We start from the raw sequence: 288358 nt of genomic DNA on the forward strand, positions 1-288358 counted from the left end.
GCTTAAAACTGCCAGATTCTGGAAAGGCACATTCTACTTGCATTGCTTTGCATGCAAAGTGTGCGCAAGCCCCAGAGCTCCATCTCTCCCCACTGCCTGGCCTTTCCTGTTCTCAGGCTGGATTGGCTCCATTTTGAAAAAGACTCTGCTTGTGCACATCGGCGTCCATGCTCCCCTCTTCCTCCTGCGCACACACCTACACTGTGCTTCTCTTGCAGTTAAATGAAGACCTGTGACTTGGACTCTGGACAATGGAACATGAGCAGAAGTGATGGAGACCACCTACAGGTCGACCCATAATAAATCCCCCACCTGACACTCTCTCCATCTGCTGGCTGCACAGAGAGGACGCCAGGGACCCTATCAGGCTGAAGCCTCAGTATGAAATAGCCTGAATAATGCTGGAGGTCCCTCACCCTGCCTATCTCTAAGTGAGAAATAGACTTACGCCTCATGTTAAAAGTTGGGGGCTGTCTTGTTGCAGTTAGCTTCTCCTGACTAATTTAGAGACTGCAGTTTCCTGACCCTGCAATCTCTCTTCCCGATCTCTCAGGACCATTTCTCCCCACACAGCTGTCTGGTGGCCCACAGCCTCCCCCATCTAAAGCGGCTTGACTTTAGAAGAACTCCAGGGGCCCTCATTACCTCTCCCGTTTTCCTTCTATCCCATTCCAGTAACTAATCAGCCATAAACCAGAGGAGTTAGGTGACATGAGAGTGGAAATCCATTCCAGACATGTCAATTAAGCTTCCTGGCCTAGAAATTCCACTCGTGGGGATTTATCCTGAGGAGATTAATCAACAGAAGCAAAAGGATGTTCATTAAAGCATTAAGCATACTAACAAAATAATTAGAATCTGCCCAAATAATCAGCCATGGGGGAAAAGATTAGCAAATTATGATCAATTCACTCAACTAAATATTAGGAAGTAATTAAACATGACAATTAGGAAGTTTATATAACAAGATGGAAATTTTATTAATGTACTGTTAAGTGCAAAAAGAAGATTATAAAATCGTGTTTTCACAATAGTTAGCACTATGTAAAATTACATCTGCATGTGGATAAGATAAGCAGGCAACAGAAAAATCAAAACTTGATTTGTCAGGGTGCTTAAAATAGGGATGTGCTTTTTCTTTCATTCCGATAACTGGTAATGCATCTGTAATGCTCTTCATGTATTAAATTAAATTAAGCTTTTTCCTGAAATGATATCAGTTGTGAGTTAGACAACATGATTATCAAATCAAAATAATTCATGGGGCATTAGTTTCCTGGTAGGTATTTATATTTTTTAAGGGTGTTTCAAATTGATAGAAAGCATGGGGATATATCTTTGGGCAGGGAGACCTGTTCTTTCTGTTTTTACTTTCTGGAAATAAAGAACAGTTTTGAGTCATAGGGGCAGAAATAAGACCCCAGGATCCTTAATTTGCCTGGACTACTTCAGCAAACATTCAATAATGCAGGAAAAAGATGAAGTTCTAAGTTCTCAGTCCAGCGCATAGGACAAAGCCAGGCATCTTCGACTGGTCGGGAAAACAGAGATACCGTCCTAGACATTTTAAGCAGAAAGAGATTTAGTCCAGGGAATTTGATGCTTGTGAACAATTGAAAGGGGTTGAAGAGACAAAGCTCAGGGAAGGCCATGGCTGGCTCTCAGACTTACTCCTAGGTCTCAGCAGCAGGAAATCACAGCGGCCAGAGGAAACAAGCAATGATCATGGCTGCCTGTGCCCCAGGGTTGGTGATTCACAGAGGAGAGCCTGGACCTCTGCAACACTCACATCTGCTAAAGCCACATGTCTGTCATCACTGCCAGAGGAGCAACACAATGGCCTCCACCTGTTTTCTGCATTCCAAATCTTGCTCAAGTACCTCTGATGAGTGGAATCTAACACAGAATTGTGGCAAGGGATTCTGGAATATTCTAGCACTCAGGTTCCGCCCTCACAGTACATGGGACAGTAGATTAGTGGGGGATGATGTTGAGCTGCCAATAGACAGTCCAGCATAACTGTCCTGGCAGTAGGAGGAACGCATCTTCAACCTCTCAACCCAAGAGTAGTTCAGAGAAAGCTTTCCCGACATTCAACACCTTAAAATAAAAGCTCTTTGCTTAGATCTAGTTCTCAGACAGGAAATATCGTAAACCCTCCCACTCTCTTCCTCTCCTATTAGTGCACGGGCAAACTTATCTTAGGACTTCCATGGCTGTTGGATCTTCTCATGCAGAAAAGACTGGATGCAATGGCAGATGTTCTTCTCTGGACCCATCCTGGCTGGCTGGTCCTGATGGGGTCACTTTCACTAACTCAGAACTTGAATGGAGTAGCAGGCTTCATTCCGACCCATTGTCTCTCAGGCAGTTGAGAGATGACAACCACTCTTGATTCGAACAACTGGCTATTCCTTTGAACCTGCACATTTTAAAATCAGAAATGAGGTTGGAAGTATGTCAGGTTCGTCATTGCACAGCCCAGGTTGTGCTCAGTGATGAGGGCCCCTGCCCCAAATTGTCAGTTTATCTTTGATCCATTCTTGGAAAGACTCAGACGCTTTATCAATAAAAATAAAACTATAGCATCATAGCTAATATTTCTGAGAGCTTACCAGGCACAGTGCTAAGTTTTTTATGTGTATTTCATTAATTTTGGAAACAACCTTAAGATAGGCACCATTGTCACACCTGTTTGAGAAAATAAAGACTTTAGTAATTTGCCCAAGATCCTACCGCAAGTAGCAGAAGGACCACTTTGGAACTTCATTGATCTTCTTCTAGTTTGTGCAACAGGACTTTTGATTCTCTTTTCACTTCCCCACATACATTTGCCTGACTGAGGGCGTTCCAAAGCATAATGCAATGGGATCTTAATGTTCACTAACACTATCCAGCAATACACTCAGGAAAAAATTAATAATAGATTATTCCCATGAGATGCATTTCTGTGTGCTGTGAGGGAGGAGTGGTTCCTATGTTCACTGCATCTTATTCTAGACTAGGAGCTCCAGGAAGTAGACAAGAACCTGGCCTCCATCCAGCCAAGTTTAAATACAAGGACAACTGTGATAAATTTCACGCCCTTGAGTCCATCTACACTCAATAGAATTTGAGAAGTATTCCTAGTGGACTGTAAATGGAGGCGTTGGATCACAGAGTCTGGTCAACGCAGTCCTTGATGCCCCAAAGCCTTCCGTTGGCACCATCAGGAGAGTGTGTGTGGTGCCGCTGTATTCCTGTGCTCCTCTCCACACTCCAACCACAAGCACACACATTTGTATCTCCTCAGCCTTGAAGGGGACCTGCCCAAGAGCTTGGGGTGAAGGGCCCCACATTGCATAACTCCAGGAGGGGACATTCACATCCTAGTCCACATGCACGGCATCCCTGTGAGTTGTGTGGTCCATTGCTGGGCCCTGCCAGGATGGATTCATTCCGTGAGGCATCCAGATGGCCAGCCAGACCACAGCCACAAACAAGCATCTGTCCTTCTCAGCTGTCCGGGACAGTTCCTTGTAGATGGGTCCATACTCCTTCCTGGACCTGCACCCACAGAGCACAGTCCCATTTCAAGGAAGAGCCCTGGGCCAGCAAGGAGAACTCTGTGGAGGAGTAGCTGACTGATTTGATGTGCCAGGAGAAATGATGAAAGGCAACTTGGTATTCTCCACTAACCAAAGGTGGAAGAACACAAAGTCACATCTCTCCCTCAGGTACAGCGGGGACCCAATGGAAACCACGTGTGCGCGATGGCCTGTGTCTTTCCCTCGCAGATCAATAATAGGCCAGAAAGGGCATTTGCTCTGTCTCCCCTGAAAACGACGAGGTCTTTCCTGTATCAAAGGTCCGGGAGCCGAGCTACGCCCCCAGGACACAGCCTTGGAGAGGCGATCAGTGCTGTGCACAACAGAGACCCCTCCTCCTGGCTGCCCTGGAGTGAGGTTCATATTTGGATCAGGGCAAAACCAGAATTAAGTTCTGTGCCTACCTAGGGTTGCACCAAAGACCAGACCAAGGGGAAGTATTTATGCCGAGAGTCCAGAGGCAGTGGAACATCTTTGCAAAGGAAGCAAAAGATGAGGGACTGAGTGTCAGGTGTGACAGAGGAAGAAGACAACTCACGGGGTGAGACGGCAGGGGATTAGGAGGAAGGTGGGGAGCAGAGACAGGGCAGACAGGAGGCTCAGGCCTGGAGCTGTGAGCACAGCAAGAAGGGGAGCAGGCAGCGGGCAGTGGGTGCTTCCAGGAGGTGTGAGTTCTGTGGTGCAGGGCCGGGCTTGGCCACTGGAGAGGCGTGCGGATGTGGACACTTGCCTCATTAGCCTCACACCCCAGCCTCCCTGCGCACAGCCTGCACCCCAGTCTGAACACGCGCCATCTCCTGCCTCTGCCCCTTGTCTGTCTGCTTAGCTGCTTCCAGCTCCGTGAGTGCTCCCCAGTGTCCCCTCCACCCAGCCGAGCCCAGGCAGGGGCGCCCTGCACTGTGTCCCCGCAGTACCATCCACAGACCTCGCTCGAGCAGCTATCGCAGAGCTGTAATGATCTCAAATGCCTGTCTTCCCTGCTAATCCAACAGCTCCCTGGGGCAAGGGCCATATTCTATTCATCTTTTCACCCCTTGCATGGGGCCTGATATAGAATAGGCATTCAAAAAGTCAAGTGAATGAATTAAAAAAAAAATATTTCCTTGGATTCCACTGAAAAGGCAATTGCTTTAATTTGAATTGTGCAGTTCCCATTTCGTTGTCTTTGAAAAACAGTTCCACTTTCCTCCTACTCCAGATGACTCATTCCTGGGGCAGATAATGCTTTTCTGAGGCACAGAACTTCACTACATAAACTCTTTTGAAAATCTGTTTGTGAGTGTTCTTGTCTAAAGAGAAAAACACGACGAGCTTTCGTAATCCCTCAACTCGGTGTCGAGTGATGGGTACTAGAGATCTTTTGGAACCCCTCTGATCACTGCCAAGCATCCAGACAGGAATGCTGGGTGAATAATAAAAATAACAATACTAACATTGGCCACATGAACTGAGTGCTTAATAGATGGTAGTGAACGTCGGACATTTGGTAAGTGATTGGTGTCCCTGATCTCAGTCAATCCATATATAGAAGCTTAGGAGGTGGGCGGGATTGTCTCCACACAGGTGAGAAAACTGAGACTCAGAAAATGTTGGTAACTTGCAGCAAGGTGGCAGAGACGGGATTTGAACTCAGGTCTATCTGATTCCCGTGTGGTGCTGTTTACAACGATGCCCGTATTTCTTCCGGACTGAGGAGAGAAGGCACACACTGAAGTTGGATGCTGATTTTTGACAAGACAGTATGAGGGCAGGAACCCCGCACAGCACTCCCACCCATGCATTCCTGGGCATAAGTGGTTTCAAGCGGACAGAGGGGAAGACAAACATCTTACCCATGAAACTCACATGCTAACCAGCCAGCTCCACCCAGCTGCCCTCTCTGTCCGCCCACACATAAGGGCATAAAGACCCTTTTCTGCCAGGAGCAAAGATTCTAGCTCACTGCTTAATTACAATGTGCTGCTCCCTGTCCCAGCAGTACCATGGCAACAAGTAGCACTGGTACAAGAACCAAAAGGGAGAAGTGTTGCCTAGCAACAGAGTAGTAGAAAGAGCTTTAGGATTCTGGAGGCCTGAGTTCTGGGTCTATTCTGACTACCTAGAGCACTGCGGATAAGACCCAACTCTTCTGAGCCTCAGTTTATTGTCATCTGTAAAACGGGGTAATACCAACAGTCTCAGAGTGTTGTTGCAATGACTATATGAAAAACAAATCGCATGTAGGATTCCCACAAATGCATGTAGGATTACTGTCAGAATCATTATTCTTGAGAGAAAAACATTATGCACGTGGACAGCATTTACTAGCTTCTATGACTTATTTTAGCCACTCTATAAGGATAAATATAAACGTCTGTCACAATTTAAATTGGGTCCCCTTTGACTCAGCAACTTCCCTTCTAGGAAATACCTGCACACGTTCATAAAGATGGGTATACAAGGCAAAAAACTGGGAACCACCTGAAACGTCCGCTAAAGAGGGACCATGATAGGCCAACACAACAGACACCGTGCGGAATTAAAAGAACGAGGCAGGTCCTGATTCACCAACATGGAGAGATTTCTAAAATATAATGGTTAGTGAAATGAAAGGAAGTCACAGACACACACGTGCTTCCATCTACAAATATACACATAAAAATGCATCTCAAATGTCTGAAAGGATCTATAACAAACAACAGTAGTTACCAACTTCTTGCTGCTCCCAGAACAGGCTGTGGATGTTTTTGGCCTCCGTGCTTTTGCATAGGCCGTTCTATCTGCCTAAAATGGTAGTCCTCCTTCCACCTGTGAGCCCCTGCTGGTCCCTCAGAGCATAGGGAAGCATCCCCCTCTCTCTGAAGCCCTCCAGGTTCCCACCCCTGGACTTCACGTTTCCCTCCAGGTCTGTATTGTCTCTATCGTGACATTGGCATTTTAATTATTTGTCTGTCTTACTCCCCCACTAGACCATGAGATCCTTGGGGAGAAGAATCACCTCTCACTCATCTTTGTTACTCCAGGGCCTACTTGGGGCCTGATAGTGCATTGAATTGAAACAAGCAGCTAAAATATTGCCAGAAATAAGAAATACAGGTGGAAGCTCTGAGCCCCAGTTGTCCAAAGTCACCCTCCCAGGCGATGCCTTTGTGTCCATTCATAGCTCAGGAGGTGTGCTGGAGGAGGAAAGGAGAAGAAAGTCACAAATATGGAAAGAGCTGGGTAGAAATTGCTTGAAACAAACAAAAATCCGGAGACATTGACGTCGGCAAGCCATTCCCCAATCTGGACAGCAGGTGGCGCAAGTGACCTAGATTTCGTCTTTCTTAGCCAAAGGAAGTCACAAGGTAAGGTTTTGGAAAAATCGGGAAGGTGGGAGCAACATCTTGAGCCTGTCTTTTCCATGCCCTATTGTGGTACAAGACATAAAGTCAGATATCAGTGTTCTCCCCTAGGATTTCAGCTCCTAGATATCTGGCTTTCCAGCCTCTGTGCTCTACCCCCTTCAATCTGCCCTTACTATGGCCAGTTTTGGTTTTTGAAAGCCTACCTTCCTTTTTGAGGGGAAATGAGTGCTTCTATTTCCACCAGTGGTTGTGAATATTAGTAAAACCCCTTTGAAGGGCAATTTGGCAGTGTCTGTGAAAAGAAGACCACTTAGCCTGGAGGAGACAGGCAATATAACTCAAGAGTTACTTAAAAGATTGCACTGCAATTACAGATGAGATGTTTATCACTATTTGAATTTCCTCTTCTGGGGGCAATTGATTAGTCAATTATTTTAATGGTAGATAAGCAAACAAACAAGTTACTGCTGATTATAGTGAATGTTCAATTTTATATATTAATTAGGGTAAGGTAGTTATTTTGGTAAATTTGGTAGTTATTGTTATAATTTTATGTAATGGATTTATTTATGGCAAATACAGGCATGCAAGTACATAATAGCTAGATGGGTTAATTAAATACCATACTCTTGCTGGGGAGAGTTGTTATGTTATTGCGCAAAATACATTTCCGGTAGTCCCCGCTTATCCATGGTTTCACTTTCCATGGTTTCAGTTTCCTGCAGACAACCTCGGTCCAAAAATATTAAACGGAAAATTCCAGAAATAAACAATTCATAACTTTTAAATTTCATGCCTTTCTGAATAGCATGATGAAATCTCGCACCGTCCAGCTCTGTCACAACCCCAAAGGGATGTGAATCATCCCTTTGTCCACTGGATCCACACTGTATATGTTAGTCACTTAGTAGCCATCTGGGTTATCAGATCCACTGTTGGGTATTGCAATGCTTGTGTTCAGGTAACCCTTATTTGATTTAATAACGTCCCCAAAGTGCAAGAGTAGTGATGCTGGGGACCGGCCCAGTGGTGCAGTAGTTAAGTGCATGCACTTCACTTCGGTGGCCCAGGGTTCGTGGGTTCGGATCCCAGGCGTGCACCGACACACCGCTTGTCAAGCCATGCTGTGGCGGCGTCCCATATAAAGTAGCGGAAGATGGGCACGGATGTTAGCCCAGGGCCAGTCTTCCTCAGCAAAAAAAAAAAAAAAGAGTAGTGATGCTGGCAATTTGGATATTCTCTTACTGTGCCTAATTTCTAAATTAAATTTTATCATAGGTAAGTATACATAAGAAAAAACATAGTATATGTAGGGTTCTGTACCATCCCGCAGTTTCAGGCATCCACTGGGAGTCTGGGAACATATCCCCTGTAGATAAGGGGGGACTACTGTATTCTTTCAACAAATATTTATTAAACACTATTTATGCAAAAACTACTTATGGGGTGACTACCACATGCTAGGCACTGTTTTAGTTACTAAGAATAAAATACATTGGTGACAAATTCTCTGCCGTTGTGGAACTTTCAATCTAGTGAGGGAGATAAGTAAACACGTATATGGTGATTGGCTATAACTGCTATGAAAAAGAATAAAGCTGTAAAAAATAAAGAGTGATAGAAGCTGTTATTTTAAATTGGGTGCTCAAGTTCTATATTATATGCTGGAGATTCAATGTTGATCAAAATCTGGCATGATTCCTGCCCCCCATGGAACTCCCATGTCAGTGAGAGGGAAAGCCACCACTCAAATAATGACATGTATAATTGTCTATTGCTATTACTGCTGTGAAGAAGTACATGTATGACCTTATGGAACCTTATTAAAGGGAAATTTGATCTCTTTGGGGAGGTCAGGAAAGATTGCCCTGAGAAAGTGATGCTTGCACTGATATGTGATGTATAAGTAGAAGTTAACTAAGCCAGGGGTATGGAGAATATTCCAGGCAGAGGGAACTGCCATGCAAAGGCCCTGGGGCAAGGAGGGCAACAAAAGAGAACGGGGAAGGGAAAGAAGGCAGTGTAGCTAACGATGGGAGAATGAGATGAGGGGAAAGATGAGAGAAAACCTATAGGTCTTGTGAAGGGTTTTGTCATTGTCCTAAAAAAATGATAAGTCATCATGGGTTTTAAGCATAGGATGACATAATTAGAGGACCACTTTAAAAAGATGCGTACAGATGCTCCACGAAGACTGGACTGGAGGGACTCAGATTAAGTATGGCATAGCCCAAACTATAGCAATAGTCCTTGCAAATGATAATGTTGACTTGGACGAGGTCATTGAGTAGGAGATCAAGAGCAGTAGGTGGATTTGAGAAAGTTTTAGGAGGGAAAAGAAACAGTCCTTGGTGATAAATTGAATATAGGGTATGCAAGATAAGGAGATACCAAGGACGACTCTTAGATTTCTGGCCTGTGCAACTCGGTGGACAATGGTGCCATCCTCTGAGACAGAGAACACTGAGAGAGGACCAGGTGTGTGGGGGAAGATTGTGGGCTTGGTTTGGAGCCTGTTGAGTTTGAGCTGCATGGAAATATCAAGTCAAGAGCTAGATCTATGGGTCTGGAACTCAGAAAAGAGGTTGGATCTGGAGATGTAAATTTCCACGTTCTCTACAGAGAACTGAAGCTGTGAGTAAGGATGTGGTCACCTAGGAAGAGATTACAGAGGGAGAAAAGGAGAGGGACATTGGCATTTGATGGTGAGAATGAGGAGCATAGACCTGCAAAGGATACAGGGAAACTAAGGAAGATACTAGGAGAATATTTTGTCTCTAAAGCCAAGGGGAGAGTGTTTCCAGAAGGAGTGGATGGTCAACAGTGTCAGTCACTGCTGAGAGGGCAAGTAAGACAAGGCTGGGAAAATGTCCCTTGAATTTGATGATACAGAGGAGATCGTGACCTAAGTTGGTGGCATGCAGGGCCAGCATCCTGCTTAGAGTGGCTGAGGGGAGAGTCGGAGAGTAAGAAAAATGAGACAGTAAGTAGAGACAACTCTCTGGAGGAGCTTAACTGGGAAGGAGAAGGAAGAAGTGGATGGGGCCACAGTGTTGGATGAGCCATCCACGCAGACACTGAAGTCAACCAGGTTAAAAGCAGAGATGAGAGCATAAAGGGAGATGATCACTCAGGTGCTTAACCTTCAGTGGATGAAAGGTCATGATGGTGGGCTGGAAGATGATGGTGACACGGAGAGGAAAAGAGAAGTGGAGCTGAACAGTATGGCCCTCAAAGGGTAGAGAAACAACACTGTGGAAGCAGCGTTTGGGAACAGGGACAGCAGCAACACCTTCCAACTCTAAGACTGTGGGTGTGGAGGATGAACAGCCATGACCAGAGAGGGGTGCAGGGTGTGTGGTGGTGTCCTCAGGACAAGCCAGCCTTCATTACGAGTAAGGAGTGGGAAGGAGCACTCACAGAAAGAGTTGAAGATCTCGGGTGGTTCGCCGGTTGTGAAATAAGCAATTCCAAAGAGCTCAGTCATAAGAGTTTGGGAGATCAGGGCCTAGGTCAAAGGCAAGGAGGTCCAGGGCATGATGGAAAGGATGAAACATCAGCAAAGTGATGGCTGGGATGACTTATACTTGCGTTATTGACTGATGAAAACAGGGATGACCTGGAGGATTTTGTATCAACTACCCGTTTGAGGAGGGTGGGTACCAGATCTATACTGGCTGCAGATGGGGTGGTCTGCTACCCCTTGAAACTCCAGGAACATCAGGCTAGACAGATGGGCTGATAGCAGCTACAGGATTGCTGACCACATGCTGTCCAGCCTGGGTGATGGTAGACCCAGGAGAGGGATCTCCAAGATAGAGAGACTGCTCAAACCATCGTTAAAAAAACTCACCTGAAACCTCACCATCTCACAAATCAGAGCTTTTTTGTTTCTTAGCTTGCCTTCCTTCCAGATTTGCATTGACTCTTTATGTGCTTATAATGTACACATAGCTTGAGATTTTGTCTTTTTTTCCTCTTAACATTACATCAAGTATTTTCCACTTTGTTCCATCTTTATCACAGTTAACCTTCAATATGGTGGAAATAATCATCACTCTCCCCAGGGATATTTTATTTAACGTGAATATATAAAGCGCGTCTGCCCATAACACACACACGCACACACACCACATGCACACACACACACACACATAATAAATTCCTCATGCAGACATGCACCCCTGCCTGCATCATGGATTATCCACAGCTCACCAATGTGTCTCAAGATGTGTTGATCCCTTAATCTTTTTTCTTTAACATTTGGAACAATTGTCAGCAAGCTAGCTGCAGGCCTATCCCTTTCTCGCCTACTCGGGAAAACACACAAGTGAGTTGAAAATGACATTATTATAAGAATAACCTTGAATCTGCTCCAATGTATAACAAAAGCCACTCATTCGAAAACTTTGGTGCTTTTACTATTAGTAGTGCAAATTACTTGCCACACAATCCAGGCCCAAGTGCAACACGCTGGTGAATCCTGCCACTGTGTTGATGGCTGCTGGCTGACTGGGGAAGAGAGACATTAACGCAGGGGGCCAGGAGCGTGGGCAGCACCCCACAGTGGGTTATGGAGAGCACATGTTTTCTCAGAGGAAGTGACCTCAATGCATATTCCTCTCCTGCCATCATCCAACGTGGCCCTGGAAGGGTTAACAGCACAGACCCAATAGTCACCAACCAGGAGCTGCAAAAACAAAGGATGTGGAGGGAGAAGCTGGTGGGTGTACTTCCAAGCAGAGAGGGAGGTAGGATGAGATGCTACCCATTAAAGCTGACTAATTCCACTGGAATTATGTGTAGGACAAAGGAGGTTCATTCAATGAAATCTCTGGAGTGCTTCAAAGAAACGCGATGTGTGCAGCGAGTCCCATTCCAAAGCTGGGCTGCCTCCTCTGGCAGGGGCGGGATGGCAGTGGCTGTGACACGGGGCTTCTTAACAATGCCCTGAATTCTAGTCAACATGAGCTGCTTCCCCTGGCACCAAGGGGAGGGAAGCCGGCCGCGGGCCTGGGCAGGGCAGGCTTCCCCGCCGCCCTCCAGCTGCAGGCTGCAGTGCTGGGTTTGGGGAGGCTCCGGAGACTCCGTGGCCGGCTGGATCGAGTGACAGCCCACGGCTGACTCATGGCCGAAGAGGCTGGCAGCTAGCTCGCAGCAGACCGGCGGGCGGCCCAAGGGTGAGCTCATTAACCACAGGGATCTGAGCAATGCCGTGTCACCAAGGCCTGCTCAGTCTGTGGGGCAGAGCCCCCATCCCCACGACTGCACCCTGCTCTCCTTAAAGACCACTGGCTCTGGGGGTCCAAGGACCACTTGTCCCTATATCGCTGGGTGTTCCCAACCTTCTGCCATTTTACCTTCCATAAAGGCAATTCATAAAATGGCTAATGACAGGTGATGTCATTTTGTGCCTTGGGGAGAAGATCACATGGCCACATTCATAAAGCAGAACTCAGTGCTCGGTCAGACACCGTGCCCCATTTGGGGTTTGGAAAACATGGTTACTGTCAATACGCTAAACTAAGGCCTTCCTGTCTGTGGTAGAAAAACCCACCAGGCATGGCTTGATTAACCGAAGAAAAGTACCTCCAGCGGTCCTGCCTCGCCTGCAGAAATTCTGTCCCTTCCTGAGGCAGACAGCAACCGAGAAACACTCACTGAACACATGCACACAGAGTATCTATAACACCAAAAACATCCTCCTGAAGAAAAGGAAACCATCTGAGTTTTCGTTCATCTTGGTTGGTCAATTTGGGTCACAGACTAATGGAGGAGATTAATGATAGCATTCCCAAACACCCTTGAGAAGAAGGCACCTGTTGGATGTGGGTGATTTTTAAGTAACCAACCCTCATTATGACTTGCTGTTCAGGGGAAGTGTGTCAGGACTCAGGTGACTAAATCCATTGCTGGCTTATATACCTGGGCTCTAGAAGCTTTTCTTACTCCCAAGGGTTTCCCCGTCAGCTCGTGATGTTCTGGAGTTTCCCATTAGTGAGGCTTCCTTACATTCAAGGTTTGACTCCCAGAGCCCCCTTTCAAAATATTTACATAATGTAATATTTCCATTACCAGTGCTGAGCGAGTTGAAGAGACAGCTGAGTACTATATCCTGCTGGATTTCTCCTCCTTTATTTCCTTCATTCCTTTTTTTCCTCTCTTCCCCTCTTCCTCCATCCCTCCCTCCTTCTTTCGCTCCTTCCCTCCTTCCTCTATTTCATCCGTTTATTTATTCCAGAAGTATCTAATGAGCACATACCATGTGCGGGAAGGGAGTGTGGAGCCATGTCTAAGAGTCTGGGGACATGGGTCCAGGTCCTTTGCTTTCCTCCTCTACGATGTAGACATGGCTTAAGACTCAGTTTCCTTATCAGCCAAAAGGGAACCATAATGAGACCTGCTTCCTAAGGTTGTTGAGAGATGACATGACCTATAATATGTAAACACTTTGCTCCGTCCCTGGTTCTTCCCACATGTTGCCCCAATGTTATCATCATTATTAAAATAATACAGAGTACAGGCTCTGTAGTTGAACTTCTCAGGTTCAAATCTTGGCCCCTACCTGCCAGTAACATGACCCTGGGCAAGTAATTTCTCTGTGCCCTAGTCTCTTCATCTGTAAAATGGGGCTAATAATAGATGTCTACTTCACAGCAATATTGAAAGGATTTACTGGGATAATATTTGTAAGGTACACGAAACAGTGCCTGGCACTCAAAAATACTAGCTATTATTGTTGCTGCTATTATTATTGGCGATTTCAGAAACATGAAAATGAGAAATAAGAAAAAAAACCCTAGTAAGGAAAGCCAGGCGTGTAAATGAATAATGGCAACACGGTGGGATGAGTAGAAAAGCAGAAGTTTATACAAAGCACAGGAGTAAGGTTTAACTTTTGGAGAGAAGGATAAAGAAGGCTTTGGGAGGTGCCCAAACAGGACTTAATAGGACACATGTAAAAATTCATTAGGAACCACTTCGTTTTCTTCATCTTTCCTGATTTATTCATGAGTCTCATCTCAAGTCCAAATATCTCTGGGCAGTTTTCAAAGCTGTCTATAGTCTGGTCCAACTCTATTTTCCTGCACATTCTGACAAGTCAGCCTGCCCTACAGTTGAATGTGTCCCTCAACCTGACCTTCTGACCTTTCAGCCTGCAGTTCCCATGTTCTAGAATGCCTTCCCTCTTATGTCCACCCATATACAAACCCTACTTGACCTTCAAAATCCTGCAAAAATCCGCCTGCTCTTTGAAAACTAAACTCCACAGTGCTCTGCTCCTCCTCTGCCCGCTTTGCACTCTTCAGAAGCCTGCACCTGGCCTTGTCCCACCCCTCCGCTGTGTTTCCCAGCCGGGCTCCTCACTGGCCTCCCGTAACTGCCTCTCTATTCTTGGGGTCCCCATTTCTGACATTTTATACACCCCCTGCTCCTCACTTCCAATCAACCCCTCGTCCTGCCCTTTCCTCCCCCACTGTGACATCACACCAGCTCCCTCGCTCCTTCCCAACGGCCAGCGCTCCCTCCTCACTCCCTCCCGGGCTCTCACGCTGGCCTCTGAGCTGAGCGTCTGAATCCATCTCCCTGTCCCAGTCTCTCCCACACACTGTCGCCGCCCCAGAGATTAGCCGAGGCCCACAAGAGGTTAAAAAAAAAGACTTACCTTTCACTGTCCACTCTGAGATCTTTCAAGTTTTGCATCATGTGCGTGGATAATCTGTTCATAAAAAAGGAAAGAAATTTCAAAATAAATGAATCCATTGAAATAAAGCCTATGTTCCTTATCCATTTTGTCCCATCTGAGTCGGCAACTCTCGGGAGTCTCCCCAACCTAGGGTCCAGAATCTCGTGGCTCTGCCATAGAATGTGCTCCTTCTCATGGGGCACAGACAAGATGGCTCCTTGGCCACCTCACGCGGGTCCACGTGCTCTTCCCAGAGAAAGGCTGCGATATGCTTTGAGAGAAGAGAACTGGTGACGTCAGCAAATCCTCTGTTTGAAGTCCCTCCTTGTTTAGAAATCCTGTTTCCTTGACTTTTAAGTTCTTGAGAAATAGGAAGAAACTTTTTCATCCTTATCCAGATAAGGCAAGAGAAAGTTGTGTCACTACGTGCTTGTAATTTCCTCTCTTTGCCAAAGAAGCCCTGCCAGGTCTGGGGTCCAAGCTAGGGGCAGGAAGCAGGGTGGGTAAGGCTGGCTAGTAGTCGGCATTGCTTTTGATAGGAAACCAAGAGAGTGTGAGGCCTTTGACCCATCTGCTCCTTGATTCACAAATTCCTATTTCTTTGTGATCCAAAGGCTCCTAAGAGTGTGGAGGCAGCCACAGTTTAGTAGATCCTAACACAACTGACTAAAGAGATCACATAATTGCCAGATCTTTATAAAAGATCTGCACAATATTAAACACAAACAGACTAAACAGCAGTGCGTCTCAGATCCCGCTGCTGAGTATGGAGATGTTTAACGGCATCCCGTGGGCAGTGCCCTGGTGCTGGCATGGGGGATACGGGACTGCCTTCTGCTCCTGACCGAAGCCCAGCTCTTCCTAGACCCAGCTTTCTGCCTCCAGCCACAGTGGAGCCCCAGGGCCCACCTCTAACCCTAGTGTTCGGAAAACAGAGGTCTGCTAGCGCCAAACTGCCAGCCGAGAGGCTAAACAGGGTGCAGGACGGAGTCATGGGAGACGACAGAAAGAGGTCAGCGATGGGACACAGGTTAGAGGTGGGATCAGGGCCTGGAAAAGGTCCATAAGAGAGTGATCTGAGCTGAAATCAGCAAGAAACTGTTCTAGCAACCTCCCTCCCCTCTGCCCCTAATCCTTTGCAGGTGCCGGTTTATCTCCAGTCTTCTCGCTGAGTTGCCACCTGACGTTTGTCAATCCAATTCTGGGTCATAGACTTTAGCCAGTTACAAGCAATTATCCCTGCATTGAGGGAAGCTTTGATCCAATTAATGGGTCATTTAAAGGGGCTCTTTGGCTTCCAAACAAGGTTTTCATCTCCCATTGCTGAATGCTTAAAATAATTTTTTGAAACCAGTCAAAGTAGCAGCTCCCGTGGGAGTGCTGACTGACCTGAAGAGGGTGGAGGGAGGGCTGCCCTCGGTCCTGAGACCGTGTGCGCATCGCACATCTGGGAACTGAGGGATCAAATGGCAGGAGCGCAGCTTTTTCAGTGATATGAAGATATAGCTTCTACCCATATCTTCTTTACTAAGGCAAAAAAATTCAAATTAGTGTTTGTTTTCTTTCTCAATCAAAGACTTTGCATTTTCTAGTGAAGTGCTTTCTACCAGGAGGAATTTTATAATCCAATTCAAGGGGATTTCAGCACATGAAAGAGGATTAGGAGCCATTGGGTAAATGACAAGTGCCAGCATATTTCTTATCAAGAGCCTCTTAAGATTTTTTCCCCTGTCTGGGAGCTCTGCTCTCTTTCCTGTAAGAAGCTCGGAAGAGACACGTTAGAGACTCAGGTAGCCCTCTCTCCTGAGTGCCCCCACCGCCTTCTCTTGCTCTTTGCCGCACATCATTTTAAAAGTCCTTGTTGCCTCTTCACACTTTGAGGCAAAATGAAATTGTCTGGAAAATGAACGCCAAATTATAACCAATCCTCGGGCCCCTGGGCACAGGTAGTAAAATGAACAAGATCTGAATTTAATCTGTTTCTGATTGCTATGTCTCCACTGGGCCAGCCACCTCATCCCAGAAAAGGGTGAGATGAGAACATTCTTTCTCCACAAAGAGCAGCAGTGTTCCAGGCTAGCTTCTCAAGCAGGAACTACCAAACGAGGTGCAGAGACGCCTTCAGCAGGACCCAGGCAGCCAGAGCCCAGCTCCCCGGCGGCTGACCGCCCAAACCTGGCTCTACCCCAGGGCTGGGGCTCCCATGGCAGTCTTCTGAGAGACGTGTAAGCTGGGAGGCAGAGTGAGAAGACAGCCCTTTCCAACCTCTGTCTGACTCACAGGACAAAGGAGGGCTAATTGTTTTTCTCTTGGATGAGCATGAAGACAGTTAAAGAGGCCGCCTAGTGAATAGGAGAACTTGGACTTGGAGTCAGCCGCGTCCGGGGTCCAGTTCTTGCTCTGCCACTTTCTAGAAGCGAGCACTTCTCCAAGCCTCATATTCTTCACCTGTAAAGGGGAAGAGGGATAATAGCAACTTAATGGGTCATTAGCAGGATTAAAGGAAATATGGTACAGGCAGGGCCAGACTCAATAAATGTTTGCTCAATTGGAATCACCAGTTATGTTCAGTGGGCAGATTCGGGAATTACAAGCCTAATTTGCATAATTCAGAGCTGCATTTATTTTACTTTATTTTTATGGTTCCTAACTCCTTTGTTAAAAGGAGTTAGAAGAAGATGGAGACTTCCTCCTAGATTTCTTCAACTTCTAAATAAGGCTCCTGTTAAACTCACAAGGAGAAAGGCCATTGTCTAGACAATATCCTCTTGGCACCCTCTAGAAGGCCACTCGATTCGTATGATCAAATTATCCTCACAACCAGGTTAATCTTCTGGCTCCCAAGAGCCAGGGTGATCATTTCAAACTGCCTTGCCCTGAGTTGAGGTGAGATGTTCATGTTTTGGTCCCCAATCCCATCAGGCCTTTCTCTGTCATCCCCCAACCCCACCCCAGATGGGCTCTGAGCTGAGGATGCTCCTTTGAGTCTAGGATGTTCAGGATAAAGTGCTCCCTGCCTCCCAGTGCCTGCCCTGGGGCTCAGCTACAGCCAGGACCCAGAACCTCCCTCTTCTTGGGCAGAGATTCTGAAGCAAGCCACCCCCCTGCCTGCAGCTGAGGTGGAAAATGTCCCACCGTTACCAGCAGAGTGATCATATTTTTACTCCCTTGTTTTCCTCCCTGGCGTATCTCCACCAACGCTTTCTGAAAGGAACATTTTAAAAAATGCTTTTCTGCTGTAACTCCCTTGCCTCGTTTTTCCTTTTCCTTTCCCTCTAGCGTTTTTGTTTGGTCGTTTGGTTTGGTGACTATTATAGAGCAGTAGCAGCCTAGTCACTAGTAGGGGTATCGAAGGGACACCTTCCCTGCTGCAGGATAAATGAAGAGTTAGAATAAAGAAGCGGCGGTTTTTCACTCGAGCATTCCAGCACATGCACTGAGCAGCGTCTGTCTTCAGGTTACTCTGCTGAGGAAGATGAATATGGCGGGGTCACTCCAAGGAGCCCAAAGGTTAGGGCAGGGACTCTGACCCCAGGACTCTGGTAGGATTCAGAAAGTCCATGATCCTCTGAAATTACAGACAAAATCATGTGTGTATATGCAATGGTGAATTGTTTCAGGAAGAAAAGCCATAGCTCTCATCAGATTCTCAAAGGTTTCCAGAATTTAAGAAAAGTGGGGTCAGGGCGGGGTGGTTAAGAACCACAGATCTAGAAGGAGATAGTGACATGTGAACAAATTGTTAAGACGCGGTTTCTAGCAGTCACCTTTGATTAACTGAATCTCTCTCTCCCCACATCCAATCTGTCAGGAAATCCTACTGGCTTTACCTTGAAAATACATCACGAAGTCATCCTCTCCTCGCCTCTGCCACTGCTACCACCCTGGTCCGTGCCATCGTGCCTGCCTGGAGTACTGCTGCTACCCTCGTCCCTGCAGCCTTTCCTCAACACGGAAGCCAGCCTGATGCTTTGAAAGAAAAAAGCAGACTCTGTCACTCCTCTGCACAAAATGCATCAAACACTTCACTGCTCCTGCAGAATAACCCCAAAGGCCTTATTCTGTTCCAGAAGGACCAACATGTTACGCCTCCACCTCTGCTCCTTCTCTGACCTTGACTCTGACGTGTTCCCTCTCACTCACTCCTCTTCAGCCTCAGCCACTTCTGGCTGTTCCTCATACATCCCTCATAAATGCCACAGGGCATTTGCATGCCATTTCCTCTGCCTGCAACACTCCTCCCCCAGATGTCAGCTTGGCTTACTCCCCCACTTCATGCAAATCTCTGCTCAAAGGTCACTTGACCAAAAATGTCTTTCATGACCAACATAGCCAAAACAGCACCCCACTTTCTCTCAACCTTTATTTTCTCTTTCATCTGACATTAAATTATTTATTTGTTTGTTTGCATATTATGCACACCCACACCCACACACACAAGAATGTAAGCTCCTTGAGAGCAGGGACTTTGTCCAGTTGGTTCATCACTCTATGTCCAACCCCTGGAACAGTGCCTGCTGCATAGAAGCTGCTCGATAAACATTTGCTAAATGAACAAATGAATGGATCGTGCATAAGTGGAAAGGCAGTGAGGTAAGTAATAATAGCTTTATCTGTAGAACGCTATGGAAGCACATGGGAGAAGAAGCCACTAAAGCTGATTTGGGAAGGTGAAGGAGAGAAACTTACCAGGTAAGAAAAGCTTCCAGAGGAGGTGATACACGGTGTCATCATGTTAAAGGATGAGGCGGGGCAGCCAGGGCTGTGAAGGGCATATCAGGCAGGGGAAATTTCATGGGCTAAAACCTGGAGGGTGTGGAAAAGCACGGCCTGTTGGGAACTGCAAGGAGCTCCGTGTGCCTGGAATATTTACCTAAGGAGGAAGTCAGGGAGTGACAGGGAATGAGATAGAACAATGGACAGAGACTAGATCATCAGGGTCTAGGATGTCTTGCTGAAAACTCTAAATTTTATCCTGTAAGTGGTGAGAAGCCAGTGGAAGATTATCAGCAGTGTAGGGATATGCTCAGAAAAATTGCTCTGTGGGCAAGACAGATTAGATCTGAGCGAGCCTGCAGGCAGGGAGCCCAGTGACACAGCTAGGTCAGAGACAAGGAGACCAGAACTAAGATGGGACAGTACAGATGGTGAGAAAGAAATCACAACTAGGGAGACAAGACTCTGTGACCCATTGCATTTGAAAGGTGAGAGAAAAGACAAGCGTCCAGATAAGTGTAGGGCTCGGCTAGCAAACACATGCCCTAGCGATCCCAGCCCCCTTCCCTTGCTCGTTGCAAGGATCACTAACCAATGCAATCCTTCTCCTGAGACATGACTTGGCCTCAGAATCCTCCTCAACACAGTGTACCAAGCAGCCATCACAAACTGATTGGAGTTGATAGTCAAGTGTAAATTTGTTTGTCATTTCTGATGTGAGGTTTCTGGTTTGAGTGACTCTATGGCGCTATCGTGAATTGAAATAGAAAGTATAAAAAAAGGAGAAGGATTTGGCAGGGAAGATTTAAGTTAAATTTGACCGTGTGGGGTATCAAGATGTGGGGATCTAGATGGAGACGTTCAGCCTGATGGAGGACAGTGGGGAAGACAGCTAAACAGCTCCCACACGTACCCTAACTCAGCTGCCCCACAGCTCCTTCCTGACCTCTGTCGTCCTCCAGTCTGAGGACTGAGAACCCAAACTTGTCAGCCTCCAACAGGCCTCCAGACCTTCCAGCCTCAGGCCCACCAGGCCTCTCTCTCTTTCTCTTTCTCTCTTTCTCTATCCCCATCATGTTATTCCTTTCCCCTGGAACATTCTTCCCCTTATTTCCACTCCTCTAGCTTGGTCCAGTTAATGCCTATTCATCCTTCTTCTGCCAGTTTAGATGTTGCTTCCTCTGGGAAGCCCTCCCTAACACCGTCCTGGGCGCTCTTAACTTCCCTACCTTGGCACCACTCTAACCCATGGTGTTGCAATTGCCTGGTGATTTGTCTGTCTCCTCCAATAGCCTTCAATAATCTGTAAGCCCCACGAAGGCAGGGGCCATGCATCTCATGCATCTGGTTACAGAGTAGTCATCTCTGCATACCTGTGGTTTCTTCCTCCACCTTCCTAGCAAGTGCTTTGCCCACCCTTGAAGGTTAGTGTCACTTCCCCACATGCAGTTTGGTAGACATGTCCCCGTCAGCCTGCCTCCCCACCAGGCACCCTTTGGTCCCTCATGTCCCAGCCTCAACTAAGGTGGAAGGAGATGAGGGGAGGGGGGCAATCCTAAACAGCTTCTGAGTCACCAAACTTAAGGGGTCTGACGCTTAGAGCTGCTGCTCCACTTCCCAAGGGGAATGAGAGCGTACTGGCAGCTGTTAGGTCCCTCTGATTTTACTTCCGTGAATTGGATTGATCACTCTTTGGTAGAGCAGAATTCATAGGGTCTAAAATATGAAGCAGAGTTTGGTTCTGATTGGTTGCTTGGGAGAGATTTGTTTCTTCAGGTGCCTTTCCAGACCTGAGATGACAGCATCTTCCATTTCATTCTTCCCCGGTAAGTCCCTAAGGGTGTCTATTGGGAGAACAGACAACCAAGAGCACAATTTCTAGAAAGTGCAGAGAACATCCACCTCTAATTTCTGCAGGGAGGCATTTCACCAAGAAGGGCTTGCAGGGAAAAAAGACACAGGAGACCTAGGGGTGCCAGTACCTAGTGCATTTGGACACTCATTACATTTTAGTAGAAGATAGTAACATAGGAGGATGCTGCTTTGGGCTGGGGAGGCTATTTGTGGAGGAACTAGGGGGAGTAGGAGGGAACGCAGAGACAATGACACAGAAGGTAAAGAAAAAGGAACTGGACGGGGTCCTAAGAATCTAGCTGATATTCACCTTTTGTATGCCTGTCTTGGGTTAGACATTCATTCAACAAACATTACCTGAATACCAGCAATGTGCTACACACTGTGCCAGGCACTAACGAGAGGCAATGGCAGCATCTGTGGCTGGAGATGCTTAAGGTACAGGCTGAGCACAGTACTTACTGCTCAAGGCTCTGGTTAACGAACACGGATGTTGCAATATCTTAGATACTGGTTCAAATCACAGCTCTGCCACTTGCTGGCTATGTGGTTTTGAGCCAGTTGGCAATCCCAGGTTCCGAATTTGTAAAATGGAAATGATAATACTGATCTCAGAATGTTGCTGTGAAGAATAAGCAAGGTGAGAGCACACAGGAGGCCTGCCACAAATGCTTGCTTTCATTGTTTATTCATTTTTTCATTCAATAAATATTTATTGAGGACTCTGTGTTTATTACTCTCATTCTGGTCCACACTCTTGCTTGCTCTCTAAACTCCATCATCCTTCATCTCCATTATTTCAACATCTCTGTGAAGACAGGAAGGGACAGAAGGACATTGGCAATTTGGAAAAACAGCATATACTGACTTGTCTAAATAGGCATCCTACCTGCCAAATAGTTTGATTTTTTTCCCCAAGAAGGATGAAATCTATCTCTCATTAAATCATTGGGCAGGATGCCTTCTTCCTCAATCAACAGCTGATGTTGCTGGCAGGACTTCTGTGTGAGCATCTGGCAGGTGACCACTGAAGGCGGCCGCAGAGTTGGTTTGTGCGGCCCTGACATGAATGGCTGGGCAGACTTGGCAGGTGCCACCTGCTTGGAACCCTCTGCTGCTGGCAGAGGCCACCAGGCTGGGCCAGATCACACGTCTGGACAAGGCTCAGGTGTGTCCCATTGTCACCCAAGGCCCAGAGAGCCACAACACTGATCTGGAAAATGATGCTCAGGGATAACCATAACACACACTTTAGGTATGCGCGTGTACACACACACATACACACACACACACACACACACAATCAGAGCCAGGATGGTTGTTTCTAAGCAAAGGCATTCTGCAATATACTAGAGTGGATCCTGGCTAAAAAATAAGCAAGCTATAAAAGACATTCCTGGCATCTGGAAAGTTTGACTATAAGTAGAATGTTAGATGATATTATAGAATTAAGATTAACCTGCTTAGGTGCAAGAAGGGTATTGTGCATGTGGGAGCTTGGTCCATTTGGGAAATGTATACTGAAGTGCTTAGGAGTAAAGTGTCATGGGGTCTACAAATTAATTTCAAATTATATAGCAAGATAGATAGATGGATGGATGGATAGATAGATAGATGTTAGATAGACCAACAGATAATACAGATATGGCAAATATTTACAATGGTTGAATCCAAGTCTAAGGTGTATTTGCCTATTCTTTCAACTTTATGTTTGAAAATTTTCATAATAAGAAATAGAGGTAAAAGGTATTTTTAGCCACAAAAATATTCAAAAGCAGAAGTTTTTCATAACAGTGCTGATTCATCTGAGTTTTAACAGGATATTAACATGAATATGGATAAGAAGAGTAGAGAAATATGGCGGGGGGGGCATTCTGCAGACAATAGGGGAAGTGGCAGAGCCACATAAAACAATATGACGAACCTCTCTAAAGAACTTTGTCCTGTTCGGCTCCTCCTCTTACAGATTGTCACTCAGGCTTTACAAAGGGCCCAATGAATGAAGCAGGTGTTATATACTCTGGTTTTTATAGTTAAGGGAACTACAACTCAGAGAGATAGAGGTTAGTTACCTATAGCCACATGGCATGTGACAGAGCCAGGACAAAGCCCAGGTCTCCTACTCTTAAATCTTGTGCCCTTTTCTCAACATCGTATACCTTACTGTGGGGTCTCCCAGAAGTAGACCTTGGGACAGGGGTTCAAGCGCACTGGGTCTATTTGGGAGGCTCCAGGACCGCTATGCGGGAATGGAAAGTGATAGGGCAAGAAGGCAGCCTGTTGGGAGCACATTGAGCCCGAGACCACAGTGGGCAACGGGAGCTTAATCCCACAGGAAACATCCGGGAACAATACAAAACACGTGCCTCGTCATTATCCCACCAAAAGGTGAGTGAGCTGGGATATTCATGCCCCAGGTACCAAGAATCTTTGCTTGAGGGCAGCTCCCAGGAGTGTTAATTCTCAGGACTTTCAGCCTGTGCAGTTCTGAAAAATAGCCCTGAGACCCAGGGACACAGAGAAGTTGGCGGGTGCACCTGGCTAAGTTAGGCTGGAGGGCTGTGAGTAGCAGACTGACAGTGTCTCTATGCTTTAGGGGAGCCCAGGCTCAGCTGCTGCGTTCCTCTCCTCACCAGCCAAGCACAAGAAGTAGAGATCATCTCAGACTTCAACACCATCCAGGGAGATCCAGCTCCTGTTTAGGGTGAAGTAAGACTTAAAGGCACCCATTCATTCACGGGAGCCACATCTGGGAATCACATCCTAAGAGCAGCAGAAGCAGCTCCTGACCCGAGGGGCGTGGCCGTGCAGACGCGTGTACACAGCATTGCTGGTTTTGAAGTTACTCCAAGCCATATGAGCCTAAGCATAAACCACCGAGGGAGAAGTTCAACAGCTGTTTACCAGAGTGCAAAAGCAAATGAATGGGACTCATCATACATTCAGACACCACATCAAGCCCCTCATTACGCTCACTTAGGGTTTGAAGACAACCCAGAGATGGTAACAGGCTGGAATGAAGGGGGACATGGTGACATGATCCAGGAGCCTTCTCACATCTCATTATTCATGCTGCATGCAGTGCTCCGAACAATCAGACACATCCAACCGAAAATCGCTTGCAACTGGGAAAATACTGGGCAACAATGATTTATTTAAAATCTGTTTTTAAAATGTTACGGTCATTATAGCTCCAGTAACAGAACTCAAAATATTTCACCCACAATTCTGCAACCATCGATTATTCAGGCTGCTGTCATTTTTCCATGTTTCCTTCCAGAGAAATAGAAGTCTCTTGGGGAACTGAACTGTAAATATAACACATGTTAGAATGGGGCAGAGAGAGGCAGGTCACCCAAAGGAGATGGGATGGTTGCATGCTTTGGAGAGGAACTAGTCAGCCTTGGAAGTGCTGACAAAGGACAGGCAAGAGCCCATCCCCAGCTACCCTGACCAGTACCGTCTTGGGAGACACCGAGTTTTAGTTGACGGGATTTGAGTATTTCCAATTCTGCTGGCAAGACAATCTTTGTGATAAAATCAGGCAGTCTTAGCTGGAGACTATTAGATACACAATTTCTCTAACTCCTTTCTTCTGGTTCCATGCTTGCAAGTACCCTTATAGATCTGCCGCACAAAGATGATGTGCGGCAGTCCCACTGACTTGGAGTATTTCTGATCCCCATCTTAACAATCTCTCATGAGAAATCAAGAAAGTAACTTTTTTTTGCTAGCAATTATATTGGACTCACTATGTGCCCAGAATTGTTTAAGTATTTTACATAGATCTTCATATTTTAATCCTCATGACGACTCTAGGAAGTAGATACTATTGTGGCCTCCATTTTGCAGATGGGTAACAGAGGGCATAAGTAATTCGCCCAGTGACACATGGCTAGTACAGAGATGGAGCCAGAGCATGAACCTAGACAGCCTGGCGTCAGAGCCCATGCTTTTAACCACCATGCTGCCCCGCCTCTCTCGTTAGGTTTTGGGGTTTTTGTTTGGATTTTTTAGTGATAAAATATATGTAACATAAAATTTACCATCTTAACCCTTTTTTAGTGTACAGTTCAGTGGCATTAAGTGCATTCACATTGCTGTGCAACCATCTCCACCATCTATCTCCAGAGCTTGACCACCATCCCAAACAGAAACTCCGTACCCATTAAACAATAACTCCCATTCCCTCTCCCCTAGCCCCTAGTAACTTCTATTCTACTTTCTATCTCCATAAATTTGTACCTATTCTAAGTACCTTTTGTTTCTGTCTTATTTAACTTTGCATAATGTTTTCAAGGTTGATCCATGTTGTAGCATGCTCAGAATTCCATTTCTTTTTAAGGCTGAATAGTATTCCATTGCATGAACATACCACAGTTTGTTTGGCCATTCATCCATTGGTGGACATTGAGTTCTCTCATTGGGGTTTGATGCTCCCTATAATTTTATCCTATACTGTAGCTTCTGCTTCTGCTTTGGCTCCCTCTGCTCCTTGCCTCTAGGGAGAGAAAGCATCACAGTGCTGGGACGGGTATCTCTGTTTCACACGATATTTATATTTCTCCTAGCAAGTCAATACATTGGCACTCTAGTGTCTCCTCAGGCTTTTGTTCATTTAGAGTAAGGACAGACTCTCAGGGCCTGATACCCCTGGGCATTGACAAGACTGAGTCTCCGGGTCTTGAAACGGGATCCACAAAGTCCACACTGAGGCTAAAAGATATACAGTTCTAGATGCAGGGATTCCCCATGATTGACAGGTGCATGTATGCTTCTGTGGGCAACTTTTTGTTTATATCACATTCATTTCCATAAGTGCAATGTATTCTTTGTATTCTTAGCTGCTATTTATTCAAAATTTATCATGTGTCGGGTACCGTGCCAGGTGCTTTTCAAATATTATCTCATTTAATCCGGACAACAAGCCTGCAAGAATAAATATCATTACCCCCATTTAATAGATAAGAGAGGTTAAATAATTTGCCCAAGATCACACAGCTAGTAAGTATAAGATGGCTACATGCTATTCTATCAGGTAAGTGCACCATAATTAACTGTTAACTATTTTCATTGAGTACAAGTTTCTGTTACTTTAAGTAACTCTGTAAGGAACATCTTTGTGCACATAGCTTTACCTTTCTTTGTTGTTTGCTCCTGAGTATATATTTCCAGAAGTACTATTACTGAATCAAATAGTCTGAATATTTTTGCGGCTCTTCATTGGAGCCACAAAAAAAATATTTTCCAAAAGGCCAACAAAATGGCCATTCCAAGATTCCACGCCAAGAGTCCAGTGCTGGTGAAATTGCAAATCAGGGAGGCAAATATTGAAAGCTTCCCATCTCTGCTCTCTGGGTTTTTGTTTGTTTTGTTTGTGTTTTAGTCTTTTTAAATGCAACCTCCTCAGTCTGACCCTAGAATTCCCAGCTAGTCCCATGGCACCAAGTCATACCTTCCTTGGGAATGTCTTACATTCCAAGAAATTCTTCTTTCTGTCCCCCTCTTCTCCCAAACACCCACCCACCCTCACCCCCAACACACCTCCTTTTTTGTCAGGGATCATAACTGTTACAAAGAAAGGAGCCTTTGAACGAATTCACACCAAGCTATTAAGGAGTGATTACAACACCCAGTGGTAATTTGTAATTTGTTTTTAAGGTAGGGTGCCTGGGGAATTTGTTGTAAGAAATAATGGGACAGGTGCTGAGAGTGGTGCGTATGAGAATGTTCCTGGAGGTGTTGTTGACAACAGCTGGTTAGGCAACTTAATGTCCAACAACACTGGATTGTTAAATAAATCACAATAAGCTGTACAACAGAATACCATAGAACTATTAAAAATTGTGATGGAGGGGACGGTCCAGTGGTGTAGTGGTTAAGTTCGTGCACTGCTTCGGCGGCCTGGGGTTCGGATCATGGGCACGGACCTATGCACCGCTCATGCTGTGACGGCATCCCACATACAAAATAGAGGAGGATGGGCATGGATGTTAGCTCAGAGCCAATCTTATCCTCAAGAAGAGGAAGATTGGCAAGAGAAGTTAGCTCAGGGCCAATCTTCCTCCTCTAAAAAAAAAAATGATGATGGAGATGTGTACTATTGACTTGAAATGATAGTATTAAATGAGGTGGGAGAGCAAATTACAAAACATTTAACATAATCACAATTTGGTAAAGGAAGCACATACATAGATGGATGTGTGTATATATACACGTATATCTATGTGTGTGTATATAATGTCATACATACCAAAAAACTAAAGGATAGACACCCAAAAGTTTTCTTTAGGAAAGTGGGAGTAAGGACATTTTTTCCCTTAAATCTATTCTCTAATTAACATGTATTTCTTATGTCATATTTTAAAAAAAGTTTTTGGAGAGGTGCTTAGGGTTGGCGCTGCCTTGGAGAGAATGAGCGTGTAAGGGTATATTCCAAACGATGTGGCAGGTAGGTGAGAGAGACAGTGGGAGCTGGGCGCTTGGGACACCCCCACACACACAGCACTGATATTGGCTACTCCTGCTCCTCAGCCCGGCCCCTCCTCAGTCTGTGCCAAAAGAAAAAAGGGCTCGTACTAATTTGCCCCTCTCCGAATGGCTATAAAAAGCAAGTTGATTTAGGATTCCATGAATCCCTACCTACTCTAACATATGCTGAACATTTCTGTTGTGTGCTTTTGTTAAAAATGCTTTTTAAATGAGCTGGTGCCCATATGCCCCAGGAGCCTAAAATGCGGCTAGGTGGCTTGGCACAAGTCGTGTTTCCTTAATTCACTTCCGTGGGTTTCTAATGAGCTCAGCTAACTACAGCAGAGTCTCCCAGTCCCAATCACACTGCAAGCCAGAGAATGATGATCTTCCCTTCTCTCCCCCAGACCCCCAGAGGAGGAAAGGAAGAAAGATGGGGGAGCCTTACAGAGCTCATCAATTTACTAAGCACTTGTTTTGAACACGGTGTTGTTCTTTGTTTTTGCTTTTTTGTGTGTGTCGTTTTTTTGTTGTTTTTTCTTTTTTTAGCATTCTAGAGCAGGACTTGGTGCAGGCAATGGTGCAGGGGGCATTTGGCATAGTATTAAGAACATGGGCCCAAAGTTAGACAAGGCTGGGTTTGATTCTCAGTCTTGAAACTCACTAGCTGGGTGATCTTGGACAATTTTACTAAATCTATTCTGTCCTGTTGCCTCATCTGTAAAATAGGAATAATAAAACCTTATCTCATAGAGTCATTGTGAGCACTGAACAAGATAGTGCCTGAAACCACCCAGCATGGTCCCTAACACATAGTAGGAGCTCAGTAAATATTGCTGTTCTTGCTCTGGTTATTGACATACCAACAAGGAATTGCACCAGAGTGAGATGAGTGCGTGACGGAAGAAGGCCAGGGTCTTGTAGGAAGACATGCCAGGGGCAGCTCCCACAGATATGGGGGAGTCAGGGATCACTTGCAGGAAAAAGTAACATCAAAGTTGGGATCTGAAGAACCAGTAGAAGTCAGGGGATGGAGAAGGGGCAAGAGGAGGAGAAAGGGTAAAGGTCACAGAAGCATAAATGTTCGGACAGTGGGAAATGCATGTTCCTGAACTTACATTCATTTACATTCTGGCAACAACCCTATCAAGCAGACCTTATTATTATCCCCATTTTACCAAGGAGAATACAGACACAGAGAGGCTAATTCCTTTTCCCATTATCACACAGCTAGTAAGTGATGGCACCACTCTGCCTTAGTATGAAGAAACCCTCCAGCACCTCTTCAGACCAAGTATAGCCCTGTAGCATCCCACAGGTGGTGGCCCTTGCTCAGCAATCTTCTTCCATTAAGAAGCACAGACTGGAGCTGGCCCCGTGGCTTAGCGGTTGAGTGCGCGCGCTCCGCTACTGGCGACCCGGGTTCAGATCTGGGCGCACACCGACGCACCGCTTCTTCGGCCATGCTGAGGCTGCGTCCCACATACAGCAACTAGAAGGATGAGGCAACTATGACATACAACTATCTACTGGGGCTTTGGGGGAAATAAAAGGAGGAGGATTGGCAATAGATGTTAGCTCAGAGCCAGTCTTGCTCAGCAAAAAGAGGAGGATTAGCATGATGTTAGTTCAGGCTGATCTTCCTCAAAAAAAAAAAAGAAGCACAGACTGGGTTAGCCTCTGAGGACACAAAGATGATTAAGATATGGCCACTGTCCTCAGGGAGCCCACAGCCTGACAAAGGAGAAAAAAATCTGATAAGCCATAACGCCAGACAGACTCTGATGAGTTATAAGCAGAATTGGGAAAGTCTTCACAGACTTCAAGTCTCATGGATTTCAAGTGTGAACCCACTTGAGGGGGAAGGAAGATTTTGAGAGTTGGAGAGTGAGTCAGCAGGAGCAATCTGAGAAGAATACACAGGACAAGAACGTGGAGTTGGGTACGCACGTGGTGTGGTGTGGACATGATGACTACGTTATGGCTGGACACTGGGAAGAGACAAACAGAGCAAAACAAGAGGCTAGAAAGACAGCATGGAGCCTCCTCTTGGAGGGTCCCAAATGCCAGGCTAAGGCAGTGAGACTTTCTTCCGAAGCCAGTGGGGAGCCTTTAAAGGTTGCTGAGGAAGCGAGGGACCTGATTTGTCCTGGATGTTAGGAAGGCCTAAAAACAGAGGGCTTGAGCTAATGAGCGGAATGCGGAGGGCAGGTAGAAAAGATGCTACCAAGGTACGATGGTTAGGACTCGGCATTAGATGTGGAAGCGAGGGAGGAAGAGCCGAGGTGAGTCTCAGCCTCTACTCTCTCTGCCTTCATAGCGTGGCACCTGAACTCCCTTTGTGTTCCAGGGGTAGATGCTCAATGGGCCTTCGGGAATGCTGCTCTGGATGCCAGGCAAGAGGGATCAGGCTAGGAGTGAACAGGAATACAGGAAAAGAGCCACAGTGTTCTCCCTGCCACCCACCTAATCCCCTGTGCCCAAGTCCTGTCATCTCGGCTTCTTTATACTCATCACTGTGCTTAGTTTTTGTGGAACAGAGAGCAGGTGGAAAGTGATTCATAATTACATACTATTTTCTGCCCCAGGAGAATTACTCCCTTTGTACTCCAAGACATATGGCAACTTTCCAATAAATACTTTTTAATGGTTTGATTGATTGGGTTGTTGGCTGGTGGAAGGGACTAGCAAACAATTTATTAGACTCCTATGAATTTTTGAGGTTCTGGAATATTAACCCGTTTAATATTCCTGTCTTAAAAATAAGTTTCCCTTATCATCATTATAATGGCATAAGAACACTCACATGTTATGCTGTGTGTTCCCAGGCCAAGACTGTCAGATAAATGGAGAGGTTCTGATGATCTACCCAAGACCATAAAGTGAATCAATGGACAAATCTGAGACAAAGGCTCAGGTCTACCACACTTTAACGATGAGACCCCTTTCCTAGAAACCCTGTGAACATCCTTGAAACAGAAATTCTGCCTCTACACTTCAGCTAACTTCTCAGATCACTCAGTGGTTCTTTCATTCCAAGTTTCTTTAACAGGCACCCAGACAAGTTTTAAAACGTTCACTTCTTGATTAAATTTAACGATAGCCATCAATTCATTCTAGGAATGGTAATTTTTGAAGCCAGACAGAAGTATCTCCCCACCATCTTTCAGAGTGTTTATGTTATATCCTTCGGCAAGATACATAGAGGAGGGCTTCTTAAATATTATGTACCTGGGAGTCTCATTAAAAAGCAAATTCGAATTCAGTAGGTCTGGGTTGGGGCCAGAGACTCTGCATTTCTAACAAGCCCCCAGGTGATGCCAATGCTGCTGGTCCATGGACCACACTTTGAGTTGCAGGTACAGAAGATACAGAGCAAATCACGAGTTAATTCCACATTCTACTTAAAGCCTTCTGGGGAGGCAGCTCGGTGTGGGGGAAAGCACAAGAGCTTTATAGTTGGAAAGATTCAGGTTTGAATCTCAGTTTCTCCATTCACTAGCTTCTCTGAGTCTCAGTTTCATTCTTTTGGAATGAAATTAGACAATGCACACAAAGAACATAGTACAGTGCCTAACACAGAGAAATTGTTGAATGAACGGTAGCTAGCAATATTGCTTTTGAAAAAAACAATAGGAAGATAAGTTGTTATTTTTCCATTTACTCCACTACAGAATTTTGAGGGAAGGAGTATTCGTGCTTGCAGTGTGCCCACTCTGATCTATTGAGCCCCTGCTCTGGCATCCTGGAGCCCACACTCCTCTGTCCTCACTGCCCCGACAACGCCTTGCCCCAGAGCTTGCTGCTAATAGCCCACTTTATCTCTACTTTCTCTAGAGCAGCAATGTGTGCTACCAAAACCCTGAGCCCAAAAGAGAGCAACCCAGATATTGCAGGGGAGAGAATAGAGGCCTGGCAGGAACTGTCAGTGCTTAAGGCTCCATCACTCTGCTCAAACCTTCCCCAAATGCCTGCCGTGGACATGTCTCATGCTGTTGTGATCTGGGGAGGAACAGAAACCACGCTCCCGGTTGTCCTTGCGTTCTGCCTTGTTCCTTGACCTCCATCCCATCCAGTGAAGACAAATTTTTCACCATGTCACAGAATTGATCTGTGTTTTTTGTCCACTAGAATGTAAGCTCCTTAAAGGTAGGAAGTTTTGCATATTCTTTCCACTGCTGTATCATCAGAGCCTCACATAGCACCTGGTACATAGTAGGTGCTCGGTAAATCGTTTTTGAATGAATGAGTGTGTTCTGCAGAGGCAGCTGTGATGAAACAGCAGGAACATTGAATATGGAATCAGAATGGTTTGCATCCCACCCCCCCACCCTCAACTGATGTGATTTGTGTGTGTGTGTGTGTGTGTGTGTGTGTGAGAGTATGACTTGGAGCAAGTAGCTCATCTTGTTGAGCCTCAGTTTCCCTTTCTGTAGACTGAGAATAATGCATACTCATCCCACAGTTAAGTCAAATATTGTATATAGAAGTGTCTGACACATGGCGCATGATCAGTTGTTGGAAGCTGAATATTCAGACCCCGCTGTACCATTTGATATTACCATATTTTTAAATCACACAAACATTTAAAAATAGATGAAATGCAAAGATCTTTTGGACTATCTCCAAGTTAGAAAAATAGCCTTTGTTCGCCGGAGTTTTAAATTATGCCTATATATGTATAGAGACCTAAGAACGCATATGAATCTGACACTGACAAATGCGGAGCATGTGGAAATGCCAACTACTCGGTAATAAATCTGCTCTGGAGGAGGAGAACGACGTTGCCTGGAGATTTTTATCCATTTGAAAATGTTCCATTCACCCGGGGAAAGCTGGAGAACGGCAGTGGGACAGTTGGATCCAAGTGCTCTGACATTTCATCATCAACTGACACCGTCAGTGAATTTAGAAACCAGAAGAGATGGCCACGTTGCTTCATACAGTGTTGAATTAAGAAAACGGCATATTACAAAGAGAAGGAGAGAGCTGTCAAAGCCTAGGTTTTCGATAGTTTTCTTTTGTCACAGACTGTTCCAGAATAAAGATTAAGTATGGAAATGTCAGGGGCTAGGAACTTTAGTTGAGAAGAGCCCAAGGGCCCACTTTACAATAATAGCTTAATACCCATTGAGTACCTTTCGTGCGCCAAGCATTGGGCTAAGCACACTATTTGGAAAGTTTTACTGAATCCCCACAAAATCCCTATGAGACATGGAAGCCTCCACAGACGAGCAGATCGAGTTGTAGAGAGGTGACATGACTTGCTCAGGTCACACAGCCAGGGAGTGGCAGAGCCAGGGCTCCAATCCAGGCCTATGTGATGGCAGAGCCCACCCTGACGTCACCGGAAGGCTGAGTAGTGGGGCTGGAGTGGCAGGAGGAGAATGGAAGACTGCTGGACTTGGGGGCTCTACAGAGCGAAGAGCTTCAGCGTCAGATAACAGGTGATGTCTGCCACTCAGTAACTACATGGCTTTAGGCATGTTATTTAGCTTTCTTCATCTGAAACATGAGGGACTTGATAGTAATAATAATAGTAACAACTAACTTTATATTCGGTGTCAGGCACTCACTGTTAAGTATTTGATACACAGTATCTCTTAAAGTACTCACAACTCTTACAAAGGAGGCGCTGTTATCATTCCCATTTTCCAGAGACAGAAACTAATCATGATGAGGCACAGGGCCCAGCATACAGTAAGTGCTCAAAAAATGATGGCTATTACCAGGATGCAGCACTGCCTTCTTGCTCCCTCTTTGCAAGCTCTCGTCCATCAGGACCATACCTCCTGAACCCCCATCTCCTCCTCCCCTTCCTTCAGTCCATCCCTCTCCCACTGCAGCACCTGTCTGGCCCAAATGTCTGAGATAAAATTTTGCCAATACTCCCTCTAGTGGTCGTCCAATGGCCCCCTTTCCCAACTCCCTATTTTCTTTTTCTATGAAATACCTAAATTTAATTCCTTAGCATTTAAGCTCTAGAGGAAAGATTCAACCAATTGATGAGTAAAATATACATGCTGAGTGTAAAATAAGGACAATCATAAGAGTTGGTTTGGGGACACTGAAAGCATTCCAAGAAAGTTTCATGGATTACCACTAACAGGGAACAGTTACTGAGAGCTTGCAATGTGCCAGACACCATACTTACTCTGACGTTTTTAATCACCACACTCAATCTTGAATTAGACACAGTTATTGTCCTCACTTGACTGGTGTGGAAACTGAGACAGGGAGTGTAAGAGACTTGCTCAAGGTCACAGTGTCAGAGGCTGGCAGAGCCAATGCTGTGACTCAGCACTCTGACTCCAGAGCCTGGGCTCCGGAGCTTTGTGTTCAAATAACCTTGACTCAAGCAAGACGTCTGGGTTCCAAGCCCGTTTTCAGCACTCTGGACTTACATTCCTCGTCTGTAAAATAAGACGGTGAAATTAATGATCTCTGAGAATCACAGGTCTTTAAGGAAGTGATTCTCTTACTTAATCCTCTGTACCCATCAGGTTGGGATTATGATCTCCAATTTACAAACATGGAAACAAAGGTGCAGTTCCCCAAGGTGGTAGGAGGCAGAATTGTTTTCTCTGACCCCAAACTCATGCCCTCTCCTCTGAAGAAGCTGCCTCTCCACATTCAGGATCACGGCCATCTGTGGTTCAAGTCGTGCTTCTTTATCTAACCCAGCCATTTCTGGAACCATTTTCGATTCTGGATGGAATCTGGATTCCATTCTGGAATCATTTTTGTGATTCCAGTCATCCTTCTTTATCTAACTCATCCATTGCTCTCCTTCTCTACTTCTGAACTAGACATGTTAATGAAAATGGAAATCAAAATTTCTATATTTTTCTGAAGTAAGTAGGATTTTATTCATTAGTTTTTTTGTCTCTAGAAATCCACAGAAAAATTGGATATCTTTGGGTCAGCTTTCAGTATAGCTCATAGGTCAAAGAAAAGAAATATAATATATAAATATGTATATTAAATATATTACAAAGTATGAACAATAGTCCTAACATCATTGTCCAGATAATCTATTATTCAAAGGTTTGTGAATGATTTTTTTAGCAACTCAACTCTTTTAAGAACATTAACATAAACAAACAAAAAAGGCCAGCAATCTCAAATTCCAAATTCTATATCAGGAGAATACCAAAATATGGGTAAACCTATATGATAAATAGTATGTAAAATTTACTACGATATATGGTTTATAAAAATGTAAAAAATTGAATCTCAAATATTTGTTATTATATGAAAGACTCCTTCCTTGTCCTTTTTCTGTTTAGAAATGTTTCTTAATAGAAATAAATGTTGAGTGCATATTTAAATGAAAAGAAAATTTGGCAAAGAAATCAACCTTAAATTCCAGCATGCTAACACAACTATTTTAATGTTTGCACATTCTCTTTCATCCATGGTGTGCATATAGACAGATTTTAAATATCTACTAACCTAATATTTTGTATTCTTAGGTTTTTTTTACTTAACAAAGCATACACATTTCATATATTTCTTTATGGCTTTTATTATTACTATTGGTAATGACTTTATACAATTTCTGAGACTGATATACCATAATTTTCTCAACCATTCTCCTCACCATTGGATGTTATGGTCCATTTCCCCTTTTCTGCTGTTCTAGATCTGTGCTGTCCAATATGGTAGCCACTAGCCATATGTGGCTATTGAGTACTTGAAATGTGTCGTCTGGATTGAGATGTAATTTGAGTATAAAATATTCACCAGATTTCTAAGACTTAATATAAGAAATAATAAATGTGTTTATATGATTATTGATGCTGAAATTATAATATTTGGATATATTGGGTTAAATAAAATAAATTATTAAAATTAATTTTACATGTTTCTTTTTATCTCTTTTAATATGGTTCCTAGAAAATTTTAAATTACATATGTGGTTTGTATTATATTTATAGTGGACAGGCCTGGTCTAGATAACAATTCAGTGAACAATTGCCTACATATAGATTTCTGCCCCTGTTGAATTATTTCCCCACTCTACACTCCAGTGAGTGAGCTTACTAGAACAAAAAGTATATTTCTATGGCTGCTGCTACTTATCACTATATTGCTTTTAAAAAAGTTGTGCCAATTTATAAAGACACAAGCACTGGGTCTCAAGAACCTTACTAGCGCTGAATAGTCTACTTTTAAGTAATTTTATTTTGTTATTTTGCTAATTTTGTAATATGGATGTAAGAGCCAGACTAGATTTAATCTCAGCTGTACCCTAACTAGTTGTCTAAGTTGAGCAAGTTACTAAACCTCACCAGGCCTCAGTTTCCTCACCTATGAAATGGAAATAGCACCACCTCCTAAGGTGCATTTCAGGATTAAATGAATTTATATATGTTAAGCACTTAGTAAGTATTAAGAACTATAAAACTATTGTATGTTATGATGATGACAAAGATTATTTTAAACTGTAATTCTTTGATTACTATTCAGGAGAAATGTTTCCCAGGATAAGTGTTTAATATTTGTATTTTGTTCTGTGTAAATTTTTTCTTCGTGTCCTTAGGTCACGATCTATTGAGATCTTGGGTTTTTTTCTTTTAAAATTTGAATTACTTCTTCACATATATATATCATGTAGTTGAATACTTAATCATCTTTAGTACAAATATTTTGTCGTTTGTTACTTACCTTTTAATTTCACATCATTGTTTTACATTTTAAATGTTTCACACTCAATATAGTCCATAATCTTTAAAAATTTAATTCCTCCTTGACTTCAAAGCTATGAATGTTATCCCTCAGTAAGTAATACTCATATATTCTGTTTCTACAATTTGAGGCTGGCTAGGTGAGGTTGGATTTTGCTAAAGTCTTAGACTTTGACACGGCGGAGGATAAAACAGAAACCCTTCCATTTCTGGTGCATGGAGATGTCAGGAGCATTCCCAGGAATGTTACGGTGACTTCCTTTGAAACTATGGGGTCCTGTGAAGGCAGAATTGTTCTCTCCTATAATCAAATCAGATGGATCAGGTCTAAGCCCTTGCTGCATGGGAAAGAGCCTGCAGGTAAAACCAGGCAGTGCTGAGTTCAAATCCTCACTACCTACCAACTCTGTGATTGGAGGCAAATCACTTAACCATCTGGGAGCCTCATTTTGTTTTACTGGTGATTAAATGCAGATGAAAATGCTCAGCATACAGCAGCCAAAAATCAAACTCAACTTTTCAATTCTTTATTTAAATGCGATATTCAAGATTATCTCATTTTCTTAGTGAGTCAGAAAAGGGAGTGGTTCCATATTAAATTTTTCCCTGTTAATCACATTTGGCTAGATATACCAGAAATGAGCTACCCCACAAAAGATGACTAGAATACGTCTGCCGTCTGTTTAGGACAGAGGAGTGGCTTTCATCCTATTCCACTCCTCTTGTTGGGTTTTCGCGTGCTATTGCTCCTTAAAACAAACCCGTGAGGTAAACAGAGCAGTTTACTCTTCTCTTCTCTTGGAAAAGAAAACTAGGGCCCAAGAAGGTTTAGTGACTTGCCCAGTGTCATGCGGCTGTGCCTCTGTTGAAACAAAAGCAGTCTCTTAGTCATATGTACCTTCCAAACGCAAGTTGCTCCCTCTAGGAATACAATTAGTTGAAATGAATAACCTCTGGTCCCTTCTATACCAGTTGACCTAGTTATTAAGATCTCGGGCTCTGGATTCCAAGAGACCTAGCTGGGAGCAAATCCCAACTGCTCTGCTTACAAGCTGTGTGATCTTATACCAGTCAATTAACCTCTCTCGACTTCAATTTTCTCATCTGTCACGTGGAGCTAATAATTTTACCAAACTTAGGTTTCAGGGAGGACGAAAAGAAATGGTGTGAGTAAAGCACTTACACAGCATCTGGCAGGTAGTAACTGCTCAAAGCTAGATAGCTGCAAATGGATAAACTTAACCATGTCTAGAAATAGTTGAGTTTAGAGGTCTGAATTCAGATTTGAGTTAGGGCATCCAAGTACTTGATCCGTTAACTAGTGCATAATATCATAGAAGCTTCTGGAGATTTTCCAGGACTGTGTCTTTTGGCTCTCTTTGGCATTTCAGGCACACAGGGCCATCCACGCCAACTCTGTGGGCAGGTGCCATGTTCCTTACCTGTCCCAGCTGGAAACAGCATACTTGGATGTAACATGACAGATGATGGTAACTTCCCTGAGGCATGCAGTGTTGAGCGTTAGATAGTTTATCTAATACTGACACTCCTCAGTGGCAGCTGCAAGACACTAGAACTTGACTCTATTGTACTGTTTAACTACACATTTAGCAATCGCAATATATTGATCCTCTCCAGCTTCTCCCAAGGCTGCTTTTGCTTCTTTTGCCTCAGTGTACCCAAAGTGTCTTTCTCATCGAACCTCTCACACTGGGTTGTAATTATCTGTAACCCAGACGTGGCTGGCCTCCTGGTGGCACCACTGCTCTCACCAACTACTTTGAGCCCAGACTTCACATTATCCCAAAAGGAAGCCAACTCCAACAGCAAAGAGAGTAAAGGGGACTCCACTGAGGACCTCATGGGAAGGCCTCACACATCACACAGAAAAGTAGATCAAAAGGTTGGCTGTAACTTTCCTGGGGCCAGCCCTGTGACGTAGTGATTAAGTCCAGCACGTTCCCCTTTGGTGGCCCGGGTCCGTGGGTTCAGATCCTGGGCTTGGACCTACACCACTAGTCAAACCATGTTGTGGCAGCAACCCACAAACAAAATAGAGGAAAACTGGCACAGATGTTAGCTCAGGGCGAATCTTCCTCAAGCAAAAGAAGAGGAAGATTGGCAATGGATGTTAGCTCAGAGTGAGTCTTCCTAACCAAAAAAACTCACTTTCCTTGCCAAAGCCTTTTCCTTGGGTGCCAACTGCCTGATCTCCTCTCTTTCCTTTCTCACAGATCCCCCATTCCTCTCTGATGTTTCCAGCAATTTGACTCTAGCCATTGCCTTGAATATCCCACAAAAACTTAAAAGCTAGCTAGTCCGGGCCCGCTAAAAAAACATTTCAACCACCACATCTGTTCTCCCCCAAACATGCCTCTGGCATCAAAGCCCCACCCTTGAGCATCTCATCAAAGAATTTACCCAACAGATCTAGAGCCTTTCTGCAGGTATGCATGCAGAGTCTGTTAAGAAAATAGTATTATCTCAAAGATGACTCTTGATCTTCATGTATCTTCAAGCTTGCTTGACTGTGAGCTCTTTGATAATAGCTGACATTTATCCCGTGCTCACCATGCCAGGCACGTCTCTAAGTGCTAGACAAGGATTTTCTCATTCATTCTCAGGACAAACTTTTACCACGAAGGATCATCATTACCCTGGTTTTACAGATGAAAACCCAAGGTACAATAAAGTTAAGTACCTTGTCTACAGTCACACAGCAAGTGGCAGACCTGGCACTCCAACCCGGTTGGCTCCAAAGCCCCCAATCTTAAGCAACATACCACAAGGGCAAAGGCCGAGTGGCTCTCAGGGCACAATCCCCAGCGCCTTGCACAAAGAAGCCCCTCACAATACAGAGGTGTTGACTGTTCGCTGAGGAGCCAGATTTGGTTGGTCTTATTTCCTGTCTTCAATTTCAGATCACGTATTCTCCTCCCTTCCATTTCATCATTCAATTTAACTCAAAAAAAATCACATATGGACTTGCTGGGCACTGTGTGTGGCAGTGGAGAAACAGGGAAATAGAAGGCAGAGTCCATGCCCTTGTGTGTAAAGGTTATTACAGGTAACAAAGACACAGTATCCAATAAAGTATAACACAATATTGAGAATGTCCCACTGCAGACATTAGAATACAGAGGTGACCCTGCAGCTGAGGGAGTGGCTAGCCCTCTGGACGGAGAGGCAAGGGAACGATGCCTGGAAGAAGTGATAACCAGGCTGGATTCTGAAGGAAATGGGGGTGGAAAAGAAAATAGCTCTCAGCCAGAAAGTCACAGTATCGTTCCCCAGTTCTGCCCTGCTTAATAATAGAGACTGTCCACACCATAGCCTGCAGACACATTAGGAGGCTTAGAACGGTCCAGAAGAGGAAGAGATGATGGTCTGGATTCAAGAGGGGAAAGCAAGTGTTTGCAGGTGTCTCAATGAGATGTGGAAGTCTTGACAGCATCGATTCCGCTCTTTTAGTTTTGGTAATAGCATTGTTGTTTAACTTTATTGATATAGTTTTTCTGGGTTAATTCTCTAAATTCTCTTGACTTGAGGTGAGATACCTTGATTTAACAAATTAAGGAATCCACCGTACTCTGGGTGTATTTCCTAACGTCCAATCAAGAGTAAGACGCCAGCATTGCCCATCAGCCATTTCTTTTCATCTACCTTTTTCTGACTTCTTTCTCAGAAAGGCAGAGTTAGGATCTCTGATCTCAGATTCACAATTCTTGCTGAGATTTTAGGAAATGGAGCTTGATAAAGGGTAGTACAGTGCAGTAATGTTCCAGCAGGACTGTCTTCACTGGAACACAGTGAATGTCCTGCTAATGACCGTCCACGAAGGCTGGGAATGAGTCACACTGACAAATGGGAAGCTTCAGCGATGCGTGGGCACCAGGAGGGGATGGCATCACTGTTTCTTCAAGTCCTGATCTATAAAACCACACAGATGGGAGAGTGGGCAATTGTATGCCCAATACCCACACAACCCATTATTGGTTGACGCTCAATAAATGTTGGCTAGATGAACGAATGAAAAAATAAAATGGAGAACAGGAGTGAGACAGCTTGTATGTGGCCAAATAAACTTGAACTTGCTTGAATTGTGTACCTTCGAACTGGTCTCTCACATTGAGGAAACTGAGGCAGCTAAGCCAGTTCATTATCTAGCCTTCATAGAGAGGTCCAAGTATTGGAACTACAGGCTATAACCTTGAGTCTGGTACCTGGTAATGAGAATGTAAATCCCTGAAACTGAAGCTATTAAAATCCAACATTTACAGATCAAGACTAGCAAAGCAACCCATCCTGAGATGAGTTTTCTTTCTGCCTCCAGTCTCCCCCTAGAACGATCCATTGGAGGTACTGTTCTAAGATAGAAATCAGATGGAAACTCTGCCCTGCTGGAAACAACTCCCGTAGAGGGAGAATCGACACTCCCTGAGAGCCGACCGCACGCTGTGACTGCGCTAGGAGTTCATACTTCACCTTGTTGCATCCTAATAAGACTCAGAGAGGTGCAGCAATTTGTCCTCAGTCACACAGCCAATAAGTAATGGAACTCAGATTCAAACCTGGGTTTTATTCACTCCAAACCCCTAGGATGTTTCTTCTCATACTGCACTGCCAGGAATCCTTTCCATTACACTACACCATCCAGAAGCCTCTGTACGGCTGCAGGCCCTTTATGAGCTGACTCCAGGCCACATTTCCAGCCTCATCTCCCTCTCTTCAGGCTCCTCTCTCTCTAACCTCAGGCCACCACCAGCCATGAAGCATTTCAGGAGGATGCCATGTCCTCCTAGGTCACAGAACTTTTGCAGTGCTGTTGTTCTCTCTTGTCTATATACCTTCCCCTTTCTTCACCTGGCAAACTCCTATTCATTCCTCAAAATCCAGTTCAAATATCCCCTCCCTGTGAAAGTTTCTCTGATCACTCTCCCCCAACAAGGCAGGTGGTGGCCCCGCCCAGGGTTCCCATTGCCCTTGGACCTACCTCCATCACTCCAAGCATCTCTCGGTCTCGTCCTGTCTGGCCTCTCTTTAGCTATGTTTCCATGTTTAAGAATCCATTGCAGGCAGATTCTGTGTGCTGCCAGCCCTCCAGCTAGGCAGAGGCCACCCCCTCTCTGTCGAAAACACTCACACAGCATTCCCTACAATGAAATCAGGCAACTGATTTCAAAGGAAATCCTTCCCGGGTAGAATTAACCATCAGGTGAGCTGTGGTTTTATTCGCAGTGCAGCATGTGAGTATGTGGTGACTTTTCTGGTTTTGCACAAGGCACTACATTCATCTTTTTTTTAAATTATGACTAAGTGGAATCTATGAAATGCATGGGCTCTGGAACCTTGACATTAAAGTAGCCTCACACTGTCCCTGCCCCTCCCACTCCTGTTCTAGGAATAGCAGACGGTGCAGAGAGCAGAACAAATGAATCAAAAGTGACACTGCCTTCCCAGGGAGGCTAAAGCTCAGGATTATGGAATCACTGGCTGAGGGGTTGTGATCCACACACAAGCCACTGCAGCGCTCATTTTCTGCTGATCTTGTTCTCTTGGCTAGAATATTGTATTGCTATCTGCACACTTGATTGAGCTGGTCATGAAGATAATAACTATGATTACTAATAAAATAATAAACAGCTGTCATGGATTGCTTACTGTGTTCCATGCAATTTCATATGCCTTGTCATGCTACCCTCACCACAAGCCTACAAGTATAATGGCTTTGTGGTTAAAAACAGTTTCTGGAGTCAGACAGATGTGGGCTTAAATCCTGACTCTCCACTTCATGACTGTGTGACCCTGGGCAGGTCACTCAACCTCTCTAAGCCACATAATCACACACAATGTGTGTAAAATGAGGGTCATAAATATGTACATCTGTGAGTTGTTGTGAGATCTACATTCATCACAGTTTGGAAGGACTAGTAACTATTTATCATCTTACTCTTCCTATTATTCAGGATGAAGAAACTAGCTCAGAGAGGTTAAGTAGCATGCCAGTGGTTACACAGCTAGTAGGTGGTAAAGCTGGGATCTGAGCCCAGATCTGTCTCTTTCCAATGCGGCACAGCACTACTGCCCAGTGCTTAAGAGTACAGCTGCCTGGGTTCAAATTCTGGCTCTGCTGCTCACCAAGCTTTGTGACCTTGGGCAAGTTACTTATTCTCTTCTCTGTGTCTCAGTCTCTCCATTAGTAAAAGAGGTGTGATGAGTTTGTTGTGACAACTAAATGTGTTGGCATATGTACAGCTCTCAGGATAGTGCCTGAAATACAGTAAATGCTATATAAGTGTTGTGAAGACTTTCTTAATTTTCCCAGCATTGGGTCTGGTTGGACTCCTCTCGCAATAGTTAGTGTGAGTGATGGTGGAAATTTGGACAGTTGCTCTGGACAGTTCAGTTCTTCCTGCTTTTCTGTTTCTCAGGTCCCTAAATCTCCTCCAGGATAAACATTCCCAGTTCCTTCAGCTGCTCCTAATGACACTGTTGTACAAACTGTCTGCACCACTAACCGTGCTCTGGTTTCTTCACCCCCAGGGTAGGGTTTCTCAAGCTTGGCACTATTGACATTGGATCTGGATGATTTTTTGTTGTGGGGCGTGGGGCGCTGTCCTGTGCAGGGTAGGATGTTTAGCAGAATCTCTAGATTCCATCCACTAGGTGTCAGTAGCATGCCCTCCCAGTGTGACAGCCAAAAAGGTCTCCAGACATCACCAAATGTCCCCTAAAGGTCAAAGTCACCTCCAGTTGTGAACTGCTGGTCTAGAGCATGGCCCCCAAAACTGAAAAAATTCTCGGGATATAATCTAGAGCTGGGTGGGCAATGCTGACCACCTTTTAAGGCAGCTGGAGATTACTTTATCTCCTTTGAGCTTTAAGCAGCTCCGTTCTCTCATTGCACTTGCCAACTGCTAAGACTCCTAAGTCTTTTTCAGGGTGCTGCTGCCTATGCAGATGGATTTTTGGCCTTAAGTGCATTTCTCCCCCAGAAATGTGTTACAGACTGCTCAATGGTCCAGCCTGTATATGATTACCAGAATAATCCTTTCTAAAACCACCTTCCCCCAGGCCGAGAAGTGGCCACTGTGTTCCCTTCCATCCTCACTTGTCTGCAAGACCTGGTTCAAATGCCACAGCCTAAAGAAGGACTCCCCATCCTTCTCTAAAACTCTTCTCTCCCAGCTCCGTCTCCTCTGCTTTCTTTGCATCCTATGGACTGTTTCTCACAAAAGATGGTCAGCTCTTTGAGAGCAAGGACTTCCTCAGGGAATCTTCCGGTTTCATTCATCTGCTCGGTGCAAAATCTGTCCCAATGGATGTGCTTTAAATGGAGTTATGTCCTGACCTACTCAAAATTTGTCCACATCTCCTTGTGTCCCAGTACAACAGCACTCAACAATTCTCGTTGGCATTCAACGTCTTCCACACGCTGTCTCCACATACCCACCCAACTAGTCTCCAGATACATTCTCCTATTTAGTCAGCTTGCTGCTTCTGCTCGGGAACAAGTCTGCCTTATAGCCCACAAATAGCTACTTTCCTACCCTGAAACACCTACCTCATCTTCAAATCCTAGTCATCTTTTCAGGCATAGCTCAGCTCATATTTAGCTGCTTCAAATCCATTTTGGAATGAGACAGGAAATAAAATGCAAACCCTATTTTCACAGCAGAGTCTTTCCTTTGTTCTCAAAGGCAGAATACTGGAGTGATTACTATAGGCTAACCAGTCAGACAGGCATGGGTTCAAACCCCACGCATGTAGATTTTATAACACTGTGACTTCGTGGAAATTACTGCACCTTGCTACCTCAGTTTCCTCATCTGTAGATGAGGCACTTATTTACATGTAAGCACCTGTAGGAGGGGGTAGATGAGAAGAGTGAGATAATGCATATAAATCGTTCGGCCTAGAGCCCAGCACATGGTAAGCAGTCCAGAAACACCAGCTGTTATCAGCTCTTCCCTGACCAGCCCAGCCCCTACTGATCTCCCTTCCGATTTCCTGTGGTCCATAGACTATGTGCCACCTAAGTTTTCCCTCCATTATACACTGTCTTATGTTATTCGCTTGCATAGTTTAGGACTTGGTTGTGTCTCTCCAAATAGACTGTTTAAATGCTTAGGGTCAGCAACTCATTCATCTGAAAAACATCTCTGATGCACTCACTATGAGCACTGGGCTAGGCCCTGCGGATGGAAAGTGCACACATAGATCAAGCTTGGACTCTGACCTCGAGGAATTTACAATTGAGAAAGAGAATATGTGTATGATAAAGAGTTATAACCACGTAGAAGATTATTCGTGTCATTGGAAGGGTATAAAAGTCCAAAGGTAAGAAGAATCCCTTCTGCCTGGGATAGGAAAGATTGGGGAAATCTGGGACTTTTAGAGATGGAGGATGGTGAGAGAATGCTTTGTGGGAAGATGGAACAGGTTGGGCAAAAGCTTGGAGGAGTGAAGGCAAGAAGCTTATAGGGGAAACTGAGTAGTTGCGTGTGTCTTTAGCTTGGGGTACGTGGAAAGTAGCAGTGGGAGATAAAGTTGGAAGGCAGGAGGGGCCTTGGATACAAAGCTAAAGAAGTTGTACTTTGGGCCAGCCCCATGGCTTAGCAGTTAAGTGTGCGCGCTCCGCTGCTGGCGGCCCAGGTTCGGATCCCGGGCGCACACCGACGCACTGCTTCTCCGGCCACACTGAAGCCGCGTCCCGCATACGGCAACTAGGAGGATGTGCAGCTATGACATACAACTATCTACTGGGGCTTTGGGGGAAAAAAATAAATAAATAAATAAATAAATAAATAAGAAGTTGTACTTTAATTATATGGAGTGGGGAGCAACTGAAGGCTTGAGCAAGGGAATGGCTTGCTCAAATTTGGGCAACTAGAAAATAAATCCAGAAGGATGCAGGAAGATCATTTATGAGACCACAATAATAATTCAGGTATGAGATGGAGGGCGTTAACTTAGGGCAATAGCTGTGAGGAGGGGAGAGAGGGACGGATGTGGGCAAGACCCAGCAAATGTGGAGAGGATGTGGACTACTGTGTGGTCTTCACTTTGCCTCGACAATCTATTCTTCACGCAGCAGCCAGAGGGACCCTTTGATCTTTGTATATCAAATCACGTGACTTTTCTAATCAAAACCCTCCAAAGGCTTCTCATCACACTTAGAATTAAATTCCAAACCCCTTTCCATATCTGACAGCACAGTCTGTAGGTGCTGCTTCTCTGGCCTCATCTCTTTACTTTCAACCTGTCACTTGATGCATTCCAGCTACTTTTTGATCTTTTTGCTGCTCCTCAAACATGCTCACACCCCTGGGCCTTTGCATTTGCTGTTCCCTCTGCCTGGTACATTCTTTCCCCAAATACTCACATGGCTTGAGCCTTCATCTCCTTCTGGCCTCTGCTCAAATTTAACTCCTCAAAGAGACCTTCTCTGATTAAAGCTAGCAGCATCCACAACCCCAGCTTTCTATCTGCTTTATTTTTATTAATAGCACTTATCATTTACTGATATCCATTGATGTGTTTACTGTTAGGCCTCCTCAATAGAACGCAAGTTCCATCAGTTTTGATTCCTGCTGTATCCTCAGAATAAATGAATGAGTAAATAAATGGAAAAGTCAAGGAAACACCAGCATTTCCAATCTAGGAAAATGGGAGGCCAGTGGAGCTGCCATTGACCAAAAAGGGAAATACAGGAGAAGGAAGGAAGAAAGGGAAGATGGGGTTGGTTTCTAACATTTATGTCTGAGATACCAGCAAGAAACCCCAGTAGGTAATCCTAGTAGGTAGCTGGGAAAAGGAGTCAGGAGGGTATTAGGATTCAGGAACCAACCTTCGAGATAGGATCATGCAGCCACGAGACTGCATGACCAAGTGGAGGCAGAGCACCAAAGACCCATCTATGAGGCACATCCAAAACGGGGAAACAAGCATGGGAAAAGAGGTTTTCAATAGCTGCCCATTGCTCTTGGGAGTAAATCCCAAACCCTGTCCATGTCCCACAAGACCCCTCATGATCTGCCCTTTGTTCACGACTCCGACCTCATCTCCCACCACCTGGTTCCCTGCACTCCAGCTACACTGGCCTTCTTTCAGTTTCTTGAATTTGCCAGGCTTCTTTTCACCTCAGAGCCTTCACAGTTCTCCTTCCGTTTGCTGGAAGCCACCCCTCCAAACTCTCCACTCCTCACCTTATTCATCCTACAGATCTCAGCTTAAGTATCACTTCCTCAAATTGTCCTTCCTTGACTTCCCCTCCCTCATTCTTCCTCCCTCTTAGATGCTTTCACAACACTGTGTACGCATGTAAACACACACACAGCAGGTGCCGATACAGAGAATATATATGACTGCCTGTCTGATGTCTGTCCTCTTAGGCCACACACTTCAGGGGCCAGTGGGCCAGTGATGATGCCTGTGTTGTTCACCACTGTATCCCCAGCACCTAGCACAGTCGTGGTATATAGTAGATGCTCCATAACACGTTCAGTGAATGAACTGAAGGAGTAGCGAGAGAAGGAGGAGAATCAAAAATGTACAGTGACATGAGGTCAAGGAGGATGTTTCCAGCAGAAGCAGGGCATTGGCACTGTACAATGCTTCAGCTGAGTATGGCAGGTTGAAGACCAAGGAAAACCAAGAATCCAAGTCCTAGATTATGGCGGCTTTAGGAACCCAATTTAAATATGGTGATGGAGGAAAGAGAAGAGGTGGAGAGGCTTGACAGCAAAGAGTGAAGGAGAGAGTGGGTGGCAGAGAAACAGAATTGGCTAGCGTAGACTATTCTTTCAAGGGATTTGGCCATAAAATTAAGAATAGGAGGAGGTTGGAGGCTGAGACTGTTAGCAGAGTCACAAAAAGGAATTCTTGGGGTAGCGGAGGATTTCACATTTTTATAAGTCAAGAGAAAATGTTTCATCAAAGGGAAAGACAAAATATTCATAAACAAGTGGGAGATAATTGATGGGACAAAGATCCTGAAGGGAAAGGGAATAGGACTGGGGACTCAAGTGGGGAGGTTGGAGGTGGGAGTGGTGGGAAGAACACTAGGAAATTCTAGGCAGATGCCTCACGCCACATGTGCATCAGGCTGTTTGATCCTCTCTACAAATCCCTTTGAGGCAGGTCCTGCTATCACTCTCACCAATAGGTGAAGAAATTAAAGCTTGAAACATTAAACAAACTATTCTAGGACACAAAATGCCTGAGCTGGAATTCAAGCCCAAGGTTGTCAGTTTCCAAAACTCATTTTTTCCCATTACACTTCACAAGCACTCCAAAGGACAAAAGAGAAGAGAAACACTCTCCACTCTAAGATGGGAAGGAAGGGCATGTGGAGGAGGGCAGGAGAGTTGAGAGAGCTCAAGTGAAGTGGCCCCTCCTCCACAGTCAAGAAGGAGACAGAGGCGTCTTTGGGAAGTGGAGTTTGGCTCCAGGAGATTGAAAGGTTTAGAAGAGATGCTACAAAGTGGAGGAGGAAGTGAGTTGGAGGTGATGAGAGGGTGGCCAAGCAGCAGAGAGGGTCCTTCTAAAGCTGAACCAGATGAATTCGAAACAGATCCAAATACCCTGGTTTCCTGAACCTCCCCAGCAATGTGGAGGAGTGCAGACAACAGAAAGGGTTTGTCCAGGCCTAGAAATTGGCAAGGAGGGCCCGGAGGCTGCAGCGGAAAGACAAGAGAGACTGACAAGGAAGGAGAATCTTTGCAACGACTGAATTTGGGGTCAGAACTGGGCTGATGTCAGAAACATTAAGGGGAAGAAGGATATTAGATCATGAAAATGGAGGTTTTGAGGCCAGGGCATTGGCAAATTTATCAATATGAGAGTGGTAGTCCTTAAGGGAGTTGATGGGAGCTGGAGAGGTGAAGACTGTGAACCTGCTGCTAAAATTCTTAAGGAAGGAGAGAGATTTGCCCAGAGATCAGTAAGTCTCTCAGGGATGGCATGGAGGGAGTACTGAACGGATGGAGTGGACTTCAGAAGAGCAAAGGCCGTTGCAGGACAATGATAGAATTGTGGTCTATGAGCCAGCAAGGAAGCCACATGCTTATTGCTCCTCCAAGAAGAGGAGGAGTGTGAGTGGCCCCAACGGAGAACTCTGTGAAGGGAGCAATGTCTTGACAAGGCAGCCAGATTACCTTTAGACCGTGGCAGTAACCCTCGAGGAGATCACTGACCACCCTGGGAACCTTATTCCCAGTGAAAAAGCAGCAGCCCTTTGCGTTTAGAAGGAAGATCAGGACTGAATTCGTGGAGAAGTGAGATGATGGAAGAAGAGATAGCAACAGCAGTATCTGAGGTTGTGCGCAGGATATTGAGTTTAAGTAATGGGAATTAATTCACTCCAAAAATAGCTGTTGAGGACCCATGCACTAGAGTTGGAATACAGATAAGACACAGCTCACACTCTCGAGGAACACCACTGAACAGAGAAAATGGATTCATAGCTTTGTCGTTAGAGTGTAGTCAGATGGCTTGGATTCAAATCATAGCTTTGCCACTTGGAGTAGACAAGATATTTAAACTCTCTAAGCCTCAATTTTCTCATCATGAAATGAAGATAACAATAGGACCCACTCATCAACTTGTTATGAAGATTAAATGAGAAAATACATGAAGAGAACTTAGTACAGTGCCTGGAAGACAGTTCTCATTAATGCTAGTTATTAGTTTTAACTAGAATACAGAAGGAGAAGTGCTGACATACTAGTATGACTAGAGTACTTTTATTACCAGCGGAAATCAGGAGAATACTTCTATCATTTTAGGGTGAGGAGGTCCTTCAAAACAAAGCATAAGACTCAAAAGTCATAAAGCAAATGATGGTCATATTTACCGACATAAAAATGTGAAGCTTAAAAAAAAATATGCATCTTCTATATGACGAGAGACATTACAAAGTTAAAAGGCAAGATAAAAATTTGGAAAAATATGTTTAATTTCTATAACAAACAAAAGTTTATATGAGTACTATTTTAAAAGCCATGACAACAGTCAAATTCATAGAGACAAAAAAGAGAATGGTGGTTGTCAGGGGCTGGGAGAGGGGGGAATGCAGAGTTAGTGTTTCATGGGTACAGAGTTTCAGTTTTGCAAGATAAAAAGAATTCTGCAGATGGATGGTGGTGATGGTTGCACAACAATGTGAATGCACTTAATGTCACAGAACCGTACACTTGAAAATGGTTACAATGGTGAATTTTACGTTATGTGCATTTTACCACAATTTTTCTAAAAAGCCTTTACAAATGAGTAAAAAGTGAAATTGAACACTCCAATAGGAAAACGAGCAATGGTTGTAAACAATAGTTTACAGACAAAGGACACATGTGGTGATTAAATATAAAAAACTATTCAACTTCAACAAAATTGGAGACAGGAAAGTGTTTGACCAATTAGATAACAAAGATGAAATACGGTGATAATACCTAGCCATGGCTGTGAAGATTCAGACATTCTTACACGCTGTGGATGGGAGTATAACGGGGCACCGCTTTTCCAGAAGACAATCAGGCTGTAGCTATCAAAATACAAAATGGGATGCCTTTTGGTGCAACAGCTCCACTTTTAGGAATATGTCCCGGAAAAATAGCCACTCAAATGTATAAGGGGATTTATCGGAGCATTGCTTGTAATCTAAAAAAGTAGAAACTGCCTAAATAGCCATTGAGAAACTGATGTCTTAAATGATGTACAAGTACACAATTAGCCATTGAAAAAATCACAGGTGCTCTCTATTCTAATGTGAAGAGAAAAATGAGAGACAGTAATTGAAAAATAAGTCCTAAACAGTATTATTGTATGATCTCTTCTTTACTTTCTGGAAGTATACAGTGGTCCCTTTTTTATTTAAAAGAAAAAATTTAATGTATATTTGTAAATGCAAGGAAAAGAACTCAATGGTACCAAAGGTCCATGAGAATGGGAAGGGAGGATTTTACTTTTAGCTTGGTACACCTCTACGATGTTTGCTCGAGGTTTCCTAGGAGCGCTTTCTAATTTTTTGTAATAAAGGAAACAAATCCGCGAAAATGCAGAAGAAAATCAAAGTGTTTCGGGAGCCCAGACGCAGAAGTAACTAACAGCCTGGGGAAAATGTCACAATGGAGACGACTATGAAAGGTGTTGGGGGTGGGGGGGCGGTGAGGCGCAGGAATGTGATAAGTGGAGAAGGTGATGAAAGACATTCCCAGGGTGGGGGAGGTGGGTGCCTGGGAAGCAAGTTCATGGGAAGCAGAGCCAGGGAGCTGACCAGGCAGAAAAGGGACTGAGTTGACGAAATCCACTCCTCCAAGTTCCAAGTGTAAAGTTGGCTTAAAGGACTACAGGCAATCACCCAAAAGTGTTTACTGAGCACCTACTCTGTGTTGTGGATACAATAATAAATAAAACTCACGTGAATCCTCTTCCTTTCAAGTTGCTTTCAGTCTAATGGGAGAGGCAGACATAAAATAAAATTTAATAAAATAATAAAATAAATACTTAGCAAGAGGTTGGAAGAAAATACCAACAGTGCTGGAATGGAAAGTACAAGGAGGTTGGGTCTAGGCAGACCCTCTGAGGCTATCATATTTAAGCCGATACCTGAAGAATGAAGGCACCGGCTTAATGTAGGGTTGGGGTGAAGGGCAAAGGCTTTCCTGGTGGAAAGAAGAGCACAGACAAACACTGAGGAGAGAAAAAGCTTAAGAACGGAAGACAAGTTAGCGTGACTACATATTTTCCAAAATAACACCATGCATTAGCCTTCTCTGGTGTCCCTTTATAGAGCCTAGTCCCGCTGAGGACCTGCTGTGCCCTCCTGTAAACACCTCTGAACTAGTCAGCTTTTTCTATTAAGTGGCATTTAAATGTTTGGTTATATGCTAAATTTTGTACCTCATTCATGTATCATTAGAAATTGATGATCCCAAATCATCAATTTCTATCTCTGTGGGGTATGCCTGTGTGTGTGTGTGCATGTGTGGGTGAAAGAGAGAGGGAGATTTGAGGTATAATATCAGTGTGCTATCTGTCTCTATCTTAAACAATTCAACACAGAAATCAGTGCACCCTGAAACCCTTACCCTTTTGAACCCAAGTACCATTAGTCTTGTGGTACAAGCTGAATGTTACTGCAAGTGAGACTGAAATTGCAAAAAGGCTGCAAGGAAGGAGAGCATGAAGCATGACTATTGTTGGGGCACAGCTTGTTTTAAGCTTCTGGCCATTATCTGAACAGCAGAGTATAATAACCGATGTGTCAAAGTCTCCTTGATGCCATCAAACATTGTCCATTTTTCCAGAGCTAGGGATGGAGCAGACACAGTGCCTGCCCTCAGGAAGTTCATAGTCTAATGGGGAAGACCGCCGCATGGAACATTCCCACACAGGTCATAACTCTTGGAAGACAGCATGCCTGTGGTGCACGGAAACACAGATCAGGGAGCAACGAACTCAGCGAGGGGTGGGAAAAGGAGCCTCCTGTACCGAGAGCTGATATTGGGGGGCCGGGTAGGAGGTAGTCAGTAGGGGGATGGCACTCCAGGTGGAAGGAGCAGCACAAATAGAGAAAGCAGAGCCAAAAGTACACGATGTTTTCAGGAAATAACTAGCAGGCAAGTGTGCTGAGAGGGTCAGGGAGTGGCTGGTGAGGAAGTTGCAAGTTAGGCAGAGAGTCAAGGACTGAAGGGCCTTGAATGGCCTAGGAAGAACTTTGGAATTTCTCCTGGAGGTGTGCGTTGGGGGAGGGTTCCCTCAAAGGTTTTTAGGAGGAGGGAGTGATCAGAGCAGTGTCTAGGAGGATCAGTCTGACTGCTCTGTGGAGGACGGCCACCCCACCTTCACCCCAGCCTGGCCTCTGTACCACAATGGGTTCGACGGGGGATGGAGAGAAACACTTTCAGCCCTAGCTCTTCCTCCTCAGTAGGGCGGACCCTGCGCACACACCCTGCCATTTTCTCTAGGGATGACAGGAACCAGGTGGGCGGGACAGAGTCCTCATGCAGCCCCATGCACACCCCTAAACCCCTGCTTAGGAGACGCCTGGGGGCCGTCGCAGGCTCAGACAGCTGAGACCTAGCTTCAGACTCCTTCCTAGAGGGAGCCAAGAGGAAGCTTATCCTTTACGTGCCCAGGAGAGAATCCAGCTCGGTGCTGGGTTATTTCCTAAACTGAACTTTCTTGATTACTTTATGTTTCGATTTGGGAGAGCCTCTGTCATTTGGGAGCTATTTTTCTGGCTGCAGACTAACAGTGGCAAACATGGACACTGGAACAGGCCCAGAGTCCCGAAATGATTAATATCCTGTGTTTCAAGATGTCAAAACGCACGGATAGCCAAAGCTTTTAGAGAACCAGGCAGCGCAGTGTGATGGCAACCAGCCCCTTGAGTCACTGGGGAGAAGATGCTATCGTTCCATAAGCTAAGTCAATGAAATCGAATAAAGGATCTGAAAACAAACCTTGGGGACATTCACCTTCAGGAAATGCTCCGAGTTGGTCTGCTGAGCTCCAGTCGTCCACGGATTCTCAGCCATTCCAGGTTGACTGTCCTCTCACTCTAGACCAAATCACTTGCTTTGGTCAGTGGCAGCCTCTCCAGAGTGTCACATATCAATTGCTTTGTTTATCTTATTGTCGGCCTGTTTTGGAAACACTCTCCTAGACTCCTGTATGACTCATAGGTTAAGGAGTGTGAGTAATTCTTCTGGAACTCACTTGGAATAGGAGGGAACCCTTCCCATTTGATTTCCGGTCCTAAAAAAAGACAGGATAGTTCACACAGGATGCTAATTAGTTTTCCTATCCAACGGTTACGATGGCAGCCCTGCTTGGAAAACTGCCTCGGTACTTCAGGGTTTAGAAATTTGAACACCTCCAGCTTTTGTTCAGAACTATAAAATGACACCAGAATATCATTTTGTTCTGATTAGTTTTCCTGCTGAAGTTGTAGTTTTTGTTAGAGAGGAAACCCAAATGATCTGTCTTAGTGAGGCATGAAAATTAGGATAACAAACAACCAGATTTCGCCTCCGAATTTTTCTTGCTCGGTCCTTGGTGTAGGTAACCTCTCGTGTCCTTTCTGCTGTTTTTGGCCTGTCCTTTTAAGAAGTGATATAAACTCACTAAAGTTCTCTCACCCCAAAAGGGTGTGGCTTCTTTTGGAGCCAGAACAGTTGGCGTGCACTTCCTGTAGCACAGATGGTAAGAAAGTGGCTCCACATCTCTGTTTCTAAACCAGTGTTAGAGAGGACTACCCCCGGCACAGGACTTGGGTATTCGAGAGCTTTTCAGCATTGCCAATATGAAGTATTCCAGCATTGCTGGGTGCAAAACCATAGCGAAAGTCCCAAGTCACACCCTAGGGGAAGGATTATGGGGAACTTTAACTTTCTACTTTGTATAGTTTTGTACAATTTGAACTTTCCCACAATGAGCATGGAAAACAGTAAGGAAAAAAAAAAAGCAATCAAAGCCTGGCCGTGTTTATTTGGAAATGGTCTCTTTATCCTTTTCTGTCTTAGCTGCTTTGGGTGGGTTAATTAACCCCTGTCCTTATCTATGAAATGAAGGTAATCATATACTCCTTATAGCATTGTTGAGTGTTAAAAACATATAATATATGTAAGTACACATATCAAGTGCACATAGTAACACTCAGTAAGCTTTACTATTGTTGTTGTTGATGTTGCTCGTTACCAATGTCCAAGACCCTCTCTCTCTGAAATACAGCTATTGAGTGGGGCAGAACATAACTCGCACCCTTTGCATGGAAGGGAGAGAATCAGTCCTAATTAGAAGGACATTCTATCAGGAAGACGCTGAAAGATACAGGCAAATTCACAGGTTTCCCCACTTCTCTAATCCTTTCTCCAGAGAGCATCTAGAAAGATCACTGTCCACTCCATACTCCCTCTAAGAATCAGTTAGATTAGGCCACTCCCCACATGGCTCTCTACCAAGGCTTCCACAGCACTCTGAATGAAGTCAGCCTCCTTACATGTCCTCTTGATCCCACATGATCTGCCCACTTCTGTCCTGGCTCCTCCACTCTCCCACCAGTTCATTAAGCTCTGGCCCCCCACAAGGCCTTGCGTGAGCAGCCGCCTCAACCCACGTCCCATGCTCAGCGCTCCTCACGGGTCTCAGCTTAGATGTCGCATCCGCAGAGAGGCCTTTCCTGGCGCCCCTTTCATTATTCTCTACACGGCCCCCTGTTATTTATTTTACTGTACTTATCGCACACCACAATTAGTTTATTTGCTTTCTTGTTGGCTTTCTCTCTCTTCCAGAATGCAGGCTCCAGGAGGGCAAAGACAATGCCTGTGCTGCCACACGGTAAGTGCTTAATAAATACTTGTGGAAAGAGGAAGAGAAGAGAAAGGGAAGGAGGAAGGAAATAGGAAGGAATGAGAGGAGAAGGAAGGGAAGAAAAGAGAGAAACTACAAAAGAAGGGAGAGTACTCAAGGGGGTAGGTTTAAAAGCGTGACAACTGGTAGAATGTGGTGCCAATGACAGAAACAGTAATAGTTTGGGAGGGAGAATAAAATTAGAGAATAAACTGATGAGTTCAGTTCAAACATGTCGCATTTAAAGTGAAGGCAGGGGCCGGCCCCGTGGCTTAGTGGTTAAGTGCACGCGCTCCGCTGCTGGCGGCCCGGGTTCGGATCCCGGGCGTGCACCGACGCACCACTTGTCTGGCCATGCTGAGGCCGTGTCCCACATACAGCAACTAGAAGGCTGTGCAGCTATGACATACAACTATCTACTGGGGCTTTGGGGGAAAAAAAAAAAAAAGTGAAGGCAGGACACCCAAGTGCAACATCTAACATCTAGCAGATAAATAGACGCAGTAGTGAAACTCAGGGCCAGGCCAGGGCTGGAGCTGCCAGCTGGAATGTCACGAAAATGTCACTGAAGCTTTCAGAACGGAAGAAATCTTTAAAGGTAGGGAAGGAAGGAAAAAGAGAAGCTGCTTCTGGGAATCAAAGTCTTTGGGTTCTGTGGGGAATGTGACTGCAAAACTGAAACTTAAAAGAATTCATCAGGAGTGGAGCCTGCAGCTTAATTTGACCCAGCATGGGAAACCACACCCAGCTCAGACACGGACAGGATCAGCAAATTGATGTCTCCATGCAGGATCAGTGAAGGTGGCCGAGAAGGCACATTCAGACAGGAGCAGACAGAAGGTGCTGTGACGTCAGGGCCAGTGGAGAGGAGCAGGTTCTGATGAGACCAACAACGGTATAAAATGCCTAAGAACCCACTGCTAATGGGTTAAAGACTGCTTAGCTCAGCGTCCTGCACAAATGTGCAGAGGTGATGGCGAAGCTGACAGGCAAAGTTGTGGTTAATGGAGTTTGTCTTTCCCTTCAGGGCTTTCTGCTCCATTTGTCCCCTCCCTGGCTGCCAGTGGTGTTCTTCAGAGTTGCCATGGAGAGGAAGAAGGAATAAAGGCTCTGGAGCCAAGGGCCCTGGGTTTGCATCACCCACCACCATGTGACCCTGGGAACATTTCCTCTCTGAGCCTCAGTTTTTTAATCTTTCAGGTGAGGATGATAATGGCTACCTCCTACGGTTTTTGTGAACATACTAGAAAGCCTCTGAGAAGCCCCTAGCACATAGCCAGTGCTCAACAAACGTTAATGCTCTTTCCTTCCAAGGCCTCTCACATTCTGCCCCCTCCCATTCTAAGCAGACATTGAAAATTTAGTGGAATGACATTGGCTTTTCTAGGGATATTGGCACTTGATATTTTTTATACACTTGTGGAATTTGTTTTTAAATTATTCACTCATTCTTTCTTTTCACAAACATTTATTGAACACCTACTATGTGTCCAATGCTGGCCTAGGTGCTGGGCATACAAGGGTGAACAAAACAGATGCACTTCACTTCAAAGCTGGTTAGGGAAATCAGCTTTACTGCTCTAAAGCACATAGACGGGAGTAAGTACATAGCAGTAGTGCTCAAACTCCAGCAGGTATCAGAACCACCAGGAGGGCTTGTTCAGATTGCTGGGCTCCCCTTCACAGAGTTTCTGATCTGGAAAATCTGGACTGGGGTCTAGTAGTTTACATTTCTCACAAGTTCTTAGGTGCTGCTGCTGGTCCAGGATCCACACTTTAATAACCACTGGAATGCAGTATTAGGAAGGAAGGGGGATAGAGTATTAAAAGCAGTAAGTCAGAAGAATCTGATACCTCTTATCTCTAGGATGTGTTGTTCTCCTTGATGAGGACAAGCTGGTGAGTATTCCAGGTAAGTGCACAAACTCCCAGAGATTTTGGAGAGAAGGAGGAATCTGAAGGCGTAGTGACGTCGGTTCCCAGATGCTGGAGCCCAGCTGGACCCCAGTCTCTCTCTTCTCTGCCCACAAACTTCTCTGTGTCTTTCAAGTTTCTATTCGACTCAAAGCCATTGTCTGACAACTTTCCTCCCTTCCCCAGGCAGATTTTCGCCATTCTCCACACTCATAGCACTTAATACATCTCTCTATTATGACAACTGTCTCATTGGACTGTGGATTTGTTTATTGACCTATATTCCCCAGTAGACAACGAATGCCATGATAGATGGGACTGTGTCTTTATTGACTGCCAGACCGACTGATTGGCTACACAGGGTATGGTTAAGGAGTATTAAAACATATGTGGTGCCAGGAAAAACTATTGCAATTGATATTTTATGTAGACATTGAGAATTGGGAGCAAGTATTTTCTTGTCTGACAAAGACGGGTTCAGATCTTTGCTCCACCATTAGCCATGTAATCTTGGATAAATCATTCTGAGCCTCCATTTTATCATTGGTAAAATAAGGACAATGATCTTAGCACGTATGTCAGGACCAAATGAAGTAATATGTATAAAATGTTTAGCATGGTGCTTGGCATATAGACAACATTAAACAAAATAAAATTCAATATTTGATAAATAAAGCAAAAAGAACAACAGAAAAATGAAAATTGATTGGGCTGGGTAAAAATAACCCTGTCAATTAAAGCTATTTACAATATTTGCTTAATATTTATGCCCAATTACTAAGCAGCAAAATATTATTTTGCATATCACTTAATATATATCAAATTAACTTCAATAATTATTTTTCCAACATTAAACTCTGTTCATTTGTGTTGTTCTCAAGTCAAGGAGACTGAAGACTAAGGAAAAGCCATTTGACCTTAGGATGTCATTCAGAAAAATGGGTACATAAGAGGATAAGGAAGGATTTTGAAGTGAATAACAGGAGGCCACAAATATAGACAATTGTTTTTGGGATGTCTGCCAACAAATAATGAGAGAGAGAGAGAAGGAATAACAGCTTTTTGTTGAACAATGTATCTATAGAAAATAAATGTTTCCATTGACCTTAGTAATATATATATATTAGTAATATAGAGATAAAAATATAGACATTAGTAATATATATATGTATATACCAAATTTGAAATGGTTTTAACACAAAGTACCAGGCATTCTTAAACCTGAAGTCCTACGGTTTTTTTCTCTAATTCTGTGAAGTAAATGTTCAAATATACATATAGTTCATTTTAATGTTTCATTGCAAGAATGGTTCCTTTACCAATGGATTCCCAAGGATATTCCTTTATTTATTTATTTTTTTTATTTTTATTTTTTTGTGAGGAAGATCAGCCCTGATCTAACATCCATGCCAATCCTCCACTTTTTGCTGAGGAAGATGGGCCCTGGGCTAACATCTGTGCCCATCTTCCTCTACTCTATATGGGACGCTGCCACAGCATGGCTTGACAAGTGGTGCCTCCATGCACGCCCGGGGTTCCGAACCCCGGCCCCCAGCGGCGGAGCGCACGCACTTAACTGCTACGTCACGGGGCCGGCCCCTCAAGGATATTCTTTTAATCAGCACTTAAACCATTTCTATTTTAAGATTTGTAGCTGTTTTAAAGGATAAATATTTTTAAATGGGCAGCACCTTGTGAGAAGAAGAACACTGTTCCATAAATGAGGTCCTAACCACCTGGGCAGAGTAGAGCAAGCAGGAGTCTGTCATTGGCTGAACTGGTCTCAAAACAGTAATGTACCGGAAACAGATGACAGCAAATTTCAAAGCACAGCAAAAGCCTCATTAACGCTGAACTTGGAAGTTGCACTTCAGCTTAAAATTTGCTGAAACAGAAATAAAAAACATACACGAGGCCCTTTGGGTCTCCATGTGTGCAAAAAAAATATGAGTGATGTATTATTCTATGGGGTTCTATGATAATCAAGCTTGACTGCTTGTTTTTTAGGAAGCTTTTATCTTTAGATTCATTCTCGAGGCAAGCTCGTTAGGTGCACTCTCCCCAGTGTGTTCAAGTGTGCACCAAGGACTTTCCTGCAAACAGAAACTTGGAGAGGGAAACTTAAAGAAAAAAAGCTTTCTGCATTGTAGTTAATGACCTCTTACTGCTTGCTTTGCAGAGGATAAGCACAGATTGGAAGCATGGTTAGTAACTAATCAAGAAAAAAAGATTAAAGCATTATTTATGTTTTTTTGTTTTTCTATTACTTGTTTTGTTTTAAAAAAAAAAATGTATTTTTCTAGTTCAATCAACCCTTTGCAGAATAAGAAACACAATGGAATGTTTGTTTACCTTTTCCAAAGAGTTCAATACCTAACATTTTAGATAGGATCCTATTTTCTAATCTTGATTAATCCATAACTTTCAGATGTAGTGAATTGCAAACAGTCATTTATAAGGTGATCCCTTGGAAGTTTGAAACATTTTTTAATGGGAAAAAAAGTTCTTTGCGATGACTAGATTTTCACACTAGCCCACACAAGTCTAGTTAAGCCCTGATATACCTAAAAGGACAGTAGGAATAAAAAGTACCGAGGCAGTGCTGTTTTGGAGATGAGAAGAACACAGACATTAGAGCCAAAGAGAGCTGAAGCCTGGGCTGGAATCTAGGTTAGCCGCTTACCAGTTTTGCAATATTTGGGCAAATAACTTTACCTATCCAAGCCCCTGTGGCCTCACCCATAAGATGGGGATAAAATGCTTAGATCCCAGGGTTGCTGCTGTGACAACAGCACACGGATTGAGAACAGAGGCTCTGAAGCCAGATACCCTGTTTTGAATTCTGGCTCTGCCATTTACTTGCTAGGAACCTTGGACAAGTTACTTAACTTCTCTATGTATCAATTTCCTCATCTATAAAATGACAATAAAATGGAAATTTACCTCTACAGTTGTGTCAGTTGTGTTAGGTTGAGTCAATATATAGAGTGTTTAGAATAATACTTGGCATATGGTAAGCACTATAAAAACGTTAGTTATTATCATTATTATTAGGTATGCCTCCTGTCTCTTCTTAAACAATAATAAGAAACTATCCTAAACTTAAAAAAATGTATAGATAGATAATAGAGTTACTTTCCTAAGAAATTGATTTGGTTCATGGTAATTTCCCACTATATATGTGAAAGAAATTTCATCCCCCAGAATGTGCAAATAAAGAAATGGAGAAAAGAAGGGAGGATTGTGTGTAGCCAAAACACAGTTTCAGATGCACCATTCACTTGGTTTAGAAAGAATGTCAAGTGTTACCTATTCTTCACCAGAAGGAAAACAAGCAAGTCTCTACAGCCAGACATGGAAAGTATTGTTTTGAGAAAATGGAAAGGCACTCTCGGACATGCTTGGGCAAGATTATCATTCCACTGCCTTTTAATTACAATTACCATACTAAAAATATTTGCATTGTACTTCATTCATTCATCATTGTTCTATAGCCCCGTTTGTGGAATATGAACATATTTGATGCCTTGCAAATGAAGACAGCTGGATGCTTAAAAGCCAGTTTGAAGTATTAAATAGACTGAGAATCTTAATGTATTCTTTTTCCCTGGTACAATGAAATTGTTGTTTATCAGATATATCATTAATTCCTAGGATTAGGCAGCGGTGAGGGAGGAAATGTAATTTTAATAGAGAGGTTGCCAATATTTTAGCTTCACCTACTTGGAAAGTTTAACTCCTAAACGTTGTAATGAACCAGGAGTCATGGCCAACCTTCCAAGATGCCAAAATGGCGCCCCGTTATAGGGGAATAGAGTGGAGGAATAAATGAGGTAGGGATTACATGAGAAGAGCTAGTCACTTCATTTTCTAAAATCTGCTGTCCCTAGGAAGCCTGAAATCACTGAGACCACGGCCTCAGGGAAAAAAATATGCCTTTCTCTTTTGGGCCCAGACTGGGACCCTTGGATAAGGCAATGACTTGGTATGGGGCATGGGGTTGTGGTGGTATAGTGTGGAGGTCCTTAGCTTTGAATGTTCCTGCACAGCAGAGTGTCTTCCCCAGAAGCAGGGCTTCCAGCTGGAGAATACCTGAAAATAAAAACAATGCTAAGTATCACTAATACACTGTAAGTTATTTTGAATTTCATCTTGGAACTGGAAATTCACAATGCAACTCTTGGTATTTCTCAATTAGTTTATTGAGACAAAAAAGGGCTCCAAGGCCTAAGTGCAGATCACCTTGGAATTTTCCAGGGATCCCAGCCCAACCAGGGCAAGTTATCTCGAGGGCTGTCCAACTTGAAGGTGGGTAACTGGTGACTTTAAGGAGAAAAAACCAGAATAACACGAAGAGGTGCCAGAGAACACATGAAGCATTCTGGGACACTTGGCCCTCCTAGTTTCCTTTTAAAATATTTTTATTATTATAAACAACTTTGCAGAAAGTTTATCCCATAACCTCTTCAATAAAATTATTGACATATCTGTATGAATACTTATAACTTTGTCCATATGTACATATCTTGCTTATAAAAATTTAGTCACTCTGAATATGATGGGGGTCTTACTTTTCAGGTAGCATTATTTATAACATTATTTTCTTTGACTTTTTCTACATATTTATGGTATGACTTCATATTTAACGTTTGATATATCTTATCCAGTTGATAGAACAACTTATTTTCTCAAAGGTGAATCAGCTTCTTACTCCTTATTGTTGGACTTGGACCAAAAAACAAAACCAATCTACCGAACAAACATTCCCACCATAACTTACAGAAAAGTTTGTTGTCTGTTTCTTTTTACCCCAAATGATATACTTTATTTGAACATATTATCAACTCACTATTAGGTGATCAAACACAAAAGTTTTCATAGTGGCAACTCTAAAAATGGCTAACAATGATGGGAACAATGCAACTACTTAAAGGAAAAAATGGAGAAAAAAAATTTGTTTATTCTTTTGTCCCTATATTACAATGTAGTGGATTTTGCTGGAGTCTGATATGACCACTCAGAAGGCCAAAATGACCCAATTGTGCTGTCCTCTGGAATCTCATTTATTCACTTATTCATTCATTCATGCAACTAATATTTACACACCTGCTCTATGCTAGAGACTATTCTAGGCAGTAAAAATACCCCTTTCCTCATAGACCTTATTGTGGGGAACATAGAACAAATAAATGAATACATAACAAAATGTCAGGTAGTGATGAGTGTTATAAGGAAAAGTCAGGAAGGGTAAAGGTATAGAGAATGACAGGGGTGGGGTGAAATGGGGAGGCTGCTATTTTAGAAAGGGTGGTCTGGGGAGTTTTCTCTGATGAGGGGGTAAGTGAAGAGAGTGATTCCTACATGTGTCTATGGAAGGAGATGTCTTGTGTGTTCCCGTGGAAGAAGTACAGCTCACTTTTACATCTCTTCCTTGTTTGTTATTCATTCAAAGCATATTCATTTTTGTGAACGTGCTACTGTTTTGAAAGCTATGGGAGATCTGAGTGAACCATACGGGCATGGTATCTGCCTCTCAGAGTTGACGGAAAGACAAGAAATTACGAGTGTACTAATGCTTTGAGAGAGGAAGGACCGGGCGCTGTTTATGCCTGGGAGGTCAGGGAAGGCTACTCTGAGGAAGTGACCTTTAAGCAAAGAAGTAGGTGTGAGCCAGATTAATGTGACAAAGGCACTGGGAGCAAGGGAAATTTACAAGCAGAAGGGTCACTGTACAACCTTGTTTTGCTGATGCCTTTCAACTTTGTCACCTGTCCAACCTCCTGAGGGCTAAGAAGTAACATCATTTGATCGTATTACCTTGCCTCTCTCTGGAAGATGTACAAATGCACAAAGAAATGATTTAGCAGCAGATGAATAAAGGAAAAGATACAGCACAGGGGGCAAAAATAATAACAATACAACCCAAACTGCATGACTCTATTGTACTTCAGATTTGGATATCTTTATTTATAGAAGGTTTTATTGTCAATCAATCCTTTTGATAGCTGGAGTGCCCTTTGAAACACAGAATTGGGGTAATAAATTTTCCAAAGACTACTTATCAAGCTATGGTCATTTCCGGTTTTGTTTCTAATTGGACTCATAAATTTTCTTGTGTCTTTAAAATAAGATTTATAATAGAGAAGCAGCAGTAAGAAGAGAAAACACCAAAACCTTACAAGAAAAAATATGTAAGTTTTATTCCTTGTCTATACCAACTGATTCTTTGAAACACAGTATGGTAATGATATAGGGTAGGAAAGCTGTTGGCTCATCCCCTAAGCCCATATTCTACTCGCAACTGTTCATAATAGAGAAAAATTAGAAACAATGTGAGAGTTTTGCAAAATGGTGTATGGTTCCTCTATACAATGGAATACACTATAGCCATTAGACATCATGTTGTAGAAGAAGGCTTAATGGCATGGGGGAATATTCACAATAGATTAATTTGAAAAAGCAGGCTGCTAAACAAAATTTTAGTGTGATAAAAATTAGGTCACAATGTAATTACAAAGAAAACTTGACAAAGAAAATATATCAATATTTTAACAGGCATTATGTCTGCTTAATGAAATTATAGATTGTTTTTATTTTCTTCTTCATGTTTGTGTTTTCCAAATTTTTTGTCACAAGCATGTATTGGTTTTGTAATCTGACAAAAAAACACCATAGACATTCTTATCTTTTCTTTTTTTTAATTGCAAAGAGAAAGCAGGGATTTGAGTAGCAATCATTTCTTTCTTTCTTTTTTTTTTTTTTTTTGCTGAGGAAGAGTTGCCCTGAGCTAACATCTGTGCCAATCTCCCTCTATTTTGTATGTGGGGCGCCACCATAGCATGGCTGCCACCAAGTGGTGTAGGTCCACGCCTGGGAACTGAACCCAGGCTGCTGAAGCAGAGCAAGCGGAACTTAACCACTAGGCCACTGGGCTGGCCCCCTACATACCGGTGGGTCTTATTTTAGTGTCAGGATTAGAGCAGAGAGCAAGCTTTCTGAGTTTCCATATGGCTAGCTAGTTGTTTTAACAGCATTTATTGAAAAATGCACCTTTTTTTCAATAGTTTAAAATTCAACTTTATATTATACTCAATTTTCATGTCCTTTGGGTCTGTTTCTGGATGCTATGCCTTTTCATTCATCTATTGCTCTGTTTCTAAACCAACACCAGAGTATTTTAATTACCCTGGTTTTGTAGTATGCTTTGATAATGTGTTAGGTCAAATCCCCCCAAATCCATCCCCATTTTTCTTTTTCAAAAGCATATTGTAACGTTTTTTGCGTTAATGCATTCTTAAATAGCTTGACTTAACACTTTACTTTGCTTTACTAACTAGAATGGATTCTTCCTTTGAAAAAAAATATTATCCAGAGAGTGAATTTTAGTGCTGTTCATTCTAGCAAAGCAGGGCAAAAACTATGCTAGCTTTTTGAAGACAGAGTCTATTTGTTCTTGAGGGCTTCTATTGAGAAGCGATGTGGTCACTGGCGCTTTAGCTCCCTCTAGCAAACATCCTTTGGCCAAATAGCAAAGCCCCTTTGACATTTGAGCACCAAAATCTCTGGAATCTTAGCCATGTCCCCATGTGCGCAGACAAGATCTAGTCTAGTGGCTAATTACATGGTCTAGGACACATTCCAAATGAGGTATTATTGCTCTCCCATTCTGAGCAGCTATGACCATCCCATTCAAAAAGAGCCGAGGAAGCAGCCTCGGCTGCTTTTAAAAAGCAGCCGAAAGAGTGATAAACACTGGTTAACCCATTAATGCCTGATTTCTAAAAATTCTCATTTTTGTACGCCCAGATACGTCAACTCTGGTTAAAAAAATCAAACCACACATACACGTATGAACATAAACCTCTTTCAACTGGGTCAGCTGCTAAGAGATAGCATGATTCTTTTTCTAATATCCCCTTAAATAACAATTGTCTTCAAAAAGTGATCTGGGCTCTCTGGCTTCATTCATTTCTGTCCCTGACTTCCCCAATATCCTATGGTAGATCCTCCAGCTCTAGAAGTAGTTTTAATAAAACAGCTTTCTTACAGTCAAATCTCTTTGTTGTTCATCCAAAACCTTTTTCTCAAGTGTGAGTTTCCCGTATCTTGCTTCTAAACCTGTCTGTTGAGACTTTCTTCCCAAGTTGCTCACACCTGGCTTTTCACTTCTGGCTTCTTCTTTTGCTCTTGCTACTCTATATTTGCTCCTGTTCCGATTCTCTTTCCACTTCAGTAGGCACCTCTGGGGAATCTTATTCAGCCTGTGCCCCCTACTCTGCCAACTACCCGTCCGAGCCTCTTCTGTTCTCTCTCTCTGTCTCCCTTTCCCTCTCTGAGGTTGAGAACATTCATGGAGGGCCACGTACAAACGGGGTGGAGCGTGAGGAGCTACAGAGAAAGAGAATCATAAAGCAGACAGGCAGAGAGAGGACAAGTCCAGGGGCCACATGACCCCAGAGAGAGGAGGAGAGGGGAACTGCTCCATGCCTGATGGCACCTCAGTTCTAGTCCTCTCCTCTTTGGGCTTAAGTCAGTTGAAGAGGCTTCTGTTTCTCGCATTCCCTAAGTGTGAGACGATACCCCTATCCCTGAGGACAGTCCTAGTTATCTCCTTTTCTTTATATGAAACTCGAATCGATGGGAGAATTTTTAAAAAATAATACTCACCACCTTTGAATTGATGACTTTGAACATATGTCTCTAAAATATGAAATTTCTTTGTTTTCCAAAGGAATTGTCTAAAGGAAGAGGCGATTTACTGAAGTATTTAAGAGTGTGCACTATGGAGTCAGACTGCCTAAGTAGCCTCAGATCTCAGGACCTCTCTGTGCTTTGGTTTCCCCATCTGTAAAATGGGAATAATAGAAGTACCTACCTTACAGGGGTTTGAATGGGGTGATGCGTATAAAGCTCTTAGAACAGTGCTTGACACATTGTGAATCTGCAGTAAATATTGCTGTTGTTTTTGTTATTATTTATAATAATAATAATATATAATAAATATAATAATAATAATGATGCTCATGGGCTGAGCAACATATTCCTACTTGGTTTTCCACAAGAACTTTAACATGTCCATCTCAAGACTTCCCAAATTCCTTTCAAAGAGAGCAAAGCTGCATGACTTCCTGGGCCTGTCATTGCCTTCTCTATCCAATCCAACAGTCCTGGAATTTGACCTCAGCTCTGTTTGACTTCAGAGCCTGTACTTATTCTATTAGACTAGCAGTTCCCAAATTTGACTGCATCTCAGATCCCAAAGATATAGAATCAGAATCTTCCAGATTTGGACTTGGGAATCTGTGTTTTTTTTTTTTTTTTTTTTTTTGGTGAGGAAGATTGGCCCTGAGCTAACCTCTGTTGCCAATCTTCTTCTTTTTGCTTGAGCAAGATTGTCCCTGAGCTGTGCCAATCTTCCTCTATTTTGTATGTAGGTCACTGGTATAGCATGGCTTGATGAGTGGTGTGTAGGTCCACGCCAGGGGTCCGATTCTGTGAACCCCAGGCTGCTGAAGTGGAGAGCACAAACTTAACCACTACGCCACTGGCCGTCCTCCATCAGGAATCTGTATTTTTAAAAACTCCTCAGTTAATTCTAATAGACCTGACCATTGGATCAGAGTTTGGGGAACTACTGTGGATGACATTACTTTATCCTCACTAACTTCATCTATACAACGGGTGCAGTACATATCTGTTTGATAGAATTGTTAACTTAATATATATTGAATCTTCACTGTGTGCCACGCACTGTGCTAAGGGCTTTGTATCTATTACCTCATTTAATTCTCACAAGAATCTTGTGAAGTGGATACTATATTATCCCCACACTACAGATGAGGAAACCTGAGGTACAAAGAGGTTAAGCTACTTGATAAAAGTTGTTCAGCTAGTAAGTGTGGGAAGCGAGCATATCAACGGCCAGGGTTAATGTGAAGATTATATTAGATAATATATTTAAAGCACTGACACACAGTAGGTGCTCAATAAATGTTCTTTTTGCCCTTTCTCTTATCCATGTGATTCTATTCATGCTCAGTGAATTTTAGGTTGAAGACAATACTTTGATCTTAACAGTGCACGGAGAATTGAAAATTCAGTATTCCGGAAGGTAAAAAATAAAAAGGAAGAAGGTACCAGTGGAAGATGGAGATGTTTGGGATCTCCAGAAGAGAGAAACACAAGTGAAAGTATAATTACATATGGGAGAACAAGTGCACATGAAGAGAAACAGTAGCTTGGCCACTAAGGGTAGGGAAAGGCAGGTTGATAAAATTTAAAAGAGGAAAACCAAGGTATGAGGGTAGAACCACAACATCTCAGGGGGGCAGAGTCCTAAAAGGACAATTATTCTAGCCCCCTCCCAATACATGGTCATCCAGTTCTTACTTGGACACTTTCTGTGACAAGAAACTCAACTTGTCAAGGCAGAGGAGGCTCTAGTTATTAGGAAATTCTTCATATTGATTCATTCTAGAGTTTCTACCCACAGGTCCCCCTTCTACCCCTTAGGGCCTTGAAGAATAAGTCTCATTTCTCTTCTATTTGACAGCTCTTCCAATATATAAAGACAGTTACTCTGCACCTCCTGAGGCAAAATCTTCTGCTTCTTTTAATCTTTCCTCATATGACGGAGTCCCCAGCTTCTCTACATCCTGGTCCCTCTCCTTGTGCATGTAGATAATTTTTCTTTATCAAGCCTTAGTTGGAGACAATACTCCACGTGCATAATGACCGGCACCGGGCAGCACTGTAACTCGGCTTTCTTTACATACCAAACTTCTATCCATGCAGCCTAAGATGGCATTCATTTATTTTGGCAGCCACACTTCATGGAGGACCCAGATTGAGTTGTCTGTCACCGAAGACCCTTAGTCTTGCTCTTACATGCATCTGTGAAGATACCTCTGCCCCCAGTCTGCCTTTCAGCAGTGGGTTTCCCAGGGTGGGACCCCCACATTTGTTTCTGTGACAGTCAATTCATTGCTCCAACATTGTATATGCTATCTCTTCCCCTCCTGGCTTTGTGTCATCTGGAAATGTGATGCAAATGCTCTGGGTTTTCATTCACAGCACTGATAAAAGTCCTTAGGTCTGGGTCTTAGAGCGAGCCTTCTGTCATCCTGATGGTAACTAGTGTGGTATGAAGGTTTTAAAGTCCAACAAACCTGGTTTGAATTATGGCCATGCCACCTACTGTGTGACCTTGGGCCAGCTGGTTAAACTCTGAGGTTCAGTTTCCTTATCTGTACCACCAGGATTAAGGGAGAAGATGCAAGGAAAGCATTTATCACGTATTAGATGCTGCACGAATGTTGATTCCCTCCACCCTTCCTTCAGGTCAACATGGATTCATTAATCAGCATCTTTAGGGTATGGTTCCCTAACTAGAGATTCATTCATTAATTATACTAGAATCCACGCCCATATACTCTCACCTTGTCCACAATATCTTGTCATGTGCATTGCTAAAATCCCACTTACATAGAGCGGTCTCCTCATGAAATCAGGGCAGAGACAAAGAAAACAGCACTAAGATTTCACTTGCACGTAAACTTAGGAAAAGTAGTGTAGCTACCAAGAAAGTTGGTTGACTTTGAAAACAGTCAAATTCAGGCCACAAGCAAGTATTGGGCAACCACTCTGTGCTTGGCAGCGAGCTGGGGATAGGCAATGGTTTTACAATGATTAAATCACAGTGTCTGCGTTCAAGGAACAAGGCTAGAATTCTAGAGTCACAGGGGCTAGTCTGAGTCGCGGAATTGAGTGAAGTGGTTTAGTTCCACTTTTTCAGGTATCCAGTCAACATTTAAGGGGCACTTGCTAGATGCCAAGCCCCCGCCCCCACCCCTCCATCCCGCTAAAACAAAAAAGAAGACACCGTCCTTGTATTGGGGGAGTTTAACATCTAGAAGGGTTAGGAGTTCTTTGTGCTAAAGGCCCTCTGCTGAGTGCTTGAGATGCCAAACTAAGACAGATTCTCTGTCCTCTCAGTATCCAAGTTGTATCTTGCTACGAAACGTTTATTTTCTGTAACTATTTGTTTTCTTTCGTCTTGCTCCCTGGACAGCTTTTTGCGGTAGAGACTGCGGCCGCTAGGGCGGTGTCCGCCTGCCACACAGTAGGTGGTCAAAACCTGGGCACCGGAATGAAATGCAACGGAATCGCTCCGGGTTGAGCTTTCTCCTTTGAGCGAGAATAACAGTTCCAATGTGGACGCTTGGAGGTCAAGGCGAACGAAAAGAACGTAAGAACACTTGGATGGAAAAGCCTTCTAGAAATACTAAGTATTCGTTCTCTCGTTTGGACTGAGGCAAACGAGAGTGTTTCAGGAAGGGTCTGGCACTCCGTGTTCCTAAAATTGGTTTCCTAGATGGAGTTGGAGGGAGGGGAGTGAGGAAATGCTGCTTTGAGTCACGGCGCCCCGAGTGAAGAAAAGGAAGGAGGAGGGGTGAGAGCGATGAGCCAGACGCAAGCCAGGGACCTGGAGCAGAGGAACATCCCAGGCGATTGCAAGCAGTGCGGCGTCTGCACCCGCAGTGGCCACGGCGCGCGGGAGACCTGGGGGAAAGGGAGAGGGCAGGAGCGAGGAAATCCAGGGACAGCGCGCGGATTGGTCCTCCTCTCGGGGCGTGCGCTTCTGTGCGCCAAGCGATTGGTGGCGGGAAAGTAGCAGGTAAACCGGCCCCCGCTGCCTCGCCATTGGTCAGCGGCGTCTCTAGCAGCCACACAACTGGTCAGCAGGCCGCCGAGCCGCGCGCGGATTGGCCGGGGGCCACCGCCGAGACCGGCTCCCTTCGGGCGCTCGGATTGGCTGGCGGGAAGAGGCAGGTATCCGGGCTCCGCGGCTCCTCCATTGGTGGGCGGGGAAGGGGGGTTGGGCACAGCGATTGGTGGGCGGGGGGCCGGGCCTGGGCCGGCGGGGAGCGGATTGGTCGGAAAGTAGGTTAGTGGTGCGACATTTAGGGAAGGCAGAAAGTAGGTCAGGGACGGAGGTGCCTGTTTACCCGCGCCGGACTCACCGCCGCCGCCGCCGCGGGATCTGAGTGGGGGCGCGGGCGCGGGCGCTCCCGGCGAGCCACGGTGAGTGTCGGGCTGGCCGCGGCCAGCGGCGCGGCCCCGGGCACCCCGTCGGGGGCCGTTAGCACCCTGGCAGGCGCGGCGCCCCCGCCGCCGCCCCGGGCGCAGCCCGGCCGCCGGGGAACCCTGTCCGACGTGCCCACTGCCGGCCTTAAAGGGCCCGTGCCCGCTCCCTGCCCCCACCCGGGCCGCGAGGAGGCTGCGCCCCTTAAAGGCGCCGCGCCCGTCCGCCCCCATCCTGTCTCGCGGGGGCTGGCGCTGCGAGGTAGGGCGGGCAGAGGTGCCACAGGCGCCCTTAAAGGGACCGGGAAAGTGTCCGCGGGAGTACCCACCTCCCCTCTGCGGGCATCGCTACCTGACCGGGGGGAGGGAGCAGCCAGCTGCCTCTTAAAGGGACAGCTCCGCCCTTTGGGAGCAAGGGCTCGGCTGAGGGGGAGTCCTAGGATGTATCCTCGGGAGCTGCGGGGACCCCCGAGGGGACCATCCTTGACGGCTGCACCCGAAAGGCGTTGGGCGAGCAGTGCCTCTTCTGCCCTTCCTCCGGCTCTCCTGCACTTCCCTTTCGGGAGCCTGCGGGGCTGGGTGGGGGCGGGGAGGGCGTCTCCATCGGGCTTGGGGAGTCCGAGCCTGCCTTCCCCTTCGGCCCTGTCGCGGGGGCTGGCGCTGCACCCGGGAATCCCCGGCCCGAGATGGGGCCGATCCCAGCCTGCGAACTTTCGTCCGGCCTGCGCCGTCTGGTCCTGGGCCGCCCCAGGAGGATCCCCGTGGGTCTGTGGGCAGGTGCCCCACGGCGCGGGGCTGTCCCCCGGCGCCCAGGTGTGGGCCCGCCGGCGGCCCTGGAGCCCGCGAGCCCCGCGGAGGGCGCAGCGAGGCTGGCTCCAGCGCCGGGTTTGACAGATGTCAAAGACGACGGTTCCCTTCTCGCTCGGGGTTGCCGGGCGTTGACAGCCGACAGAGCTCTGGTTTGCTCGGAGGAAGGAGTGGAGGAATAGAAATTACTGCCGACCTGTGGGGCGCGAGTCGGGCACCCCGAGGGGTCGCGGGAGCCGGCTGCAGGGCGCACGCAGGTGCCGGAGGCAGGCGCAGGGCAAGGAAGGGCTGCTCTGGACGTTGGCATCTGTTGTCAAGTTTGTGCTGGCCGGTGGGGAACCAGGCTGACACTCCTCACCTCGCATTCTCTACCCCCTTGTCGCTCCCCCGCTCGACCCTTCCCGGTCACCTAGCGTCGTTTTTGGCTCTTTGGCGCTTATGATCTCTTCTCCTGCTTCCATAGCTACTCCTCAGCAAGGAATTATGAGCCAAGTTTTATCACCCAGCTTCCAGAAATAAGATTCAGTATTTATGAAGTAGCATTTCTTCACTGTACCTGTATTTCCCGGATCTTCGTTTTTTAAAAATCCGTAATAGCTGCCCATGAGGTGCATCTCATTTTCCACAACGTTTGCTTGTCATTTGTCCTTCTGACATCTGCTGCTCTTTCCCCCTTTAGTCTATTTTTATATGGCAACTATTATTTTAATTCTTCTGGTCCCATTGATATCAGGATCTGTCAATTTGGGTTGGTGGAGTTTTTAATTAATGTGCTGGTTGAATCATGAGCTTAAAATAATCATTGCTGCTCCTGAGCAGTTTTGAATAATCTCATGCTCTCTGTGCTTGCAAGACTAAAAAAAAAAGTAAAATAACACTGCTGTTAAATTTGATTTCCATATCAATGAAACTCTAAAATATTTTTTAAAACACAAAATTGAATCTTTCAGTCCATGCTCTGTTACTGAGTTCACTGTATTGATAAGTCTTTAAAAACAGTTTGTTGAGCATATTTAGAAGGCTTTAAAGTTTCCTGGGTAGGATTTGACTCTGCCTGTATCATCTGAAGCTGGATCTGTAGAGGCATTTTGGTTTTGATTGTAGATGTGGCCAGTGGATAATAATAACAGTAATGTTAAAACTAGAGTGAAATTTGTATCTTATTCCAACCCCGAAAGTTTAAAAAGAGGGAAAGAGAGAGGAGCAGGTGTGATAGAAAAGCACTAGCCTGAGAGTTAGAACATCCTAGTTCTAGCCCAGACTTGGGATTTTGTGGCTGTGCCACTGGGGTCAAGTTACTGAACCTTCCTGGATTCTGTTTGCCTCAGATGGAAAGTAAAGCAGTTCAACTAGATGATCTCAAAGGTTCCTTCTGCTCTGAAGTTCTGTGCATCTCTAAATATTTAATACATCTGAATTCAGGTTGGTATTTACCTGCTGGAACCTCCAGGACATCTGAGCTGAAGTCCTATTTTCATAGGAAACTTAAACAGATCAACAGATGGTGTTTTAAAGAATCCATTTCAAATGATTTATAAAATGACGACTACTCGCGAGTTTGTCTGCTCTTTGCAGAAGAGGTTTGCATGCCGCAGGGAGGAAAAGGAAGTGGCCGTGCTTTCAGATTTATCCCTCCTCACCAACAATCTCTGTGCAATTTATATACTAAACGGTGGACAAGCACTGTAGAGAGCACTGTAGAAAAACTGCCTACAAATATGTAAAAACTAAGTATTTAATATCTCTCTTTGGTATAAGTGTTGCCTTCTTTCTGTGAGCTTTCTTCTCTTTGTGAGTCCATCATCAACTCTCACTTTGGTGAGAGAAGTCAATATCAAAGAAACAGTTTCTGCCCCTTATGATGTTACGATTACAGGCTGGGATTTTAGCTAGCATCATGGTAGACACTGGCAGAGAAGTAAAAATCCTTTGTAGACTTTGAGATTTCATTAGCAGCCCAGAAACACAAGCATGTCGCCCTTCTCCACAGTCCTTTCTCTCCTCATTGCCACTTTATCACAGTACTCAGACTTACCCCAAGCACCCACCCTGGCTTTTCTTCTCCCTCTGTCTCGAAACAAACCCTGCTGTGACTTCAGCTCCCTCAGCATCTCTTGCTTCCTGCTCAAAATGTCCTGTCTCTTTCCCCCATTGTCTCCTCCCCTCCTCCCAGTTCAGAAAAAGCAAGTGGATCTCTCCTCTGTTCCCTCTTCTTGGACCCTCACTTTGGACAGAAGCCTGGACTCTGGTAGCAGAAAGACCTGGGGACTTGGGTTTGGGCTGTGTGGTCTTGGACAAGTGCTTCGCTCCTCTGACCACAGGCTCCTCCTCTGTGGTGCCTGCCTCATGGAGTCCGTGTGAGGATCAAGGGAGATGATGTGTGTAAATGCCTGGCACACAGGAAGCCCTCCCTCCGTGCCTGCTGCCACTCCCTCCCGCCACTGCCAGGGTCCTGTCACCGGAATATCCTTGGTGTTGTTTGCTCTCAGCCTCCTCCCCAACCCAAGAAAAGCTTTTGTCTTGCTTTAGGAGAGGAAGGATGGAAGGGGAAGAAACAGACCGGGCATGAGCCTACTGTGCGGCAGGCGGCTTTCACATGGCTGCTCTTGGTACCCCTGAGTCTGGATATCTCTCTCCCTGCTCCCTGCCTGGCAGCCTCTCCCAGGGCTGTGAGCGTTCACCTCCTCTACTCTCTCATCTGCTCCTCCTTAGCTCCTGCCCTCTGGCTTTTCTCTCTACTACCTTTCTTCATATTTCTTCTCAAAGATCTCCAGAAACTTTACGTCTTGAATTCCAGGGGCCCGTTCTTTGTCCAGAATGGTTGTGCTTGGCCCCTTTGTAGCTTTTACCCTGCCTGTCTTTGCCTCTTTATTGAAGTCCCCTCCTCCCTCAGCCTTTGGGTCGTGATGCTTTCTTGGCTCTCTTCCTGCCACTCTAAAGGTAGGTGTCTGGCCTGGCCTCCATCTGCACACCGTCCCCCTCGCCCGGGGGTACTTTTCCAATCTTGATCTGTCTCTTCTGCTTCAGCTGCTAGTAGGGCCATTGTACACATTCACAGCAGCTGTAGCCAGTGTTCGTGGCCTTGGAGTTACAGGTTGCAAACTGCTTGCAAGCACTGTCTCCTTTCATCCTCGTAACACCCCGGTGCCTGTAGCCCTTCACCCCCAAGCTGTCCTGAGAGGCAGTTTGGTTGGGTGGTTAAGAGTGCAGACTTTGGAGCCAGATCTCATATCCTAACTGTTCCTTACTACCTTTATGACTAGTGGTCACATTGCTTTGCTCTCTCTGTCTTGTGTCCTCATCCAGAAGCCTGGGATCACTGTTGTCCTTACCTTAAAGAGTTGTGGTATGGATTAAATGAGTTAAAACATTAAGGATGCACGAAGCTATTCATGGCACATCGTAAACACTCAGTGAATGTTAGCTGTCAGTATTGCTGCTCCTTCTTGCCTCTCCATATCCAGCTCGCCTGTCTCCCAGGCCTCGCTGTCTGCACAGGACTGTCCGGTCAAATTGGAGGGCTGTGTGTTCCCTGGACCAGCCATTGGCCCATTCCACGCCCCCACTTTCTCATGTCCAAATGCTACTCTTCTTTAAGACCCAGCTCCAATGCTTGGTCGCCCAGGAGCTGTTTCTGTTTGGTTTTCCTTCCTCCCAGCCCTGGCAGCAGTGTCGCCAGCCCTTGAGCTAGCCCTGATTCTCTGAGGTCCTGCTGCGTTCTGCATCGTGGTGGGCTGTCTTGGGGTGTATCTCACCTGCTGGCTCAGGCCAAGCACTTGGGGGCAGTTCCTCTTGGCTTCCCAACATCACAGGCACAGGGAGCCTGCAGGACATGCTTGTCCAACCCCAGGGAACGGTCTTGAGGAGGAGGAGATGGGATTGATGGGTACTCAGGGACTAAGCAGGTGGAGGGAAGGGGGAGACGCCTGTGGAGAGGTGGGGGCATGAGATGAGAGGTGCAGCAGGGGCATGAGTAGATGTGGCCGTGAGTTGTTAGGTCTACACGGAAGGAGCGTTTGAGTTGGGAACCTCACGTTGGGAGGAGATGAGATTGGATAAACTTTAGTCATCATTGCTTCAGGGGAACGCTGAGTGCTGGCGTATGATGGGAAATGATTTTTACGTCAGTACACGCTGTCCTTTTAAATAGTATAAACTCATGCTTATCAGCCTGGTTAAAGAAGGGGATGGATGGTCTGTCTAATTTAATATTCTGGTTAATACTCTACCCGTTGGATTTTGTACATATACTGAGTAAAACATTTACATGTATTTATGCCTTCAACCACTATTTGAAATGTGTGACCTGGGTGAATGAGTGAGCTTCTTTGAGTCCGATTTCCCTCATTTGCAAAATAGGAATGATAATGATGATGGTGGTAATAGCTGCTACCATTGATTGAGCTCTCCCTATGTGCCAGCAAATATGTTTGTCACCTTATGTTGATTAACTTGTTAAATCCTCATAACAACCCCATGCGGTTGGTATGATGATTATCCTTATTTTAGGAGTGAGATGGTTTTGTAAACTGCCCAGGTCACTCAGCTGGTACGGGGTGGGGCAGGATTGTGCATAGGGGACTTCGGAGTCTGCTCCGGAACCACGGTAGTCAGTGCCCGCTGGGAGGAACGGCTGGATTAGATCCTGAGTGTGAAGCACCCAGCACCTTGCCAGGAGCCGTGTAGAGCCGCAGTGATGGGTCCCCAGTCTTATTCTTGACAACTGTGGTACGCGTCTCTGTATCTCCTTCTAAGCAGGACTGAAGTCCTCTGCAGCGGGACACGGGGGCAGGGGGTTTGAATATTGCTCTAGGAGCAGGTACAAGGGCTTGTGAGCATTCTTCTCACATCCTGTTGTGCATTTCTGTCTCTTGCTTCCTCCTGCCTTTCTACGGCATTGCTCTGACACGGGCCTCGAGTGGCTCAGCCAGCCCCTTCCCGGGCAGCTCCCTGCGTGAGATGAACCTCGGAACAGAGCTCAGCACTCCTGCCCCCATCGCAGCCATCCACAGGGCTTCTCACTGTGGAAGAGACCTTTTCAAAAGCCTCTCCCCTTCTTCCTCCTCTCCCCAGCTTTTTACCCCCAAGACAGATGTCCACAGCCTTGGTATATGTATATATATCTATTTTTTTTAATGCCAGTTGTTCCTGAATACATTTAGATAGTAAGAGAAACATTGTTTTATGTCAAGAACCTGTTACATAAAAATGTGTTATATAATGTTCAAATATATACTGCATAGTGAAATTAGATGCCACTTTTTTCCCCAAGGAATAAAAACATAATAAACACAGGCTACACTGCGTATAATTCATCTCAGACTTGGAAGGCATGAAAGGATGTGCTCTGCCCTCAGAGCTGTCATTTTGAACCTCTGTTATTCTCCTCGATGCTCCAGGTGTAGGATGTATAGGAAGTTGACCTGAATCTGCCGTGGAATGCTGTTGTGAAATACTCTGGAAGTTGTCTTTTCTTAGGGGAGAAGTGCCTTGCCATCTTGCTCACTTCTAGCTCTCTCCTGTCGAAGCAGAGGGAAGAAGCTCTTTCTGCTCATCCTGCTTAGAGCACTGAGGGCATCTTCTAACCAGTTTTCTGCTCTACCCTCTACCTCCTTCATTTCTTCCCACACAGTGGGGCCAACTTTGCCTACCAAGAATAGCCCTGTTACCAGCAGCATGTGGTTGACACCCCTGTGTCCACTCCTCCAGGCTCCCCAGAGTCTGACCCTGTTCCCCCTCACCAGCCCTGCTCCCCTACCCCAACTCCCATTCCTAGACGGAGCCCGGAGCTGGAGGTGCAGCTGTGCTTGTCTCTGCCCTGCCCGGGTCGCCCAGGCCCTACTCTCTCCTGCTCTCTTGCCCTGAGAGGAGCCTCCTCTTTGCCTCGGCCTGCCTTGAATTTTACTTCTTTGCGAAGCCTCCTCTGATGACATTTGCCCCCTTTCCGCACTTGTGCACTCACTCTTTTTTTTTTTTTTACTTTTGATTGCCAACCATTCCTTCAGAAGCATTGGTACTTCATAATTAGCAAATTGTCATGTCATATCTCATCAGGAGGGCCAGTTCTCTCACTTTTTAATTGTTTCATAAATAATTATCTTGTCTTCACTTCCCACTCTCCAGGTCTACTCATTTACTCACTCAGTGAAGTTATTGGATGCCCACCGTGTGTGCAGCACTATTCAGGGCACCGAAGATACGACAGTGAACAAAACAGTCCCAGTGGCAGGAGACAGACAGTACACAATTAAACATGGGAACTCCTGGTAGTGGTCGATGCTAGGAAAGCATTCACATACAGTAAAACCATAGTGGTGGTGAGTGGTGGGAAGGAGGTCACGGTAACTGGGTCCTCTGGGGAGGCCTCTCTGAAGAGGTGACATTTGAACTCAGCTGCAGGAAGATCTGGGGGGAAGTACCCCAGGAAGGGGGAACAACCAGTGCAAAGGCCCTGAGGTTGGACATAGCTTGATTGTTTTTGATGAAAGTAAAGGCCAGTGTAACAGGATCATGAGTTCCTTGTGTACAGATGTTTCATCCTCCCTGTAGCCCTTAGCCCAGCACTGGAAAGACCCTGTACATGCTTGCACACAGAATTGGAGCATTTGCCTTTGGTTATCTGTTGTATAAATAGCAGTCTACTAGACCCTGCTCAGAAGGCTTTTAATAAAACATTATATTGCATATAATCAAATTAAGGGTTTAAAGAGTTTTCTCATAAATGTACTCCAAGCATGTGTCACCAACCATTACTGTTTAATTATGTTCAGTGCAGAGCTTCAGACCTCAGAATTCTGTTCTACATGCACAGCCATCTTAAAAACAGGTTTGTTCCAAAAGCTCATTTGTAAGGCAGTTGATGGAAACTTGGGATAAATTTTTCTATAGAAAAAAGGAAATGAAGTAAATGGTGGTTTGGTTTCCAGGTGAGCCCACAAAAGCCATTTAGTGCTGACTGTAGCTGAAACCATGCAGTTGACTACTAAAGATTATCAGCATTAATTAAGCCTTCTGAAGCTAGACCCCCTCATCCATGTAGCACTATACATCATTTACTATTAACATTAAGGGGACCCTACTATTTTTCCAGTCTGTCAAAAAGTTATAAAAGGCATTTTTAGGGGGCCGGCCTGGTGGCGTAGTGGTTATGTTCGTGCACTCCACTTTGGCGGCCCGGGGTTCATGGGTTCGGATCCTGGGCACGGACCCACTCATCAAGCCGTGCTGTGGTGGCATTACACATACAAAACAGGGGAAGATGGGCACAGAAGCCAGTCTTCCTCAGCAAAAAGAGGAAGATTGGTAACAGATGTTAGCTCAGGGCCAATATTCCTCACCAAAAAAAAAAGGGATTTTTACCCTTGTGCCTTTAAGATTTAGCTGCACGTGTTTTAAACGAGACAGTGGTGTGGAAAGTGGGGAAAATCCTGGACTGGGAGCTGGGAGAGGCCCGGTCTCCGGTTTTGACCCAGCCTCGGACTTGCTGAGTAATTTTGAGTAAGTTACTCTCATTGAACTTTGATTTCTCAGGTCCTTCTGGGCTATAAAATCCTATTTTCTTACCATAACAGGAAAACATACATATATTTCATTGTGGAAATCTGTTCTCAAATGGCTACCTCTGAGTCCTTTTGAAGAAGTAGATGACACACAAGTAATGAGGAACTCAGGAAGTTCCCATGTACGGTGCTTAGCAGTTACGCATTCAATATGAATCTTGGTTTTGATCTGCTGTCTTTCTTGTTGAGTTGAAAGAAATTTTGTCCTAGAACTTTTGGTCCAGATAAGATTCTTGTGTTCTTGGCCAACTTATCTTCCATGTAATTATGTAAATTGGTTTTGCTTTTTAACTCTTAGGGATAAAAATGGTGACTATGGTTTGTTGCTTGTGAAATATACTTGTAAGTGCCCTTAGGGAATGGAATGAGTTTGCAGGAGAGAGCAGAGCTGAAAGAGTGTGGGATCAAAAACAATTTTAAATGTTAAATGCAAAGCTATTTTCAGTATCCTGCTGGAAGAAAAAAAATTTTTTTGAGGCTTTAGACGATAGAAGAGGTTTCTGCTCCAAAGGAGAAAAGAGCCTCATGTTTTGCAGTAGTGAAAACTACCTGATCTTTTAACTACCACCCCTTTCTTCCTCCTTTCTCACCTCTGAGTTTTTTTCTTTTTTTTTGGCATCATGAGCCACATTTGCCTTTTGAGAGGTCTGATATTTAAACCATGCTGGTCACAGAGCTCAGCTGGGACTTAGAGTGTTAGAGATTTAGAGTTCAGATGACTTAGGGTGCAGGGTGCTATGTTGTGACCTTCCCCAGCAGGTTCTAGGGTGAGGGAAGCCTCATTGGGTGTGACAGAGCACTTTTAGCACTGCTTCTGTTTGGTCAGTTGTGAATGGTATGTTCCATTTTTTTTCTTTTTTCCTTACTTGAAGGCATAGCAAGGAGTTGGTTGCTCTGTGGATTTACCTCCGTGGATTTAGCTCCACAGAGCTAAAGGGTGGCCTTATACCTAGCCTTCCTCTTTAGATGCTAGACTATGAGCAGGAATTTTGTCTGTTTTGTTTTCTACTGTATCCCCAGCAACTAAGACAGTGTCTGCACAGAGTAGTCACTCAATAAATATTTGTTGAATGAGTGAATTCAGCTTGGGAAAACCTCAACTTTCCCTCCCTAACAGTATTAGCACATGAGCTTGGTCTTGCAGGGTACTTTGGAATTTAGCTTACCATTTCCTTTTGATATCTATGTTTTTCTTATTCTTCTGGTTGGCCAGCTATAACATCTTTTATTGAGGGTCAGGACTTAATTGGCCGTGGTTGTCACTGCCCTGCTGATTTTCATCTTTATGTTATCTTTAATTGACTCCAAAGTACAGCAAATCAATAGCTGAGCAACATCAACTAAAAGAAAACTTATTGCATATTTCTTTGGGCATAGTACTACACATTTATTTATTCAGTCAACAGATATCCGAAGGGCCATATACCATGCACCATGCTAAACCGAGAGGAAGAGTAGAAATAGTTGTTGTGGCCAAGGAGCCTGCAGTTTCATATACCGGTAGAAGATAATCCAAGGCCATGTATAATGCCAATAAAGTGGTCTAGACTATCTGTAAGTGCTGCAGAAATTCGGAGACCAGAGAGATCTTTGTGAGTTGTCGTGGTGGGGAGGATGCTTCATGGAAGTGATCAGGTTTTTAAGGATGGGTAGGGTTTGGATTCACAGGCAAGGGTAGCATAGGTATTTCCAGGGAGTGGATGGGAGGAAACATTGCACAATTAAAAGCACAGAGGTAGGAATGACCAGTTTGTATTCAGGGGCACAGACTTGCCTAGAATGGAGAGTTCTTAAATAATGGTGGGAATTTAAGTTTGGAAGATCATTCTGGGCCTAAATTGGAAGCATGTCATTTCAGATGATAATAATTGCTAATATAGAAAGAGTTCTTATGATGTTCTTAGCATTTCACATATATTATCTCATTTAATTTCTACAAAACCCCATGTGGTAGGTACTATTATTAGCCTCATTTTAGAGATGAGGAAATTGAGGCACAGAATCATCCAGTAACCTGCCTAAGGTCACGTAGCTAATAAGCTGTGGACTCGGGCTTAAAAACTAGGCCATGGAGGTTTTTGACCAGTGGACTCTGCTGTGCCCCAGTGTCCTCCAGATGTAGGATTTGGGCTTGATTGGGGGTTTTAGAGTCATGAGCTGGAAGTGGATAAGGATCTATTTAGCTCACTTCTTCATTTTGTAGATGAAGAAACTCAGCGAGGTTAAGTGGCAAGTCAGTTTACCTGGTGAGGTAGAGATGGTAGACAGTGGAAAACCACTGAATTTGTTTTATTATGATTATGATTATGATTTATTGACGTGAAATAATTCTCCCTAAAGCATTAGTCCACTGTTGGTGTTCCAGTTGGATTGGAGTAAAGAGGGACTGACTGCAGTAGAGCCCTGATAGGAGGCTGCTGGCTGAATCCAGGCAGAGGGTGAGAGGGAGCCAGGACTGGGAATTAATTGTCAATTATGTTAACAGCACGGCTGTTTTCAGTCACCCTTTAGATTTCTACAGTACGAGGCCATCTGCCTGTGCAAGTGGCTTTCAAGTATGTGAATCTGCACTGCACTGTGACCGAGGTACCTTGGTCAATGAATTCTCCAGAAGCAAAGCACCGTTATGGAAGTTGAACGTTTAAAAAGAAATACCCACATTTTCTGGAAAAAGCACAGGATTGGGAGCCAAATAACCTGCCTTCTAGGCTGCTTCTGCTGCTTGAGCCACCAGATAGCCTAAGCCAAATCACTTAGTGTCTCAAACAGTGGCTGATTCCTTATCCGTGGAACAGGTATAATGATTCTTGTCCAGCCCCTTATAGTGTGGTCTGATGTTGGAGTGAGATAAGGGAAGAATAAGGGTTTTGAAAGCTGTAAAGTTGCTCCCTGGTGGTGGAGAGCAGTGTCCTGGCTTTCATAATGAAGATGTACTGGCCTTACAGGGATAGCCTGGAGGGCGCAGAAGGAAGTTCCCCCGCTTCCAGGGCAGGTTTAGGGATGAGGCGCTGTCCACCACATGGGTGCTGACAGGCCTCAAGTTGCTGGGTAGGGCCATATTTTAAAGTTGATGATATATTTCACCCTCAGAGATGGGGAGCCACAGCCTGGGTATGGATGGAAAATTAGGCACAGATGTCCAAGTTAATCTATTCTCCTCTGCACACACCTCTCAGGATAGTGATGGGCAGCTGTGAACCAGAAAAACAAGTGTCGGGATCCAGCCAGCTGGCCAGTTGGGCATTCTTGGATGTTTCACCTATCCTGGGGCATTAGGCAGACATCCAGAAGAACCTTGATTAGCCTGGAAGATTAATGGGTGAGCCAGCATGCTGTCCAGGTAATTCTTGGTTGCAAAACCTGTAGCAAAGTCTTGACATAAAGGACTGAAGATCTGCCAAATCTTAATTTTTGTTATTTTTAATAATAATAATAATAGCAGTACCTAACCTTTGAGTATTTACCATTTGCCAAGAACTGTGCTAAGTGCTTACGTGCATTTTCCCATTTAATCCTCACAATAGCCCTGTGGGCTGGGCCCCGTCAGTCCCACTTTCTAGTTAGGGAAACTGAGACCCAGAGGTGCTTCAGATGACACACAGAGAGTGGAAACGCTGTGATTCAAACTCAGGACAGTCTCACTGAAGAGCTTGCTCTCTTAACTGCTGCAATCTTCTTCCTCGCTTTTCCTGGCACCCCGAAATGCTTCCTGTGTCTGGTTTTGAGGTTTCTAACAGCACAGTGGATCTTTGGAAGGCATTTTTGGTTGATAGACATGTCGCCGCACAGTGGCCTCAGCTCACTGTGGCTCCCCCCTCTTCACGGCCCACGGCTGACATCGAGCAGCTCTCACTGGCTGCTCTGTGGCTCGGGAGCAAATGGATGCCAACAATGAATGCAGCAGAGTGACCAACTCTTGCCAACTAATGCACGTGGGGGAATTTTAAAGAGAGAAGAAGAGGACAGCAAAAGAAATTGCTCTGGGTCAGTTTTACAAAAAGTGGCTGGGTAGCTTGTAGTCTGCTAAGTTTTCGCGTTGATGCTCATCAAAATCTCTCCACAAAAGCCTTTCCAAATGTCATGATCCCGATAGCAACACCATTTACCTCTCTTGTGTGACTTACAAAGTAGTTTTTACATGCATTGTCCTGAGAAGAGGCGTCATAAGGACTGTTTTGCAGGCTGGGAAATACCTACAGGGTTTAAGCGACTGTCCAAGGTCCCAAAGCTGGTCAGTGGCAGAGCCAAGACTTAAACCCTGCTTTTGTGACTTGAACTTCTGTTCTCTTCCCAAGTTCCTCTTTCCTTTCTCTATTGAAGAAGTTCTTGAATGTTCTGATTTACTGTGTTTAGAAGTCAGCAGGAATTATTAAAGGGAAGTATTTTGTGCTGCACATTGTTACTGAATCAGAATTACTGAATCAGAAGAAATAAAAGGTCGCATGATTGGTTCTTGTGTTGGGTTGAATTGATTTGCACCCACTTGGTATGGCACAGAATATACATGTATCTTTTGTGGTTATTATTGGACCAACAGTCCTTCTAGCTTTAAAAGTCCAAAGGCCTTAGTAGATGATGAAACATGGAGTTTATATAATTTCTTTAAAAAGTTGACCATCGGGCCAGCCCGGTGGCGCAAGCTTTTAAGTGCATGCGCTCCGCTGCGGCGGCCTGGGGTTCACCGGTTTGGATCCCGGGCGCGCACTGACGCACTGCTTGGCAAGCCGTGCTGTGGCGGCGTCCCATATAAAGTGGAGGAAGATGGGCACGGATGTTCGCCCAGGGCCAGTCTTCCTCAGCAAAAAGAGGAGGATTGGCAGATGTTAGCACAGGGCTGATCTCCTCACAAAAAAAAAAAAAAAGTTGACCATCAAGTTCTTGGTTAGGAACACAAGCTCCTGTTATCACGTTGTTTCCATGGAGAGATTCGCCTTGGCTCATATCGTTTTGGCCCTCGGTGCCTTTTCTAGGAATGGAATGAGCTGCTGTAGGAGAGAGGACTGGTCGTGCTTATCACTTAGAGCTCTCTCCCCTCCTGTTATTGCAGGGGGCTGACATGCTTTTCTGCGCTTTCTCGGTTTTTCCTGTGACCGGAGCATAAATCACCTTTGTGATCTTAGTAATTTTTCATTTTTTAAAAGTTTTCCATGAAATAAACCTGAATGGAACACTTTCTAACATAATTTTGAACATCCCCTTTAAAGTATTTAATTGGTGGCAAGGGGCTTTGCTAGCAGCCTGTAGAACTGGTCTCACTCACAAGCTTCTTGCATTAGTTGGGGCACAAAGCAAGTTCCTGTATGAAAGAGATCCACAGACACAATGGCTGACGCCAGGTGGAAACTGATTTTTCTCTCATGTACAGTCTAGAGTAGACAGTGGTCCAGACCTATCTTCAACATGTGGCTTCCACTTGGTGGTTGAAAGTGGAAGCTTTGGTTTTTACTATCTCGCAGGGGAAACGATCAGGGGGGACACACAAGCAGTCATTTTAAAGGCAAGACCTGGATGTAGCACATTCTTTTTTTTTTTTTATTGTGAAATTTTTGTTGTACATTATTGTTTATCAGTCACCATATAAGTGCGTTCCTCCACCCCTTGTGCCCACCCTGCTCCCCCCTAGCTCCTGGTAACCACCAAACAGTTCTATCTGTCCGTGTGTTGGTTTATTGGAAGTAGCACATTCTTTTGTCCCAGTGGCCAGAATTTAGTCGTATTTAGCTGCAAAGGAAGCTGGGAAATATCTTTAGTTGAGAGGCCACAAGTCCAGCAAAATCTCTGTTTTTAAGGGTGGAGAGGAAATCGAACATTGGGGGAAGTTAGCAGTCTGCTGCATCATGGTACCAGTGGGAGGGAGTAAACAGAGTTTGAGGCTGGTGTCAGAATAGCTGGGAAGATACTGGAGTCCAGGGTCAGAATCTAGGCAAGCACGCAGAAATCAGTGCACATGCAGCCATCTAGAGGTCAGGGCAGCTCATTGCTCAGAAACCAGGCAGCCAGGTAGAACCTAGATGCTGGAGGGAATATGAATAATCCAGATGACTTCACTTGTCAATAAGAGGAAGTTCACCAGTGGAGAGAGTACTGGACTAGAAGTCAGAAGACCTAGCTTTGAGTTCAGCCTTCTACTTTATAACCTGGGGCAAAGTACTCCCATGAACATTTGCTTTATCATCTGGGTTATGAGAGTAGTGGTGATGTCCTTTCCTGTCTCCTGGGCTTAGTGTGAAGATAACGGATGGGGAACTCCTCTGCAAACTGCAGCTCCATGGAAACAGGCATAGCATCTGTTATTCACCTTTGTGTCCTGAGCACCCAGCCCACTGCCTGGCATGTGCATATTTGTTGTATGCAGTGCGAAATATTATGAGAGGTAGAAAAAATGCATTGTGCTAAGGAGATCGTGATCCTGGACAGTCTTCTAGGCGGAAAGATTCTTCTGCTCTCCACTGGCCAAGGTCTTGGGCCTATGTATAAAACCAGATACACCACCAGGAGATGGGCAGAAATCAGGGCAGCTCCTGACTGGGTAGGACATGACACATAATATGTCCTTGGCAAGGCCATTTTATTACTCAACTGTTTAGGTGACAGAATACAACAAAACTGGAGATAGGACTTTCATTTGCATGTTGTAGTCCATGAATGTGAACTGATCATTTTTAAATGATTTAGTCCACTGGAAGATTGGAAGAGAAACCTTCCCAAGGCCACCAAGACTTGATTTCTTGCTTCAAAATAATAAGATGCAGTTATGAAATTCTTCTTTTGATTTGAAAAAAAATATGTGACTTGTTCAAAACAGTAGATATTTATTGAAAATATGATGTAGGTAAGAAGATACAAACATGAGCTTAATGTTTCCATTTTATGGGACATTTCTTTTCTTTTTTCTTTTTCTGAGTAAGATTTGCCCTAAGCTAACATCCACTGCCAGTCTTCCTCTGTTTGTATTTGAGCCGCCACCACAGCATGGCCACTGACAGATGAGTGGTATAGGTCCATGCTTGGGAACCAAACCCGGGCTGCTGAAGCAGAGTGCGCTGAACTTAACCACTAGACCACCAGGGCTGGCCCTCATGAGCCATTTCTATCCTAGCAATAGTGATTTTTTTTTTTCTTTTGCTGGGGAAATGGGGGCTCAGTGGAATAATCAGATTTTTTTTTTTTTAAACTTCATGAAGGGTTTCTTTTATTCATTTTGTTGTTTATGTATTCACGAAGGGTGAACTTCTTTCTTGGAACTCTGTGGAGTATTTTTAAATGGACTTTACTGGAAAGAAGCAGGAATTGAAATTATATTCACAGCATGCTCTTGACTCTGTTAAAATCTCATGCACAGAAGGAGGGAAATGCATCAGAATGTTAACAATGGTTCTCATCTCATGGAATTAGAGGAGATTTTTCTTCTCATCTTCTTCTCTGTGGTTTCCTGTTTTTCAACAATGAACATATATTACTTTTATAGTGATAGAAGCCCAGTTAAAAATTAGTTCCACAAATTAATACTCTCCAGCTAAATCAAGAATCTATATTTTTGGCAACCTGGCCTAGGCTATAACCCTCATGTTAACTCTGACCTATCCAGATTATTTTCTGTCAAAGGTATTAAGGAACCTGTTATAAAGAGGATGTTTTCCTTCTGGAAATCCACATAGAAAGCTAAGGGTTTATAATGTGTTAGGGGAGATGTCCTGAGTAACTCTCCTCCTGGAATTTGACTAGCCTTTATTACAATCACTTAAGGTAATGAATTTTACAGGTGTCTCACTCACTGTGTGACTGCTTTTTCCTTTATCCTATACCCCTATGTCCCTCAGGTACCCCAGACTCCATTGTCCTGGGATTGGGTGACCCTGTCCTCTGTTCTCTCAGGCCCCTTCCATTTCTAGTGTTCTCAGTTCACGTCCCTTCTGTCTGTTCATGACTTTTAGGTTTGGTTGTGGCTTCTTTCTACCAACACTTTTATAGACTGAAGAGAGCTAATTGTTGTCTTTCTCCCTGTAGCAGCTTCCTCTTGCTCCTTGTCATTGCTCAGGTCAGGGGCCTGAGCAGTGCTCCTGGGATGCGGTGAAGAGGAGGGGTCAGGACGGCAGGGAAGGGGTGGGGGCGCTGGGCTGGCTGAGAACCTCGGGAAGGCACTGGGCCATCCATCCAGCACTTGGCCCACACCTGGCAGGGCAGGCTCAGGCACGGCTCTTGGAGATGACTGCTTGGTGTTTGAAGCCAGGCAGTCCCTGAGCCACGCATTCATCTGTGGAGATCCTGCAATGTGGCACCCATTGTTCTAGATGCTGGCTGGGGGCACAGTGATGAGCAAGGCAGACCTGGCCTCTGCTCTCAAGGAGGTTTCATTCTAGTGGGAGAGAGAAACGGTTCACAGAGACATAAACAAAGAAGATAATGACAGATTGTAAGAATGGCCCCAGAGGTGTAGTAGAGCAGGGCCAGAGTTGGGATGATTCCAAGGCCTGGCTTCTTATATGTCCCCGGTACTTTCTGTGGGGAAGGGATGAAATCAAGGAGACCTCTTGGTAAAGCTGAGGGCATGAGCCGGGGCGGGCTCTCTTGGTTGCTCCGCCTGCCCATCTCTGGACTGCCTTAGGTGCGTGTCTGTCTTTTCTGAAGACAGATGAGCCAGTTTGCACATAGGGGTCCAGATTTGTGCATGCTGCAGCTTTGCCTGAAGGCGAGCTTGTATTTTCTCCCCTACTTTTGGCTTTTAATGAGGACCAGCCTCTCAGTGTCCCTCCAGTGGGATATTGGACTGTTACTTTCAGGAAACTAGTTTTAATTAACTCCTCCCTGCCTCCCGTCACCCAGCCACCCCTAATCTTCTTCCTGCTGGCTCAGAGTCTGGCCTTTGAGTGTATTTAGAATATTTTACTGTGCTCTTGGCCTTTCTGAAATTCCTGACGACCAGCTCTCACAGGATCTTTCCGCATCACTGTCTCCCCGGCTTTTGACTGCCCAGAAATGCTTGAAGCTGAGCAAATGTAAGCGATTTCTCTGAGCATCCTTGTTGAGTCTTCTTTTATGTTATACTTCTGCTGTCAGATCTAGGACATTCATCCTGCTGTCTGTGTCCCCTCTTTCTGAAAACCAGGACCCCCACGCCCATGGAGACTCTGCACCCTTCCTCCTACAGACGTTATGATTGCTTTCCTGACCCTTCTCCTCCCACCTTCCTGTTCAAAGAACGATGCCTTTGAGGCTTGCCTTGCACCGGTTTGATGCAGTGTGGGAGACTTCAAGTTATCTGCCTCCTGAGGGGGTCTGGGGATGCACTTGGCTTCCAGAGCTCCCCCGACTCCCCTCCCATCCACGGACTGTGCCGTTCCACCAGAGAAGCAGTCATTCATGCAACCATCATTTAACACTCCTACCAGGGCCTCCTGGGGAGGCTCTTTGTTACTAAATTCAGTTTTCTTGGGTGGGTGGGTGGCGGGGGGGGGGGGGCGCAGGGGGGTGGAGCTCGTTACTATTCTCATTCTTTGGGTGTTGTTACATTCCTTTAAAAATATGTCTCCATACCTGCACGTGTGTGTGTGTGTGTGTGTGTGTGTGTGTGTGTGTGTGTGTGTGTTGATATATCTCCTTGTACGGATGACAGAGGACTTTGGAATGAGTGCGGCCCTCAGAGGGCCTGGATTTAAACCCTGGGAGGGGTAGTGATCTTTTGGGAAATAGATCCATTTGTTTCAAATATTTGCCAGCTCAAATTTATTAAGTTTTGTTTCAGCCTTAGTTTCACAGTTTTCCCCAATTTCTGAGATAACTTTGGAGTCTACTCTATTCAGCATCCAGAAAGCAAACAGTCATTGGCTCCCCACCTTAAACTCACAGCCTTGTGAGGAAAGCCCTTCATCGCCTGCCTGGTGCCTGTGGCTCTGTGGGCCTTCAGCAGTCTTACACGGCCTCCTCCCTGGGAGTGTTGTTGGGGGCCTGGGGACTCAGAGGGCCAAGGCTCTAGCCTGGAGCGCGCCTGTTACAGTCGGTACAGCTGGGCCTGTCTGCAGGCCTCCTTTCCCTTGGCCCCAACGTGGTAAAGTACGTCTAGTTTGCTCTGGAGTAAGCCATTTTATTTTTAAAAAGTTTACTCCAAAAGTTCCCCCCTAGGTGGTCTGAATGGCTGCAGTCTTGCCTCGTGCGTTTCCAGTGGTTAATACGGTGGCCTGGCCCTGGTCTGACGGGCCACACCTGGCTAGCAGGCACCCCTGTACCCCTCGACGTGGGGTCGCCTCCCTCTGCTAAGGAGGAGAGGAAGAAGTGGTCCTTTCCCCTGTTTGAGCCAGGACAAGCTGGATGAGGGAGTCATCATTCATTCAGCATGTTGAGAGCAAGAAAATATGATTTATGTTTTCTAAGAGTTCTTGCAGCTGCCTGTGCACTGAAGTGGGGAGGACGAGTGTGAGCAGGGAGACTGGTCCGGAGGCGGTTGTGTTGGTCAGGGAGCCACGTGGCTTGGACGCTGCTGGGAGGCGCCCATGGGAGAGTGGGCAGGGCGCAGACAGGCCTTCACTGGCTGCCCTTGCCATCTGCCCCCAGGCTGTAGCCCTCCTGGACCGTGAGCCTGCCCTTCCTCAAGCATGCCAGGCCCTGCAAAGCTCCTGTCCCATGGCTGATGCTGTTCATTTCACCTGGAATGGTCTCATCCCCTGCTTCCTAATCCCAGCGGTTCTGGCACTGCCCAGCCGAGTGACCTTGGCAAGTTACCAGATCTCTCTTGAGCCTCAGTCTCTTCTATGAAAGAGTGATCACAGATCCGCCTGCTGGGACTGAGGATAATACAATATACAGTGGAGTGGGTTTATTCTAGTAGCCTCCAAAGCGGTCTCCTGCTTCCAACCTTGCCCAGCTGCTGTGTGCTCTCTGCCCAGTGATCCTGGGAAGAGGGGTCAGACCAGGTCATGCCTGTGGCTAGAACTCTCTCCACAGTAGCTTCCTGTCTCACTCAGGGGAAAAGCCAAATCCTTAGCATGGTCCACAAGGCTTCCCGGTACTTCTCTGACCTCATCTCCCACCCCGGGGCCTGGGTATGGTTGAGCAGGCTGGGTTCCACGTAGCTCACTGTGGTGCATGTGAGTGGTGCCCCCTTGAGTTATGCAGTGCACAACTTGTGCAGCTGTACACGCTGATCCTGCCTGCCCCTCTCTCACTCCACTCCAGCCCCTCTGAATCCTTGCTGTTCTTCAAACATGCCAGGCGTGCTTCCTGTTCAAGCTCTCTCCCCGGACTGCCCACTCCACCCTTCCCCTAGATATCTGCTTGGTTTGTTCACTCACCTTCTTCAGGCCTTTTCTCAAATGTCACCGTGTTTAAATTTGCACCGCCCAGCCCATTGCCCTCTGGGTGTTCCGTTTCCCTTTTCTGCTTTATTTTTGCTCTTAGCCCTTATCACCATCCTACATATTACACATTTTACTTACTGATTTGGTTTTTTGTCTATCTTTTCTCAATAGGATGTAAGCTAAGAGGGGAGAGACTGTGTTTATTTTGCTTACTTCTCTATCCCCAGTGCCCAAAATAGTGCCCGACAGAGAATAGGGGCTCAATAATGAAGGAGTCGGTGCGTTTGCAGTAAACCCAGCGAAGTGTTTGGTACTGTGCTTAGCACACAGTAAGCGCTCAATGAGTGCTGGCTGCCATTATTTTCATTGGTGTTGTTGATCCCCCTCAGGGACCAGCTCAAGTTCGGCTTGTGGGGTTGAATTGGTCACGGCCGCCTCTGCTCCTTGCTGCCCTTCTCTCTGCGTGGCAGTGATCATGCTGCATTTGTGGGGCTCACCGCATCTTTTCCCTCTTCGAGTCCGAATTCCTGTGGGGCAAAGACTGGGTTGTTGGGATTTGTGTCTTCAGTGCCCTGTGGCTGCCAGTCAGCATGTAGTAGGAGCCCAGAAAGCGCTCCTTGTGGGCAGCATGGCAGGTGGGAAGAGCTCTCGAATCCGTCAGGACCCTCCCCAGTGGTCCTTGCTCCAGTGTCAGTGCCTAACGTTTGCACCCCACTCCCAAGGGGGTCAAGGGAGAGTTTGACAACCAGTTAAATGATGGAAACTCTAATGTTATATTTAGAGCAAATTTTGGGAAAAAGAGGGCCTCTGTGCATAGTTCTTCCGGTGACCGCTTCTGGGTAACCTGTGCGTACCACATGTGCGAGCCTGGCCCTTTGGCTGCTCAGGCCCCAAGGGGTTGGGTCATTCAGTGGAAACAGTGTGAGCAACACCAGTGTGTGTGGAGGAGGCCTGGGAGAATGAGAGAAAGCTTGAGCTGGGTGTTAGGGGACTTGGGGTCGAGGAGGAGAACATGGCTTCTGGAGGTGGCGTAAGGAGCAGGAGAGCAGCCCCTGGCCCATCTGGGGACAGGGGTGAGTGCCTTGGGAGGCATGAGTAGGCAGGTGGTTTGGGCCGTGAGAAGAAGGACCTGAAATGCCAAAGCAATGTGTTTGGCCTCTTGTATGTGGCAGGAGGGGTCCAGATTGGGGATTCTGATGGGGAAGGGGTAGGAATCAAGGGGGACAGGGGCTGTGGGAGGAGCTCTGGAGTCATTTTTCTCTTGTCCAGAGATGGAGTTGTTGTCTTGTGGGACCCAGAGGTGGCACAGCAGTGCCAGAGACCCTGCCATTAGGGACCAGCATTGGCACCCTCAGGGCAGCAGAGCTTCAGCTGAACCAACAAAGTGCAGGGGATCGAGGAGTTAGAGGCGGGGCTTTGGCAGGGACTGGGGTGCAGGAGGGGACTCTTTCTCTTTGGAGGCAACTGTTGGTGTCTTGGGGTCGGTCGGATTTTCCTGCCCTGCTCTGGTTGGACTCACGTATTCATAAGCCGCTGTTTCTCTGGCATCAGTTGGGTTCCTACACTTTGTGCAGGGCCAGTTGGTCTGACTCATCAGTCAGTCTTGCGCCAGGTTGCTCTACAGAAGAGCTTTAAACCCAGAGACACGCAAATTCGGACTCAAGTCTGAGTCGGCCTGTAACTCTTGGTGTGGCCTTGGCTAAGATGCTCCTTCTTTTGGGGGTTCACTTTCTTTATCTGCCAGGTGAGCAGAAAACAAGCTGAATCTCTGAATTCTGGGCTGGAGCCCCTTAAATCTCTCCTGCCTTGGGTCAGGATTAGCCTTTGAGGCTTGGGAGGGGCTGAGCCTTCAGATGGGAGCCCGGTGGCCACACTATGGAAAGGACAAGGCTTGACATGAGTGTCTTAGGGATTTGAAAATTGTTTTCTCATCCAGGGCTTGATTCGTTCTGCAAACTAGGGAGAGTTCTCCCATTCCCCTTGCCTGCTTTGGGATGGAATTCCTGAAACGACCTTGGCTTCATGGAGTCTTTTCCATCTCCCATTCTGCACTCCTAAGCAGGCCCCTGCCCATGCCCAGGGTTCTCGTTCTCCTTTGGCTACCGCATCCTCTCTGGCCTTGTTTACTGAGATTTCTTCCTAGCTTTCCCTTAACGTTCATTGCATCCAGCTTCGAGCTCTGGACCTAATGTGCCCAGCTGGGCAACCTCGATGGCACGAACACATGTCCCTACACATTTGCCTCCCCTTTATTCTTAAGATTATATCCTCAGCCTTCTTCCATGTGGCTCCCTGGTTTTCATCATGCTCATTTAAGATGACTGCATAATGTTCTATCAAGGGAATGTCTTCAATAAGCCATGAGCTTGCTGTGGGGCATTTAGATTGCTTCTAATTTTTGCTCTTTCAGCTAATGCTGCATTAAGCCCCGTTTGTGTGTTACAGAATCATTTCATTAGTTTGGCATTTATCTAGCTAATGGCAATGGCCCAGGATTAGATAGAGAATCAGAATTTCTTTTTTCAAGAGAAATGCTGTGAGGATATATTAAAATTTTACTTTAAATGCTAGGAATGTCTTGGTCGTGTTTTCCATGAATGCAGAAGCAGGGTAGTGGTAATGTGAAATGAGATGTAAGTGAAGGGCTGCGTGTTTTCCAGTAATAGATGACTTGTTTGTTTCTAAGTGTGGAGGTGAGCCAGTACATTCTCTTAAGGAGTAATCTCTCTGCTCAAATTGAGGAATTCTGTATTCCTCTATCTTTGACACTTTGATTAAAACAATAACAAAATAAAATAAAGTGATACTTTCTTAAGGATGTTTTTAAGAAATGCCCTAAAACAAGGAAAAGTAAATAGGACTTCTGAGAAAAAAACATGTCTCCCTAAGCCAGAGTGAGCCTGTCAGGAAGTGCTCTTCACAAGGGAAGCAGGTTGCAAATTTGCTGAAAGGATTTGGCATTTTGTTGGCCGTTAGGAAATGACTAGAATGAAACTGACAAACACACACCACCGGCTTGGTCCCCAGTACTCTTTTGAGCCTGAAATCTGTGTTGGCTTTGGGGTGACAGAGAAGGCTTCCTCTGTCATGCTGATCTTTTGTCGTGGTTTCAGTCTCTGGTTGATTATTACTGGAGCCTGGAGACCCAGGCTCCAGGCTTTTGTATTTCAACTTAATCCAATAAATATTTATTGAGTCTTTACAGTATATAAAGTTGCAGGGAATAAAAATTGGGGGAGAAAAAAACGAAATTTACCCTTGACCTGGGAGTGGACAGGATAAAACAAGTCTAGAACTGATTATTATTGAAGAGAAATTAAGAAGAGGGCCCTGGGAGAAGTCAGCCCCATCCTGTTAGAAAGAGAAGAATTCCATCTCCTTGGGTGACTGGGGTGGGGTATCAAGAAAGGTGTTGTGGAGTGGTTGCTTTGGTCAACACCTTGAAGGATGGGCTGAGATGGAGGCTGGACATTCCCAACAAAGGTAAAAGGCGTGACTAGAGGAAATGGAGGTGGGAGGACATGGGGGATGTTTGGGGTTTGGCTGAAGTGATGGGCACATGTAGTGGTGGTTATAGCTAGCACTTTAGGGCTGTATCATGTTCCAAGCCTGGTTCTAAAGAACTTGATATATATTAACTCTTCTAATCCCTGCAATGACCCAAATGAGGTACTGTCGCTGTCTCCATTTTACAGATGAAGAAATAGACATAAAGCAATTAATTAACTGCCCAAGATCGTACAGCTGTAGAGCCGAGATTAGACCTGGTGGGTCTGGCTCCACAGTCTCTGCTTCTAACCGTGAAGCTGTCCTGCCTCTGATATAGAGGAAGAACAGGCGCTAGAACTGGAAAGGTGGGCAGACACCGTATTTTAGAGGCTTAGAGTACCAACAGTTAGGCGTGCAGAGGTAGAAGAGGAGCGAGAGATGGAGGTGAGAGGGATTGCAGAGGTGGGGGTGTGGGGGAGTTTGGTGAGAGCCATGAGGGGCCGCGGGAGTGAGAATTTCAAGAAGGGGGTTCATCAGCAAGGCCCAGGGCTGCGGAGAGTTCTGGGAGGTGAGATCTGAGAGCAGGTCTGAGCCAAGGAGAAAGCGGAAAACCTCTAGAGAGGGCGCAGCGGGCTGCGGACAGGAGGAGCTGCTGTCTTTCTGCCTGGGGGGTGCTGTTCCTCCTGGGCGGCTTCACTCTGTATTTTGAAGACGGCGAAGCAGGCACAGGCATCCAGTATCGTTTTCTGTGTCTTCTCATGACAGTGAGGGGCAGGTGAGAGCTGGCACTTCTAATTTGGCAAACCCAGTGGCTTTTCTGCAGCCTAATGATTTCTGAAAGCTGTTGGCTATGCTGAGGCACAAGTGTGACTCCTCATCTGAATGCTGTAGCAATTGCTATTTTTCCTGGAAAATTGGGCCCATGTGGGCTCTGTGTGTGGTTTATTTGAGTTCCATTTTTATAGCCTTATTACCTTGTCCCTATGATGCAAGAGGCCCCTCTTTTCTCGAGCTCTGCAGTGAAGATTGTTTCTTAAAAGGCACAAAGTGATCTCTCATCATCTGGGTGGTGCTCTCTGCAGCAGCAGTTTTCTGCAGGCTCGGCACACACTTTTCATCACCCCTGACACCAGTTGTCGTGTTTTTCTGATCGTTGGCAATTTACTGAGAACTTTTAGGCAGCTCTTGAGTCTCAGTACATAAGTGTTTGCCGCAGTCTTTTTCAGAAGAGTGTAAATATCCATTCAGCTCCTTCTCTCTGAAATGTGGCCCTACCAATGACCGTACTAGGGCCTGACACCCAGTCTTGTCCTCTGGCCTTCAGTTGATAACAGTGGCAATTAGCATTTATGGAGCCTGAACTGTTACCAGGCACATGCTAAGGGGTTTATGTTCATGGTCTTAATTATTCTCAGTCCTTATAGAGAAGGTACTATTATGTCCCCATTTTACAGATGAAGAAAATGAATCTTAACGAGGTAGAGTCACTTGCTCCAGGTCACACAGCTAGTAAATGGCAGAGCCAGGTCTCAACCCAGGCCTTTCTAACCTTGGAACCCATGTTCCATTCATTCACTCATTTATTCATTCGTTCAACAGCAAATAATTGTCTACAACATGCCAAGCCCTGTTCTAGACCCAGGGGATACAGCAAAGGAAAAAAAAAAAGCAAAATTTCCTGCCTTCAGCTAACATTCAAATTTGAGGAGATAAAGAAAAAAAAAAAAAGTATATATAATATGCATTGTGCTATGGTAATAAGGACTATGGAGAAAAATAAAGCAAGGAGGTCAACTAAGAAGTGTTAGGAGAAATTTAAATAGCAGAGTCAAAGAAGGCCTCATTGAGAAGGAGACAAAATTGTTAGGTTAAGTAGCAAACAAACCCCCAAATCTCAGTGTAGCAACACAAGAAAACTTTGTTTCTTGCACAGAAAAATTCCAGTGTGTCTGCTCCTGGTTAGCAGGCATCCATCCTTGTGGCTGTTGAAGGACCCGCATACCTTCTATCTTGTGGTTCTGCCCTCCTCAGAGTACTTAGATTCCTTTCCATTCAGCTGGAGGATGAGGAAAAAGAGAGAGTTTTGTGAGGAAGTTTTTATGGGCCAGTCTGGAAAATGCATACATCCGTTCCATCCATTGGTCAGAACTCAGTCACATGTTTACTCCTAACTGCAAAGGAGGCTGGGAAATGTAGTCTAGCCATGTGCCCATGAGAAAAAGGACATGGGTTCTGGTGAACTCCTAGCAGATTGTATGCCATAGTGCATGAAGTGAAGAAGTGAGTCGTGTGTTTAACTAGGGGAGGAGCATTAGGCAATGAGAACAGTGAGGTAAAGGTGGCCGGGGTGGCTAGAGTGCGTGAGGAGAAGGTGAGGTGGAGAGTAGTAGAAGGTGAGGACAGAGAAGTTTTGGGGGCCAGGCCATTGGGGTCACTGTCAAGACTTGGTTGCATTATGAATGACAAGGAGAACCAGGAACATTTCAGGGTTTTAAAAGAGGAATGATATGACCTGAGTTACATCTTGAAAGGCTCACTCTGGCTGCTGTGTTGAGAAGAGACCGAGGGAGCAAGGAGGACGCAGGGAGAGGAGGCGGAGTCTGTTGGAGTTATCCAGGTGTGATGGGAGTAGCCAGGTCCCAAGTGGTGGTGGTGGTAGAGATGGTCAGAAGTGGTGGGACTGGAGGTCTCTTCTGAAAGGGGAACAACGGGTTTTGCTGTGGGGTTGGTGGTGGGGTGTGAGAGAAAGGGAGGAATCAGGACTGTTCTGAGGTTTTGACTTTTGTTTAATGACTATCAGTGTCACTTTTTACCATCAGAAGTAAGAGGAGGAGGAAAGTTTTTGGGAAAAGATATCCGAATGGCCCCTGGGCCCTGACTTACCTCCCACAGCCTCTTCTCCGTGGGACTTGCTTCAGCACAGATGCACCCCTTGTTCATAACTGAGCTACTGAGCTTTCAGACAGAGGGAGGGCGTTTGTAGCTCCTCCCAGCACAGAGCATGGATGAGACAGCATTGGCAGTGGTCTCACATTGTTGCTGTGGGTCTTTAAGCCAAGCCTTGGGGCCCAGTGTCCCCTCTGGGTGGCCAAGAGATGCCTACAGAGGCCACTTCCAATCCCTCCTGTCCGTAATGTAAGAATGTGGGTGTGTTTGGGAATGGGAGCAGAAACAGTTTCCCTGGTTCTTCCTTGGCAATCATGCCCTGCCAAGGCGGAAACTAGAGATGGAGCTTTTTAATAGACGGTGATCTCACTAAGAGCATAAAGGGGAAGAAAGCCTCTCTTAGAGCAGAGTATGAGCTGTGGCAACAAATGTTGCAAGCCTGCTGGGTGCTGGGCACTGGCTAGGTATTTTGGTTTCATTGGAGAGCGAAACAAATGTACTGTTCCTGCCCTCATGGAGACCATCAGAAGAGGGAGACCATGTGACTAGACCGGAGAATGATTTGTGGAAGAAATTATATTTACACCTAAGTATTTCTTTTTTTTTTAAACGATTGTGAATGCTATTGTATTTTTAATTTCAGTGTCTACGTTTGTTGCTAGTATATAGAAATACAATTGATTTTTTATTTTTATCTCATATCCTACATCCTTGCTAAACTCACTAATTAGTGCTAGGAATGTTTTTTGTATATTCCTCAGGATTTTCTACGTAGACAATCATATCATCTGCAAATAGAGATTGTTTTGTTTCTTCCTTTCCAATCTGTATGTTTTTAATTTCCTTTTCTTGCCTCTTGTGCTGGCTGGGACTTCCAATACTATGCTGAATAGCAGTGGGGACGATGGACGTCACTGCCTGGTCTTAGTCTTGGAGGGGAAGCCTTCAGTCTTTCACCATTGAGTTTCTTGTCAGCTGTAGGGTTTTTTGCAGATGCCATTCGCGCTTTGCTGGTATGGGTGTGGGTGAGACTATGGGGTTATCTGTGTTTGGCTGAAAGAATGGTTGTTATCTAAAAGTTTTGCGTTTTGCTAGAGAGAGCAAGCTTTCGTTGGGGCTCTTTTTGTCTGTGCCTGTGGCATTTCCAGGTTGTCGGCCTCTTCAGTTCCAAGTCTGGGATATGTGAGGCAAAAAGAAAACGCAGGGACCCCACCACGGTTCCTTCCTCTGGTCCTGAGGTCCCTAACTGGTCTGCCCTCTTCATTCTGCCTTTCAGAGTCTTCTTATATTTGTTTTACATATAACACCCGCGGCTTTTAGTTGTGCACAGCAGCTGGAATAGGGGAAAGAATGTCTGCTCCATCTTCCTAGAAGTGGAAGTGTTGGGATATTAGAGAACAGAGGTTGGGACCAGTCTGTGAAGGGCCTTGATCCTAGTGGTTTGACTCTGTGGGTGGTGTGGAGGAATGGCTGGGTTGGGGAGTGGCTGTTGCCTGGGTCCAGGAAGGAGATCATGAGGTTCAGGACTGTGATGGTGATGTGGGGCAGAAAGGAAGAGGAGGAAAGTCCACATGGGCAAGGAGGAAGTGTGAGGAAACTAGGTTGAGTCTGAGGTTTCTTGGGCAACTAGCTATGAGATTGAGAAGGGAGGGGGGCAGTGTAAGTGCAGCAAAGGGGGTACATTCTAGAGCACATCTGGAAGATTGGACTAACTGTGCTTCCCTCCAGGGAAGGCTCCACAGAGGAGGCCTGGCTGCTATGTAAAAATCCAAGGAGCATGCCTTCTGGGCACAGGAAGCACTGTGGAAGAGGGCACAGATACAGGTGGGCTGTGGGCTGCCAGCTAGCTGAGGTGTCAGTGGGTAGTTGCTGGTTCCATAACTGGGAAGGATGCTTTAGGAGTTCCCGAAAGGCAGAGGTTCCAGAATGGGAGTTGATGCTGCCCGTGGCCTGTCTGGCTCCTTGCCTTCCATTCTTTGTGTGTTGGCATCAGTCTTTTCCACTGCAGACAGTCCACCCTCCTTGACAGGGCCCCACTGCTGACAGCCCCAGTTTAGCAATTCCAGAAGGGAGAACTCCTTTCTCTACATCCAAAATCAATTCTAGAGACGGGCTCTGATTGGCCTGGCTTGGGTGATGTGCTTATCCTTTTGGACCAATTACTGTTGCAGGGAGCAAAGTATTCTGATCTGGGCTGGATCATTTGCCCACCCCTGTGGGACAGGCAAGGTCTTTTCAAGAAGGCATCTAGGGAAGATAACAAAGAGTATTTACTTTGGCTACTGTGATATGTCTTGAAGAATTTATAGTATGGCAATATAGGAACTCTGGAGAGTTTTAAGCAGGAGACTTGATCAAATTTAGGTTTTCTTAAAGTCATTGCAGACACTGTATGAGGTTTTGGTTGGAAATAAATAAATGACTAGAGGTAGGGAGACTGGTTAGGAGGCTGCTGCTGTAGCTCCGAGGAAAACTGATGAGACCCGAGCTAATTCAAGTCCATAGTTATTTCATTTGAATTTCGCCTCCCGCCACAGCATCAGTGAGGTGAAGGAGAGGGATAGAGCCCAGAGACAATTAGGTGGACAGGGCTTGGTGACCAGCTGGAGGGTGCACAGAAAAGAGGGGCTTAAAGAGGTTTCCCCACCACCACAAAACGGGTAATAACTGTTCTCTGGAAGGCTAGCTTTATCTTTGGAAACTGGTTATTAAGTGGTAGCAGACTTGACATATCTTACTGCTTCTTGAGAAGTGTGAGTGTTGTTGGCTTCTTATGGTGCCCTAACTGGAACAGGAAGCTCATTGATTATATTTTTCTCCCTTTAAAAAGTTTCCTTTCTTTAAGGAATCAGATAATAGGAGATACAGTCAGGACTGCCTGTCAACAAACAGATGGATGGGAGGAGGACACTGGCCTGAGGACCCTTCCTCCCCTGCCAGCCTGCCCCGGGGCCTGCAGGTCTACTTTAGAAACATTCATCCCTTTGGCATTGTCCTTGCTGGGGAACCCTATAAAGATTTTAAGCAAAGAAATGACATAACCTGACGTACGTTACAACAGATGCCCTCCTGTGTTGAGAATAGACTAGGGGTGGAGGTAGGAGTGACACCAAGAGTAGATGCAGGGAAGCAGGGACTCCAGTTGGGAGGCTATTACCGTAATCTAGGATGGTAATGGTGGAGCAGCGAGAAGCGGGCATAGTCTGAATGTATTTTGAACGTAAAAACCAGTTTTGGTGAGGATTGGATATGGAGTAAGAGAGAAAGAGAGGAGATGAGAATGACTCCAAACCTTTTGGCCTGGGCAACTGGAAGACTGTTGGCTTAAACTGAGATGGGTGAGATTCTGGGAGGAGCAGGTCTGGGGGAAGGTCAGGGGTCTGTGTTAGACGTGTTAGGATTGAGACATCAAACATGTCTTACACAGACCTCCTGTCCACTTGACATCTGACTTGAAGCAGGCAGCAGGATATGCTAGCCAGGAGTTCAGAGGAGAATCCAGACTTGAAGAGAAATCTGGGCGTCATCAGCACGTGGGTGATACTTGAGTCCCTGAGACTAGGTGAGATGACTGAGGGGCGATTGGAGGTATACAAGGGGAGATGAGGACAAGGACTGAGCCCTGGGGCACTCTGACATTAGGAGGTGGGGAGATAAGGAAGAACTCCAAAGGGAAGGAACAGCCAGTGAGGTGGGTGGAAAACCAAGGATGCTGTCCTGGAAGCCAAGTGGAAGGAGTTGTCAAACAAGAGGGAATGATTAACTGGTAGCAAAAGCTGTAAGATGAGGACGAAGACTTGCCCATTGGATCTAGCAACATGGAGGGTAGGCCAAATGTGTGCTTTTGGACCCGTGCTTAACCTTTCAAATGAGTCATAGTTCATGCCGTGAAGGAGAATACAGTTGTGCGAAAAAGGGTCATTTAAGATTGATTGAAATAAATCTGAGAAAGATATGAAGATAGTACTGTGGGAGTCCAGCAGAAGGGGACAGTATTTCTGGTTTTTGTGGGGAGGGTTGGGGTCAGATTCATTCATTCATTCATTCCACAAAACCTTTTTGGGTGCCAGGAACTGGGAGGAAATAACTGGAAAGTTACTGTTTAAGGGGTATAAAGTTTCAGTTTTGCGGATGAAAAGAGTTCTGGAGACAGATGGTGATGGTTCTACAACAATATGAATGTACTTAATACCACTGAGCTGTACACTTAAAAGTGGCTAAGCTTATAAATTTCGTTTTGTGTATTTTATCACAATAAAAAAAATTGGCGAGAAAAAAACTTATTGGACCCCACTGTGAACTTGGTCTGGAATATAATGTTTGAAATGGATGGCATTTCAATAGAAGTAGATAATGTGGAGAGAAGGGGAGGAAAACATCCAGCTAGAGGGAATACTGAGAGGCAAGGGACCAGCCCTCAATTCTTTTTGTCTGGATTGGAGGGTCCACTGGGGGATACCTTGTAAACCGAGGCTGCAGTCAGGCTGGGCCAGTTGGTGCAGGCGTGGCAGCCTGGGTGCGGAGTTGAGCTTGCCTTCTTAGATTCTGGGAGCCTCTGGAGGTTTCTGCCCACAGGAGTGTCATTCCAAAGGAGTGCATTTAGAAGATTAATCTTGTTAACCCTTCCTGTTAAACCATTGCCTATTAAAAGCAGTGGGATGGAGGCATGCATTTCTACGGTGGAAACTGTGGCCTAGCAGAATTTTAGATACCCAGGCATGTGTTAATGAATTGAGTAGTTATTTTTCTACCCATTTTACAAATATTTATTGAGAAATATCAAAATGCCCGTAGTGTTCTGGCACTGGGGGTAAGGAGAGGGTTGATTTTACCAAATCTCATCTCTTGATAATTCTAGGGACCACCCCTTGCCCCATTCCTAAATAAGAAATGCTCTCTTGTGCCATGTGTCACTATAAAGTTCTCAACAGAGTTCCGTGGGAGCCGAGAGGAGGGGGCCTGGCCTGCCAGGGACACTGGGGAGGCTTCCAGGGGAAGACTGCCCAGTGGATTTGAAGGCTGGGCAGGATTTTCTAGGCAGTGAAGCAGAGATGGGCATCCTGGGAGGACGGCAAATCGAAACTTATTGAGAGTTATAGATTTAAAGAAAATGTATAAATATTCTGTTTTAAAGCTAAACTCCTATTTCATTGGCTTTTAGGTGGTGTTGGCTAGAGTGCATGCTTTTGGACTCAACCTTGACTTTTCAAATGAGGAATCCTAGGCCTTCGCTGGTAAGTTTATTTGATGCCTTCTTACCAAATTATGCTATCGAGGATTGGTATTTGGAATGAAGGGCAAGGTCGTTATCATTGGCGCTGCTCTGTGGAGGTTACCGAGCCTGGACCCTTGAGAAACCTATAGTACAGGTGGAAAGGATCCGCAGGAGAAGTGAAATCTCACTGTAGTTTTCGGTGGTAGATGCGGAGAAGGAGGCCAGAGGAGGAGTATCCAGGGGTGCGCAGGATGGACATAGCTGGCCTCATGGAGAGGTGGAGCTTTGGCTGTGTTTGGAAGGAAAAGTCCAGGGAGGAGTGAAATGAGCTTTTTGGCTTGGGAAGGTGGGTGTAAGGTGTAAAGAAAGTGGGCTCAGCGCAGACCCGTAGAAGCAAAAACTTCATCCAGAGGAGTCACGGGCAAGAACTTTGGCAGGATCTGCTGGCGTCTGATTATTCTAGGGCAGGTCCAGCAAACTTTTTCTGTAAAGGATCAGAAGGTAAATATTTTCAGCTTCCTAGGCCATGAGGTCTCTGTCATAGTTACTCAGCTCTGCCACTGTAGCGTGCAAGCTGCCATAGACAATATGTAAATGTGGGTGTGGCTGCATTCCAATAAAGCTTTATTTACAAAGCAGGTGGTGGGCTGGATTTGGCCTGTGGGCTGTAGTTTGCCCACTCCTTTTCTGGACCCTGAATGCCAGGCTCAGGCACTTGGACTTTGTTCTCAAGGCAGTGGGAAGCCGTTGAAGTTATTTTGGGCAAAGAGGTGAAATGGCAGAAGTGACATGTTAGGAACATTCCTCTGACAGCTGGACAAGAGGCATGGGCCCTGTTCGAAGGCAGCAGCAGCAATCCAGGCATGAGGTCATGTGGTTAACAGTGGGTAAAATGGGAGCAGGGGACCAAGACGAGAAATATTGCAAAGGTAGAATCATAGGATTTGCAGTCTTCTTAGACTTTAAAGGCAGGAGCCAAAGAAGATGAAAATTTAGACTTGAAAGTTCACAATGGTACCATTGACAGAAATGCAGATATCGGGGGTGGAGAAGGGTAGTTGATGCATTTGGTTTTAGATACACTGAATTCAGGATGACAGTGGTTTATCCACAGGAAATGTCCAGTAGATAAGGGTAGGTCTGGAGATGTAGAACAGAAGCCATAGGATTAAATAAATTCTCCCCATGATGAGCAGAGGGCTGAACCTTGGGGAATGGGCATAACTCTGGGATGGGAAGAAGAAGATGGAAGAGAACCAGAAGCCATGGAAGAGAGTCCCAGGAAGGGAAGAGGATGAGGCAGCAGAGACGAGGGAGATGGGACCAGAAGGAAGACTGCCGAATTTGTGATAAGATGCTTACAGGTGGCCTTGAGGAATGTGATGCCAAGAGAAGGAAAGGAGAGAGGAAGCCAGGTTGCACAGGTTCGGACATAAACAAGGGATAAAGAATCAGAGACATTAGTAAAGTAGACCACTCATAGAGAGTTTGGGTGGTAAAAGAAGGGAGACACATAAGGTTTTGGTATTTGCATGTCAAAATCACCTTTTCTTTAGCTTTGAGGCAGGCAAAGCGTGCTGTGACTGGTTCTTGTTTCCTCCTCTGGAGCCAAGCTGTGTTTGGGAGTTTGTGTGTACAGTGGGCTTGCGATTGTGTTCTTAGGCTCCCTTTGAGGTGTGGTGTTCATAGCTCTGCCACAACTTGCACCACAGAATCCAGCCCATGTTTGGACTCTTGCCATGAGACAAGATGTGACCTGTTGGGGAAATAGTTGCATTCACCTAAATTGGAGGAGAAAATAAGGTAGACCAAGAAACTGAAATGAAACTTCTTATTGCAGAGTCTCCCCAAGTCTGGGAATTTGAGATAATTCCTCAAGTCATTCAACTAGATATCAATTGATGTTCTGAGTATTTCGAGTGTACGTTCTTTGATTTGAATTCTAAGTACTTTTTGGCTACTTAGCAGTTAGAGATCTAGTAATAAAAGCAACAAGTGTGATGGTTTAGAGCTGCCATATTGAATGCCCACTGTGTACCAGGCAGTGTTGACTGCTCTGTAGGTATCATTTTATTTCATCTTTGCAACAACCTATAACACAAGAATTAGTATTCCCATCTCAGCAATAAGGAAATCAGATCATAAAGAGGCTGAGTGACCTGCCCAAGGTCACAGGGATTTGAATCCAGATCTGTCTGATCCCTGGTTTATGCTGCCCCCTGTTGTCTCTAACCGAAGTCCGGACTTTGTCCTCCTGCTTATGTAGAAGGACCAGAGACACATGGAGCTCTACAGGTTCAATATTCAGAGCCGGTAGTAGGTATTTCCATTTCTTAGGAGTCTATTAAAAGGGTGGAAGAAGTGTGGGACCTCTGGTGGGAAGAGTCGAAGACCAAACTTCACACAGTTTAACTGTTTCCCCAGCTAAAATTTTCCTTCAGTTGGAGAAGGTGGCAGCCTTGGGCTTGGAAAGGAAGTATCACTAGAAGCCATGACGGTCAGATTCCAGGCCTAGCTCTGTGACAGTTATAATCTACTTTTTGTTCCAATCCTTGGTATTTCTCTCTGTCACCTCCAAATCCAGGCTCCCAGGGCAGGGTCCTGCGTTGTCTTGTTCACGCCCACACCCCCAGCGGTAGCACGGGATAGGGCATGTGGTGTGTGCTCACTACATATGTGTTGCTTCTAATGAGCCAGGTGACTTGGGACAAGGGGCTCACCCTTTGTGTGCCAGGCACAGCGTCATAGAGGTGACATAGGACAAGTTGTCTGTCCTCAGGAGACAGATGTTCTAGGAGGAGAGACAGCATAGGTGTGTGAGACGTGTCATGTGAGGTCAGGCCGGTGTGAGAATGCTGAAGTGAGATGGTGAGAGAGAAGGAGGTGGAGGGTGATTGGGGGACAGTTTAGTTAGGGTCATCGGAAGGCCTCACCTAGAAATGAAGCAGGACGGTGGCGCTGTCGGGAGGGAAAGAGTCATAATAATGTTCCTTGAGGTGACTACAGGCATGTCAGCTGAGCCGTCAACACTCCACTTTAGTTCTTTTGCTTGGCTGTGGTTGCTAACAGCCCGCTGACTGCCGCTCCCCTTGGGCCTCCTGTCTGGCCGTGCTGAGCGCTCCCTTCCCCTCCCGGGTCTGTGCTCACTCTCCTGTCTGGCCTGCGTCTCCTGGTTCCCCTCCAGCCCACCAGATTGCCGCCTGCTTTGCAGTTCTATTTTCTCTGTCCTTAGCTGAAGAAGGTTTTACTTGATCCCTTCACGTGCGCCCAAGTGTTCTGGCTAGGTGAGCTCATCCACCGCTCACCTCTATCCTGAAGTCCCCCAGATCTACGCACCCAGCCCAGAACCTCCTCCCAGCTCTCTGCCCTGCGGGTACCTCAAACCTTCCCTCCCCTGGTGCCCAGTGTGTCTCTCTCGCTGTGTTGCTTGTCTCGGGTGAGGCTGCACCCCTGTTGTGTCTGCTGCAGGAGTGTCCCATCGCTTACCATGTCCCAAAGAGCCATCTTCTAATTTGTCAGCTCACTCCCTTCTTCTCCCTCTCCGCTCCTTCATTTAGGACTCACCATTTGGATTTTTTTCAACAGCCTCTACATTGGTCTTCCTGTGTCCATCTTTGTCCCCCTCATTGCACCCCCACACTCAGTGTGATGTTTCTACTTCACGCATCTCCTCGTGGCTTTCTTCTGCTTAAAACCCCCGAGGGCTCCTCATTGCTTGTAGAAGAAAACCTCAGCCCCTTCAGTGGCCTGCAGTCCTTTCACACTCCGGCCTTTGGCCACCTTCCTCTTTTGACTTCTTCCCTAACCCGTCTTCTACCCACAGCCCACCCTCCCACCGGCCTTCACCTCTTGACGCCTTTGCCAGTGCTGGGCCATCTGCTGGGACGGGCCCGCCCCTGCTCCCCATTTCGGGAACTCAGCTCGAGTTTCCGAGTTTCCGCTCTCCCGGACACCTTCCTTCCCCACCCTGCCCCTCTCTGTGACCTGCAGATGACCTTCCTCCTGGCTCCCAGAGCGCCCTGCATTTCTCTCTCTCCCCAGGCACTTGTCAGCATAACTGTTCATTTACTATCTGTTGTGCTCAGGAAACTGAGCTCCTTCAGGGTGGGGACAACATACACACACACATGCACACAATCTCTGGGTTCTCAGTGCCAGCACAGTGCACTTGGCTCAGGAATTGTTTGTTGAAAGAGTGAGAATAGCAAAGTCTGTTTGTGCAGTCAGACAGCAGATTTATAAGGTGATCAAATATATTTGAAATCTGTTCATTGGCCCTTTAGTTTGGTGGGGCCACCACTCTTCTCAGTTTTGAGCACAGGATGGATTGTTCTAGGCTTGGGTTTGTGGCTGTCTGTTGTGTCTCCCAGCATACTGAGGCCTTGAGAATATAACTTCTTTATATTCTTTGCCCCGGACATTTTTTTTAACTCCTGTTGTTGATGGGATAGTAATAGCAATTCAAAACGAAAAGTCATCCATCAAGGAATGCATAGGAGTGAGGTCCACCCAGCTTCATCCTGGATGAATCCCGCATTTCCTAAATTAGCCAAAATAATGATTCTTGCTAACAGCTTCCCACTCAACTCCCCCACCCCCACTCCCATAGCCCAGCTGAGGATGCTTTTCTGGCTGCTGGATGAGGATAGCTAGTGGTCCTTTGTGGAGGTGCCCAAGAGCATTTTTATCTTCATGTAGAACCTTGTAAAATCCTCAGTGAGTACTGAAGAGTAGCAAATTGAAAGAGGCTCTGACCTCAGGGATACCAGGTGCTTGGTGCACCTAGGCGATAGCCAGTACATTCTCATGTTTTCACTTGGGGCCTTCGGCTTACGGGTCCTTGCATCTTCTTCACTTCCTAGTTCTGCCACAGAACTGGGAAATTGTGCCAACAATGCAGCTTTTATTTGGGGGCTCACAGTAATCCAGGAAGGCCTCCTAGAAGAAGAAGCCATTCTCAGCACAGAGGTGTCCTGTGGACCAGGGTGCTCCAGTGGGCACCTGGGACTTGCCTTCTTTGCCTGGAAATCCTTAGGATGCTGCTTTCCCTTTCAGGGGCTCTCCTTAAGCCTTTCCCTCTGCACGGAATGCATTTTCCTTCTGCTTTGCCTGATTCGTGCCAACTCACCCTTCAGATCTCAGCTGCTCTGCCTCTTCTTGGGAAGCCTTCTCCAACCTCCCTGATCAGAAACCTGGGTTTTACCATCCCCAATACCATTATCATTACCTACTGCTTACTGCTTACTCACCACGTGGCAGGCACTGTCAAAGCGCTTGCTGGGTAACCACATAGTGTTAGGGTCTCAGGAGGTGTTGGCTGGGGTAAGTGTGATCGTTATTATCCCAAAGATACCATTCGAGGAAACTGAGGCCCAAATCCATTGAGGACATGTGAGCAGGGGCTTGCCCGCAGGTGCCTGACTGGGTTTGTGCCCACTGTCTTCAGTCCTCCCCGGGCCACTCTGCCACGTGTTCCAGCAGCCCACCCTCCTGCTCATTCGCAGCCCTCATCAGAGGCCATTTTACACGTATTTGTGTAGATAGATTAATGCATGTGTGTCCGCCCCCGCCCCCCGCCCCGCCCCAGGCAGCCCCATTAGCCCCACAGTGGCAGGAGCCTGACCTCTGGAACTCGACACAGAGTTGACCGACAGCCTGCTGGACTGCCCAGGCGGCCACTCGCCCACTTCTCTCCTTGCCCCTTGCATCACTCTGAGCACAGAAAAGGGGCTCCCCTGGGGCCCCCACGTTTCAGCCTGCCCTCTCATCTCCGTTTCTCTGTCAGAGCGGCTGTGCTGAGCAAGTGTCTGTGCCTCTGCCACTCCCTTTGTCGTTTCTCCACCTTGCACCCCCCTCCCCCACATCCTCTTGTAAGGAAGTGGATCCCTTTCTCTTCCCAGGACAGAGCCAGCGCCCTTCCTGTGCGCCTCTGGACCTGCACGCACTCTGAGGATGGCTCTGACCACCACAGGTCATCATGACCCCCGTGCCTACCCTCCTGGTCCTGCCCAGCCCCTCGAAACCAGTGCTGGGGTGGTCTCAGGCAGGGCAGTACCTAGTATGGTCAGGGCAGGGGGTCTGCAGACTGGGGTAAGGGAGGACAGAGTTATTAACCTTAAGAGCAGCCGCTCCGCGATGCAGTCTGTGTGCGTGTGCCTGTGCTGGAGAGTGTGTATGGGGGTGTGTGTGTTTCTTGCTCGATGTTTTTACTTGCATAATTTATCCTTGTGCACATTTGAATCTATGTCTCCCTCTCTCAGGGGTCTAATGTGGGGCTTTGAATAATGGATGTTTCATAGCTGTTAGCTAAATAAATATTTTCTCCTCTCCCAAGCCGAGGGCGCCTCCCCTTCCCCATTCCCCACTTTGATACCTTGGCAACAATTTCACAGGGTTGTTGTGACTAGCAGGACCCTCTTCCCAGACTCCATTCCAAGAGCAGTGATGTGAAAGTCCCGTCTAGACTCCAGCAGGCGGGGCAGGGGCCAGGCTACTCTGCCTAGGCTGGCAGCAGGAAAGCCGGGTCCCCCAGGGGCACCTCACCGGGCCTCCAGGGCCCTCTAGGGCCAGGCTGGCTGAGCTCCGAGTAACTCACACTGTCTTGAGTGGGGAAAAGTAAAAATAAAAAAATGTCTTCTGCTCAAGTGGGGAAAGTGGGCGTTGGGGAGGAGCGGCAGGAGGCCGGTCGCCACACCTTAGGTACCTTCGCTGGCAGCAGACTGAGGTTGGCTTAAAGTGCAGGTGGCCTCCAGGACGATGCTGCCTTTACAGGACAGTGGCACACTGGTCTCAGGCCCTGGAGGCAGACCTGCTTCAGAATGTCAGCTCTGCGCCTGCCAGTGGTGTGACTGGAGACAAGCCACCCAGGGTCCCTAAGACTCCGTTTCTTCATGTGTAAAATGGGATGGTGGTAACAGTAGTCACCTTGATGAGGTTCTTGTGAGGGGAAATGAAACGTGCCGACTACTGTACCTGGATGTAGAAAACGCCAGATGTCTATTATCATTGTTGTTATTGTTAATCATAACTGTAAGAAGACTTTGGACAAGGTACACAGTCTAAAATGCACAGTTAAAGGCCGTGAGGAGAAAGTGAGATGGTGTGTAAGAAAAGCACTTTCTGAATTGCAAATTATGTGCAGTTATTATTAGCACAAATGTATCTGTTATTGTTTTGGCTTTAGAAACAATGAGCACAATTTGATGATGTTGAGTCTAAGTTCTTTGTTGTTTTTGTTTCTAGTTTTGGAGGGAGATTTGTCAGGCGAGCGTTTCTTGGGATCTCACCCAGAGGCTGCGTGACCCACACTGGTGGCACGTGGCACAGAGGAGCCTTTCTGTGGCTGCTGTTAATGATTTTAAATTTTTTACCATAAACATTTAATACGTAGTAGTATATAGTAAATTCTTGTAAGTTTATTGACAGTAAATTGTGGGAATTTGCTCTGGCACTGAGAAGATCTCACTTTCAGAGTTTTGTGCCTAGCATAGCTGAATAAATTTAAACAGTGATTCAGAATTTGGTTATAGACAACTACCATTGTTTTCTCAAGTATGTTAATATCAACTGCTTGACTCTCTTGTGTTTATCTCCATTCCATATCATTTCCTGGCTTTCTCCTATCCTTCCAACAATAAAATTAAACAAAAATTACCCATGTGAAAAAAATGCAGATGCTTTTAGGCGGAGGGTGGAAACTCTGCTCACTGGCTGCATCTGGCGGACAGATGTGTTTTATCAGCACTCACAATGTTTTAAAACTTTTTAATAAGTGGCTAACATTTAAAAATCGGTAGATATTGGCTAGAAGTCTGAATTCCCAGCTCTTCATGAAAAATCGAAGATCAGGCAGCAGTGGATCCGTCTCCCCTCATGGTGATGCTGCAGAGTGGGGTCCCTCTTCCAGGGTCTCTTTGTCCAGTTGGCCGGCCCCGCCCAATCGGTGGGTAATTGAGTTTGTAGTCTCTGCTAAACGTAACCAACACCTGTTAGCACTCTGCATCAATTTAGAATTATTTTCATTAGCAACTTTGATCATAGATAGGAAGGTTATTTCACCCGCTAAGTTGTCGTTTTTATCATAACCCGAGTGGCTGTAGTGTTTTCTTCAGGCTCTTTGGGGTTTAGTAGAGTCACCTTTTCTCCTCCCTGTGGGATTTCCTCATTAACAACTTCTAAGAAGTCTTTAGCAAGACTTATAAATCCACATAAAATATTGGATACCGCAGGACATAAATTTTGATGGCCCCTATTTAAGGGAGGTTGAAAACATGTCAGCTGCTTTAATTCAGTAATTTATGATGTTGTAAATTTGAACAATTAAATACACTTAATCCTTTTTATTAGCCATCTCATTGAAACAGTTGTAATTTGGCAGAATCCTTCTTGAAATAGGGGAGGAGTTTGAGACTCTCAGTCCTGGAGACCGTCCCTGTCTGTTGTCTTTCCTTGGGCAGCCCACACCCCCTTCCAGCCAGTGAGAATGCAGGGTTGGTGGCCACAGCAGAGCTGGGAGAGGCGATGCTGTGTCCTACCGCGGTTACGGTGGGGGAGTCATTGCAAACACTGACACTCTTAAACTTGTGATTACTCTATGAGCCTTCAAAATCTGTTTTTTGTTTTTGTCATCATGAAAGAGTGTACTTTTGTAATAAATTCAGACAACCCTAAAGTACGTTAACATAAGAGAAGCAAGTCTTCTGTGAGCCCACCCTCCCAACCTTCCCCAGAGACAGGCACTTCTGAGACTGTGTCGGGTATAGCACTGGACTTTTTCATTTGCTTGTGTCCCCCCAACCCCGGCCTCCTTTGCCCTCACCCCCAACATACACGTGTTTACTTTTGTTTTGTAAAAATGGACTCTTTCTCTGCATACTGTTCTGTAGCTTCCCTTTTTTTAAAAAATTTTTATTGAGGTCTTGTTGCCTTATAACATTGTGTAAATGTCAGGTGAACATTATTATATATCAGTTTCTGTTTGGACTGCATCATGTTCACCACCAATAGTCTAGTTTTTATCCGTGCCTATACACATGTGCCCCTTTACCCTTTTCGCCCCTCCCCCCCGTCCCCTGTGGTAACTACCAATCTGTTCTCCATATCTATGTGTTTGTTAATCTTCCACATATGAGTGAGATCATAGGGCATTTATCTTTGTCTGACTTATTTCACTTAGCATAATACCCTCAAGGTCCATCCATGTTGTTGCAAATGGCACGATTTTGTCTTTTTTTATGGCTGAGTAGTATTCCATTGTATATATATAGCACATCTTCTTTATCCATTCATCCATTGATGGGCACTTGGGTTGCTTCCACATCTTGGCTATTGTGAACAATGTGCAGCTTCCCTTTTTATAGCCAACTGTCAATTATTATGGTTATCTTTTCAAGTCGATATGTACAGATAAATGTACCTTATTATTTTTAACAGTCGTACTGCATGGTATGGATGTGTTTTAAGCTTATATAATCATCCCTGTATTGGTAGACACCCAGGTTGTTTCTGGTCTTTGCCATTACAACCATGGCTGCTGTGGAAATTGTCGCACACGCTTGTGGACTTTTGCGTGAGATTTTCTGTGGTATAGATACCTAGAAGTGGAACTTTTGGTTTAAATAGTTTGCCATGTAAAATTTGGATCATTATTGCCTAAATGCCCTCCAAAAAGGCTGTACCAATTCATGCTTCTCCCAAGAGTATCCAATTATAGCTCTAATAGTTCAGTTTTTGCTTAAACACGTATAAGAAAAGTAAACTTTAAAAACTCACAAATATGCCGTCAAAATGACACATTTGGCTTAGATAAGCATTCAAATACGTAAATATGTAGATTTAATTAAATGATTTTCATACCTTGACTTTGGGTGGTTATCACCCTACAAGTTGCCAAAAATGTTCCCCAACTGTTGTAACCAATTTAATTATTAAATACTTATCTGAGGATTTCAGTCATGCGGGGTGGCCTTTGGGAGAATAACAGCCAAATCATGGCTTCCTTTTCCACAGCTCCACCAGGGCTGCCTTGTCTTTCCCACCAAGGGCTGAGCCCTTGGTACAGAGGCTGGGTCAGCATTTAAACAGGCTACCCCAGGGAGTGCCAGGCCTGAGGCCCAAGAGACTCAGGGAAGGGGAGACGGCAGGTGCTGTGGTGAGGTACCGAGGGTTCCCAGCACCCCTCCTCGCATCTGCACACCGTTTTACATTGACAGGTCTTCTCTGTGTGTTTTCTCAGAGCATCGCCACGACCTCCCTGTGAAGCAGGCGCTCCCCTCTCCTCCCTGTTTATTTCTGGGGCCACTTAGGCTCAAAGAAATCCGGCTTATTGAGTGTTGCACAGCTGGTAAGGGGCCGTGCCCTGCACACAGGCGTCTGACTCCACTTGTGAGGGAGTCAGACCCGTGAGACTGAGAGGCAGCTCTTTGCCTACAGCACTTCCACTGTCACGTGGAAGTTTCCTTTACTCACCTGGGGGTGGAGAAAGGAAAGGGAAGTGACAGTCCCAGACTTCCTGTGGTCACTTTTGTCCACAGCTTTCTCCTAGGAGTGCTAACATTTATGGTCGTGTTCTCAAATGTTTCCTTAGCATTTGGGAAGGATCTGTGAATTCTTGACCAGGGGCCTTAACTGATCACACGTGGTTGAGAACTGCTGATCTGGAATATATCTCCTTCTCCTTTCTGATCCAGAATATATCTCCGTCTCCTTAGAAAGGACAGGTCTCGGGAGATGGTCAGCTTACCGCCTACTTCTCTGACCTGGCATCTGGCTTCTGCTAACAGGTTACCTATATTGGCTGAAACTCCTGAGCACTAACCTCACTTATGAGCCTGCAGGGAGATTTGATGCCCAGACCACTTCTCCTTCCAGAATGCCCTCAACTTCGTTAGACCCGTGCAGGGTGGTCTGGTTTAGTGAAAACAGGATCTGGAGTTGGATAGACCCAGGTTCAAATCCTGTCCTCATTGCTTTTACTAGCAGGTGAACCACTGGCTGTTGACCTCACCTCGCCTTACTGAGCCTCAGTGTCCCCTTCTACCAAACAGGGGTAATAATTCTCTCATGGGGGCATTTTGAGGAATACATGAATTAAGATGTGAAAGGTGCCTCTCAGATGTTCAGCACAGAATAGACACTTTATCAGTGTGAGAGAGAAGGTTCTCTTCTGGGGATGCTCCAAACTAGTGGCTGCTGGCTGGGGATCATGGGGCCAGGAGAAGGCCACCACATGAGCCCTGAAATGAATCATTCCTGCCATGTACTCTCGAGAGCTCACTGTTGTAGGGGAGCCCAGTGAGCAGAGACAGTGTCATGTGTGCAATAATAAGAATCAGGGGGCCAGCCTGGTGGTGTAGCAGTTAGGTGTGCACGCTCTGCTGTGGCAGCCCGGGGTTTGCAGGTTCAGATCCCGGGAACATACCAACACGCTGCTTGTCAAGCCATGCTGTGACAGCGTCCCCTATAAAGCAGAGGAAGATGGGCATGGATGTTAGCCCAGGGCCAATCTTCCTCAGCAAAAAGAGGAGGATTGGCATTGGCTGTTAGCTCAGGGCTAATCTTCCTCACCAAAAAAGAAAAAAAAAGAATCAGTTAATAGAGGAAAGATTAATTAACGTCCAAGTGGGGTGGGATGGAAGAAGTCATCAAGCAAGTAGGGTATTGAGGGTTGAACAGGAGCTTAATAGAGAGGAAAAGGCCATATGTAATTAATAGGCAACTGTATCCATTAGTGATAAAGTTACATTTTTTAATGTATGTATGTTAGCTTCTCTGACTCTCACCAATACACTGATATATTCAAATTCAGCCTCTTTCTTTTCCCTTTCCTTTTTCCTCTCATTCTGCCTCTCCTTCTCCCCACCCTACCTTAAGACACTCAGCCACTAAAAATTTCTTAAAGATGTTCTTTATGTGTTAGTCAGTCCTCAGAGGATGACGCTGCTTCACTCTACTAAGTTTTTACAAGGGCTTTGGTGTAGCTATTTTTTTTTTCCATTCCTTTTTTCTACAGTACGAGTGAGTTCTTTTGCTTTCTCAGCAGTGAACAAGCTACCGGCCATTTGATGTTACTGCGTCACTCCTGTATGCCAGGGGCCTGTGTCGTCCCATGTAGTCGCCGGAACAGCTTTGTGGGACAGGGGCTCTTAATTCTTTTTTACAGATGGGGAAACGGAGGCTTCGAGAGGTTAATATACTGAGCGTTACACAAGCGGGGTTGCCTCAGTTCAGCTCGGGGCTCCTTGTCCCTGTCCCCTGCTGCCCTGCTCAGGGCCTCGCGCACAGTAGGTGGGCTGCACACGTTTGTCTGAACGACTGAGGGGGCTGCCGCCACCAGTCATCTGGACTCGTGCTGCTGGTTCTGTTACCACTCAGTGCGGTGACAGTGTCCGCACGGAGCTTCCTGCCAGAATCACGCAGCAGTGATAACTGACGGAAAACCCGCTTCCTGTTCCTCTCGCTTTATTTCTAAGGCACTTGTAAGCAGGCAGGTTAGACTGTTAAATGTTTTGCGCTGTCTCTGCCCTTTAAGGGATATCTGACGGAGAGCAGGTGCGGTGCCCCGAGAGCCCGGCCTGGGCGTCGGAGACTGAGTCCAGCTCCGGCTCTGCTGGTGACTCCTCAGTAAGGGTGGTGAACCACATCTGCTCTCCAGAACCGCATTTCCTCCGTGCAGCCTGGGGCGCAGGTGGTTCCTGAGGATCCCGCCCTCGTATGATAGAGTGAGGCTGTGGAGTGTGCTGGAAGGAACACGGGTGATGGTTCAGGAAGACCTGAGTGTGAATCCTGGCTCCTGTACTTCCCAGCTCTGTGCCCTTGGGCGAATCACCTAACCTCTCTGATACCCATTGTCCGCGTCTGTGAAGCAGGGCAAATAGACCTGCTTCCAGGCTCACTCTCGTGGTTACAGGAGTCCGTGGAAACACAGTCGCCTTCCTTCCCCCTGTCTCCCACCCCTCAGTGCCTTGGTTTGGGACTCGCTGGGTGTTTCTGCAGTGAAACCCAAAACGCCTTCCTCGAGTGCAGCATTCATTACACCCACAACACCCTGAGATGCTCGGCTCTTAGATTTTGTGAAGCTCTCTTGTGTTGTGAGGAAACTCCTCAGAGGAAGAGGGCATCCGACCCCACTGAGCCTGGTTAGCGCTCCAGGGACAGTGCCTTAGCCCACCCCCTTGTCCCTGTGCAGACAGCAGCTGCGCTGGGAGTCAGCGTGCGTGCATGTCATTTGTTCTGCGCCTCTTTGCAGAGGGGAGAACTCCATTCGTTTAGCAAATGTTCGCCACGCCCAGGCCTTCTGTTAGGAGGTGGCGTGCAGAGAGGCCTAGACTTACAGCCGCTGCCCCCCAGGAGCTCGCAGGGAGGAGGCAAGGGTGCAGATAGACAGTGGGACGCACGGGCTGTGCCGTCATCAAGGCACGGAATCGGGTGCGGGGGGAGAAAAGCGGCCCAAGTGGCTCTCTCCGGGGGAAGCGGGAGGGCCTCAGAGACAGGAGTTGAGTAGCACTGGGTGCTGCTGAAGCCCAGGAGGAGCATTCCAGGCAGGAGGAGCCACGGGGCAGAGGCCCGAACTCTGGAGGAGGTGACACCCGGCTGCGTGTCTGGAGCTGAGGCCAAGAGGTGGGGGACCTGAGTTGCCACGTCCTGCTGTTTGTCTGTACACTGTTGACCCCAGACCTTTCTCCTGAGCCCCCCGCTCACGTACTCACTGCTCGCTCAGCATCCACACTTTGATGTTTAATGGGTTTCCCAGACCCAACATAACTGAGTAGAAGTCTTCATTCTTTTTTAAAAAAAAAAAGCAAACGAGGGGCTGGCCTGGTGGCATAGCAGTTAAGTTCACACACTCCACTTCTGCAGCCAGGGGTTTGCGGGTCCAGATCCCGGGCGCGCACCGATGCACCGCTTGTCAGGCCATGCTGTGGTGGCGTCCCATATAAAGTAGAGGAAGATGGGCACAGATGTTAGCCCAGGGCCGATCTTCCTGGGCAAAAAGAGGAGGATTGGCATCGGATGTTAGCTCAGGGCTGATCTTCCTCAAAAAAAAAAAAAGCAAACCATCCGTGCTTCTCCCCAGTCTCCCCCATATCATGTGGTACCACCATTTACCTGGTTACCCAGGCCCAAAATGTGGGCATCGTGATCTTGCTCCTTCCCTCACCCCTCACAGTGTCTGTTTGCAGTTCTTGGCAGCCCTTCCATCAAAGTAGATCCTGAAAGCCAACGCCCTTCTCCACCCTCGTCCACATGTCCTATCTGTCAGCAGGTCTCCCTGCTTCTGCACTGGCCCCACTGCGGTCAGTCTTCCACACGGTCAGGCAGAATGACCTTTTAAAAAGTAAATAAGGTCATGTCACTTCTGTGTTTCAAACTCTCCAATGGCCTCCTAGCATCCCTGGAATAGAATCTACACTCCTGTCCATGGCCTGCCATCCCCCCCTTCTCTGGTCTCACCTCTTAGCACTATCCCCTTTGCTGCCTCCTTTCCAGCCACTGTGTCTTTCTTGCTGTTCCTCTTTCTTGCCTCAGGACCTTTGCACTTTCTGTTTTCTGTCTGGATTGCTCTTCCCAACATCTTTGCCTTGCTCACCTTCTGCTCTCTCTTCAAGTGGTCTTGCACCCATCTAAAGTGATGATGGGTCTTTCCCACCCCATTATGCTGTCCTCTTACCCTGTTTTATTTTTCTTCATTAGCACTCATCGCTACCTGAATTTATGTTATATATTTATTTGTCATCTTCATTGTTTGTCTTACCCCACTGGAATGTGAATCCGTGAGAACGGATCTTGTCTTCTCTCTCTCATCCACCACTCTGTCTCCAGGGCCTAAAACAGAGCCTGGAACACAGTAGGTGATCATCACACATTAGATGGGTAAGTGAAAAAATGAATGAATTCATGCAAATGAAGACTTGGGTGTTTGTTCCGTGGGCAGTGCAAATCCAGTAGACATCTCTCAGGAGGTGAGTGACGTGGTCAGCAGCTTTATTTTAGAAAGCCAGCTGGTGGCAGTGTGGGGGCTGGACTGTAGGAGGTGGCAGCAGAGCTAGTTTAGAGGCTGTTAAAATGGTCCAGGGAAGTGATGCTGAGTCCCGTGTCGAGCTGTGGGATGGGAAAGAGGGGACCAATAACAGGATGTAAAGACCTTAAGTATCTTTGGTTCTTATCGGGTAACTTGGTGTGGTGATTTCTTTATAAGAAAAACAGGAGGGGACGAACTGGTCTGGGGAGAGGCATGATGAAAACCTGCATGATGTATTCTCTCCAAGCAAACGTCAGCCCCGGGATGCACGTCCTCTGCCGTGCTGTTGGTTCTCTGGGGAGCGACTCTGCTGCTCTGTGGACTCCCCCGTGCAGTCTTTCCGCAAGAGTGTAGTCTAGACGGTGGCCCCAGTGAGTCTGATTTTTCTTCCTGCACACGAGTCCCTTCGCCTTACACACTACACGCCACACTAAGTCATCGGTTCTTTCTTGCAATGGGACTATTTCTCCATATTTGACTCCAAAAGAGACTGGCTCTAACAAACTCTCCTTTTTTTTAGAATGCCTCGGTTCTGCCCAAGTTCAAGGTGGGGTTCTCTGAAAACTCAGAGGTTCAGCATCTCCCTTAGCAGAGACATGCACAGGAACTCTTGTCCTCCCTCGGGGGTCAGGGGGTCACACTGACTGCAGGCACACATTCCTAGCCTGGGCGTAGCCGTGCTGTCTGGTACTGCCTCTTGAGAATGTTCTCCTTGGGCTTGAATGATTCCTTCTTCCAGAAATCTCTGATCCTCTCCAAGTTTTGATGACAAGCCTTTCATCTCGGAGTAAACACGTTTTCACTCATCTTGCTGAGGTGTCCCCTCTCTGTCCCTAACAGAGTATGTCCATAACAGAGTATGTCATCCCAGGCTCTTAAGCCTTGGTCCAAAGTTCTCATCCTGTTTGTGGAGCCCTGTGAAGTGAAAGGTGGTACCATCTGTACAGCCAGTTGCTCACGTCCCACACCTCCCTCTCTCTTCCAGAGTTCCAGATGTCGTAGGAATAACATTAATAGCTACACCATGCAGCTTCCTGTTTGCCAGGTGCTGTGTTAAGCACTTCACATGCTACCCCCCTGCAGGGTAAGTGTTGTTACCCTTTTGCAGACGAGGGAGCTGAAGCCTGGCAGTGCCGTGGGGCTTAGTGTTAAGAGTATGGGCTTAGAGTCCAACAGACCCGGGTTTGAATCCCAACCAGCTGCGGCTCTCGAGCATGCGACTTAACCTCTTTAATCTTCTTTTTCCAGATCTAGAAAATGGAAATAATATAGAGAGGGCCCGTAGTTTTGCTGTGAAATTAAATGAAATAACATACGTAATTTCATAAGTACTTGCTTACTGTATGCTAGACATTGTGCCATCAGTAAATAATAGCCCCTCACCATAGACACTGTTGTCAGTGTCATCATCATCATCTCCTCAAGGCCACACAGCTAGTCTGTCTCTAGGTGGGGCCAGGATTTGAACGTAGTCCTGCCTAGTGCCAAAGTCCACATTCTTTCTCTCTTGTCCTACGCTGTTGCTCCCAAGTTCATCTTGCCTAAGACTTTCTGGTCCCTAAGTTTGTTCTCTTTGTCTTTCCTGGTTGTGCCATTTGTTCCCTGCTGGACGATGGGCTCAAGTAAGTCTCAGCAGTTCCTTGGTCTGTTCTAGCCGATGACATTTTTCAGCCATTGACTGAGTAGTCCCCACCAGCTGGGGTGTTCAGGCTGGAGCTTAGACAGTTTTCCCTGATTGTCAATGTCGTCTTGTCTACTGGGAAAGCCAGGGAAGCTTCCCATACAACAGGATTGTCCAAAGGAAAGGAGCAACAGCAGAAAGGCCTGGTGGGTGTTCCTGTCTTTTGGGGTCACGGATCCTTTGTGAAGCTGGTGAAATTTATGGGGCTCTCTCCAGAAAAATGCACATGACAGATACTCACAAGCCCGATATTTTTCATGACACATTTTCCCCGAAGCCCAGTCAGGGATCCCAGCTGAGAAATTCAGATCCAGAAGGTTAGCTTAAGTGCTCTTTTGTCATCCTGCCCCTCCTCATTCACAATCATGAAGAATTTTCTGTTTCTGTAGGATGTTTGTATTTGAAGGTTGTTGGGCTGTCCTGGTAGCGTTGGAAATACCTATTTGATTGATATCATTTGCCATTTTCATTTCTTTCTCATACTGGAGAAATGTATCCACATGCTAGAACTGGCCTGGCCATTTTGACAAAACTGACCTGCAGATTTGCACATAAATTCAAGCCATTGCCTGCATCTAGCAGACAGGCTGGAGAGGTTTTTTGGCCGCAATTATCAGACTAATAGGAATTTTATGGTGATTTATAGATCATAAGGGTGCATAAGCTTAGCCTCAGCAGGGTTTAGTGCTCTAAATTCAGGTAAATGTAAATCTCTACTTTTCAATTTTAAAATTTTTGAAATTTCAATCTTAAAGAGTATGCTTTCTTTCCCTTTTTTTTTCTTCCAGTTCTCAAGGTATGGGTCTGGGAGAAGGCAGATTTCAAACACCTTAAAGCCCCAATCTTGTAACTCGCTTGGAGGCCCCTCCTTGGGACCTTTCCAGTGAACCATGGAATCAGTCTGCTCTTTCTGACAGCGAAAGAATCATGGATGTCACTGCCAACGGCCACTCCCCTCCCTGCCTGGCCTTTGAGGCCCCACAGAAGGACAGGAATGAGCTTCCCATAAGCGAGGCCCCAGAGTCCTTCCTCCTGCTCTGGCTACAGTGCCAATGCCCTTTGCAGTGGGACGTGGCACGTGGATTTTGGGCGCAGGAACTGAATCCATCATATACTAGATTATTTGGTATAAAGCTCTTTCTGATGAGTAGTTTTTCCTCTGAAGTTTTTCTTCTTTGCTTTTTCTAAGTTATAAAAGCAACAGGTGCTCATTTCAAAGCCAGGATTAGAATTCTTCATGCCTAGCTTGGAATTCCAGCTCCATCAACTTATTAGATGTGCGGCCCTGGGAAAAACACACACCCTCTCTGAGCCTTGATTTCTTGTTGTACAAGAGAGATGATAATTTCACCTCATGACATGGCTGCGAGGATTGAGGGAGATTGGTACCTAGAATGCACTTCCAGAGGTTTGGCATGGCTTCGTCTAGCCAGTGAATATTTATTAAGCACCTACTGTGAGCCAGTCACCATTCTAGTTGCTCTGGAAACACTCAAGAACAAGACAGAGAAGGTCTCTGCTCTCGTGATGCTCACATTCTAATCAGAGGAGGCACAAAGAAACAAGATCGTTTCAGAAATTAAGAAATTAGAACCCATGGGTGGTGCGCAAGTGACAGGAAGGTCCACTTTCAATTGGACAGCCAGAGGAGATGGCCTCTCTGAGGAGGCTTAGTGCTTTGTGACCCCTAGGTTCCAAGTTTTCTAGGACACCTTTTAACAATCCTGCCCTTTAAGTACAGGTCCCAATTTGGAGTTTGGAAAATCTGACCACGTAGCCCACATCAGTTCTCTTTTGGGTGGTACTCGTTCACCAACTGGCTCCGCAATCAGAGGCTGAGCTCCTGGGACTGGGAGCCGTGTTGCAGGCCTTTGGAAAGCCTCTGAGTGAGCACGGGGAAGTGCTCCTCTCACAGCACTCGCCCGGTTGAGCTGACGCTGAGTGGGGAGCCTCTGGGGCGGGAGGGGGTTGATTAGTTCCTAGTGGGAGCCCGTTTTGCTCCAGTGCTGCTTTGAGCCTTCCGATTTCTAAGGGGCCGGAAGCAATTTCTCTCCCAGTGAGACTGTGGCCCACCGCAGTCTCCTGATTCTCTGCGTGCTGTTCTTTAAGGGCTCGTTGCGGCCACACGAGAGCCGGGCCGGAGCTGTCCCAACCTGTGCCTTGCCAGTTGAACCACAGAGCAGGCAGCCTGACACCTGATGCTGAGCGCATCGCCCCTGCGGGGTGTAGTATGGATTTTAAATGCCTGCTGCACTGGGCAACAGTGATCCAAACCCACGAGTGAGAGAAGCTGCCGAGCAGAGGGCAGGCTGCCTCTGACTCGCCTGCCATGTTCGTAGCTGACCTACTTTTGTTTGACCTTGATTTGCTCAGTGCAATTAAAGACACTGTCGAGAATGCACTTCTGCTGCCTGACTGAAGTCCAATATGTGACAGCCCAGGATCTCAGACATACACATGACCGAGGCAGATGGACGGACGGATGGGCGGTTAGTTTTTCACTTACCTCTGAATTGTAATTCGATCACAAGGAAAGGGCTTAATTTCAGGAACACGGAGCAATTATTTGAGACTAGATACGATGCCAAGGCAGCAGGCCTTGATTCTTTGCTACAGGGCAGCTTAATCAGGAAATGGCCTAGATGGCTGCCTTTCAAGTAGGTCCTTGCAGTAGCCTGGCAACTGGCATGGGGTCATAATTGGAAGAATTTGGCTCTGAGTGTCTATGGGTGTTTACAGGGCTGTAGGGCAGGGCTTCTTTTATTTATAGAATATTGTGAGCAACAAGCAGCAGAAGGCTGAAGAGCCACTCAATCTCGATTTATTTTTAACAAATTCCATTTTTCCCCTCATCCCAGAAAGAGAACTGAGTTATTAAAAAACAGTAAAAAATACATCATCGCAGAGCATGCCATATCTAATTACGGGGTTGCCAGCGTCGGCCTGCAGGCACGTTTTAAGAGTTTTGTAAATCAACCATCCATTCAATCTGTGAACTTATATGACTCCTATTCTTCATTTAGATGTAGAGCGAAATTATTGGCAAGTGAGAACTGATCAGAAAAAGTTCTACACTGTCTAAATTGGGAGATGGAAGATATAAATATAGAATGTTGTACTTAACGTTGTCAGAGGGAGATAAAATCACTCTTCGTTGTCCGTTAAACTTAGCTATACAGCGTCCATCCCATAGCACTAACTGTCCGCTCTAGCGTTTCTTGCTCCTCGCAGTGGCGAGTCTGTGCCATCAAAGGCGCTGTGTTGTGACATCTCGCTGAGCCCAACTCGGAGACTGTTACTCACATGGTGATGAAAAGACAGGAATGCAGTGCTCTTAGGCCTGTGTGCTCATGGTGCATTAGAGCTGGACAAGCCTTCAGAGACCCCCTAGTTCAAGTCCGTCTTACGACAGGTGGGAAGCTGAGGCCCAGAGAGGAGGGACTTGCCCAGGGCCCCATAGCGAGTGATAGCAGAGCTGGGCTGGGGCCGCAGTCTCTGTGCTTTTCTCTGACAGTGCCCTGCTGTGCCAAGCTTGGAGCCAGTGAATTAAACAGATCTGATTTCTGCCCTTAGGGTTCACAGTCTCAGACAGACAGACATCAGGACAGCTGAATAATCACCGTATGCCTAAGTAGACCAAGGTATATGTGTGCAAGACCAAGGTATATGTGTGGGTGGAGGAGAGGAGGAGAGCAGGGATTTTGGAATCTGTGCATTTGGAAACCAAGGCACAGGTAAAATCAGTTGCTCTCTCACCCACTTGGGAAAAGCTTTACAGATGCTGTGAAGTTTCTAATGGAAAAAGGTGTGACACACTTGCTGAGTGTTGGGGGAGGGAAGGCATGGTGCCACGGTGGGTGCCAGTGAAGATAATTATTACAGTTTTGGAGGAGCCCTGGGAACGGATATTGAGGAGATTTCATGGGACTACCAAAGGGAGCGAAGGGCTGGGGCACAGGCCAGGGCTGGGTGGTCTTGAGTTCCATGGAATGCTCCACCGTTTACTGGGATGGCATGGGGGTGGCATGAGTGCTGCCATTCCCAGTCCCCTGGCCCCCAGGTAGAAGAGTAATACCTGATCATGGTGGTCTTTTTTCTGACCCTCAGAATCCTTCTTTGCACAGCTTTCTTTGTAGCCATTATCAATGGACTAGAGCTGGCATGTGAGCTGGAACCTGTGTCTCTTTCTTGCCCTGGGCTAATGCCTGGCACTGTGCCTGGGCCAGAGTGGACTCTGGGTGTTAGTTCTCTTTCTGAGGCTGGGAGGGGGCAGAGAGACCCAGGGAAACCTTTATGCGGAAGGACAGACTGTGCAAGCTTCTGGGGAAGTCACCTCTAGGCGATGCTGGAGGCCAGTGGTTTTAGAGGATTTGAGTAGGCCAGGAGGGGGTGACCTGGGCCTGAATTAAGGCCATAGCAGTCAGCACAGGGTGGCCAAGTGGGAGAGGAGCGATTACAGAGCAGGAAGAAGCAGTGGGAGTTAGCTGCTGACAGCCAACCAGAGGGGGAAGGATGGTGACATGCTGGGACTTGAACCTACAGCTGCAGAGGACGCTCGGGTTGGGAGGGAGGAATCGGGGCTGGGGCAGAGCCAGCAGCTCGGGAGCCGGGGTCACTCAGGCTGGGATCTTTGGATTATTGAGTACATTCTCTATGAGAAGAGATGGTCAGTCTTCCTGCCCAGTGAGCTCCTGGCCACCCCGAACAGTGGTTCTCAAACATGTTGCAGGCGTTTCCAGGTGGCGAAGAATGAAATCAGTACATAGAGTGGCCCCAGCATCATCTCCATAAATTTTTTTTCTCAGTCTTTTGATGCCTACAGCTACTTCCTGGCTTTTGAGTTCTCAGAGTCGAGATATGTAAATTAGCAGTAATAATTGCACAGCAAATAACTGATGAGCTTTAGTTGGAGAATTTTATAGTTTTTCTTGGATTTATATTGTAGTTTTAATACAGTCTAAGAATATTTTCATTGATAAAATAGTTTCTAGTGTTAAAAATATTTTTCATTTTTATAGTTTCTAAAGGTAGTAATTTCTCATGATGGGGGACACCTCAAGGAGCAAATTCTCCCCTTTCTCTCGCTTCTTTCCTGCTCCTGGCCATTTCCCTGTGTCCTAGCCTCTTTTCCGATGTGCGGCTCAGTCCAGGAGACCAGTCAACCCAGGTCAGGGGGTTGTGTCAGTAAAAGGTTTGGTGGTAAAGAACATGGAGACCCTCGCCCGAGAGGAGGTTGGGAAGTTGCCTGTGAACTGGGACAACCCCCAGTCTTCCTGTCCCAGGCACTGGCCGGGAAGTTGGCCGACCTGGTCACTTCATGCTGCGTGCCCCCAGATGACAGTGGCGTCAGTGATTGATGCTATCTTTAAATTCTCCAAAGTAAGAGGGTGTGATGATTGGTTACCACGGCCCTGTCATCTGACACGTTCTCTGAATTACTGTGCCAGGGACCTAGCAGGCATTCAAGAAACACTTTTGGTTCATCGAGCCATTGCTGGTCACAGTCACCTCCGCCACCACCAAATGCTGTTCTGAGAGCCTTAAGCGAAAGTCCTGAAGGTTGTGTATGTTAAGTCTGGTCCAGGGTCCATCCTCCTTCCTGCAGGCTGGTCAGCTGCACCTGGCCATCAACACCTGTTTGCTCATATCAGAGAGAGAGTGGTCCAGGGGAAGGGACAGCAAGGGTCACTTTCTCTTGCCATTCAGCTGTGTGGGAAAATCCCATCTACTGCTGACAGCCAGGCCCCTGGCCCCCTTGGGTGCCACACCCCGGTATCCTGCTCCCCATTTATGGATATGTCTGCCTGGTAGAAAATCCTTCTTTATTTGAATCCAACCTCCCTCTTGGTGCTGTTTCCTCAGTGACCAGTTCTGCTCTTGGTAGCCATGCAGAACAAAGGTGGGTCGACATGGCGGGATTCCACTTTCCAAGTCTGGTAGTCATGCTCATGGACCCCCTTCCCCTCCCCTTCCCCACCCGCTATCCCCTCCCCAGGGTTTGTGTCCTCCGGTGCCTTCAACTATCCTTTCCATGGCATGGCTGTCAGTATCAGTGTTAACAAGAGGCAACATGAATCCAGCGTTTACCAGGTACTGTTCTAAGCTCCTTACATGCATTGTCTCATTTACTGCTTACAGCCACCCAATGAGGTGGGAACCGCCAGTATCCTTGTTGTACCAGTGAGGAGACAGGAACACAGGTCCAGTCTCGGCCAGGGTCACACAAGGAAGCAGAGAGCAGAGGTTTGGACCCCGCAGTCTGGCCCCGAGCCTCAATTCTTAGCTGCGGGGCTGTGATGTCTCACAGCCTCAGCACCAAAAGTAAGCCCGTGGTGCACTAGACTGGGACTGGCCCTGCATTAACTTATTTTGCAAGAAGTGCTGAGTTGAACCATTTTCTATGAAACTTCCTCAGTTTGTTTGGACAGTATGGACTGTGGGGCAGAGGCCTTTGCACTGTCACGATAAATGGGCTCATCCTAGCTCTGCTGGCCCTGCAGCCTCATGGAATTTGGGTTTAGATCAGGGTGACAAATATGGGCTGTTAGTATTTTCTTTCCTGACCATGAAGTCTGATGCAATAGGTTTCTTGTTTATAGGCTTAGTCATGGTTTGTGGCCAGAAACTAGAGGGAGAAAGGTGCTAGGAAGTGTAAGACGGCCCACCTCTTCAAGTCCTAATGCAGTATTCAGTCTCATAGCACAGCCCCAGAGGTCACGGGGTAGAGGGATGGGATGCCCACCTGCCCTCCACAGCTGGGATGGTACGTGCCAAATACACACTTCCCTGAAATGCATACATCAGGAAGGGCTTCTGAGGGTGCAGGAGAGGGAGGTGGGAAGGGGATGGGTTGGGGCTGGTCCAACCTGGGCTTGAGTGTTGGCCCTGCCCCTTGCCAGCTGTGTAACTAGGTGCCAGTCACTTATGGTCTTGTTTTCCTCTTCTGAAAGATGAAAGTAACACTTTTAAAGATATTTTAAATAATATATTAAATAACAATAACAATATATTATTTAATAATAATATGTTTTAATCATCTTTTCATGGGGTGTTTTGAGGGTTAAATGAGCAGAGGCATGTGCTGTGAAGCTGCAGTGACTGTCGGGGAGTGTTCCCCACACCTGATACCTCAACGTTTGCTTACCAAGCCCTCCTTCACTGTCCGGCCCTGCCTGCTTTTGTGGCGTGGGCCCAGCCCCTCGGCTGCCTGCCGTCCAGTAGAGTGTGGAGAGGGACTGGAGGCGTGGCCGTCCGGGGCAGGAGCAGTCCCAAGGCCCGGCCGTGCGTTCATGTTGCTCGTTGCTCTGACCCTGGCGGCTCAGGCCAGGCTCCCCCAGGAGTCCAGGACAGATGACCCATGACTTTGTCAGGAGTCTGCTTCCTGTGCTCAGGGGCCTGGGGCTTTTCCGGTCCAGGCTCTGGCCACACACTGGCTGAGCCGAAAGGGCAGAGAAGCTGGGGTTGAACCATCTTTCTCTTTGTCGGTTGCTTTTCAGGTAGTGCGCATCCCAGATACCATTTCTTAGAGATTTAAGCAGCAAAGTGAGGGACCTGGTCCCCGAGCTATGGCCCCAGAGACCTGGAAGGAGAGCAGCTCAAAGCAAGAGGGAAAAAGGGCTGGATAAAATCAGTTCTATCATTACGAAAACTGGGGCCCTGAGCAGGGCCCTCACCTCCCTGAAATGTAGTGTCTCTATCTGAAAACTGGGGACTGATCCCTCAGGTTGATAGGAAGATGGGATGAGATCCTGTACGGGCATAGCAAAGGGCACCTAGCACAATGTCTGGCAATTAATAAATATGAATATTAGAATAATAATTTCCTTTCTCCTCCACCATCTACTCCTTCTCCTTTTCTAGTCCTGACTGCTGCTGATTTTCTATATGGCTTTGGGTAAATATCTTAACATCTCTTTGCCCCTTGTCTCTTTGTAGAAGAGAGTTGAACCATACTACTGGTTCTGACTGGGTACATGGCGCCCCCATAAGACGTCTTTGGAAGGGGGGCGGATTTGGCTGCCACACGGATGGGATACAGGGTTTTCACTGGATGGGATACAGGGTTTTCACTGGGGGGCAGCAGGGATGCCAGATGTAACACGTGGAGAACAAAGTTCACTGGGCATTCATGTAGGTGAAACCCTATTTATAATTGTCTGAGCCTGGAATCTGACTCCATTTTACACATCAACACAAATAAGTTTTGCATATTTTTAATATACACTGAATTTTCCAGGAACACAACCACCAATATGTGAGGTTTACCTATTTGTTATCAATAGGTCCGAGCATCTCCTTATCTTCCATTCTGTCTCCTAGAGTCACTGTGGCCAATGTTTGCATATTGATGGACATACTGTCTTATTTTAACTAACTTTATTTCTTTTCTTCTTTGTATTACAGTTAGGGTATTACGTTGATTGTTTTTGAAATTATAAGTGTTGGCATGTTATATTATTTACGAATTTCATTTCAAGAGAGTGAAAGGAATGTTAAAAATAATTGTATTGAATCCTTGCAAGTACAAGAGAGGGAGTGTGTGTGTATTAGCTTATAAGTTAGCTGGAGAAACATTAGGATAGACTTGAAATAAAAAGAAATGGTTTCATCTCTCTCAGAAATGTCCCTTTACATGAGGATATGCAAGAGAAGTCAGAATTTTTAACTGCATCCGTTGTCAGAGAAATAAGGTGTTTTGATGTTTCCCCTGTTCATTTGAGAAAACACATAATATTATCATCTTTTTTCATCTTTACCACCTCTGTTTTTTTCACCCCTCCCACCTGTCCATATATTTTTTTAACATCCATGTGCAGATTTTTACAGAAAGGAAAACCAGCCGAGCTCCCTTCTCTTTTCCAAGTTTGTTTTGCTTGTTTTGTGGCCTCTGCCTGCATAAATGAACTGTGTGAATTGTGTGAATTACCTATGCACGTTCTTTACTGATTTTTCCACTGAGGTGTTTGCCCTTTTTATTGATGTCCAGGAGGTTTTATTTTCGTTTTGTTTAATTCGGAAAGCGTAATACCCCTTCACCTGTTGCCGAGCTGTGAGTCAAGCAGACCCGGGCTGGAATCCGGGCTCTCCCGCTTGCGAGCCGCGAGACTGCTGCAGTTTCCTTGCCTCTCCGAGAACTAGTTACTTCTTCTTTGAGAACAAAGTGGAACAGCACCGACCTGTACAAAATAAAAGCCTGGTGCGTGGTTTCCGCTGCTACAGCTTTTGCGTTGTTATTATTGTTGTGATTCCCGCACTGATTATTTTCTCAGAAGAAGTACCCCCGCTCCACAGCTCATGCTTTTTCGAGGCCTTAGACGTGGGACACTCACTTGCTCTAACCAAAGCTCAGAAAAACGAAACTGAAATCACTGAGAGGTTTTTTTTTATTCCTCGAGTAGGAAAGAGACAGATGAAGGAAAACAAGCTGATTCCGTTTTAGTTGAAAGAGGAACCTGCAGAGATATTCCTGGGGGCAGGACACACTCAGACGGTCCTCTCAGATCTGGGCCCCGGTGCAAGGCCTCGGGCCTCTTCCCAGCATAAATCGTCTCTCAAACCGTGCTTGCCAGGGCCGGCGAGCAGGCAAGGGCCTCTCAGAAAGGTGTCCTGTCGGTCAGAGTTGAAACAGAAAGGATCATCTGTTAACTGTGAGTTAACCAGTTAACCACCTGCCATTCGCCGGCACTTTGGTTGTTCACGTCCTTGTTGCCGGTTTGGCATCCTTGCACTGTGAGAGGGAGGGGAGTGGGCGCGAGCCGGCCCTGCCCTCTTGCTCCTACTTGGGACAGAGCTTTGGCTTTTCTTTGCTGAGTCACTGAAGCAACAGAGCATGTGCGGAGTCCTGACTCTGGAGTTGGGCACGTCGGTTCTGTCCCTGTTCCCCTCTCCCAGCTGTGCCATCTTGGACAAGTTGCTGCACCTCTCTGAGGCTCAGTGCCATCTTCTACACATGTTGATGATAATGCCTTCCCCGAAAGGTCGTTGTGAGGACCAAACGAGCTGTGTCAGGGCCAGCCCTGTCCTCGGCACGTTTGATGCTCAGTGACTGGGAGGTCGTCCTTGCTCCAGAAAGGCGGGGTGCAGGTACACAGACCACAATGTAGTCTGTGATGCAACTCAGACGGCTCGTAGGTACCTCGCGTTAACATGTCCCGGACCAACGGCTCCTGCCCTGCTGCGTGGGTGACAGCAGGCAGCCCTTCCTCCAGCTGTCACACAGGCACGCCCCCTACAAGTGGAGCTCGGGTTGGGTTTTGACCCGCAGTCGCCCCCTCGGCTGGGGGCCTTTGTGCCATTCACAGCCTGGCTGTCACCCCTCATGTCAGAAAAAGACAGGAAATCCCGTTGGCTGTTCCTTCAGAGTATACCAGGAATCAACCACTTCCCGTCACCCACCGTGGCCACTCAGCCCCGACTCCCCTTCCACCTCACATCCCGTCCATCAGCACAGGCCGCCTGAAAATATGTCTAGAATTCAGCCGATTCCCACCACCTCCTCTCCTGAGACCAGGGCTGAGCCGGATCACCTCCCCAGACTACTGGCCTCCCCCCACCCCCTACACACACTCATGCACATGGTCCCACCGCACACACACAGTCCTCCCCACAGGATCCCTCCTCCCCACGGTCTCTCCTCAACACAGCAGTCGGACTTAAACCCCCAGTGGGATCCCATCACTTCCCATTTCACTCAGAGTCAAAACCCAGGCCCTTCCAGGGGTCCGCCAGGCCCCGTGTGGTCTCTCCCGCCCTGGTCCACTCACTGGTCCTCTGACATCTACGGCTCCACCACAGCCTGAGCACTGGCTCTGCTCAGCCTGGAAGGCTCCTTCCTCACGCCCTTACCTCCTCACGTTTGACCCCCTTCATCTCCAGGCTCCTCCTGCCCCATCTCTGACTTTCCTCCCCAGCACTTACCACCAGCCAGCACCGTTTCCTTATCTGTCTCCTCCGTTTGCCCTCCTCAGCAGAACGTATACAGATACGGACAAGGATCTTTGTCTCCCCAGCCCCAGCCCTGCCGTAGAGAGCAGTGCCTGGCACTTGGATGCCCTTGGTAAATATTTGTTGAAAGATTAATGAATGATTGTGGGCAGCACACCAACACTGTCTTCATTATTACGAAATTGTCCTGAATTGAAATTTGACAGCCACATGCAATTTGTGGTGGAAATTTACTCCAACAACCAATTCTTTCACCGTGTGGGTGCTCAGTAAATTGTGTGGGATGGATTGCTCTGGGGCTTTGGGGCCACGATAGCCATCTGAGGCCTCCTTCCCCATCAGCCAAAACCTGTGGTGGGTGGGACATAGGGGGGATGTCTCCTCCCCGTGCCCCCGACACCTCCTAGCAGCGTGTCGCTATGTCACCCAGAGCCCCTGGTGCAGCCCAGCTCCAGGCAGAGGCTGTCTCTGTAGGGAAACCATTGTCCTCTGCTTTCACCATCTCATCATCCTGGCAACTGCAGAGTTCTGTTTTTATCCCCCGTTGACTTCACTTTCTCCTTATCCTATTCCAGCTTTCCTCTTTTTAGGAGTTCTTTCTCCGTGTTTTAGTTTCGTTGACTGTAAAATGAAGGAGCTGGACTCCTAACTTACCACTCACCTTTCAAATTCTTATGCGTCCTCAGTGCCTCCTGCTGCAGAGTGCTGGCCTCTGGGATGTCCCCCGGCCCTCCCAGGTCCCTCTCCAGCCTTTCCCGCCGCCCTCACTGACTCCCTCCTGGTCCCCAGAGCTCACTGTCCTGGGTCTCCTCGACTTTAACTTCCTTCCTGCCCGCTGCCGGGCTCCCCACATGCTTCTGCTCTCACCATCCCTGAGCTCCTTCATCCCAAGATTTCCCGTCCGAGTTTGCTTTCTTGGACATCAACGCTTACCTCCCACGGCCTCCACCCCTCCTTCTTCCGTGGGCACCAGGTCGTCCCTCTCAGTAACTGCATTTACCCTGACGGGCATCCTAGTGCCTTTCATGTATTGAGCTCATTCAGTCTGGGAGGAAGAATCCGCCTCCTTTTACAGGGGAGGAAACCGCAGCTCGCGGAGGGCACGGAACTGGCCCAGGACACACAGCTAGTAAGTGGCAGAGCTGGGATTTGAACCCAGGCTGTTGGCTCCAGAGGCCCCGCCCTGTCCACCTCTCTTCACACACCCATCATCTCTCGCCCTTTCGTCCACACCCAGCCTGCCTCCTGCCTGGGGGAGAATCCCAGCTCTTCGTCTGCTCCTGCTTGCAGGGGTGTTGGGGAGACCACAGGCCTGGTCTGCCGGCTCTGGATAAATGCCTGCTGTGCGGCCTCACCTGGGAGGCTCTGTTGCTCCGCACCCCCCACACACCCCTTCCCAGCCTGTCTCAGGGTCCTCCCCCACTTTGCAGTCGGCCTTGCTCTCTGCCATGGCGAAAAGGGGAAGGCTGCTCCATGTCAGATCCCTCAGTATCCCTTTTCTCTGCTGCTCAGTATTCTTCCCATTTTCTGTCCTCCTCTCAGCCTTCCCTACATTCTCCAAGAAGGCATATCCCTTTTTCTCTCTGACTCTCAGCCCTCCCTGGGTGCACCCTGTGGCCTGTCCCAGCCTGCCTCCATCCGCAGCCCCAATGAGAAACTGAGAGCACCTTGCAGGCCGCCCCATCTTTAACTCTGCTCTCCCTCCCACCAGCATTTTTCCCTTTACCACCAATAACAGCAGTGCATCCTTTTATTTCCTTTAGAACAAGATGCAGATGTTTTCCAGAACTTTCTTCAACTTCAGGCAGTAAGTTTTTTGGTGGAAAGAATGTTCTTCCCTATGTCTTTAGGGCCAGTCTCTCTTCTCTTGTTCTGTAGCATTAAAAAAAAAAGGAAGAAGAAAGTAAAAAAGAAAAAGGGGAAAAATAACGGGGCCGGCCTGGTGGCGTAGCAGTTAAGTTTTGGCGGCCCGGGGTTCGCAGGTTCGGATCCCGGGTGCGCACCCACGCACTGCTTGTCAAGCCATGCTGTGGCGGCGTCCCATATAAAGTAGAGGAAGATGGGCACGGATGTTAGCCCAGGGCCAGTCTTCCTCAGGAAAAAAGAGGAGGACTGGCAACAGATGTCAGCTCAGGGCTGGTCTTGCTCACAAAAAACAAACAGGAGCCAGGCTGATGTGCCTTTGGTTAATGAGCATGGCTCATTGATCTTCTTGGTATGAGGGGCAGGAAGTCGTCCCCCGTGCCATCTTTGAATGCAGGCGCATGTCGAAGCTAAGAGTCAGGAGGAGAGCTTTGCCCTCGAGAGGCTGCCTCTCAGAGCTGACGTGGCAGAGCAGACAGTCTGTGGCGGGTACAGAGCACCACCCCCAGTGTTGAGCATCTTCTCCGTGTCAGGCCCTGCGCTGGGCACTGAGGTACAGAGGAGGATGAGGAGAGGCAGCACCTGTGAGCTCCCTTGGCAGCTTCAGATTCCACTGTCATCCTGCAGGCAATGCAGAGAAACCTCGGGCCTCGGCTTGGGGAAAACCCTTGGGGTGGAGTTTAGGAAGTGGGCTGAATGCACGTGGGTGCTGCAAACAGAACATGAGTGGTGAGAGGCAGAGGGCAGCCTGAGACAGAGGTCACAAACTGGGCAGAGGAAGTGGCCAGAGACCACTCACGGGAAAAAGTCGGCTGGGGACCTCAGACCCCAGGGCTGCTTTCAGAGGAGCCAACAGGCTGATAGAGCCATACCAGGCGCCTTCTGGCAAGGAAATCGGCAGGGTAGGAGAGAAAGCAGGATCATGGGGAGGGGGATCCTTAATCCTGAATGGTTTTGCAGAGCAGGGTTCCCCTTAGTGTGCCTGCCCAAACCTTTTGTCTATTAGATAGATGTTAGATGCAGAAAGGCGTGTGGACGACTGGAGGCTCCCCTGCTCCTGGGACTTCACCCTCCCCAGGGCCATGTTAAGGTTCCGAGAAGCCTGCAGAAGAGAAACCTAACTATTTAACCCAGTGCTCCCCATACTTCTGTGACCATTGACTTTTTCCCCGTATAACATCATTGAAATCTCATGGAATCAGTGTTCCATGACAGACCCTTGGGAAGTGCTGGTTTGAAGAATTTTTCAATCCCCGCATATTCTGGAATGTGCCCATTTCTTATTTTGCATGGAGGCCATGCCATATATTGGAAAGACTATGGGCTTTCTATAGGACTGAGCTGGGTTTAAATCTGCCTTCCTATAAAATCACCAGCTTGGTCAAGTTACTTAACCTCTCTGAGACTTAGTTTCCTCATCTGTAAAATGGAAGAGATGACATTAGCCATCTTACAGGGTGTTGTGATGGTTAAATGAGAAAATAATAATGGTTAACACTTACAGAGGGCTCATTCTGGGCCAGACACCATTCTAAGCACCTTATATATCTCCTTTCATCCCCACCTTGGCTCGGAGGTAGGGAATGTTATCGTCCGTATCCCACAGGTCAGGAGACCGTGACACCCAGGGCTAAGTGTTTGTTGGAGCTGAGATTTGCACCCCAGGCTCTGATACATGGTGGCATCAGGATTTGAAACCTGACTGTCGTCTCCCAGCCGAGAGCATGCTCTTAACCACTGGGTCATAGAAGGCCTGGGCATTAAAAGCACTAAGTAATATCAGTTCCCTTTTTTGGGTGGTTCATGGATATTTGAAGGGGGATCAGTCATTCCTGAGACTCCAAGTCACTCTGCAATCTTCTTTATCAAACCTAGTAAAGGAGTAGTCTGGATCTGCTGTTTGTTCAGTTGCTCCCTTGTGACCCTTCTGTTTGCTCTGCCTCCACCTCCTGATCCACCTCCATTGGGCAGCTGCTCACCTGTCAGCTGGAATTGGGCCAGTTCCCACCCCGGTGCCATCAGTACCTCCCCATCCAGGGACAAGAGTCCTCCCAGAAAGCCCTGTGGGGCCACAGCTTGTTCCTCAGACTGTTCTCCTTCCTGTATTTCAGTGACAGACTTGGCAAAGGTCTAAGAAGGCATCCTTTTTATCATTCATTCAACAAACATTTACTGAGCATCTTTGCTGGGCTAGGGGCATGCCCTGCTGTGTGATTCTTAATTAGATCCCCGAATCCTTCTTAGAGTCCTCAGTAGCCCTCCAAGTCTGGAATTCTGTAGACTCTCCTCCTTCAATGCTATTGGGGATCTTTTCCACAAAGACCAGCCTTGTTTTGATTCACAAAGTACCCCAGGATTCACAAATCCTGCCCCCTGTGAGACCCTCTCAGCTGGCCCCCCAAGGCCTGTAGTTCCAAATGCAGTCTCCTTGACTTCTGTTTGATTTCGGGATCCCAACATCTAGAGCTACCAGTAGGACTGGGTACCTGAGTGCCACAAACAGGGTTCTCCCCGGGGCCCCTGACATCCACTGCAAATACTGCTCTCCTCTGCTCAGAACATCCTTCCGACCATCCAGTCCACCAGGCCACCATCTGCAGCACCTAATTCAAGCCTCACCTCCTCCCTGGTCCCTTCTTCTGTTACCCCCCACGCTGCAGCCAGTAAGCTGAGTATTTTCTCCTCTGTTCTGCTCGCGTACCTTACATATGCCCCACAGCTAGAAAAAAGGCACTCCTTCCGCAAGACACTTGACTGCCACCTGCTGGAAGTGTCTCATAACGGCTCCACAAATCTCTGCCACTTAACAGAGGTGAACGCGCGTCCTGGGGTTGTGTGGTGCGCTCCTCGCACAGCTGTATGCACGGCCCTTCCTATTGCAGTGATCAGGCTGTCACGTCTTTATTTAAATCCTGTCTCTCTGGCTAGATTGAGGGAATCTAGAACATAACGACTGCTAATTCTTCCCTGTGTCCCCGGTGCCCTGGCTTCCACTAGGGGCTAGAGAAATGCTTGCTGAATGATCCTGGTGCAAACACCTGTTACCTTAGGCTCAAGGCACCTGGTATCACTGGGTGGATGTTCTCTAAATCCATCTGTTGCAAAGCAAGGCAACCAAACTCCCCACAGGCTGTCAGAGTAACATGGAGGGTCAAGGGGGACTTGCAGAGGGTACAGGGCTTGTTCAGCCTCTCGCCTCAGCTCAGAGGCGACCGTCGTCTGTACAGAGCACAGCAAGTCCACCCTCGTTCCCTCAGTAACCTGGGTCGGCACCAGCACCACAGAGTGGAGAATGTGGAGAACGGGGCCAGGCCAGCTGCATGGCTCTCTGGGCGGTGGGGGGACGGTCCTTCCAGAACACTGCTGTGCCCAGGGCCAGCTCCTTGTGGGTTGTGGGGATGCAGAGGTAGCCATACGGGGGCCCTTCCTGGGGAGTTTGGGGTTTTGTGGGGACGCAGATCAGATCAGTAAGCTTACAGCTGCTGCACAGGGTGGTTGAGGACGCTGATTCACCATGGTCCATATTCTCCTAAGCTGTGCCCTTGTGTTAAGCCACGTCATCGAAAGCCACTACCCCGGTGACATCCTGGGCTTCACAAAGTGGTCTTAACAGAACGCTATCCAGCTGTCACACCTGGGGGTGGGAACAAGAGAGGGGACAGGCTTTCACTGGGGTCCCATTTTAAAAAGGGGGAAGACCTCTGTTTTTTCACAAAGCTTGTTTCCCCAGAGCCATTCAGCAGAGCATTGTCAGGTTCCACAGAGAGAACCCCACCCCCCAGACACCGCTCCTTGCTCAGTCTGTGCTATTGAACGAATACACTTGCCGGCCTGTGTGAGGGCTGAGCATTTCCCTTTCTGCCCTGGCCACCAGGAAGCCCAGAGACCACTTGTTGGCTCAGTGTCTGTAGCTTTTCCGACCCAGGATTGCTCCTTCTTATCGTTTCCCCTCACTCCTGCCCCAGGGTGCTTGTCTTGAGGGGTTTGTATTTTACTCTGTGGGGTGGTTTTGGTGGCAGGATCAGCAGCCGTGTGGCAGGTAGACGAAGAACCAGCAGTGAGCCAGACACACCTGGCTTCCTGTCCCCACTTGCTGGCTGTGTCATCTCACACAAGATAAATTTGCCTCTTCCATCCTTAGTTCCTTACCTGGAGAATTGGGACAATGACCGCAATTAAGGGACAGGTTATTGTGAAGACTAGTCTAGTCCAGTGTGAGCGCCGTTGTCCCTTTGCCCTCCTCCCAGATGAGGCTTGCTCTGTGCCTCCAGGATCCTAGTCTGTGTTCGCTTCCTCCTGCCTGCGTCAGGCAGCTTAGGAGTGAGGCAGCGGTGAGAACTGGGTGGCCGCCCTCCTGGTTGTCTGGGACAGGGGTTTCCCGGGGTGCAGGACTTTCAGTGCTAAAGCAGGGAGGTCTAGGCAAACAGAGTGGTCACCCCGTAATGAACCACCTCAGCACCTCAGGGGCCTCCAGCAGCAAGGGTTTATTTCTCCCTCCTGCTCTCTCCCGCCGGGACCTTGGCTAAAGGAGGAGCCTCTAGCTAGGAAGTTGCTGGTCTTAGCACAGCCAGAGGAACACATGGTAAAGGTTCTGTTGGAAAGTCGCACTGTGGCCTCCACTCACATTCACTGGTCAAGGCAAGTCTCTTGGCCAGGCCTGACACGGGGCGGCCCACAGGGAGGGGCGGCTAATAGTTTGAACCTTAATGCAATCTACACGCTCCCCTTCCTCTTCTTGTAGCATTCTGGGGTGCTGGGGTGGGGAGGAGGGAAAGGAGAGACGCCGGGTCTGTGACTGGTGGTCTTTGATGTGGTCGTCTTCCTGTTGATGGGGCGGGTGAGTTTTAAGGGTGGTGCAGCCTCGCCCCGCTCTGCTCAGAGGAGCAGCTGAGTCTCCTTCTGGGCATGACAGTGGCTGACGCCCTCCCCCTCCTGGGCTGCTGAGGCGTCTCTGCGGGGCAGCCTGGGCCGGCACTCCCCTCTTAGCCCCCTCGCTCCTTCTGGTGGAGCCCCTGAGATCCTCCTTCTTGTGCTCTGAGGAGCTCAAGGGGAGTGAGGGGGTCAGAGGGTGCCCCCAAGTTCTCCACAGGCATACTGCACACGTCCCTTCGTGCCTTGCTTTCTCTGGCCGCCCAGTGAGCCTTCCTCCCATGTTTGGAAGTCTCTAGCTCAGAAGGGGGCACACAAGTGGCCTCCGACTCCAGGACCACTGGCCGGGCTCTCCCAAGAGCGTCCTCTCTAGGTGTCACTTGCATGGCAGCCCTAGGGCTGGCCCTGAGCCCCCCTCAGCCAGCGCCCCTCTCACAGGCACCTGCAGCCTCTTGGAACCCCCTCCCTTGGCTCAGCTCTCTTTCATAAGTAGTTAGCACAGAAAGAGGTTTTTTCTTTTCTTTTGTTGTTTCATTTATTGTCTTACATTTAGAATACTTTTTTGGAGAGAAGACAGTTTTCAAAAAATAATTGTGTCACAGCTGATTCAGCTTCCTTACCTTGTCCAAGCATCTAAGAAAGGCCTTCTGGTTTTTGTTTTGCAAAATATAGTGCCAAAATCTATGTTAGCATTTCTTATTTCTATAAAGTAAATTTTAATTTGGAAAAATTGATCAAAATAAGAAATTTCAGAGGCCAGCCTCGTGGCACAGCGGTTAAGTGCACGCACTCCGCTTTGCCGGCGCGAGGGTTCGCAGGCCCGGATCCCCAGTGTGAACCAATGCACCTTGTCAAGCCATACTGTGATGGTGTCCCATATAAAGTAAAGGAAGATGGGCACAGATGTTAGCCCAGGGCCAATATTCCTCAGCAAAAAAGAGGAGGATTGGCATCAGATGTTAGCTCAGGGCTGATCTTCCTCACACACAAAAAATAAACAAACAAGAAATTTCATATGGAGTTTGGTACTTAGAACCTTCATCTAAGTTTCAGGGTGGTGGGGGAAAAGAAGGAGTGAGGCGTGGTACTGGGGGACACCTCACAATAAGATCACAGTGTGTGGGATGCAGAAAGAGAGGGGCCGCAGGGTATGAAGGGAATGGAAGGGAATTGAAATGAGTTATAAATGCACACACAGAGAGCCAGAAGGCTTCTCGGAGGAGGTGACACTGAGGGCACTTGAAAGGAAAGCAGGAGTTCACCAGGTGGTAAGCGGGGAAAGGGAGTGTGGGCACAGCTGAGGTCGCGTGCTCCTGGGAATTAAGTATTTCAGGGGCTGGAGCTTTGGGCAGCAGGTGAGGAGGTTGGGCTGGAGCATAAGGAGCCCAAGGCATAGGCCTGGTGTTTCTTCCTGGGGAGTTTGGGGTTTTATCTGGAAGACTTGGAGCAGAGCAGTGAAGCCATTGAAGGGTGTTAAGCAAGGGGGGTGGCCTGTCTCTGGCCACAGTGAGGAGGGGGCGAGGCTGGGGAGGAGAGCAGCCTGGACGGAGGCAGTGACCAGGGATGGAGGGAAGTGGCTGCTGGACCATCCATCAGAGGGCTAAGGGGAGGGTTGTGGGATATGGGAAGGAGAGGGGAGGATGCCCGGGGTGGGTCGTGGGTTGCTAATTTGGGGCCTGGGAGGCTAGTGTGTGACCTGGGTGGGGAACCAGATGTGGATGGGACCGCATACGGTAGGCCCCCCTCCAGCAACACTTCCGGGGACTTGGCATCCCTTTGCAGCTCTCTATCAGCTGAGGCTGAGGGACTAGAAGTCCAGAATTCCCGGTCACGTTGGTTGTACATGCCCAGACGGTGAAGGTTTCTGAATCAGACTGCAAAGAGGAATAAACTGGGAGGACAAAACCAGTTCTATTCCTGGATATTCGTTTGAAGGCCTTTCTCATGATCAAGACAAAGATAGGTAATCCAAAGACTGCAAGAATTAGCCGGCGGAATGTGAAACACCAGGATTTTTGCTTCAGAAAGGTCAGGAAAGCCCTATTTAAAACCTAAGTCCTGCCATCTCCGGACAGAGCAGGGATGGAGTAGGAGGGCAGCTGTGGCCCTTTTCTTCCTTTAGAGCCCCTTCCCCCAGATGCAGGGACCACAGGGCAGAGAGGAGCCCCCTGGCGGACTGGTAGGAGATGGGCGGGCAGCGCCGCTTGGTCAACAGGAGCGCCTCTTCAGAATTGCTTTCTCCTCGGCCTTGTGTGTGCCCAGAGGTCCCTGAGGTTCATGGGCATTCTCTTTCACACCCTCGCTCACTCCCAGGAGTGTTAGGTGTTGGCCCTGCTGGCATTAATTTGTTTTGGCTTAATGTTTTCTGGAGACTATTTCTGTTGTTGCTTGTTGTCTGCATCTAGGTAACTGACCTCACTCGAGAGAGAGTTAGTGATGTGGTGGCGGTGAGTGTAGCTTCCGGAGCCCACCGCTGTGGCTGTGGGACCTCGGCCTGTTGCCTCACCTCTCTCTACCTCAGTCTCCTCACCAGCAAAATGAAGAGAACAATAGTGTCTACCTCATAGAGTTATTTTCAGGTTGAAATGAGTTATAAATGCAACAAGAACAGGGCCTGACGCCCAGCACACACCCAGTAGGTGTCCACTATGATAACTGCCTGACCCAATAGAAGAAATGGAAAACACAGTTATCTTCCTTCTCTGAAGGCCGTGTCCAAGAATCCATGTTTAGTAACTTAAAAGGCATTGTTTTTCACAGGAAACCTCTCCTGTCAGATTCCTTCGTGTGTTTGCAGTTGCGTCTAACAGGCAGCTGAGGGCTGGGGCTATGAAACGTTACTCCCTGTGGTTAGGAGTTAGGAGCTAGCTCCCCCACCTCCCTTGGTCATATGAGATTTTTACATTTATTGACCCCAAAGTAACCTGTCTGGGTTTTCTTTTCCTGTGGGCCCCACTGTAGGTTTCTAGAAGAAGTTAACTGCCTGAAAGGAAAACACAAAACATGAAAATCACTTTGAGGTAACCAGCAAGTCCAGTGGCCCCTTGCTCCTCCCAAGGTGGATCTGAGGCTTAAGAACTGCAACTTCAGGTAATAAATAAATCCTCTCTCCTCCTCCACCCCCCGCCCCCACAGCTGTCATTGGCAGCTTGAATGGTAGTTCTTTCTTCAGGAAGTGTGGAATATTCCATCTCATGCAGTTGTCTCACTGTTCAGCAAGAGGGAGTGGGGGCTGGAGTTGGCACCCGCTGTCTGCCATGCAGCCCAGAGGGTCACCAAGACCCTGAGGGAAGGGCTCTGTACTCATTCCTGGCCCTACTTCTCTTAATGCCAGTAACAGTGATAACAACAACAGCAGACACCAACAGGGCCTTCAATGTGATTAATGGTTATAAAATGCTTCTCGAAGGATAAATCTGGGAGAATAGCCAGGAAATTTCTGAAAATGAAGAGTAATAAGAAGGAAAGGATTGTTCTACCAGATATTAAAATGTTTTATAAAGCCACAATAATAGACAGTGTGAAACTAGAATGGAAATAACTAGATCAAAGGAACAGAACAGGAAGTCCAGCAATAGGCAATAAATCAATAAAGGTGGCATTTCAAATGACAGGTAACAGGACATATAGTCTGATAAATGGTGTTGGGCCAGTTGTCTGTCCATTGGAGGGAAATAAGAAATTCCCAACGTTAGGTAGTGTACCAAAAATAAATTCCAAGTGGATTAAAGAGCTAAATAAAAAAACTAAAACTTTAAAAATATTAGTAAAGAAGAGAATATCTTTATTATTTTGGAATGAGATACAGCTTTTTAAAACATGTCACTTTTAGTACCACATACAAACATGATAAGCAAAGTTAGAAGGCAAGAAGGGGGAAAATATTTACATCTATGATGAACAAAGAATATTCCTAATAGGCAAATTTATTTACTCATTCACTTAACGTCTGTTTATTGAGTACTTACTATGTGCTAGGAGGTGTTCTAGGCACTAAGGGTGCAAGCAGTAAGCCAAACAAAATCCCTGCTCTTTTGATCCTTATAGTCTAGTGGAGCCAGTAAGTAAAGAAAGAAGTACATGATTGTAGGCCAGATTTTGATAAGGGCTATGGAAAAAAATTAGGCAGGGAAGGGGTTGTATTATATGGATATTTAGGGAAGCTTCACGGGTGAAGTGACATTTGAACAGAAATATAAAGGAAAAAGGGGGAGAAGTAGTTAAATTCTGGATGTTTTTTTGAATGTTGAGCTGGTAGGATTTGCTGGTGGATTGCATGCAGATTGTGAAAGAGAGAAGGGAATCTGGGTGACTTCTAGGTTTGGGGCCTGAGCAAGCAGCAGGATTGAAGCACCACTTACTGACATGAGCATGACTAAGAGGCTTGGCTTGGGGAGAACCAGGAGTTTGGTTAGGGATGTGTCAGTCCGAGGTCTCTGTGGTATATACAGAGGGAGATGTCGGGAGGTGGTTGGTTATAGAAGTTTGGAATTCAGGGAAAGGTCCAGACTGGAGATGTAAATTTTGGAGTTGTCATAGCATAGATAGTATTTAAAGCAAAGAAACTAGACAGATCTCCTAGGAGGTGAATATAGACAGGGAAGAGGTCCAAGGACATCCATGGGACCCTCATTTAGAGGTGAGGGAGATGAGGAGGAACCAGCTAAAGGAGTGGCCACTGCAGTAGGAGAACCATGAGAAGGTGGCGCATCTCCGAAGCCAGAAGACAATGAGGAGGGAGAGATCAGCTCTGTCAGATGGTGCCGATGGGTCACGTATGGAGGACGTGGAGAACCAGCCATTAGATTTAGCATACAGGAGGACACCCATGAGCCCAACAGAGGCTGTTTTATTGGAATGATGGGGACAAAAGCCTGATTTGAGTTAGTTTATAGAGAGTAAGAGGAAAGGACTTGGAAACAGAGAAATGGGGCAGTAACTGGAGAGGAATGGGGTTCAAAAAAGTTTTTATTATTTTCCTCATGATGAGAGTTGTTGTAGTGTGTTTTTTATCCTAATGGGACTGACCCAGTAGAGTGGGGAAAGTGGATAATGCAGGATTGGGGGCAGAGAGACACTTCTGGAGTGATGGTCTTGAGCAGTGAGAGAGGATGGGGTCAGCACACCTGGCAGGGTGGAGGGTTGTCCTAACCACAGCGTCTAGGAAGGCTGGCAGATGTGGTTGCTAGCCTCAGTGAAGTAGAAAGCAAGGTTATCAGCTGAGAGTGAGGATCAGGGAGACATTGGAGGTTTGAGGAGGAAAGAGAAAGAGTGACGTCCTCCATAGCACAGTGGGAGAATAAATCTAACAGGGGAGTCAAGGATTGCTGGCCGCACCGGGCCTCTGAGGTGAGACATCATGGACTGAAAGTGAGAACAGTCAGTTCGCTGTGTGTTTTTCTCCCACCAGGTTTGGGTGCCCAGGAGAACATGAGTTAGGAGGCCCATCAACACCAAAGACAACATGGTAGAAAAACAGAACATGAGTAGGCATAAAGGAAGACCAAGAAATGCCTATAAACACAGGAATGCCATCCGTAATAACTGAAAAATACAATTGTAAAAACAATGAGGTTTGGGTTTTTTCTGTCAGATTGACAAGAGCTCTTGTTGGGGGTATAAATTATTGGAGCTTTGCTGGACCACAGTGTTTTAGTATGTACCAAACATACAATGTGTGTCCCCTTTTGACCTGTCAGTCCTACTTTTAGAAATTTGTACTAAGAGATAACAGCTCAACTGCACAGAGATAAATGCACAAAGATGTTCACTCCAGCAATGGGTGTGAAAGTGAAAAACTGGCACACACCTAGCGGGGAGGGCTGGTTCACTCAGCTGTGGGCATAAAGTGATAGTGAAACAAGAGCTCACACTCACCTCTGCTTTGCAGATGAGGAAACTCGGGCCCAGAGGGAGGGAGTGACGGCCCTGTCACATCGTGTGGAGCTCAGACCCCGACTGCCGGCAGTGCACGGCCCTCTTCAACTTGGACTTGGAGTCCCTTGCAAGGTACTAGTCAGCCTCTTTTTTGGGGCGGCTTACTTTCTGCTTTTAAAATATGAATTCTCGAAATGTTCTGTAAATTTGTTTACAGTGTCTTCATTTCATTATGCAAGGTTTTCCATGCATGAGATGCTGGGTACTAAAGGACGGGGCGGGAGACAGGACAGACTGCCTGGGCCAGCAATAGAGACGGACCGTATTTTCTTAACTCCCAAGTGGGACTTACAGTCTGAGAAAGGATATTTTTTGCTTTCCTACAACTTTTACAAGAGTTGTAACAAAAACACAAAGATAACAAGTAATTCATATTTATGTATTTCATTGATCAGATCTGTTCATTAGAAGAAAATAAAATTAGGACCATCAGAGAACATCTGGGCCCTTGGTCCCCTCAGTGGGAGGAGCTATAACTCCTGGAGCGTTGAGTTCTGGTTTAGTTCTTCCACACCCTAGCACGGGGACCTGGGAAGCTGGGTGGCTTCTCTGGGCTTTTGTGTCTTCATCAGAAAAATGAGCTGGCGAGCCTAAATTACCTATAATGACTCTTAAGGTAAGTACGATGCTCTTTCTGTTCTGCCGTGTCCTTGTTTCGGTTGGCCGGATGAGAGATGTGTTGGGGCTGTGAACAAGCCCCCGTGTCCCTCTACAGCGCCACCCTGGCCCTCCACCACATTAGAAGGGCACGAAGAAATAAATGCATCTCTGTGCCCCCTTGTACCAATTTCAGACCTCCAATGGCGGACCAGAGGATGGACATTTCTTCAACAATCAGTGATTTCATGTCCCCGGGCGCCACCGACCTCCTCTCCAGCCCCCTGGGCACCAGTGGCATGGATTGCAACCGCAAACGGAAAGGCAGCTCCACCGACTACCAGTAAGGCCTCTGGGGCTCGCCTTCCTCTGGCTAGGCGTGGTGTCAGTTCACGGGCACGGAACACCTGGGGGCCAGCTACTGCTCCTCCTGGGAGAGGGGATCCTCCTGACGGAAAGGGATGGGAATGAAAGATCCCACTCTAGGTGGTGGCACAGTTGGTTGTTGACTTTATCTTCCCCCTGGATTGCAAGCAAGAGGGAGCCTCCAGCACTGCTGAGGCATTGACTTCCCCTTTCTGTCCCCAAATTGTTCCACATCGAGGGAAAAAGAAGAGCCTTAAAGCCAAATTCTGCCTTTTACCCCTTTCTTCGTCGTCCTTTGCTCCTTTGAGGGGGGCAGTTAGGTCTGTGGATGTAATCTCAATGGTGTCAGAGAGCTTGGCCTGAGGGGCTCTCTCTAGGAAGACATCAGTCGCCTAACTATGTTTGGAGAATGAGTAAGTAGAGGTCATCTCTGAGAACAGTCTAGGAACATTGACGTTGTCCTTAAACGTTATTTAAATTAGTATGTACCTGTTATATTAAATAGTATTTTTGTTTCTTTTTAGACTTGATGACTTTTCTTTTGAGTAAGTAAATTTCATACTTAACAGCCAACTCTTCTATATCTGTATGAACACCTAGGGAATAAGGCAGTGTAGACCACTCAAAGGCACGTTTTGTTTCATTGAGGCAACTGCGTGGAATGTTACCCAAATGTCCACTTAAGAAGTTTTCTTTTGTTTAATGAGGGAAAATCTCCAAGGAGGTGTCCCCCCTCCAGCAGATGTCCTTTCTGCTGAAGTTCACAGGTCGAATTTGGGGAGCACAGTGGCTGGAGGTCAGATGCCCACTAGGAGATGCTATGATTAATCTGTAAGTTATCCCAGATGGTGAAGAGAGCAAACGCCCAGGGGATGGAGAGCGGGTGTGAGGACCGAGAGGGTGTTCTTCCGTGGCGGTAACTCCCCAGCAGGGAGAGCAGGACCCCCTGTCTCGGGCAAGTGCTGATGGAGCCATTGACGTGTTCCAAGACCTCTGCTGTCTAGACCTGTGGTTTCCAACCTTGTCACCACCCAAGACTTTCATGTTTCCCTCATGGACCCCAGTTTGCAAATCTTCTGTAATTCATGGAGACCCTACTAATGAAGCAACCTTAATCCCTTTCCCTATCATTTTAATGTACTAAAGTCACATCTACCTGCCAGGCGAGCTTCTCTTCCCCTGAGATGATCAACCTGGCCTCAGTGAACAGATACAAGTCTAGACGAAAGGGGAGGGGGAGTTTTCGTTTTCCCGTGTGGCTTGCATGATTTCCTCCGAACTTTAGGACTAGTTTGAGAAACTCTCTGCCTGTGAGGAAATCAAGGGTGCCTGGTTGGGAACCACTGTTCTAGAATGCCCATCATGTGATTCAGAGCTCCTAAGAAGTTGTTTTTGCCCTTAAGATTACATTGTTTGAAGGGCCATCATCCCTCCTTTCATATGGGAGACAGGAGAAAGGAGAGTGGCTCAGGTGGCAGTCAGTGCCCTCCTGATAAATTTAGGGGCGGAGAAGGGTGTGAGCTGACCCAGGGGATTTGGAACTCCTTCCTCTGAGGATTTCAGTCTTTTTTCTACTGAACCACAAGGTGCCATGAAACTTGGATTCCAGAGTCTGTGAAAGGGAGGCAGATCCCTGCTGTGACCCCAGGACCCTCCATGGCCAAACAGGGTTCTACGCCCCTCAGCCCCACTCCTCCCCTCTCTCCTGATTCCTCAGGCCTAGGGGTTTCACACCTAGCTGAGAACTGGAACATTGGGTGGCAGTGCCTTTGAAAAGCTGCCTCAGGGCTCTGCTTAGTACTGCTTCATTGGTACTTTGAGTCCCACTTCTTACCTCTCCCCGCAAATATATATGGTTGCACACGTACATTTGATGCTCGATATGTTTTGCAAATGAATAAACTCCATTTATCCAGAATGATGGAGGAATGAGGTATTATAGTTATCTGGATACTCTGGTTAACTAAGAGTTTCCATAAATGATATGTATTCCCAATTTTCAAACAATCAAAATATGGTAAAATATATGTTAGCACACAGACTCCTTGAGACTATATATAAGTTTAGCTTGATAATTTGGAAAACCAGTCCGAGTCTTACAGTAGGTTCAAGTTGTTTTTGTTCGTTTGTTTTCCTATTATACATCAATAATCAATACTATGGCTATTTGAGCTTTCTAATTGTTTGGTTTCTGGATAAATGAGAGCCTTCCATATTATGATAAGAAGCTATTTAGTATGTCTTTTTTAACAAACAGTCACGTTCTCTTTTGCTTTTTCAGAGAAAGCATGGACACAGACAAAGATGACCCTCATGGAAGGTACCATGAACCCAGTCATTTGAACTTCAGTGTCCTTGTAGCATTTTCTTTGCATGATTACACATTCTGTTACTTGGTGCAGGTTCTACCCACGTCCTCGATTGGGGATAAGCAAAGAGGCTGTGAGCCTGTGAGCTCAAGATTGTCTGCCCCCAGCCCCCAGCCCCCAGTATGGCTAACAACAAAGACCGTTGTGTGTTGGGATGACAGGGGTTAAACAGGGAAGAAAATAGAGATGTGTAACTTTGCCATTAATCTCCAGGGGATTGTGTTTTTATATTTTGCTTTTTTTTTTTTTTTTTCAGGTTAGAATACACAGAGCACCAAGGAAGGATCAAAAATGCAAGGTAAGCTTGGGCCCTCATTCTTTCCATAAACTGTCCTGGTTCTGGGTGCTTAGAGTGAGGGACAAGGCTCTGTGTATCTGGTCCCTGTCTAACAGTCCTTTCGTCACTGTCACATCCTTAAGAAATAGAGAAGGGGGTAGCAGGCCTTGGCTTGGTGTGGCCTTCTGCCCCTCACTCTCTCCAGGCTAAGCTGGCCTCCACTCTTTGCTGTCTATGCACATTTAACCTGAAGGGGACTTTGGAGGTAGCAGAAAATAAATCAAGGCTCAAGTTTTCCCCAGTCTTCGGCAGGTTACTTGTTCCTTACTTGGCCCTCCAGAGGAGACCTGGCTCGGTGATTCAGTGCCTGTCCTGGGCTGCACCTTGCCTCTGAAAGGGCCCTTATTGCACTGCAAGTTGCAACTGAAGGCCAGACGTGGCAGATACCCTGCTCCCTTGAGTAGATTCTCTAACTCAGTCCTTCCTGCCTCCAACCACACTTGCTGACCCCTTTCCATTGGGTCCTCAGCTCTCCTGTCATTAGCTCCAGGGCCATCTGAGGCTGTGTCCTGACACAGAACCAGGGGCTGCAGAATTCGGCTGGCCTGAGAATTCTGGCTTTTCCCTCACAGACCAGCCTTGGCAGGAGGTACCATGGCTCTGTTGCTGTGGCAGCAAACTACATGTCCACTGTTGATGCGCCCCCTTAGGGGGGCAATCACAAACGGCAGGTGCAAACCAGTCAGGGAGAGAATGTGCCGGAGAAAGTGTCACCCTGCCTCAGCAGGCAGCAGCTCCTGGGAGGGAGGAGTATGACATTCTTCGGAGGAAGCTCCTGGGGACAGGTGTAGCATCTGCTCTGTCTAGGTGAGGTCATGGTTGATCCAAGGATGGCAGCCTTAGTTACCTGGTGACTCAATCAGTGAGTCTCTGACAAGTCACACAGCAGGTTCCTCGCAAACCTCAGAGGGAGCGCACTGGGGGCCACAGGACCCTCACTGATGGCTTTCTCGATGCTTTGTTCTTGGAAACCTCCACCTCCCTTTTCTTTCCTTCTACCTCATCTTAAAATCTAACTTTACAGAGGCTGAGAGGAAAAGAAATGAGAAATTAACGATATAGTTTACTCTGGAAAGACAATTTTTGTAATATTTCTCCTTAATTCTAAGCATGACGTAAGCCTAAAAAAACTAATACTGACCTGGCAGTGAGGCCACTGTTTTGGTGACTTTAGTAGAAAAGTCTAGTTTGAATCACTCTGCAGCTTCTAAATTTGCCCTGTCAGAGGAATATTGGAATCAGTTCTAACTTATTTTTGTCCTTGTTTCCTGGATGCTTGCTTACATTTTATAGAAATCATTTTTCATATTGTTGTTCAGGGAAGCTCACAGTCAGATTGAAAAGAGGCGTCGGGATAAAATGAACAGTTTTATTGATGAATTGGCTTCATTGGTACCTACATGCAATGCGATGTCCAGGAAATTAGATAAACTTACTGTGCTACGGATGGCTGTTCAGCACATGAAAACGTTACGAGGTGAGACCCTGGGCCTGATTGTCCTTTGTGCCCTTGCCCACAAATGTTACCACGCTTGCTAGAATGTTTCTGAGTCCCTAAGGCAAACGTTTATGACTTGCAAATGTGTAGCCTTGAGTAATATGCCTGTAATTTTCAGCAATAAACACGATGCCAAATGAAGTGATTATTGAGCTTATGTGAGTATCAAGATGTGGTTTTGCAGTCCTGCATCCCCAGAGGGCAGAGGCTGTGTTCTGTGCATGTGTCTGTATGGGCGCGTAATCAGGCTACGTGCGTATCAGAGAGGACACCGCCCATACAGTGATCGACATCAGAAATGTAGGTGCGCTTGGTGACACAGAAAAGTCAATTTCAGTTTTCAAGAGGAAAATTCATCACAGTTCATTTGAAGAGTGAGTCACTGGTTGATGGTTCTTGCTCCGTTTTATTGTCAGGAATGAACACGGATGATATTTTCATCTTCTGGAATTTTCCCAATCCAGATAGATTCTTTATGAGGAAGGCAGTATTTTCCTCCTTTCTGAGTGTGAGGAGGCTGAGAAAACAGAGGCAGGAATGTGGAAGTGACTTACCCACACCACAGGAGAAATCTGAAACATATCAGGCATTTTAGTGAATCCTGTTCCTGGAATTTTCCATAGCTCGTCTTGGACTATTTGAGGAGATTGGAAAGTGGGCACTCAGTCAGCTCTCTGACCTGCGTGGTAAAAGAATTGCATCTTTATAGTTGTACAAAGCCACCAGAAATAAGAAGTACCTGCTTTTGTCTGAGTTTTGGTCATTATTCAAAAATATAAATGTTGTATCCTGTGCTTGGAGAATGGCATTTAAAAATTCATATTAGCAAAAGTGGTAGAGATTAAATTATTATAAGCTAATTTCTATTAAATTGAAAGGAAAAGAGTGGTAAATCTCAATTTATCATGAAAAGCAGAGATGTGGATTAATGATGCACACCTTGTTAGTTGACATGAAAGTCACAGACATGTTCCATTTCCCTCCTTGCCCGTGGTTCTTTGAATTGTTATGGCTCCATTCCACTTTATTTCTTTACAATTCTACTAACCATTCTGCAGATTCCAGGTCACTTACTGCTGGCGTTTTTCTCTAAGTTATTGTTCTCCTGAAAGATGCCAGATTGACAGCCTTTTAAACATGAGTCTTGTCCCATTTCAGTCCTGGGAGCTCGAGCTGCATTTACTGAAGTAATGCATTTCTCCAGGTTGCCAAGCTCATTTAACTCATCCCTGATGAAGAGGAACTCACACTGAATGCCTTCTCCAGTATATTTACTCAGGGCCTGGCAGACTGGATGATTTCCCAAGAACATTTAGAGTGGTGATTTGAGGGCCTGCTAGACAACCCATTTAATACAGATCTTGAGAGGAGGGAACCCTCCCCAGAGCCTCTACCACTTTGCTTCTAGAGCTGCCTTCTCTCTTAGATGTGGATTTTTAACTTCCTTCTATTATCTCTTGGTTTTCCCTATAGTGACAGAAGCAAGCTTGTTTAATCTCCTGTGGGCAACAGTGTTCTTTTCAATGGAATTCTCTTTGGCATTACAGGATTCTGTCCAAAGCCAAATCTTGGCCTCTCAGTTAAGGAAAAAGACGAGAAAATGTAAATCCCAGCGCGTAGGGACTAGGCTGCGTCTGGAAGGTGTGAGGCAGTGAAGTGGAATGAGACATTTTCTGAATATAAAGTGTACCGACTCTTTCTCTGTTTTCTCCCTAAGGTGCCACCAATCCATACACAGAAGCAAACTACAAACCGACTTTTCTGTCAGATGATGAATTGAAACACCTCATTCTCAGGGTATGTTGCAATTACGGGATTGTTGTACACAGCGTTCATGTTTACACATTTCAGAGTTGAGTGCCAGCATGAGGGAGTTTGATGTCTCAACACTGAATTTTTTAGGCCCACTTCCCCTCATGGGTCTGCACCTTCATCTTATTGTCTGGACAGTCTTCACAGTCCTTCCTCGAGACCTTCCTTCTCCTCTTCCATCCTTGCTTAGGCAAAGATTAAAGATCCATGCTACTGTGACTTTAAATCAGAAGAGACAGGATTTTGTTAAAAATAGGAGGTAGTTAAGAATCACATTCCTGCATGGAGGTTTTAGAAAGGGACTGAAACTGATAACAATTGAGAATTTCTCTTGTCCTCGCTTAACCACTAGCACAAAAACATCCACCTAAATCTTTACACCAGAATCGCTTCAAAACAACAACACTTCCAAAGACTTTGTGGTTCAAGGAGGAAGGTAAATGGAAGAGGTAATGCTCCACCCGCTTGACCACAGCTCGTCATTCATCCTGCTGGTCTCTGCAGAGAGGCAGTGGAGGCTGCACCATGGGAACCTGGCTGCCGTGCAGAATTAGGTCTGCGCAGGGCTCCAAGGCGTGTGAGTGAGATTCACTTGGAAATGGAAGGGAAAGAAACTGGATTCAGAAACATGTCCTCTTGCAAATCGTAAAAAGAAAAATAGGAAAACCTAACTAAAAGGCACGATAACTGCCCCGTCCCCACAGCCAGGGTTGACCCTGCTTGCTGGGCCCTCTGCAACATCTTGGCGCCCTTGTTTGAGCAGATGTTTGCAAAGCCCCAGGATAGAGGGTAGTCCAGCTGGACTCTTGCATTATCGCTACCCATTTTCAGCTCACCCTGGCTCCTCTGTAAGTCTGGCCTGCGTGCTTACTCCAGGATTCTCTGTCCAGCCCCTCAGGCCGTGCTGTTTTAATTAGAAAGCTTTCAGCTGCGAGGAACAGAAGACTTGACGCATAAGTAGGGTTTTGTTTCTCAAGTACAGTTGGTCCTGGAGTAGGCTGTGAGGGGTTGGTGCCGTGGATTAGTGAGGTCAGCTGGAACCAGGCTCTTCCTGTCTTCTCACACCACCATGCTGAGCTAGCGTGCAGCTTGCTTCCTCAGTGTGGCGAGATGGCCGTGCCAGGGCTGAGTAGCCAGACCAGCCAGACAGAAGGGGCAGGGGAGGCTCTAGGCCAGGAAAGGCCTATCAGGAAAGGGTACACCTTCCTGGAAGCCCTGGAATGGACTTCAGCTCATCCAGAAGATGTCACCTGGTCGCCCCTAGCTGCAGGGCAGGTTGCAGAGCAAGGATTTAGATTTTCCAGCCTCCACAGTAGAGGCAAGCAAGAGAGAAGAAGGGAGTTGGGAATTGGCCCCCTGACAGCATTTTCCACACACACTTTCCAGAGCCACAACTGTTTGCTAGATTTCCCTGCAGAAGTGGCTCTCACAGCCCAACACAGAACTTCAGCTGTGGTCTGGTTGGCCTGGGGTTGAGTGAGCTGGTGCCCCGCTTGCCGTAGAAGCCATCTCATTAGTGCCACATTTTGGGCAGTGGTAATATTGCTCCTCCCCAACTCTCTTGTACATGAATTATTGTAGGTTAGGGCAGGTTATTTCCATCTTGTATGGGTGCGATTTGTTTGTTTGAACTTCTCTTTTATCTCCATCAAAATCTATTGATTGAATGGTCCCACATTCCAGCTTGTCATTAGCGATCCTTTGAGGCCTCATGTGACTTGTAGATCTGATAGGCATGCCTTCTGTGTCTTTCATTTTCATTCATTCACTAATTCAACAAACATTTCTTGAGTACTTACTGTATACGCATGGCACTGTTCTAGCAACATCCAATCAGTGTACACACGTTAGGGTGGGCCCAAGCCTTCCCAGCAAGTTAGTGATGGTCCCTTGGTTCCACTCTCAGGGCACAGATATTCAGAGCCAGCTCTGCCCTCACCTCTCCATCCTTTTTCATACACATGTTCTTGTTCTCAGGGAGAACTTGCTGAAGTTAAGATGTAAACTACGTCTGTAGCATCTCTAGAGAAACCACCAGGCTGGCTTCATGGGCGTGCAACCTATGCAGTCACACAGGGCCTGGCGCTTGGTTTAATGCTCTGCTGTTGCCATCTTGAAAATCATAATTTTTGAACAAGGGTCCTTGCATTTACATTTTGTACTGAGCCCTACAAATTACGTAGCTGGTCTTGATTACCATACCGGTAATTTGATGTTTTCAAGGAAAAAAAAAAAAATATATATATATATATATATATATAAATAAAACAAGCTCCTTTTGTAATGACAATTGCTTAATAATTTTTTTGTTGCTACTTTTCTAAATAATTTCCTCTCCGATGCCACGCTTATCAGGGTATAGAACAAGGATTTCAATGCTATTCAAGCTAAATACTTCATCTTGTGCTTGCCTTTTCTGCTCTTCTGTTTCATAAAACACTGATGGTGATCTGTCTTCCCTGATGAAACTTTTGTTTCTCCTCTGGCCCATGGCAGTGGCTGTGAACTACTCTCCAATCCCTGGCCACTCCCAGGTGCCCATTCCCTGGGAATTTGCTTCAACAGAAGGCACAGTCCACTTGGACGGTGTTTGACCAGTTTAGTAGCAGGGACCGGACTTCTACTGTCCCTTACCTGTGTAAATCTGACTAATTGCTTTTTTTACGAAGCGCTTTCAAAATATCTTTAATAAATGGTGTGTCAGGGAGCAGTCAACCTGATCCGTTTATAATGTCTAGATACTCTACTTGCCCATGTTTTGAACACTAGGCAGACCCTACCAGGGCCTGGTGTCACTTATTAACTAACAGCGTCCTCCCTGAGAGCGAGGCTGCCTCTGATTTTCCTGTGGCCTGGTGGTGTTCTCACACCTCTGCTCTTCAGCCGTCCCCTCGGCTGCGGCTCCTTCACTGAGTGGTGTTTGTCTGCCCAAGGAAGCGGACCCTTCCCTACACTGACTATTCACTGGCCTTTGGAACCTCCTGTCTCTCCCCTGGATGTGTTGAAATCCACTTGGCTCATGTTGTCGGTTCAGGCGTCACTCTGCCCAGCATTTCCTCCAGGATGTCACAGTCCCCTTCTTCCCAGGCACCTTTCATGCCACATCCCTTCATCAATGAAAATCCTCAAAACGCTTCTCTTGTTACATATAAGATTGTCTGCAAGGCAAATGAGGAAGTTATTAATACCCTATTTTTTGACAGAATGAGGCTTCCAGCAGATGGTGCTTGGAGAGTTGCTTGTCATCCCTTGCCCCTGGGCCCGTGTAGAGGCCTCACTTAGGAAGGGAGCGTTCCTGGCTCTCTTCTGGCTGGGTGGCCTGCCAGGTTCTCTCCCAGCAGTAGTGATTCTCTTCCCCTCTTACTGACTCCTTTTATTGCAGCACAAGTGCCTGCACCATTCGTTTACCTTCTGGCACATGAATTCATTTCCTAGTTTTTTAAATTAAACTATATCCCAAAGGCCCTTTTTGGAAAAGGGAGTGGAGTTTCTCTATATTTTTCCAAAGAACAGACTGAGCACTAGTGAATAAAGCAAGATATTGACCCACTGTGTATTAGAAGCGTGGGAGCTGAGTGTGAGAGCAAGTGCGTGATAGAGTGGGGAGCACCCTCCCCATCCTGGGGAGACCCCAGCAGGAGGCGAGTAGTTGTCCATCTGGAAAGTTGGGGATAGGATTTGTGCACGCATAGACAAAATATTCTAGGCTCTCAGATACTATAGCTTTGGTATTTATCTGCTTCAGTCTATCTGACAAATATTGTCCTGTCTCTATACCTGTCTTTCTTGGCACTTTAGATTTTTACTTATATTTAAGGTGAAGAAGAGGTACAAAGAATCTAAGGGGAAATTTTTGCTTTGCTTTCTTGTCTCACTTAGGATACAAACAGCCCAGCACTGGGTCAAGGGATAATACTTGAGAGCAGTAGTTCTCAATGCATGTACATTAGAATCACTTTGGGGCGGGAATGGGGATGGAGTGGGGGTTAAAGCAAGTGATCCAGCCCCACTCCAGACCATCAGCATAAAAATACCAAACCAAAACAAAACACCACCGCTGCAAATGCTGAGAACCACACTTCTAGAGAGAGCTCCCCATAAATGGAGATGTTCAAGTTGAGGACAGACAGCGGCCAAGATATTGGAGAGGGGATTCTGATCTTAAAGATTCCTTCCAATCTCAGATTCTCTGATTGTACATAGAGTTGTTATAGTCAGAGCAATAAAATAAGACTTCTGTGGACCTTCATACAATCAAAGGAAAATTCTTAAGCTGAATTCTGCTTTGAAATAAAATTTAATTTAACTGGACTTTCCCCTGTAACCATTAAATGATATATGTGTATATATCTGCCTTAGAGAGAATCTTATTGTTCTCATAAGGCATTTGTTTGAAGCATCTGTTCTCAGGATACCTGTGAAACTGTCAATGAGTGCCCTTCATAGTGCTTTGGATACTCAGAAGACAAATCCTTATTTGCTATCAGAGTGATTACAAATCCTGTTTCTCAATGTGTGATAAAGTAACTATCCATTTCTCCTGATTAGGCAGCAGATGGATTTTTGTTTGTCGTGGGATGTGACCGAGGCAAGATACTCTTTGTCTCAGAGTCCGTCTTCAAGATCCTCAACTACAGCCAGGTATTGCTCACGCTCCTGTTAGTGCTGGGCAGCCTCAGCAGCCAGCAAGGTCCCCCCACTTTTCAGAATAATTGTAGTATTCAAGTCACATGTGAAGTGCTTATATTGTCCACCTAATTCTTCCAGAAAATTCTTTACTTCTTAATAGAGAAATGAATTTAAACTTAGAAAAATACCATAATGTGTTCCATGTTTCCCCCATTGGAAGGTCTGAGTCTGATCTCATCAGCAGCTTTATGACTTTCTTATTGCTGCGAAATAACTACCCCACAACTGTAGGGTGGGGGTGGAGGGCGAGGGGCTATCGACAGGAAGAAAGGTAAGCTGATAATACAATACCAGGGAATAAGATAATTGGGAATCCACCCATATACTGTGTTTGCAACAATGTGTCACTTATTAGCCCTGTTGAACCTCAGCTTCCTAAATAATCTAAACATTTATGAAAGCTTCCAGAGCAGAGCTTTTCACCTGTTACATCCCTAGAGTTTTTATTCACTCATTCATTCATTCATTTCCTTATTAAACATGCTGGTGTTTGCACGGAACCCTGGTAAGGCAGAAGAATTGAAGAATCAAAATAACATTTATATGAATTAGAATTGATGTAAACTCAATGTTTCCAAAGCGTTTTGCTCTTTTTAGTCTCAGAGCAAAGTTACGGAGGAAGTTTCTATGATCTCTGCTAACAGATTAGGCTCTTGAGGCATACGGTGTCACCCAACTTGCTTAAGAGGAGAGAGGCTCAGTGGAGCTCAAGTCAGAGCCCACACGCTACAGTCCTTCTGCTGAGGTCTTAGAAGGGAATTTGTGGGCATCAGAAGTATATAAAAAGGAATACACACAGCTGAAAGATTCTTGCCTTAGAGGAGCATGAACTGTTTATATCATTGAGCCCTTTTTCCCTCATGTGTGACCAAAACCAGACTCCTGATGCCTCATTCATCGTGTCTGTTTCTAGGCAAAGTGACTGGACATGTGTACATGTTCACATATGAAATATTTGAAATTCTCATGCTTAAAAATACAAAATAAAGACAAAGCACTTGTTGGATAATTTATATTCCAGCTGCTGTTGACTTGTCATTTTTAACGTTTCATCCCCACAGAATGATCTGATTGGTCAGAGTTTGTTTGACTACCTGCATCCTAAAGATATCGCCAAAGTCAAGGAGCAACTCTCCTCCTCCGACACGGCGCCCCGGGAGCGGCTCATAGATGCAAAAAGTGAGTAGGGGAGAGGGCTGCCGCTGCTTCCCAGCAACCGCTCAGACCGCCGGGCGCCGGGCAGAGAGAGCAGAGTGTGTGCGGCGGGCTCGGCCTCTGGGTTCCTGCCTCTCTGCCCTTTGTCTGGGTCACAGGGGCTGTCTTTGGCTAAATAGAATTATTTACATTCCTTTGTGTTTGTTTTTGTTCTGTTTTACATAAAGAAGAAAAAACTCAATGCTAAATTCCTTGAGAGGAAAAACAGCTACTTTGACTTGATTCTTTCTGATCTTTAGTCATTTTTTTTCCGAATCTAGATAGTCCCAGCCATACGCTCCCTGGTTTAAAGGGCGCACACCAGTTAGGTTTGCTCCCCCTGAAAAAATCACCTCTGTTTATCTGAGTGGCACACGTGCAGCCTCGTGAAAGTAAGAAAACTTCAAGTATAAATATGTTTCTTTGAGCAAAGTGGTTCCTCCTTAGATTGGCTCCCCCTCCTGGCTTCCTTCTTGCAGCATTGGAACCCCTGTTCACATTCTCCCCCCAGCTTCCTGCTCCTGCGTCCCCTCCCTTCCTCCTGTGGGAGGCCCCAGTAGCTCTCTTCTTCTTGAGTCCCGTAGGAGGCTGTGCACTCAGCAGTTAAGAGTGTGGACTCTGGAGTCAGATTGCCAGGCTCACATGTTGGCTCCATCATTTATTAGCTGTGTGACCTTGAGCCAGTTACTTAACCTCTCTGTGCCTCAGCTTCCTTATCTGCAAAATAGTACCCATTTCATTGGGTTGTTGTGAGGATTAAATATGTTAAACTACATAAAGCACATGAGACAGTTCCCAGCATATAGTAAGCACAACATCAGTGTTGGTATAGGCCTTGGCCCAGTGCAGTCATGGCCTAACTAGTTTCCCACTTCCAGGCTCTCCATTTTAATCTCTGGAGGGAAATACACGGAGGAATCTGCTTTAAAACGTCCTTTTCATTAAGGCACTCCTCCTCTTCCTAAAAGTACAGTGCAGTCCCTGGTACCTGTTGCCCTTTATAGCCTGGCCCTGGCAATTTTTTAGTGACTTGAGAAAAAGATGGATGATGTTTGGTCCTTGCCTTTAAGGCTCCTACCATATAATCAGGGAGACAAAGGACAGACAGCAGCCTGCAGCATAGGTGCAGCCATGGAAATAGTACCAGGCATAGAGAAGGGATGATTAATTCCCATGTGGGCGTGGGGACAGGCATCACCAAATAGATGACAACTGAGGTGGGTTTGAAAAGATGATGAATTAATGTTTGCCAGGTGATGAGGGGAGGAAGAGAGCAGAGGAAACGATTGGTGGATGGGTGCAGAGGTGTGGTGCCATGTGGCCTGCTTGGTGCTGCTGGTGCAAAACGTGCCAGGGCATGGGAGGGCTGGACCACGAAGACCTTTCTGTCCGTGGGGATGCGGTGAAGGCTCTGAGCTGGGTGGGGCAGGCTTGGGTTGGCATTCTGGGGAGGATCACAGAGGTGGCAATGTGGGAGGTAGGTTGCAGGGGGGGACCCAGGAGGAGCCCTGGGCAGCGGCCACGCCTCTGACGGTTGCTCCCGTGATGGGCAGGGGGCACTTGTTCCCCCTGGATGTGATCTGGAGCTGCAGCTTCTGCACTGACAACTGGCTGCGCTTCCTGTCAGGTCACAGTCATGCTCCTCCTCCAGAGGCTCTCAGGCAGTTGCTCTAGAACGGCACAGTCCGATGGAAATAGAAGGCAAACCACAAATATGAGCCACATACATGACTTGACATTTTCTGGTAGCCACTTTAAAAAAGTAAAAATCACTGTAAAGTTAATTTAAATACTATATTTAACATCATAAATCCAAAATGAGAGGGTTTTTTTTGTACTACGTCTTTGAAATCGTGTGTGTATTCACACTTACAGCACATCTCCACTCAGTCGCTCCATGTCTAGTGGCTACCTCGTGGGACAACACAGATCTAGAATGGGGTCCAGGAATCTGTATGTTGATAAATCAGCCAGGGGATTCTGGCATACGGCCAACTTTGAGAACATAAGGCAGTCCCTTCTTCCTCTTTTCCATTCCAGTATCCAAATCTTGCCCATCCTTCAAATCCCAGCCCAAGTTCTTCCTCCTCTGGGAAGCACAGGTTGTCTCTGGCATTTTTTTGGGACTAATCATACATCACCTTGTGTTATTTATCTTTTCATGGTGAACTTCCATTTCCCCTTCTCAGCTCTGAGCTCCTGCTGGACAGGAACCCCGTGCTATATTTCTTTTTATCCCCAGAGCACCTAGTCCATTCGTCCAGTAGCTGCATTCTACATGATCCATACACATTTCCAGATTGACAACACACCTATCCGTACTGCATCTTTTAAGGCCTAAACTGAGGAGAAATGTTATTCTCATGTCGTTGTTATAAAACAGCAAGGCAGGAAAGAAAAGGCTTTTTCCAAGGTCACACTCCCCCTCCTGACAGACAACACTACCCTCAGTTTATCACATTTTGTGTATTGATTTGCAGCTGGACTTCCAGTTAAAACAGATATAACCCCTGGGCCATCTCGATTATGTTCTGGAGCACGACGTTCTTTCTTCTGTAGGATGAAGTGTAACAGGCCTTCAGTAAAGGTTGAAGACAAGGATTTCCCCTCCACCTGCTCAAAGAAAAAAGGTAACCATTTACCAGTTCTTTCAAGTCCTAGTACAGGTGAGGCTTGCTGTCTACACCGGAGCTCGCAGCAGAGTGTTGATTCAGTGGTTCCGAGCTGGTCAGAGCGGCAGGCCCCAGGACTGCAGCCAGGACCCCACTATCTCCCCGCCTAGGGAGCAGGGGAGAGTTGGAAAACTCTGATGTGTTGTCATGATGACGGATTCATGGGAAGGCTTCCCCTGTTTAAATTCTGTTTGTTTTAATGTGGTTGAGAAAGAATACTCTCAGCCACAGTCCTAACTGCCTCCCGAGCACCCCACTGATCCACCAAAATTACTCTCGCTAAATTCACCAATGACCCTCATGTTGCTAAACGCAATGGACGCTTTTCATTATTCTTCCATCTTGAAGTATTCTCTTCCCTAGGATTCCATGAAACCACATTCTTCTCATCTCCCCCGTCCTCTGTCACTCCAGGCTCTCTTCCTGGTTCCTTTGTTGGCTCCGCCTCTTCTGTCCTGGGCCTTCTGCTCTTCTCCATCTATACTTGATCCATAGGTAATGTCATCTACTCCCTTAGCTTTCAATGCCATTTATATGCCAATAACTTCCAAGTTTATATTTCCAGCCCAGACTTCTCTTTTGAACTCCAGATCCATAAATTAACTGCTTATTATATCTACCTGCTTAGATATCTCAAGAGCATCTCAAACATGATATATATAAAAGTAACCACCTGAACTTCTCCTTGAAGTAAATGGCACCACCATCCATCTAGTTGTGCATACTGGAAGCCTGGGAGGCACCCTCACCCCATTTCACCCCCCCCCACCCTGATCCAGTCAGTTATGAAGTCCTGCCACAATGAATTCCTTCTGCAGAAGTTATCTGAAATATGTTTATCTATCTTCATGCGTACCACTATGACTAGATCCAGTCTGCCCTCAGCTCCCACTGGTGAAATAGGTTCCTCACACTTTCAATCCTTCCACATAGCAGCCAGAATGATCTTTTTAAAAGCAAGTCTTTGTATCAGTCCCCTGTTTAAAACCCTTCAATGTTTCCCACTGCTCTTGAAGAAAAGTTCAAATTCCTTAACATGACCATGCAGCCCCCACCCCGCCACTACTCTGTATGTTTGAGCCATGCCTACTTCCTTTCCATCCAAGGCCTCTGTACTGGAACTGCCCCCTCCCCACCAGCTCCCTTCACCTGGCTCACTCCAGCTCATCCTTTAGCATTGGGCATCAATGTCTGTCACTCACTCCCTCAGCCTGCCTTATGCTGTTTTATAGCACCCTGCAGGTTTTCTTTCTAGCACATTCTTACAGTTGCAGTTATGTAGTTATTTGTGTGGTTCTTTGTTTAAAGTCTGTCTCCCCCATTAGACTGTAAACTCCACAAAGCCATGTCTGATTTGTTTTCCACTGTTTCCCAGTAAGTAGCACAGACCTGATGCTTGGTAAACACTCCATAGGATTTGTTTATTATTGAAATTCACAGGTGCTTCACACTTAATGTGTCCCAAAGTGAAATCTTTTCTCCCTCTCCTCTAGAACATACTCTACATTCTCTCCCCTGAGTCAGTGAACTGTACCAGCAACCACTCAATCCAAAAAAGCTGGAGTCATCTTCATTTTCTTTCTTCCATACCAAATATTTTGATATTCATACCAAATCCCAACAGTTCTAGCTCAGAAATCTCTCCTGCATCCTTCCCTGCCTCTTCCTCATCCTCAGTGCACTGCCAGAGTACAGTCCTCGTCATCTCTGCTGTATTATTGTCCTCCTTCTGGTTTTCACTTTCTTCCAGTTCACCCATCACTCTGCTCCTAAAGCATCCAAATCACGATTTGATTTTGCTGTTTCCCCACTTAAATACCTTTGGAAGCTCTCCATTTCTTATCTGGAAAAGACTATCGCATTTGTTAGCACATAATCCAAGGCCCCTGTAATCCGCCCCCAACCTGCCTTTCCAATTCTATCTCCAGCACCTCCCTTTCTACTTCAATCCGACAGAGCTCTCTGCTATTTCTTGTACAGGATATGCCTCTGTGCCTTTGCACATTCTAATCCCTTAGCCAGTGCTCATCCTTCTTGATCGACCTCCTACATTGTTTTTCTGGGCAGCCTTCCTTTCCCCAGGTAGATTTAAATACACATTCCTTGGTTATATAATGCCTTTGGTATAACTGGCTCTACTAAGCACATATGACACTAGATAATAATGATCTATTTTTATGTCTTCCTCTCTCACTAGATGCTCACTTCTGGAAAGTAAAGCTTTCTTTTTTATATTTTGACTCTCTACCTACATCCCAACCCATCATAGGCTGCCTATGCCTTCATGCCCCAAAGCCGCACTGACACTAACCATGGCCTTTGCTTTCTAGCAGATCGAAAAAGCTTCTGCACAATCCACAGCACAGGCTATTTGAAAAGCTGGCCACCCACAAAGATGGGGCTGGACGAAGACAACGAACCAGACAATGAGGGGTGTAATCTCAGCTGCCTTGTTGCAATTGGACGACTGCATTCTCATGTGGTTCCACAACCGGTGAACGGGGAAATCAGGGTGAAATCTATGGAATATGTTTCTCGGCATGCAATAGATGGGAAATTTGTTTTTGTAGACCAGAGGTAAGAGCCTGCATGTTGCCTTTGAACAATAACGGTAGAGGATTTTTTAACCTTGAGTAAAGCAGAGAAGACTGGGCCATCAGCAGGCTTTCTTAAGGCTAAAGAGAGAGAAGGAAATGATGAGGATCTCTGCTAAAAAATGAGACCCATAAGAATATCATAAATACAGAGATTCTGCTCTGTGTCATTCTTTGGCATATAGGGACAGTTAAGTGAGGTGGTTTGATGTGCATGGCTGAAAGAGAAATAGTAGGCATAGCATGCTATCCGAATGTATGGAATGTTCCAGGACCATTACTGTGATTTGAATCCTGGAATGTAGGACTTGGAAAAGATTATCTAGTCCTGAGCTGTCCAATGTAGTAGTCATTGGCTATGTTAATCTCATATGGCTATTCAAGTTTTAATTTAATCAATTAAAATTAAATTAAATTTTCAATTCCTCAGGCTCAGTAGCCACATTTCAAGTACTCAGTAGCCACAAGGAGCTAATGGCACAGATATAGAACAGTTCCATCATTGCAGAAAGTTCTGCTGGACAACACTGATTTAGTCCCATCTCATTTTTTATGGATGAGGAACCGGGGCCCAGACAGAAGTCTGGCCTCCTCCAGGATTCACAACTAATTGGTGGTAGACATGGGCTAAGAACTCAGAGGTCCCAAGTTTTCCACTGCTCTCTGCTGCTTCATTAAGAATATTCACAGGCTAATAATTTTTCTGGCTACTAGAAATAGTCACTAAGTGCTGAAAAATGAGAGAGCTACTTTTTAAGGTCCATGTGGTCCCCGCTGCTGAAGCTTCTGGTGTTTTGTTATGCTGATAAAAAGTAGACATTGAAACAGAGAAGTTTTGCACTGGGTTTAGATTTCTGCCACATTTTTATCTAACTAATATAGATACCATTTTTAAACCTCCTAAAATTTGATTTCTTGTGATAACAGCCCCGTTGAAAGGCTTCTTTGCTTTCTCTCCCTCCATTTTTATAGCTTTGATGTAATTCAGTTGTGTGAAAAAAATTATATCCACATAATAAGCTCCCTGAAAACCCACCCAGCTTTGACCTTGTTCTCACTGGCTGTAGTAGGGTTCATCCATTGCAGAGATGTTATTAATTGTCTGAATGGCTTTTTCTTTTTAAAAAAATTCCCCTCTAGGGCAACAGCTATTTTGGCGTATTTACCACAAGAACTTCTAGGCACATCATGTTATGAATATTTTCACCAAGATGACATAGGACATCTCGCAGAATGTCACAGGCAAGGTAAGCGGGGCTGTACAAAAAGTCTTAAGTTTAAGGTGTCCCTCTGCTTCTAGACTAGTCCACATAACCTTCTAGAGAAATCTGCCCTCAGTGAGGTTGGAGTCAGCCAGCCCAAGAGCCTTGAGGCCAGAACAGCTATGAAGAGAGGAAGCTGATGCTCCCAGGCCCTATTTACCCCCTTACAGGTAACCCATCCCTGACGGCCTAGAGTTTTCTGTACGCACGCCAGGACAATTTCTGGAAGGCATCTCTTGTTCAGAGGATTTACCTGGACACTGTAAAGATTTAGTATGGCTGAAATGGATCTAATTCTCTTTTCCATAAAATCCTGCACTGCCTCATATATTTTCCTCGTGACTAATAGCACAGACACATATGTAGCCTCTTGAGAGAAGCCGGCACTGACATCTTGCTTTACTTCATCATCCACCAGATCCAAGAGGCCCCTTATTGCCACCTCCCCTTCCACGAGCCTGGTTCAGGCCCTTGTGCCCACTTGATAATTGTAATAGATCCTCCCTGCTCCCTTCTGCCCCCAGTCCATCTTTCATCTTCCATAGTTACCCCATTTATTTTCCAGTGGATCGAGCCTGATAATGTCACATCCCTGCTTAAAACCTCCTTCCTTTATACTCAAGCCCAAATGCGTTGACAGGCATTCAAGACCCTCCACCTCCTGGCCCTGACCCACCTCCTCAGCCTCATCCCCCCTCCCTGCCTGTAGAGGCTCTGTGCTGCAGCCACACTGACATCTCACTGTTCCCTGCCCCCCAGGCCCTGCCACTCCTCAGGCACTACTGGGTTCTTCCCTCCCTCCTTTTGGCAGACTTGTATTCATCCCTCAGGGCTCTGATCACCTCCCCTGCATAGCTGCCTCTCATTCCTCTCCTAAGGGCAGGGGTCATATCCTGTCTCCTCTTCTATCTCCAGTGCCTAGCACATGAAAGGTGCTCATTACATTTATTACATGAAAGAATGAGGTTTGAGTAGGTGAGTGACCTCTCTGGATTCAGATGTCCTAAAAATGCTGTACTGCCCCCGGGCTTTGTGATGGGAAAAGACATGGGCCCTTCGGACAGTGCCTCTCATTTATTGGTGTTCACTTCAGAGCTGATTCCAGTTAGATGTCTGTGATGCAGTTATTCCCTGGTGCCTTCATTTCATACACTCTGGAAAATAGTGACAGATTCACAAATGCATTGAAAGGCTCTGAATCAGACCCTCAGAGACAATCTGTTCTCTGAAGTGCCAGCTCCTGGCTGATTAAAGAATGATGGCATCAGAGCCCGAGCACACTTAGGATTTGTTTAGTTTAATACACTGGTCTGAGGAAACAACAATGTTCATGGTTTGTTTGCATTTTCAGTTTTACAGACGAGAGAAAAGATTACAACTAATTGCTATAAGTTTAAAATCAAGGATGGTTCTTTCATCACACTACGGAGTCGATGGTTCAGTTTCATGAACCCTTGGACCAAGGAAGTAGAATACATTGTGTCAACCAACACTGTTGTTTTGTAAGTGTTTTTCCTATATCAGAAGCTCCCTTGCTTCAAAGAGAAATGCCTTGGGCTCCTTACCTGGGAAAACGGGGCACAGGCAACAGCCAGTATCACATCCTTTAATACCACCTTGCTAATATCCTGTGAAGCCTAAGGATTGGCAGAAGCCAAAAGGGTTGTTAACAAAGGACAAGTTTCAACACTCATACCATGCAGGCCGCTGGCTTGTGGAATTCCTCCAGGAAACAGCAAGCTTTCCTTCCTGATAAAGCAGTCAACCTTTGATTTCTGCAGGCCCTGCACACTGGGCATCCACTGGTACTGCTGTGGAGGGAAGGGTTCACAATCCATGAAAGGCTGCCATGGGCACCAGCTCATACTGGCCTTGGCTGAGTATGGGTGGGTATCCATGCCCACCAGGCTGGTGGCCCAAGCACTGGCAGCTAGAATGCCGCCTCAAAGGCTGCCACCTGCTAGGTGAGCACGGAAAGGAAGGACCTCCTCTCTGGCCAGGACTGCTCCCCACACCTCCTTCCCCATGGTGTCCAAACCCTACCTGGGTTAGAGCTGAGCGAGGGGCCGGGGCTGGGTGCACCAGAGGCTGGCAGGAGAGGAGGCCTTCTAGCAGTAGCAGTGGGCTGCTGCAGTCACCACCTCTGCTGGACTGTGTCCCACATGAACTAGGAAGGCCCTGGCAGGCAGTGAGGCCAAAGGCCGGGATGTTCTCCACCGTGTTATCAAACAGCAAGGAGGCCTGTTGAGCCACTCAGACACTTCATTTTCTGGCCTGTCCAGGTCCAGAGTGGACACCGGACACCTTGGCCAAGGTGAAAGGTGCACAGTTCTGAGCAGGCCTGACTCACGTTTCCTTATTGCTGGGATGTTCACAGAGCCAACGTCCTGGAAGGCGGGGACCCAACCTTCCCACAGCTCACAGCGTCCCCCCACAGCATGGACAGCATGCTGCCCTCTGGAGAAGGTAACTATGTACCGCCGGGGCATTGGGGCTTGCCCGTGAGAAGCTGCTTGTGGCCAACATACCATCCCCACAAGTATTTGGGATCCCCAGCCACCATATTCTGTGGAACAGGGAGGCCTCAAGGAGATAAGCACTAAGGACGCTGTCATCTCACTTGCACTGTTGAGCCTGGAATACCGGGAACTCGTTTTTGCCTTTCCTGAGGCTACCTGGACCCTGGAAGCCCTTGAAATAGCAAACTCCTTGCTCCTCTTGTGCCTTCCTTCCTCTGTGTTGCCCAGTGGCTGTGATGTTGCCCAGTGCTCTTTGGTGACCGTCACTGGCTCCTGTGGTGGGAGGAGGGTGTCTGTCAGCAGTGGGGTGTGTGCCGTACCCAGCGGGGCTCCCTCCCAGGGCTCAGCCTTGGCCCCTGCTCTCTGCACTCAGCTCATCCTTCCTCGGGACTGCCTCTGCTTGCATGGCTTCAGTCCCCACCTCTCTCCATCGATGACTCCTCCATCGGTCTGTCTCCTGAGCTCCAGATCTTTCTCTCCAACTGCCTCTTGGACAGAGCCACCTGGAGTCCCAAAGGCACCTGAAATTCAGCATATCCAAACTGATTCTCTGCACTCCCTCGTCTGGTTGCTTAGCCAAAAGCCTTGACTCCTACATCTCTCCCATTCTATCTAAACACGAAATCCTGTCACTTCTATCTCTTAACCCTCTCTATCACCACTGTTGCTACTTCACCCTCCTCATCTATAGCCTGGATTACTGCAGATCACTTCCTAACCCTAGTCTTTCTCTCCCCCCTCCCTGCCCCCATCCTCCACCATAGTTCATTGTCCATGCAGTGGACTTTTTTAACCCAAATCTAAGTCAGTGCCTTTTCTGTGTAAAATCCTTTGGTACTCCTCATCCCCTTGTGAATATTGTCCAAATCTGTTAGTGTGGCATCCCAGGCCCTTCATGATCTGAGTGGTACCTGCCTCCAGTTTCACCTACCACTCCTGCATCATCGTTCATGATGGCTTTTTTGGAGTAGTCTCCCAAGTTTTGTTTTGCTTCAGTCCTCTCACATATACTAGTTGTTGTGCCTGGAATGCATTCCCCTCCTTACCTCTCTGCCAAGTCTAATCTATATTCCTCTCTCAAGACTCAGCTCAGAGTTAAACTCTTCCAGGAAGCTGCACCTGGCCAGGATGAGTTGGGAGCCTTCTGTTTACCTGTCAAACCTCACACTTTACTCCAGCCATTGTTCATCTTGTCTGTCTCCTCGTTAGACTGTGAGCTCCTTGAGGGCAGGGATGCTGGCTTTCTCTGTGACCCTGGCTCACAGCACAGTGGTATTCAGTGAATGTATGTTGAGTGCATGAGGGGAATTAGAGCTTCATATCAGAGATTTAGCATCTGATCCTGGAAGGAAACTTGAGCCTTTTCCTGCTGGAATGCCTTTTCCTGACAAACTATGGCTCTGATGTCCCTCAAGGCACCACCCTAAGGTTGAACTTCAAGTGGATCATGAGATGAACTGGTTTGAACACATAATAGCGTTTCTTCCTCAGCTTTCCCCTTTCCCAATCTCAAATTCCTTTGTTGTAGGTGGCCCAAAGAGGACTCACCCCACTGTTCCGGGGATTCCAGGGGGAACCAGGGCTGGGGCAGGAAAAATAGGTCGAATGATTGCTGAGGAAATCATGGAAATCCACAGGCAAGTACCACCTTTCAGTTGCTCCTTTAAACTAGTAGTTCTCAACTCGGGATGTTTTGTAATGTCTGGAGACTTTGGTTGTCACAGCCGGGTGGGAGGCTGCTGCTACAACATACAGTGGACAGAGACCAGGGCTGCTGCTTGCTAAACATCCTCCAGTACACAGGACAGCCTCCCTGCCCCCAACAAAAGATTTTCCAGTCCAAAACGTCAATAGTGCCGAGATTGAGAAATCCTGCCTTAAATAAAGAAGCTAAACCCAAACAGGCCAGAGCTAAAGGGAACTCTTTGGGAGGCTTGACTTTCTTATTACTTTGTGTCTGACTCAAGGAACTTCCCAGTGAGGACGGATGCAAACTAGCATTACAGAGCTGCGGGAGTGGAGCTGTGAGCTGCCAGACTGATCTGGGCCTTAGCAAAACATTAGCTTCTTCCAGTCTAAAAGCTGCCTAGGGTTAGTATTAGAGACCAGGCATATCAGCTAGTAATAGAAGCTCTCTCGGGCAGAACTTGTTTTCCATATGAAAGAGAAGTGGAAGCAGTTTACCTGGGTTTGAGTCCTGCGCCTCTACTTGGCTGTGCTTAGGAGATTCACTTAATTTCTTGGTCTCTGTTGACTTAAGCCATAAAAGGGAGGCAATATCTGCTTCCCAGGGATTGCTTTAGGATTGTGGGAGAACTCAGGAAAGTTCCTAGAACAGAAACTGACTTATAGGGAGTGTTCAAAAATTGTTAATTAAATCTAAGTCTTTAAGAGCAGTCATTGAGAGGAAAGCAGTTATTAAAAGTCCATTTGAATTTGGGGAATGGAAAGAAGGCTAACCAGGTCTTTAGGAATGAGAACTTGATGGAACATAATCATAGGAAAAGGAAAAAATTACTACTGTTCCCTGCTGCCCCTGGATTGATTCTCTCAGGAGAATTGGAGGCTGGCCTAGTGTTCTAGTTGGCCACAAAGGGACTCTTATCCCAGTGGGAGCACAGTTCTGTTCCAACCCTACAAGAATGATGGATGTGTCTGCAAGAGTCTACTTCTGGAAGAGTTATGGGGGTAGTGTGTAATTATAATCAGATTCTTATCAGCCACTACATACTCTGTGCTTTGCTTGAGACCATCCAAGAACAGTATAAAGTCCTTGACCTCAAGGATCTTACAGTCTTTGAGAAGTCTATTTTCTTTAGGATAATAGAAAAAAGGGAGAGTGCATAGACTGAAGCAAGCAAGGGAGGAAGGATTTGAACTTGGTTTTGGCTGGGGGTTGTGATGAAGGTGGGTGCTCCTTCTAGAAAAGACAGGCACACGCTGGAGTGGGCATGTGAGTGGCATATTTAGGGTCAAGAATCAAGCCACCTAACAGGACAGCTTCTTTGTAGGAAGGAGCCACAGAGTGATGGGAGATTGCTAAGAATCCTAAGAAATGATGCTGAGCCGTTTAGGCTGGAAGAAAATTATAAGACCCCATTCATTGTAGGATGCTGAACAGGTGTCCAAAGTGGCATGTTAATAAGTATTGTGGAAGTTGAACTGGAATAGGAAGAGATGAAGGTGAGCATGCTTAATAACCCAGGAATGAGGCCCATCCTACAGTGATGATACTGTCCAAAAGAGAAATCAATAATTTAAGGACTAGATATTGAAGATGAAATAAGTGATGATGAAAAGGCAATTCCAAGATGGGGAACCTAGGAACATAGTGGTTTCATAGACATAGGTAGGGAAAGGTGGGACTTAAAAACTCAGCAGTTTTTCAGTAAGCAGCTAGTAGCCATCTGGATGTGCTAAGAGTGCATGGTATATAGCTGTATCCTGCCTTGGAGGAGCTCATGATCCAGGGGAGAGAGAAAGCTTGTTCACTTACAAATCTACAGAACTAGGCAGTGCAGGCCAAGAGCCAAAAGACTGCTAGGCAGTGGAGGAGGGGTCCCTGGGTGACCCACAAACTGCAGTCATACACATAGGAGCCTAGAGCCTGGTGGTCACACAGCTGCCACCACACTCTCCCTAAACTCTAGCTTCAGTGCCAGCCCATGGCTTCCTTTCCTGAGGTCCTTTAGCCTAACAAAGTTTACGTGGATTTACAGTTCTAAGTCTTTCCCCCTGTAAATTATGCTGAGAAATTCGCTAGCTGAGAAGGGCCTGAACCCATTTTTCATCACCTGTTGCCTTAGAAGACGATGACTACTGCTACTGCAAGGCTGCTTTCTAGGTGTGGCTGAGCTACCGCAGCACCCTCCATTTCCTAAGAGTAATCACTAGCTAAACAGTGTTTGTAGGGAGGAAGATAAATCATTTGTTGTGGATTCTAGTTCATGGTATCAAAGATGGAGGTTGGACTTTTAAAGTTCCCTCCGAGATCTGGATTCTGTGAAGAAATAAAACTGGCCACTTACTTTAAATTCACCAACCTGAAATCAAACCCTAATCCAAGGGCTTTGTGAGTGAGATGCTTGACTCCAGGGGTCTGCATTCTAGATCAGGTGCCTGTGGGATAAATCCAGCTTATCACCTGTTTTAGTCAAGTTTTACTGGAGCACCGCTATACCAATTCATTTACATATTGTCTATGGCTGCTTTCAAGCTACAAGGGCAAAGTTGAGTAGTTGTGACAGAGACCATATGGCCTACAGAGCCTAAAACAGTTACTATAACCCTTTACAGAAAGAGCTTGCCAGTCCCTATTGTAGATCATCATCCTTCTTCTCACCCTCACCCCTCAACAAAACACATGCACTCTACTGGAAAACACGAAAGGCAATGTAACTAACTCCTCTTTTCTCTGACAGGATAAGAGGGTCATCACCTTCCAGCTGTGGCTCCAGCCCATTGAACATCACAAGTACACCTCCCCCTGATGCCTCTTCCCCAGGAGGCAAGAAGGTAAGACTGATGACTCTCAGACTAAGGCCCCTCTTAATGTAGAGAGCTTCTTGCCCAAGTTCTAAAATGTTGGAGGCAGTAATATATAATTACAATTGTGGTTGCTGAAACAAGTTGGACCCTTTTTCCTCCTTGAAGTAAATGCATCTGTGTGAGGCTAGGTACAGAGCACACAAGTAGAGCTAGGGAGGCTTGCTGACATCCTTAGAGGATTAATTCCTCCAAGTGGGGGAAGGCAGAAAGAGATTGTTCTAAGGAATGGGGAGCTATCAGTCTATTGCATTGAGGGAGCAAATGAAGAGCTCTCATGAGGGAAGGATTAGTGACTACCTCACAGAGAAACTATCTAGTTCTCTGCCAGTTTTCAAAGGAGAAAATATCATTAGTGTCTAGTGTAGGCACTAGAAACAGTAATACCACCAGCAGTGCTTTGGAAGGCAAGCCATGCTTTTGCAGCTGCAGAACACTTGGGAATCTGCTGCCTGGGTTTACTGTGATGTGACAGCATTGGGTACAAGTAGTTTATCAGTTGTCAGCCCTAACAAAGAGCTGGCTAGAAGACTCACTATAAATGGGGTTAGAAACCACTCATCTGTTTTCTTCTTTGACAAAGAATTTACAAGCGTAGGCCCATGTTAATTGTAAATCATAAATCCATTTATAGTGCCTGATGGTAATAGGTTAGGATGACCCAGGGGCCAGCATCTTTGGACATAAGAGTCTTCCTTCCCATATCTCCCAAAACATACAGAGAGAAAGAATATTAGTAATTTACATAGATGGGACTCCTAGGGCACAAACTCTCAAAAGCAGGACATGGGTTTTCAAAACTGGGCTCCTCAGAGGCTCAGGTTACCAGGAGCTGTAGTGCTGCCAGGTGGGATAGGGCAGGGGCAGTTGGTGAGGAGAGAGGGTAAGGTCAGGACTCCTGCTTCTACCAGGCAGCTTTCTTTCTGTTTTATATATGAATTGTCTGTAAAAGGTTCTATTTGAAAAAAGGTTTTGCTCCCCGCAAAAAGTTTCAAAATCAATAAATTAGTGGATAAGAGCATCGTCAAAGTAGGAGAGATCAGGGTTTGAAGCCTGGCTTTGCCATGTGCTAACTCTGTGACCCTGTACAATGTTTACGCTCTAGTTTTCTTTATAATGGGACTAATATAGGTTGGGACAGCCAGCATCTTTGCACATGAAGATCTATTATGAGATAATATATGTGAAAGTGTCTGGCCTTTGGTAATGACAAAGAAAATAGCATGGATAGATGAAGTCTGGGCTAGGTACATCCCCCTGCCACTCCGGCGGCTTGCATGCTGTGCTCTTAGCTCTGTTCTCCTGTTACACCCCTAGGTCTTTCCTCCATATTGGATCCACCATCTCCTTAGGGTGGCTTCCCCTTCTCTGTTCTCAATTCAACTTTTAGGCACATGACTTCCTGGTATTACCAAAAATCCCACTACAGTCACCTGTCGCTTAACAACAGGGATGTGTTCTAAGAAATGTGTCATTAGGTGATTTCATCGTTGTGCAAACATCATAGAGTGTACTTACCCAAACCTAGCTGGTATAGCCTACTACACACCTAGGCTATGAGGTACTAATCTTATAGGACTACCATTGTATATGTGGTCACTGATCAAAACGTCGTTATACAGCACATGATGGGACTCTGTTTTGAAAGGTTATCGCTCCAGTATCGTACTTAACTGTTACTCAGGGAACTTTCATATACGTTGTCTCATCTTATCCTCACAACTTTATATACAGGTGACAAAATCCAGGCTCCCAAATGTTAAATGATTAGCTCAGCATTTGTTAATAAGTATGGCCCCAAACTAAATTCAGGTCTCTGGACTTCTGATTCTTTTCATGCCAACAACTGCCAGAGATCTAAAAGTGTACTCGGCATCACAAAGTCCCAAGTATTTTCGAGGCATTTATGCAAAATTTTTCCTTTTCTTTGGGCTTATAAAAATGGGTCTGGGGGAAGAAATTCTAAATGTGTTCTCTTACGAGGCCTCAGCAGCAGAACTTATAAGAAGAGCAACCTAAACAAGACGGAGTTAATAATGACAAGAGCATTAAATAGTGTACCAAAGCCACAGGAGTAAAGGTGGCCCCATGCTTCCAGCCCTTCCCAGTCACTTTCAAATTTGGCAGGTCCAAAAATGAGCCATTTAGCTTGCCAGTTCTTGCAGTCAGGGTCAAGCTAAAAAGGGGAGGCTAAGTGAGCCTCATAGGTTCCAGGAGCGTCTGGACATCCAGAGGCACCAAGGCAGGTTTGGATAAAGCAGCAGTTCCCTAAAAGTCATCTGTAGTCTTTTGGGGGGTGCCCCAAGATCCTCTCAGGGGTCTGCAAGGTCAAAACTATTTTCATAATAATGCTAAAACGTTATTTTTCTCACTGTGTTGATACATGGACTGATCTTGCAAAAGCAATGTTGGGTAAAGTGCTGGTGCTTTTGCAAAAATCAGGGCAGTGCACCAAACTGTCGTAGCAGTCACTGTATTCTTCACTGCCATATACTCACAATAAAAAAATAAATAAAAAATGCTAAAGCCAGTTTAAGAATGTCCTTAATGAAACAGTAAAAATAATTACTTTTATAAAGTCCTTGAGTGAATCTTTTTAATACTAGTGTATGCATAAAGCACTTGTGCTGCATACTGAAGTATGATGGTTGATTCAAGGAAAAGCACTTTTTAAGTTACAAGCTGAACTAACCACTTTTTTCATAGAATAGCATTTTTACTGTTTCAAACTATGGTTATTCAGACTTGGGTTTTTAGCATACATTTTCCTGAAAATGAATGAGGTGAACCTGCTACTTCAAGGAAAACAACTGACAATATTTGTTGCCTACGATTAAATTTTAGCTTTTAAGCAAAAATTAGAATTTTTGGAAAACCTGTATCTGCTACTTTGAGCTCTACAGCTTCCCAAAACTTAAAAGATATTTCTGATGATATAGGTAATATTAACAATGATGATGTTTTGATGTTGTACAATGAAATGTGTCAACATTTGGAAGATCTGCATAACTCAGTGAACCAAATGACCAATTTAAGCTATTTCAAAGTCATGCAAAGGTATAAGATCCATCCTAAGTGCCAAGATATACCAATGGATTTTAACATAATAGACTACAAAAATTTCATTGATATGATTTCAGATTCCACATTTCAACTGATCTTTAAGAAACTTCCACTTGTTGAGTTCTGATGTAATATCAAAGAAGTATACCATGATTATTTGAAAAGACTATTAAAATACACCTCCCTTTTCCAACTACATAGCTACTATGGGAGGCCAGATTTCCTTCATATACTTCAATCAAACAACATATCTAAACAGAACGAATGGAGAAGGAAGTATGAGAATCTGGTTAAATTCTATTAAACCAGACGTTCGATTTGCAAAAAATGTAAAACAGTGACACGTCTCACTAATGTTTTGTTGTTGTTTTGGAAAATGGTTATTTTTCATGAAAATGCTATTCACGTTAACATGTAATAAGTTTATTATATTTTAAAAATTTATTAGTTTCAACTTCAAATATACTAAATAGAGCCTTAATAAACAAAAGTTCTTTGGAGTACTCAATTTTTAAAGAGTCTAAAGGGCCCCCTAGACCAAAAAGTTGAACTGTGGAGATAAAGAAAGCTATAACACCACCTACTGGCAAGGCCTGAGATCACTGCCTCTCCTGAAATCCAAGCAGCTGCCAAACTGTTTCCTCACCTGCATTCAAATACTTCTCAAAGATGCTTTTCTACAATGAGACTCACCCAGGGGAAGGAAGCTGCGGGGAGACAGGATTAAAGTTCTACTATTGGGGAGTGGTAATAATACTTCTCAGTGGCCTACCTTAAGAACTTAAACGACTGGTTACTGAAGTCGGCAGTGTAACTGGTGATAAAAGATTTACTTCTAGTGTTTTGTTGTTCATTTGTGGCTCCTCAGAGCTGTGTCTCTTCACAGTTAACATTCCTTATTCATCAGCAATATCTGTTGCTCTAAGAAGGTTTACTCCCTTACAGGGGAACTGTCCAGCTGGGCTCACTGAAGTTTGGTCCTTGGCCTTAAAGAAACATGTGAGCAGCATGAGCCAAGGCAATTGAATGCTCTAGGGATTTTATTCAGCCTTTAAATTGCCTGTGTGGGCAGAAGCAAATGCAGAGAAAAGAATAGTTTTGGGGAGAGGTTTTTTCTTACTGTGACCATTCCTAACAGTTTCTTGTTTATAATCATGCAGTAGGAAACTGAAGCCATTTGAAGCTTTTTTCCCCCACCTTCCTCTTTTAAACATGCTTCATTTTCTTGGTGACATTGCCTATGCTGATTGAAACTGTTGGTGATGTGAAAACGTCACTTTTCTTTGTAGATTTTAAATGGAGGGACTCCAGACATTCCTTCCAGCGGCCTACTACCAGGGCAGGCTCAGGAGAACCCAGGTTATCCATATTCTGATAGTTCTTCTATTCTTGGTAAGTGGCATTATTATTTATTTCCATTGCAATGAGCTTGCAAAACATCTGGCATAAAGTCAGTTTTAAGAACTGAATGTCAAAATAAGCTAGTTTTAGATAAATTTGATAAGAACAAAGTAAAGGTTTAAAATGTGTTTACTTCAGTGTTGAGTTTAATGGTTGAGCTCGGGGGGGCCGGGGAGTCAGAGTTTGTCCCTGGAACTCAAGAGGAGACTACAGGGGCCGGCCCTGCGGTTTAGCGGTTAAGTGCGCGCACTCTGCTGCTGGTGGCCTGGGTTCAGATCCCGGGCGTGCACCGACGCACCGCCTCTCTGGCCATGCTGAGGCCGCGTCCCACATACATCAACTAGAAGGATGTGCAGCTATGACATACAACTATCTACTGGGGCTTTGGGGGGAAAAAGATGATAAATAAATAAAATTATTAAAAAAAGAGGAGACTACAGCAGCCTAGACACAGGTTTTCTCCCACCACGTGGGACATAATCTCTTCAGAGGGAGAGGTGATGAAGGTTCAGAGATAAAGCCTAGAAGGGTGATCAATAAGCATTTCAGAAGGTATTAAAAGTCATTAAGCGATGAAGACTTTGCTTCTCCTATCCCACTCAGCTTTTGCTCTGCTTGTCTTTCTAGATCTCTTTTTTTTTCCTATTTCTACCTTCCTGTTTGTCTTTCCTTCTCTAACTCCCTCCTTGTAACTGGTTATATCAGAACATTAAAATGAGGTCAATTCAAATGCTTTTAATCTTTATTGAATTTTAAGTACTCTATTTCTAAAAAGTTGGTTCTTCCCTCTGAAAACACCAAAGTTAAAAAAAATATATAATGCAATGCAGCCCCAAAAGCAGCCTCTCTTGCCCTTCTCACTCTACTGTTAAGTATAACTTTTTTATTAAAAGTGTGCTTAGGGGCTGGCCCAGTGGCATAGTGGTTAAGTTTGCGCGCTCTGCTTCAGTGGTCTGCGATTTGCAGGTTTGGATCCCGGACACAGATCTACATACCACTTGTCAAGCCATGCTGTGGTGGCGTCCCACATACAAAATAGAGGAAGACTGGCACAGATCTTAGCTCAGGGACAATCTTCCTCACCAAAAAAAAAAAAAATGTGTACTTAGGAATTGCTTACTACAGTTAAACAAGCTTTGGTATTATCACTGACCAGTCTTTATCTCTTCCAACAGGTGAGAACCCTCACATAGGCATAGACATGATAGACAACGATCAAGGCTCAAGTAGTCCCAGTAATGATGAAGCAGCAATGGCTGTCATAATGAGCCTCTTGGAAGCAGATGCCGGGCTGGGTGGCCCTGTTGACTTTAGCGACTTGCCATGGCCGCTGTAAACACTACATGTTGCTTTAGCAACAGCTACAGTATCAAAGTGCATTACTGGTGGAGTTTTACAGTCTGTGAAGCTTACTGGATAAGGAGAGAACAGCTTTTATGTACTGTCTTCATAAAAGCCATCTCAGAGCCATTGATACAAGTCAATCTTACTATGTGTAACTTCAGACAAAGTGGAACTAAGCCTGCTCCAGTGTTTCCTCATCAGTGATTATTGGGCTAGCTGTGGATAGCTTGCATTAATTGTATATTTTGGATTCTGTTTGTGTTGACTTTTTTAATCATTGTGCACAGAAGCATCATTGGTAGCTTTTATATGCAAATGGTCATTTCAGATGTATGGTGTTTTTACACTACAAAGAAGTCCCCCATGTGGATATTTCTTATACTAATTGTATCATAAAGCCGTTTATTCTTCCTTGTAAGAATCCTTTACTATAAATATGGGTTAAAGTATAATGTATTAGACAGTTAAAATATTTTTAATAAATGTTTCCCTTGTTCTATAAATACTGTTCACATTTCAAATAATTAGGAAAAAAATCCTACATGCCACAGGGCTGGAGCATCGATTTTCTATAGTGGATGTTTAAGGACGATCCATGCCAATGATATTTACAGTGCCTTTCTGGCCTTCGTAACAATTCTGGGACTTACATAATTTCCCCTTGTTACCAGCTTAGCTGTATTGTTAAGACAGTGAATCTCTAAACTGTTGCAATTTTAATTTATGTGAAAACAAAGATGTTACTGCTTAAACACAAATTTCAAATCCTCTGAAATTAATCAGAAATTCAAGATTAGATGTAAAAAATTGGCTTCTCTTCTACAACTCCTCTCTACCACTACTCACAGTCGTATGGCTTCTAACATTAAGTGACCCCAGACCCAAAGCACCTAAATACTTCTGATTCCTTTTTGAATTGGGCCACAGAATATTAAAAAAACAGCATTTGCATGAATAATATGCTAAGCAGAGCAACATATTATAATGAAAAAAGCACTGAACTACTGCCAGAAATTGGCTCTGAAACTTAAGGTTACTATATGACCAAGTAAAGGAATTTCACCCTTCATAGCAGGTTGGACTAGAAAAAGTTCTCTTTTCAGCTCTATCATTGTTTTGGATTTATAGTATATTTTATAATTAGTAGGGAACCTAGTACCTCATCACACATATATCAAATTGGAGTTCCTTGAGCTACTATTTGGTTTCTAGTTATACTGACAACAACAAGACAGGAAATCTGCTAATTATGAAACTAAAAATCTGGTCAAGGTGGTTATAAAGTTGATCAGAAACATTAAAACAATGGAATTTTATTTTGATGAAAAACTCGAGTTTACAATCATTTAGTAAATGAAGAGCAAACACTTAATTTTCCTATCCCATACCTCTTAAGGAAAAAAAATCATTAGTAAATAAATATCTGTGAACAGATAACGGGTAAGGCAGACTGGATAATAAGCCACCTCTGATGTTCACACTCCCTGCATGTGACTCACTCTAAAAGGGTGAAAACGGCACTAGAGATAAGTGATAAGATACGGGCTTTGAATCTCATTCTAGTCATTCAAATAAACCCAATGATAAATACTCATTTTTTGCTCATCGTGGGCAGCAAACTATACACGTTTTACTGAAGGAATACTTTGAAAGAAGCACTTATTTAAGTTACATTGTGCATCACACAACTATAAAAATGGCTTGAACAGTTCCATTTAACCACCATTTATAAAGTGCAACTATATAATATTCTGCATTTTATCTGGAGCATGACGAATATCAATCCAGACTGAAAGTACCCCAGCTGCCAATTTCCACGACTTCTTAAAAGATCTAGATGTGTGAAAAAGGACTGTCCCCCATACAAAGAACCAATTTCACAAACCTACTGGTAAACAAATACATTTATATGGATGCTAGAATTATACTCATTTAAAAAACCATTCAGCTACCTTTGGTCTTTAAAAAAGCCTACACTGCAATATCCTAAACATTGTTATGTGCATCTCACAATGAAAAGAGTGGTTTTGCAGTGCAGAATGAGGAGAGTGCAACGTCACTGTGAAGAGTAGCATGCTATGGTTTCAAGGAACATCAGCATCACAGCATTGGATTCTGTGCATCAGGATCGAGGTCATTGTTGCCAGAAGGAGGATGGATAGGGAGACTATCCAGCTCATCTACTTGCGGAGTTGGGTGCATGACTACCAGCTGGTCCTGGGGAATGTCTGCGGCAGCTGCTGCAAGGTTGGTGATAGATTTACTCTTTACACACTGAAAGTCCACATGCCGACTCTTTCCTTCTTCCTTCTCCCAGGACATTCGAATGAAGGGTCTTTGGACATAGTTGTAAATCACTTCTGGGCGGCCCCCAGGCCTTTTCTTTACTTTTTCTTTGTAGGTAGGATAACCTGGAGGAGAGAAAGACTTTAAAAACTGAGGATACACACGCACATGTGTGCACACACACGGCCCCCCACACTTCTCACTCAATTTCGCCTGAAGAATGCTTTTCTGCTGAAACTCCTGAACAAACAAAACCAAGAAGGGAAACCAATATTCCACCCCCTCAGTCATCAGTTCAACAGCCAGAAACTGAAATCCTACTCATGTAATTCACAAAACCTTCCACCATCCTCTCAGCTACTCAATACACCAACCACCAGAAAAACATTCTTTAAGAGCATGGAGGGGATGGCTCCCAAATAAAATGGTGCGTAATCTAGTGCATCTTGGGCTCTAGCTGTGTATCCTTAATCTTACTATCTGGCCTCAAGGCCTGCAATTTACTGCCACATTAGCATTCTACTTTCCTTAAACCTCAATCTCAGCTTCATATTGCTCTGGGTTTTTTCTGTCCACTTCTTGTTAAATGACGAAGAGCTATAGAGCTCTCCAGCTTCACTGGTTCTAGGTACTTCTACACCCAGGTCAGCAAAGCCAATATCTTAAGCCCCCATATCATTTTAATGTTACTACTCCCAACAACCAAGCAGTTCATTCAGACTGGCAATTCCAAAGCAGCATTTCTTGATTAATTATACCTTCCTTGTCTTGGATCATAATCATTGAAAAGTAACAACCAGTAAGGACAATCCTAGTTTTGGAAAATTTTCAGTCATTTACCAGTAAGGCAATTTCTCCAAAGACGTAATCTCCTTAGACACCATTACAAGTCCCTTCCCTCCTTCCTACCAGCAAGAATTGCTAGTTTAGACCACAGACTGGCAAACATTTTCTGTAAAAGGCCCGAGAGTAAATATTTCAGACTTGTCGGCCATATGTTTCTATCACAACTACTCAACTATGCCATTGTAAAGTGAAATAAGCCACAGACAATACATATATGAATGAGCATGTCAGTGTTCCAATAAAACTTTATTTATAAAAAATAAGCAATAGGCTGGATTTTGGCCATAGTTAGATCACAGTTAGAATCAGAAAAAAACAGAAAGGCCTCACATAGTAGGGACTCAATTCATGATTATTGCATAAGGGGATGTACGTAGGTATCATTGCTAGCTAGTATATTTAGCCATGCGTGGGGTATGTGTGTATGTGGTTGAGGTAAGGGAGTCATGGGGCAAGCAGGGCTAAAGACCTTCTATAGAATGTCTCTTCATTTCACGCTTTCAGTCAATTACCATCTGAAAAGCAGCACTTGATCAGAAAGGTCTCCATCTCTATTGTCTTGTCCTTGATTCCTCTTGGACTATCAGAAAGTCTAAAATTCCCATCTCATCATATTCCAATCTGTCCTCTACACAGAATCACCACTCTAATACAAGTGTAATCATATTACATCTTTAGAATATAGTATTCAAACTATATTCTAAATGGGATCCAAATTTTTAGCCTTGTTTTTTCAAAAGAAAACTAATAGAAAATAATGAAAATGTCTTACCTTCTATTCCCAATCTAATCTTCTTAAGACCCCGCTCCTTCAAAACTGATTTGGCCACATCTCTGTTTTCAATGTACTTGAAAAATCTATATAATTTTGTGCTATAAATAACTGGAAACAAAAAGACAAAAATATTTTATTAAAATCAAAATACTTGGAGATGAAAAATTTATCTTGATCATCAAAGGGGCCTGACAACCCTAAAAGCCCAAATAATGGATGCAGTGATGCCAAAGGATGACTAGCCAACAGGACAGGACAATTCAGTACAGTTAATGTATAAGCAAATGTCTACTTAAGTTGAAACAAGAAAAGCTTTAATAACCAATTTGGTAACCCAATCCATAGGAAGAATCTCCTTCTGAAAGATATATCATACACAGACTTATTGAAATAGGACCTGCCCAATTTCTTCAAATAAGAGAACCAAAAGAAGATATCAATATTACATCATTATCAAGCAGGCAAAGTAAAGGACTTTGCTACAATGCCTACAAGGCCTCATCTACAAGGGAAAAACACTGCCTTGACAGAGAGTACAAAATGGATACATCTTACATTTCATGGATTGAGCAACTATTAATAATTCCCCAAAAAGGCAAAGACCCTCCCCACAAACTGTTTTTCATTCAGGCGAACAGCCCCATTTAATACTGATGTTAAAAATGGCAGATTCGAGCATGTTCTGCCTAGGTTAGTCTGTTTAGAGCAAACTGGCTTTGCAAAGGACAGACATTCCACTGACAACATGTTGAGTCTTCCAAATGTGCTGAGAACTTCAGGGAGTTAGACTGATGGACCTTCCTCGCCTTCTCTCTTTCAGGTGGAGTTATCTCCCTTAAAAGGTGAACTGCAAAGGTTTTTTCAAAAAAAGAAAAATACACTCACAAACCAAACATGCTGGTTTAAGAGCCAATAAATGGAAAATACGTATACAGATGCTACTCATGGGATAAGTTTGTGATTATTACTACATCCTTAAGATTGCTGATATTTTAAGATAAAGATTTTTTGACATCTCAGAATAGATGGTGTGATAATGTCACATTTAGGAAAATCAGGCTGAAGAGGCTCTCTCTTTCTCCTCAAATGAATCTTCTTTAGGTTGAAACATCTTGGCACAAAATAAAACATATTTAAGACTAAATTAAGTAAAAATGTTTTCAGTCCTTTTAATCTTCAAAGCTTAAGTTAAGAAAAAAGAAAACAAACCGAAAAACATTAAAATGGCAAGCTCAATAATTAAAAAGGAAAAGCCAGATCTACTGTAATTCCCTATCACTATAATGTTGTTTCTGTGTTCTATGGTTGGCTCTACTCTCTTGGAGTCAAACCTTTTGAAAACTAAAATACATATTATAAGTTTATTCATTCCTCTTTCTTAGCAGAAAATAATTTAGTATATTTCTTTTGATTTGGTAACCTTTCATTTTTCCTGTATTTTGTTTAACTTTTTATTCCATGTATTATTATAGAAAATGATTGCCAACAAAGAGCCTAGGAATGAGGAAATAGCAATAGAAATGCCTATTACTACAACTGTCCACAAAAGAATCACAACACTCATTTAAGTACATCATGCAAAGAAAACATCTCACTGTAAATTCTAAAAAGTGCTACCAGAACTTATGTAAAAATAATCTTCTGAAAATCTTCAGAAGTCAAAAAGAATAGCACTTGGAGTCTGTTCTGTTTTGTTTTTAGAAAAGTGTAAGTAAAATGGAAAAATCAGAGATTAAAGGGTTTTGGTACTTTCTATATTTCTGTACTTTTTACGTAAACCTTAATCCTTACCGAGTCAGACTGGAGTACATACAGAACAAGATGCTGGGCTATTTTACCTAGCTCCTCAAATCATTCTTTTAACTCTATCTTCTTCTCAATCTATAAAATCAAAAATATTACTTTGGACTCATCAAGAAAAACAATATAAGATAAATTTTATAACAAAAGAAAAATCAAAAGGCTCTAATCAGAAGAAGTTTGAAAGTACAGTAAGAAAAAAGTTGGTCACTGCTGCTCAAGATATGTTGTTTTGGTCAGAAATACCTAACTACAGTTTCACAAAGCTTTCTGAAGGGTCACTGTATCCTTCAGGAACACATATGATATTAAAAAAAGAACATCTTAGAACTTCAAGTCACCCTCGAAAGCAATGAGTTGAAGCTTCTCATTTTATATACAAATAAAAATTCATCTAAAAAAAACCAGTTTATTTTTTATAATCTACTATTCTAGGATCTACCTTTCTAGAATGCCTCTAAATGCAAAAAAAAAAATCCATCAATATCCAAATACTCAACAAAGAGCAAACTATTTTTGTGCATGACAAGGGTGAGCACACTTTCTGTAAAGGGCCAGAGAGTAAATACTTTTGGGCTTGCGAGCCATGCGTTCTCCATTGCAACTACTCAATTCTGCCATTGTAGCACAAAAGCAGCCATAGACAATACATAAAACTTTATTTATAAAAACAGGCAATAGGCTAGATTTGGCCCACAGGCCATAGTTTGCTGACTTCTGGTGTAGTTAAGAGTTCAATGTACTTTCTTTATAAAAACTGTCCTTAGATTAACATTATAAGAGATAAAAAGAAAATGTGTGATGATTCAAGAGAGAGAAAACATGCCACAATACTTACTTTGTGAGTACTCTTCTCCCATCTGTGGTGGATACTCTTCATCCCAATCAACCACATCATCATCTGTAAGCACCACTATGTGGCATTCTCGTTCCCCACTCTGAGCACTAGCTACCATGAGAGGCAGGATCATTTCTTCCAGATAAAATTCAAACTGTCTACGAGCACCATCATTTGATAACTCATGCATTAGAGCACCTGAAATGAAACCCACAAAAATACCCTGATTTTTTAGGTGACTGATGAGTAAAAGAAGAGCACAAGCAACAAACAAATAAAACATGTAAGATTAGTTCAGCATCTACTTTGGAACCCTATACACAATACAGTGGTTATTCTTTAGTCAACAAAACTTTTCCTAGGAAGAGTTGTTACGGAACTGTAGAATTTTACAGCAAGAAGGGCCAATTAAAGGGATCTAACACAAGCTCCTTTATTTTACACATCATGAAGTAATTTGCCTTAGGTTACAAAACTAATTTGCAAAATCAGAATTAAATCTTGACTCTCCATCCATAGCTCAGCGTATTTTTTTACTATATCATGTCATCTTCCATCAATATATGCAATTGTATCTTAAAGTATACCTTAAAGGTATTTTTCAAATTATCCATATGAACTAAAGTACCTCCCATATTCCATCTTCCACATGTTTTCTTTATCAGAAAATTATTCACAAACAGCATTAATATTTCAGTGTAGGAAGAGGGGTGAGATGAATAGGGTCAACTGGCTTTGGGATAAGCCAAAAGGCCAAGCAAAATAAAGCATGGTGGATATTACATAGCAGACCTAACCCAAGAATTGAGAAGGGTCAAAGATACACTTCACTTCACCCTCCTTAAGCATGGAACTAATGAACAACTTCAACTTCCCAAATACAGAGCCATAAATTCACCGGCATTGACCTAATCTTTTATTTCTATTTCAATGGCAATGTCTTTTCTCCTACCTAAGGCTCTACCATCTCAAGAACTACTGGGAGGGTTAGAGAAGGACACTAGAACTCAAATCTTATAGTCTCCCAAGGGAAAGTGTTTTTCCCTCTACAACATGTTGTCTAACTATATAATAACTACTAATAAAATATAATTACTAATAAATGATTGATTAAAGAATTAACAATCTATATTATTATTTAGTCATGTCTCTCTCTAGGCTGGCTACTTCCCATTATGATTTTTTTTTTAATTCCCTTTATAGCCAAGCTCCTAGATGTATCAACATATTCTCTTTCTCCTAACTTCTGAACCAATTCCAATCTGGCTTCTGCACTCACTACTCCTCAAAACTGTTCTCGCTATGGTCTACAAATGAACTTTAGATTATTAAAGACAATGGACATCTTTGACCCCAATCTATTTGACCTCTCAGTTGAATCTCTTACAGGGACCACTCCCTCCTTAAAACACTCTCATTCCTAAGAATCTCTGATGCTATTATCCCTGGTTTTCCTTCTCTTCTCTGGCTGTTTTTCTTCAGTCACCTTTGCCAACTCTTTCTCTTCTAGCTGTTCATTAAATACGGATATTTCTCAGGACAATTTTAAGTTCTTTTCTTCTCTCACCCTATGCTGACAATTGCCAAATTTATTCTACTAATTCTGCCTTCTATATTCTAGATGCATTATATTCAACTGCCTTCTGGAAATTTCCACTTGAATGCCACCTCACAGGCACCTCTAACTCAATATATCCAAAATTGAACTTAAAATCATGTGTTTTCCACATCAGTAAATGGCATCACCATCCACTCAAGTTCTCAGAATCATCTCAGAAAAGTGCTGGGCATACGACAGGCACTTAAATATTTGTAGAATAAATGAATGAATCCTTGACTCCTCTTTCATCTCTTAATTCAATCATTCCCCAACCCCTATCAGGTCCACCTCTTAAACACATCTTGAATTGCATCATTTCCTTCTCTGGAAGATGCTATTTTCCAAAGACAGTTGCAAAATCTCTTATGCCACATGCTTTTCTGCAATGTGACCTTGACATCTCCTCCCAAGAGGTGGGGTCTAATCCCCCTCCCCTTTAATCTAGGCTGGTCACACTGATTGCTTATAACCAGGGGAGCATGGCAGAGGTGACGGTGCATGACTTGCGGTTTTGCCTTGGTCTCAGGAACACTCACCCTCCAAATGCTTCCTCTCTAAACCCAGTCTCTAGCCTTGAGAAATCCAAGCCACATGACGAGGCCACATATAGGTACTCTGTTTGACCGTCTTAGCTGAACCCAGCCTTTGAGTCATGCCCAGTCATCCCAGGCAGCAGACATGTGAGTGAAGAAGCCTCCAGCCTTTTGAGTCACCTCAGCCCTTCAATTCTTCACAAGATAAGGCCTCAGATATTGTGAAGCAGACATAAGCCACCTCAGTCGTACCCTGTCTGAATTCTTGACCCACAGAATAAAAACGTTTATACTTTATGCTACTAAGTTTGGAATGGTTTGTTACATAGCAATAGTTAATCAGAATACATTCTATCCCCGCTGCCCCTACCATAGTCCAAGTCATCATTAACTCTCGCCCAAACTACTGTAAAACCCTCTAACTACATTCCCTCAACATTTGCTTTTGCCCCTCTGTAATTCATTTTCCCCATGGCAGCCATATCTAATTATGCCTGTCCTCTAGTTTAAACCTTTCATGGCTTGTACTATCCTTAGAATAAAAGTCCCAAATCTTCAGCTTGGTCCATAAAGCCCTGTTACGTGAAAAAGGGAGTTATAGATCAGTGCACACAGTCCTTAGAGAAAATATTTTCTTTAAATACTATCCATATATTGATGACTCCCACATATAAATATCTAGCCCACATTTCTCTCTTGAACTTTAGAGATGTATACCCAAAGGCCCACTCAAGATTTCCACTTGAATGTCTAATAGGTATTCCAAACTTAACATGTGCAAAATCAAGCTTCTAAATTTCTGCTGCCCATGAAGTCTCCCTATCTCAAATAACGGCAACTCCATACTTCCAGTTAATTAAAGCCCTCTTCTCTCTTCCCCATATTCAATTAACAAGCAAATCCTGACAACTCTACCATCCAATATATCCAGAGTCTGATCACTTCTCATTGCTTCCACCCTGATTTAAGCCACTACCATCTCTTACTTGAATTATGGCAACAAAAGTAAGTTTCCTAACTATCTCTTTGCTTCTGCCTTAATTCCCCTTCCAGTCCATTCCCAACACAACAGCCAGGAGTGATTCTTTTAAAGCATAAGTCAGATCAGGACTATAGCACTGCACAACTCTACAGTGAATTCTGTGCGAATGGTGCTCATGAAATGGTAAAATGTGGCAGCCTTACAGACCATATCACCTCTCTGTTTAAACCTCCAATGGCTTCCCATCTCAGTCACTCAAAGTAAATGCCAAAAGATAAAGGCTCTACATGACGTCATCTCCTACTAGTGACACTCTCACTCCACTCAAACTATACTAGTCTCTTTGCTGCTCTCAAACATGCCAGGCAGGCTGCTTCAAAACCTGCACTTACTGTCACCCTCTGCTTGGATTTTACTTAAATTTTCTTCTCCAATGAAGGCTTCTCTGTCTACTCTATGCCCCTTCCTTACTTTTTCCCCCTCCTCAGCACTTATCACTATCTAATATACCACATGTTTTTTGTTTACATGTTGTTTGTTTACCTTGTCTGTCTTCCCCAAAAGAGTGTAAGTTCCATTAGAACAGGACGTTTTGCTTGGTTTGTCCATTCTGCATCCCCAGAACTTAGAACAGTGCTTGGTACAGAGTGGACAGTCATTAAATACTTATTCAGTTAATAAATTTTGTTTTCTCTCTACTTCTCGAGCCTTATTTCTCACCACTTGCATTCCGCCCCTCTGCTCTAATCACACTTCCTTTCTTTCAGTTCCCTGAGCATGTCACATTCCTTCCAAGTTCACAGCCTCTGCAAAACCCTTTTCTGCTGCCCGGTATAGTTAGCTTCTTTCCCTCTTTGCTCTCAGCTTTAATGTCACTAACTCAGATAATGATTCTCCACAGCCCCTTTTACCCTACACTTCTCATAGCATCTCATTTCTTCACTGCATTTTTCACAGCTTTTCACTACTTGTTGAATGCCTGTCTTCCCCACTAGACTATAAACTCCATAAAGGCAGGGACGATGTCTGTCTTGTTCATCACTATATATACTACATGCATGGAACTCATGATAAGCCTGATTAAGAAGGAAAAAAAAAACAAATTACACATTAAATAGTAAACTAGAAATGCATAGCTGGTACTTAGGAATTAGAGATAAAGACTTAGAAATCCACAGTGTACAGGTAATATGTGAAGCCACAGTGACAAATGGCATCACTCAGAATAAGTGTATAGATTCTGTGAGAGAGAAGGTAGCTAAAGACAGAACAGTAGGGAAGGACCACATTCAGCAGATAAAGGATCAGGGAGCAAGTGAGAGAATGAGAAGCAGAAGACCTAAAAGAAGGATGTCAAAGAGCAAAAGGAAAAGAGAGTCAAGAAGAAATGGGTGACTTAACAGGGAAACCTAAAGGAAATACCTTTAAAGACAAGGATGCCAGAATTACCACTAAATTTAACATTATTCTAGCCAATTCAATAAGACAAAAAAGATATTAAAAAGTATTATTTATAACAAGGTCAAGTATCTACCAAGAATATATGAGAACCAACTGAAAAACCATGAGAAATAAACAGAGTTCTGTTGGGTGGCTAAATATAAATGTACAAAATTCAATAATTTCTTATATGTTAGCAGTTAGAAAATTCTACATACAACTACAACAAAAAATACAAAATAGCAAAGAATAAACTTAAACAGACTAGAGCAAAAGTTTAAAAAGACATAAAAGAAAACTGAATAAATGGAAAGACAACAGTTGGAGCAGGAGTCAGTATAGTAAACATGTTTATTCTTCTAAAAAATTAAGTTCAAAGAATTCCAATGAAAAGCTCAAAGTTTTTTAAATGATAATTTTTGAATGTCTAGAATAGACATAGGTCAGATGTGAGTACATTTGAGCCTGAGGATTACTCTATATGAAAAGAAAAAGAGGGCCAGCCCTGGTGGCCTAGTGGTTAAGTTCCATGCACTCCACTTTGGTGGCCCAGGTTTGTTTCCCGGGCGCGGACCTACACTGCTCTCTTAGCAGTCATGCCATGCTGGTGGCCCACATACTAAAAAATAGAGGCAGACTGGCATAGATGTTAGCTCAGGGCAAGTCTTCCTCGACAAAAAAAAAAAAGAGAGAGAAAAAGGCTAATGATATGAGAGAAGACAACAAGTGGAATAGGGTCTTAAAAAATACATGAGGGAATAAAATAATTTATTCATTCAACAAATGTTTATTGATTTCTTACTACATGCCAGGCACTATGGACAGACAGTTGAAAAGATATAGTCCCTGTCCTCAAGTTCAAACTGGTTTAATGCTACAAACTGAAAAACAGCAAGATCAAGAGCAAGAGCGAGAGAACACGTGTGTCTCTACCGTTTCAGTGTCCCTGTTTCAGTGACTCCACAGGCAGGATCTGCCCCTGATCTCCCTTTCTCAACAGGCTTAGATATAACTTCATTTTTTTGGTCTTTGATTGCAGTCCCATTGTCTCCTACATGGATGGTGCCTTACTTCCCAGGCCTTCTGAATTGGTGCTTTACTCAAACTTTAAATTTCATTTTCCATACCACTTTCACCTAAAGACACTGTATTTTCATTTCTTTTAGCCCTACGCCTTCATTCCTGAGTTCAATCCTGGTTATCAAAACTTCTTCTGGATTACAGTGCTTACCTGGGAAGAGAATGTAGACACTGAAGAAATTTATAGTCTGGCTGGGGAGCTACTATTTACCATAGATTTCCTTCAGTATATGTTTAAGTTCTAGTACAGAAGATTGAGAAGTCAGTTCCTCCCTGTACTAATCTTCTTGCCTCCGAACATACCATTCCTTCTGCTTGGAACAACTTCCTCTTCCCTTTCCCCCAGAAAGCTTCCTCAAGCCCCCATCCCTGAGTTCAGTACAGTTCCTATATGCTCATTTAGCACCTTATGCTTCCTCTAACACCGTAATATAATTAACTTGTCTGTCTTTCCCACTATACTGCAAGCATAATGAGAGCAGGGACTTCGTCTTTTTTTGTTGCCTTTTATATATCTAATATTTGGTACAAAGTGAGCGCTCAATAAAAATGCCGAAAATGACTGATATTACTATGTAACGATTAAACGAGTTGTTATTAAAGAATATAGTTATTCACAATATATTTCCATGTGGAAATATTATCAAATAGCATGTACAATACGATCCTTTAATATTTTTTCATTTAATTTACCTTTATTTCCTAATTTCGCTACCTTTTATTTTAAAGCAAACCCTTATTTAACACTATGCGTCAAGCACTGTTTATGTAATCTTCACAACAATCCTATGAAATAAGTAATAATATTGTCTCCATTTTAAACATGAGGTAACTAAGAAACAAGGTTTTAAGTAACTTGGCTAAGAAACCCAGGACTCTGTCTATTCAACAAACATTTAGTGCTCATACAATTTCTTTTTAAGTTAAGAGACAAACTTAGATATTTTAGTGTAAAGTACCATTTCAATATTCAGTAAAGGTACATATTTGCAGAAAAAAATTATTTTTGAACTCAAGTCTATACCTATAGTATCCTTTTATATTTTTACAAGACCATTTCTCTCTCTTCAAATTCTATATAGTTTTGTTTTAATGAAGTCTATGAGAATCTCTAAATTTTTAGTAACACATATTACAAGTAATCTAGAAACAATTACAAGTATTATTTAAAAGCCAAAAGTCTACGAAAACCATATTACACATATTTTACATAAAGATTCTTACTTTTAATTCCATAACAAATAAATGATACTTAAGAGTGATGAGAAGGTAACTAAGTCCAAAGGATTACAGAACGGAAATCCATACCATCTATAAAAAAATCTAGTGTTTTTTAAGACAGTCACCAAAATTCCACATCTAATTATACGGAGTTAAATTAAAATGGTCCCATGAATAAAAAAAAATAAAACTTGAAGTCAAGGATCTATAATTAGAATAATTAATGTTCATGTTTAATAATTAATGCTCAATTAGAAACATTTTTTTAAGAGGTGAGGAAACAACAACTTTGTTCAAGTTTACAGTTGTATGCCCTAGCTGTCCAACTATTTGACTTTAAACTTTTAAATATCACTTATAGAGAAATGGACTCAGAGGTGGACCATCCACTTCTTTGTCCTATCTATTGATTTTCTTTTTTTTTTTTTTGTGAGGAAGATCAGCCCTGAGCTAACATCTGCCAATCCTCCTCTCTTTTTGCTGAGGAAGACTGGCCCTGGGCTAACATCCATGCCCATCTTCCTCTACTTTATATGGGACGCCGCCACAGCATGGCTTTGCCAAGCAGTGCATTGGTGCATGCCTGGGATCCAAACCAGCAAACCCCAGGTCGCCGTAGCGGAACGCACGCACTTAACCGCTTGCGCCACCGGGCCGGCACCCCATCTATTGATATTTTTATAGAGGCTTTAAAGAATGGCAAAAATAAAATGGTACTGAGGAACAGACAATAAGGCCACTCTTTTTCAAAGAGTTAGATCATTATGGAGCGTGAAGAAGAACAGTTATATTTAAGTATACAGTAGGTGCCTTAAAAATTTAAATAAAATTTCCCATTCACAGTTTCTAACACACCAATCTTTGAAAAGGTACGACAGCACTTTGCCAAGCTGGTGTGGAGTTTAGGTAATGAAGTAAAGATAACCATATGTCTGGAACCAACACGAGGCTATAACCACGTGTGGGAAACTTTTAAAATGGCTTCCCACTGTATATGGGATAAAATGTAAGAACATTAGTTTGGACTCAAGACCTTCCATAATCTGGCCCACCTATTTATTCCTGTGTCCTTCTGGTCCTGATATAAAGTCTCTGTTCCAACAGTTATTTCCAAAGTATATCTTTGGCATCTTTACTCTAAAAATATCAGCTCTTAGAATGACCTACCCACTCTACTCTTTCTAAATCATTCCTATTCGTTCTTCTTTTTTTTTTCTGTGAGAAAGATGAGCTCTGAGCTAACATCCGGTACCAATCCTCCTCTTTTTGCTGAGGAAGACAGGCCCTGGGCTAACATCCGTGCCCATCTTCCTCTACTTTATGTGGGAGGCCGCCACAGCATGGCTTAACAAGTGGTGTGTTGGTGCGCACCGGGGATCGGAACCGGCAAACCCCCGCCCGCCAAGGCGGAGTGCATGCATTTAACTGCTGAGCCACTGGGCCGATCCCTCCTATTCGTTCTTTATTACCCATCTCCTCTGAACTCTTCCTCAAACCCTCTAGCCCACAATGATCTCTCCTTCTTCTCAATTTCTCCAACCATTTAATATCCAAGCAAACATTTGATAATGCTCATATAATATTTTGACTTTTCTGTGTATAATCACCTTTCTTTCTTAGGCATGGCATAAGCGAAAGGGAGGGGTGCTGGGGAGGTGGTGGGAGGAAAATACCAATCAAAGAGTTAGGACTCCAAAGTTCTAGACCTTGCTCTGAGATTATGTTTGAAGTTCTTAGATGAAGTCACTTAACCATTTGTATAAATGAGGGCTAGGTATTCAATTTAAGGACAAATATTGTTTTTGAGAATTATTTGTATCTTCCATAGTGGCTTAGGATATTATCTTACATGGTAACTATAAAAAATTATAAATTTTTGGTTGATGTGATCTTAGGAGTGAAGCCAAACACCACACTTGACCACACTCCCAAGCTGGGAGATAAAGATTGGCAACAAACGATAAAGGAAATAGTCGAGGAGGAAATTTGGGAGAGTCTATCAAAAAAATAAATTATTAGAGTTGAAAAAAAGTTTTGGAAAATTGCAGAAGGAACTTATAAAGATATCTGTAGACTTCCCAAAATAATCTTCATGGTACTAGAATGCTTTACAATTCAATTAAATAAATATTCGAAGTGTAGATAAATAGCACTATTTTGGGCTTTTCATTCCGGTATATTGTAACTCTACAAACCACCCACACGCAAAACATTATACTTACTGAGATCTCTACATTTAATAGTACTATATTCAAAAGAGATACAAAGATAGTCACATGCTTCTCTCAGTTCTGGAATAGATATGCCATCAGGACAACGGATTATTCCTGTTTTATAGTAATCCTAAAAAAAAAAAAAGGTAAGAATGCATAAAACATCTGGAGCATGAGGTAGCCAAAACTTATTATTAAGGTTGGGCTAGTAGCATTTTCTAAAGTACCAGAGCTCTGAGATTTCTGATTTGTGGAATTTTAAAGTTAGCTAGGACCTCAGACCTAAAATGAACCACTTTTTCATTTTACCAATAAGAAAAACTTAGGGCCAAATGGGAGGAGTAGGGGGGTGTCACTGACTCATGCAGTCACAGAACTATTTAACGGCAGAGGTAAGATTAGAACCCAGGTCTTCCCATTAATTATGCATCTCTTCTCTCTACTACATCATACTAATTCATATGTATTTTCTCCCCTAAAAGTTATTTTTCTATATAACTACCATAAATTTTTAAAATTTTTTAAAAAGGAAGGTGAATGATATATTTTAAGTTACCTTAAATATTACCTAGAGAATTGAGCAAAATTTATTATTTTTAGTAAAGAACTGTAAGGTCATATCCAAGTACTAAAATATGTAAAACAGAATGCACAATTAGATATTCTTCCTCCAAATACTATCCTTTGGTATTTCCCATATCACTACAATCATTAGTAATTATTTCCAAAATCTACTTAAAATGTTGTTAAGGGCTGGTCCCAGAATTAAAAATAAGTTACTCCACAGCTGAGTCATAAAAACTTTTCTTACTTGTCAACTCCATTAGAGGTCAAATGAAAGTATGGGCAGCTGAAAAAAAGCACTTCACAAAAAATTAAGAGCTGCCTCATTTCTTGAGGTTCAGAACTACAGTAACACAATTTCTAAAGCTGCTGCATCAACGGAAGCAGAACAACATCTGGTACTTGTCCGAGTACTAACAACCTAATCAAGATCAGCTACGTTTTCTGTCCCGTACCTCAGGATCCTCCCTCCTCTCTTCCCCCAAAACTATTTGAGGAAACCATATTTTCAGACTGTGGCATAAACTGTCACACACTGTAAATCAAATCTTTATCACTAATTTGAAATTACAAGTAGGGATGCTATACTACTAATTCGAATATTCCTCAAAATCAAAGGTTAAAACTTCAAAATTTATGGTCTAAAACAAAGATGCTAACAAATATATTTTAGAGGTCACTTTCAGATGTTCAGAAAGGTCCATATTTGCTGGTTATGTACAATAGGTAGCCACATTCCCAGGTAGCAAAAAATGATCAACTTATTATATTTAAGAGAATTAAGAAGGGAGTAGTAATATGACTCCAGAAATGTTATCAGTAAACCCTTGAGAGAATTGCCTATGCAGACCTAAGAGATGAAGCATTCCCTATCCTATCTTCCCAAAAGTCATAAATTCACTTATCTATATCATATTATCTTTATGTACTAAAATAAAGATGAATTAAATGGTATTTTAAAAGAAATAATATCCTGCATACCTCCATAGAGATATCCAAGTAGAACTCTGCTTGCAATTCAAGTATCTACCAAGAAGGGGTCAGATGATTAAGTCAATATACATAAGAAACAAGAACTTACCAGAATAGCTCGAAACACAGTGGAGCCAATTCCCTCTGCCACTTCATACTCTCCCTTCTCATTAGGACGTGTAAAGTTATGTTCTCTGCCAGATCCAAACATCCTGTGATAGCAAATAATTGAGAAGTATATCAATAGGATACTTCCTTCAAAAGGGGAAACTGATTTCATGTACAAAAGTAAAAAGGAATTATAATTTAAGCATTAAATTAGTTTAAGAATTTTTATCAGAAATTTATTCTGGCAAATGTAATAAATGAAGGAATATAAAAAATATCTCCTTTTTGATGAGAGGAAACAGTAGCACAGATCCTCTATAAGTAAACAAAACCAAGTGATAAAATTCAGAAGCTAAAGAACGTTCCAACCCCTTCTCCTCAGGTGGGGGAAAAAAAAAAATCAACCAATCTAGGTAAAAGGTGATTTTTATACTAATCTTACGAGAAAGAAAAAAAAAAGGAAAAGGGAAACCATGTTATCTGTACCTTTTCCTTAAAACTGCTGTCTTCATTAACTATAAATATAAGAAATCTTGCTCAAAATTCTTACACTTGCATCTAGAAGTGAAAAACAAGCAAATACTGGAGTAGAGAGGAATGAAGAAATCAAGAGGAGAATGAAAAGTTTAAATAAGTGAGAAAAAGTAGTAAATTTTTTTGTTGTTGTTGTTGAGGAAGATTAGCCCTGAGCTAACATCTGTTGCCAATCCTCCTCTTTTTGTTGAGGAAGATTAGCCCTGGGCTAACACGCATGCCCATCTTCCTCTACTTTATATGGGACGCCACCACAGCATGGCTTGATAAGCAGTGCATCAGTCCACGCCCAAGATCTGAACCTATGTACCCCGGGTCGCCAAAGCGGAGCACATGAACTTAACCGCTATGCCACCAGGCCGGGCCCATAAATATTTATTTTTACATAAGGAAAATACAAATGGATTTATGTTTTTTCAAGTCATGTTGTTGGCCCTTTAACAGTAACTATTTAAGAAAAGAGGCAATTTGCAAAATACGTCCTTCAAAATGAAAAGTTTAATGTTACTACTCCCAAGAAAATTTTTAAATTGTGATTTAAGGAAATTGAACCTCTGAATTCAATGACACCACCATTCCTAAAGTAAACATGGCTGATGTAAGTATTCTGCTCAATTTCCCAATTTAAATGGTTTTCCCTTTTGTTATAACACAGAAAACTATAAAGAACAAAGCTTTTTATTTCAAAGTTACCAAAAGAATGATAACTGCTTTTTACAGTTCCCATGAATATTAATTTTCATCCCCAAAGATATGCTTTAGTCAATTGACATGAAAAGAAGCCTTCACTGATGAAAAAAAAAGACAGCCTTTCAGGAATCAAATGTCATGCAATTTTCTCAAATACTTGAACTTTTTACAAAAGGAGAAAGCTATACTTTTCAGATCAATACGGACACACACACACAAAAAAAATCTTTGGGTTTTGTTTTGTTTTTTAAAGAAAACAGCTGAAGCAAAATATCAAGCATCTACTTTTTAACTGTTTCTTTAAAGTTTAGGTAAAAATATAAAGTATTAACAGTGTCAAGTCATCCTCCTAACAGCTTCCATCAATAATCTTCCCCTATGCTACTAAAAATACATTAAAGCCTATAGTTTAAGTATTTTTTTCCTCACAGATATAAGTAAAGTCTAGTGCCAATGTTAAAAGAAAACATTTATCTACTCAAAATGTATACAGTGTCATATGCTAGCATTTATTCTGTATTTAGGGACACCGACAAATCACTCACACACAAAGGCATCCCAAATAGTTACTCATATGCAACCCAGAAAAAAGCCACAAGTTTTTTACCTCATGGAAACTTCTATTTCATTTATATGCCCCTTCATTTTATAGAGTAAACAGAAAAAGATACTAATTTTACAATTAAAAAGACACTAATTTTACAAGTAATTAAAAGGTATTTGATCCTAGTTTTGGACACACTGAAAAATCAAGTCCACGCTGTGTATATCATTTTTAGATTGCAGTTCCAAAAACTACAAACTTTACATTAATCTATTACTCTAGATCAGCAAAGATTAGAAGATGACTATTATCTCTCCTTCATTGTCCTAACTACTTGTTAATAACACTCTTTTTTTTAAGTATCTATATCAAACTGACAATTCATGATAACTTTTCAGCTAATCAAACTGTTAGGTTTTTTTTTCTTTAAACAATACTGATACCTGCTGTATTTGTGGTTGAATTTCGGAGCCCCAAGTAAAGGAAATGTATTATCACTGTTAAATTTACCTTGTTAGATATAATCTATGGTAACAACCTGTAGAGATCTTTTAGTATCCAGTCTTCATTAACTAATATATTTGCTACTCCTACCAATACAGCAAAGATCGTTAGAAATAAAACCAAGTTCAAGATATGGCCCCACTACTTTCTAGTTGTATTAACTTGAACAAGTTATTTAACCTCCAAATCTCAGTTATTTCATCTGTAAAACAGGAACACTACATTCCAACAGAGAATTGTTATAAAATTTAAATGAAAAAAATAAAATAATGTGAAAGTGCTTTATAATTAGTAATATAAAGAACTGCAATAATACAAACCTGCCCAACATTGTATTTGGCTGTGCAGTAAAAATAGATGGGTCTACGACAAATCTAGTGTTATCCACTATTAGTGTCACTCGTTCTGACGTTCTTACATTCCGAGCTCCTTCTTTTGCATTTTCATACACAAACACCATCTCCCCAGATGCTTTACAGCTACCATCTGAACTTGACTGACTACTGTTTCTGCTGCTGTTCCCAGCACTGCTACTGGAACTATTTGGAGATGCTTTTTGAGGACGAGGGCTGCTTGGACGAGAGGAACTGTGATCTTTTTCTCGTTCTAAAATAAAGATGTTAAACAAAGTTATGCAAATTTCTTCTAAAAATTCAAGAACCAAATACATCTTTTTAAAATTCTGATTTAGAAAAGTTGTTTTAAATCACAGTATTTCTGCTTTTTGACTTCAAATAACAATTTCACAGAATTCCATAAATATTAATTTATTTCCCAGGAATAAAACCTAAAACATCAAAATGTTTTCTAAAATAATTCATCTTTGTAGACTTTTAAAAAGATGTATAGCTGACTAATGTTGACCCAGACTAATACCAAAATTAAGGTAAATTTTATGTTATTATTCTACTTAAAAGTATATAGAAATCCAAGGAACAGAATAATATCCTTTTCTTTTTTTTTTTTTTTTTTGTGAGGATGATTGGCCCTGAGCTAACATTCATTGCCAATCTTCCCCTTTTTGCTTGAGGAAGATTGTCACCGAGCTAATATCTGTGCCAATCCTCCTCTATTTTGTATGTGGGACGCCACCCACAGCATGGCCTGATGAGCGGCGTGTAGGTCCACGCTCGGGATCCGAACCTGTGAACCCCGGGCTGCCAAAGCGGAGCAGGTGAACTTAACCACTATGCCACCGGGCTGGCTCCAGGAATAGAATCTCCTTACAAGCCAAATAAATGAGCACTGAAAGTCAGTAAAAGATTAACAAGAATACCAATTAAAACTGTCCTAAATATTAAAAGTATTAAAACTATTCTGAGAACACAAAGCACCAACTTTGGAATCTCACTATGTTAACAAGGGCATTCCAAAACCTGCAATTTATCTCACAAAAGGAAGGTCTCAAAGGATGAAAAAAATTTCACTAAGGACAGCAAGAAGTATTTATTTTTTTAAATGAATTTTAATTTCTACTAAATAAAGTGGCTTTAACAGCTGGTAATATACTGCTTTCTTTTCATTCTCACTTTTGTTGAACAAAGTACTGCTACAAATTTTATAGAATCATTGATAATTTTAATAGGTAGGAAATACTGTTAAAATTCAGAAAATTTTCTTTAGATGTTCCAATATTCTACAAAGGGGAAATTAAAACTAAGACTTTCTGATAAATTTCCTTTAGAGGCTAAACTTTAAAGGTGACCTAAAAATGTACCTCCATCTCATCAGTTTCATCTGCTTTTCCCAAATTCCTCCATGACTCAGGCTACTGAGAACACTCTGTACGGCTTTACTGATTATATAATTAGGTTTGCTGATTATATCTCCAGAGATACTCTGACACTTCCCTTTTACTGCCTGTTTCCACAATGCTGGTAGCATCCCAAAAGCAAAATTTGCTAAAGTAATAAAATAATTTATTATATCCTCCTATTCTCTTCCCAGATACTGAACTTTGCATATAACAAACTGTCAACTCTTATTTATACTTTGGTTGATTTTTAGCTTATGAGTACTAGCCTGACTTTAAGGACCTACTTAGATATTGGATTGACAACTTCTATGCTAATTAGACCCTAATATAAATGATTTTGATTCATAACAGATAATCCGAAATTACCTCATATAGTAAGTCAAAGTATTGAATCTGCCCCTTCCCCAGGGGAAAATGAAAATTAGCAAGCTCACATTGCTTATTACCTCTGCTTCAGACTGGTGCTTTATAGTTATACAATGTATTTACCTAGGGTAATAATGTTCATTTATAGTAATGAGTAGGAAGGAAGAAAAAGACCTGAGCTAGTTGCCAAGAAAGCAAATCACTTTACATCTTCCCCTTCATATTCTATCTTTATTATTAAATTTAAAACATTGCCAAAAATCAAAATAAATTACTCTATGAGGGTTATTTTAGCTTTCATTTCCTTTTTTTAGGATGATTACAAGGATTCCTATCAACAATTTACTACGAACTACTTCAAAATAAATCAATGCTATATATCTCATAAGATAAAAATCAACTTAAAAGATTTTTAAAAATCTATATATCACAGTTTTAAAGGCTTTTCAAATTACTTCTTTTATAAGACTGCCCCAGACTCTTAAAAAAAATTCACTCCTAAGTTTCATTTAATAAGTTGTTTTTTCACAGCAAGAACCAAGCTAAGCTAAAATAGAAGCAACTGAATAGACATAAGAAGTTAATTTTACCCTGAAGTATTAGGCACAATTCATTGTCATTACTACTTTAAAAAGGTAAATACATGCTTTGAAAAACTGCTGGGAACATTAGTTGATTTTACATACCAACATGGTGCTGTCGTGTTGGAGAAGTAACATTTCTAATACAAGGAGTGAGCTGAGATTCCGTTCTTTCATGAGATGAATCTCGTGATCTGTCACTTGACCTTCGTCTATCTCTTGATCTCTCATGTCCCCCACTAGCACCATGTAGACTCATTTTGGTGTGGTCAACAACTCCTTTAGCAACACGTGAGGGAGTACTGACAAGTTAGAAAAGAAAATTAACCATAAAAGTAGAACATGAGATCACAAACACTTTTAAAGAAAAAACCAATTAACATAAAACTATTAATATTTTGAAGTGCAAGAATGAAATGCTACTTTACAACTCTGAAACCCAATTTACCTCAAACTTCTAGGTTTTATAAATTCTGGAACACTATGTCTTTAAAGATCATAATCCAACACAGTTTTTTAAGGATGAGAAAACTAGCCCAGAAAGGTTAACTGACTTTTGAGTTAGCAGTAGAAGTAGTAGTAGCAGTAGTAGTAAAAGAGACCACCCAGATTTCCTAAATATTACTCAAATGTTCTTTTGATTTCTTTGATTGTGGGGGAAAAAAGAGAAGGAAAGAGTCCAGCTTCTGGAACTCTTAAATAACTGAGGGATGGGACAAAGTAACTGGTCTCCTCCCAAATAAAGTCTACATGCTAACTTCAATCAATTCATTTTGATTTTGATTGAACTCATTTCAAAATTGTTGAACAGTATTTCCCTAAAAAGCTTAACTGCACTGTGTAAAGTCACAGAATTTAAAATTTTTATACATCTTATGTAGAGTAAGTTTGCCCATGAGAAGTGAATAAATGAGAATGATGATTAACTAAAATAGGCTAATTGACAGAATTCATTCATATAATTATCTAAGTTACATGTACTATGCATACAATGTGCTACATGCTAGTAGAGAAGCTCCCTCAAGCAGCTTATGATTTAAGTGTAGCAGTACATAATAACGAATATGTAGAAATTTAAATAATTCAAAAGTTATCCCAAATTTCAAATATAAAATGACTAAATATATCTCAAATATATAACTAACAAATGAGTGATAGATCATAAATGCTTTAAGATCTCAGAGAAAGAAGACACTATAGATTATGGTTAGTCACTGGTAAACCAGGAGCTGACAAATAGATAAGATTTTAATAATCAGAATACATTGCAAGTAGGAAAACTGATGGGAACAAAAATGAGAGACCCTGACCTAACACATTCTGGAAATTTACCATCTTAGCATATACCACGGTTCATGGTTGAAAAATATTAAAGTGTTTTTTAAAAATAGAAGGAACTTCATGGCTTTAAAGTAATAAAGACTTAGAATCAAACTGTCCTTTAATACTTAATTGCTCAACATGTTAAATGTTACTTAACATTTTAGAATCTTAGGTTCCTCATCTGTAAAATGCAGACTCTACTTTCTAAGGTTAATATGAGGATTAAATGAAGTATAATAAACTGATGAGCTGTACCTGGCACACTATAATCACCCATTAAATATTAGTTTATTTAGTTATGACAGATGAGGATACGAAAGTTGAAAATTACAAGACTTGCTCAGAGTCACACAGTATTTAGTGGATATGCTAATAACACTGTAACCTAAGTCTTTTGATTCATTCCAGTGCCCCCTCCATAATATTATCCTGCTCTCCTTCAGGATTTAAAAGTTTAATTTTTTTTGTGTGTGTGTGAGGAAGATCAGCCCTGAGCTAACATCCATGCCAATCCTCCTCTTTTTGCTGAGGAAGACCAGCCCTGAGCTAACATCTATTGCCAGTCCTCCTCCTTTTTCTCCCCAAAGCCCCAGTAGACAGGTGTATGTCACAGTTGCACATCCTTCTAGTTGCTGTATGTGGGACACCGCCTCAGCATGGCCGGACGAGTGCTGCGTCTGTGCGCGCCCGGGATCCGAACCCAGGCCACCAGTAGCGGAGTGTGCGCACTTAACTGCTAAGCCACAGGGCCAGCCCATAATTTTCTTGATGATTCAATTTTAAATCTTGCAGTGCTTCAGGGTCATCTTTTCTGCTGGCTTATTAGCTGTAACACCAGTTTTGTTATTTTAGTGATTTCTTTCATTATGAAAATCAGTTATCACCTCACTACAACAGACTACAAAGACAAAAAGAGTTGACTTTGTATTTACCCTAAGAGTTACTTCTAGGGAAATAAAGGCAACCTATCGGCCTTTATCAATCATTTGTCTCTCATAAACCTAGAGAAAAAAGAAATTCTACTCCCACTTTCTTTCTAGTGAAAAAGATCAGAGTAGAACTACATCTTTGGAACATAGTCTTTTTCTTCAAATAGAACAAATCAAAAGATCCTACTGCATTCATGTCAAAAACCTTAAAGTAGAAACAATGGAATTTCTGGCTTATGTCCTAAAGTAGAAAAAAGAAAAGAATCCATACTAATAGAACAAGGATTATATATTGGAAAAAATAACACCTCAAATTATTCTAGCCGCTAAATTTTAAATGTGCCAAGCACATTTTCTAAACATGAATCTAATTGATAATTTAACGGACAAGGCACAAACACAACTACGACTAAGGCAAATGCAGGATAAAGGTTCAGTATGAGTAAGGGCCAAGCTGACTGATTAACTGAAAAAAGCATTTCCACCAGACATCTCTGTAGCTAAAAGATTAAACACTGCTAAGCATTCTGTTGAAATATTGGCTTCATTTCTAAACTGTCAGATTTTTAAATGAATGCAAAAGGTGTCATAACACACTTCTATCCTTTCTTTGCATTCCCAAATGGAATGTATTCTGGATCAGACCTTCGAAATCAGATGTCATGGAAGACTAATTATGTCCTAGCCTATTTAATTAAATAATTTTAGATCAGGAAAGCACTCTAAGGGCAAAAATAATTAATATGTGCAAAAGAAAATGAGGACAAGCAAGTTCAGAGGGGATCAGTGTGCTTCATGTTGCACTTAAAAGAGTTTAAGATATATGAATTGAGGACAGGTAAGGAGATGAGTTTATCAATCCCAACATCTGCTTCTAGCCAAGACAGAGTAACAAAGACTAAATTTACTTACATGTCTAAAACGACCCCCCAAAATGGACAAAATATATGAAATAATGGTTTGCAAGACACAGTACATGAGGTAAAGAAAGAGAGTGATCCCTGAAAGATGGAAAACAAAGAAATCCAACAACTGCCTCAAATTACTACTTTGAGCGAGTTTCCAGAGTAAACACAGGGAAATGAAACCCAGGCAAAGCCTGGTGGACTCTGAGTTAAGGATATGGAGCTGAGAGGTTGGGGACAATAGGCGGCTAGAGTTCGCAAGAAAGAGTATCAGAGAGAGCAGAGCAGCAGAGAGAAAACCTCAGAGATCTGCAGTCTTCCTCGAGTATTGAGCTGAGTACCAATCAGCACACATATGTGAAGAAACTACTGAGGCTAAGGAAAGAACTCACTCAAAGGATTAGAGGAAACAGCGCCTAGGACTTACATAGGGCCAGGACTAAGGCGTGTTCCCCCCCAGTTGGGCTGGAAAACCTCATAATTCCTAGGGCATTGAGGAGAGAATCTAAAGGGTCTTGGCTCTGAAATGGGAAATAATCAGACCCAAACTGAGCATCGCTCTAGTCACATCTAACAAATCTTAACAGCAAGACCTGAAAGAATCAAATTGTTTCTAAGCAACTAAACTAAATTCTCAAACAAAGCTCAAGAATATTTATAGAAATACAAAAATATCCAGCACCCAAACAAGGTAAAATTCACAATGTATGGCATCCAATAAAAAACTACCAGGCATACAAAGAAGCGGGAAAACATAACCTATAAGGAAAAAAAACTCAATCAAAATCAACCCAGAGCTGGCACATATCTTAGAATTAGAAACAAAGACATTAAAAGTCATTATAATCATATTACTCCAACAAGTTATGCTGAGATATAGAACATAAAAAAGACGCAAATCAAAATTTCTTGAGATAAAAATGACAATATCTGAGATGAAAAATACACTGAATGGAAGATTACATATTATAAAAGAAAAGATTCATGAATTTGTAGACACAGCAACAGGAAATATCCAAAATGAAACAGAGAGAAAATAGAAAAGCAGAGCATGAGTGAGCTGCAGGTCAACTTTGCTGCTGTCAGTGCCATCAAGTCAATTCCGACTCCTAGTGACCCTGTGTACAGACAGCATGGTGGAACCCTGCCTGGTCTTTTTGCGCCATCTTCTCACCTTCCAGCGTTGTATCAGACAATGCTCCACTGCTCTTCACATGGTTTTCACGGACAATTTTTTTGCAAGCGGGTGGCCGGGTCCTTTTTCCTAGTCTGTCTTAGTCTGGAAGCTCCACTGAAACCTGTCCACCATGGGTGACCCTGCTGTTATTTGAAATACTGGTGGCAAAGCTTTCAGCATCACAGCAACAGGCCGCCACCACAGTATGACAACTGACACAAGGGTAGTGTGATTCCCTGACCCGGAAACAACCTGGGGCCAAGGTGGTGAGAGCACCAAATCTTAACCACTAGACCATCAAGGCTGGCTGGGTCAACTTTAAGTGCCTTAATATAGGTATAAATGAAGTCCATAAAGGAAGAGAGGTGGGGAAGAGAAAAAATATTCAAAGAAATAATGTCTTGAAATGTAATGAAAACTACAAACCCACAGATACAACATGCACAACAAATCCCCAACACATTTGAAGGAAAAAAAAAAAAAAAAACCATCAACCTACATTTGTTATATCCAGTAAAAATATCTTTCAAAAATAAAGGTGATAGGGCTAACCCGGTGGCACAGTGGTTAAGTTCGGTGTGCTCTACTTCAGCAGCCCGGGGTTTGCAGGTTCAGATTCTGGGAGCAGACCTACACCACTCATCATGCCATGCTGTGGCAGCATCCCATATACAAAATAGAGGAAGATGGGCACACATGTTAGCTCAGGGCCACTCTTCCTCAAGCAAAAAGAGGAAGATTGGCAATAGATATTGTTAGTTCAGGGACAATCTTCCTCACCAAAAAAATAACTAAATAAAAAATAAATAAAGGGGAAATGCATTTCCAGACACACAGAAAAAGACGAATGAATTCATCATGAGCAGACCTGCACTATAAGAAAAGTTAAAGAAAGTCCTTCAGGCAGAAGAAAAAATAATGCCAGATGAAAATATGAATCTACACAAAGGAATGAAGAACACTGGAAACAGTAACTACATTGGAAAATATACGATTTTTTCCTTATTGTTTAAATCTCTTTAAAAGATTAGTTTAAACAATAATTATAACAATACAGTATAGAGTTTATAATATGTATGACTATAGAATAGTACAAAGTTTGGGAGGAGAGAAATAAAAGTACACTATTGTAAGGTTCTTATACTATACAACAAATGGTATAATATCACTTTAAGGTAGACTACGATAAATTAAAGATGTATATTATAAGCCATAAAGCAACCACTAAAGTAAGGAAACAAAGAATTATAGCTAATAAGCCAACAAAGGAGATAAAATGAAATCATAACAAAGATACAATGAATCCAAAAGATGGCAAAGAAAAAAGGAGGAGGATGAGGAAACAAGAACAAACAGGACAAAGAAAATAAACAGCAAGATGACAGACTTAACCTTAACCAAATCTATAACCACGTTAAATATAAATGGGCTACGGGGGCCGGCCCAGTGGTGTGGCGGTTAAGTTTGCGCGCTCCACTTCAGTGGCCTGGGGTTCGCAGGTTCAGATCCCGGGCACAGACCAACATACTGCTTGTCAAGCCATGCTGTGGCGGCATCCCACATAAAGTAGAGGAAGATGGACACCAACGTTAGCCCAGGGCCAATCTTCCTCAGCAAAAAAAGAGGAGGACTGGCATCGGATGATAGCTCAGGGCTAATCTTCCTCACACACATACAAAAAAATGTAAATGGTCTAAGCCATAAAAGGTAAAGATTATCAGACTGGATATAAAAGCCAGACCCAACTATATACTGCCTACAAGAAACTCACTTTAAATATAAAAGTACAAAGAAGTTCAATATAAAAGGATAAGGAAAGATAAACTATGCTAACACTAGTCAAAAGAAAGCAAGAGTGGCTATATTCATATCAGACAAAGTAGCCCTCAGAGCAAAGAATATTACCAAGGCATTTCATAAGGATAAAGAGGTAAATTCATTAAGAGTACTTAACAATCCCAAAAGTACTCATGCCTCATAACAGAGCTTCAGAATACACAAAGCAAAAACTGATAAAATTACAAGGAGAACTAGACAATTCACAGTTATAGTCAGAGATTCCAATGCCCCTCTCATAATATTTAATGGAGAGAGTAGACAAAAATCAGTACAGATGAATAAGATTTGAACAACACTATCAACTGGCTTGACTTAATTGATATTTATAGAACGTTTCACCTAACAAGAACAGAAAACTCATTCTTTTCATGTGTACACAGAACATTCATCAAGACAGTCCATATTCTGGGCAATAAAATAAGTCTCAATAAATTTAAAAGAATTTAATCATACCAAGTACGTCCTCTGATTACAATGGAATCAAATTAAAATTCAATAACAGCAAGATATCTGGAAAATTCCCAAATATTTGGAAATTAAATAAGACCTTTCTAAATAACCTATGGAACAAAGAAGAAATCAGAAGGGAAAACAGAAAATTTTGAAGTGAAAGAAACCCAACATATCAAAATTTGTGGAATGGCATAACATTATAGCAATAGTTAGGGAGCAAATTATAGCATTAAATGCTTACGTTAGAAAAGGAAGGCCTAAGAAAAATCATCTCAGTTTCCACCTTAGGACACTAAACAAAGAGCAAATTAAACCCAAAGAAAGTAGAATAAAATAATAAAGATCAGAGTGGAAATCACACTAATAGAAAACTGAAGAAAAGTTGGAAAAAAATCAATGAAAACAAAAGCTGGTTCTTTGAAAAGATCAACGTCTAGCTATACAGATTGTGAAAAAAATCAAGAAAATACAAATTAACAATATCAGAAGTGAGAGAGGTGACATCACCAGAAAGGTTACATGTATTAAAAAAATGACAGAAGAATATTATAAACAATTTTATACAAATAAATTCATCAACTTAGAAGGCCTGGATCAAATTCCAAACTACCAAAACTCACTCAAGAAGAAACAGATAAAGTAAATAGCTCTATATCTATTAAAGAAATTGAATCTGTAGTTAAGAACTTTCCCTCTAAGAAAACCACAGGCCCAGATGGCTTCACTCATGAATTCCACCAAGCATTTAAGATAGAAATAATACCAATCCTGCATAAACTCTTCCAGAAAACTGAAGAAAAGATAATAGTTCCTAACTTATTCTACGAGGCCAGCATTACTCAGATACCAAAACCAGACAAAGACATTATGATAAAACTACAGATGTATATGCCTCAGAACACAAATGCAAATATTTTATAATTTTATTTATTTATTTTTTTTCCCCCAAAGCCCCAGTAGATAGTTGTATGTCATAGTTGCACATCTTTCTAGTTGCTGCATGTGGGACGTGGCCTCAGCATGGCCAGAGAAGCGGTGCGTCGGTGCGCGCCCGGGATCCGAACCCCGGGCCGCCAGCAGCAGAACTCGCGCACTTAACCACTAAGCCACAGGGCCAGCCCAAACGCAAATATTTTAAACAAAATTTTAATAATTCAAATACACTAATATATAAAAATGCCAATACATCATGACCTAATGGGATTTACCCTAAAAACCCAAGATTAGTTGAATATTCAAAATCAATGTAATTCACCATATTAACAAGTTAATAAAGAAAAAATTTGTATCTCAATATATGTAGGAAATACATTGGACAAAATCCAAAATCTATTCCTGATTAAAAAAGAAAAGAAACAAGGCCAACATCACCCTGATCCCACAGCCAGACAAGGACAACACAAAGAAGGAAAACTACAGGCCAACACTGCTGATGAATATAGATGCAAAAATCCTCAAGAAAGTATTGGCAAACCAAATATAGCAATACATCAAAAGGATCATACACCACGATCAAGTGGGATTTATACCAGGGACACAGGGATGGTTCAACATCCGCAAATCAATCAGTGTGATAAACCACATTAACAAAATGAGGAATAAAAACCACATGATCATCTTAATAGACACTGAGAAAGCATTTGACAAGATCCAAGAGTTTATGATAAAAACTCTCAATAAAATGGGTATAGAAGGAAAGTACCTCAACACAATAAAGGCCATATATAACAAACCCACAGCCAACATCATACTCAATGGGGAAAAACTGAAACCTATCCCTCTGAGAACTGGAACAAGATAAGGGTGACCACTCTCGCCACTCTTATTCAACATAGTACTGGAGGTTTTGGTCAGAGCAATTAGGCAAGAAAAGGAAATAAATGGTAACCAAATTGTCAAGGAAGTGAAACTTGCACTGTTTGTAGATGACATGATTTTATATATAGAAAACCCTAAAGAATCCATCAGAAAACTATTAGAAATAATCAACAACTACAGCAAAGTTGCAGGGTACAAAATCAACTTATAAAAATCAGTTGCATTTCTAAATGAACTAACAGAAAAGAGAACTCAAGAATACAATCCCACTTACAACTGCAACAAAAAGAATAAAATATCTAGGAACAAATTTAAACAAGGAGGTGAAAGACCTATACAATGAAAACTATAAGACATTATAATTAATTTATTTATTTATTTATTGGTGAGGAAGATTGGCCCTGGGCTAACATCATGCCCATCTTCCTCTACTTTATGTGGGACGCCTGCCAAAGTATGGCTTGATGAGTGGTGTGTAGGTCCGTGCCCGGGATCCGAACCCATGAACCCGCGCACTGCCAAAGTGGAGCGTGCAAACTTAACCCCTACACCATCAGGCTGGCCCCCGATAAGACATTATTGAAAGAAATCAATGATGACATAAAGAAATGGAAAGATATTCCATGCACATGGATTGGAAGAATAAACATAGTTAAAATGTCCATACTACCTAAAGCAATCTACAGATTCAATGCAATCTCAATCAGAATCCCAGTGACATTCTTCACAGAAATAGAACCAAGAATCCTAAAATTCATATGGGGCAACAAAAGACCCCAAATAGCTAAAGCAATCCTGAGAAAAAAGAACAAAGTTGGAAGCATCACAATCCCTGACTTCAAAATATACTACAAAGCTATAGTAATGAAAACAGCATGGTACTGGTACAAAAACAGACACACAGCTCAATGGAACAGAATTGAAAGTCCAGAAATAAAACCACACATACATGGACAGCTAATCTTTGACAAAGGAGCTAAGAACATACAATGGAGAAAGGAAAGTCTCTTCAATAAATGGTGTTGGGAAAACTGGACAGCCACATACAAAAGAATGAAAGTAGACCATCACCTTTCACCATAAACAAAAAAGAAAAGGAAAAAAAAAAAACAAAAAACCTCAGCAAAGTAGGAATACAACAGAATTTCATCAGCTGGATAAAAGATATCTACGGATATCTTAGATGTCTACAGCCAACCTGGTACTTAGTGGTCAAAGACCAAATGCTCTCCTCCTAAGACCAGCAACAAGACAAGGATCTCTACTCTCACCACTTCTATTAACCAACGTACTGAAGAATCTAGCCAGAGCAATATGGCATGAAAATGATATAGAAGGCAACCAGATTGGAAAAGAAGTAAAACTGTCCTTATCTACAGACGACATGATCATCTATTGTAGACTCCAGTACAAAAAGTTACTAGAATTAATGAGTGAGTTTAGTGAGGTCACAGAATACAAGATCAATATTTAAAAATCAACTATATTTCTATAAACTAGCAACAATCAGAAATTGAAATTTTAGGGGCCGGCCCTGTGGCTTAGCAGTTAGGTGCACACACTCTGCTACTGGCAGCCCGGGTTCGGATCCTGGGCGCACACCGACGCACCACTCGTCCAGCCATGCTGAGGCGGCATCCCACACACAGCAACTAGAAGGATGTGCAACTATGACATACAACTACCTACTGGGGTTTTGGGGAGAAAAAGGGAAAAAAAAAAGGAGGGGGATTGGCAATAGATGTTAGCTCAGGGCCGGTCTTCCTCAGCAAAAAGAGGAGGACTGGCATGGATGTTAGCTCTGGGCTGATCTTCCCCACAAAAAAAAAAAAAGAAGAAGAAAAGAAACTGAAATGTTAAAAACACCACCATTAACAATGACATCAAAAAACTGAAATATTTAGAGGGCCGGCCCCGTGGCTCTGCTGTGGCGGGCCAGAGTTTGCCGGTTCAGATCCCAGGTGCGCACGGATGCACTGCTTGTCAAGCTATGCCGTGGCAGCATCCCATATAAAGTGGAGGAAGATGGGCATGGATGTTAGCCCAGGGCCAGTCTTCCTCAGCAAAAAGAGGAGGATTGGCAGATGTTAGCTCAGGGCCGATCTTCCTCACACAAAAAAAAAACCTGAAATATTTAAGGATACATCTGACAAAAGATGTGAAAGACCTGCATTCTAAAAACTACAAAATATTGCTAAGAGAAATTAAAGAAGACCTAAATAAATGGAGAAATTTACCATGTTCACAAGTCAAAAGACTCAATATTGTTAACATGTCAATTCTCCCCAAGTTGATCTATAGATACAACATAATTCCAATTGAAAACCAAGCAAGTTTCCTTGTTAAAAGTGACAAACTGGGGCCCGACCGGGTGGCGTAATGGTTAACTTCACGCGCTCCACTTCGGCGGCCCGGGATTCACAGGTTCGGATCCCGGGCGCAGACCGATGCACCACTTATCAAGCCATGCTGCGGCGGTATCTCATATAAAGTAGGGGAAGATGGGCATGGATGTTAGCCCGGGGCAAATCTTCCTCAGCAAAAAAGAGGAGGATTGGCCACAGATGTTAGCTCAGGGCTAATCTTCCTCAAAAAAAAAAAAAAAAAGTGACAAACTAATCCTAAAATTCATATGGAAATGCAAAAGACCTAGAATAGCCTAAATAACTTTAAAAAGAACAGAGTTGAAATACTTAAACTGATTTTAAGTCTTATTATAAAGCTATAGGAATGAACACAGTGTGCTATAGGCATAATGACAGACAAGCAGACCAACGGATTAGAAAAGGACCTACATACATATATATGGACAACTCATTTTCAATAAGGGTTCAAAGTCAACTGAAGTCTTTTCACCAAATGGTGCTGAAACAAACGGATATACAATGAATATTCCACTTCCAGCACCTCTAGGGGAAAAAAAAAGAACTCTGACCTAAAGCTCACATCGCATACAAAAGTGAACTCAAAATGGACCCCAAACCTAAATTTGAAACCTAAAACTATAAAACTCCTAGAGAAAAAAGCACAACTCATTTAAAAATAAATCGATATAGTGGATTATACCAAAATTTAAAACTTTTTCTCTTCAAAGACACAGTTAAGAGAATGAAATCATATATCTGATAAGGGACTTGCATCTAGAATATATACAAAAAACTCTCTAAGTAATGGGCAAAAGATTTGAGACACATAAATGGAAAACATAAGTACATGGAAAGATGCTGAATATCATTAGTCCTTAAAGCCACAAATTAAAATCACAAAGTGACATCACGACACATCTATTTGAATGGTTAAACAAAAAGAATGACCATATCGGGGCTGGCCTGGTGGCACAGTGGTTAAGTGCACGGCAGCCTGGGGTTCATGGGTTCAGATTCCAGGCACGCACTGACGCACCGCTTGTCAAGCCATGCTGTGGTGGTGTCCCATATAAAGTAGAGGAAGATGGGCACAGATGTTAGCCCAGGGCCAATCTTCCTCAGAAAAAAGAGGAGGATTGGCATTGGGTGTTAGCTCAGGGCTAATCTTCTTCACAAAAAAAAAAAAAAGAAAGAAAAGGAAAGAAAAAGAATGACCATATCAGTGTTGGTGAACATGTGTATGAAATGGAACTCTCATTAATACTCCTGGTGGTGATATAAAATGGTATCACCACTTTGGAACTCTTCTGGAAAACAGTTTGATAGTTTCCCAAGAAGTTAAATATACACTAGCCATATGATCCAGCCATTCTATCTTAGGTATTTACCCAGAAGAAATGAAAGTGTATGTCCATATAAAGATATCAACATTGTTAGCAGATTTATTTGTAATAGCCCAAAACTGGAAACAACCTAAATGTCTATGAACAGGTGAATGGATAAACAATCTGTGGTATATCCATACAATGGAATATTACTCAACAATAAAAAGGAATGAACTATTGATGCAAGTTACAATATGGATCAAGCTCAACATAATCATGCGGAGCGAAAGAAGCCAGATCCCCTCCGTTCCCAAACAAAGGTACATTTATATTAAATTTCAGGAAATATAAACTAACATATAGTGTCAGAAAACAGACTGGTGGGTTGTCTGGGTTGCAAAGAGAAGATGAAAAGGGTTACAAAGGACTCCAAGGAAACGTTCGAGTATGATGGATATGTTCATTATCCTGATTGTGGCGCACAATTCACGAGTGCACACATATGCCAAAACTTATCAAATTGTACACCAGAATTCCCCTCTTGGCCAAAACACAGTGTGCTTAAGGCTACCCTCCCAGGAAGTTGCTATTTAGCCATTTCAATTACACTTAAGTAATATAAGTCATGCCTTTCTTCTAATAGTTAATCTTTTCTTCTCAAGCTTTTCTCACCAGAGTTCACTAAATTCTCTGTAACCAACCTACACAAATTCTTGTATCCCTCTTATAATTTCATGTTCTCACAAAACCAAAAGAGTTTCTATAATCAGCTACCATCTCCAACTGATCACCATTCGAAAACCTCACAGATCAACATTTATTATACAACAAAGTTATTACAGAAACCCAAACCAGAACCCTTCATCGTGAATCCTCTAAGATCACAATTTTCATCAACTAAGGAAAATCACTTCCAGCACCTCTAAGTTATGTAAATAAATTGACCTTAAACGCAAACCCTATTGCCAAAAGAAAATATTTCTATTTGTAAATTTTGTAACTTTATAAGCTAATAAGGCTTCTGATTTCTTTATCTTACACCAACTTTTCACTTAACTTCAAAATCATGCTTTAACGTACAAGGTAAATCAACAGGCAGTAAATCTCTCCAAAAAGTGTTAAATCTTACTAAAAATGGTCACTCTCAGATGCAAATATCTATTTACATCAAACTTTAGAATATTAATTTTGTATGAACTTCTGCATACGACTTTGCCACCTCATTTGTTTAAAAATTCTAATTATAGCAACATCTTCCAATGGCAGGCAGGTTCCTAAGGACTGAAGAGAAACGTATGAGTCTCCATTATTTTGTTCAATGAAACTACAGACTCCTACATGAGAAAAAATAATACTAAAGTAATATGTATAGAATTTTAAAAATTTTAACACAAACCATGCAACTCTCTGAATGGATAAATAAACTGTGGTACATCCATGCAATGAAATACTACTCAGAAATAAAAAAAGAACTACTGATATGTACAACAATGTGAATGGATCTCAAGGGCATTATGCTGAATGAAAAAACCCAAACCCAAAAGTTTACATACTATCAGATTCCATTTACATAATATTCTCAAAATGACAAAATTATAGTGATGAAGAACAAATCAGGGGCTGCAGAGGCTAGGGATGGTGAAAGGGCATGACTCTAAAGGGGTAGCTTGAGGGAGTTTCTTTGTGAAGATGAAACAGTTCTGTATCCTGATTGTGGTGGTAGTTACACGAATCTACAGATGTGATAAAATATAATAGAATATACACCAGAAAAAAAAAAGGAGAATATAAAAACTGATGTCTACAGTTTAGTTATAGTATTGTCCCAATGTCAATTTCCTGGTTTGATAAGGTACTACATTTATGTGAGATGTTATCATTGAAGGAAGCTGAGTAAAGCGTACCCAGGAATCACTGTACAATATTTGCAATTTCTTGTAAATACAAAATTATTTCACAATAAAAAGTTCAATAAACATAACAAAAAAGGCAATAGACAATGTAGAGACAGAGAAAAAAAGCAAAGCTATAACCAATAAACTCAGTGATATAAAAAAAGATATTATATCCATAAAACAAGGACAGGGATGCTATTTTTTTTTTAATTTAAATGAGAAAGACTTTAAAAATTCAAAACAATAGCAGAAATTTTTAAAGGTTACTTGAAGGGTTGAAAGAAAAAGTTGGGAATAAAAGAAAGAGAAAGAAATGGAAAATAAGAAAAGATGAGAAAAGTAGAGAACTAATGAAGGAGGTCAACATTCAACTAATATATGCTCCAGAGAGAACAGAGAGGAGTGAATTACCAAAGAAATAATACATAAAAAAGTTCCAGACGTAACTGATATTACTAGCACTGCTGATACTTTAGAGAAAATTGTTGTAACAAACACACAAAACTAAAATATCTACAAAGTGAATGGTACACTTATATATGTCACCTTTATGTACTATACACATGGTACAACCTTACATGATACCACTTTCCTGGTTTGAGGAATTATCGTACTTATCTTTAAACACTTCCAGCAACTAGTATCATAACCTGGTGCATCTTATTAATGTACGTTGAATTTAGCTGAAGTTTCAGGGTATAACATCTAAGCATTTCCCTTCTTCAATTGTTTATTCCTTGTCAAACACTATCATAAATGTGTGTGTGTAGAGCTACAGATATGAAGCTTTACAGTTTACAAGATGTTTTAAACACTGAATGAAGCTTTAAAAAACATATTTTTTCTTAAAGATGAAGTGCGCATTTTTGTCAATTTCAGATTAGCTGTTCCTATCCATTTGAGTTAGTCTGTCCTTATTAAAGAAGCAATATTTTAAATTCTATTTTTATTTGGGGGGAAAATAAGTGTTTTTATTACTACAACAAATATCATATTTTATGTTCTGCTTTTTTTAACTAAACCTTTTAACTGATTTTATATTAATATATTTTTGAAGCAATTAATTTGCATATGCTTTTTATAAGCATTTTTAATGTGTTAAGAGTTGGCAAACTTGCTCATGGGATGAATTCCACCCATTACCGGATTTTGTAAATAAAGTTTTATTACGGGCCAGCCCCGTGGCTTAGCGGTTAAGTGCGCGTGCTCCACTACCGGGTTCGGATCCCGGGCACGCACTGAGGCACCGCTTCTCTGGCCGTGCTGAGGCCGCATCCCACATACAACAACTAGAAGGATGTGCAACTATGACATACAACTATCTACTGGGGCTTTGGGGAAAGAAAAAAGGAGGAGGATTGGCAATAGATATTAGCTCAGAGCCGGTCTTCCTCAGCAAAAAAAGAGGAGGATTAGCACGGATGTGAGCTCAGGGCTGATCTTCCTCACAAAATAAATAAATAAATAAATAAAGTTTTATTAGAACACAACCATGCCCATTCATTTATATATTGTTTATGGCTGCTTTCACTCTATAATGGCAAAATTGAGTAGCTGTGACAGAAACTGTATAGCCCACACAGCCAAAAATATTTACTATCCAGCCCTTTACAAAAAATGTTTGCTAATCCCTGCGATGTGTCAGTAACTGTGATAACATAAGAAATGCTATCAAACTTCTAAATCTATTTTCAACAGATTTAATGCAAATTTCTCTCTCATCTTTTCCCTTTTTTGCCAATTAGCCTTTTCTGTAAGTTTTTTGTTCTACTGCTTAATAGATATATTGTAAGTTTCCCAAGGAACAAAGGCTAATTCCTGAAAGGGCAGTTCTCAACTGAGGAATGGACTCTGCTCTCAAAGACCATCTGTAAATCTGTTTTTGATGCATTTTTTCCATAGAAATATTTTAAATGATACTTAAATCCCAGATTACCTCACAAAAGACAACTTTGGCAAGACATATATAGTCCAAGAATAGTTTTAATACTAGTCCTAAATCCTAACATCTTTCTCTTCTTCCTAAAATCCCATTGTCAGATATGTCAGCAATTCTAGTGAGGCAGAAGCAGCAGGGAGTTTGATATACTGTTGTATGATCGCTCTAAGATCATCTTTTCTTTGAAGTCAAATGGAGGCCTAGATATTAAAATTTTAACAGAAAAGTACCCTTTATGGCCACACTTTAACATTTTACTACCAAGGCAGAAGTTTTCCCAACTGATAAAAATTAATTTCATCCAAACAGTGAAGGAGCTGGAGGTTTCTTTTGCTTTTAAAATGCTTATTACCTTGTTTCTGGCTTTTGAACTTTTTTAATAAAGGCAAGCATCTCCCCAAATTGAGGAGTCTTTAAATTGAAGCCATAATATCTGAATGTTATACTGCTAATTATTTTAGTTCTAAAAAATACCACGGTTTTAATTCATCAATAGATATCAGGTGTCTGCAACATACAATAACAACTAAAGCCTATAATAACGAAAAGTATTCTTATCCTGTCCCATAGTAATGTTTTTAGTTTTATCATGCATTCACTCTACCAAATATTTACTGAACACCTATCATATGCTACTTACTATTCTAGTCCTGGTGGATATAACTGAGAAAGTATCTGCCCTGAAAATTAATACATTCTAGTGGAGAAAAACATAGACCATATTACAAATAAATACATTAAATATCATATGGCAATAACTGCTACAAGAAAAAATAAAGCAGGGTAAAGAAGAGACAGAGTCATCATTTTGAGGCGGGAGGTTCTATTTTACAGAGTGGTCACAGTAGGACTCTCTGAGGAGAAGATGTCTGAACAAAGACCTAAGGAAGTGAGAAAGAGAACTAAAGAACAAATAAGGGAAAAGTGGTACAAAGACCCTGTGGCAAGCATAATCGTTGGCTTTTTCAAGGCACTCAAGAAGGCCAGGATAGCTGGAGCACAGAAAGCAACGACAGTGTTAAAAGACGAACTCAGAGAGACAAGGCTAGGATCAGATCGTGAAAGGCCTTGAAGGAATGTTTAAAGGGTTTTTGCTTTTGATCTGAGTGAAATGGATACCACTGAAGTGTGAATTACATGATCTAACTTATGTTAGATCAAGCGGACAATGCGAGAAAGGGGGTAAAGGTAGAATCAAGTGACCATTTCAGAGGCTACTGCAAATAATCCAGGTGAGAACTAAAAGTGACCTTGACCAGGGTTGTAGTAGTGTTTGTGGTAAAGAGTGGACTAGACTATTGAAGAATAAGACTTTAGAATTTGATAGATTAAACGCAGGAGGTGCGAGAGAGGAGTCAAAGATGACTCTATGATTTTGGCCTGAGCAACTAACAGAATGGAGGTTCCATTTACTTAATGCGAATGAAAGTGGGAGGATTAGGTTTGAAAGTATAAGTGTATCTTAGACATGTTAAGAATGAGATGTTTATTAGACATCCAAATGGAGATACCAAATAGGGAGTTAGAAACATAAGTCTAAAGTTCAGGGGAAAGGTCCAGGTTAGAGATAAAAATTCGGGAGTTGAAAAATCACTATATATTTGACATTCTCAAGCAACTCCCTACCAGAGAAAATAATAAAGTATTTCTAAAAAATAGCTAACCACTATTAATAACAGAGCAGATCTAAATTAACGGTCAGAAAGATATATTTTATATCTATTCATTCATTCAACAGATATTTATTAAATGACTACTTTGTGCCAGTTACTCTTCTGGGTGCTGGTCATGATTGAGAATAATATTATAATGCAAACACAATTAAGTACTTTTAACGGTGCTTTTAAAAATTATAATTATTTTAAAAAGACTTTTGTAGTATCTTTTCTACTTATCAGTAAAGGGGAAAAGAAAATAAAACCAATGGAAAAAAGATATGAAGTACAAATAAAAGATTCAGTTTTAGAAATATTTATCAAACGATTGTGAATATTTTAACAAATTAGTTTCACAAAACAGGTTTCTTGAGAGAAATTACAGCAATCCCACAATCATTAGTACTTCCAACTGGCCTTTTGAAAACACAAACTGACTTGTTTCACTAAATTCCCACCTCTATACTTCATACTAAAATTTTAAGCAGTAAAAAAAATAAAAATCTAAACTATACTGCAATTAGATTGATAAAATTAAAGAATAAGAGAATGCGCATCAGAGGCCCTTTGATGTTGGTCATTCAATATGCTTAACTATCCTAAGAAATAACCATAGAAACATAGAATCTAAGTTTAGGAAAAACCTTTTAGGAAATCTAGTCCAAACACCCATCTAATTCCTGAATCTCATCTACAAAGTCCTCATGAAGTCGCTGACCTACTACTGTTAATGAGAAGAAAGAGTAACTTGTTTTTTCTTTTTAACAGTTTTGTTCTATCTTTGGAAAGCTCTGACTCTTAGGCAGTTTTTCCTTAACGTTAAAGGTTAATTGAACCTTTTTACCTGACCCTAGTTCAGGGTTTTGGATCAGTTAATTCTTTGTTACGGGGAACTGTCCTGTGCACTGTAGGATGTTTAGTAGCACCTCTGGCTTCCACCCGCTAGATGCTAGCAGTACTCCCTTCCCCCAGTTGTAACAACCAAAAACGTCTTCAGACATTGCCAAATGCCCAATGAGGAGCAAAATCACCTCTCTAGTTGAGAACCACTGCCCTAGTTCTATCAGCTAGGACCAAATAACAACACTAATATTTGAGCATTTATTACACACCAGGCACAATACTGAGCACTTTACGTATATTTTCATTTAATCCTCAAAACCATTTTACAGTTGAGAAAACAGAAGCTTAGAGGCTAATCAACTTACCTAAAATAAGTGGCAGGTCTGAGATGCGACCTAAGGAGTTCAATGTCAGAGCTCATGCTTTTAATCTCCAACAAGTCTGACTCAAACCACATCTAATTTCTTTTCCAAAGGATAACTCTTCACATATTTGAAGACAGCTCCTATTGTAAGATTCCTTTATATCTACCAGAACTGCCCCTCAAGACCGCTAAATTCTCAGTTCTTTAAGCTGACAAGACTTCCAACTTCTTCACATCCTTCCTTCTGAATATACACAGAACTAAAGACAACAATACTTTAGTGTACAGCAGAGGGGCTCTAGCCTTCTTTTCTATTAACTACAATGAATTTTTAGCAGGGAGGGCAGGGGAGAAGATGGGATGATGGCGGCCATAGTGTACTTTTGTTTCATATCAAGTTTACCACCAACCACCACCCTCAGGTCTTTTCCATATGTGATGTTGTAAAGCCATGTTAACTTAACGTTATGTTAGTGTTTTTTGGGCCTTATGTATACTCCTCACAAGTTCATTTAAATTTAGTCCAACAATCCAGACTCAGAGATCATTTTGGATCATTTAGTATATTATTTACTATCCTTCTTCCTTCATTGTCACCTATAAATTTGATAATTTGCCTTCTCCAGATGAGCATAAGACAAAGAAAAGAACAAAGTCACCTTCCAAGATCAATAATCTTTGGATAGGGTCAGTCAACATCAAAATTGTGTTGATTAACTAACACAATCAACTAGTGATGAACTAATTTTTCCTTCATCTTACACCCAAGGATATAAAAAAAGACTTTACCAAAAACCATAAGTCCAAATACTTGCTACTAGTCTCCCAACTGCATGAGAGAAAAATCAAAGTTCCTGTGACAAATCTGTTTTTAGCAAACCCATTCTGGAATTGTTTTTACACTTTTTCTTCAACTTCATAAACAATCCTTTTCATTTTTTGTTCTAAAATCAACATTTTTCAAAATTCGGGCCTAGAATCCTCCATCTTTCAGCACTTTTTGTATTCTCCTAAAATCTTTTAAGACCACAAATAACACCAATAATTTAAAGATTTTGCAGGCAGTTGCTTTTATAACTATCAGATGTTTCAACTGGCCCAGAAGACAACTCATTTAACTAGATGCCTCTTTTATCTCTATATCCATGCTGGTTTTTATGACTTTCCTAGCAATGTCTGCTTTGTTATTATTGTTATTGGTGGTGGTGGTGTTTGCTCTTCCTCTTTAACAAAGAAGCTCCTAAATAAGAGTTGAAGGATCTTTTTCTTCCCTCACTGCCATGCATTACACTTGCCTTGATCATCTTATTTAAATGTAATACAAGAAACCCTTTTGGTTGGTCTTAGCATTTTTTTAAAGTCTCACTTGTTTGAGCTCTTGTTTTCCTGATTTTTTAAAAGATTTATTTTCTATACTTTGTATATTTATTATGGCAATCTTAGCTTTTTGCTTTGTTTTAAAAGTAGTGTGCATATCTTAAAAGAATTCATTATGTAATCACACTAAAGATCTTATTCAGTCTGAAAAATATCAGAATTACATTTTTACTTAACTCCCTAAGACATCTTCCTTTTAGGAGAAATTTATACTCTGGAATCATGCTGATCTTTTCTCTGATCAAGAATCAGAAAAACTCAGTTTGGTGAAATAAACTACAAAACATATATACACAAAACACCCTGCAGTTCTTAAGAATTATGCTATAGAAAACTATTTCATGACATAGGGGATGTTCATGATTAAGGTTTTCTTAAAAGGATGGGTTATTCTTAAAAGGATGGGTTATGTAACAGTACATACAGTAATATCCCAAAATCATTTTTAAGTACATATGTGTGATTTTATATTTTCATATATACACAGAAAAAAATAGGTTATATGCAAAAATATTTAAAGTATTTTTCTTACAATTGTAGAACAACATATTTTTGTTTTCTTCTATGTGCTTTTCTGTATTTATCAAATTTATGCAATGAAGATGTATCATTTTTACAATAACACAAGCATTATTACTTTAAAAGAATAAGCAGAACCAGAGGAAAATATTCTATAAAGTATAAGACAAAAAAGCCTAGCTTGAGATTTCTCCATTTATAACTTTATTACTAAAACAATCTTAGAAAAACATTTCTGGACACCAAACCACAAAAAAAAGCCAATACAAGATACCACTAGTAAGTCTAACTATATAAATAAGTTGTGACTACCATCAAGATGACTATTCAAACTTTTAGAAATTAAATGGGGGAAATCACAAGAACTTCCCGACATTTCAAGGAAAAGATGTTATAAACTATTTAAATATATTAAAAATAAAATAATTTAAAAATGTATATCCCCCAAAATCCCTACAAAATGAAGCATGAGTAGGATAGGGATAATGAAGGCAAAAGAAAAAAACCATTAGTCAATTTTAAGCCACAGTTTAAAATTGTGCTAAAATTTCCTAAAAAGTAATAAGCAGTGTCACCTGTTAAGATTTAAAATCTCATAGCAAGAACAATTATCTTTATTTAGAAACTTTGGTTGAAAATCAATGTGCAATAACCCAAAAACTTATATGGTTTACTCTCTACTTCAGTGGCAGTGTCTAGATAATCTAGTCAAAGTCTATATTATAAATAAAAGACTAAAAAGAAAGTCATTTTAACCAATTAAAACTTTATCATTCAAATACATTTGGTTCTATAAAATACTACTACATATAAGTGGTTCAACTAATCCTTAATTCATTCAAAAGTAAAAATATATTCACCTTCTTCAGGAAATTATTTCAATTATTTCATTTCTCTATCTTGAATTTTATTTTCAAACATATCAAAAACATTATTTCAAAATTAGTTTTTCCTTAAATAAATTTTTTGTTATTCATAAAAAAATACCAAACATAATGCACTCTCAAGTTACATGAAGATTCTACTAAGACTTTAAACGAAATAAAAAACAAAGCATCAAACCCATGAAAACAATAAAAACACACTCCATTTATTTTAAATAACTTGCCATTAAACTGACAATCAAGACATATGATCTTTTACATCCAGACATGTAAATGATTATAATGAAACAAAGGCCAAACACATCTCTTAATCTCTCTTATATTCATATATGTATAGAATTATAACCCAGTAATATCACGTAATAAATGAATACACACCTTACTTTAGTATATGCCAAGGTAGACACACAAAAACAAGAAAAAAATTTTGAAATCAGAGTATAAAGGGACTCTGTTTTTTCAAACAATGCAGCACTGAAAGCCAGGTCAGCATCCTTGGGCATTACTAGGAAACTTTAGCACATCTGATATTTCCATCATCTTCAAGATGCCTCTGAACAATCAGAAAATTTCCCAGTCTCCCTCTATCTCGCCTGTCCACCGACTTCCTTTAGCTTTCCTCCCTCTACTGTATAACAATGCTATTGCGGTTATTTAGGCTTTAAATGTTCAGAGATACAGCCCCCTCTCTCTATTAATTCAGTTCATTTTCTCACAGACACTGACTCAGCCGTGGGTTGTGCAGCACTGACGTTTCTAACCAAACAGCATCGTGTGAGCTGTGATCGTCCCATTTCTCCATCTCCATGCAGTGATTGGATATTGTAATTGATAGACAGGCTGAAGAAAACTCAGGAGATGAGGGCTTAGTGATATGTAGATATGTTACCAAATGCCATCTGTAAAGCTAATTCTAGCTCTGCCAGCTTGCCAGGTTTTAGAACACCAGGATGCAGCTAACTTTCTTTTTTCTGTTCAATATTTTATTGTGTATCCATTCTGGGCAGTAAAGCTTCTCCTTCAAACCAAAGAGAAAATATTATTTGTACTTTAAGAATCCACTCAAGAACTACTCTTTAAAGCAACCAAACTTTTCCATTTCTAAACTGCTGCTGGGACTATGGAATGACTTAAAAGGGAAACTGGAAAGCTCAATTTTCATGCAGAAGCAGAAGGAACGAGCATGCGTACTTCTATGTGGGAATGAACCTTGCGGCAAAGTCTGATATTGAATGTATGATGCATTTATCTTTAGTAACCTGAGGAGACTGCAGATGTGAGTTTTAAATAGTCGTATTTGACCCAATTCAAATAGTGAAGAGATTTTAGCATATCGTCAATCTAGGCATTTTAACGTTAGTTAGACAGAAAAAGTGCTCTTTCTTTTTCCTTTTTAAATAGCAAAAACTCCTCTAATTTATAATTTAAAGCAAGTTGTCGCAATTCAAGCCAAATACACTTCAACTGAAATGATCTTTAACCTCTCAGCAAGCTACCAAATCCCTCTACACAGGTATTAACTACACAACTACTCAGAAAGAAACAAAGCTCAGTAATTTTTAACTATCTAATTCATTTATGCGCTTGCAGAGGGATCATAGGCACTCTGAAGTCCATTCATGTCCAGATTAGCTTCTCTGTCTTGTCTTGTCTTTTATATTTTGGTGTTATACATACCAAATCTACATTCAAAAGAAAGTTCAGAAAAGAAAGTACCTTAAAGTTGTATTAGATGGAAAAGAAACCATAAGGCAATGCCCACCAAACTCTCAAACCTCAATGGTAAGCACACATAAGAGAGTAAACTATTCTTACTTTTATAATTCAAGAAATTTATTTTTATCCTTGCCAGTAAGAAAACATGGGGCGGGGGGGAATCAAAGGAAAAAGAATGAAAAAAAGCAGGCTATTCCAAAACGTGACTAGAACAAACAAAAAACAAATTTAAACAAGAGAACTTTTTAGATTATCTGCAAAAACTGAATCAATAAAGTATGTTTACTTCTTTACTGCTAAAGACTGAATGGTTGTGTCCCCCAAAATTCATGTATTCTCCCAATGTGATGTATTGGAAATGTGGAGGTGATTAGGTCAATGAGGGCAGAGTCATCATGAACGGATTAGTCCTTTTATAAAAGAGTTCCCAGAGAGATCCCTAGTCCCCTCCACCATGTGAGGACACAGCAAAAAGAGGACTGTCTGAACCAGGAAGCAAGCCCTTACCAGATACTGAATGTGCCAGCACCTTGATCTTGATTTCCCAGCCTCCCAAACCGTGTGAAATAAATTTCTGTTGTTTATAAGCCACCCAGTCTATGGTATTCTGTTATAGCAGCCAAAGGGACTGAGAAATTTACTTTTTATAAATTTAAATCCCCAATTGTTTGAGGTGGCAATGTGCCCACCTGTATTTCTCAGCTTCCCTGATCCAGAGATGACCATATGACACATTTCTAGCCGATGATTTATACGCAGATGCTTGCTGGAAATTTCCAAGAAATTTAATTTCCTGATATAAATGAAACTCTTTTCCCTTTGTCTCCTTCTGCCTTCCTCCTCCTCGTCTGGAAGGTGGACATGATGGGTGGAGCCACAGTAAGCCATACTGTGATCATGAGGAAAAGCCAAAAAAATCAGCGATTTTTGACCCTAACATCCTTAAGCCACTAAATCTACATCAGGCAGTGCCTACCTGTGGACTTCTTAGGTACAAGAAAAATAAACCCCTAACTTAAGCCAGTGTTTAGTCTGTTGTTTTTTTAACTCAAACATCCCTAAAAAAAATACACAAGATTCAAAAAAAACATGACAGTAGGCAGAAGCATAAGTGAAACAAAATCGGTTTTGTTTGTTCGAGTTAAACTGAAGCTGGGGAATGGGTACATAGGGGTTTATTATGCCTGTTCTCTCTACTTTACATGTATTTGAACTGTACCATAATAAGTTATTTAAAATTTTAAAAATAAAAAGAATGAGCAATGTATTTATAAATCCTAGCTCTGTTGCTTAGAAGTTGGATGGCCTTGGGCAAGTTTACTAACCTCATTTTTTTCATCTGTCAAATGGAGACAGTAAGTAACACTACTCACAGAGCTCCACCTTCAGATCCAGTCAAGGTAATCTCCAGAAGGTCCCTGGCAGCAATGTCCTCCATCTACCTAATCATCCAAAGATTAGTTCAAGTCTCATTTTCAGCTACTCAAGTTGATATTGATTCCTTCTCTGAATTCTTATTTTACTACAACTCACTACCACGTTTAGTGCCCTATTGTCCTCTAATTGTTCCATGTGTGGATATTAAAGCATTCCATGATGGGACCCTCACAAACTTCTGAATCTCTCCTGAACTTAAGCACAGGTTCTCAACTACTTGCTGACTGTTAGTTTTTAAAACCTCTCAGTCAATTAATTTACTATCAATTCAAAAAATACCATTTTTAAAAAGTCAAATTGTATATTTTTTTAAAGTATGCCAAGCTATATGTTCCTAAGTACAGAGGAATAAGAAAAGTAAACTGTTTACTTTAGTAAACTCCCTAAAGGTAAAACTGTTTTCCTTTGGGCAGATTTTCCATGAATGAGGTTAAAATAAGCTCATAGGATTTCATGGTATTTCCATTAAAAAGAAAGAAAAATCAATGTACTTATTTTATATTTCTCTTCATATTTTTCACTTAAACAACCAACACTGCTGCAATCTACCTGAGAAGAGCGCCAAAAAGTTACTGATGCCATAGACATCAAGAAGAACTATGATACTTGTTATTGAAATGAAATAACAATGAAAAAAGTACTGTTAGTTTTTATAAATTTTTCCCATTGTATGCATGTAGCTTTTATAAAGCAAACAACAGCTTATTTTCACCCTGTCACCACTTCATATATAATACAGTATTGTACATCAGCAGAAAAATATGAAGAACTAGGAAAAATAACATATAATTCACCTGAAAAAATGTATACAACATAGCAGATATAAATACAGCCCCACACTTAATGAGATAAAACCACTATCTCTTTAACCTCAAAGCCAAAATAATTATCCATGTAAACAGGATGGAGCAAAAGAACTAGAGACACCAGGTGAAGGACAAACACACACACACACAAACGAACAAACCAAAAAACTCTCATACCATTGGTGTGTACTTATAAATTAATAAAGTCAACTTAACATTTTCATTCTAGACCTCACCACATTAAAAGTCCACAATAAAGGTAGATGTCTTGTCAGGAGACTTAAACAGTACCAATCATTCATATTTTCTAGCTATAGCATATAGTTTTAAAGTACCAAATTATCTTTAAAATTACAAAAGGTATTTCAATATCATGACATGTTTTTATTCTTTTTCAAGAAAGCTGGTATTAGTTATCAGTGATCAGGAGAATTTTACATTCAAGTAAGTTAAATGTTCAATAATATCCCCTAAGCAAATATTCATACAGCACAATACTCCATGAAAACATGCTTACATACCTGTAATATGTGAGGTTTATGAGCTGCCAATTAACACTTTAAAATATCAGATCATAAAGTGTTCTAAATGAGGTGTTCCTCATTAAGTCACACAGCACAAAATGAAAGCTTTAATAGTAATATATAAATGGGCTGAAACTTTTGAAATGAATTTCATTTAATATATCAAACTTTAAATGAACCAGTAGAGTCAATGCAGACAGATGGATTTTCCCATTAGGATCAGAATGACAACACAATATAAATTCACATAGTTAAAAATGTATGGAGGCAAAGACTGACATAAGCCCATAAATTATCATGTATAATCTACATACACAATGTATTCAGAGCACGAAATAAATTCCTAATAGAGAGTTTTAAATATAAAGAACTAACTTGTCTTGCCAGTGTTCCAAATTAAATTAATCACTGCATTTATTCATGGGATCAAGTAAGGAGATTTTAACATTATTTAGAAACAGAAACAAAAATTCAAATAAATACAAATATAAGAAAATTAAAAGGAAAGAAACATTTCTCTAAAAGTTATTTAAGGAGAAATGTAAACATTCATAATATTTTGTAAACTAGCCTCCATTCTCTGACAGGACTTGCCACAACCAAATGCAGTTTGATTCTGTACAAAAATCAATTTTATCAGAGCTTTGATATGTGAAATACATATTTTCTACCTACCTTGAATGTTTATAAAGTTTACGAGGTCTACTATGCAATTTCCGATCCCAATTCTCTGGATCACTGGAGTTACTGTCATAAGGATGAGGCCGTCCTGCCATCCCACTTCAAGCTTCCTCACACTACTGCTCTGAAAGCACACATGTAGCACCCATAACCTACATAAAAGAGTAGTGTTGACCTTTAAATCTATTCCATGCAGAAGAAAATAGTCACAGAATTTTACATACTTTCTGATATTATTGTGACATTTTTTTAAATTGATGAATAGGATTATAAAATACTAGACATACAAATGCCATAAATCAGATTAAAATAAACACCAGAAGTCTTTTTAGGTATTTTCATTTGATTCTTCTATTAAATTTGCTACCCCTATGCAACAGTGTAATAATGTGCTATTTATATTTAATAAATATACTTAACTGCCTTCTGGGTACCTCATGTTTCCAAACATCAATATAGTACCAAAGAAGGCAAAAACTATTCCACAGAATGATTCTTTCAGACAAAATTTCACTTGGAATACATTTCTTAATTACTAAAGTTTAAGATGCTTAACAAAGCATCTAGTAAGACCAAATAATGTTGTTATTTCTTTAACCAAGTTAAAGACCCTAAATAGAAATTTAATATTTGCTCAAAAATAAAAGTATGTAAACATCCTAATGTTTCCTTACAGTGCAATTACCACAAAAATATTTTATCAGTATGATTCAAATACTTTATACGCCTTTTCTGAGTGAGGCCTATGACTATTATTGCTACTATAGTCATATGAAATTATAAGAAAACTCACATAACAATAGTTTTACAGAATACCTGGACTAAGCACTTTAAAGTCTATTCCTATCCAATTTAATCTTCACAATCACCTTATAAGGTAGGCATTATAATCCCTATATACAACAGAAAACAGTCTTTAGTAACCTTGCCAAAGGTCACAATGCTGGTAAATGGCAGGATTATAAAGAGCAACGAAAATTTATTATACAGAATAAAGTCTTGACCTTGAAAAATGCTCAGACTGCAGTATTTTATTTGGGAATAGTAGGTTAGATTTGACTTTTAGAGACTGCAAACGCCAAAATAAAAACCAAGGAGGTTAAACAATTTCAACAAAGATATACATTGGACTAGAACTGAAGTTTCCTGACACCCACTCCTGTATGCTCTCTATATACTTCTGCAAGCTGGATTTGACAGAGGGAAGAGAGGGGGAGCTGTGCATAAAAGCCAAAGGTAATCCAGAATTGGGAAAATACTATATTACCTTACTGAGTTTTATAAGGTATTCCAGTACAATTTCACAAAGAAACGCCAAAGATAAACTCATTAAAATTATGAGTCTGTCTCAAAACTTCTTAAAAGAAGTATCTTCATTCTAGAGAAAATATTTTGCTATTTTACAATTTTTCCCTCATAGTTACTTAGTACTTTCTTTCCAAAAACAATTGAAAATCTTATAATAAATTAACATTTTAATATAATAAATATGTATATAAGTAGGTAGATCAATGAGTGAAATACATAAAAATAATAGAAAAGGGGAAGGCGTAGAACTGCACAATGGCTAATTCAAATTTCTAAGCAAATGCCACCCAGTTTATTTGCTCAATGCTCCTGGAAAAGGAAATCTATTTCCTTAAGGATCACTGAATGATTCAAAATCAGATACTAGATGAACATAAAAACTATAAAATTATTTTGAAAACAAAAAAATTTCAATTTTTTTTTTTTTTTTTTTTTTTGTGAGGAGATCAGCCCTGTGCTAACATCTGCCAATCTTCCTCTTTTTTTGCTGAGGAAGACCAGCGCTGGGCCAACATCTGTGCCCATCTTCCCCTACCTTACATGGCACGCCGCCACAGCATGGCTTGCCAAGCAGTGTGTTGGTGAGCGCCCAGGATCCGAATCGGCGAACCCCGGGCCGCCGCAGCAGAGCGTGCGCACCCAACCGCTTGCACCACCCAGCCGGCCCTTCATTTGAGTTTTCACTTATAAAAATAAAATATATTTACTAAAAAGGAAACTTTTTAAAACTTCCATTTGATATTATAGCTAGTTATCTGTACTGAAGAGATGAGGCAGAAGAAAAGGGTGAGAAAGAACAAATCAGAGAGACAAAGGAGAAAGTCAGAAAAAAGTGGTCATGGAGCAAGAGACACAAAAGTGTGGAACAGTATGGAAAAAATGATAAGGAGGGGGAAAAAAAGATGTAGAGAGGCTTACTAGGTTCTGTAAAATGAGATTTAGAGCCTTTTCTCCTTACTTTATAGGTCTTCCAGTAAGTTATTTCAGGCAACAACATTTCTTTACAAGAGCATTTTATCTCCTCCTAACCTTTAACTATAAGACACACTCCTCTGAGTAGGATAGTCTTGTGTAGTCTTGGGACAATGCAAGGTATTTTTAGGGGGTGATGGACCTATTCTGTATCTGGATTGTCGTGGTGGTGATTACACAACTGAATGCCTTTGTCAAAACTCCGAACTGTACACTAGAAAGAGAATTTCATTGCATGTAAATTTAAAAAGAAATTTTAAAAGAAAAAATCAGCAGAGATATTTAATACTTATAAGCATTAAACATATTAGCATGACATAATTAAACCACTTTTCAATCAAAAACCCCAAATCATACTGCCCCATTATCATACCAAGCATACTTAATCAATAGCCATCCTCCCACTGCCATAAACGACATAAATTTTCGAATATGACAACTGGTGAGAACTTTTCTACTTCTGCCACAACAGTAAGTGACTAGGAGAAAAGGTTTTGGAATCAGATAAAACTAGTTGTATGACATTGTACAAGCTTCTTAACCTACAAGACTTGACTGTCTTTAAATGTGAAATGAAGAAAATAACACAATTCTCTTTACCACTATTTCATCTATTACTACTATTACTATCTATTACTACTACCTATTAACTGCTAATCAAATTGTTGCAAAGAATAAATGGGACAGGACACCCTATATAATACAGTGCTGGACACATTGCTGACTTTCTCTAGCAGACTACCAAATGCAAATTTTGCATAATAATTAATTAGTTTATTCATCACTTTCTATTTGACTTTTGAGATCACAGAAGATGAGAATTCCTAGAGAGCCGCTCGACATTTATTGAGAACCTATAATGTGCTACATGGTTGGAATAAAAAGATGAGTATGATATCATCCATGTACTAGTTTAAAAAAAAAACTAAAATAATCAGAACACAGGGGGCAGGGGAAGAACGATTAAGAGGTAAGATTTCTACTCGTTTTGAGTTTTCCTAATTCCTCCAGGGTACACCTGACCCTCCTCTGTTCTATTTAACATCAAACATACCTTAGACTTCTACAGGGTCATCGAAGAGCCATGTACTTTGGACACAATTGCTAGTAACAGCTTTAGGAGCTCAATTAAAACCTATGTCATTCCTATAGTAACTATATGAAACAGAATTACTTCACAGTTAGCTTAAAAGTAAATTTTAATCTCTGGAAGAATAGACCAATCATCCTAGTTTCTAACTTCTTCAAAAACTCCTTCAGTTATTTTTTTCAGAATATCCTTGCCATATCCAAGAAGCTTAAATTTTTAAAATTTTTTTCTCTTTTGGACGTAACAGCTTCCTTGCTGCATAACAAATCACCACAAATCCAGTGGCTTACAACAACACACATATACAGTTGACCCTCTGTATCCACAGGTTCCACATCCACAGATTCAACCAACCACTGATGGAAAGGCCTATGATGGTTGCTCGCATCAGTACTAAAGATGTACAGACTTTTTTTCCTGTCATTATTCCCTAAACAACATAGTACAACAACTATTTACATAGCATTTACATTGTATTAGGTATTATAAGTAATCTAGAGATGATTTAAAGTATACAGGAGTATGTGTGTAGGTTATATGCAAATACTATGCCATTTTATATTAAGGGACTTGAACATACACAGATTTTGGTATCCATGGGGGGTCCTAGAACCAATCTCTCATGGATACAAAGGGATGACTGTATTATCTCAGTTTCTGTGGGTCTGGAATATGGAACAGTTTAGCTGGGTCCTCTGCAAGGCTACAGTCAAGGTGTCAACCATGACTAGAGCCTCATTTGGAGGTTCTACTGGGGAAGAATCTACTTCCAAGCTTACTGAGATTGTTTAACAATTCATTTCCTTATTCAAAGGAAATGGAGGATTCAAAGCCAACAACAGCGAGAGAGAAAGTCTGAGAGCAAAATGGAGTCTTATGTACTGTAATAAGGGAAGTAACATCCCATTACCATATTCTTTTAGTTAGAAGGAAGTCACAGATTCTGCTCACACTCAAGGGGAGGGGATTATACAAAGGCATGAACACCAGGAGGCAGAAATCATGGGAACTACCTTAGAGTCTGTCTGCCATATTGTCGAACACATTTTTCCTATTACACTAAAAGTTTAAGATTCTGCTCAGCCCTTATTCTAATTATATATACCACTATAGTAACACACATACAAACGCATAGCATCTCTTTTCTCTCCTTGACACATATACAGCATTATTTGTCATAGCAAAAACCTATAACCAGTCTAAATGTTCATCGAAAATGAACTGGTTAAAAATATGCACAGTATCATGTAACCAGTAAAAATGAAATAGACAGACAGATACATACTGATAAGGAAAATATTCCAAGATATATATTGCTAAGCTAAAAAGCAAAGTACAGATATACATTATGTACTCCATATGTATTTTTTAAAATAAATATGCAAACACTCACTCATGCCTGTATATGTTTTAAAAATGTCTACAAATATCACATAAAACTTATGACTAGTTGCCTCTGAGGAAAGGCTGGAATGAGAGAGAGACTTACTTTTCATTGTACCCCTTATACTATAAGAACATATCACATGCTATTTTCATAATAATATGGGGAGGGGGGTCTACAATAAAGTATTCAGAGGTGGCTTTGTTACAGAAATTTTCTCCCTTGTTTAATTTTCCTGCTCAAGTATAGTTTTGTTTTTGATTGCTTAAATATGGTCAATACATATTGTAGGGGAGGAAAAATATCTTTTTCCTCTACCCTTCTAAGTTCTTGACTAGGACCCCTGTAACAAAAGACAGATTAACAAGAGAAAAGCATACAAATTTATTTAAGATAAGTTTTATGTGACACGGGAGCCTTCATAAGGAAATGAAGACCTGAAGAAGCACTAAACCTGAGTGTTCTTATGGTAGGTTCGATGAAGAGTGGAAAGTCATGGAAAGATAAGACAAAGATTATGAGCTAAGTGTAGTAAACTGAGGGAAACTTATTAGCAGGTCCTGTTGTTCAGATTCCTCTCTGTGTCCCTTCATCTTCAGAGCTAAGGATGCTCCTGTCCTCTGGGTATAAGGAGGACACCTCTCACATGAGGGTTTATGACCTGCTTCAGGGGCAGGTCAGAAAGTCCTTCCTGTACATGCCATTTCTCAAATTCCTTCAGCTTAAAATATTCAACATGCCAAGGTGCCATATTTTGGGGTACCATGTCCTGAATCCCATCATTATGCATTGGTAGAATGTTTCTGCCACATGTCCCCCATTAAACTGTACAATCTTTCAGGGCAAGAACAAAGTATGATTGATATTTGTGTTTCCACGGCTTGGTACAACTTGTATGTAAGCTTTCACAAAATGTTTTAATTAATTAAATTAAGATGAAAGAAATTGAAATTGAAGGATAATTCATTTAACACAACCCAGAGTGCAAAGGAAATACAAATTATGAAGATTTATAGGCAGTCTTCAACTTAGTTGCTTATCTTTAAAAAGAATAGTATCATAATTATACCCACGTTTTAGTTGCAGTAAAGAGCACCAACCATGTAAACCTCCCCCTCAAACAAGCAAAAATCATAACAATTCAATTTCTAATGCCAATACTTGCTCTCGGGAAATATACACCAAGGAAGTGGCATTAAAAGTGGGCAAGTACAGGGGCCAGCCCAGTGGCCCACTGGTTAAGTTGGGCGTGCTCCACTTCAGCAGCCCAGGTTCAGTTCTTGGGCATGGACCTACACCACTCGTTGGCAGCAACCCACATACAAAATAGAGGAAGAATGGCACAGATGTTAGCTCAGGGCAAATCTTCCTCAAGCAAAAAGAGGAAGATTGGCAACAGATGTTAGCTCGGGGTGAATCTTCCTCAGCAAAAAAAAAGTAGAAAAGTATAACAACTATCCCTGGAAACATTTTTAAAGATATTATCAAATGACCTGTAAGTTTCCCCAAAATATTCTCAAAGCTGGCTGTCTAAATCTCATAGAAGCCCTTTCAACTGTCAAGGCTTGTCCCTTTCTGATCTGCTGCAGTTAAAATAAGACAAGTAAATAAAGCCGAGAACTTTATTCAGGATATTTTTATACTAGATTATATCTGACTAAATTTCATGTAACTAGTTCCATGATATCAAATTCAACTGGTTTACGCTTTCATTCAAAATGTATTCATTGGGCACTCAGCACCTTTTCAGGCATCTAGCTAACTATTAGGGATACTCAAACAGATTTAATAAAATTGCATGGAATTTCCATTAAAAGTAGGGTACACTTTGTCTATTTAAAGGGCCTCCTTATCTAATCCACCAAAATGTAAGACTTCCAAAGTCAAATCATATTTAGTCCTTGATCTTCCAGAGGTGACCTGGAGATAAAATATTTGAGTTAACTGATTTTATCACTTTTATAGAATTTCTATTCAAATTCTGCTGACTTCTTATTCAAGGCATTAACACTTCAAGAAACATTTCATTTATTTTTTTTCCCATCTTAAACAGCTCGATACATGTTTGAAAATCTTTCCATATCTTAAGCATTTTCTAAATACCTACATTACCTGATTAGCACTGTAAACAACTAGATGCTGTTTATAGTGCTAAATTCTTAAAACTCACTAAAAGGCATATGATTTTTTCTTATATACTAAAGAAAATCTTAATGTTTTGTTTTCTATGCATATGTCCCTATTTTTCCTTTTCTTCTATGACTAAATAGTATTGCCTTCAAAACTGAAAACATCTTAGTTGAAGCAAATCACCTTGACGTAAAATTTATTATAGGTAAATCTCCAATAAGCTGATAAAGTTCCTAAATCAACGGAGATTACATTCAACTCCTAAGAACCAGTACCCTTTAAACAAAGTCAGATTTGTAAACAGTGTTTTCTTTTTTTCCTCTGTGAGGCTTTTTAAATAAGTTATAGCATATTTTTTTACATAACCTTTACTAAACTGTTCCATTTTGACCCATTCATTATTCCCATTTCCTTTCATTCCTTTCAGATTTTTGTTTGTTCATCTGCCATCAACTCAATGGGCTAGAAAAGGACCTAAAAATGATTGAAGTTCTAACTGCAGTGGTGCCCAATAGAACTCTGTGTGATAATGGAAATGTTCTATGTCTGCACTGTCCAAAAAGCAGCCACCGGTCACATGTGGCTATTAAGCACTTGAAATGTACTACAACCAAGGAAATGAATTTTTAATTTTCCATTTTAATTAATTTAAATTAAATACCCATATGTGGTCGGTAACTACCACATATGCCAGCACAATTCGAGGCAGAATATCAGAACCTTCTCCAACAAAAAAGTTATTTTTCCTCTAAATGCTTCATTTTAAGGAATATAAAATTTGCCTCGAGACAAAATACTTGCTCACAGAGAAACTCTACGTATCTTTGTGTCTTAATATTACAGATAGTATTTCTTTCTTTTTTTTTTTTGGTGAGGAAGACTAGCACTGAGCTAATATCTGCTGCCAATCCTCTTTTTGCTGAGGAAGATTGGCCCTGGGCTAACATCCATGCCCATCTTCCCCTACTTCATATGTGGGACGCCTGCCACAGTATGGCTTGACAACGCTGCATAGGTCCACGCCGGGAATCTGAACCTGCGAACCCCGGGCCACCGAAGCCCAGCACACGAACTTAACCACTATGCCACCAGGCCAGCCCCCAGTAGTGTTCTATTTTAATAAAATAAAAATTATCTTCTTATATTCAAAGAACACTAAGGCTTATTTCAAAAACTAAAAGTCTGTAATACTGGTATGTGAATAGACAGACGAATCAATGAACAGAATGAAAGGTCCAGAAATAGACCTCTAAAGCATAAACAAATTTGATATACGATAAAGCAGTTTCTCAAATCACTTGAAAAAAAAACAGACACTAATAAATGGTATTGAGACAACTGGATAAATATTTGGGAAAACATAAAACTGAATCCACACCTCACACATATACTAGGGTAAATTCCAAATGGATCAGCTGTCTAAATGTAAAAATTGAAATCATACAAATACTAGAAAAAAAAACACGGGTGATTTCCTTTACAACCTGGAAGAAGGAAAAGCTTTTATTATTTGACTGTGTAAAAATAAACATCTTTGCATTGCAAACAGCAGCAGAAACAGTAAACAAAACTTAAAAAACAAATATTTACTATATAAAGAGCTCTTTAAAAAGAGAAAGAAAAGACAGCCTCCCTCCAAAAAATACAGAACGCACAAAAGACACGAGCAATTCTCAGAAAAATAAAGGCAAATGGCCTTAAACATATAAAAGTATGCAATCTAACTCGTAAGAGAAATGCAAATTAACACTTCCAATTTTGACCATATATTCTGTTGAGGAGACTGTGAAGAAAGAGACATTCTCTACATTCTCATACATTGCTAATGAAAAATACAAAATGATATAACCCCCATGGAGAGGAATTTTGCAATATCTAACTAAATTACACAAATGTTTACCAGTTCCACTTCTAAGAATCCACCCTGAAGATACAACTCTATAAATACTAAACGAAATATTCTATATATATTCTCTGTGGCGTTCTTTGTAACGGCAAAAGGCTGAAAACAATCTGAATGTGCATCAAAAGAGTATAACTGAATAAAATATGGTACATCCACACAATGAAATACCATGTACCTATAAAAGAGAATAAAGAAGATCCCCATATACTAATATCCAAGATATATTGTTAGGTGGAAAAACAAAAGGTACAGAACAAGCAGTATACAGTTTGCTACCTTTTGTAAATAAATCAAATATATACATACATATATACATGAATATAAATATACATATATTTGCTTATTTTTACATAAACAACTCTAGAAGGATAAACAAGACACTAACAGAAATGATTACCTACAGGGGCAAAGTGGGAATACAGTAAAAGTAATATAAATGTAAGCAAGACTTTTGAGTATTCTTTTTATACAGTTTTGATATTTGAAACGTAATAATTTATATATTCTAAATAAATAAATAAAAGGCCTACTACCCTACTACTACCATGTTCTCAATTGTACCATTTTATGGTTCTTTGGTTTTGTTTAAATAAAGAAAACAGTAGATGTACACTTTTTATGTAACTACAGATTTAGTAGCGATGAACAGGGTTGCCACGTCACTCAAATTCATTCACCTCTTATTAAATATCTCCATCTAGAACAGTAAGCAATGACCAATATGTATCAGAATAGGTTCCTTAAGAATAAGGTCAAGCCACCCACCTTTGGGAAGGTTATCAGACTGGCAGTAGATTAGAGATATGCCTCAGCACTAAATTAACTAAAGCAAAATATTCAGTGAGACTTTTCAAGCAGGATGGAGGCATAGGGGCTAGATGTTAGCATCTAACTCAGGGAGGCTTGGATAATAAGTTGGATTGTCATATATATTATCTATGCTAATCCACATATCAATCCTACAAGACACAAGAGGTGTCTTTTATTATGTAAAGGTGATCCCTTTTAAAAAACTGAGAAACTGGCTTAAAGGGATTATGTTATTTGCCTAACGTCACAGAGCTAATAAATAAACTAGGACTCAGACACACATCTCTACAGTCAAATTCAGCGTTTTTTCCACCATACTATTTAATACACAACCCATCAAAATGCTATGACCAGAAAATAAAGTGTTAGTGGTAGCATTTCAAATCACTAAGAGAGAAACAGATAAATGATAGACAGATAGACTCAAGGTTAGATAGGTAGGTTTTAAATTAATTGGTTAACTATTTGAGTAGAAGCTCCTTTCCTTCCTCACATTTTATCTCCCCCAAATTCCACATTATTAAAAAATTCAAAGTAGAACATAAAACCATAAAAAATCAGGAAGAAAATATAAGTGAATATTTATGTCTCAGAATACAGAAGGAATTTCTAAGCCCAAATCAAAGAAAAACACCATCAAGCCAAAGACTTTTAGTATGAGAAACAGGAATGTGCAGCCAGCCACTTTATGCTAACATTCTCAACCAACGTTAGTGAAAACTTCCTCAGGGATCAGAATTAGGACTGCAGACTACCTTTAAGAAGCATTAGATTAGACTACATAAAATTTCAAACTATAAAATATAAATGAAAAACTATTATAATTTTTTTTAAATATAAAACAAAGGATTAAAATCTTAAATATATAAGGAATATTTATAAATCCATATTAAAAAATCTGAACACTATGATGGAAAAATGGACAAAGTTTATGAACTAGCAATTTACAAAGAGAATACTAGTAGCCAAAAAAGGGAAAAAGAAGAAATATTCAACTTCACTAGTAATATAAGAAACCCAAGTTAAATCTGAGATGTTTAACCTATCAAATTGTCAAAAGGTTTGTCTGTTTTAATGATAACCAGTGATAGCTAAAGCATTGGGAAAATGGCTACTCAAGCTTGTGGAAGTATAAATTGTAAAACCTGGAGGGCATTATACACTTTGACACAAGAATCCTTACTTTTAAAATTTTATCCTAAGACATATGTTTACGAAAGCATTTATGGTAAGAGGGAGGAGGAGGAGAGGGAGGAGTGAGAGAATGTTAATTTTTAAATCTAGTTATGTAGCTGTATATTATTCAGATTTTCTTTTAATTTCTCAAAATAAAAATTTTAAGTCATTACATACAGAATGATCCCAACTTTAGGGGTGTGGTGTGTGTGTGTGTGTGTGTGTGACTGGAAGCAATTATCATTTGGGTCATGGATTACGATGCCATGTTCTTTGATCCTTGCTAAATGTCCCAAATTGCATACAATGCATTACTTTTATAGTAGGAAAGAAATTACTCCAAAAAATCTACTTTTATAAGTAATTTTTCAAAGTATTAATTGTAAAACAATTTCAAAATCAACAAGTGTTCAAGTCTACTGTTAATATCATTCACTAAGGAAGCAAAGATTATCAAAGATGTCACACCACTTTTCTTCTAAAAGATGACACTTTTTCCCTTTCTTAATATGTTTTTAGTTCAACTAAGTTGAACAGCTCCACATATGTCTATGAATAATGCATATATACTCTCATACCAATACTATGCATATAACACATATACACAAAAAATGGAAATGAAAAAGGGATAGAGTAAAAAAATAAGTATAAATGGAAGTTCTGTTGTTTTCTTCACATGGCACAATGAGCAAGTTTTTCATACACTCCCAGAAGAACATGCAACCCACTAGGGAGATCACTGGAATAAACCACTCAGACTCAGAAGACTAAGAGTCTTATATTCTAGTCTCAGCTTTCCCACTACCAGCCAATACCTTTTATCAAAATCAGGTAAGGGGGCTTAATCTGCACTTCAGGTTTCTCTTCCAAAAATACAGTATTAATGATTTTAAAGTACTTTCAGTACTATTGTCTTATAATTCCACTAGTCTCTAATGACTAAATATTCTCTTTTAAAAGAGAAACTTAGGCAGTTTCAAATATTCAACAAGAAGGAAACAACAGTGCCCCAGTTACCCATTTTATAGGAATTTCTTTAATAAAACTCTAAATTAACAAATGAAAAGCCAAAAGGTCAGAGTAGACTGTATTGCTTGCTCTCCAGATGTGAGAAAATCAAAATCAATCCTGCATTGTATAAAACAAACTAACCTGAATGAAATAATTACCTTTAAAATAATTCAGGGCCGGCCCCGTGGCTTAGCGGTTAAGTGCGCGCGCTCCGCTACTGGCGGCCCGGGTTCGGATCCCGGGCGCACACCGACGCACCACTTCTCCGGCCATGCTGAGGCCACGTCCCACATACAGCAACCAGAAGGATGTGCAGCTATGACATACAACTATCTACTGGGGCTTTGGGGGAAAAAAAAAGGAGGAGGATTGGCAATAGATGTTAGCTCAGAGCTGGTCTTCCTCAGCAAAAAAAAAAAAAGAGGAGGATTAGCATGGATGTTAGCTCAGGGCTGATTTTCCTCACAAAAAAATAAAAATAAAAATAAAATAAAATAAAATAATTCAGCACTATTTGTATGAGCACCCAAGAATGAGAAAATTATAAAAACATTTTCTTGCACAGTTTTGCACCTGAGATTCTTCTTCAGCTATCTGAGTTTTAAAATTTATTTTTAAGATGACATTTAATATAGTCTGCAAATAAAACACTCAGGATAATTTTCTACTCATCTGCTACTAGCAATGAAAGTCAACGATCTTAAAGGGAAATAATCCAAAATAATAAAAATAAAATGGTTTTATTTTCTAGAAGTAGATAACAGTATCCTAATAGATGACTTTTAAAATGCCATGCCATCTCTCTCTTCAATCTATTCTCCCTTCCCTTTTCTCTACTTTTCCATCTGGCATTCAAATTACATAGAATACCAGATATCAGTCAATAGATGCCAACATAAAAAGCAGGAAAAAGAGCTTTTTTATTTTGATGAGAAAGACTGGCCCTGAGCTAACATCTGTTGCCAATCTTCCTCTTTTTGCTTGAGGAAGACTGTCCCTGAGCTAACATCTGTGCCAATCTTCCTCTACTTTGTATGTGGGGCCTGATGAGCTGTGTGTAGGTCTGCGCCTGCATCCTAACCCCCGAAATCCTGAGCGAGTGGAGCGCTGCAAACTTAACTACTACGCCACCTGGCGGCCCTTTAAAAAGAGCTTTTTATTGTTCAATGTTGACTAGAATAAAGAAAAAGAAAAAAACTTTAATTTCCAGTCGAAGAGTCATACTGGCAAGGCTGTAAATACCTATTTGAACTTGTTCCCTCCAAATAAGATAGCTAGATGTAAACGTAAATTTACCTAACAGATGTGTTGCAAGATCACTGGCCAGTATGCTATTTTTTGAGCATAAACACAGAACAAAGTGCTAACAAGTTATAGTCATTTTACTATTTACATAGCACTTTTATATATTTTATTTCATTTCATTCTTAAACTCCTGACAATTCTGTTCTATCTCCATTTTTCATGTGAGGAAACAAAAGTTTAATGAAGTTAAGTAATTTTTATGTCATAAAGCTAACAGTTGGCTTTAATCTCCGATCTAAATGATCCCAAATAAGGTATTTCAAGCAGAAAGGTATGATTACAATTTAAAATGACCTTAGAAAAGTGTTATTCACAGTTTCTAATTAAGTACTTCAATCAGTGATTCACTATGACAGACTCTCACTCCCAACCAAATACTAAATGTTAATTTCAGTTTGCGATCAAAAACACTAATAGATCACTCATTTCAACTGCAATGATAAAAATAAGTACCATGTAATCAGATTGCATTTTTAAACAGAAAAATAAAATTAAACTATTAATTAAGGGTAAAGAAAGATGCTTTTATTGGCAAAGATACCTTTTAGCATCTTACTAATCTTCAGAAATCTGTGATATAAGGTCACATATTTGACATAAAATCTTTCCTCTTTTATGTTCAAGTTTCTACCATTTCAAGCACTCAGCTCATTGTGTTCCCATTGCCTACAACTAACATTTACCAACCTCATAATCCTCTCCCGGAGAACATTTCTTTGAATTTTGATTGTTTACCTTCCATCTCTGAGTTCTAGATTGCTACATGCTTAGCAAGGTAGGTCTCAGTTTCAAGGATGCCAAAGTAAACCAGAGAAAGCCATGGTAGGGGAAACGCAACATTAGCCTGAACCGTAATAAGCATTCTATCCAAGAAGAGAAAATTTTTAAAATAGTTTTCCCTCCATTAATGAACATCTATAAATCTCTTCCTTTCTTACTGTGGATTCATAACCAACAAAGAAATAAAATAAAGGAGTCAGACAGATGAAGATAAAAATATGGCTGAAACTAGTGGCCAAAACACTTATTACTTAACTGAACTTACTCAGAACTGTAGGTGTTCCATTCCCTTCTCCCTTACAGGGTCCAGCCTGCTCAGGTATCTACCATACAAAGGAGGAGAAAGAACTGGGAGGTCCCCTAAGAATTGGGAGCTCCAAAAGTAGAACCAGAAGGCACTGAGCAAAAGCATACTCAATCCCTTCTCCTAGTCTCACCTAATCCTCCCTTGGGAAGGCATCTGAAGGGGTAGAAAGAAGGGGGAAAGCTACTTTCAAGAGAGAATTTCCTACTTTACAAGTCATGGTAGAAACACGAGAGAGAGGAAAATGATGTTTCCCCCTCAACAAATATAATCTCCACAAATGCACAAAAGATTTTTCAGAATGTTTTTAAAACTCTCAAACAGGAACACCTCACAAACATAATACATATTTCCCTCTGTTCCACTTCCTATACCAGAGAGAGGCAGGATTTGGATGAAGAGACATTAGACTAGCTTGACCTGAGAACACTGGGCTAAAAGAAGAAAATTAAGTCTGCAAACTCCCAAAGTAGCCCTGATTAAAAACCAAAATGCTATGTAGTCTTGCATGAGTTATGATCAATTTAATTGTAAAAGGCAGAGCTCTTTGTAAAACTGCACAGTAGACAAAAGGATATTTAACCATTTCATCTTCCTTTTCAAAACTCTCCCTCACCTAGCCTCCTCTCTCACCCTTACTCCCATCAAAGACTCTCATCTTGCCCTCTCTATGCCTAAGATCCACTTCTGTCTTAGGTCTGACCTCTAAACTCCCATTCCCCACAGCCCAACTAAGTATGAATCAGATTATGTGATTAAAGTACTTCACACTAATGGGTAAATGTGGTTTAATCCACAGGGTACAATTCCACAAGTATCATTAAGCTCTACCATGTATAAGGCACTGTGTTTAATCGAAGTACCTATTCTTCTTACCAAAAAACCTAGTTAACTCAAATCAGTCTTTTAATGGACAATGTGAGGAAGAAGCACATGAGTGCCTGCTTCACATCACACTCTCCCCATCCCATTTTTTCCACCCCGATTCCCCTTCCTCCCACCCCATCTGCCAGGAAATAAAACCCAAGGAATCAATATTGCTTCCAGTAAAAGTCAATGACTGGGAAGACACTGTGAAATGGTATAGCAAACAATAAACATTCAAAACCATAGATGAGTTGTAGAGGGGCTCCTGGATTTAATTTTACACATTAATTGCAAGTACAATAAAGGGCTTCTCAATAAATCGATCTCCTTACAGGATACCTATAAATTAGCTTTGCTCAGAACCCTGAGTTATTAAACCATAAATAGTGAGAGGTTTTTTTTCTTCAGTTATTTCCACAGTTAAAATGTTAACAAGTACCAGTTCAATTTGCCCTACCGTATTCAAACGCCATTAAACTTCGCTATTAAACTTATTTACTGTTTTCAATGAGATTTGACATTTTTCCCAAGTCCTCCTAGGTTTGAAATTCCAAACTAAATGGCATAATTGCTTTAAATCTCTTTTGTTTTTTTCAGTTGTAAAATTTATTAATTCTGACCTATAAGAGAGGTCCTAAACTGGAGAGCAGGACACAACTACTGACAGGTTTGGGTTTGGTTGTGCCACACGAAGTTATTTTTAATTGTTTTAATTAGTTGTCGATATCTTTAAAAATCAAGAGACTGCAAGCAAAATCTAGACTTCCTGTGTTGAGAAGGCTGAAAACTGGGCCCATACTCATGTATGGCACTAATCAGGTGGACGTGAGAACTGGATGTCCCTCTTAGATGGGGCATAAACTCTCTGGTGCATTTCACTCATTTTCATTTTCATCTGCCTAGTACCTGAAGGCACGTGAGTTTGCTATTCATAAATTATTCCTTTGAAAGGTGCATAATATTTTCCAGATAACTTCCACACTTCACCAAGTCACCTAAATGTAAAAAGCCACAAAGCAGACCGTAATGGTTTGCAACTTAATTGGCATAGCTAGAAGAAAGGGTGAGAAAAGAAGAAAATTCAGACTGGTGGAAGGGTCACATACAGAAGGTAAAAAGCCCATCTGAAAGATTTTTTGGGAGTGAGAAAAAAAGATGAAAGAACTCAAAAACATTGTTGAGACGCTCACTGAAAGCTTTCCTGATTGAACACAATGTTACTCCATGGTTTCTTACCACATTCCACACTTCAGAACCTCCCTTCCCACTCTCTTTATGTATAACAATAACAATCAGGTCATAAACTCTGAGAAATGTTGGGGAAATTTATGAAACACATTTACACCCTCAAAAATAATTCTCCTCACACACTTTGTTAACAGTCGTAAACCACCACCAAATCCTTTCCCAAGTATTTTCTATTGCTTTCTGCTTTATAAATCCTTTCCCAAGTATCTTCTATTGCTTTCTACTTTATATTTAAATGTCAACTGCAGTCCTCCTTTTCAAGACTTGGACTTCAGTCCTGGAAGGGCTCTCCAGCACAGAAATTTTTTTGGGTGGTGAACATGATGTAATCTATGCAGAAATAGAAGTATAATGATGTACACCTGAAACTTATACAATGTTATAAACCAATGTTACGGCAATGAAAAAACAATTTAAGAAATTTTTAAAAACAGACATTTTTTTGGCCCTTGGCTGCACTCCTTAATATATCTCTTATTCCAATTTCTACAGTCTATTTCATTCAAAATTTACCCCAATCCCCTCTCTAAAAAATCTTGACCAAATCTGCGTAGTTGGGGAGAGGGAGGGGGTCCCAGTTGTCTAAATAAAATCAATATACCACGCTGCTTCATTCAGATTAACTCAAATAAAAAAGCATGAAGACTCTCAAAGATTAACAATTTAAATAATTTTTATATGCTAAGTGCACAACGTGACAAGCAGATGAGGCTCTAGCTTCAGCATGTCTGGACTAGTGTCTTTTCATCATGAACTCAAAATACCGAGTAGAAAAGAGAAGCAGGAAATCTGTGAGGCCCTGGGATGATCACATTGCCCCACATTAACAAATTACTAAGTGATGTCTCACCTCCCCGCACCCCATTCCCCAGGATAAAGGGTGTTAGGAGGCTTATATCAGAAGAGGTAAAAAACAAGAACCTTTTCTGTGCAAGTTTTGGGAACACAAAGCTTTACAATACGTGATACTGTTACAGCACAAAACCGCGCAGCACATTATTGGGGTCCCACTCCTCTTCACCCAAAGGGAGGGTACCTGCCTCCCTATCCCCTACTGTGATGCGCCCTCCTCAGGATGTGGCTGCTTTAGCCCGAGGATGACAGAAAAGGGGCGGGGCACGGGGTTACTCTGGCCCGGGAGGGAGGGATGCGGGTATTATCGCGTTCGGCCCCGGGGAAAGGCCTGGGGACTCTCGACCAAACACAGCACCTCCGAAACCCAAGTCCCATCCCTGCCTCTTCGAATTCGGTGCCAGTGGCCGGAACCCAGAACCCACCCACGGCCCACTAGCAGGTCCGGGACGCCCCGACCCTGGCCGCAGCTGCCCGGCTCTCCAGCCCAGGTTCGCCGTCCGCCCCCTTCCTCTTTCGCCCCCGCCAAGCCCAGCCTCAGGCGCCGCCCCCACCGAGTTCCCCAGCTGAGTCCAGTCACCCTCGAACCTGGAGTCCCCTCTCAGTGTCCACCGAGTGCCTAGGCAAAGGCCAGGGGCAGCGACACCTCCGCCTCCTCCTCAACTGGAAACCTCGGAGGTGTCTGTGGTGGCGGCCACTCAGGCGGCTGCGGCCACCAGACCCGCTGGGGCAGGTTGCAGGCCGGCTTCTAAGCCTCTTCTCGCGAGAGCCCTCAGTCCTAAGAGGCGAGGCTAGCTGCGTTCTCGCGAGAATGACGGCTCACCGCCCAGGAGTGGGCAGGGCGCCGGGTGTGAGGGCAGTTGAGGGAGCGGCAGCCTGGGATGGGCGTTCGGCCTGGGGGCTAGCTCCGCCGGGTGGAAGGGGCCCGTCCTCACAGATGTCAGCTCGGGATCACGAGCGAGCCTTGAGCCTAGTGGCTGCGAGCAGAGGCATCCCCAACCTTTGAATCCCACGTTCTTCCTTCGACTTCCTGTCACCGTTAGAAAAAAGCGGACAGCGTCTCCAGCCCAGCGTTGGAGAAATACCTCTGGGACCCTGAGTTTGCTCAGGGAAGGCGTTTCCCTCAACAGAGCAAACTCCGAAATCGCCTTTGCCGGCTCAGCTGGGCGGGTATTAACCGACCTGGGCTCATGAAAGGCTGTCGTCGCGAGGGCCACCCTCTACTCCTAGCGTCCACTGCTGTTTGTTTTTAAACGCCGGGTTGGCGGGAACTGGCGTGCCAGCTGAACCCGGCCAGCTGTCGAACGTCGGGAGTGACCTGCAAGGGGTTGTTGCTCCTTGGGGGCAGAAGGTCGCAAGTAACAGTTTCAGTCTCTCAACTTGACTGAGCCTGCCGTGTGCCAGATGCTGGACTCTACAAACGCGAAGAAATAAAAGACGGTCTCCGCTCTCGAAGCTCACACCCTGAGGGCGAGACCCACCCCAAAGCAGATAATCTATACCGTGAGAAAAGCCGAGTTGATCGCAGTGAGCTGTGGGAGCAGAGAGGGAGTCACCGGCTCTGCCTGGAGGAAGCCTCCACCAGGGAGTGACGTTTGAGCTGAATCTTGAAGGATGAGTAAGAGTTCTCCAGTTTTGAGAAGAGTGGGAGGGGTGTTGCAAGCAGAGGAAGCAAAGAGGAAGAGGACCTGGTTTGAGTAATTTGTATGAAAATAGATTTTGCAGAAAGAACTTTATTGAAAAACTTTTAATCATTGCTTAGTTCAGAAGAGAAAAAACTTCCAGGCTGCCACGTATGATAACCAAAGTGTTTTCCAAACCAGTGTTTATGCTAGGAGATGAACAGTTGAGCTGCACAATGTAGGATAATGAACATCCTCTTCCTCATCTGAGGACGCTTGGATATCAGAGACCTGAGGGAAACAGAAGTTATTGTCATAGTATACCAAGTTATTATTATTGCCAACATTCTGCTGGATTGGAAATTGCCAATAATCTTTGAAGATGTCTAAGTAAGAAGAGCGATCTAACAAATTTTGTAGTACAGGTAACCTCATGCAGAAACTTCAAAAATGTCCTCAGGCAACAAAACAACAACAAAAACACTTCACCAATCTTGATTTGTTATCAAAATTTTCTTCTGTAAGCTAAGATCAGGAGAGGTAATTCTATAGTCCAAGTTAGGGTTAGTGAGGTCTGTCAAATAGGAATCATTTCCCTATATCAAAATAGAAGCTATCATTTCCTAAAGAAAGGCAGTGGTATTCTACTATAGAGTTTCCATCATACTCCCTTTAGACACATGTTATTTTCATATTATTATGTATATTTATGTATACTATAGTTTCATTTGGCTCACCCTACTCTCCCTACAAATAAGCCCAACACTTAATAGGAAAACAAACAAACAAAGTTCTAACCCTGCTGTGGGCCAATCAGGTGCTCTGCTTACCATAATTCACAAGTTATAGTCCAAGTTCTAGGAATTTTCCAGGAAATATTGAAAGAATTATATCAGCTAAGGATTTCAGATGAAATATGGAAACTTTATTCCACGCTGGAATCCGGTCAGACCACTTTACCTTGCTTTGAGGGGCCTACAGTTTATTTCATTCTGTTATTCCTTGAAAAACAAATAAATAAAAGTTAAAAATCTAATAAAGTTACCATTGTCATTTGCTTAAAAAAGAAAGTTAACCTTTCAAATTTTAATTTGGGAGGATTGGTACATCTATACATCTACCAGCTAAATTCCATTGATTCAGACCATCACAAACTGCTCTGTACAATAATTTGTAAAAGGCGAAAGATTTATGCGATCTGAAGAGAAACCAGAGTATGCACAATAATTTGTAAATGCTAGCTGCTTGAATGAGCTAAGGTTCGGACAAGTAATGAAAGTCTTTCTTCCACAATATCAATGCATGCATCGAAGACGTCAATACAGAAATAAAGAGAGGTATCATATAGAAACAATGAACTAACACGTTCCTTTGGTGGTCTATTATTGCACCTCGTAGCATGCTAAGACATGATTGTTTCACAGCAGAGGATGAGCTAGACTTCTGGTTGAATACTTGCTCAACAAATTAATGATAAGCCACAGACCCAGAATCCTATTTAACTTTAAAGCCTACGATTTCTTCATACTCCAAGGTTTGAGTACTGTCACCTGATGGCAGGAACAGGAAAATCATATTCACATAAAAAGAACTCTATCCTATTCAGCAAATATATTTATTGATCAAGACCCTGTGTAAGAATACTAGGGGAGAGAGACATTATTATACAAGTTCTACTGATATAAATGAGATGTGTAATTAAGTAACAAAAGGAAAACAAATTGGATCGTAGGGAGATAGAGATCATGTGCTGTGGGAGGTCAGAGATAGGAAAGATTACGTCTAACTGAAGAGATGAGAACATGCAGGAAATGGGGAGGAAAGGAAGGGTGTTTGATCTGGAGCCTTAAAGAATAGATAGGGTTTATGCATGAAGAGATAGTAGGAAAGGGCGAGAGATCAACAAGGGCGTATAAATGGCTAAGTATCTTGTAGGGGGAACAATGAGCAATTCAAAAAAAATGAACAGGAAGTAATGTGAGAGAAGTAGATTGAAACTGGGACATAAGGGCCTGGAATGTTAGGTTAAAGTAGAGGTCTGCAAATTTTTCTGTAACTCGTTAGCTTGTAATAGGGTAAAGTCTCAGACCTTTCACAGTTTTTGACAAATCCTATTAGGATTTTTTTTGTGGAGATTGACAAGGTGATCCAAAAATTTACATAGAAATGCAAAAGTCCTAGAATAGCCAAAAAAAAAACAAAGGGAAAAATAAAAAACAAAGTTGGAGAACTTACACTTCAAGATTTCATAACTTACTACAATGCTACAGGAATCAAGATGCTGTGGTATTGGCATAGAGCTAAGCATGTAGATCAGTAGAAAGAATTGAGAGTCTGGATATAAACCCTTACATTTATGGTCAATTCATTTTCAGCAAATGTGCCAAGACAATTCAATGAGGAAAAGATAGTCTTTTCAAAAAAATGGTGCCTGTTATATCCATGTGCCAAACAAACAAACAAAAAACACCAAAAACCTTAGATCCTTACCTCCTTACCTCACATCATACACAAAAAATTAACCTTAAATTGATCATAGACCTAAATATAAAAACTAAAACTATAAATTTGATAAAAGAAATTAGAGAAGAATTTCTTCATGACTTTGGGTTAGGCAAAGAGTTCCTGGGCATGACACCAAAAACACAAGCCATAAAAGAAAAAAATTGATAAATTGTGCTACATTAAAATTAAAACTTTATGAGCTTTAAAAGACAGCATTAAGAGAATGAAATGACAAACCATAGACTGAAAGAAAATGTTTGCAAATCATATAAAGAACTTGTATCCATAATGTATAAATGTTACTGCACAAAATTGGGGTTCTCTGCCCAATGCACATAAATAAACCACTTAATTAAGGCATCAGCCTTTGGAGCAGAAATCAGCTTTTATTCTGTGAGATTGATCTATAGGGAGACAGGGGGTATGTGCCCTCAGGTCTGTCTCTCGGATTCAGGATTTGGGGCAAACTTTAAGAGGTTAGGGAGAACAGGCTGGCAGGTAGAAACGCTGGTGGGACAGTCTTTGATTGGTGGGCTTCAAGCATTTATGGTAAGGTTTTATACATTTATGACAGGGTTCTAAACATTTATGATGCGTTTCTAAACACTTTTGATGAGGTGGGGAAGGAATTTTAACACTGGATCTTCCTGAATGAGGGACCCCTTGCTTCTGATAAGAGTCTGATTTTTCAAGTTCCAGTCATGTCCTCATCCTTGGGTTCTATGGGAAGGAGGCTCTTTCGTTCCAAGGTCATTTCAGGTCGTGATTTCTTCTTTTGCGCATGCCCTGACTACGTGACTTGGCAGTTTTTCTGAAAGACAATTCTTAATCACTCTGTTGATAAGAGATGGGGTCAGTTGAACTGGTCCTGGAGGGCCTGTGGTTACATAAAGACCTCTTACAACTCAGTAATAAATAAGACAAACAACCTAATTAAAAAATGGCAAAAGACTTGCATAGACATTTCTATGAAAATACACAAATGACTAATAAGCACAGGAAAAGGTACGCAATGTCATTAGTCATTAAGTAAATGTAAATTAAACCACAATGAGATATCACTACACACCCACTAGAATGGCTATACTAAAAAAAATCAGACAGTAATAAGTATAGATGAAGACAGGGAGAAACTGGAACCCTCATACATTTCTGGTATGAACATAAAATATTACAGCCATTTTGGAAAACAGCGTGGTAGTTTTTTGAGGTTAAATATAGACTTAACCATACTATCCAGCAATTTCACTTCTAAGAATCTACCCAAAAGAAATGAAACCAAATGTCCAAACAAAAACTTGTATATTAATGTTCACAGCAGCTTTATCCATAGTAGCCAAAAACTAAAATCAATTGGTGAATAGATAAATAGAGTGTGGTATATTCATACAATGGAGTACTCTTCAGCAATAAAAAGGAATGACATACTGATATGTGCTACAACGTGAATAAATCTCAAAAACAATATGCCAAGTAAAAAGAAGTCAGATGCAAAAGACTGCATATTGTACAATTCCATTTCAATGAAATGTCCAGAAAAGGCAAGTTTACAGAGACAGAAAGCTGATCCATGGTTGCCTGGGGCTAGGAGTCATAGCACGGATTGACTGCAAACAGGCTCAAGGAAACTTTTTGGAGTGATGGTAATCTTCTACATTGGGATAGGTGATAGTTGCACAACTCTATAAATACTAAATATCATTGCATACAATAGGTGAATTTTATGTAAGTTATACCTCAATAAAGCTGTAAAAAGAAAAAAAAGGACATTAATCCTATTGGATTGCATACCTCAGTCAATTCTTTGGATCTCATTTTTTATAACCGTCCTATTTTAGTTTGCTTTAAAAAATACTTCTAAATTCATACAACTCAATAGCAAGAAAACAAATAACCTGATTTGTAAATTGGCAAAGGACTTGAATAGACACTTCTCAAAAGAAGACCTACATTAGTATGTATGGCCCACAGGCATATGAAAAGGTGCTCAACATCACTAATCATCAGGGCAGTGCAAATCAAAACCAAGATGAGATATCACCTCACACCTGTTAGAAGGGCTATTATCAAAAAGACAAAAGGTAACAAGTGTCGGCAAGGATATGGAGAAAAGGGAACCTTTGTAAACTGTTGTTGGGAATGTAAATTGGTACAGCCACTGTGGAAAACAGTATGGAGGTTTCTCAAAAAAATTAAAAGTAAAACTACCATATGATCCAGCAATCCCACTTTTGGGTATCTATCCAAAGGAAATGAAATCAGGATCTTGAAGAGATAGCTGCACTCCCATGTTCAGTGCAGCATTATTCACAATAGCCAAGATATGGAAACAACCTAAATGTCTATCGACAGACGAATAAAGAAAACATTATATATATATGTAATATTTTAATGGAACATATATAATATTTTAATAATGGAATATTATACAGCCTTAAAAAGAAGGATATCCTGCCATTGTGACAACGTGGATGAACATGGAGGACATTATGCTAAGTGAAATAAGCCAGACACAGAAAGACAAATACTGCATAATCTCACTTACATATGGAATCTAAAGTAGTCAAACTCAGAAGCAGAGAATAGAATGGTGGTGGCTAGGGGCTGGCAAGGGGCCAGTGAGAAATGGGGAGATGTTGGTCGAAGGGCACAAAGTTTCAGCTATGCCAAATGAATAAATTCTGGAGATCTAATACACAGCATGGCAACTGTAGTTAACAATATTGTATTGTATACTTGAAATCTGCTAAGAGGGTAGATCATAAGTGTTCTCACTACAGAAAAAGAAAGAAAAAATGGTAACTATGTGAAGTGATGAATATGGAAAAAAAAAAACTTCTGAAAATTGAAAACGTGCAAGTAAAATTTCCCAATTCTAAATTTGGTATGCAGTATAAACATTTCATAAACACATATGGAAAAAATTGAGAGAAATTAAAGACCCTAATAACTGAAGACTCAATATTATAAAAATATCATTTCTCTGAAAACCTATCTATAGGATCAAAGCAATACCGACTGATTTTGCAAGGGTGTATGTGTGTGAGGGATAGAGGGACAATTTAGCAAACTGAGTCTAAAATGGAACTATGAAAATGGAATAGGTGAAGAATAACCTAAGCATTCACGAAGAGGGAGAACAGTGTGTGATAAAGTGTTCCACCAGATATCAAGACCTAATATAAAACTATAGATTTGAGGTAGTGTAGTACGAGCATAAGAAAAGACAAAAAGATCAATGGAATAACATAGAGACCCCAGAAATAGTTTCAAACATACATAGACTCCTGCCTTACAACAAATGTAGCATTGCAGAAAAGTATAGAAAAGCGTAGTCTTTTCAATAAATAGTGAAACAATAAATAAATTGAAACAATTGGATATCTATATAAAAAAATTAAACTTGACCTCTACCTCACACTTACACAAAAATCAATTCCAGATGGGTTATTTATCTAAACATAAAAGACAAAATAATAAAGCTCTTGGAAGATAATATAGCAGAATATCTCTATTATCTCAGGGTAACTAATGAGTTCTTAAATAGGACACAAGAGCCCTAACTATAAAAGATTGAGAACTTTGACTACATTAAGATTAAGAATTCTCATTCATCAAAAGACACTATTAAGAAAGGGAAAAGGGAAGCCACAAAGTGGATAATCTATTTACGATACAGATAACTGACAAAAGAGTGGTATTCAGAATAAATAAAGGATGCTTATAAACCAATATCTAAAGACAAATAGCCCAGGGGCTGTCCCCATGGGGTTAAGTTCAGCACACTCCACTTTGTCAGCCAGGGTTCATGGGTTCAGATCCCTGGCACCGACCTACACCATTCATCAGCCATGCTGTGGCAGTGACCCAGATACAAAACAGAGGAAGATTGGCCCAGATGTTAGCTCAGGGCGAATCTTCCTCAAGCCAAAAAAAAAAAAAAAAAGAGGAAGATTGGCAACAGATGTTAGCTCAGGGCAAATCTTCTTCAGCAAAAAAAAAAAAGACAGCCCCAAAAGAAAATGGAAAAGAACTGAATAGGCACTTCACAGAAGAAGAAATGTGAATGGCAAATAAATATATGAAAAGACACTAAACCACATAAATAACCTGGGGGATGAAATTAAAAGAACAAGGAGATGCCCATCAGATTGGCAAAATTTTGAAGTAGTTGGTATTTGCAAGAATGTGGAGCAAGAGGAACTTTCATACATTGCTGGGGGCAGGAGATATAAACTGTTACAACTGCTTTGGAAAATCGATTGGCATCTCCTAGCAAAGTTGAACATGCAACTCCATTCCTGGGTACATATGCTAAGGAAACTCTTACAGGTGTAAGAGACATGTAAAAGAATGTTCATTGTTAATAATAGCCTATCTAAAAGCAACCCAAATATCCATTAAGAATAAATGCATAAATAAAGTGAAGTATACTTATATAGTGAAATACTATACAGTTAAAATAACTGCAGCTAGGGGCCAGCCCCGTGGCGTAGCGGTAAGTTTGCGTGTTCTGCTTGGGCAGCCTGGGGTTCGCTGGTTCCGATCCTGGACGCAGACCTACTCAGTGCTCATCAAGACACACTGAGGCAGCATCCCACGTAGAAGAGCTACAACTCTACAACTATGATACACAATTATGTACTGGGGCTTTGGGGAGAAAAAAGAAAAAGAGGAAGATTGGCAACAGATGTTAGCACAGGGCCAAACTTCCTCAAAAAAATAAATAACTACAGCTACATGCATCAATAGAGATGCATCTCACAACGTTGAGTGAAAAGAGCAGAGTGCAATATAATAAATATGGTATGATTACATTTTGTCCAAACCAGACAAAAATTTTTTTAACCGTATATATACATATATGCAGTCTCTCCCCCTCTCTCTCTCTCTCTCTCTCTCTATACATATGTGTGTGTGTGTGTGTGTGTGTGTGTGTGTGTGTGTGTATTCTAGGAATTGTGGCAGAGATGTCTAGCTTGCCACCAAAAACCGGTGCTTTCCTAGTATAGAGTTGTCACTGGGAAGTATCTACCCATCCAGAGACTACATTTTCCAGCTGCCCTACCGCCCCCCCACTTCACAATATTTGATGTGTTACATAACTATATTATAATCAATAGAATGTGAAGAGATAATGTCACTTTTTCCAGGCCTGTCTGGTTAAAATTTCCCACGTGACATTCTTACATTTTTCACTTCCAGCTAACTGGGTTGAAGACAAGCCTAGGGTTGCCATGGTAGAAGTTGAATCCCTGGCCACCCTGTTGACCTGTTTACCTGCCTAGTAATATAAGATTCCAGGAATGTTATGTCAACAAGAAATAAACATATATTTAATTTAGGTGGTTATACATTTGGGATCTATTTGTTGCAGCAATTTGCTCATCCTAACTAATTCAGAAATGAGAACCAGTAAATGAAGTGCTGACTAGCAAAAACCTAAAAATATAGAGCAGGGACTTAGCCATAGTGGATGGTGAGAAAATAGATATCACAGGCTGGAAATACAGAGCCCATGTTATGCAACAGCATACATTTGAAAACATAACATTGGAGTATCCATCTAATCAAGGGATCTTGACTTTCTATCAGGAAAAGCAAGGGAATAATGATAAATATAAAATAAGGAGATGAGGATGAAGGGGGATGTGATCAAGGAATGGCTTACAAGGAATTTCTAAGGTACTGGCAATATTCTATTTCATAATCTGAGTAGTGAGCAGTGGGCATTCATTTTATTTTTTTCTTGAGAGTCTATATATATGTTTTATACATGCTTCTGTATGTACAATAAATTTTACTATTTTAAAAAGTAAAACCATATCAATATCAAGGAAATTTTATCCTAGATATGCAAAAGTATTTATCACAGTAAAGGACTAAAAAAAATTACATGTTTTTGGAGAAAAAGCATTTTATAAAGTTCAATACCCTTTTATAATTTGAAAATAACTCTTAGAAAACTAGTTATACAAGGGAATGTCATCAATATGTTAAAGACAATTCTCATGTTGAGAAATTACAAACACACTCCCAGTAAGATCAAGAATATAATAAGGAAGCCCAATATTATCATTCATTAACATGGTATTAGAGTTACTGGGTAATACTATAAGAAATGAAAAAAAAATTGTAATCAGAGGGAGAAAAGAGAAGAAAGTGTCATTATTTGAGATTATATGATCATCTACACAGAAAAGCAAATGTAATCAAAAGATAAACTATTAGAATTAATGAGAAATTCCAGCAGGGTTGTTGGATATAAGATAAAATTATGAAAATGAACAACATACCTCTATACCAAAAATAACCAACTAGAATATGTAATAAAAATTTAGATACCTTTCACAATAGCCGCAAAACTATATAGTATTTAGCAATTTAACAAAGGGTACGTAATATTTTTCTAGAGAAAATGTTTAGACTCTATTTATTTTTAAACCAGTTATGGACTTTATTTGGATATTAATCCAAATAAACCAAAAGTTAAAAAAATTTTTAACAACGATCAGGGAAAATAGAAAATAGACTACTAAGAGATTATTGTTATTACTAGATATGATAATGGCAAAATGGTTTTTTTATTGAAGTATAATTGACAGGTAACATTATATTAGTTTCAAGTGCATAACATAACGATTTGATATTTGTATACATAGTTACAAAACTTTTTTTCTTGGGATGAGCACTTTTAAGATCTCTCTTAGCAATTTTCACATATGCAATACAGTATTATTAACTATAGTCACCATGCTGTACATTACCTTCCCAAATTTATTTATTTTATAACTGGAAGTTTGTACCTTTAGACCCCCTGCACTCATTTTGCCTACTCCACCTCCCCCACCCCGGCAACCACCGATCTGTTCTCTGTACCTATGAAGCTGGTTTTTTTAGACTCTATTTAAAAGGCGTGAAAGGAGATCAGAATAAACAAAGATCCCTACTATGTTAATGAATAGAATTATATAATAAAGATAACAATTCTTCCTAAAATTAATATATTAATTTTGATACAATCCCAATCAAAACTGCAGCCGGATTTTTTTTTTAGAAAAGGACTTAAACTCATTGTAAAATTTATATGGTAGAATAAAGGTCTGTAAAGAAGGATGTATGTGTGTGTACTTTATATTGCAGGAACAAACACATCAATAGGAGAGAATAAACAGAGCTGGAAAATAAACCTATGTTAACGACATCAGCAAGATGGGGGAATAGGAAGTCCCAGGCCTCGTCCCCTCACTGAAACACTGGTTAACAATGGTATACAAAGAGTAAAATACCTTTATGAGAAGCCTAGAATCCAGTTGAGAAGTTGCGGTACCCCCAGAGAACCACAAAACCGAGAACAGCCACAGTGAAATGGTGGCCATGGCAGAACAACTCAGACAGGAATTGATATGTTCCGTCCGCCAGAACTATTTCCAAGGTCCCTGTTTGACATTCTGCAAACATGACTACTGCTTCACCGGCCTCAGGCATTTGGAAATAGAGAATCAGGCAGCCTTTTCACTTCTCCCCAGTGTCTTGATATCTCTTGGATCCAGAGAATCCAGACCAACATGGCCCCTGGGGAAACTGGTGGCTGAGATCAAAGTGATGATGCCTATGATGAGCATGTGCTGCTAGATGCTGAGATTCTATGTGAATACGTCTCTGGATCGGCCACAGCCAATGACTTCCTCACATTCTCTTAATGACCTGCGGAGCATCAGATATGAGCAGATCCAGATGAGACCACCAGAGAAACTAAAACATTCATCTCTGCTGCTTGTGGCCTAGAGTCCTCCTGCTTCACCACTGGCTGCCGCTATTGGGAGGTAGAAGTTGGAGGAACATTGGAATGGGCTGTGGGTGTTTGCAAGGAATCTGTATATCATGAAAGACCTTTCTTGGTATCTTCAGATCTAGGGTTCTGGGTTGTGAGCCCCAAGGGGGGACATGAAGTCACTGCCAACACAGAAACGGGGACTGTTCTCCACATGGACCCAAACTTGCAGATAGGATTTTCCTGGACTGTGACCTGAAAGCCATTTCATTTTTCAATACCACTGATGGTTTCCGTTTATACACCTTCACAAACAAATCTACCTCAGAGCCTCTGTGTCCACTCTTCCGTCCTGGGATCCCAAGAGAGGGTGAGAATGTGCAACCCATGAAAGTCTGTGCCAAGGATGCTACAGATATCGAATTTAATCATAGCTCTCTTAAGGAGATATGTGAACTCTGTCCAAAACGAAGAGCATACGGGGCGAAACAGATGGATCATACACTCCCGAGCTTTTCTGACATTACCAGGAGTTTATATGGTTGAGAAAACCACCCAGTTTGTTTTACTGAAAAGGAAGCCTTAGGATAAGAATGGCAAAAATATTGGGCCAGCCCAGTGGCATAGTGGTTAGGTTCCCATGCTCCGCTCAGCAGCCCGGGATTCGCGAGTTCGGATCCCGGGTATGGACCTACACACTGCTGGTGGAGCCATGTTGTGGCAGCATCCTACATACAAAATGGAGGAGAATTGGCACAGATGTTAGCTCAGGGCCAGTCTTCCTCAAGGAAAAAGAGGAAGATTGGCAACAGGTGTTAGCTCAGGGCCAATCTTCCTCACCAAAAAAAGAAAAAAGAAAAAAAAAGAATTGCAAAAATAAATCATTGATTTTTAACACCTTACTTAACTCTAGATACAGTAGTCCCCCCTTATCCGTGGGGGATACCCAAGACCCCCAGTGGATGCCTGAAACTGCAGATAGTACCAAACCCTATATATACTGTTTTTTCCTGTACATACATAAAGTTTAATTTATAAATTAGGCACAATAAGAGATTAACAATAATGAATATCAAAATAGAACAATTATAACAATATACTGTAATAAAAGTTATGTGAATGTGGTCTCTTTCTCTTTCAGTCCAAACCTATTCCTGAATCTGTGTAAACATCCCTCACTTGCAGTTAATGTCTTGGTGTCACTCATTTCAGGGGATCCCCTGCTGAAATCTTTATATAGACTCTGTGCTTTCTGATGCAACACATTGCCGCCATTTGGAACACGTTTTCTGTTCATATCTTCCATCTACAAATTTAATGCCTTTTCCATCTTAACTAGGCACTTATCATGCACTGTGGCTGTAACTTTTGCAATTTGAGGTGTGACAGCAAAACAAACACAAATTTCTTTTTCCTTCTTCACAATTTCACTGATAGAAGATTCGTTCTTACTGTAGATTTGAGCAACCTCTGCATATGATTTTTTTTCCTTACCTTATTAAGTCGAGAACTTTCACCTTTTCACTTAAAGGAAGCACTTTACAGCTTCTCTTTGGCGTGTCCAAATTGCCAGCATCAATGGCAATTTGCACTTTGGGGCCATGATTAAGTAAGATAAGAGTTACCTGGACACAAGCACTTCAATACCATGGCAATCGACCTGATAACCAAGAGGGCTACTAAGTGACTAAGGAGAGGGTAGTGGATACAGCGTGGATGCACTGGACAAAGGGATGATACACCTCCCTGGTGGGACAGAGCTGGACAGCAGTGAGATTTCATCATGCTATTCAGAATGGTATGCAATTTAAAACTTATGAATTGTTTATTTCTGGAATTTTCCATTTAATATTTTCAGACTGCAGTTGACCATGGGTAGCTGAAACTGCAGAAAGTGAAATCGTGGATGAGGGACTACTGCTGGGTTATGCTCAGGATGAAGTTGAACTAGACCCAGGAAGCCCACAGTTTAAGGGTAGGTCATTTCTTCCTCTTGCATATTTCCTGAGGGCCACCTCCATGAACTGCTGCTTCAAGATGGAACCAAGAAGTTGTTGCTCTGTAGAGCCTGGGTTGGATATTCACAGGCTCAATCCCTGAGGACTTGGGAAGGAAGGTTTCCTGTGTATGGGCCACATGAGGAGGAGAATTGTAGGGTTGGAGACATTCAGAGGGACACAGTATCCAAGGATTAAGTCAAGAAATGGAGAGAGAGTCAGGGAAGGGTGACTTGTGGGCCTCCACCTGAGACTGATCTTCCATGGACTAAAAGTTGATTCAAGGGGCTGGCCTGGTGGTGCAGTGGTTAAGTGTGCGCCCTCCGCTGCGGCGGTCTGAGGGTTTACTGGTTCGGATCCCCGGCACACACCGACGCACCGCTCATCAAGCCATGCTGTGGCCGCATCCCATATAAAGTAGAGGAAGATGGGCATGGATGTCAGCCCAGGGCCGATCTTCCTCGGCAAAAAGAGGAGGATTGGCATCGGATGTTAGCTCAGGGCTGGTCTTCCTCGCAAAAAAAAAAAAAAAATGTTGATTCAAAGGGCACTTCCTAAAAATAAAGTAAAAAAATTAAACTTACATTTACATGGGAATTTAAGATATGATTTTTTAAATATATCTACAAAGCTATGGGGACGAAAAGACTTGTTTAACAGATGGTATTTGGAACACTGACTGTCCATATGAAAAAATAATATTAAAGTTCAAACATAGCATTTGGTCATACACAAAATTAGACTCCAGAAGAATAAATACCTAAAAGTGAAAGGTAAAACTCTACAGCACATGTAAGAGATAACTTTATGACTAGGGTTGGGGAAAGACTTTTTCAATAAAACTCTTCAAAATACAAACAATAAGGTGAAAAATTGATTTATCTACATCCATCAAAATTAAGCACGGAGTTAGTAAATACGTGATACACTGGGAGAAAATATTTGTGACATTTGAAACCAACAAGGAATTTGTATTAGACTATGCAAAGAACTCAAAATTAACAGAGCTAGAAAACCAGTAAAAAAATTGGCAAAGGATATGAATAAATAGTTCACAGACAGGGAAGCCCAAGTGGGCAACATGTAGAGAGAAGTTCAATATCACTAGTAATCAGAGATATGCAAAATAAAATAATGAACTACCACTTGACATTAATATGGCAAGACTTTTTATAAAGGCATACACTTCCCATTGTAGGTGGAAATAGGAAGCAGAAATGCTTAGCTCTGCTGGTGGGAGCATAAACTGTACTTCTGTTTCAGAAGCAGTCTTGAGAAGCTTGTTTATGCATTATGATTCCACTGCTGGGTAAATATCCCAAAAAAATTCTCACACAGTTCCATCAGGGGACATATTTAAGAATATTCATTGAGGCGTGATGCTACCAGGGAGTCAGAGGCACAGTCTATGCCACTTTCTAGTGCTCATTCCTGTATTAGACGGGCTGGAAAGCTAAAAACTACATTTCCCAGACACCTCTGCAGCTATGGTTCTAGAAGAGATTTAGGTTCAGCCAATCTTATGCACTCCTGTGAGATTGGGAAGGCAGAAGTAAGATAATTCTGCCACTTCTCCCTTTCTGTTGGCAAGCACTGTTGAGGAAGGGTTTGATTTTGTTGTGCTAATGTTAGCAGATTCCAGCAACAAGGCACTGACTATATGTCAAGAGACAGAGCGCTGATCATCCATGTTTTTGCTGGGGCAGGTTGTAGTAGGTGCAGTGTGTTTCTGGAGCAGCAGCAGTAGGCAGCTGCCTCCTGATCAGGGCAGTCTCAGGATAATATCAGGCAGCTGCTGATATTAGAAGAGAACTGTTCTCTTGGTGACTTTGCGAGTCTTTCCTCCAAGTTTAACATAGAGTCTGCTTTCTTCTCCATTCTCAGTGATTCTGTAAGGAATCTCTTTCTATTTAAACTAACTGAGGTAGGTTCTGTTCTCTGCATTTAAACCAAAGCCTGACTGATTCTACCAGGATGCCGGAAATGTGTTAACATTCTTCTATTCTACATTTTGCAAAATCTACTTGCCATTTAAGTCCCATCTCAGTTGTTCCCTACATCAAGCAGAACCATTCCATTCTCTGTGTATTTTGCATGTAATATTGTAATTACTTGCGTACTTTTCTGTCTTCCTCAATAGAACATCAACTCTTTGGGGCCGCCCGGTGGCGCAAGCAGTTAAGTGTGCGCCCTCCGCTGCAGCAGCCTGGGGTTCGCCGGTTCGGATCCCGGGCGTGCACTGACACACTGCTTGGCAAGCCATGCTGTGGCCGTGTCCCATATAAAGTGGAGGAAGATGGGCATGGATGTTAGTCCAGGGCCAGTCTTCCTCAGCGAAAAAAAAAAGAGGAGGATTGGCAGATGTTAGCACAGGGCTGATCTTCCCCTCCAAAAAACAAAAAAAAAACCCATGAACTCTTTGAGGCCAGGGATAGGATCTTATTCAGTCCTTGGTGACACAAGCCGAGGACTGAAGCACATGTTGCTACCTTATCCAACAGCACAGAATATAGAACATTTCCCTCACCATAGATAATTCTGTTGGACAGCATTATCTAAATGGATCAGAGCTCTGCATTTCACATTCCTGAAGTATCTTGTGCTTTTCTTTCATAGCATTTATCAAAGTTGATAACAAATTAATATCTGTCTTCCCCACCAAATTGTAGGCCCCAGGAAGACAGGAACTGTGTCCATTTGCATACCATTTAATGCCCAGTGTCAAATACTGTACATGACAAATAATGGACACTAAATAGATATTTGTCAAATGAATGAAGTTATATTTTAATAAATACAAAAATTCTATTCCTTGCAATTTGAGGCCCAGACTAGAAATATGATCAGTGGGGTTGTGTATAGGCAAATGCTTTTGCATCCATGTTTCAGACCACTTTCTGCCTTTCCTTGCTGAGCATTTCATTTCCTTTCTGGAAATGAAGAGGACAATAGTATCTAGCTAGTGAGGATTTGGGGACCTGGTACTTTGGCAATATTAGAAGAGTGATGTTCAAAATACCAGAATGTAAAACACTTGATTAAAAAAACATTTTGTGTTGTTCTACCCAGCCACGATCAATTTAAACATATGTGTGTTACTCATAATCAAAAAGATGTTCTCATGACAAGTGAGAAATACTTATTCAAAATCATGATCATCAAATTTTTATTTTGCATTGTAAGATGGAAGAGAAGTTAAAAAGTGCAATTTTATTCTTTTATAACTTATGCAATAACATGCTTTAAAAAGAATAAACAATAGAAATAGAATAATTAAAAGAGCTCTTAAATGAATAAAAGTAGAATCAAAATAATCAATTAAAATTGCAGCTATCATGGCTAGCAATGGATTACATGTAAAGTTTGGAAGGTTAGAAATATTGGCACTTGGTAATCATAATAGAGCTTGAAAACATTAGCAGCATGTAATATTGTTGCCCTATGGTGTCTAGATCTGCGCTCCAATCATATCTGTGTTCACTGGGATTTGGCTTTACTCAACACATCCACATCAGCTTTGTCTGCTTCTCCAAGACTTTTTTGATGGCTCTCAACCAGGACATTGTCTTCCTTTTTTCGAGGCCTCTGGGAACCACCATCTCTGTGAAATATAGGAACTCCAAGGGCAATAAAATTGTGCACATCCTGCAGCTTCTTCCGCAGCCATTCCACCCTTTCCACTGAGTTCAGATGTTTGCCCAGGTTATGCATAAACTGTATTTCACTCACAGATCTCCTCCTGGAGGGAACAGAACAGAGAGGACCACTCCATCAGTTCCCCTCTTCCACATCCTAAAGTCAACCTTAACAATCCACTTCCCATGCCTCCACCATGCCGAACAAGATGCAGTACTTACTTAACAGGCTTCCCATCCGAATTTGCAAGAAAACAAATTGCAAACAGGACGATCATTACTTTAACCATGTTTTTTGCAGACATCATCTTCACTAAAAGGAAAAGCAAAACAGAAGTATTTAAAAATATTTTTAATATTCCAAACCATCTAATAAAATTTACAGTAGTTTACATTTATAATCATACAACTGTGTACAGAGTGTGACAGTAACTAATTGGATTGGTTTTCATGAGAGGCTTTTGGAATCAGCCTCTTTATTTTATAGATACATTAGCATATACTATATATATGCATAATTTTACTTAGAAATTAGACAGGTTAGTTTTGCTTTCTTACGTATATTTTGAGAGTCTTGTGCAAGTTTTAATACATGAATTTTAAGCCACATGAGGAATGAAAAATCTTTTTAGAATTTCCTCCCACATTTTATGTTGGTTATGACTAAATGCTTATAATTTGCTTGAAAATGGCTAATTCTCTTAATTAGGTAAATTGTTAACACAATTTATTTACTTAGCAAATTTCTGTTTCATAAGTCAACTTCATTTCAGGTACTGCAATAATAATCATAGGGCCGGCCCCGTGGCTTAGTGGTTAAGTGCGCACGCTCTGCTGCTGGTGACCCGGGTTCAGATCCCGGGCGCGCACCAACGCGCCACTTCTCCCGCCATGCTGAGGCCGAGTCCCACATACAGCAACTAGAAGGATATGCAACTATGACATATAACTATCTGCTGGTGCTTTGGGGGAAAAAATAAATAAATAAATAAATAAAATTAAAAAAAAAATAATAATAATCATAAACACCAAATTAATAGACTCTGATTTAGAGATTTTTACTGAATTACTGCTTAGTTCTCCTACCATGAGAAAGAATGTGTCAAAGCATTTAAAAAATCGTCTAATTAATTACTTGTTATATGAATTTGGAGCTTTGGCTTCGTATAAAATGCTTATCTGTATCTTATTTCTTCAGCTTATTTTATTAACAATTTTGCTTCAGTATAATTTTTAGCACTTTCTTCTTTTGCTCATAAAGCTTTTCATCTCAGAATAGTCTTACCTTAATTTGCATTTCTATAATTGCAAAGCCTGTTATTATAAAAGTGCTTTTTCTTAATGCCTAATGTTCTCCATTTTAACATACACATGGAGTGGCTAAGTACTCATATTAAGAGGAAACTGCATGATTTAAAGTAGCATAAGAAACATTATAATCTACTACATTTATTTTCACTGTGCAATATAAAGCTATCGATGGAGCAACAATGAATATTCTTCAGTTTTGGTTTATGTTAGAAACAGGCACCATAGCTAGAGGACAGGAGCATTGGTTTCTAATCCTAGCTCTGTCACATTCACCTAGTGACTTCAGACCTCTCTGCTTTGCTTCCTTGTTCTTAATAGAGAGACGAGCTTCTTACAAGAATGTCATGAAACAGCTGAAAAACAGTCGTAAAACACCCTTGAAATTCATGTACAGTTTTCAGAACTGAAAATTACAAAAGGCTGTATGTAAAGGGAATAAATATTCAGCAGTAAAGCTGAGTTTCTCCAACTACAGTGCACAGATTGAGCTCTCTATGGTTCATAAAAAAAAACAATCCAGATAAGGATATTCTGTAGGAAAAATGAATTTTAACCTTATAAATTTGTATTGGTTATTTAAATCAGAATTATTCATTGCTCATTAGGCTGCTTTATTTCAAAACTTCAAAAAGATACCATTAGAGTATATCGTGCCAAATTTTAATTATTTTTTGTGTAATTTCAGATACATTTAAAAAAAGCAAGGAATCTCAAAAATAAATCACACAGTAATGATTTAAGAGTATTTTAATAGCATAAGTTTATTTCGTACTGTGGCATTTTATGCTAAACATAATTCAAACCCTCCCTTAACATTTTACCTTGAACAAGCAGCATGATATTTGTGGAAAACGGGAGACACTAAATAATTGCTTAATTATATAAAAATCTCATATAAAATTTAAAAGAGAAAATAAAGGTAACTCACCACACAACGTCTTAGCACAGGATCCTCTTTCAGGCGTATTAGCAGCTGGCGCTTTCTTAAGGTTGAGTAAACTTAGGAAAGCTGATGAATTGAGTGTAGATCCTTAACTGTGACTTTTAGATATAGGCCTTCCACTCGCCAAGAGAAGATCTTTGTTGTTACAGATGATGTCACTCCCAATTCTCTCAGATAATTGGATATTAAAAGGAAAACAGTGTGGGGCTGGGAAAAGGGTCTACGCAAAGGTTTCTAACAAATATTGAATTGTAATTCTGACTGGATTAATGAATTTATATTATAGAAAAGACTGATTTCAAAGATTTATGATGTCATGTTCTTACTTGAAAGTAAAATCTGAAAATAAGTATATTTGTTATAACCTTACTTTTAGTACAATTATTATGAGGATTATAATGAAGCATCTTATGTTTTGCTTACTTTACAAGCCATCTTGAACTGATCCATATCATTCCTGGTCATCTTTTAAAAAAATTAGATGCAGTGCTTTTCTTAAAGGAAGTGTTAAAAATACTTTGATAAAATGCTCTTAATACGTAATTAATTTTAAAGACTTCAAAAGTGAAATTACTTTAAAATTCATTTAAATTACATTTTATTTATGCATTTTAATTTGCAATAATAACATTTGATAAGCACTAACAAGATGCCCGACTATACATGTGTTACACTGCTAAGTCTTCACAGCAATCCTTTAAAGTAAATACTATGTTTAGCCCCATTTTCACATGACGTTTGGAAAATGGGGAAGAGGTAATTCAACAAAGGCCTTTAGGACTCCAGAGCCATTTTGATTCTTATTACCTCAGTTTCCCCCTAGAAATGTAGCCCTTCTTTGAACCCCAGTCTTCTTGATTCTAATTTGCCTAACCTTTTGCAGCCTCTTTGCCCAGGAGTTGGGTCTTGTTCCTCACGTTCCCCAGTTGATGTTTGAGGGCCTCCTCCAAAACCTAGTGGAGGCATGATGCTGCCACTTGTCTAATTTAAAATATTGCTACAGCTTGGTCCCCATATATCAGATCAAAACCCCTTGAAAGCCCTTGGTATATCTAGGGTTCATTTAGGCAGCTTGCCTCCCAACTAAAATCCCAGAATTGGATCCATTCTCTTAGCTCTGGTTCTACCCAGGCTTCCTGTTACCCCCTTTCCTGCTAACTGTTGCCAAGGTTTGACCCTACATCAAGAAAAAGCCAGTTCAAGCTTGAACAGTACCTGTACAGAGTCCAGAATGAGAGATATATGGTAGTCCTGCTCTAGAATATTCTCTGTACTGGGCAAATCTCACTTGGAGTATTGGTCCAGGCTCCATTTTAGAAGTGTTTAGAGACAAACTGCAAAACGTCTGGAGGATAATGGTGAAAATGTTGAAAAACATGATGTATGAGAAGCTGTTGAATGAAGCTGGAAAAGAAAAGACTTCGGATGACTATATAGCTGTTTTTACTTCTTTATAGGGCTACCATAAGGAAGAAGGAGTATTTTCTGTGGTTTAAGAAGGAAGAACTGAGTTCAATGGTTAAAGACTACAAGGAGGCAGATTTCGGCTCAACTGGTTATTATTATCATCAAAATGAGGAAGCAAGTACTGTCTTGAGTAGTGAGTTCACTAACAATGTAAGTACTCGAGTAGAAGCTAGATTAGCATTTATCAGGGATATTATAGAAATCCACACATAGCAGAGGATTGAACTGAATAACCAAGAGGTCCCTTTCAACTATAAAAATCTATTGTTTTGATCTTTTTAAAGACCTGTTCTGATGCAAAGTCTACACATGATGTTTGTGTATCAATTTTTTGTTATACTTTGTTGAGAGGAAGGAGAATCAGAAATGTAAACGGTTTTATAAACACATTTTTTACTGTTATTATAAAGCCTTGTTTAACATTCTTAATTTGGAAGTTTTTCTCCTTTCTTTGGGTAAGTTTGACATAACTAACAGCCTTCCAGGAGTGATGCAATTGGTGCTTTCACTGTCTTCCTCCTGTTACAATTATTTAAGAATAAATTGTCATATTGAAGACAACCACATATTAAACTAGTTTTACAGAAAAATAAAGCAGATGTTCATTCATTCAAAAAATATATTGAGTATCTACTATCTGCTAGGGGCTCTGTTAATCACTAGATTATTGAAACACAATTCCTGCCCTCAAATTTAACACATAAATTGGAACATAATGTGATAGGTGTTATAGCAGAGATATGAACAGAGGCTTATAAAAGCTCAGAGGAGGAAGTGACTAAATTTCCCTGGAGTTGTTGGAAGCTATTTTACTGAGAAGCTGAAGTGTTCTCAGGGATGATTATGAGTTTCCATCAGAGAAAGTGGGAAAGGACAAAGGGAACAGCACGTGCACAGGCGTGGAGGCAATGAAGGTGGAATATATGCTAGGGAAAGGAGGAGGGACACGGGCGATGACCCTGAAGAGTTAAGTTGGGTACAAACTGTGCAAGGTTTTTGTGTATATGCCAAGGAGTTTTATCATGTAGTCCTCTCTAAACTCGTGTGTGCATTAGTAGTGTTTCTGTGTCCTTCAGCTTTTTTAAAGGACTACTTGACCTTCCCAAAAAGAAGAGATATAGCTGCCAGAATTTGGCACATAGTTTATCTGAACCATCAGGCTTTAGGACCGCAGAAACTAGATAGAAGGAAATCATTTAGGAATAAGAGGGCTAGGGGCTATGTGGGCACAAGAGGCTGATATCACAGTGACAGAGAGAAGAGCTGAGCAAAGCTTTATGCTTTGCAAAGCTCAGCTTTTCTTATCATTCTCAAGTTCTCTGAAGCTAGGATCAGACAACCTACTGTCTTCCTCACATTTGGGAAGGATAAAGGGCCATGTGTTATTTCCTCTTACATTATGGGAGGTTTAATTTGAGACTGATATTTTTCCTTCTGTTTGCTCATAGGAATTAGCATGGTTTGGGGGAGTTAACATCAAGAAGAAGCTTCCAGGGCTGGAAAATCTGGCCACAGTTCTCCTAATTCCATGTTTTGTTGACAGATCGGATGGTGTCTATCTTAACAGCTGACTTACTCTTTTGCTTTAAGCTCCTCTCTGCGATATTGAGCTACTGAATTCGCTCTGATCTGTCAGAAAGACATTTCCTTCCTCTCTCTCACCAGCCCCCAAACTTATCTGTAGTTAGAGACAATGAGCAAAAATGCTTAAAAGGACAGCAGATAATAACTGTTGGATTTTCCAAGTGTTTTCTGTAATCTTCAGTTCCTGATTCTTCTTTCTCCATAACCTTTTATTGATAGATACTGAGTGTGGTTCTCTAATAGGCAGCATTTAATAAGCTCCTGATCACTTTACATTCATGATCTGTTATAAGCCCTGGGATCCATTATACCTGAATGGTCTTTTGACGCTGAAATATGCAAGCACTCGTACAAATAAAATATTACTTGTTGCTTTTTGTACGTTCAATCGGTGAATGTCCATCCCCGCATGCGTTTACAGCATTCTGCATGTTTATGTGGAATGGAGGAGTGTCAAGATGACATGCACTGTTTTCACAGTCAGAAAGAGGCATCTCTATAGGTGGGGACTGAGGGTAAATGGTGAGAGACTGGATGTCTGGGATGAGACAATCATTCTAAATACAGCAACAAATGTCTCTGTCTTGTCACAGTGTAAATGTGGGGAAGCCTTGGGATCTTTATTTGATTGAAAAGATTTCTAGTTGTGCAGATACCTCTGTAACGCTCTCTGTGACATAGGTAAAGAACGGAACATGTCCTTGAGTGTTCCTCATTCAAAAGCTCCCTGAGATTTAATCTATTCCTATTCTCTATTTCTTAAAGAAATGGAGGGGGAAAAGTAGGCTTACTTGAAAGTCTTCATTTTTTTCTTTTTTTTTGAATCATAAGGAAGATGGACAGCCACAGCAATTTAATCAAGAAGTGAAGTCTCACATTTTTGGTGACTCTCTTCAGTGAGCTGAATAGACCACTGATGTAATCACTCCTAATTCTAAATATTCTTTTTTTATTGTCCCATAAACGTGTTCATACTTCTGAGACCAAGTGTTCCAATTTGGAGTTCACATAATATGTTTTCCTCAGTTAATGTTGATCTTCCTTTGGATTACATAGATTCTTAGTTGTGCTCCACTCTCTTTTTACCATTGGCAGAAAATCATATGCAACTTATGATACCAGAAAAAAATACAATGTCTTTCACATCCCTTCCTAATGTTCAACTGGAGCCAATAGGCTGTGTACCCTGACTCTTTTATGTTTTGAAATAGTGTGAGAAAAAAGCAGGATGGGGGTATTGTTTTCCCATTAGTGAAGCTCTAAGTCCAATGATCTGGGTTCTCAGACTCCTAGTTTAGGAATGACAACACAGCAATCTAAATTACAATTTCAATCGATATAGTAAAGATTTGTCGAGTATCTAAAATCAGCCACTCAAGAAACAGTAGCAATTTCCCTGCTCATAATCTTTTCCCTGGGTTTTGTTGTCATGTGATTTTTTTTTAAGTTAGAGCATCTTACCCTTTCAGATCTTAAATTCCACATCTCAAAAGTAGAATACTGTCTTCACTGTTTGAGTTATGAGCTTTCAGATATGAGCTATCATGTGTGAAAGTGTCTCACATATAACTGGCGTTCAAAAAATGCATGTTGAATCTAAATCTGAAAGGCAAATGTCACTTGCCCACCCCCTCAGATGGGTCTACCTCACTTCAGGAGTCCCCAGTAATAAACATGGCGAGTATTGAGCTCCTGGGCCCAATCTGCTCTCTGCCTCTAAGATCTGCCACCCTAGCCCTCTGAAGGGCAAAGAATTCTGAGGCAGTTATGATGCTCATAAAATCCATTCTGAATTTGCTAATTGCACAAGGAATTGTTGTAAAATTTAAATTAAAACTAAGCATATCTTTGTATGGTTGGTAACAAAATGTGCTAAGCATGATTGGAGAGTAGACCTAGTTAACAAACTGACAGGTAGCCCTAGAAGCTATGTTCTCCTCATACCCACCTAGCAGCACTGTGCAGTGGAAGATGCACTGAATATGGAAGATGAGGGTAAAGGTCATAGCTCTGGCACTTAGTTGCACAGCCTAGGATAAGTCATTTTAACACAGAACCTTAATTTCCACGGAAAAATAGATATAAACTACCCCATAGAGTTATTGTGAGGATCATACAGAATGATGTATATGAATGCACTGTGTCAACGGCATACTTGGTATTGATTAAAATCACAATTAATAATAACATTGTTTTCACGAATCATGTTAAGGTGATGTAATTCCAGTTTGTAGCTTTCTGTGTCCCACTTCTAACTTGATTGCATAGCACTTCAAACATCAGAGCTGCTCTAAAGGCTAATCCCAGATTGCTATTGATTTCATCTTTCAACAATAAAGAGAATCTTCAGTGTGGCCTAATGCAACAAACTGTCCAGAATAATGCTCTAATGGATGTGAAGAGAGGCATGAAGATGAGATTCTGTATTTCCACTGCAGGAACATTCTCCAGCTGTTTAGGACACCAACAAAATTGAAAAAGTCACCATAAAACTTAATTGCAAACATACTCATGTGGTTGCTTGTTTAATGAAATCAACCAGGGGGAAGGTCACAGTGTAAAGAGCACAGCATTTAGAGTCAGAAGATCTGAGTTCAGATCCTGGCATTACTAGAGCTGCCAGATTCAGCAGATAAAAAACACAGAACACAAGTCAGCAATAATATATTGTATACTTAAAGTTTTATTAAAAGGTAGATCTCATGTTAAATGTTCTTTCCACAATTAAAAAAAAAGAATTAAAAGAAACCCACAGGACACCCAGTTAAATTTGAATTATTTCTAATTACCTATGTGTATGTACACTGAGATAAAAGAAAAATATTGCATGAGACACACTTATACTAAAAAATTTTTTGTGTTTATCCAAAATAAATTTTAAGTATCTAAATTACATACTTCTTTCTTTAATTGTATTTCCACGGCGATTTGATTTTTCTTAACAACTATTTTGTGGAATTTGCTTATAAGGTTTCTTGCAGTTACCGTCAGTGTTCCAATTACATAGTAACATGGCTTCTACATCCAAATTATTTCATTCTTTTATGCATTGAACATACATTAACGAGAAAACATTCTCAACATTATCATATAAGCTGGTAATCTGAACATGTACTGGAATAAAATCAATAACTTAACAAGTTTCTTTAAGCAATGGAGCACTTTAATAACACTGTTTGCTCCCTCTTTCAATTTGCATAATCTTACTGCTAAAGAAATACTGAAAACCATGAACAAGAAATAAGCAGGCTTCACTCAGTGGAGTATTTAAAAAGTCAACAAGAATTTTGGGAATTTTTTCTTCAGAAAGTATGATTCCAATGCATCAAACAAAGGATTCTCTAACTATATTTGTTAAAAGACAGTCAATGGGTTTTTAAATGTGAGAGAACCGAATAATAATGAATACCAACAAAATTCCCACAGTTTAATCATTCAGTTTGAACAGAATAAATACTGAAGGTTAGATGGCTATCTCTGTCCCAATCGTCCTGTGGCCTGTTGTCCATTTAGCAGGGGCTCTGGGTAAAGCAAACTTTCTGTAAAAGGAGAACTGAATAAGGTAGGCTATTGAAGCCAAGTACCCGAGGGTTACTGTAAATATTCCATAAGAACATGGTTACCCTTCAGCTTTGTTCCCAACACAGACACAGAGGAAAAGAAGTTAATCCATGCATTATTATAAGCTTGTTAATTTGCTGTTTTCTTGTTTAACCTGAGGGGTGACTCAAGGGTCACAAGGATTTATGAGCTTGTTTTGCAGAAGAAAATGAATGCCTTTAAGGAAGTTATGACCACCAGATAACCAGCCCTCAGCTGTCACTGACAGCCAGAAGTCTGGTTGCCCAAGGGCTTATCTGGAGTGAAAGAAACACAGATTTCCCCTTTTGTTTCTCAAAAACTCCCTCTCCTAAGCCCCTTAGCTCTATAAAGACCCCCTGCTTCCTTCTTTCTTTAAGGTGGATTTGAGAGAACCTATCCTCCTGCCTTCTTATTTTGGCCAATTTCAATAAGCCTTTCTCTACCTCCAAGATCCAGTGTCTCAGTGATTGACTTACTGCACGTGGGGAACATGAACTTGAAATTAAGAGGTTTGGTATCACAATAACATACATCTCCACCTTATAGAATCAAATCACACATCAAGTATTTGCTTTAACAAATGTTTAAAAGAGGGAGCATAACTTCCTACTCCTTAAGTGTGGGCTGTATAGAGTGACTTCTTCTGAAGATTACACTATGGAAAGGGGGAGAAAAGTAACTTTACAATAGAGAAACCTACTTCAGCCAAGTAAGCAAGGTCAATCAGCAGTGATAAGTGGTTGATGGAATGTACCCTTGATATTATGTGATGAAAATAGCATTTTACCCCTGTGATTTTCCTCCCCCAAATCCATACCCTAGTCTAATCATGAGAAAAACATGAGGCAAATTCCAATTGAAGAGCATTCTACAATATACTTGACTAGTACTCCTCAAAACTGTCAAATCATCAAAAACAAGAAAAGTCTGAGAAACTGTCACAGCCAAGAGGAGCCTAAGGAAGAATGACAACTAAGTATAGTATGGAATCCTGGATGAGATCCTGCAACAGAAAAAGCACATTAGGTAAAGCCTAAGGAAATATGAATAAACTATGGTCTTTAGTTAATAAAAATGTATCAATATTAGCTCATTAATTACAACAAATGTACCACACTAATGTCTCATGTTAATAATAGGGGAAACTGGGCATAGGGGTGGATATATGGGAACTCTCTGCTATCTGCTCAAATTTTCTGTAAGTCTGAAACTCTTCTAAAAATTGTCAATACAAAATAACCAGTAACCGTTCTATAGATAACAGAGATAAGGTGAGTTTTATTTGAGCCAAAGTGAGGATTATAACCTGGGCAGGCAGCTTCCACAAAGGAAGAAAGTGTTCCAGAGAAGCATGGTTTTCAGTACAGTCTTATACCTTTTTAGAACAGAGGATATACATTAAATATGCCCAGGATACATATTCATCAAAGTTTCTAAAAGGTAGTCAGTTGTAAATTAGCAGGTCAATATGACCCTGATGTCGGGTAAGGGACTAATATGGGTGTTACCAATAGGGTGTAGGAGGGGAAGAGTGCATTCTTGAATGGTTAAAGCAGATGTACAACGCATATTTTATAGGCCATAAGTCAGGCTTCTTTAGTTCAAGCCAAATCAGTTTTGAACCAGAATAATTAAACCATATACCTCAATACATGAAAATCTCTTGTCAAAATGATGTCCATTAATTTAAAAAAAAGATGCATGATGATACGGCAGGCAAGATAAATAAATGAGGACAACATCTAGAAAAAAATGTTTAGCAATTGAATTGAGAATTAGAGAAGTGACTTGATACAGCAAAATTCAGAGTCAAATAAGATTTTTTGATCATCTATCGTCACTTTCAACTGCACTTTATATTACGCATTGTCTTATTTGATTCTCACAGTATCTGTGAGGTAAATAGCATTCCTATCTTTAAAGTGAGAAGCTGAAGCTTGGACTTATGAAGTTACTGGTTCAACTTTACTCAACTAGTGAGGGGACACGTCTGGAATTTAAATCTACATCTCTTATATCAATGGTTTTTGCCTCAATGCCATACTGCAGAGAATAAAGGTCAATAGAATGGAAGAAGGGAATTCAATCCAGAACATGTCTGCTAAGGCAGAGGCCCTGTGTTGGAAGCTACGGGATTATAGAGAAGGGCAGGCATGGACCCTGACCTTGAGGAATGGATTCACTAGTGGAGGAGTCAAACAAATATCATTTACGATAATACCAGCTCCATTGGAGGGGGAAGGAGAGGCAGATGTGGCTGTTCAACATGCACGTAACCTTACTCCTGTGGGTGGTAAGAAGTTTCAAGGTCAGACACCTACACTTATTCGCAATCTCTGCAGATTGGAAGATTACTTCTTTTTACCTGAGGGAGCATTGAAGGATAGGCATCTTGGTTTCTTTTCAGGTGTAAACAAGATGACACACAAATGATAAAGTGAACAATCTTTTATCTAGTATAAAGATCTTCGCCTATAGTTTTTCAACTGTAAATGCTTTCCTTGCCACTAAATAGTTCAGCTGACAATCTGATTTTAACCTTGGATTCAGCAAAAGATTCTGATTTTTCATTAAGCAGAGTGCAATAATTTAATAATAGTTACACTTTAGAGCATTTACTATATGCCAGAAACCTAAGTGCCTTACAAACATTATCTCTTTAATCTTTACAGCAATCCTAAAGTGGTAGTATTTTAATCTCTATTTTACAACTGAGGAATCTGAAACATAAGTTTAAAACTTGTCCACGGTTACCCAACTATAGCAGCAGAAACATGATTTGAACAGAGGAGTGTGACTCCAGAACCCATCTTATAATAATTATGTCATATTGTCCACCTACCCCCTCAACACGCACATGCACACACACACTGAAGCAGTATGTTAAGGTGTGTTTACTTATACTATAACTTATATGTGAGGAAATATAATTTCTCTAATCTCTAATATTATTTTGATCTTCTCAAGCACCCCAAGAGCTAGTTAGAAGGGACATAAAAATTTTCAATTTGACTTAGTTTAAAAATGAGTTCAATTATATGCCATCACCATGTGGGATTTATCCCTGGAATGCAAAGATGATTCAACATACAAAAATCAATTAATGCACTACACCACATTAACAGAAAGAAAGGGAAAAAAATGGCATGATCATCTCAATTGGTGCAGAAAAATCATTTTGACAAAATTCAACATCTTTTCATGATAAAAACTCTCAGCAAACAAGGATTGAAGGAAATTACCTCAACATAAAGATCATATAAGAAAAACTGTTAGCTGACATCATACTCGATGAAAACTGAAAGCTTTTCCTCTAAGATCAGAATCAAAATAAGGATGCCTGCTTCTGCCACTTCTATTCGACATAGTACTGGAAGTTCTAGCCAGAGCAATTAGGCAAGAAAAAGAAGTAAAAGTCATCCAAATTGGAAAGGAAGAAGTAAAATTATCTCCATTCACAGACAACATGATCATGTATGTAGAACACCCTAAAGATTTCACACACACTAAAAACTGTTAGAATGAATAAACAAATTCAGCAAATTGGCAGGATACAAAATCAACACACAAAAACCAGTTGGTTTATTTACACTAATAATGAACAACCCAAAAAGGAAACTAAGAAAACAATTCTATTTACAAAAGCAGTAAAAAGAATAAGATACTTAAGAATAAACTTAACCATGGAGGTGAAAGACTTGTATAGTGATAACTACAAAACATTGCTGAAAGAAATTAAAGACACCAGTAAATAGAAAGATATCCAATGGTCGTAGATTGCAACTACAGAACAAAGCAATCTATAGATTCAATGCAATCCTTATCAAAATTTCAGTGACTTTTTTGCAGAAAGAGAAAAATCCATCTAAAATTCATATGGAATCTCAAGGGACCCAGAATAGCCAAAACAATCTTGAAAAAGAAGAACAAAGTTGGAAAACAAAACTTCCTGATTTAGAGGGCCGGCTGCGTGGCGCAAGTGGTTAAGTGCGCACGCTCCACTGCGGCAGCCCAGGGTTCGCTGGTTGGGATCCTGATGCGCACCGACGCACCGCTTGTCAAGCCATGCTGTGGCGGCATCCCATATAAAGTGGAGCAAGATGGGCACGGATGTTAGCTCAGGGCCAGTCTTCCTCAGCAAAAAGAGGAGGATTGGTAGATGTTAGCTCAGGGCCGATCTTCCTCACACACACAAAAAAAAAACTTCCTGATTTCGTAACTTACTATAGAACAAAGGTAATCAACACAGTGTGGTACTGGCATAATGACAGATATAAAGATAATTGGAATAGAATATAGAGCCCAGAAATAAACCCTTGCATACATGGGTCAAATGATTGCCAAGACAATTCAATGGGGGAAAAGTCAGTCTTTTCAACAAATAGTTTTGAGAAAACTGGTTATCCACATGCAAAAAAATGGAAGTTGAATCCTTACCTTATACCATATACAAAAGTTAACTCAAAATGTATCAAACACCTAAATGTAAAGCTAAAATTATAAAATTCTTAGAAGAAAACATAGGGGAAAAGCTTCATGACATTGATTTGGAAATAATTTCTTGAATATGACACCAAAAGCACAGGCAACAAAAGAAAAAATAGATAAGTTGGACTTCATCAAAATTAAAAACTTTTGTGCATCAAAAGACACTATCAACTGAGTGAAAAGGCAACCCATGGAATGGGAAAAAATATTTACAAATCATATATCTGATAAGAGATTGATGTCTAGAATATATAAAGAACTCATATAACTCAACAACAACAAAACAAACAACCTGATTTAAAAATGGGCAAAAGACTTGAATGGACACTTCTCTAAGGAAGATACACAAATGGCCAATAAACACATGAAAAGATGCTCAACATCAACAGTCACTAGGGAAATGCAAACCAAAACCACAATGACGTACCACTTCACACCAATCAGGATAGCTATTTAAAAACAAAAACACAACAGAAAATAAGTGTTGATGAGGATGTGGAGAGATTGGAATCCTTATGCACTCTTAAGGGAAATATAAAATGGTGTAGCCACTGTGGAAAATAGCATGGTGGTTCCTCAAAAAATTAAACATAATACCCTCAATGTCCATCCATGTTGTCACAAATGGCTGGATTTCATCGTTTCTTATGGCTGAGTAGTATTCCATTGTGTATATATACCACATCTTCTTTATCCATTCGTCCCTTGATGGGCACTTAGGTTGCTTCCAAGTCTTGGCTATTGTGAATAACGCTGCAATGAACATGTATCTTCACGCATTGGTGTTTTCAAATTCTTTGGATAAATACCCAGCAGTGGAATAGCTGGATCATATGGTAGTTCTATCCTTGATTTTTTGAGGAATCTCCATACTGTTTTCCAATTATGTAAAGTGAAATAAGTCAGAGGGAGAAGGTCAAATACCGTATGATTTCCTTCATTAAGTAGTAGATAATAACAACAATAAACAAACACATAGAGACAGAGATTGGATTGCTGGTTACCAGAGGGGAAGATGGGAGGGAGGAGGGCGAAAGGGATAATTTGGCACGTGTGTGTGGTGATGGGTTGTAATTAGTATTTGGGTGGTGAACATGATGTAATCTATTCAGAAATAGAAGTATAATGATGTACACCTGAAATTTATACAATGTTATAAACCAATGTTACTGCAATAAACCAAAAATTAAAAAAAAAATTAAACATAGAATTAACATCGGCTCTAGCAATTCCGCTTCTAGGTATATATCCAAGAGAACTGAAAGCAGGGACTCGAACAGATGTTTGTACACCCATGTCCATAGCAGTGTTATTCACAATAGCCACAAGATGGAAACAACCCAAATGTCCATCAATAGATGAATGGATAAGCAAAAAAAAAAATAATGTGTGTGTATATATATATATATACACACACATATATATATACAGAATGGAACCTGAAAAGGAATGAAATTCTGACACATGCTACAACAGGGATGAACCTTGAAGACATTATGCTAAGTGAAATAAGCCAGACACAAAAGGACAAATGTTGAATGAGTCCACTTATATGAGGTACCTAGAATAGTCAAATTCACAGAGACAGAAAGTAGAATGGTGGTTGCCAGAGGCTGGGAGGGAGGGGTGAGTGGGGGGGTTGTTGTTTAATGTACAGAGTTTTATTATAGGATGATGAAAAAGTTCTGGAGATAGGTAGTGGTAATGGTTATAGAACAATGTGAATGTACTTAACGCCACTAAACTGTACACTGAAAAGTGGTTAAAATGGTAAATGTTATGTTACGTATATTTTTCCACAATAAAAAATAAAATTAAAAAATTAGTTCAAGTCACTCATTTAAAGGGATTTCTAAATTTAATCTATCCTTTCTAAATTCACCACCCTCCCCTTTTTTATAGCCAATTGGCATCCAGGGGTGTAGGTGGCCTATAAGATCTTGTGACATCGGTGAGTAAAAGGTCCCACACCAAACTTGGTCCATGTACATGCACTGCCTGCCATCCATTCAGATATAGTTGGTTCATTCCTGACCCTTAGCACAAAATTATGGCCTATTTCCTATGTGCTCAGTTTCCAGTGACTTCTCCTGGCAGATGCTTCTCTTGTCTCCAGGTATTACAGTCTACACTCTCAGTCTCTACCAGATTCTCCAACTAGGCCCTGACCTGGACTGTCCACTGTTCATGACTTTGCTGCTAGACTATCTTACTTCTGCAATTGTGAGCCCCTGTCAGAACCATTGGTCCCCAACTCAGAGTTCCCACCACAAGAGAATCCAGGGCACTTGGGAGAGCAAATTGAACCCTCTCTCTTCCTGGCCAGGCCACGCAACTTACTCAACTATCCTGCACTTTCTCTTCTTGTATGGAGTCACACAGAATAGCGATTTCCTTCCAAGGTCCAAATGGGGATCAGGGCAAGACCTCCTTTGTTCTTGGAATTTATCTTAAATTATCCAATATCTCTCCATGTCAGAGCAAAGCCTGAAGAGGTAAAGAGAATCCATGAGTATAACTTCTTACCTCTTCTCTCCTCTCTTGACCTCTCCTATCCTCAGTCTTCCTTCATCTTCCAATCAGCCTCCCTTCCACTATCATTTTGGCCACAAGTGGTAGGATTTTATTTTAATTTCCCTATGTCATATCCTCCTACTACTGGGCAGCACATCTCCTGTGCTAATCATAGTAAGTGAAAGGATTATCTTTTCTACTCTATGGAAGGAACACTGTGATCTAATTCTTCACATCTAACCTTTGATATGTAAAATACAAGCTAAAGGAATTTAGAAAATTCTTTCACAAAGCCTGGCTTTCTTGCTATAATATCCTATTTTGAACATTAAAATTGTGGATATTATTTATTTCTTGTTCTTTGTAGTCCTTCTGTAACAAATCCCAACCTCTCCCAAGGAGATGATGCTTAGATTCTACAACAGAATGTCCTACTTTCAGAAGTGAAACAAACAGAAGTATATTAATACATTGTCAAAAAACATTACCCCTCTTACATTTGTGTCATTGCTTCAAAGTGTCTCTACACCAACTCTACCACCCAGCTCATTGTAAATACCCTGCATCTGGATAACAGCACTAACTAACCTCCAGACAATCCATTCTCCACATAGTAGTCAAAATGTCACTTAAAAACAGAAACAGATCACATCGCACACCCACTTAAAACCCTCCAACGTTTCCTATTCCCTTCCAACAAAATCCAAACTCCTGATCACAGCCAAAGAGGCCTGACAATGAAGTGACCTCTGTCTACCTCTCCTCTTTCCACTCTCCCCCTCCCTTTGTAAACTCAGTACACTGCCTTCTCTTTGTTCCTAAACAGCCAAGTTCATTAGGGCCTTTGCATTCATTGCCTCCTTTGCCTGGAATGCTTTATCCCTAGATCTTCGCATGGCTAATCTTTATTATTTGGGTCTCAGCTTAAATGTCACATACCCTGTCTCTCCTATATTCAGTCCCTAACCCAACACACACACACACACACACACACACACACACACACACACTCCAACACTGACTGGCTCTATCACTTTACTGAATTTCATTTTTCCTCAATGAATCAATCACTATCTGAAATTATTTGTTTACTATCTTTCTTAAAATAGAGGTTGGCATATGGGAGGTCTTCATTAAGTATTTGTTGATTTAATGAAACTGAAAGAATTTACTTTTTTTGAGACTTTCATGGGCAAAAAATTCTAAAAATAACTATATATTATTTAACATTGTGAAAATGTGGGTTTGGTGGCTGCTTAAAAATTTAAGAGGTTCCTTAGTAGGTAAAAGTGAGAGAATAAGATAATGTATTTAAATTGCCTACCATGTGTCTGGCACAGAGTAAGCACTCAATAATACTTACAGGGGGCTGAGTGTGAAAGTACCCAGTACCCACATCGTGCTCTCCCTGAGCAGTAGGGCTAGTCCCACACCTGTGAGAACTGGTCGCTGCTTACTTCATGTTACGTAAGTAACCTCACAGGACACTCTCAAATGTCTATTTTCTTTCTATCATCTTCCCCAACTGGCTTGACATAGCCCTCTTCACTATCATCTCCACTCTCTCTCCCCCCCAACACACATATACATACCGCTCAATCCTTGTGCAAATGAACTGATTAGGCATAATTAAAGCCAGAGATGCATAGGATAACTAAGAAACCACAAGTTCCATCTATAATCCAGAAGTAGGATGCTCCTCTTGGCTGGGGTTGGGAGGGAGGGAGGGTGGTAGCTTGAACATGGAAACATTAGTTGCTAATCTGAGGCAGGGAGGTGCCAAAAGCTATAGTCTAAAGTAGGAGCCAAACATTGAGAAATGAGATACAATTAATGTAGTTAGAGCTAGGGACACACAATGGAGTCATGAAGGTGCTCTGACTATTAATTTTGCTGAATACCATTGGTCTCTGTGGGTATTCTTTGCAAACACTAGGTCTTATTCCAAGGAGTCTTGAAGACACTACCTATCTTGTTATATTACCTTCCCTCTTTTTTGACTTGAAATTTCCATTCCTGAAGTCCATTGATCTTCATTTGGGTAGACAACAAAGCTGGTAATTGCCTCTGGGAAACTTGTGTAAAACAGACATCAATGGAAGAAGAGGAAAGTTCAGTGACCTGCCTCTACTAACATATTAGATTAGATGTTGCTATTTCCAAGGGACCAGATAAAATAATTCATATCTTGAAAAAGAGATATATGAAAGTGGTTTTTTTCCCAAGAAGGGAAGACCCTCTTCTTAAAAAAGAAAGGTATACACCAGGTATCTATCCATGGGGACAGCAGGAAACGGCAGGAGAGCATCCCAGAAAAAAGCTCCATCTACTACCTTATTCCAATCAGAATTGATCCTGGCAGGTGAGGAGCTCCTCAAATGTAATATTTTGTTAGAAACATTCACAAAAGAAATTACTTATTAATTATCTGGAAGAACCAAGGACACTCTTACAACATTCCAGTACTAACACGTACTGAAAATTTTATATACCATCATGCCACCCACGGATTCCTAGATTTAGAAGCATCTTCAAGGTTGGTTTCTGAGACTATTCTTTCCACTGAAAAAATATCCTATAGTAGAATTTCCTCCTAATCCCACTACTCAACAGATACTGTGAACAATTTCAAATCATTTAAGAGGAGTCTGCTTCTATGACTATGCAGTTTTACATGAGTCAAGTCTCTGTCCTGGGGCTCCAGTTTCTCTCTTTGCCACTTGGGAAATACCTCCTCATCTCTAAGATCCAGCCAATTATAATATCCTCTGTATGCCTGCCCAAACACTGACCACTGAGAAATTCCTGAGGCAATTTATACTCATCTCTACAAAAACATTGAAAGTGGCAGCCAAGGCTGGAACCCAAGTCCAGCTATTTCCATCACCCCCCACTGCCTCTCACATTACCTTCTAAACTTGGACACTTGCAAGCTGACTCAACAGTGAATCTCAAAACAGAGGGCTAACGGAGGCTTAACCTTTTCAGGAAGGCAAAGAGCTGTGTGATAGTGGTTTTGAGTACTGTGATCAGCTCTTTTCATACCTGAATTCTTTTGTTTATCATGAAAACTCCCTCAACTGGTCTTTAGATTATCAGAGATTGAAGAGAGGGATCAAGTGAACATGTGTTTAGAAGCATAGGGGCATAAACAGCAATGAGCACTATCATGTCTTTCTGAGCCAGGTACCATGCAGATTTCCCTTGGCTGCTCCATGGCAAATTCCATCCACCTTCCAACTGCACTCTGTTCCCACTAAGCTCCAAGCCATTAATTTCCAGGACCAATGAGAAACATTCCAAGTCTCTTTCACTTTAACCTCCTGCTGTACACATACACACACAGTCAATTTTGCACTATTAACTGTAGGGACCACATATTAAGCAGGACTGCAGAAACTTCCTTCACTGGATTTTGAGTAAGAGCACAATCTCCTTCAAAGATATCTTTTTCACAAAATCTCTCCTTCTATACTTCTTCATAGTCTAGAAGCGGGTGAGGAGATTCAAGAGCCATGGAATGGGTTTCCTCTCATTTCCTTTGTAAATTCTGTTTATGCAGATTCGTTTCACATAGCCGTTGACGTCTCATATCTCTATACTTAGCACCATGGCGCCAACGGAGGCAAGAGAAGCCCTTTCTTGTTTTTTTTTTTTTTTTGTGAGGAAAATCAGCCCCGAGCAAACATCCATGCTAATCCTCCTCTTTTTGCTGAGGAAGACAGGCTCTGAGCTAACATTTATTGCCAATCCCCCACCTTCCCCCCCCACCCCAAAGCCCCAGTAGATAGTTGTATGTCATAGTTGCACATCCTTCTAGTTGCTGTATGTGGGACGCGGCCTGAGCATGGCCGGATGAGTGGTGCATCGGTGAACGCCCGGGATCCGAACCTGGGCCACCAGTAGCGGAGTGCACTCACTTAACCGCTAAGCCACGGGGCCGGCCCAAGGGGAGCCCTTTCTAACACCATGTTGTACTATATGTATAGTTATCTAATACTGCACTACAAATTACCCCCAAACTTGGTGGTTTACAACAACAATCATTGTTATTTCTCATCATTTCTATAGTCAGAAATTCAGCAGTGTCTTGGCTGAGCAGTTTTGTCATAGGGCTCTCATAAGGTTGTAGTCAAGACATTGGCTGAGGCTACAGTCAGCTCTCTAAATTTGAAATGTTGAGTATTTTTTATCTTAAATTCTAATTTTCCAATGACTCTAAAATTTATATGTTAGTCCTGAGTGTTCACCCAAGTTCTGATTGTATATCTCCACTTGTTGACTAGATCTGGCAACTTATACTAACCTCCAACTCCATGTGTCTCAACTGAAAATATCAATGTCATTCTTAACTGGCTTCTTGAATATGCCAGTAACAAATATTTATTGGGGGCCTACTATATATCAGGCTTGGATTAGGTGCTGGCATAAAAAAATGAATATAAACAATATCTGACCTCAGGGAGCTCACAATTTAGGAGAGAGAACAAGAGGCCAATAAGAGCCTGAACATACAAATGGACAATCGCCAGACTGTATATAAAAATAGAACTTTGACCCACAACTTGCAGCAACCTGCCCAGGAAACCAATCCCTTATCTACAATAAACAACCCAGGAAGCCAGTCTTCTATAATTCAGACTTGTAGAAAGCCAGATTACTATCTCTAGTAATAATCCAGGAAGCTAAACAATAACTTCTGTAACAATTGGCCCAAAATGGCAAGGACTTGGTTTATAACTGACAGCTTTTCTAATTTTTGTCCCTGCTTCCAAATTAGGACCAAACAGAGAAAGCCAAATATGTACCCCTAACCAATCACATAGAATGCCCCACTTCTAGTTGGCCACTTACAGCTTCCCCATGCCATTCTATGTGACATGTGACAAAATGCAACTGACACTGGCTGACTCCTTTGCTATACCAAGCTTAGAATAAATAGACTTTGCTTTTCTCATTTGATTGGTCTTTGCTTTTTTCCACCCCAACATCCGCATAAATGTACAGGACAAATGCCTTGATGGCAGCCATGGACACACAGAGTGCTGTGGTCAGGGTGGAGGGGGTGGAGAGAAAATTTTCTCAGAAGAGGTAACATTCTGGCTGGGTCTTGAGAGCAAGGAATTATATAATTACTTAACTGTTTTACATGTATATCTTGTCTCTACAACTAGATCAAAAGCAATTCATGGAAGGGAGCCCAACAGAATCATAGTTGCAGACTTAAAAGGATCACTAGAGATTACTTAAACCAACATCTTCATGGTACTAACTGCTATATGTTGAATGTTTGTGTCCCCCGCAAATTCGTATATTGAAACCTAATCCCCAATGTGATGGTATTCGGACGTAGAGGTCTTTGGGAGATGAGGTCATGGGGGCAGAGCCCTCATGAATGAGATGAGTGCCCTTACAAAAGAGACCCCAGACAGCTCGCTCACCCCTTCCACCATGTGAGGATACAGAGAGAAGACAGCCTGTCGATGAGCCAAGAAGCTGGTTCTCACTAGACACTGAATCTGCTGTCCTCTTAATTCTTGAGCTTCCCAGCCCCCAGAACTTTGAGAAATAAATTTCTGTTGTATATAAGCCACCCAGTCTATGGTACTTGGTTACAGCAGCCCAAACGGACTAAGATGCTAACAAAGAAACTGGGGCTCTGAGAGGGGAAATGACTTGCTTCAAGTTGTTCTTCCATTTTGTTTGTGGTACCTGTCAGAGTTAATGGGTCTAAATCTCCCCACAATGGGAATATGAAATGATTTCTTTAATACCCAAATTATGAAGTCTTTGTGCCCCCATCCCACCTGACTGAGGAAGTTCAGTCATTTAATCAGCTCTCTTCCCAGGTGGTTTTAACAATCCCATCAAAGAAGCGTACGTGTCCCACAAATCCAGCCTGGTGAGGTATGCTACCTCACTAAGCCGCTAGCCTCAGAATGTTGCCTTTCTATCCACAAGCATGGCCACTCACTTTCCTGCCAATCACAGCCTGCATTTTGGGGATTACCCCTCTGGCATGGGCAGTGAGAGAAAGAGACAGGTCTTCCTTTAATTGATAATTGACAGAGAGTAGAATAGACAAAATAATGTACATCTGTTGTCGAACGTGGCTGCTCAGAGTCTTCAGGCCCAGCCTCAGACCCATATCCTCTCAGCGTCCTGGAAGGATGCCCCTGCCTAGCTGCTGGTCCACCACCTTCCTATCTCTGGCAAAAGAGAATCCCTAGAGCATCTCACCTGCCATGAAGCAGGTTTTGGGGCCATCACTCTAGTCCTCATTTTCTGTTCCAGAATCAACATCTTTCTAGGCTGACAGGATGAGTAGAGGTGGAAATACCCATTTCATTCAGGAAAACCCCTTCTACTATCCACGAGGGGGTTATAGTACAGAATGGCCCACAAAAATACAATCTCATTAGACCAAAATATTTCAACATCAGCACAATTGGGTTATTCCTTTGTATTATCTGTAGACATCAACAGTCCAGTCCGGCCCAGTCTACTTCCTTTCTTCCTATTCTTTCCTCCAGCTCCAGATAAAGTTTGGGACCTCACATTTTGGTGCATTTTTCAGCTTTCCAGATCTCTGGGAATAAATACACTCTCATAATTCCAAAAGAACAAACAATAAAGCTGTTTAAATTCAATCAAAGAAAAGAATAATTTTCCCCAAATAAGCACAAATTCTGCAGTGTAGCACTGCCAAAATACATTGAATTTACATAATCAAACAGAAAACTGAGCTGCTTCATTCAAAACATCTGCTTTCATGTTGTTTCCATTTTCTTGAAAAACAATGGATGGGTTTTGGGGATGGAGTTCTATACACCAGAACACTTCAAGTGGCTTCCCCAAAATCAAGTAAGGTCTTCCTTAAAGGCAAACAGGGCAAAACAAGTCCTCACCTTTTATTAAAAAAACAAAGAAGAACTGCTTAAACTTGCAAATTACACATATCCACCTTTTGTCCATCAAAGTTTTAAAAACTCTTAGGGCTTAAAATGTTCTGGAGTAAATGAATGAATTGAATTGAATCAACTCAAATGTTTATTGAGCACCTATTACATGCAAGCACTGAGCCAGGTAAATGAGTACATTACTGAAAAATAAAACAGTTCCCCTTGCCCTCCTGGAATTTCAGCCTAGTGGAGAAGAGAGGCAATAAACAAATTAATACTTAAATGTAAATTGTGATAAGCACCATGAATGAACTAGACTTGGTGCTACAATAGTGAATAAAGGTGTATGGGGATGTGATGATATCCTCTGTAAATAAGATGTCAGAGAGAGCCTCTTTAAGGCCAAGCCATTTAAGCCAAGATTGAAAATTGAGATGCAGTCAGATGTGCTGAGCAGGTGGAGCCACAGGTGTGCAGGCTCTCCCCTTCTAGTGTCTGCAGAACTGAAGACTGGTTCAAATGATGGTGGAGTTCAATGATGGGGAGGAGAGGAAGCTGTGTTAATAATTCATGTGGGACCTAATACGATGCTGTAAGGGGTCTAGATTTTATATTGAGTGCAATGAAGGAGCCAGACAGGATTTTAAATAGGACTGGGATGGGGATTGGACAGAAGATGTGATTAAATTCATGATTTCAAAAGATTACTCTGCTTGCTGTGTGGTGAATGGATGGGAAGGATGCGATGGATAAGATCCAGGAGATCAGCTAGGAGGTTCTTGCAGGTGAGCGATGAGGGTAAGTCAAGGTGAGAGATGAGGGAGAGTCCAGGTGAGAGATGAGAGTGACTTGGACTAGGATGGTGGCATGGAGATTTGATCCGTAGGTGCGACTAGAGGTGGAGAGTGAAAAAAAAAAGTCAAGGATGACTGACTGTTTGCTGTTCCTGTCTTGAGGACACTTATGTAAAGGCTTCTTTTTCTCTTTGAGTTTATGTCTTCTTGGCTTAAGATCCATTGACACTGAATATGATCAAGAGTACATTTAAAAACATGCAATTCCCATAGCAGCTATCCAGAAAATGTGCAAAATAAAATCTGCATTCCTTACCACTACAGGTCATTACATTCATCCGACTAGGCAGCAGTCCTAAATTCTTAGCTTGCTGGTCCTAAAGTTTATTCATCTCTGTATCTTTTGCAATACTTAGCACTCTATTAACACAAAGTTGATGATCAATGAATTATATGTTGAACTACACTGAGGGAAATTAAATACCCTCAAAGTTGGCAGGTCTATCCTTTGAAAAGGGTTTCAGAATTTGGGAATAGGCAAAAAATCATTAGGAATTGGATGTAATAATAGCTCTATTTAAAGGCATGATGTGGCCATAAAGTAGTGAGTGATTTTCTTGCATAGGTCGTAAACTGATTGAAAAGACAACTCCCAGAGAGAGGCTACTTCCTCCTCAAATGCCTGAATCCGCATACCAAGCCGCATGTGCCCATTGATTGAGTACTTACAATATTTAGGGTAAGGTCTGGGTACTGGAGATATAAAGCTGCATAAAATATGGGCCCCCAAAGAAGACATATGGTGACCTTTCCTACATAATGCCCCGGTAGCAATCTATACTTCCTCCATCAAAGCATATATCTCACTTTGTCGCAGTTTCTTGTTAGTCTGTCTTGCAGCCTTAAACAAAGCTGAAGTGCTCCACAAGAGCAGAGATGTGTGTATTTTTTGTTCACATTGTATCCTTTGCCCATAGCAGTGCCTAGCATGCGGTAGAGTGGTTGCTTGCCTTTGCTTACCCATTCTTCTTCCCTCTTCTTTGATAAAAGAATGCTCTTTCCCCCGAAGCATCCACTCCATGTGGTTTACTTAGCTCTGACCCCATCTGTATTCACAACAGTTGCACAAATCAGAGTTCTCCCTGGAACCTTTCAGTCAGAGATTTAAGGGGAAGACTCTTTCCTCTGGGATTGGCCAAGCTGCACATGAATCTTGGCAGCCATCATGCCTGCCACATGGATGCTCTTGGTGCCCCACCCAGACCCCATTTACGGGGGGAAATTAGCACAGTCCTTCCCCATCTCACAACCCTTGACTGACAAGGAGGTGCAAAAGGCAGACCCCCTTGCCTCAAGGTGGGATAAACTCTGTGGGATGATGTATGCTCCAGATCTCCCCATGGGAAAAGGCTGAAGCTAGCCTCCAGCTGAGACCGCATTCTTGCTTAACTTTCTTCCCCTGCTTCCCTCACACACCTTTTCCTGAAAGCATTCCCTCAAGAAATCACTTGCATGAGAATCCTACTTCAGGCTCTATTTCTAGGGAACCCAATCTAATCAGCCTGTACCAAAGAAAAATGGATACTAATAACATCATTTGAATGCCTGTATCTCACCTTGTACTTTTTTACTTAGGTGAGCTAGTTTGTTTAAGCTATTTGGATTTGAGTTTCTGTCATTTGCACTTAAAAGAGTCCCGACATTTAGCACCATTCTATAAATGTTTGTTGACTAAGTATGTTGAATTATAAATAGAGTGAAATGGAAATATAGATGAGGATGAAAGCATGGTGCGTGAGTTTGTTTAAGCTACTTGGATCGAGTTTCTGTCATTTGCATCTTAGAGAGTCCTGACGTTCAGAAGGCATTCTATAAATGTTTGTTGAATGAGTATATTGAACCATAAATAGCATGAACTGCAAATAGAGATGAGGATGCGATGAATTCCATTGTTTTGAGGAGAAACGGTAATTTACATTGATCTGAGCCTGTAAGTATGAATAGTAGATCAGCAGGAAGGTGAGTAGGGGGGACATTCTAGGCCTAAGGAAACTTTGTAAGAACAAAGGTTTCGCAATGTGAAAGTACTACATGGTGTTTGGGAAAAAATGAGTTGTCCTATGTGAGTAGAGCGAAGGCGTGAAAAAGTGCACATTTTGTTGAAGCAGTAAGTCTATGAGATTGTATAGGAGGAAAGCCAGACTATCACTGGCCTGTCTTACCAAGATTGTGCGTAATGCTGACAGGTGGGCTCTGAAAGAAGGTACAAGATGTACAGACAACACTCTGACATGTTTGGGACGCAATGGCAAAGAGATTGCAGCTGGTGTAATCAAGCCGGGGCTGTTAGTCATGCTCACATGCAATCAGGGTAAAGATCTGCTGAGTCCCATTGATTCTGAGGTATGTTCTTCACCCCCATGGAAGCTCGGTGTACACATGTCAGTCCCCTTGGTGTTGTTTTGTCCTGATCTGTTTCACTTGGGTGATGCAAGAGCTGGCCTGTACAGAGTAAAATACATTTATTTTGATCATGTTTAGTCATCATCAAAGATGTCAGTTTTTTTCAGAAAGCAATATTATAGTTGTACAGTATTATTCATATTGATTGCTCATAATAATGCTTGCTCCCACAATGTATATAGCCAGGTGCTTTCACACGAATTGTTCCATTTAATCTTCACAATCATCCAACAAGCTCAGAGAAGTTTAAACTTTGTGAAAGTCACCAGACTTTAAATTATGTCTTCATTCTTCAAGTTCATGCCTGTTTCTAATATCTGAGAGTAGCCTCATAGTAATTCCTATGGGGCACTCAATAAATATTTGCTAAGATGGGCTGAAATAGCACTGTTAGTTCTTGGTTCGTTTGTCCATGCTCCTCAGGATAACAGCCTTCTTTATCTGACGCTTGCCCCAGCACCCAGGGCGTCAGGCTTCCCTTGGCAATCAGCCCTCCTCTTCAGCTGCTTTTCTTGCTGGAACAGCCTGACCCTCCTTATCCTACATGCCTTTTGGATGTCTTACAGGCATTTCAAACTTCACATGTCTAAAATGGATTTCTTGATGATTTTTTTAAACCTATATATTCTCTAGTTCTCTCCCACTCTTCCCCATTTCAGCAAATAATGCCACCACCCAAGAAGTTATTAAAGCCAGAAACGTGTGTCAACCTGTTAATTTCACTTCCAAAATACATCTGGAATCTTTTCATTTCTCTCCGTTTATCTCCACTAGTACCATCCTAATCTAAGACATCCTTCTTTCATTTTGACAGCTGCAATAGCCTCCCCGCTGGACTTCCTGATTCTAATCTTGTTTACTCTATACGCCCATCCATTCTACACACATCAGCCAGAGTGAGCTTTTAAAAATGTAAATTAGATCACAACATTCTTTGTTTTAAAATCCTTTAATGGTTTCCAATTGTACTTTGGACAAGCAGCTCTCCAGTAACCTGCAGTGCCCTGCCTGTATTGCCTGCTTCCCTCTGCGGGAGCACTGTCCTCTGTGCTCAGTACACTCCAGACACATTGGTTTCTGTCAGTTTCTGGGGTACTTCCAGCTCTTTCCAGCCTCAGGGGCTTTGCTATCGCACTTTCTCTGCTTAGAATGCTCTTGATGGGGCGAGTTCTCCTTTATTCTTCATGACCTGACAAAATTTTAACTCTTCAAAGAGGCTTTCTGTAAAACCCCTATTGACAGTAGTTGTCTCTGATATTCTCAATTATGGCACATTTTCCTTTTCTTTACAGCAATCTACAATTATTTGCTGTAATTATTTTATTATTTGTTAAATTCCTTGTTATATGTTTCCTGTGCAAGAAAGTAAATGTCATGAAGGCAGGGACATTGTCTAGTCTTGGCTATATCACTAATTCTTGGCACACAATAGGCCTGCATAAATATTCTTTAAATCAACAAATGATTGAATGATCTCCCATCTAACTAAGAAGGCTGTAAGATCCAGTATTTGTCCTTGTCCTCATGCCACTTACGTGGCCACTGACCTGGCCTAGCTCAAAGAGAAAGTGTAGAAATTTGAGAACTATACACAAGGAATCAACTTATCAGCCTTTATGTAGTGGAAACATCATGGGACTTGGAGTCAAAAGAAAACGGCATTCTAATTTGGGAGAGCTACCTAACCCTTCCGAGCCTCAGTTCCCTCATGTGTGAGAACAGGAGTCATGTTGCATACCTTGAAGCCCAGTGTCTTGTATTCACAGTGCCTGACATATAATAGATGCTAAAAATATGATTGTTTAATTAATAAAACCATAATACCATCTTACAGAGCTTTTGTGAGAATTAAATGAGATATGTATATAAGGTTTGGGGGTATTATAAGTGCTCTTTAAATGCTTATCTCCCAGAACATGCAGTTGAAAGAAACTTAAAGTTGCTTTCTTGTTCAAAGCAAATCTGAAGAAGAACAAAGTTGGAGGACTCACACTTCATGATTTCAAAACTTACTAAAAAGCTATAGTAATCAAGGCAGTGCAGTACCGACATAAGACTAGACATAAAGATCAACAGAACAGAGTTGAGAGTCTAGAAATAAACCATTACATTTATGGCCAGTTGATTTTTTAAAAAATTTTCATTGAGGTAAAATGTCATAACAAAATTTACCATCTTAACCATTTTTAAGTGTACAGTTCAGTGGTATTAAATACATTCATAATGTTGTACAACCATCACCACCATTCATCTCCATAACTTTTAGTCTTGTAAAACTGAAACCCTATACCCATTAAACAATAACCTCTCATTCCCCCTCCCTAGCCCCTGTAACCATAATTCTACTTTCTGTCTCTATGATTTTGAGTACTCTAAATACCTACCTCATATAAAGAGAATCATATGGTATTTGTCTTTCTGTGACTCATTTTACTCAGCATAATATCCTCAAGTTTTATCCACGTTGTAGCATATGTCAGAATTTCCTTCCTTTTTAAGGCTGAATATTCCATGACATGTTTATGCCACATTTTGCTATTCTGTTCATTCATTGATGGACACTTAGGTTGCCTCTGTGTTTTAGCTATTGTGAATAACACTGCCATGAACATGGGTGTACAAATATCTGTTGAAGTCCCTGCTTCCAATTCTTTTGGATATATACCCAGAAGTGGAATGCTGGATCATATGGTAATTGTGTTTTTAATTTTTTGAGGAACTGTCATACTCTTTTCCATAGCAGCTGTACCATTTTACTTTCCCACCAGCGATATACAAGGGTTCCAAGTCCACATCCTCACTGACACTTGTTATTTTCTGGGCTTTTTTGGTAAGGAAGATTAGCCCTGGGCTAACATCTGTGCCCATATTTCTCTACTTTATATGTGGGATGCCTACCACAGCATGGCTTGATAAGCGGTGCATAGGTCTGCGCCCAGCATCTGAACCTGCAAACCCAGGGCTGCCACAGTGGAGCGCGCAAACTTAACCGCCACACCACCAGGCTGGCCCACTATCTTCTGGTTTGTTTTTTGTGTGTGTGTGTGTGAGGAATCAGCCCTGAACTAACATCCATGCCAATCTTCCTCTTTTTGCTGGGGAAGACTGGCCCTGGTCTAACATCTGTGCCCATCTTCCTCCACTTTATATGGGTCGCCGCCACAGCATGGCCTGACAAGCGGTGCCTCGGTGCACGCCCGGATCCGAACCCAGGCCACCAGCAGTGGACTGTGCGCGCTCTTAACCGCTACGCCACGGGACCGGCCCCTATTTTCTGTTTTTTTTGATAGTAGCCATCCTAACGGATCTGAGGTGGTATCTCACCGTAGTTTTGATTTGCATTTCTCTAATGATTAGTGATGTTGAGCATCTTTTCATGTGCTTATTGGCCATTTGTATATCTTCTCTGGAGAAATTTCTAAGTCCTTTGCTCAATTTTTAATCAAGTTGTTTGTCTTTCTGTTGTTGAGTTTTAGGAGTTCTCTATACATTCTGGATATTAATCTCTTATCATATACATGATTTTCAAATATTTTCTTCCTTTCTGTAGGTTGCCTTGTTATTCTATTGATAGTGTCTTTTGTTGCACAAAATTAAAAATTTTCGTTAAGTCCAACTTGTCTATTTTTTATTTTGTTGCCTGTGCCCTTGGTGTCATATCCAGGAAATTGTTGCCAAACGCAATGTTGTGCGGTTTTTGTCCTATTTTCTTCTGAGTTTTATACTTTTAGTTCTTACATTTAAATCTTTGATCTATTTTGAGTTAATTTTTGTATATGATATTAGATGAAAGTCCCTTCATTCTTTTGCATGTGGGTATCCAGTTTTGCCAGCACCATTTGCTGAAAAGACTGTCCTTTCCCCATTGAATGGTCTTGGCACCCTGGTCAAAACTCATTTGATGACATATGCAAGAGTTTATTTCTGAGGTCTCTATTTTAACCCATTGATCTATATTCTGTCTTTATGCCAGTACCACACTGTTTATAGTCAGTTGATTTTTGACAAGAGTGCCAAGACAATTCAATGGAGAAAGAATGATATTTTCAACAAATGATGTTGGGATAACTGAATATCCACACACAAAATAATGAAGTTGGATTCCTACTCACATTGTGTACAAAATTTAACTCAAAATGGATCAAAGACCTAAATGTAACAACTAAAACCACAAAGCTCTTAGAAGACCACATAGGTGTAAATCTTTGTGACCTTATATTAGTCACAAAAAAAAACATTAGTCAATGGTTTCTTAAATATGATACCAAAAGCACAAGCAACTGAAGGAAAAAAAGATAAACTGGACTTTATCAAAACTAAAAACTTTTGTGTCAAAGGACACCATTAAGAAATTGAAAAGAAAACCCAAGGAATGGGAGAAAATATTTACACATTATATATTAGATAAGGGAGTTATATCCAGAATATATAAAGAACTTTTATAACTCAACAACAAAAAGACAAACAACCCAATTTTAAAATGACAAAGGGTTTTAGTGACATTTCTCCAAGGAAGATATACAAATGGCCAATAAGCACATGAAAATATGCTCAACATCATTAGTCATTAGGGAAATGCAAATCAAAACCACAATGAGATACCACTTCATACTCATTAGGATGGCTATTAAAAAATACAAACATCATAAAGAGGTAGTGAAAAAAAAGAGACAGCAACAAATAATGCAGAAAATCATTTAAATAAAGAAATACGTGGTGCAAAAATAAAAAAGGAGGAGTTAGTGAGAATGTGGAGAAATTGGACTCTCACACCTTGCTGGTAGAAATGTAAAATGGTGCAGTCACTTTGGAAAACAAATTTGTATTTCCTCAAAATATTAAATATAGAGTTGCCATATAACCCAGCAATTCTACTCCTAGATATGTATCTAAGAGAACTGAAAATATGTCCCCACAAAAACTTGTACACAAATGTTCATAGCAGTATTATTCATAAAAACTAAAAAGTGGAAATGACCCAAATATCCATCAACTGATGAATGGATAAACATCATGTGGTACATTCTTACAACAAAATATTATTCAGCAATAAAAAGGAATGAAGTATTGATACATACTACGACATGGATGAACCTTGAAAACATTATGCCAAGTGAAAGAAGCT

At 42.5% G+C, this 288358-nt stretch overlaps 3 protein-coding genes and 1 long non-coding RNA gene across 15 annotated transcripts; 1 reads left to right on the top strand and 3 right to left on the bottom strand.

Annotated features, from left to right (window-relative positions):
- Positions 1–11314: 11314 nt before the first annotated feature.
- On the bottom strand, positions 11315–52888 carry LOC131408887 (uncharacterized). The gene is made up of 4 exons (XR_009220819.1): positions 52795–52888; positions 15990–17048; positions 14580–14633; positions 11315–11603 (listed from the first exon to the last, which is right to left on the bottom strand). It is a non-coding gene; the product is annotated as an uncharacterized LOC131408887 (long non-coding RNA).
- A 16690-nt stretch (positions 52889–69578) lies between these two features.
- BMAL1 (basic helix-loop-helix ARNT like 1) lies at positions 69579–174004 on the top strand. 9 transcript variants are annotated; one of them, XM_058546008.1, is made up of 21 exons: positions 69579–69679; positions 100873–100945; positions 138264–138392; positions 141193–141311; positions 142033–142179; positions 142727–142747; positions 144484–144522; positions 144828–144869; positions 146228–146385; positions 148124–148203; positions 152767–152859; positions 153969–154086; positions 156582–156731; positions 159104–159350; positions 160508–160614; positions 161981–162131; positions 163007–163095; positions 164677–164785; positions 167570–167663; positions 172046–172148; positions 173333–174004. In XM_058546008.1, the coding sequence occupies exons 5-21, from the start codon at positions 142040–142042 to the stop codon at positions 173491–173493; spliced, it is 1902 nt and encodes a 633-aa protein (XP_058401991.1). In that variant the 5' UTR covers positions 69579–69679; positions 100873–100945; positions 138264–138392; positions 141193–141311; positions 142033–142039; the 3' UTR covers positions 173494–174004. The 9 variants fall into 9 exon arrangements, with proteins under 9 accessions (XP_058401991.1, XP_058401993.1, XP_058401994.1 ...); XM_058546010.1 differs by having other exon boundaries at positions 159107–159350; XM_058546009.1 differs by lacking the exon at positions 69579–69679 and adding an exon at positions 81252–81385.
- Positions 174005–174798: 794 nt separating this feature from the next.
- BTBD10 (BTB domain containing 10) lies at positions 174799–240386 on the bottom strand. Of its 4 annotated transcripts, none has more exons than XM_058546018.1 (9): positions 240241–240386; positions 222504–222661; positions 195840–196036; positions 193352–193637; positions 190761–190863; positions 189125–189245; positions 180047–180244; positions 177406–177516; positions 174799–175912 (listed from the first exon to the last, which is right to left on the bottom strand). In XM_058546018.1, the coding sequence occupies exons 2-9, from the start codon at positions 222602–222604 to the stop codon at positions 175602–175604; spliced, it is 1428 nt and encodes a 475-aa protein (XP_058402001.1). In that variant the 5' UTR covers positions 222605–222661; positions 240241–240386; the 3' UTR covers positions 174799–175601. The 4 variants fall into 4 exon arrangements, with proteins under 4 accessions (XP_058402001.1, XP_058402002.1, XP_058402003.1 ...); XM_058546019.1 differs by having other exon boundaries at positions 240207–240386; XM_058546020.1 differs by lacking the exon at positions 222504–222661.
- A 16639-nt stretch (positions 240387–257025) lies between these two features.
- Positions 257026–257498, bottom strand: PTH (parathyroid hormone). The gene is made up of 2 exons (XM_058544686.1): positions 257408–257498; positions 257026–257289 (listed from the first exon to the last, which is right to left on the bottom strand). The coding sequence occupies exons 1-2, from the start codon at positions 257491–257493 to the stop codon at positions 257028–257030; spliced, it is 348 nt and encodes a 115-aa protein (XP_058400669.1). The 5' UTR covers positions 257494–257498; the 3' UTR covers positions 257026–257027.
- Positions 257499–288358: the final 30860 nt, after the last annotated feature.

This window comes from Diceros bicornis, chromosome 7 (genome assembly GCF_020826845.1).
Source record: "Diceros bicornis minor isolate mBicDic1 chromosome 7, mDicBic1.mat.cur, whole genome shotgun sequence".
NCBI lineage: Eukaryota > Metazoa > Chordata > Mammalia > Perissodactyla > Rhinocerotidae > Diceros > Diceros bicornis.

Coding starts and splice junctions, on each gene's coding strand:
- BMAL1 (XM_058546008.1), top strand. CDS start 142,040: ATGGCGGACCAGAGGATGGACATTTCTTCAACAATCAGTGATTTCATG. Junction 156,732..159,103: donor CACCTGCTCAAAGAAAAAAG/GTAACCATTTAC, acceptor TTTGCTTTCTAG/CAGATCGAAAAAGCTTCTGC. Junction 159,351..160,507: donor TTTGTTTTTGTAGACCAGAG/GTAAGAGCCTGC, acceptor ATTCCCCTCTAG/GGCAACAGCTATTTTGGCGT.
- BTBD10 (XM_058546021.1), bottom strand. CDS start 217,848: ATGCCCAAGGATGCTGACCTGGCTTTCAGTGCTGCATTGTTTGAAAAA. Junction 189,246..190,760: donor CTGTGTTTCGAGCTATTCTG/GTAAGTTCTTGT, acceptor TTTTTTTTTTAG/GATTACTATAAAACAGGAAT. Junction 180,245..189,124: donor TATTAAATGTAGAGATCTCA/GTAAGTATAATG, acceptor GTTTCATTTCAG/GTGCTCTAATGCATGAGTTA.
- PTH (XM_058544686.1), bottom strand. CDS start 257,493: ATGATGTCTGCAAAAAACATGGTTAAAGTAATGATCGTCCTGTTTGCA. Junction 257,290..257,407: donor TCGGATGGGAAGCCTGTTAA/GTAAGTACTGCA, acceptor TGTTCCCTCCAG/GAGGAGATCTGTGAGTGAAA.